We start from the raw sequence: 241,960 nt of genomic DNA on the forward strand, positions 1-241,960 counted from the left end.
TAACGTTTGCTTTAAAAAACCGTCTGTTTTATATATAACTGTTAAAATTAAGGTCATCAAACCCTCCAATTCCAGGAACAACACTGTTTTTTGTTGGTTTTAATTACAGTGATTACTGCAGTAATTAAAATGCTGTGACAGACAGGGACACAATGAACAAATCACACAGCTACGTTATAAACAACATCACGCTAAAATCAAAACCGTCCTGTGGGAGGGAACAGGTGAGACAGGCAGACCAAACCATTTATTAGTAAATGCTGAAGTTTAACTTTCTGATGTTACTCTCAACATGATTCCTCTTCCTTATATCTTTTCCCCTCCCACTTCTCTCTTTCTATTTTCACCGGCATGCTCGACTTCCTGGGCTTTTTCTTTGGCAAGGGGTCACCTGACTCCCTCCGCTGCTGCTCACTGGTGCAAGCAGCTCCTTGATCTTCTTCTGTGACACCATATCCATGTGATGCGGGTTCATCGTTACCATTTGCCAGGGTGATGGTGCCAGGAAGGGGGTCAGTGTGTCCGGTGTGAAGGCTGAGCTGGCGATGACACTGTTCAGTTTTCTCCCTTGCAGGAACGTCCAGGGGGACAAGGGAGGGAGGTGGACCCAGTGTGGGAGCTGGGAGGAATGTTGGAGGGGGCAGAGGGGGAGCTTGGTGGTGCAAGTTGGATCTAGAGTCATTCATGGTGAGATTCTGGGTGGTGGTCTGGCTTAGAGTCCAGGGTAAAGGGGGAGGAGGAGGAGGAGGAGAAGGAGGGTTAGTTTGAGGGGCTGTTTCACGCCCATGTGGGGCATCTGTATGACCGTTTAACCTTTTCCTCAGGATGTGTGCATTTGCTATTGTGTGTCCGTCATCCTGTAGCCACTGTTGGTGGCTGATCTCTTTTCCCCTGCACATTTGAGTGTCAAATATGTTTTTGTGAGCTTGTTTAACCTCATGTATCTGTGTTTCAGTGTGTGTTTTCCTCTGGATGTGTGCATCTCTGCTGGTGCTGGTGTGTAGCCGTGGATTTGGGTTGGCGCTGTGACGGTTTCGGCTGCGCAGCGAGCTGAAGACCATGGCGCAGCCCACCACTGTGCAGCGATGTTTGATCTTCAGGTGAACGGCGTTATAGTGAATCTTCAGAGTTCCTGCACACACAAGGAAAACTGAGTTTTGCTTGAATTGACCAACTTTACTGTTTCTGAGCTGGAAATTTACACCAGTGTGGAAATCAGGGAATTCATTGTTTAGTTACATAATCCAAACACATAAGATTAGTCGAGGGCCTAGAATTAGACCCTGTGGAACCCCAAAACACTATATTAATAGAGAACCATGAATTTTAACCTCCTGAAACATCAGGGTGAAGATGCATCTACCTTTGTCGTAGAAGCTTTTCCCACAAACTCCACAGCAAACTCTTCCTTTCCGACCTCCTGCAGAAGAAGGTGAAGGTAGGGAGCAGAGTGAAGATGGGAGTGGATGGAGGGAGGAAGATGAGGGTTGGAAAGGATGGTGGGAGGGAGAAAATGAAGAGGTTGGAAAAGGACAGAGGAATGAGGAGGAGAAGGATGGTAGAGGATTCAGAGAGGAGGAAGAGGAACCAGCCAATTTCTGTGAAATCTTTGTAGGGGGTGAAGAAGAAGAGGAGATGGGTGAATGAACAGAAGGGATAAATGAAGAGTTTGAGTAGGGAGAGAGTGAAGAAGTGTTCTCCTGTTTGGCCACACGCTTGTGAAGATCAGAGTCTTCGCTGAACCGGGGAATCTGATGCCAAAGGGACTGGACCTTGTTTGGCTTGTCAGGGTCTGCTTTGATTTTTAAAACCAGTTCACCTTTGGATTGCTGCAAAATCGGCTCATTCTCTTGTTTTACCTTTCCTACATCCTGCCTTTGTCTCTCAACCAGTTTGGTCTCACTGGGCTTCCGTAGGCAGCGTGTCAGCTTAGTGACAGGAAGAAACTCCTGAAAAACAAAAGAAAACAAACCACAAGCATGAGGAGCTCACATTAAGTGGAGAAAACAGTGCAGTGGTCAGAGAATGTTAGGAAGCTTCCTGCTGAAAACATGCTGGTGTTGGGCTGCTTGGAAAATAAAGACACTTTCATTAGAGTACCTTGGTGGAAGGAACCAAACACTGATGAGCAGAGCTTGGAAAGTGGAAAGGCAGGAGCAAAGATAGTCCTCCCAGAAAGTTTTCAAAATGTTGAACTGTGTCGTTGTGGCTAGCAGGACGGTTTTTCTCAAAACGGTAAACACCAGCCACCAAACAGGAATCTCCTCTTGTGTTCCTGAATACTCCCGGAGCTCCATCCCGCTCAGTCGCTGTGCTGGTCTTTGACTGGCTGCTCTTCGGGATGGGACTTTGCTCTGGATCAGACAAATGACTGACAGCTGCCAAACACTGAAGCGTCATCAACTCCACAATGGGGCGTGTCTCGCCAAAACGAAGGAACTGTTTGAGGATAAGCAGCTCTTCTTCAGGGGTCACCATCAACCAGCGGTCCAACACCGTCCCACTGGGATACTGGAGAGGAAGTAAGTGAAACCCATATAAAGAAATCTGATATTGATATAATATTGAATAGTGTGACTGTGTTTTACCTGCAGCATGTAACCTCTAACGTAGTCCCCCAGACTCCAGCCCAGAGTCTGCAGAATGTGACTGACCTAAAAACACACCAATAATCTGTGACATATTCAGTCTGATCTAGTTCTCCATGAGATTCCTTCCAGATGGCTGAGTGTACCTGCTCTGGGGTCAGGATGCTGTAGAGACGGTCCAGTAGTATTTTCAGCCGAACCGGGACAGCTTGAGTTCCATACAAGACCAGGGAGCTCAGATCAAACACCAGCCCAGGAAGAGCCACTTCGACTGGACCACAACTGGAAGGTGGCTGGGCCTGGAGCTTCTCCAAGGCTGGAAAGGGAGTACAGTGAATTACACCTCCCAAACTACGTCTCCCCCAGCATCTAAAGCTAACCTGTAGGTTTTGATAGCATTAGCCACTTAGCATGGTCCTGACTGGACCTTTGGAATGAAAAATGTGCCGTAGTAAAGTTAATAACTGAGCACAGGGTGAAAACACTCGACGAGACTAGACGAGCTCAGTGTGTGTGTGTGTGTCCAGATGCTCCCTCCAGATGTTCTCGGTGATGTGATGACAGCGACACCTGACTTCATGTCACTAGAGACACACATCTGTTGTGTGTTTGTGTGTGTGCGTCAAGTCCAAGGCTGTGCTGTCAAAGTTTATTTTCCAAGTTTCTAAAGGACATGAACCAGTTTGACATGTTGAAGGTGTCGGGTTGTTTGTTTTGCAGGGAGACGGAAACAACAGCAGCTCAAATCGATCGCAGCTGTTCATACCTCAGTTATATGACTTGTCTTTGTTCTTATGTCAAACAGCTTCCTGTTGTTATTTTATTGTCCACTAGAATTACAACAGTTTGACCATAACGCAAAGACATAACATTTATCAGTGATTAAGATTAGTTTAAAATAGTCAACGGTCTGAGGTTTGACCATTGTGGAGAAAGGAGGTTGTTGCCAGAGTTGTAGTGTGTGTGTGTGTGTGTGTGTGTGTGTGTTTCTTACCGTGTGCCACCCAGCCGTGGCCACAGCGGTCACATGACCGGAGCTGGGCTCTTCCAGGTGTGAAACAGACACAGCTGCAGCCGGACACCGTGCACCGGACGGACTGGCGGCAGGACAGCACATACACATGGTTCACGTTTGTGTGTGACAGGTAAACAAACAAACAACAAACAAACAAAAACACTTTCTGTGGCAATGGACACGTGTCTGACGTTGTTTACATGTACAGACAAATGTTAACACACCTCGTCAGAGTCTGGAGGCATCGCCCTGTCTCCTGCAATCACAACAGGAGCCTCCATTCAGCCTCCTGATTGGTCAAATTCACCTGAGCCTCCTGTTTATAAATACAAGACCAAGAAATTAACATAATAATTATTATTATTACTACAACAATAATAATGTGGATGTTTTTATATCTTTAGTGAAATATGTGCATCAGTGCTAAATAAATGTTATATTTATTTTCTATTAATATAAATGTATTTATTTATTTTGTGGTAAAAAATAAAATAAAACAAGTTATTTACAATTTTTTAAATGTTTATTTATAGTTATCCTCCAGATAATCTCTCTCTTTATTAGAAAATGTTCATCATTCAATCTTTAAAATAACTTTCATTATATTATTATAATATATATTAGTATCTATTATAATAATATATAAATATGTAATAAATAATAGTTGTCAATATAATCATTTGTACATACTTATAAAATTAAATTGTTATATTTTAATAAATAATAATAATAAAGTTTAATAATTTATTTTGTTTTATTATTTTTATTTCTCACAACATAATTTAACTGTGTTTATAATGTGCTCAGTCGTCATTATAATACTGATATTACTGATTAAAACACACTGACCTGAGTTAGTTGGAAAAACAGCCTTTTCTCTGTCTCCCTGGTTATTTCTTTGTCTTTCTCACTGTATGTTTCTTTTCTTCTCACTTCATGTTTTCTGTCTGTATCTTCTTTTAGTTTTTCTGAGGTTTCGTCTTCTTCTTTTCGTCCTCCGTCATTTCTTCAGAAAATCTTTCCTCCTCTTCTTTCTTTCCATCTCCAGCCTGTGAAGCCCCACTTTTCTCTCTCCCCCTCTTATATATTCTCTATATGTCCAATGATATTTTGTCTTTTCACAGCTCTCCACCCTTTGACTCCTCCCTCTAACTTCACTCAACAGACGTGATTGGACGAGGATCGTTGCTTTGTTGGACGGACAAACGTTTGGCATCTTCCCTTTTTCTTCTTTTATTCCTTATACCCACGTCTGACACAAGATGATGATGAAGATGATGATGAAGATGATGATGATCATGGTGATGATGGTACACGTGTGTGTTCCTTCTGACAACATGCGCTTCAGGTCAGAAAACAATGGGGAGGTCAAAGGTCAGATGCCACAAAAGGCTGAAAATCAGTCGAAACACATGCACACACTTTTTTACCACAATGAAAACAAGTAACAGGTACTGTCCTTGGTGTGTCCGTCAGCCTCTGTGTCCCCCGGGAAACAGCTTCCCTGAGGGAGCAAGGTCCCCCCCCCCGATGGCCAGATTGAATCAGGGTGACAGTAGGACACCGGGCCTGTGGCTGCACACACCCAGACAGAATTCACAAGGTTAAATGAATTAAAAGACCCTGCAAGTCTTGTTCGGCTTGTCATGTCACTGATTTGTAGTGAGAACAGTGTCGGTGAGGACGATCTGCAGGACGACGCACAGTCGGGATCTCCTGTGAAGAGAGAACAAAACACAAAAAGTAGAAACAGCATCAACAGTGAGAAAAACATCAATATATCAAAATATTAGACTTTTGGTTTCACCTACAGGCAATTTAGAGTCACCAACCAACTGAACCTGCATGTGTTTGGACTGTGGGAGGAGAAAACCCACACAGACACAGGGACAACATGCAGACTCCACACAGAAAGGCCCCGGGTCCACCTGGGTTCAGACCCTAATCCTGACCTGCATGTGTTTGGACTGTGGGAGGAGAAAACCCACACAGACACAGGGACAACATGCAGACTCCACACAGAAAGGCCCCGGGTCCACCTGGGTTCAGACCCTAATCCTGACCTGCATGTGTTTGGACTGTGGGAGGAGAAAACCCACACAGACACAGGGACAACATGCAGACTCCACACAGAAAGGCCCCGGGTCCACCTGGGTTCAGACCCTAATCCTGACCTGCATGTGTTTGGACTGTGGGAGGAGAAAACCCACACAGACACAGGGACAACATGCAGACTCCACACAGAAAGGCCCCGGGTCCACCTGGGTTCAGACCCTAATCCTGACCTGCATGTGTTTGGACTGTGGGAGGAGAAAACCCACACAGACACAGGGACAACATGCAGACTCCACACAGAAAGGCCCCGGGTCCACCTGGGTTCAGACCCACAACTTTATGCTGTAAAGAGACAGCACTATACACATTTCCACTGTGCCACAAAGCATTACCAGCTAAACAAAAGCAGCTGCTGTCAGGAAGAAGGAAAGAGAAAGCTTTACAGATTTTCCTCCTGGAGCTGAAACGACCTGAAAACTTTGTGCTGCTGTGGATCTGAGGTGTGCTTTTGGACGGGCGCTGAGTCCGCCGGGAGCTGCTGGACCTCTTTCCTGTTTTGATGTCGTACTAATTAGAATATCAGACGATAGCAGTGGGTGCATGTGTGCGATCGCTGCCGTTCACTGACACACTTCCTCACTAAAACCTCTCAGAGGGCTCAGGTTTGAAACCAGCAGCGGTACCACCTCCTCACTGTCCTGACGCTGTGTCTGTGTGTCCTGGTCCTGTGTTTTGGCTCGGTCTTCTTTAAACTCACAGAACCAGGTCGCAGCACCAAAACCACAACAGACAACAGCAGGAGGAAACTGCAGCCTCCGTCTGAGACCTGGAACTTTCTAAAACTGTGACTGTGGGTCAGCAGGCCCGTGGAACTATGACAGGACTATGACATCCAGGTGTTTTTATACCAAAACTTGTTCAGGATGTAACTAGTAGTAACAGTCACAGCTGCACTGACTCAGTCCTGATGTTCCCACAGTGTGAACAGACCAAACCAGATCTGGTCCACCTGCATATGTGGTCCTAGATCCGATTCCTATCTAATGTGTGAGTGTCAGATCAGCATCCATGTGGTCATTTTAACGTCTCCCTCCTCTGCACACGTCGCCTGTCGCCATCATTCAGTGTGGGAAACATCAACATGGACGTTCGGTCTGTGCATGGTGGCAGTTTAGGAGCTCAGGGGGTTCACACCGGAGCCTGGTCCATGTCCCTGACACACAACAGACACACACACAGCAGATCTGATGGAAACAGCAGGACTGAGGCTGTTAGTCACATGTTTCGGTTAAAACATGAAAAACACCAATTTAGCCCTTTAAAAACAAGCTCTGCCACATTCCCAGTTCAGCTGGAATAAGTGGTTCCCCCTCGGAGACTCTTCTGTCATTTGTCACCACAAACGTTGGCGTCTGCAGGTGAATTTTACATGACAGTCTGTGTGTGTGCTCAGTATATGTGTTAATCAGGACGCTTTTAGGCCCTTTAGTGTGTGTCCTCTCCTTCCACTCCCCCACATCCTCCCCTCTTCCCAGTCCCTTATCCCACCCCTCTGAGTGCAGGAGCTCCCGCCCTCCCCCTTCATATCTGTGTCATTACACGACCCAGTGTGGAGGGTTTCTCTCTGTAGCTGCTCCAACTTGGCTCTGATGCCGTCGCTGTTGGGAAAAGTGTGTGTTTACCGTGTGTGTTTAACGTGTGTGTCGTCGCAGGTACAACTAGGACGCAGCAGGAACAAGGACTGGCTGAGATGAAACATGAGGTTTTTGAAGTAAAGCCACGGTGAATATTCATAAGGGAGATCCGGAACAAAAACAGGACACTGACAGGTCTTAATTCATTCTTTTTGTACTTCTGTTTTCGTTTGAGGCTCCAGTTTGGGGTTTTATTCCTTTTTAATGAACGGAAAACTTGGAAAAACAGGTTTTTCATCACCGTCCGTGTGGTGATGACAAGAAAACACAAGTTTCATCGTGTCCTCAGCTCAATGACAGACGCCTCCGTTAAACTTCTAATCCTGTTAGACTCAGGATTAAAGTCCTCACATTATAGGCTCTGCTCATGTTTGGAAGGATAACATGGGATTAAGTTGCTTCCTTTTGTGGTGTCAAAGTCAACTTCCACAAAAACATTTGTCCGATGGTTGAAATTGACTTTACAGCTGCAGGTTTTACCCTGAACATCCCACGGTTCAGGCTGTTGTACCACATGACACCAGACGTAATTATGGATTTTAGTCTTAACTCATTCAGGACAAAACTCATGAAACTGTAAAATACTGTTGGACATGTTGACAGCATGAAAATAATTTGTGCTGCAGGAAGTGTCACTGCTGTAAATACCAGGCCTGTCAAAGTTAAAGCAATAAGTTAACGCAAGTCCCTTTAAGGCAACTAAGTTTATACATGAGTGATTAATACACACACACATATTGATTATTGATCAGCTTTGCTGTTTCAGCCTCCAGGCCTTCAGTTTGTTGGAGCTTACAGGATCCTGAGGACAGCACCTGTTTGGGACTAGTTTAATAATAAACATATTCACATAAAGAATATTTGTCCAAACAAAACAATATCAGAAAACAGAAGAAATGTGTTATTATTATTATTCAGGAGCCTTTTTAATGCACATCTGTATGTTTCAGTGTGATGTGGGTACGTGGATCTGTCATCATGGTCCGTTTGGACTGTTTTCCCTCCGTGAAGACTTTAGCTGGTCACTGTTTAATGCAGCGGCGGAGCAGGAAGAGTCTGCGGTGCTGTTGTGTCGCTGCAGCTTCTCTTTGTGTTGGGATTATTATGGGATTATCATGTTTCACTTCAGATCTGTCACAGCCAGCGGGACGAGGAGGAGGAATTAAGTTAATCTGTCGTGTGAGAGCAGGACAAGCTCTGACCACAGCGCTGCTGAATGAACCTGCTGTGAGTGTCAGGACACACCAGTCAGCTGTCCGGGCCCTGATGCTAAGCTAAGCTAGCCCCCCATTGAAAACAAATGACAGAAGAGTCAACAGAAGAAGAAAAGAGTTAATTCCTCCAGCAGCTGCTGCCAAAACACGACAACGTTTTGATCCACGGTACAGCTTTTAAAAATCTGTCCTGGTCAAAGAAACAACTGTGATCCTTTACTGCAGAAATACCACAGAGTTCCTGTATTCAAAATGTTACTGCAGTAAAAGTGTCAGCATCCAGATATACTCCAGTAAAAAGTACAAGGTCTGGCTCTGACAGGTACTGAAGTCCAAGGATGGAGCAGCACAAAGGGACTTTTAGGGAAAATGTGATTTTGGAGCGATGCAGTTTGTGGTGAAAACGAAGAGGATGCAGTGAAGCAGAGGAGGCGTGTGAGGACGGAGGGAGACGGAGTGACTCCCCAGAGAGGGAGACAAAACAGGAGCTTGTGTTGGGCTGAGTCAGCACAGCCCAGTGTGACAGCCGCTCACATCCCTTCGTAAAGACGCAGCCTGAGGACAGAAATCCTCCCAGGGAAATCTGCGTCCTGCTTTTCTGCTGCTGCTCCAAACTTTTCTCTCTGTTCGTCCACGTTTCTACATCTTCAGCATCTTCGCTTAGTCCGGTTTATTAGGGACACCTGCTTAGAACGAATGTGGCTGATACAGCACTCAGTCCTCCATCCACATGGTACAGTACTAAAAATCTCCTTGGTTTGTTTTGGTTAAACTAAGCACCAACTTCACATTACAGGGTCTATAATAAACTATTAGGGTCGTTGAATTAGTTTAAAATCTAAAATTAAAAATAAAACCAGCAGCTTATTTGTTTCAGCAGCTGAACCTCCTGCCACATGACCTGGATCAGTCCATGGTGACGTAGCGTTTGCCCTCAATTAAAGGACCAAATGAAACCTGAGGCCAAAAGCTGAAGAGTTGGAAATATGAATAACTGAACTGAGTCTGACAGAAGAACAGATTTGTTGTTTTTCTTTAAGTGAAGCTGATCTGAGCTCAGACGACAAACAGCTGCTGATCTGTCTTTGTCGTAACAGACGACCATCTGGGCTTCAGGCGTCTGTCACCAGCCGCCGGTGTGTGTGTGTGTGTGTGTGTGCTGAAAGGTAAAACACACTAACAACAACCAGTCTGAGTTCTACATGTAGAAATAAATAACTGCTGACACATATTTAGATCCTAAAAACTCCATCACCTCCACATCGTTAAAAATTTCTTCTTCTGCAGAAAAACGCCCAAATATTCTCTCCTGCATTTTAACTGGAAAACCAGAAACACTCCTCAAGTCTGTCTCCTCCCCCCACACTTCCCTTGTCCTCTGTTCTTCTTTGTGGGTTTCCTCTCCTTCGTTTTGTCCCTGGAGGGTTTGCAGAGGGGAGAAGAAGGAAAGGGGGCTGTGTTTAAACCGACTGGAGGGTCTGACGACAAATCAGCAGGTTTACCAGTTTCCACCTGATCCAGCAGGAAGGTTTTTGGACCCTCGGCCACCTGAAACAGAAAAAAGTGGATTTTCTTCATGTATTTATTCATTTTCTCTCAGGTTTTTCCTTTTTCCCATCGATCTACGACTACTGTCGATAATATGGTGAGAAAAACCAGTCACAGTTCTCCTGTTGAACACAGTCAGTCAGGTTTTACTGAGGATTTGATGATCAGAAGATTTTACGATTAATTTTCCTTTCAGTATTGATCCACAGAAAAGAAACACATAAATTCCTCTGGAATATTCTGTGCAAGATGAAACAGAGAAAAACGTTAAGCATCATACTGGTACAACGTCCAGGTTGTCACGGAGACAGACGTCCTGCAGTTCGCCACGTAGAGCGGTCACATGACTGCGGTGGGCGGAGACTTCCTGCTCCAACCAGTCGATCCTGGAGCTGCAGGTGTGAAAGAGCTGAGAGACGACGGAGAGAAGCGTCTGCAGAGGGAGAGGAGGAGGAAAGAAGGTGAAGAAGACGATGACAGAAAAAACACCTGAACTGGAAAAGAAATAAGGCACACCTGGCATGCTGCTAACTCTGGAGTTCCCATGATGCTCTCTGCTGCACTGAGCTCCAGGTGTTGCCCGGGTAACGGCAGGGGCTGGGGCTGTGTTGACAACGAACGTCGTGATTGGATGAGACGTTCCCTGACCTGCGGATCACGACGTGTTGTGTTACCACAGGTGTAAACACGTTTTAATGTAAACACAAACTCAGGTGTGTTTGTGAGTGTTCACCTGAGTGTAGCTCGTCTCTGCAGCCTTCATGAAGCCGATCAGACACTCCTGACGTCTACGACACAAACATCAATAAAAGAAACTTTATTTATAGACAACTACATATTGATCACATCAGATATTGATTTGAATGGGGAGAGCACAGAGTGTTGCATTATGGGTAGTTTGTAGCACTAACAGGTGTTCATGTACCTGCTGGCCTCCCTGAGCTCATTCTCCACTCGCTGCAGTCGCTCCTCCAGCTGTGTCCTCTCCTTCTGAACCCCAGACAGGTGTTTACCCAGAATCCTCAGCGAGCGCTCCTTCCGGCTAACTTCCTGCCGAGCCTCCGACAGGACCTGGAGTCGGTCATGTTGGGGTTAATTCACCACACTGGTAATGCCATGTTTCCCAGAATGCCTTTCAGCGCACCAGATGTTCATAAACAGAACCCAAAGTTCCAGCTGTTTTAATTGTATATGTGTGTGTGTGTGTGTGTACCTGTGTGGTCTGGCTCAGTGTGTATTGCGTGTTGGTCTGCTCGGAGGTGTGCGCGTTGACTTGCTGCTGCAGCTCGTGCAGCTGGTTGGTCTGTTCCAGGATCAGCATCTGGGCCTCCTGTTCCCGGTTCAGAGCCTGACGCAGCTCCAAACACACACTGTTGAAATGCTCGGCTGGGACCTGCACACACACACACACAAACACACACAAAATAAAACCTACAGACAAAAACAACTTTAAGCTGCATTTAAAGACCAGTGCCCAGGTGTGTGTTTTTGAGTCCCACCATTTTGCAGGTGTCCTCTCTCTCCTGCCTCAGTCCTCTCTTCAGATTGGCCACCTCCAGCCTCAGGCTCCGCCTCTCCACCTCGGTCGAGTGCAGTCGTTGGCTGAAGAGCAGGAAGTGCTGCTGGAGGGTGACGACCAAGGTCTGATGGGAGGAAACGTGAAGAAGTCACAGAGGGAAAAACAGCGGTCGTCTAAAATACATCGAGCTAAGTGTGTTTCAGTACAACTGTAGTACTTTATTATTATAGCATCACCTGCCATTATAAATATTAGGATGTGGATTGTAGTGATAAACAGCCTGTTGGTGTCATCAGGACATCACAGAAGTAGAGGTGATGTAATTAAAACAGCATCAGTCGAACATCAAACAGTGAATTTATTATTAATGATCAGCAGAACAACAACAAAGGACTGAAGAAGAAAATTTCATTCATTTATAACATGGGGACAATTTGTGACCCATAACAAAAACATCCATTAATATATTTAAGTCCTTATTGTTGTCTCCTGCTTTAACATTTAAAGCTGCAGCAGCAGACACAGTATTCATTAGTGTCTGTATTGACCTTCATGTTGGGTTGTGGAGGCTTCATTCTGTTCAAGCCCAGTCTCAGTCGGGCGCTCAGCGTGTCCCCGTCCACCCTACAGGACGCTGCATCTGACTGGTCAAGAAGTTTATCCAGGAGGCGGGACAAGCCAGAGCGAGCTGCTGACATCACATCTGGAGGGGAGGAGCCTAAAACAAGGCAGGGGCTGCATCTCAAACTCTTACTTGCCCTCACATAAGAAGGAACAAACAACAAGAAGACCCCCCCTGGACACAAGGTCCAGGAGCTCAAATAACACCAGTATTATGTATTATTGACTTGCTTACCAGTGCGTGTCAGCGCCCCCTGCAGGTCGACCATGGAGGACAGAACAGTGGAGGAGAAACCTTTTGAGCGAAGCCAACGAGCACACATCCTTTCACGACCTTCATCACCACCATAAAGTAAAAAGTCACTCCATGAGCCAAGACGTCACTAACATCAGTTAATAATATTAATAATAATAATAATTATAATAATAATATTATAATAATAATATAAATGATTTGTCTTGTAATCAGCCAATATCTCTGAAATAATGACCGAAGATGAAACCTTAGAACATGACTCTCCTTTCATTCCTGACAGACAATTAAACCAGAGAATAAAAACTAGTGCTTTCTGATCCACTGAAGAAGAACTGACCATCTCTACTCAGTACGTCTTGTCCCTTCTGTGTTGCCGTAGCCGACTCTCCACAGACACACAGTGCAGGACGACCACCTCCTCTCTCCAGCCGAAACAGCACGGTCGTCTTTTTACCCAGAACCCACCACCTCCTTGCCGCCAACACCACACACACACTCCTCCTCCACCTCCTCACTGCCCTCCTCCTCCTCCTTCCTTCCTCCTCTTGATCTCCGTCACCTCCCAGTGCGTCGGCCAACCTCCTCACCTCCTGCTGCAGCACCTCCCTCTCCGCCAGCTGCCTGGACAGGAGAGTTTTCTGCTCACACAGCGTTTGCAGACGACAGTGAGTATGTTTCAGCGCCCCGGCCAGCAGGACGCAGGCTAAGAAGAAGGACGCCGACTCCTGACGGCTTCGGGAGAGAAGGCCCTGGACCCGGGAGAGGTCAGAGGTCAGCGAGGAGCAGTGGAGCTCCAGAGAGGAGACGTTATCCCGGAGAGAGTCGCACTGAGAACGACACACCTGAGAGAGAGAGAGGAGGCAATAAGTGAAGACGTGTGGTGCACAGGGTGTTTCTTCTCTAATGTGTCATTATCTATTTCACTTTACAAAAACACAGTGACCAGTTTTGAATTTTGTTGGTTTTGTCTGTAACTGTGCTGGATTTTGGTTTGTCTAACATACAGAGTTTAGTTTTCTCTTTGTGTTGTGACCTGTTATATGACCTGACACAAAAACATCAAATAGTCCAACTGATGTTAAATCCTGTCCACAGCCCCTTTCAAATAAAACCATCTAAACAACATGAAGACACAGGAGTCTCCTGGGTGACGTCTGCACTTTAGTAAACGTCTGCTGTGAAGTCGGTTTCTCCTCCTGGGGACAACAAAGTTGGAAGTGAAGTGATGATTTGAGGATCTGTCATCTCATCACGGGATGGAGAAGTTGACTAAAGGGACAGTCGACCAAAAACTTTTTCTGAACAAAGCTCCACTGCTCGTTCTGCTGACTCAGCTGTGAGCGTCTCTGTGGCTGCAGGGAGAGACGACTGACGGCAGATCAGCTTTATGGAGAACAGAGAAACACCTGAGGGAAGATGTGTCAGTGTGTGTGTGTGTGTGTGTTACCTGCAGCTCGTTGTGCAGCTGCGTCACGGTGTGTGTGTGCTGGCGGCTCCAGGCCTCCTCCCTCCTCCTCACGCTCTTCTCCAGTCGCGACAACACACACTCCTGACTGCGCTGCAGCTCGCGCACACACACACTCTTCCTCTGACACACACTCTGCAGCTGTGCGACCTGCAGGTGCAGGGGGAGGCCGACACACAGGAAGCGTTCACATCGTTTTGTTTAAACCGAGTCACATGACAAGAAAATTAATATTTGGGGCTTTAAACTGTTGATGAGTTGATGAAAACAAGATATTAGTTAAAACAAACAAACATGTTCACCTTGTCATTGGCCTTCTGGAGGTCAGAGGTCAGCTGGTCAACCTGCTCGCTCATGACATCACACAGCTCCTCCCAGGTGAAAGTACCCAGGATGCTCTGGGGCTGATCGAGGAGGACGCAGCCGGCGAGCAGGCGCTGGTACAGACGGTAGAGGAAGGACAGACGGACCTAACATACACACACACACACACACGCACACACACACAGGCCCAGTGTGTTGCTGTGTTATAGGATTTGCTCAGCATCATCAAGAGTGTAATTAAATGTTTCCAGTGAAATGAAATTAGTGGAAGACCAACACACACACACACACACACACACACACACACACACACAGACAGACAGACAGACACACACAGACAGACAGACACACACACAGACAGACAGACAGGCGGTCCAACAGGAGGAGCCCACAGGGAACATCAGTGTCATCACAGCACAGACTTATTTTATCACACATCTGTGTAAACATCAGTTAAAGGCCCAAAGACAAACAGCAGTTTCTAACAGTAGAATAAGAATCTGTTTATACTGACTGGTTGTAATCTGATGTGATGTGTGTCTGTGCTTTGTGGCTGCGTGATGTTCCTCAGTGGACCCAAAGAAACAAACAGGAAGTGGAAAAACCACCTGAGACTCTTTCTGGTTCTGGTCAGTTATCCTCTGCACCTCTGCCTCCCTGTCCTCCCTCTCTCTCATCTTCTCTCTCTCCCTGTCCACCTTTTCTCTCGTCCTCTCCTGCCTCTCTTTCTGCAGCTCGGTCCGCAGATCATGGCTCTGTGTCGACCAATCACGGTTCTCCTGGCGAAGGTGAGTCAGCTCCCCCTCCAGTTTGACCGACACCTGCTGAGACTCCTGCAGAAAGGGGACGCAGTGAACAGTCGTCCTACAACTGACTGTTTCCCACTTCAGTCTGTTGAGTGTTTACCTGCATGTGTCTGTTCTGTTCTGAGGTCAGCTGTCGGAGGGCCTGGTTCTCCTCCTGCAGCCTCTCGGACCCAGACAGCAGGTCCTGGACCTGTCGAGGAAAAGACAGCACAGTAAAATCTCTACAGTGGAGGTGGAGAGAACAAAGCCAACATGACCTGTAATGTAAAACAGGATCAAAGGTCAGTATGATACATGTTGTTCTACAGAGAACCAGTGGGTTCTGAAAACAAACAGTAATGAATCACAGGTTAAAATTCCTCAAGAAAAGAAGAGTGAAGGGCAGAGAGTCAGACTTTAAACTTCAGTCTTCATTTTTTAAAAACATCTAAAAAGTCTGAATTTAACCCGACTCTGCTTTGACGAGACAATCGGTTCTCAGGAACAGACAGAAACACATGACGTGTGAGAACCTGCTTCTCAGTCTCTTCCTGTCTGTGCTGGCACGTTTCCAGTGTCGTCTTCAGCAGCTGCAGGACTTCAGCTGAAGGACTCAGGCTCCCAGCATCCTCTGCTGCAGGACTGCGGTCTGTGGACACACACACTCATGTAGAATGTTTCTCCTGCCGTTGCTGGTCGTCTGCAGCAGGTGTGTGTTGTGTTTACCTGAGTTTCTGTGCAGCTCCAGTGTTTCCCTGATCTGTTTCACACACTTCATGAAGGCGTCTTCTGTTTCCCGCTGCCTCTGAGCCGCCTCGACACACATTAAAGCCTCAGTCACTCAACTCACACCAACATATTCCCAGTATTCCCATTGTGTGTGTGTGTGTGTGTGTGTGTGTGTGTTACCTGCTCCAGCAGCGAGTGTGTGTTGGAGTGCCGTCTTTTTTCTTCCTCCAACTTTTCTGAAAGGTCAGAGGTCGACTTCCTCTCCGTTTCCAAGGCAACAGTCTGCTCTGATTTATACTGCTCATACTCTGTCTGCAAACTGCACACGCACGCACGCACGCACGCACACACACACACACACACACACACACGCCAAAATATAAAAATTGAAGTTTTAGTTTCTGTCGGTGAGTTGAAGTCATGTGACCTCACCTCTCCAGAGCGCGCTCAGTGCCGTCACTCCTCTCTCTCTCCAGGCTGTAAGCTCTCTCCACCTCTCTGAACTTGGTTCTCAGCAGCTCCAGGCTGCTCTGCGCCTCCTCCTGGCTGGACCGCTCCACCGCCACCGCTGCCTCCAGGTCCCGCACCCGCAGCTGACAGGTCACATGATCACGCAGACAGTTAGTCCATACAGCTTATACAGATTCTTTATCTAAAAACATGCCCTGAAAAGGTTTCTGTCATTTGTTTAATTAATTTCATAATTAATAAAAAAGAAATGTTATTACAGTTCAGGAAGTGATGTAATCTAGAATTCCAGTTTGTCATTTTCTGTCCAGCTGGATGATGTTACTGGTGATTCTTACAACATTTCCTACTGGTGCTGCTTCACATTAAAAGCCTTTAACTGGCGACACTTAGTGTGGCTTTTATTCTGAAGCACTCACAGGAAGTGCACTTTGTATCCGTTCATCAAAACTGTGTCCACAAAACAAGACAACAGTCATTTTCTGTATTTTTGGCAGTTTTACATTTTACAGGTAACTGTAAACGCCTCATGTTGTGTTTGTGTGTGTGTGTGTGTGTGTGTGTGTGTGTGTGTGTATGTGTTACCTGCATGAGCTCAGAGTTGAACTTGGACTCCAGGTGAGCTGCTCGCTCCGCCTCGATGTTTGACTCCAGAGACTTCACCCTCTGATCTGACAGCTGAGGAGAAAACAAACAAATCAGCCATTTCCTCACCTCCGTCTCCTCTCTCCTCCTCCTCTGTCCTCACCTCCTTCTCTCTCCTGCTCCTCTCCTCTCTCTCCCTCAGGTATTTCAGTTCGTCGGCTTGTCGTCTGTTCTGCTCGGCCTCCTTCTCTTTCTCCCTCTGCACCTCTGTTATCCTCCTCTCAGACTCCTCCAGCGCCGCCTCATGATCCTGATAAAGAAACAGCTTCAGGGCTTGAAATGATTGAAAACAACAATAGTGTGTGTGTGTGTGTGTCAGACCTGCAGTAATCGGTGCAGACGCTGGTTCTCGGTGCTAAAGCCCTGAATCAGCTTGTCACGCTCCTGAACCTCCTGCTGCAAAGCATGCTGGTCCTCCTCCCTGGCCTGCCGGGTGATGTCCAGAGCTTTCTGCAGCTCCTGCACTGTCTGCTGGAGCTGAGCCCCTCGCTCTGACACACACACACACACAAACACACACTTGCAGTTTTTATGATAATGTTTAAACCTATGATTCCAGGAGGGTGCGTTTGATTTGTGTACCTGTCAGTGTGTGTTTGTCTCTGCTGAGCTCGGTGGCGTCTCTCTGGCTCACAGTCAGCTGATACTGGAGCTCCACCCTCTGAGCTTCACCTCGCTCCACTGAGGACCTCAGCCGGGTCAGCTCGGCCTGCAGCCTGCACAGCTGAACACACACCATCAAACACACACTCACCTACTGTAATAAACCAAAGACACACTGATTCTACAGCATTTTAAGGTATATGGTCTGGTACAGTGCACAGGTTTAGGGTGTGTTAATATTATTGTCCATCAGAAACTAGAGGGGCTGATTGTGCAGATGATTTTATTGATCACTGGGGGAAGCACTAAAGGAAACATAACAACCTTGGTCTCCTTCCTGTACCTCGATCATTCTCACCTCCTGGTTGTGGCTGGACGTCAGCTCCAGTTTTTCTTTCTCCAGGTGGTTGATTCTCCATCTCAGACTCTCTGAGTGTTTGCTCCGTCCACCTCCTTCTGACGCCGCCCTCCTCCCTCTCCCCTCCCTCTCTCTGTCTGTCCTCCTCCCTCCATCTCCTCTGCTTCTGTCTCTCCCTTTCTCCTCCTCCTCCTCTTCCCTTTCTGCTCTTCTTACTGCGTCTCCTCCCTGCTTCTCTTTCTTTTGCATGGTGCAGATGATCTCCTTCAATCTGAAGAGACATGAGACATCAACACTCAGACTCAGAGAGACAAAACTCAAACAGGACAAAGACGTAAAACAAGCAGAATGTTATTTATGGCAGAACATTTTAAGATGACAGGGTGTCTACATGTTGCTCTTATTAAACAGGTGTATATGTCCACGGTCAGAAAACACACCACCCACCTCGCTCTCTCTTCGGAGCTCCAGATAGAAGTGACCGGGGCTCTCGGTTGGACACCCCGCCCTTCACCTCGCCCTGCCCGGTCACACTGTCCCCTCCAGTCCGCTGGGTCCGTCTGCATGTCGCTGCTGCAGAGCTCAGGTTAATGATAACCCTAGCGACGGATTTCAAATGTACATTATTACATACATCAGTAGCTGGTATCTACCTACACAGACTGACCCTAATGTTACAGTTTTAAAATGAGCTGCGGTGTCGGACACAGTGTTTCACTGAGGCTGCCTGATTATTTTCATCATATGTGGCTTTTCTGACAAAGCAGCAAACAGCAGAGACCCTGGAGGTTGTTCTGGTGCCAGGGGAGGTGGTTGCTTGGCTGCTGCTGTTACTTTGGCAGCAGACGCACTCAAGACAAAACGATCTCCATTTACAAATCCGCTAAGAATATATTCACCGTAATAAAATCAGGATAGTTGCTTCTAACAACAACAGGTAAGAGTTTTTACTAAACTACTGGGTCGACGTTTTAATTCGGCACCGGTTAACCAAGGCAAAGAGCAATTATTTCCACACAGTGTTGATTAATAATCCACGGTCTCCTTTAAACAGAGCAGAAAGATGGCCGGCGTTTAACAAGTGTCGAAGACTTCCAGCTGAAGTTTTATTGCATATATAAGTAGTTTAACACATCTGCTATATGCCGAATTAACCAGAGAGTAATAAAGATTGTGATAAACTTATATAATCCTGTTCTATAGTGTTTCAGTTATTCCTATAGGACAAACATCTTCAAAATCCCTAAATTGGTGAATGAAATACGTTCGCATACGACACAACCCGAACAAAGACCCTTTGGCCTATTAACAGGAAGCTGTAACATCTGAGTTTGCTCCAGAACAACTTTAACCAACACGAGATGATCTACACGACCTGCTGAAACACGGAAACAAGCCTCAGATCAACTTCTAACACTCACCGAGACATTAGAGCAGGAGCCGTTTGAATCTGACGCCATCTTTAGCGTCACTACGTCATTTCAGAATCAACTCTGGATTGGCTGAACGACCGTGCATTACGTGTTACGTCATTTATTGTTGTTTTTACTCTTAAAAACATACAAATAAAATACAAATACACACATTAACACAATCTGAACGTAGTAAAAATGTGCACATTTATTTTAAATCTTAGCGACTTTCTGGACAAAAACATGTAAAAGAGTCAGTTTGTGTTTGTTTTGTATCTATTTCTGTTGCTGCTTATGAGTCGATGTTAAAATGACCCGTATGTTTATCTTTTTATTTCTGAGCTGTAGCTTCAATAAAACTTTAAATGCAGCGTTTTAATTTAGTATTTTTCTACTGTTGTTTATACATTTAAAGTGTGTTAGTATTTTATTCATTATTATTATTATTATTATTATTATTATTTAACATCAGTTTTTAACTTTTCTTCTACAATAATAATAATTTTTGTATTACACCCGCCGTGCAGCAGGGGGCGGTACGAGCCGCTTTGATTGAGCGCCGAAGAAGAGGAAAGAAAAACACCATGGCGGCGCCCTTAGAACACGTTGAATCCGTTTCCACTGGACCAGATCCTCCAGAGCTCCACAAATCAGGAGATCCAGACCTGGAAACTCAGGATACGGATCCCGATGAGGACGAGGACGAAGATGGAGGGGAGCCGTCCGGACCGAAGATCCGGGACACCCCGGAGGACATCCGACTGGCGGCGATCGCCAACACGGTGGCGCTCCACCCGACTCGGGACCTCCTGGTGTGCGGGGACGTGGACGGGGACTTGTACGCCTTCTCCTACTCGTGCACGGAGGGTGAGAACCAGGAGGTGTGGTCGTCCGGACACCACCTGAAGTCCTGCCGCCAGGTGCGCTTCTCCGCGGACGGGCTGAAGCTCTGCAGCGTGTCCCGGGACAAGGCCATCCACCTGCTGGACGTGGAGAGGGGACAGCTGGTCACCAGGATCCGAGGGGCGCATGGGACCCCCATCAACAGTCTGCTGCTGGTGGACGAAAACATCCTGGCGACCGGAGACGACGGAGGCACCCTGAAGGTCCGGTCAGGAAGTTGTGTCCCTATGTGATACCTGTGTTTGATGGTCTAAGAGGGACTTTATAAGGTCTAACCGGATCCATTGTGGTCCAGGCTGTAGATTTGATGATCAGTGCTTGATTCTAATGGTCCCTGATTGGTATTCTCAAGATCTGAGCTGATGGTCTTCTTGTCTCATGGACTACTGATAATCCCTGCTGGTCTTTAAATGATCCAAGCTGGTGTTTTGATGGTTGTCATTGGTCTAACCTGGTCTGTAAATGATGGTCTGAGATGGTCTTTGACAGTCTGGTTCCTATTGATGGTTAAATTTGTTTTTGGGTCCTCAGTTTTTGTATTTTCAGTCCAAGCTGAAAATGTCTCTTGCTGCTGTTGGTTCCTGCAGGTGTGGGACATGAGGAAGGGGACGGCCATCATGGACCTGAAACAGCACGAGGACTACATCAGTGACATCACCGTGGACCAGTCCAAGAGGATCCTACTCACTGCCAGGTGACGACAACAAAGTCCAAAGTCTCTTTCCTGTGACTGTTGTTACTGTTGAGAACCAGATATTTATACATTTAAAAGATTAAACCAGAGTTACTGCATCTACTAATGTTAACTACCTTATATACTTCTAATTTGAAGTACTTTATATACCGCCGGGTAGCTGATGTTAACTACCTTATATACTTCTAATTTGAAGTACTTTATATACCGCTGGGTAGCTGACGTTAACTACCTTATATACTTCTAATTTGAAGTACTTTATATACCGCTGCGTAGCTGACGTTAACTACCTTATATACTTCTAATTTGAAGTACTTTATATACCACTGGGTAGCTGATGTTAACTACCTTATATACTTCTAATATGAAGTACTTTATATACCGCTGGGTAGCTGACGTTAACTACCTTATATACTTCTAATTTGAAGTACTTTATATACTGCTGGGTATCTTGGGAATTTCCCCCCAGGGATCAATAAAGTTTGATGATCAGTCTGTATTTTGTTGGATCCATCTGATCCTGAACTAAAGTTCTCAGATAAATGTAGAGCAGGAAAAAGTCCAAGGTTTGACTCTGACCTGTGGTAAAGTCCATTTTTGTGGTTTTATTGACTCACGTGTTCTGGGGGCATCAGAGTCTTTATGGGATGAAGTCTATGCTGTAGAACCGTCCGCAAAAGCTTGACTTCCTGTGTTCTAATACAGTGGGGATGGTACCATGGGCGTCTTCAACATCAAGAGGCGACGCTTCGAGCTGCTGTCAGAGTACCAGAGTGGTGATCTGACCTCGGTGGCGCTGATGAAGCGGGGCAGGAAGGTGGTTTGTGGCTCCAGTGAGGGGACCATCTACATCTTCAACTGGAACGGCTTCGGAGCCACCAGTGACCGATTTGCCGTCAAGGCCGAGTCGGTGGACTGCATTCTCCCCGTCACCGACAACATCATGTGCATCGCCTCCATGGACGGGTACATCCGGTGAGCTGGGTCCCCCTTTGGTTTTAGGTGTTAATCTTCAGGGTCCATCACTCCAACCAGGTTTTGGTCTTTGATAAAAATGTGTCTTAGTTTTAGAGAGGATTTGATGTTTGCTGGTTTTAGTCCACAGAAAGTTGAAGATAGTTGTTGAAGCAGCGTCTGGACAGGACAGTTTGGTTTCACTGATCAGTTTCTCAGTTTACGATCATGACACTTTGCATTCAGACGGTCGTCACTGTCGCTGCTCAGCCAGCGTCTCTCACCATCTTCTGTCTGTCCTCCACCAGGGCCGTCAACCTCCTTCCTAACAGAGTCATCGGCTGCATCGGGCAGCATGTCGGAGAACCCGTGGAAGAGCTCGCCAAGTCCAGGGACTCCCGCTTCCTGGTCAGCTGTGCCCACGACCAGCTGATCAAGTTCTGGGACATTTCCAGTTTACCCAGCACGACTGTCAAAGAATACCGCAAGAGGAAGAAGAAAGATGGCAGAATGAAGTCTCTGACCAAGAAAGCCCTCGGAGACAACGACTTCTTCTCAGGACTTGTAGAGGAACCAGAGAAAAAGGAGGAGAAAGACGAGGAGGAGGAGGAGGAGGATGACAGCGACAGTGGCAGCGATTAAAAAGCAGTTTCACTCAGTTTCATGTCTAAAATGTGTTTCTCACTGGGCCTTTGGACACTTTGGTCCTCAGTCCTCAGACATGTCTGTTTTTGGTCACTGTGGAGAATGAACTGAATTAAAGGTGGCCCTGTTGGAAACATCAGCAGGTACTGGACCTCTGGTCCTAGTGGACTTTGATGGTGAAACAAGTTGCTGTTGGTGACTCTGTGAGTCCAGATTGAAATGTGAGGGATAAATGATGAATGATCCCAGAAGAAAACAAAAACTCAGCATAATGTGTGATTCCAGAACCTGGTTCGGTTCAGATTATGGGTCTGTGCTGTAGACCTCCATTGTTGTCCAAAACTACTAAAAACACAGCAGGGAGCCACACTGCTGACCTGGCTCACATGGTTCTTCCTCACCAACAATGGGAGGCCCGTCTTTTTCCAAAAACCAGCTCCAGACTCTGCTGTGAGCAGAGACCAGTCGAGTCTTTGTTCCTTCAGAGACTTTAAAAAGTGATGTCTGTTCTCAGCATCTGGAGCTGGTTCTTCACACATTTGAACTCAGGATCTTTATGTGCAAACTGAAAAGTCAATAAATAGTGGATGGACACCAAACCAGTCACAGATGTATTGTGGTCTTTTAATGGACTTGTCTCTTTGTGGTCATCTTTCCTCTTATGTCTGTTGTTTATATTTTTAGTTATTTAGCATCTTTGTGTTTTTATCTGAGCTTCATCACTTTCAAACAAAGAAGATATAAATATATTAATGCAGTTTGGGATAGAGAGAGAAGAGATGGTACAAGAGCTGAAGATTTGTTCAAATTCTTATAGAAATCAGGAAAATAATGAGATGGAAGTGGCTCTTCAGCTGAGGAGGAGGAGGATTGTGTCTCTGAGAGGATGTGGGTTTAGGTTCAGAAGAGGAAGTTGTTTTCTTCATGCTCTTTGTTAGAAGTTAAATATCCTCTTAAGACTGTACGATGTCTAATAAAATCATTATAACTGATTCAATTAACAGATTTTCCAGCTGTTTGGTGTCTTACAAATACCAGTCATTTAATTAGAACATATACTGGGTTAAATGGAAAATTAGGATTTTCATCAGAGCACTCAGCTTTTACAGGTTGTAACAAAAGTACAGGGTGGGCCATTTATATGGATCCAACTTTTTGTTTTTTCAATAGGAAGTTACGTTAAAACCAAGCACAACATTGTTTTTCTTGTGAAATTCCCAATAAGTTTGATGTGTCACATGACCCTCTTCCTATTGAAAAAACAAAAGTTGGATCCAAGATGGCAGACTTCCAAATGGCCACCATGGTCACCACCCATTTTGAAAAGTTTGCCCCCTCACATATACTAATGTGCCACAAACAGGACGTTAATATCACCAACCATTCCCATTTTATTAAGGTGTATCCATATAAATGGCCCACCCAGTATATATATATTCACAATTTATTAATTAAAGTTTTTATTTATTTTATTTGCAAAAATATATAAACTTTCATTTCATAAAATAGCAATATGTTAAATTTCATCATCCAGGAGGTTCTTCTCTGAGCATCTGGATCGTTTTCTATAGAACATAAAAGCAGCAACAGCAACAAGAAGCAAAATACAAACTGGTAGACCCACAGCCAGTCCAACATGTCCATGATTGTCTCCTCCACCCTTGTCTCCTCCACCCTTGTCTCCTCCACCCTTGTCTCCTCCACCCTTGTCTCCTCCACCCTTGTCTCCTCCACCCTTGTCTCCTCCACCCTTGTCTCCCCCACCCTTGTCTCCCCCACCCTTGTCTCCCCCACCCTTGTCTCCCCCACCCTTGTCTCCTCCACCCTCTCTGTGACCTGCAGGAGAGAACAGGTGTGAGGTGTCAGGTAGGTGATGACTGAAGAACAGAACAAACTCCTGTCAGACATTATCTCCTGCACTTTGACCACATCACTCATCCAGCTGTTTTCTACAAAGTCTCATCAACAACATCTGGAGAAAACACAAACATCTGGTCTCACATCAACAACCAGGAAGCAGCTTCAGCTCTGCTGATCAGACAAACACACACTCACCTGCTGAGACTCTCAGGTAGACGATACTGATGGGATCAGGTCCTTTTGATTGACTCTGGGCGACACGACACTTGTATGTCCCACTGTCATTAAACATCACATCCTTCAGAGTCACAGACACGTCTCCATCCTTCATCTGTGAGTCCTTCAGCTCCACCCGCTCCTTAAAAGATGGATGCTGGCTGTCTGGATCAAACATCCCATCCCGGTACACAAAGACATAGTCTGGACCCAGATCAGGTCTGGTCCACAGTAAAACTAAGTGCTCTGAGCTGCTGGGAGCTCGACATGGAAGAGAGACGTTCTGTCCAGGTTCAGCTGTGATGGTTCTCTGACCTGAAGAACAGAGGAACAGATTCATGTGAACACAGTCATTACCTATCGTGGTACAACGTTCCAGTTTATCTGCAGCTTCACATTAACATGAGACAGATGTTTTGTGGCTGTGGCTTTTCAGGCCCCACTGTCAACAAACAGAAATAAATATTCTGATCACGTTGTGTCCATGTCACTTTAATTTCCCCAAATATTCTTAAATATAACAAAAAACATTCAGCTGAAACAATGTTGGTCCTGACAAAAACACATGAAAACATTTGATTGTTGATGTTACATATTACAATTTTACTATATTGTAACAATAACAATTTAACTACATACTACATTTGAGATTATTTTAATGTGATTTGATTATATACAAAAGAAAACCCAACTGGACTGGACTGACTCAGTCTAAGGACATACAGACACCTCAGTGAATGTTCTGCATCATTTGCTCCACTCAGGTTTTAAAGTTAAGGACAGTTTTCATGTGTCCAGTCCAGACTTGATGTTGAACCTGTGGTCAAACAGTTTATATGATTTGAGTGTGAATGTTGGACAGAATCTGTCACATGTCCCAGTTTACCTGAGTTCACCTAATATATGAATGTAAAGTCTGATCCCTGCTGCTGCATATTCAGCCTAACTATCATCACAGACACAGCAGCTGTACCTGCTTCTATTTATTATTCCAGTCTCTTCAAGTCAAACAAGGAAACACCAGCTGTGATTTAAAGACAGACTTTGAAGAGGTGACAGTTATAGTGTGACTGATATGTTTTTATAAAAGTGTCATCTGAATAATCTCACCTGTCTAAACAACACCTGGCTGTTAGCCTAGCACTGCTAACTGGTAGTTAGCACCATACTGACTCAGCTATGTACCCTGAGGACGGACAGGGTCGGTGCCGGCCTCTCATGACCCCTGCCGGCCTCTCAGGGACCAAACCAGCCGCTGCCCAAGACACAGATTTTAGCTCCTGTGTTTTCTGATTCTTTTGCGTCAAATTCATCTTCCGCAAAAACTCGAGCGCTTGTTAGCTAACGGTAGCAAAGTAAGCTAGCGTTAGCCTGGTTTAGCTTTAGCCACGTTTAATTAAACAAGTTGAAATCATATGATACACCGAGTTATTCAATGAGATCAGCTCACCTGGACATCCCACCTGCACAAACACCATCCAAAACACGACCATGTAGCCAAAGGCGGAGGAGGCCATGTTGTTTTCAGCAGAAAGTCGCGGTTAGTTAGTAAGTTAATACTTTACTAAGTCTTCGATAAACAACCAGCGATACTAACACTTTTTACAAGATCACGATTCACGATCCAGTTCCCCACGTGACAAACACTGAGCAAAGCTTTACCTTTGACCTTTTAATGAACGGTAACTAAGTTTTACTCAGGTAGCGACCATCAGCTACAGTGTTTGCCTCAGCTGTGACAATACACCCTCCCTTTAAATACCCCAACTGTTACTGCACCCCACCTGCTCAGGTATGTCTTCTGCATTGTATTGATTAGAGGAGCGTTACTGCCACCTGCTGGACTGGACTGTGGAACAGCAGCAAACACTTAACTTGAAGCTCTTTCTAAAAGACCACATGTTATGACTTTCAAGGTTTTCTAATTTGCATTACTAAGGTGGCCCCTTAGGGACAAAACACCTGCAGAAGTACAAGCACTAAGAAACCTGCAAATCCACAAATGCGACAAACAGAAAAACACATGAAAAAGAAAAATGATGCACAAGGATCTGAGACTCTGGGGGAAGTGATGACCTAGTGGCTACAAGCAGTTTTCAAGTTAGGGACCATATTTTAGTCCATCAACCTAACTCAGAAACTCCATCACCACTGAACTTACAAAACACAGTCTAGAGAGTCTAAGGGCAGAAATGGATTCTTGGAAATATGTTGCCATTAATGTGTAATCACCTGAAAACCTCAGGGCATTTTACTTAGCTGGCACACATCAACCTGTTCTGTTGCTTATAGCACCATGAAAACTGAAGATCTTTGTTTTCTTACTTCTTCATTACTGAGAGTAACAAGCAGAGCAGTGAGTCCTGACAGCTGATAGTGTGATCAGCTCCACACAGCATCGGGCCTCTAACCACAATAGCTCAGTGGTTAAAGCAGAGAGACGCTGTCACTTCCTGTCAGCCAGAGACCACTGTCATCTACAGCTTCTCACTAATCCTGAAGACTGACTGTGACCCAATGTTTCAGAACGACACTCACGTGTTTCATTACACTGAATAACTGCAGGTCAGAACAACAATCCCAGAATGCCTCTGGTCAACGCTTCCTGCACATCTTCTTCTTCTTATTTGTTGCAGCTGAACAGAGAAACCTTCTTCTTGTGTGAGGACAAACAGATGAGCAGAGCAGCCACACAGGAAGGACGAGGCTTTGACTTCCTGTCACCAGGAACTGATCTGAGATCAGACCTCACGTCGGCGAGTGTGAAGATGGAGACCACGTCTCTGCTCCGTCTGATCTGTAAGTAAATCTCCCTCTCTCGACAGGTTCGCTCAGTCTGAGCAGAACTCCAGATGGTTCTGATCCACTGAGACCCAAACATTTAACATCAGTTCATAAGGAAGTTCTTTTGACATGTTCTGACCATGTTTTTCCAACGTTCTCATTAGAACAGTGTTGTAGAACAGTGTTCAAAAGAACAGTCTCATTGTTCGACTAACGACCATAAAACATGAACGTTGGACGTCAGATGTTCTTTATGGATTGAAGGATCAGTATCTGAGGTTCTGAAGGTACTTCCTGTAGTACTTTATACAGTGAAACGCAGTAATACACAGAGTAGTAGCAGCAGGATCCAGACAAACTGTGATTATCTGATGTCCCTGAGGAAACACTGGGTCAGACTGATGAAGATGATCTGGAGGAAGAAATAAAGCTGTTAAGAGAGAATTTTCTTAGAACATCCTGTAGGTGACAACATACCACACCTTAAGACCTTCAGACCTTCAGACCTTCAGATCTTCAGACCCTCAGACCCTCAGACCTTCAGACCTTCAGACCCTCAGACCTCAAGACCTTCAGACCTTCAGACCTTCAGACCTTCAGACCCTCAGACCCTTAGACCTTCAGACCTTCAGACCCTCAGACCTTCAGACCCTCAGACCTTCAGACCCTCAGACCCTCAGACCACACACAAACCCTCTGTGTTCACTCTGTTTTCTGTTAAACCTCACACTGACCACCCTCATGTCTCTGCAGCCCTGATGTCGTTGCTGAGCTGCACAACAGACCAAGGTCAGTGAACTTTTCCTGTCCCAGTTTGAAGCTGACTCTATAGAATCACTGGTCCCATTTACCAAGGAAACATGTTGTTCATGCTGTAAATATGCAGCCTCAGGTGATGATCAGTTCATCAATATGACCCCTCAGCTGTGTGATACACTCTCAGTAATAATGTACTATTCATTCTTTCACATGTTCCTGCTGCTGCTGCACCACCAACATAGTCAGTGTGGAGGAGATGTTCAGTTTGCATTGATGAGGAAACAGGAAATTAGAAACAAACACCCAGTTCTGTCAGTCACGGGTAAATACAGGAACAGGAAACAAGGAATGAACAGTGACTGCAGCCATATTTTCTCTGAACAACACGATGCATCTTTTTATTCCTATATTTGACAAACATGTTGAGATATGGAAATATGCTCCAGTCTTATTGCACAGTGGGCTCCTATGTTGTCATCAGTGGCCAATGATTAGACAACTATTAATCCCCAGGAACTGCTGACTCTCATATATGTGGGAGGAGAGTCTTCATCTACAAGGACATCTTCATGTTGGGACTCTTAGAGCTGCAGATTCACAGCAATAAAAAGTCACTGAGCCTTTTGGAAATGGTTTTCTACATTAACTGGTCAGAAATGGGATCAGAGTTTCATCAAAGTCACAAGACAAACACAACGAGCTTCAGCTGATGGCACTGAAACACAACACTCAGGAGGAGATTTGGAGGATTCTTTCTTCTGTTTCACATATATCATCCTCTGTTCAGGTGACCCTGAACCATCCTCCTGTTAGTTATGTTGCTATAGGCCTAGACTGCCTGAGAACTCTTCATCAGTGCACTGAGCTCCCCTCTCTTCTCCTTGAATTGTTTCCCACAGCTCATCTGACTCTGAGTCCCAGCAGCTCCCAGGTTTTTGAAGGAGACTCTGGGGAACATCAGCTGGTTCTTCCTGTAACATCAGCCTTTCCTTCCCATCAGACAGTGGAGTTTACTGGTGTGAGTCCAGAGAGGAAGCAACCAGTCAGAGCATCATCAATCGGCCTACGGGTCATGTGACCATCCTCCATGTTTCCAAGGCCGATGAAGGCGTCTACAGGTGTAACATCAGGGGCCATGGAGAGTCTCCACCCAGCTGGATCTCTGTCACAGGTCAGCAGCTTCACTTTGATTGACACTCTGATTTCAGCCACATATTCACCTGACCAGGTGGGCTTCTGTCTGCAGGAACACCTACAACCACAGCCCCGCCCCCTGAACCAACAACAGCCTCATCAGCAGCCCCGTCCCCAGCCCCCGCCCCCAGACCCCGCCCCCCTCCAGCAGGTGTTCACAGTGGTCCGTTACCTGGTGGTGTTCTGTCCCTACGTCATCTCCACTGTCCTCATGGTGTCTCTGTATCGACACAGACCCACAGGTAACACTCTGAATCAATCAATCAATCAATCAATCAATCAATCAATCAATCAATCAATCAATCAATCAATCAATCAATCCACAGCATCTCAGTCATCAGCCTCAGTTATGTCCCACTGATTATGTCCAGCACATTAATTTTCAGGCTTTTGTCTCTTTTAATGTTGTTTACAAACTGACTCCACATTTTATGATTGTCTCATCTCACAGGAAGTGACCTGCCTGTCCCCATGGTGACAGCAGCACCCGTCCAGGCTGAGCAGTGATTGGCTGAGGACTTTGATGATGTCATGGCGGTCACCACTGAGCATCACTTCTGAGCTGTCTTCCTGTTTCTCTGTGACTCTGAACAGTTTGAATAAAGGTCCAAACACTGTACAAAGTCTGGAAGTACTGTGGTATTTCTGTGTACTGTCTCAGTACATGCAGTAAAACTACAGTATGAGTCCTCTCCACAGCTTTATACAGTGGTGCTGGAAGTGGAATAAAAAGTACTACCAGTACTAGAGTAAATGTACTTAGTCACTTTAAACCTCTTTATACTGTGGAGCCTTTAGTGCCGACACAAACAAAACTTTATTTCCCTGGTGTGAAAAGTTTCATGTGAGTCTGAGGAAAAGTTCCAGGATTCACCACAGACACAGCACCCTGCTCCTCCTTATACAGACAGAACTTCACCAAACTCCATTCAGAAATCTGACAATTTGATTTTGCTTTAACAACAACAGCCAATACTCACATCCTGAGACTCTGATCAGCTCTGACATGGAAATATCTTCAGGTCCATTTGGCATCAACAACATAGAACATCTAAGATTTGGACCCATTTTTAAAATGAGGATGCTGCTATTTGAACATGATCACAGACAGTTTCTCCTCAACATCTGCAGCCTGGAAACACCTGGACATGTTACTTCCTCATGAACTCAAGACAGAAAATTTGAATGCGGTTTTCAGAGCAGCTGCACAGGCAACATCATCATGATCCAAACCCAAAAGGAACTTTATCAGAACTTTATTAAACTCTTTTAAAGCTGATTGGTAGGACAACAATACCAACTCAGTGTGGATCTCAGTGCACCAGCTGCTGCAGGCGCTTTCCTCTGTTGCAGCACCTGAGAAGCTTCATGGAGCTGAAAGAGGAAGAGAAAGTGTCCTCACACTTTGAGGAAGTGGCAGCTGCTGTCAACACGTCCTGAAGCTGTTTTTGAAGCTGAACTCAGTTTAGGAAGAAGCAGCTTTACGGGGACTTTGTGTTTGTTGGAGCCTTTAGTGAAGATGAAGATGTTGGTGGTGTTTGGGATCCTGGTGCACGGTAAGACCACCTTCCTCCCTCTGATCTGATTCATCAACACTTCAGCTCTTTGCTGTTTCATCCTCGCTGTAACTGCACCGTGATGGTGGCTTCACATAAATGCAGTAGATGGAAACATCAAATGAAATAAAAGGACAATCAGTGCAGATACAACAATTTCAACTGTCATATACTGAGATAACAAGAAGTTTTTAGCTTGGACTTAAACATTGTCAGAGATGAGGCTTGTCTAACATCATCAGGAGACTATTCCAGGTTTTAGCTGCATAAAACTGGAACGCTGCTTCTCCCTGTTTAGTCCTGACTCTGGGCACGAGCAGAAGGCCTGTCCCTGATGTTCTCAGAGTCCGAGATGGTTCATATGGCACCAATATGTCAGAAATGTAATGTGGTGCTGAGCCATGAAGAGACTTATACACAAGCAGTGCTGTTTTAAAGTCTATTCCCTGAGAGACAGGAAGCCAGTGCAGAGATCTGAGAACAGGAGTAATTTGGTTGTACTTCCTGTTTCTACTCAGGAAACATGCAGCAGTGCTCTGAATGTACTGCACCTGCCCTACAGCTCTTTTTGAGACCCCTGTGAGCAGTTACAGTAATCTAACCTGCTGGAGATAAAAGCATGGATGAGTCTCTCCAAGTCTGGTTTAGACCTGATCCCTTTGATTCTGATGTTTCTGAGATGGTAAAATGCTGATGATGTTATTGATTTAATGTGGCTGTTAAAGTTGAAGTCTGAGTCCACGATTACCACTAGATTTCTAACCTGATATTTAGATTTTAGAGAAAGAGACTCGAGGTGACTGCTGACACTTTCTCTTTGTTTCTGAGGCCCAAAGATGATTATTTCAGTCTTGTCTCTGTTTATTTGGAGAGAGTTGTTTTTCATCCACACAGTGATCTGTTCAATACAGCGACACAGTGAATCCACTGGTCCATATTCACCTGCTGTGAGTGAAATGTAAATCTGAGTGTCATCTGCATAGTTATGGTAGGACACATTATTGCTGCGTATTAACTGGCCTAAAGGAAACATGTAAAGATTTAACTAAAGGGGCCCTGAGATGGACCCCTGAGGGAACCCACACAGAGGTTTAAAAGGATTTTAAACATATTTTTGGGAAACATCAGATACCAGTCCACTTCAAACCCACTAACACGCTGAGACAGAGTCTAGTTCCCCATAAAGACTGGACACAAAAACAAAAGAGGAGCCATGTGGTCTTTGCTGTCCAGTGTAAGGAAGAAAGCTCAGAACTCTACATTGGAGAAACCAAACAACCACTTACAAGGAGGATGGTCCAGCACAGCAGGAGCAGCTCCTCAGGACCACAGTCAGCTGTGCACCTCCATTGAAAGGAAACAGGACACTCTTTTCAAAACAGTGATGTTCATATTTTGGACAGAGAAGCTATTTAGGTCCAAGTTGAAAAACCCTCTCTTAACAAGGGTGGAGGACTCAGACATAACCTATCTTCAATCTACCAGGCTGCCCTTTCTTCTGTTCCCAGGAAATTAAGGATCAAATCAAATATTTCCAAGGGAGGACACACTCTGCAGCCAGTTGGTGAATCAGAGGGGTCATATGAGTCAGTTCTTTTGTTTACTTGCCGATCCTATTCAGGCCAGCTGTGAAGTGAAACCAACTCAGGAGTGTGGGTCTAACGACTCACTCCATTTGCATAGTTCATATAATGAGCCTATTTGGGCTAGGGGTGGAGTAAAACCAACCTGAAGGATAAATGTGCGATTCCATACCAGCTTTCCCTTAGAGTGATGAAGCTACTTGGATGAGTAATGAAATGTTTCAACCTAAAATACTGTAGATAACTTCACCTGGATGACTGAGAATCTCCACCATGATGGTCTGATTCACAGGCCAAAGGACTGAGAAGAAAAAGGACCAAATATCTGTGTTATATCTTTGTTATATCAAATACTTTCATGTTGACCAATATTCAAATCATTCAGGCCTAAAAATGAAGAAACCTCATCTCCTCTCAAATCCAGACTAGAAGACTTCAACCATGACAGACTGACAGAAACTGCAGGTCATGGAGGAACTATATCTGCTTTATTGACTGATGAGATGTGAACACACTGACTGGAATTAGTTGGTTCTGAACTGGTCCAGTGGATCAAAAAGAACAAATCTACAGTAAATCAGTGACCAACAGGAAACAGAACCAACAGCACAAATCTGGACCCACAGTAGATCAAAGAAATCCAACAGGACCAACCTGTGAAGCTGAAGCTCTAAAGGAAAAAGACAAACAATATCAATGAAATTCCTTCTTAATAAACACTGAACATGAGACCAAATGTCATGAAACTTCACTTGGTAACTGGTAGTTTCACACAGTGTTTGTGTCTAATGTGAACCAGGGAACCAGATCAGACCGGTCTGAGTTTCTGAGGAAGGAAAGAGTCTGTAACAAACCTGCCTGCAAGTCCAGTCCAGTGTCTACATACCTGTGGTAGGCAGGTACCAAACACACCTGAGGAGACTCTGCCACTGATGGATGTCTCCACTCTCCACTGCTTCTGATGATTTGTTCCCCAGAAACAAACTAATGGCCTGTGGTCTGAGCAGCCGCTGCATTTAAGGCAAACAGGGACTTTCCAGTCCAGGTCCCAACAATCTGAGCACTTCCTGCCCCTGATCATTGTTAGTTTGACTCTGCTGATCCAAAGTCCAACTTTGTCATTTGGTTTGCACAAGTGTTAGTCAGCAACAACATCTGAGTCCAGTTTGAACCACTGATGCACGTTTCTGTCTCTGTGTCCTCACAGTTTCCCAGCATGCCTTTGGTGTAGAGGTGTATGAGTGGGCGGAGTCAGTCCTGCTGCCCTGTCAGACCTCTTCTGTACCTCAGTTCCCCACAGTGGTGTGGAGCCGCTACGACCTCACACCTTCAACCATCCACCAGCTCAGTGAGCGAGGTGACGACCTCAAAGACCAAAACCAGCGTTACAGAGACCGAACGTCGATAAAAACTGACGCTCTGATCACTGGAGACCTGAGCCTCACTCTGAGAAAACCCCGCCTCTCTGACAGCGGCAACTACACCTGCACCGTCACAGCGTTTGGAAACGAACAAAGACTGGCAGATGTAGAGCTGCAGGTCAAAGGTCAGCACCAACACCTGCTGTAGGTACAGGTCAGAGGTCAGAGCTGTAGATACAGGTCAGAGGTCAGAGGTCATGTTGTCCTTTACGTTTCTGTTCTCCACAGAAGTTCCACCCTGGGCTAAAGGTCTTGTTGCTGTGTCTGTGGTTCTTGTGGTTCTTGCTGTTGCTGTGGGTCTTTTCATATATTGTTACTACTTCAGGACAGGTATGTCACTACTACATTACCCATAATGCTGTTGGTTACCATGTTTCCTGTAGTTGATCTTTGACTGTGTCTCAGCTCATTTCAGGACCAAACAGAGAATGAATCAGTCTCTAATAAGTAGCTGCTGATGATCCTCAATCAGGACTGAAACCTGGACTTTAGTAACACTGCAGTCATTAGTCCAGTTCCAGTACAATGGGACCAGACAACAAACATGTTCTTGTTGTTTCTGACCTTTTCTATCCAGCTGTGTAATTGTTGGATTTTGTCTGTAACTGTAGTTTCCCAATAATCTCACTAACAAAGTCTCAGAGTCTGGTCTCAGTCCTTTGTCATCATGGACTGCACAGTCCCTGAGTCAGTTCTTCAGGAACCCTGTTACTGATTCATTCATCTGATTGGTTCCCGACTCGTTCTTTGGGAACTGCTCCAAATGTCAGGAACAATGAAACATGTCTTCATTCACAAACTAGTTTCCATTGGTTTCTGTTGGAGAAGGATGGAACAGGGAGCTGCTGTTCCTGTCAGTCCTGCTGCTGTCTGTCCAGCTCATGTTGTGTCTGTTGTCCTCTCAGTGCCACAGGTGGAGGTGGACTCAGGGGCGGAGTCTGTCCAGCTGCCCTGCAGAGCTTTAGTTAACCTGCTTCAAGTCTCCACAGTGAAGTGGACGGACAAGCACTACAGGAAGGTCCATGTGTATCAAGACGGCTCTGACCAACCTGAAGAACAGCACGAGTTTTACAGAAACAGAACAGAGATGAAGAGAATCCTGCTGAAAATTGGAGACTTCAGTCTGACCCTGAAACATCCAGTCAGAGACACCTTCACCTGCAGAGTCTACAACAGGGAGGGAAGAGTCCTGATGGAGAAACAGGTGGAGCTCAAAGTCAAAGGTCAGTTCAGTTTTTATGCTAAGCTAACTGTTTCTTTTACACTGAATGTCAAACACAAAAAACCTCCAACAGTGAAGATGCTGATGAAACAGAAAAAAGTTCACAAATCTTTATAAACTAAGGGATAAAATCAAAATCAACTGATCAATGAAATTAATGAAAGTAAATGAGAGACAAGAAATATTGGAAATAAATTTAAATAAATAAAATAAAAACAGTGAATCAAAACAGCACCATTTCTGTGTCCTTGTTCATTTGTGTCTCAAAGGAAACATCAACAAACCAAAATGACATAGAAACATGGAAATGTGCAGTTTGTCCTCCCAGTTAGTGGAGTCCCATCATGGGCCACTAATCCTCAGTTAGAGCCAGTAAATAAAGGTTTGATCTGGACATTTGACAATGACACTAAGTTAGTGAAGAAACAGGGAGTTGTGCTGTTGGTTGTTCACACACCACAGACTCTGTCTCTGTTAAATGGACCAATGGGACAGATTTCAGACTGGAACCAGTCAGACCTGTTTCCACTACAAATATTTCACTTCATACAGTCAAAGAAAATGTGTCAGTGCTGCTGCTGCTGCTGTCTGTCCAGCTCATGTTGTGTCTGTTGTCCTCTCAGTCCCACAGGTGGAGGTGAAATCAGGGGCAGAGTCTGTCCAGCTGCCCTTCATAACCACAGCTGACCTGCCTGGAGACGTCACAGTGGGGTGGAAGGACAAGGACAACAGGAAGGTCCATGTGTATCAGGACGGCTCTGACCGACCTGAAGAACAGCACGAGTATTACAGAACCAGAACAGAGATGAAGAAAGACCTGCTGAGAACTGGAGACCTCAGTCTGACCCTGAAACATCCAACAGTCAGAGACAGAAGAAACTTCACCTGCAGAGTCTACAGGGAGGGAAGAGTCCTGATGGTGAAAGAAGTGCAGCTCTGGGTCAAAGGTCAGTTCCAATTCTTTATTCTAAACTAACAGTTTTTATTTCACTGGACATCAGACACAAAAAACAGTGAACAAGATGATGAAACAGAACAAAGTTCACAATCTTTATAAGGAATAAAAACAAAATCAATGGATCAATAAAAGCAGAGACAACAAATCTCTGAACTAAGTTCAAAGCTGATTCAAACTCAGAGCCAATAAAAGCAAAAACAGAGTCAAAGTCAGAGCCATGAACAAACCCAGTGGGTTAAAGCAGAGAGTTGCTGTGGATTTCAGTCTGGGGAGCAGAGTCCTCCTCCTCCACACTGCAGCTTCAGGGGGCTCTGCAGGGAAAAGAGCCTCTGTGGCATCATTTCTGTGTCCTTGTTCATTTGTGTCTCAAAGGAAACGTCAACAAACCAAAATTACATAGAAACATGGAAATGTGCAGTTTGTCCTCCCAGTTAGTGGAGTCCCATCATGGGCCACTAATCCTCAGTCAGAGCCAGTAAATAAAGGTTTGATCTGGACATTTGACAATGACACTAAGTTAGTGAAGAAACAGGGAGTTGTGCTGTTGGTTGTTCACACACCACAGACTCTGTCTCTGTTAAATGGACCAATGGGACAGATTTCAGACTGGAACCAGTCAGACCTGTTTCCACTATAAATATTTCACTTCATACAGTCAAAGAAAATGTGTCAGTGCTGCTGCTGCTGCTGTCTGTCCAGCTCATGTTGTGTCTGTTGTCCTCTCAGTCCCACAGGTGAAGGTGGAATCAGGGGCGGAGTCTGTCCAGCTGCCCTGCAGAGCTTTAGTTAACCTGCTTCAAGTCTCCACAGTGAAGTGGACGGACTGGAACAACAGGAAGGTCCATGTGTATCAGGACGGCTCTGACCGACCTGAAGAACAGGACGACTTTTACAGAAACAGAACAGAGATGAAGAAAGACCTGCTGAGAACTGGAGACCTCAGTCTGACCCTGAAACATCCAACAGTCAGAGGAACCTTCACCTGCAGAGTCTACAGGGAGGGAAGAGTCCTGATGGAGAAACAGGTGGAGCTCTGGGTCAAAGGTCAGTTTAGTTTTTATGCTAAGCTAACTGTTTCTATTACACTGAATGTCAAACACAAAAAACCTCCAACAGTGAAGATGCTGATGAAACAGAAAAAAGTTCACAAATCTTTATAAACTAAGGGATAAAATCAAAATCAACTGATCAATGAAATTAATGAAAGTAAATGAGAGACAAGAAACATTGGAAATAAATTAAAATAAATAAAATAAAAACAGTGAATCAAAACAGCATCATTTCTGTGTCCTTGTTCATTTGTGTCTCAAAGGAAACATCAACAAACCAAAAAGACATAGAAACATGGAAATGTGCAGTTTGTCCTCCCAGTTAGTGGAGTCCCATCATGGGCCACTAATCCTCAGTCAGAGCCAGTAAATAAAGGTTTGATCTGGACATTTGACACTAAGTTAGTGAAGAAACAGGGAGTTGTGCTGTTGGTTGTTCACACACCACAGACTCTGTCTCTGTTAAATGGACCAATGGGACAGATTCCAGACTGGAACCAGTCAGACCTGTTTCCACTACAAATATTTCACTTCATACAGTCAAAGAAAATGTGTCAGTGCTGCTGCTACTGCTGTCTGTCCAGCTCATGTTGTGTCTGTTGTCCTCTCAGTCCCACAGGTGAAGGTGGAATCAGGGGCGGAGTCTGTCCAGCTGCCCTTCATAACCACAGCTGACCTGCCTGAAGACGTCAGAGTGGAGTGGAGGGACTGGAACTACAGGAAGGTCCATGTGTATCAGGACGGCTCTGACCGACCTGAAGAACACGACGAGTTTTACAGAAACAGAACAGAGATGAAGAAAGACCTGCTGAGAACTGGAGACCTCAGTCTGACCCTGAAACATCCAACAGACAGAGGAACCTTCTCCTGCAGTGTCCACAACAGGGAGGGAAGAGTCCTGATGGAGAAATGGGTGATGCTCTGGGTCAAAGGTCAGTTCAGTTTTTATGCTAAGCTAACTGTTTCTATTACACTGAATGTCAAACACAAAAAACCTCCAACAGTGAAGATGCTGATGAAACAGAAAAAAGTTCACAAATCTTTATAAACTAAGGGAGTTGTGCTGTTGGTTGTTCACACACCACAGACTCTGTCTCTGTTAAATGCACCAATGGGACAGATTCCAGACTGGAACCAGTCAGACCTGTTTCCACTACAAATATTTCACTTCATACAGTCAAAGAAAATGTGTCAGTGCTGCTGCTGCTGCTGTCTGTCCAGCTCATGTTGTGTCTGTTGTCCTCTCAGTCCCACAGGTGGAGGTGGACTCAGGGGCGGAGTCTGTCCAGCTGCCCTGCAGAGCTTTAGTTAACCTGCTTCAAGTCTCCACAGTGAAGTGGACGGACTGGAACAACAGGAAGGTCCATGTGTATCAGGACGGCTCTGACCGACCTGAAGAACAGGACGAGTTTTACAGAAACAGAACAGAGATGAAGAGAATCCTGCTGAAAATTGGAGACTTCAGTCTGACCCTGAAACATCCAACAGTCACAGACACCTTCACCTGCAGAGTCTACAACAGGGAGGGAAGAGTCCTGATGGAGAAAGACGTGAAGCTCTGGGTCAAAGGTCAGTTCAGTTTTTATGCTAAGCTGTTTCTATTACACTGAATGTCAAACACAAAAAACCTCCAACAGTGAAGATGCTGATGAAACAGAAAAAAGTTCACAAATCTTTATAAACTAAGGGATAAAATCAAAATCAACTGATCAATGAAATTAATGAAAGTAAATGAGAGACAAGAAATATTGGAAATAAATTTAAATAAATAAAATAAAAACAGTGAATCAAAACAGCATCATTTCTGTGTCCTTGTTCATTTGTGTCTCAAAGGAAACGTCAACAAACCAAAATGACATAGAAACATGGAAATGTGCAGTTTGTCCTCCCAGTTAGTGGAGTCCCATCTTGGGCCACTAATCCTCAGTCAGAGCCAGTAAATAAAGGTTTGATCTGGACATTTGACAATGACACTAAGTTAGTGAAGAAACAGGGAGTTGTGCTGTTGGTTGTTCACACACCACAGACTCTGTCTCTGTTAAATGGACCAATGGGACAGATTTCAGACTGGAACCAGTCAGACCTGTTTCCACTACAAATATTTCACTTCATACAGTCAAAGAAAATGTGTCAGTGCTGCTGCTGCTGCTGTCTGTCCAGCTCATGTTGTGTCTGTTGTCCTCTCAGTCCCACAGGTGGAGGTGGAATCAGGGGCGGAGCCTGTCCAGCTGCCCTTCATAACCACAGCTGACCTGCCTGAAGACGTCAGAGTGGAGTGGAGGGATGATAATGACAGGAAGGTCCATGTGTATCAGGACGGCTCTGACCGACCTGAAGAACAGGACGAGTTTTACAGAAACAGAACAGAGATGAAGAAAGACCTGCTGAGAACTGGAGACCTCAGTCTGACCCTGAAACATCCAATAGACAGAGGATTCTTCACCTGCAGAGTCTACAACAGGGAGGGAAGAGTCCTCAGAGAGAAACAGGTGGATCTCTGGGTCAAAGGTCAGTTCAGTTTTTATGCTAAGCTAACTGTTTCTTTTACACTGAATGTCAAACACAAAAAACCTCCAACAGTGAAGATGCTGATGAAACAGAAAAAAGTTCACAAATCTTTATAAACTAAGGGATAAAATCAAAATCAACTGATCAATGAAATTAATGAAAGTAAATGAGAGACAAGAAATATTGGAAATAAATTTAAATAAATAAAATAAAAACAGTGAATCAAAACAGCATCATTTCTGTGTCCTTGTTCATTTGTGTCTCAAAGGAAACGTCAACAAACCAAAATGACATAGAAACATGGAAATGTGTAGTTTGTCCTCCCAGTTAGTGGAGTCCCATCATGGGCCACTAATCCTCAGTCAGAGCCAGTAAATAAAGGTTTGATCTGGACATTTGACAATGACACTAAGTTAGTGAAGAAACAGGGAGTTGTGCTGTTGGTTGTTCACACACCACAGACTCTGTCTCTGTTAAATGGACCAATGGGACAGATTCCAGACTGGGACCAGTCAGACCTGTTTCCACTACAAATATTTCACTTCATACAGTCAAAGAAAATGTGTCAGTGCTGCTGCTGCTGCTGTCTGTCTAGCTCATGTTGTGTCTGTTGTCCTCTCAGTCCCACAGGTGAAGGTGAACTCAGAGGCGGAGTCTGTCCAGCTGCCCTTCATAACCACAGCTGACCTGCCTGAAGACGTCACAGTGGAGTGGAAGGACTGGAAGAACAGGAAGGTCCATGTGTATCAGGACGGCTCTGACCGACCTGAAGAACAGGACGAGTTTTACAGAAACAGAACAGAGATGAAGAAAGACCTGCTGAGAACTGGAGACCTCAGTCTGACCCTGAAACATCCAACAGACAGAGACAGAGGAACCTTCACCTGCAGTGTCTACAAAAGGGAGGGAAGAGTCCTGATGGAGAAACAGGTGAAGCTGAAAGTCAAAGGTCAGTTCAAAGTCTTTATGCTAAGCTAAGCTAACAGTTATTATGTTTCTATTCCACTGGACATCAGACCCAAACAATAACAACATACAAGAGGCTGAAAACACAGAACAAAGACAAGGATGATAAAATAGTTAACAGAAGAAAAACCATCCAAAACAACAACAGAACAACATGAGGACAGATGCTGTTCAATAGTTGGTTTGATGTGACGTGTTGGTGTGAGGACGTGAGGGGGAGAAGAGAAGATCAAAAGAAAACAGATAATATGACAGAACAGACCATAGTGGAACTAATACAAATAGACTGGACTGGATTGTGCATCAACATTAGGACTAGAAATGACAAATGAACAGCAGAAACTTGATGTTCAGTTATTTGTTATTTGTACAGCACAGTTCATACACAGAGTCATTCAAAGAGCTTTACAGGAATGAAAGACAAGTTAAAGTACAGAGGTGAGAATTCAAATCAACATAGATTTGAAATAAAACAACAATGAATTTGAAATCAAATGAAAGTAGAATGAGATCAAACACTTTCAGTTGTCACATGCTGAGCTAAAAGAAAAGTCTTTAGCTTGGACTTAAACATCATCAGTTGAGCAGTTCCAGTAATCTGACCTGCTGGAGATAAATGATGGATGAGTCTCTCCAGGTCTGTCAGACTTAGAATAATGAGGACCAACAAAGCGTCCACACTGGTACCTCCGGAGATGAAACCTGGTTTTATTTATGTCATGAGAATGGGTGAGAGCATGGATGGGACGACCAGTCGTATGGAAGGAAGCCGGGTTCAGTCCGTTGCAGGATGGTTGCCCCCAGGGCCAGACTCGGTAACACCGGGGTAGTAGTGACGGGTTGAGTGAAGTAAAGCTGGGTGGTTTCCACAGAGCAGTTTCTGGCAGAGCGGGTTTCCTTGGTCGGAGGATCCTGGACTTTTGGCTGGGCAATTCAAGGAGTAATTTAGTCGCATTCAAAAACACTGTCTTCCACTATTGGGTGGACCTGGGGGAAGAACAGGGAACCAGAAACCTAAGTCTTTCTCTTCGGGTTGATTATAGCATGAGGAATTCACAAAATGTAAAATCCAAAGAAAACAGATTCATTCCTCTGGAGCAAAAACAATTCTCCAATTCAGTGCAGCCATGAGCGGCTCATAAATTAGCTGGAAAATGGGCAAACGAAAATCTCCTCTGGTAAAAAAAGAAAACACAAAAACCCAGTTGGGCTGAAGACTTTATATGGCTGCGACTTAGCAAACAGGGCCTTGGTTAGCCCCCCTTGGTAGTTGTAGGCACCAGAACGGCAGGAAACAAACTGTTTTATTCCTTTAAGAGACCAGGAAGTGCTACTTAGCTTAGGGAGGGGAGAGGTCCCTGATCAACAGTCTTATGGAAGGACCCAGGGGACTAAAATGACGCAGGCAAATCCTGATGAGTCGTAGGTCGGAGCACAGGAAGGATAACAGACCACCTGGCAGTTTGTCTGTGGCTGAGAGAGGGTATTTAAACAGTGAGCGGCAAACAGAACATAATCACAATCAGTCAAGGTACCACAAGGCAGAAGAACCAGATCCTGTATGATCCTTCAAAACAAAAGTATCTAACACAGGAAGTCAAGTTGCGGATCATGACAAAGTCTACAAATATTTCACTTCATACAGTCAAAGAAAATGTGTCAGTGCTGCTGCTGCTGTCTGTCCAGCTCATGTTGTGTCTGTTGTCCTCTCAGTCCCACAGGTGGAGGTGGAATCAGGGGCGGAGTCTGTCCATCTGCCCTGCAGAGCTTTAGTTAACCTGCTTCAAGTCTCCACAGTGGAGTGGAAGGACCGGAACAAAAGGAAGGTCCATGTGTATCAGGACGGCTCTGACCGACCTGAAGAACAGGACGAGTTTTACAGAAACAGAACAGAGATGAAGAAAGACCTGCTGAGAACTGGAGACCTCAGTCTGACCCTGAAACATCCAACAGTCAGAGACAGAGTTACCTTCACCTGCAGAGTCTACAGGGAGGGAAGAGTCCTGATGGAGAAGCATTTAGAGCTCTTGGTCAGAGGTCAGTTCAGTCTTTACGCTAAGCTAAGCTAACTGTTTCTAATACACTGGTGGTCAAACACAAAACACGTCCAACAGCGAACAAGAGGCTGAAAACACAGAACAAATCTGACGTCTTTATAAATTAAGGGATAAAACAAAATCACTCAATGAAACAAGAGACAACAAAAATCTGAAATAAAGAGAAATATCAATAAAAAAATGAAAATAGAAAATGTAACTAATTAAAATTCCTCAAATCTGTGTCATATTGAAAAAGCTGTTTGTTGTTATTGTTTGTCAGAGCAGGAGAATGAAGCCGTGAGATAAAGTCAGTGAAGAAAAGAGGAAAAGAGGGTTGGGAACCTAAGAACTTGTTGATGAGACAGAATTTCCCCAATAAAATCACAAAGGGACAAAAACAGTGTAGAGATTTGTTCCTTGTGGAGTCACATCACATGAAGAAGTCAAATCAGAGCAAAGAGTCGTAGTTCTATCACACAAACAATGAATGGACAGATGTCTGAGAACAAAAACAAGAGTCCTCTACATCCACATATGAGGACAGGACAGAATTTACTGCACAGACTTGATGCCATGTTCTCAAATCAACATCTCTGACTTGGTTCAAAACACAAAAACCACCATCTGATCTACTTTGTTTCTTCCCAATGTGAGCTCCAATCAACTGGACCTCTTCAGCCCACTGTGCTTTTACTTTGAAACAAACTGGAATCAGGAAGTTGTGTGGAACTATCCAGAGCTCATAGAACAGTATATAGCCCCATGATCAGAAATACATGAAACACTGATCAGATTTCTTTGGAAGCATTTAGAGAAAACAGGTTTTTTCCGAGCAGTCAGACTTTCATCCTTCCATAGGACAGTTGGATGAAGAGACAAAGTGTGTGAAGCAGAAGTCACTTTGACATTTGACAATGACACTAAGTTAGTGAAGAAACAGGGAGTTGTGCTGTTGGTTGTGACTGTCTCTGTTAAATGGACCAATGGGACAGATTCCAGACTGGAACCAGTCAGACCTGTTTCCACTACAAATATTTCACTTCATACAGTCAAAGAAAATGTGTCAGTGCTGCTGCTGCTGCTGTCTGTCCAGCTCATGTTGTGTCTGTTGTCCTCTCAGTCCCACGGGTGGAGGTGGAATCAGGGGCGGAGTCTGTCCAGCTGCCCTTCATAACCACAGCTGACCTGCCTGAAGACGTCACAGTGGAGTGGAAGGACAGATATAACTGGAAGGTCCATGTGTATCAGGACGGCTCTGACCGACCTGAAGAACAGGACGACTTTTACAGAAACAGAACAGAGATGAAGAAAGACCTGCTGAGACCTGGAGACCTCAGTCTGACCCTGAAACCTCCAACAGTCAGAGACACAAACACCTTCACCTGCAGAGTCTACAGGGAGGGAAGAGTCCTGATGGAGAAACAGGTGAAGCTCCTGGTCAAAGGTCAGTTCAGTCTTTATGCTAAGCTAAGCTAACTGTTTCTAATACACTGGCGGTCAAACACAAAACACGTCCAACAGCGAACAAGAGGCTGAAAACACAGAACAAATCTGACGTCTGTATAAATTAAGGGATAAAACAAAATCACTCAATGAAACAAGAGACAACAAAAATCTGAAATAAAGAGAAATATCAATAAAAAAATCAAAATAGAAAATGTAACTAATTAAAATTCCTCAAATCTGTGTCATATTTGAAAAAGCTGTTTGTTTTTATTGTTTGTCAGAGCAGGAGAATGAAGCCGTGAGATAAAGTCAGTGAAGAAAAGAGGAAAAGAGGGTTGGGAACCTAAAAACTTGTTGATGAGACAGAATTTCCCCAATAAAATCACAAAGGGACAAAAACAGTGTAGAGATTTGTTCCTTGTGGAGTCACATCACATGAAGAAGTCAAATCAGAGCAAAGAGTCGTAGTTCTATCACACAAACAATGAATGGACAGATGTCTGAGAACAAAAACAAGAGTCCTCTACATCCACATATGAGGACAGGACAGAATTTACTGCACAGACTTGATGCCATGTTCTCAAATCAACATCTCTGACTTGATTCAAAACACAAAAACCACCATCTGATCTACTTTGTTTCTTCCCAATGTGAGCTCCAATCAACTGGACCTCTTCAGCCCACTGTGCTTTTACTTTGAAACAAACTGGAATCAGGAAGTTGTGTGGAACTATCCAGAGCCCATAGGACAGTATATAGCTCCCTGATCAGAAATACATGAAACACTGATCAGATTTCTTTGGAAGCATTTAGAGAAAACAGGTTTTTTCCGAGCAGTCAGACTTTCATCCTTCCATAGGACAGTTGGATGAAGAGACAAAGTGTGTGAAGCAGAAGTCACTTTGACATTTGACAATGACACTAAGTTAGTGAAGAAACAGGGAGTTGTGCTGTTGGTTGTTCACACACCACAGACTCTGTCTCTGTTAAATGCACCAATGGGACAGATTCCAGACTGGAACCAGTCAGACCTGTTTCCACTACAAATATTTCACTTCATACAGTCAAAGAAAATGTGTCAGTGCTGCTGCTGCTGCTGTCTGTCCAGCTCATGTTGTGTCTGTTGTCCTCTCAGTCCCAGATCTGATGCTGGAATCAGAGGCGGTGTCTGTCCAGCTGCCCTTCATAACCACAGCTGACCTGCCTGAAGACGTCACAGTGGAGTGGAAGGACTGGAACAACAGGAAGGTCCATGTGTATCAGGACGGCTCTGACCGACCTGAAGAACAGGATGAGTTTTACAGAAACAGAACAGAGATGAAGAAAGACCTGCTGAGAACTGGAGACCTCAGTCTGACCCTGAAACATCCAACAGACACAGGAACCTTCACCTGCAGAGTCTACAGGGAGGGAAGAGTCCTGAGAGAGAAACAAATATATATGTGCAATACCTGGTACTTGACATAATCAGACTCAGGAAACTCTTTGATTTAAGGTTTTTATTTTCATAAAGCAGCTTTGGTTTCTGGCTCACATGTTGGAGATCATTTGGTAACCCAGTTTTTACATTTAAATTTTTTATATTGACTTCTTATATAGTCACAGCAGGCAATCCTCTCAATAGACGTCTTAATTAAGTATCTTAACCTATAAGGAGGCCAGAGAAGTCAACCATTGTTTTTATGAACTATTTACTGTAATTGTGTGTTTCCCCCACAGCAATATAATCCTATACTATATAGAAAGAATCAGATATATTTTGGATGACAGTCTGAGTCATTTGACTCACTGTTTATACAACCCATTATTACTCTTTCAACCCAACAAACGTTACATAGAGAAAAAGTGGTCCTCATTACATGTTTATATACAGAACCTGACTGGTTCCCTGAGGGGGGCCAAAGTCAGATAGATCATATTTATGCGAGTATGTGTTTTGGTTTTTAAGTCATTTTCATCATAACAAATCTTGACATAAATTTAGCAGTTAGAATCACGTGTCCAAACCAGTCAGAAAGGGCAGATCCACCAGGACCGTCCCAGTCCCTGGGCCCATCATTAGTCATCATCAGAATCATTATAAGTGTATTCTTGTGTCTGTGTGTGTGTGAATACACTTCTCTCAGTCTGCCAGTGCTGGTGTCTTCTCATCATCTGTTCCTCCAGGGTCCATATCAGCCTTGGACCAGCTGACTGCTGCATTTCCATTACCTGAACAGAGACTAGTCACAGTTTGGCCAAGAACAGGACCATATCAGCACTTTGCACATGGTGACTGAAACACAACAACTAGAACAACTCTAGACATTTATGTGTGAAAAACAAATCTTGTATAGAAACATACAAACTGACAGAGATTTTTAATTTTGTACTTTCAAAACCTTTCTGCTTTTATTTGGATCTTCCTGCTGCTTTGTTTGACTCTGGGCTACATACAAACTACATTACCCAGCAAACCTTGTGCTGAGCATGATGACAAACAGCAGGGCTGTAAAATTATGAGACTGGCAATAAAACCAGAATTACATAACATCTGATTTCTACCTTTTGATATACAGGTATATTAAAAACATGTAGACAGACTGTAAGAAATTAGATGTATTAATACAAAACCTCAGTTTAATGTGAACAGACACTGTTTAATGTAAAGTCTGATCCCTGCTGCTGCATATTCAGCCTAACTATCATCACAGACACAGCAGCTGTACCTGCTTCTATTTATTATTCCAGTCTCTTCAAGTCAAACAAGGAAACACCAGCTGTGATTTAAAGACAGACTTTGAAGAGGTGACAGTTATAGTGTGACTGATATGTTTTTATAAAAGTGTCATCTGAATAATCTCACCTGTCTAAACAACACCTGACTGTTAGCCTAGCACTGCTAACTGGTAGTTAGCACCATACTGACTCAGCTATGTACCCTGAGGACGGACAGGGTCGGTGCCGGCCTCTCAGGACCCAAACCAGCCGCTGTAGATTATATTATTAAGAATATTATTATTTAATGAGATCAGCTCACCTGGACATCCCACATACACAAACACCATCAAAACCATGTGGCCGAATGAGGAGGACGCCATGTTGTTTTCACCGGTTAGTTAGCAAAAGGCGAGTTAATACTTTTCTCTTCGATAAACAACCAGTGACATTAACCAGTGACGCTTGTTAACTGTCTTCACAATAGACTCGTCGTTCCCCGCTTGACAAACACTAAGCAGATATAACGTTTAGTTAACGCTACGTTTGAACCAGGTGGGCCAGGTGGGTTACTTCTTCTTCTGCAGATTAAAGGAGCGTTACCGCCACCTGCTGGACTATCAGTCTTGTAGACCGACCAAGGACCAGATGTTTAGGTTTGATGTTTATGTGCAACCTGCATATACTAGAGTCGGGCTGCAGCAAATCCTTGAGGAAATCAATGACTTCGATTACAAAAATGCTCAAAGCAAATTCTTTGCCTCCAGTTTTCATTTAACTACTATCACTTGTGTTATCAGACCTGCTGCACCTGAGGATCATTGTTCCACATGGACCATAATCAGTGTCACTTCTGCTTTAGTACTGTGCTGTGACAGTGACGTCTTTGCAAATACAATAAAATACATAAAAGTCTTAATCCTGTTCCTTTCAGGTTCCCCACATTATATGAAAGTTTCTTAACATTTCTATAATATACCCTATAACCCAACTCTTTAGTGTGAATAAAGGAAGTGATGCTCATAAGCTTTAGTGTAGTGTAGTTTATTCTGGGAAAGGACCTAAAGTAACAGATTAAACAATCAGACTATTAAAAAATACACACTAAACAAACTGAGTTCAGTTGGACTGATAAAATAAATGATAAGCAGAACTGATAATAGTAATAATAGCATTGGTATCAATAAAATCGTATCTGCTCCCATCCCTAACTGCTGTCTTCTGGGAGGGACTACAGGTCCATTTAGGTTCACACATCTAGATTTATGACAGTTTCAGCCCCATAAAACTAAAACTATCTAACCCTCTACCCCTCTCCCCGTCTTTGATGTTGTATTTCCTCAGTGCTCATAAACAGCTTTAAGCCAGGGAGGGCAGGAAGCTGCATAAGGTTCACAGCAGTAACAAGACAGGACAGAGAAACTAGCAGCATTTCCTCCACAGTTAAAGACTCACTGGAATAGTCTCTAATTCAAAGTTTGTAATTCAAACATATACAGGAACAGGAAACAGGTCTAAAATCCCCCTGAAGCTCATTGTTTGTTAGTTGTGCTTAGACAACTCGGGGTTAATGTGGTCTGTCATAGTCTGCATGTGATGACACATGAACATAAATCTTTGGTGACCTGAAGATTCCAGCTCTTGATTTGTTTTTTTCCTTTAGATTAGATTAGGATAGACAGATACTTTATTCATCCCCCATGGGGGAAATTCAGATTGTCCAGCTCTTATATTAACTTTAACACTGAAATTTCATTATAAAATATAATAAACAGATAAAGGCACCAAGTCAATAACATATAACATAAATAACAAATCAACAGTTACTAATAAACAATCTAATGGCTGGGGGGGGCAAAGGATTTCCTCAACCTCTCAAGTAAATAACATAAATAACATATCAACAATTAATGCAACCACAAGGGGACACAATCCATTGTGAGCACACACACACAAGGAATTTGTTTAGTGTACTCCAGTGCAAACAGACATAAATACAAATGCTACAAGGGATCAAACAGTAAATATAAATGCTACAAGAAACTAAAGAAAAAAGCACAGATAACCTGAAGACAGAATGTAAGGGGAACTAATTGGTGTGCAAAGAGCAAAAAGGTGCCAGTGTCATAGTGCAGGTGGTAGGAGGGAATGGTGGAGAGCTACGAGTTTAAGAGTTGGATGGCCTGAGGGAAGAAGCTTCCTTTGTGCCGGGCTGTCTTGATGTTTGGAGCTCTGAAGCGCTGGCCAGAGGGTAAGAGCAAGAAGAGGTGGTGGCTCGGGTGGGTGGCATCCAGGTGGGTAGGGGAACACCGATGATGCAGAGGGTTGTGTCAGGAAGGGCACCCAACATAAAATTTCAGCCAAAACAAACATGCGAATCACAAATATGACTTCCATACCGGAGTGGAAATTGGACTAGTGTTGGTCGAAGAAGGAGAGGAGGAAGGCGTGTTCGTAGGCAAAGAGAGAAGAGGAAGAGCAAGAGTGTAGGACTTAGAGTAGGGACTTTGAATGTAGGGACTTTGTCAGGGAAAACTAGAGAGTTGGCTGATATGATGGAGAGAAGAAAGGTGATTATCTTGTGTGTTCAGGAGACCAGGTGGAAAGGTAACAAGGCTTATAGATTAGGAGCAGGGTTCAAGCTGTTTTATCATGGTGTGGATGGAAAGAAGAATGGAGGAGGAGTTATCCTGAAGGAGCATTTTGCTAGGAATGTTCTGGAGGTGAAGAGAGTGCCAGATAGGGTGATGAGTCTGAAGCTGGAAGTTGAAGGTGTGATGCTGAATGTTGTCAGTGGTTATGCCCCACAGGTAGGATGTGAGTTAGAAGAGAAGGAGAAATTCTGGAGGGAGATGGATGAGGTGATTCAAGGTATCCCTAGTGGTGAGAGAGTGGTGATTGGGGCAGACTTCAACGGACTTGTTGGTGAGGGAAACAGAGGTGACGAGGAAGTGATGGGTAAGTTTGGTATGCAGGACAGGAATGCAGAAGGACAGATGGTGGTAGACTTCTCAAAAAGGATGGAAATGGCTGTAGTGAACACATTTTTCCAGAAAAGGGAGGAGCATAGGGTGACATATAAGAGGTATGGAAGTGTTTAGGAGAGGTGGCAGTAGAGTTTTTGACGGGCTACTTAACAAGATCTTGGAGAGTGAGAGGATGCCTGAGGAATGGAGGAGAAGTGTACTGGTGCCCATCTTTAAGAACAAGGAAGATGTGCAGAGTCTGTGTCTCTGCCTGTTGGATGTTTCAGGGTCAGACTGAGGTCTCCAGTTCTCAGCGGGTCTTTCTTCATCTCTGTTCTGTTTCTGTAAAACTTGTCCTGTTCTTCAGGTCGGTCAGAGCCGTCCTGATACACATGGACCTTGTCATTGTCCTCGTCCCTCCACTCCACTGTGACGTCTCCAGACAGGTCAGCTGTGGTTATGAAGGGCAGCTGGACAGACTCCGCCCCTGATTTCACCTTCACCTGTGGGACTGAGAGGACAACAGACACAACATGATCTGGACTGACTGGAACAGCAGCTCCCTGTTCCATCCTTCTCTAACAGAAACCAATGGAAAATAGTTTGTGAATGAAAGAGATTGACAGTGGTAAACATGGTAACCAACAGCATTATGGGTAATGTAGTAGTGACATACCTGTCCTGAAATAGTAAAAATATATGAAAAGACCAACAGCAACAGCAAGAACCACAGACACAGCAACAAGACCTTTGGCCCAGAGTGGAAATGGATCTGTGGAGAACAGAAACATAAAGAACAACATGACCTCTGACCTCTGATCTGTATCTACAGCAGGTGTTGGGGTTGGTGCTGACCTTTGACCTGCAGCTCCACATCTGCCAGTCTTTCTTTAAATCCAAACGCTGTGATGGTGCAGGTGTAGTTGCCGCTGTCAGAGAGGCGGGGTTTTCTCAGAGTGAGGCTCAGGTCTCCAGTTTTCATCGACGTTCGGTCGCTGTAACGCTGGTTTTGGTCTTTGAGTCTGTCACCTCGCTCATTGAGCTGGTGGATGGTTGAAGGTGTGAGGTCGTAGCGGCTCCACACCACTGTGGGACGCAGAGGTACAGGAGAGATCTGACATGGCAGCAGGACTGACTCCACCCCCTCATACACCTCTACACCAAAGGCATGCTGGGAAACTGTGAGGACACAGAGACAGAAACGTGCATCAGTGGTTCAGACTGGACTCAGATGTTGTTGCTGGCTAACACTTCTTGATAATGTTTGTTTCCTGTCTCCAGTGGTGTCTTTAGGCATAATCAAGCATATTTTGAGCACAGCCCTGAAAATATTTGGTCCTGTCAAAGGTTCACACTAACACTAAGTTAACCCTAAGGTCACGGACTGATTTTAGAGCTAGGCAGAACTAATTACAGCATGGAGAGAGGGTTAGTAATTTAGTGACGGACATGAAGGACAAAGCAGGAGAAGCAGGTGGAAACTTCACTGACTTGCAGTCATAAAAGCATAAAACGTTCTGGTGCGAACACCTGGCCTCCTGGATATTTCAAGAAAAGGAATGTAAAATGAAACAATTAGCACATTACACTGTGTAGGAAATGACGTTGATGGTCAAAAAATGAAATGATTGCAGACATAACGTCTGGCTTCAACACAAACCACTGATACATTTTCTGCTGAATGCAAGTCGTCCCCTAAGTTACACACACTGCTGTAAATTAAACCAGTGAAACCTTTTGCCTCCCTTGGCAAATATTGTGTGGCCACAGATGATGGACAGGCTCTTATTTCTTACAAATTAAAACTTTGGAAAGAGGGAAGATAAATGTTTATGTATCGACATATCTCTATTTAAAGTTTATTGTTTACACACATGGGTGTGTGCATACATACACATAAACAAATCCATTTAGAAATCAGTTTCTGTTATAAACTGTTAAATTGTTATTAGTTTTTATTATATTATTTATGTATATAGGTGAAACATTCCCAACCAACCAATGCTCATCATGCCTAGAAAACATAAACCCAGTGCAATTACGACTTAGCTCCTGATGTTTTCATTTGCTAAAAATGCATCTTCCTTCCTCAGAACTCAGACCTGTCTGATCTGATTCAGTGGTTCACATTAGACACAAACACTGTGTGAAACTAAACCAAATTAACAAAACAAAACTGAGTACGTGTGTGACTTCAAGGGGAAGGACCTGAAGTGTAGCTGGGAGTGTGCTACACCAACTAATTCCAGTCAGTGTGTTCACATCTCAGTCAATAAAGCAGATATAGTTCTTCCATGACCTGCAGTGACCTGGGGACTGAATGATCTGTCATGGTTGAAGTTGTGTCTTCTAGTCTGGATTTGAGAGGAGATGAGGTTTCTTCATTTTTAGGCCTGAATGATTTGAATATTGGTCGACGTGAATTTATTTGATAAGAACACAGATATTTGGTCCTTTTTAATGCAACCACAGGGGGGCACAATCCAGTGTCTTCATGTGTCCGTCCCAAGTCCAGGGAAATGCAGAGGGTTGTGTCAGGAAGGGCACCCGACGTAAAATTTCAGCCAAATCAAACATGCAAATCACAAATATGACTTCCATACCGGATCAGTCGCGGCCGGGGTTAACAAAGACCGCCACTGGTGCTGTTGACCTACAGGGTGCCAGTGGAAATTGGACTACTGTTGGTCGAAGAAGGAGAGGAGGAAGGCGTGTTCGTAGGCAAAGAGAGAAGAGGAAGGGAAGGAGTGTAGGACTTAGAGTAGGGACTTTGAATGTAGGGACTTTGTCAGGGAAAACTAGAGAGTTGGCTGATATGATGGAGAGAAGAAAGGTGATTATCTTGTGTGTTCAGGAGACCAGGTGGAAAGGTAACAAGGCCTATAGATTAGGAGCAGGGTTCAAGCTGTTTTATCATGGTGTGGATGGAAAGAAGAATGGAGGAGGAGTTATCCTGAAGGAGGAGTTTGCTAGGAATGTTCTGGAGGTGAAGAGAGTGTCAGATAGGATGATGAGTCTGAAGCTGGAAGTTGAAGGTGTGATGTTGAATGTTGTCAGTAGTTCTGCCCCACAGGTAGGATGTGAGTTAGAAGAGAAGGAGAAATTCTGGAGGGAGATGGATGAGGTGATTCAGGGTATCCCTAGTGGTGAGAGAGTGGTGATTGGGGCAGACTTCAACGGACATGTTGGTGAGGGAAACAGAGGTGACGAGGAAGTGATGGGTAAGTTTGGTATGCAGGACAGGAATGCAGAAGGACAGATGGTGGTAGACTTCGCAAAAAGGATGGAAATGGCTGTAGTGAACACCAGAAAAGGGAGGAGCATAGGGTGACATATAAGAGTGGAGGCAGGAGCACACAAATTGATTACATCTAGTGCAGACGTTCCAACCTGAAAGAGATCAGTGACTGCAAAGTAGTGGCTGGAGAGAGCGTAGCCAGACAGCATAGGATGGTGGTGTGTAGGATGACTCTGGTGGTGAGGAAGATGAAGAGGACAAGGGCAGAGCAGAGGGCCAAGTGGAGGAAGCTGAAAAAGGAAGAGAGTTGTGTGGCTTTCAGGGAGGAGCTGAAAAAGGCTCTGGGAGGTCAGGAGGTTCTTCCAGATGACTGGACAGCTACAGCTAAAGTGATCAGGGAGACAGGTAGGAGGGTAATTGGTGTGTCATCTAGAAAGAGGAAAGCAGATAAGGAGACTTGGTGGTGGAATGAGGAAGTTCAGGAGTGTGTTAAGAGGAAAAGGTTAGCTAAGAAGAAGTGGGACACTGAGAGGACAGAAGAGAACAGACAGGAGTACAGGGAGATGCAGCGTAAGGTGAAGGTAGAGGTGGCAAAGGCCAGACAAAGGGCATATGAGGATTTGTATGATAGGTTGGACTCTAAGGAGGGAGAGGTGGATTTGAACAGGTTGGCAAGGCAGAGAGACAGAGATGGGAAGGATGTGCAGCAGGTTAGGGTGATCAAGGACAGGGATGGAAATGTGTTGACAGGTGCCACAAGTGTGATGGAAAGATGGAAGGAATATTTTGAAAAGTTGATGAATGAGGAAAATGTCAGAGAGCACAGAGTAGAAGAGGTGACTGTTGTGGAGCAGGAAGTAGCAAAGATCAGTAAGGATGAAGTGAGGAAGGCATTGAAGATGATGAAGAGTGGAAAGGCAGTTGATCCTGACAGACATACCTGTGGAGGTATAGAAGTGTTCAGGAGAGGTGGCAGTAGAGTTTTTGACTGGGCTACTTAACAAGATCATGGAGAATGATAGGATGCCTGAGGAATGGAGGAGAAGTGTACTGGTGCCCATCTTTAAGAACAAGGGAGACGTGCAGAGTTGTGGAAACTACAGAGGAATAAAGCTGATGAGTCACACAGTGAAGTTATGGGAAAGAGTAGTGGAGGCTAGGCTGAGGTCAGAAGTGAGCATTTGTGAGCAGCAGTATGGTTTCATGCCAAGAAAGAGAACCACAGATGCAATATTTGCTTTGAGAATGCTGATGGAGAAGTACAGAGAAAACCAGAAGGAGCTGCATTGTGTCTTTGTAGGTTTGGAAAAAGCGTATGACAGGGTCCCGAGAGAGGAGCTGTGGTTTTGTATAAGGAAGTCTGGAGTGGCAGAGAAGTATGTTCGAGTGGTGCAGGACATGTATGAGAGCTGTATGACAGTGGTGAGGTGTGCTGTAGGGGTGACGGAGGAGTTCAAGGTGGAGGTGGGACTGCACCAAGGATCGGCTTTGAGCCCCTTCTTGTTTGCTGTGGTGATGGACAGGCTGACAGATGAGGTTAGACAGGAATCTCCGTGGACCATGATGTTTGCAGATGACACTGTCATCTGTAGTGAGTGCAGGGAGCAGGTGGAGGAAAATCTAGAGAGGTGGAGGTTTGCTCTGGAAAGGAGAGGAATGAAGCTGAGCCGCAGTAAAACAGAGTACATGTGTGTAAATGAGAGGGACTCAAGTAGAACGTTGAGGTTACAGGGAGCAGAGGTGAAGAAGGTGGAGGATTTTAAGGACCTAGGGTCAACAGTCCAGAGCAACGGAGAGTGTGGAAAAGAAGTGAAGAGACGTGTGCAAGCAGGTTGGAACGGGTGGAGGAAAGTGTCAGGTGTGATGTGTGACAAAAGAGTGTCAGCAAGAATGAAAGGAAAGGTGGACAAGACAGTGGTGAGACCAGCAATGTTGTCTGGTTTAGAGACAGTGGCGCTGAGAAAAAGACAGGAGGCAGAGCTGGAGGTAGCAGAGCTGAAGATGTTGAGGTTCTCTCTGGGAGTGACGAGGATGGATAGGATCAGGAATGAGGACATCAGAGGGACAGCTCATGTTAGATGTTTTGGAGAAAAAGCCAGGGAAGCCAGATTGAGATGGTTTGGACATGTTCAGAGGAGGGACAGTGAATACATTGGTAAAAGGATGCTGAGGTTAGAGCTGCCAGGAAGGAGGCCTAGAGGAAGACCAAAGAGGAGGTTCTTGGATGTAGTGAAGGAGGACATGAGGATAGTTGGTGTGGGTGAGGAGGATACAGAGGATAGGGTTAAATGGAGGCAGATGATTGGCTGTGGTGACCCCTGAAGGGAGCAGCCCAAAGGAGAAGAAGAAGACGACAGATATTTGGTCCTTTTTCTTCTCAGTCCTTTGGCCTGTGAATAAGACCATCATGGTGGAGATTCTCAGTCATCCAGGTGAAGTTATCTACAGTATTTCAGGTTGAAACATTTCACTACCCATCCAAGTAGCTTCATCACTCTAAGGGAAAGGTGGTATGGAATCTCAAATTTATCCTTCAGGTTGGTTTTACTCCACCTCTAGCCCAAATAGGCTCATTATGTGAACTATGCAAATGGAGTGAGAGTCATTAGACCCACACTCCTGAGTTGGTTTCACTTCACATCAGGTCTGGATATGCTCGTTAAGTGAACAATAAGTGAAGTGAAGAATAGAAGTACAAAACAGTTACACCGTTACTACCACTCTAATTCACCAACTGGCTGCAGAGTGTCCTCCCTGGCAAACATTTGATTTGTTCCTTAAACAAGCCATGTGCTTTTTCACAACAGTATTTCCTTTACACAGTACCAGTTAAATAAAGTATTTCCTGCAAATCTCAAACAATGTAATTAAACAGAAATAACTTTGGTTCTACTGAAGTTCCATAACTTAACATTTTAGTTTATCGCCAGTTCTTTTCTTTTCTGGTCCCCGTGAGCATGTGAGCACCGCAGCATTCCCTTCTCATCCCTACAGGTGTAGGTGTGTGTGAGGATTCTCCGCAGTATCTTAACTGTACATTTCTGAACTGAGAACTCTAATGTTGTCCCTGACAGCAGCAGGACCAGAACCCAACTGGTCTGACCCAGTTCTCTTTGGGTTCATTGGTCTTCATTCAGGACGTGGGTTTGGATTCTGGTCTGTGGGTCTGCATCGTTCTCTATAGAACATAAAACCAACAACAGCAGCAACAAGAAGCAAAATACCAACAACTGTCAGACCACAGCCAGTCCAACATGTCCATGACCTGCAGGAGAGAACAGGTGTGAGGTGTCAGGTAGGTGATGACTGAAGAACAGAACAAACTCCTGTCAGACATTATCTCCTGCACTTTGACCACATCACTCATCCAGCTGTTTTCTACAAAGTCTCATCAACAACATCTGGAGAAAACACAAACATCTGGTCTCACATCAACAACCAGGAAGCAGCTTCAGCTCTGCTGCTCAGACAAACACACACTCACCTGCTGAGACTCTCAGGTGGACGGTGCTGATGAGATCAGGTTCAGGTGCTCTCTTCTTGCGCTTTATTTGACTCTGGGTGACACGACACTCATATGTCCCAGTGTCAGTAAACGTCACATCCTTCAGAGTCACAGACACGTCTCCATCCTTCATCTGTGAGTCCTTCAGCTCCACTCGCTCCCTAAAAGATGGATGCTGGCTATCTGGGTCAGGCTGATTGTCCCGGTACACAAAGACATAGTCTGGACCCAGATCAGGTCTGGTCCACAGTAAAACTAAGTTCTCTGAGCTGTTGGGAGCTCGACATGGCAGAGTGACATTCTGTCCAGGTTCAGCTGTGATGTTTGTCTCACCTGAAGAACACAGAGAAACAGATTTATGTGAACACACTTTCAGGACCCATTGTCAACAAACAGAACCACATAAAGAGAAATAAAGAAACGTGCTGGAGTCACTTTGATTGTTGATGTTACTACATATCACTTCTGACTTTCATGGCAAACCACTTAAAACAATGTGTAAATGTGAGTCAGTCATGTTATGACAGACTGTAATATAAACCATAAAGCTGCAATCACTGTGACTTTATTCCACGTTTTACAAAACTAGCAAACTGTGTTTCTAGTGTGGAAAATATTACCTTTATTTCATTGTAGCTTAAGGTATAAGGCATTATTACAGTTATAGTTATGAAGCATTTGCCCTGTGCAAAACAGCAGCAAGCTCAAGACATGAATATGTTTACCAGTAATTGCAAGGTCTCTCACAAATGCAAGAAGTGAACTAGACATAACATCAGATAGGATGTGCCTGTTGCTTTTGTTGTCTGTCTTACAGGACAGGTTGATCTCTGCCTGGAGGCATAGCAACAGTGATATCTCAGGCCATCCCATCGTTCTCAATCTATGGGAGAGGAACACGCCAATTTCCTAGAGATTGCACATTTCACTCTGTAATATTATCACTGGGTCAGGGAAAGACAGGCAGTCAGACTTCGTGAACTGACAGAGAACACTGATGGTGTTAGGGACAGTCTGACCCAGAGCTCTGCAACTGCTTTATTCAGTGTGTTTTAATAAACGGCTAATTTGAGACCACATTCATTTCCTCCGTTTTATCAATCAAACGAACACGCAGAACTGAGGGAGGACATTCCAGTTCCAACACCAGTCAGTTGAAACATGAATATAAGAAATTAGATTTATTAATACAAAACCTCAGAGTTTAATGTGACAGAGGATTTAAGACTGAGTGGACACTGAAACATAAAACTACTCAGCAATAAGTCAGTAAATTAAAAAAGTCAAAACATTAAGTAATGCTCTCACAACACTTCTTTTATATGACAAGAAAAGATATGAAACTTGCTTTGAAGTTTGTAGACTGACTGTGACGCGTGTCCTCCGTGGTACCACCATGACTGTGTGAGCAGTCCAGCCCTGGATAAGGACTGTACCTCGGTCCTTTATGGATCTAGAAATTCAGTTTTGGCAGCTGCCGGTTGTATAAATGTATATAATTAATTATATAATATATAATTAGGGCTTTGTACATGTTATAATCTCGTGGTTAAATAAAACACACGTTGACCTAAATGTTGCATCTTCATATACACAGATATCATATATTACTAGAACAGTTTCCTGCATGTTCTGTCTTTCCTGTCTGAAATAGGGGGTCATGCAGATCCTGTCAGGTCTGTCACATGATGCATGGCCCTGGTACATGGGCTGTATAACACAGTGGGACCAGACCATGTTAACGTGTAGGTATTTGATTTTATTAGTTTTAGCTTTGTTTTAGTTATTTCTTAGTTTGTTCTTCAGGTTAAGGTAAATATCTAAATATATAAATGCACAGACATTAATCTGATGGTTTTAATAATAATTGGGGCTATTACATCAACAGTTACATGCATGTAGTGTTTTTCCTGCCTGATCCTGTCAGGGCTGTTACAATATTATGTTGATCAGCTGATCGTGTTTTTGGTATTTGCAGCGTTTCTCTTTTTACTAAATAACTTGTATTGTTGCCGAGCGCCTGTTAGCGAGTAAAGTTAATTAGCTTCATTTAGCTTTAGCGTCAGCAGCGGCACCAAGAGGGTGTAGGAACTAAAGAAAGTTTGAAGAAAGTTTGAAGAAAGTTTAAAGAAAGTTTAAAGACTCCAAGTTATTTATGAATAAGTTCAGCTCACCCACCGTGACATCCCACATACACCGACAGCATCCAAATGATGATCACCCAGCCAAACTTAGAGGAGTCCATTCTTCTTTAACCGCAGAAAATCACCGGTAGGTCAGAGTTGTAAACTCAAGCAGTGAGTGTCGGGATTACAGGTGTGGCAAAGTAGTTACCCCGACAGGAATAGAATCCAGTGACAGGTCTATCGCTGGATGACGCCCCTCCCCCCGTTCATGTTCGTATTTCCACGATCTCCTCCGACAGACGATCCGTCTCATTTTAAAGGTAATGGTGTTTATCTGTATCACACTGTTCTCAATAGTTTACTAATGTGTTTAAAATGTCGAGAGAACCGTGTCGTTGTGTTTAATATGAGCCAGAGATCAGTTTAGTCGAGTGCGGCAAACGACCGTCAGAGCAGAGTCTCAGTCTGTATCTGAGCTGCGTCCGCCATGTTTGTTTGGGTGGTTTCAGCGGATATTTTACTTTCTCATGGAGTTTACGACACTTTGAGCTGAGATATATAACGTTACGTTGTATTTATATATATATATGGTTATATTGAGATATATACGATATTAAAACGTGATGTAGCGGCCACAGGAGGGGGGGGCTGGTGTCTGGACAGGATTCACCCAGTGAAGTGAAGAACTTAGTCGCGTTTAAACATGTAAAAACGTGTCAGAAGTCGAAGTTTTCTGTCTGTAGATTTTCACTGAGCTGGTTTCAGTGTCACAGACACAGGAAATACATGTCGGAATAATCCTCATCTCCATAGCATTAACAGGGTTATGTCATTGTACATCATTGTATATATAGAGCTCTGTCTCCAGACTGGGTCTTGTTTAGGCTGCTGTTGGTCCAAACTCCAGTGGACTGTCCACACAACTTACACATTTTTATTAATATTTATTGTCAGTCAAACCAGCTGCACCACCTTTTAGCCTACAATGGCTCTGAAAGACGCCACTATATTATTATATACCGTCCACACACACTGAAGATACAGTAGGTGGCGGTATGGAGTTAGCACTGGTTGGGACTCGCCAAGAATCTGCCGAAGAAGACAAAGCAGAAAAGACGAAGAAGACGAAGCGGAAGAAGCTGCCGAGGTTGTCTAAACTTATTTTTCACTAACTAACTGTACTAGCTTAACTACATTAGCACTGCGTTAAAATTACCCTCCGTTTGCTAACCTTATCAAAGACCCATCTCAGAAACCACCATGCTAATAGAGATTTTGTTCGTAGCTGTCGGACTCTCAGCACCAACTCCAGCAGGGACAGTAAATGATGAGCCAAGTTCAGCAGGTAACTACCGTTAAACTGAACTTGTGCATGTGTCTCATCAGTTTGTGTGTTTCTTTGCCAAAGAGAGGTGTTCCTTCTCTTTCTCGGGTCGTTTTTACAGCAGGGGTTGTAGCCAAAAGTCTGGTCTGTCCTGTCGGTGGCACCATGACAGAGACCTGGTCTGTGGGCCTGTTCTGTGGCCTGAGGGCAGCAGTGTGGGCTGTCTGGGCTCTCTTAAGGATTTGAGGTCCATGTTGTACCATCTGTGGTCCTGGTGGTTTGTGGCATCTATGTAAGTGATGTTATTGTGTTAAAATCACAATACGATGTCACACTAAGAGGGTTTTACAGACAGTCCCAAATAAAATACAGCAGGCATCCAGGTCTGTGTGTTCAGAAAGTATTTCAGGTTTATTTTATCTTAATCTGTTTATTTACTCAAACCCTGTCACGGTGTATGTGAACTACAAGGAGAGAGAATGTCTCATCTAGAGCTGTGTGGCTCTTTAGCTCATAGAAATAAGCAGATATCTTAAATCCAAGAGGTAGGAGGAAGATTGAGGAAGATTAAGGAAGATTACCGGGATCAGGTGTGTTGTCAGAGCCCTGAAACCAGAACAGTGTTTTGTTTAAAACTACAGAAATGATTAGTCAGTGATCAATCTCAGGTGCTGAGTAATATTATGTTGATCAGCTGATCACTACGGTTCTTGTGCAGACGACAGATAAATCAGTTGGTTTTTCAGCCAGAAGTGGCTTGTTTTAAACACAGGAACATACAAACACTCATTTCATCTCATTTTCTGTTACATTTTGAGTAAATGTGTCACTGAATTTTGAAAAATCAAGCAAAACCAATATTTACCCATGACCCTTTGTTCTCAAATTATAATGTCAAATCATTTTCACAGTCTTATTAAATTATTTCTATTTATTTTCTTTTTTGTGTACTTTGTTCCAGATGCCAAGAATGAAGATCAGGGTCATCGTCCACCTAAGAAAATATGTAAAGCAGTTGGTACCCCCCTGACTATCACCTTGCCTGAGGATTTCAGTGACTCCGATTGCTCATTGACAATAAATAAGACTGATGTTTTTTCCTGTCGCTACGGACGACCAGTCTTTGGCCTTCAGTCAGCAGAGGAAAGAATAAAAGTCTTGTGTCACAACAACACTGCTGTGATTCCTGCTGTGCACCAGGTGGATGAAGGATCCTACGCCTCATGTAATCACACTGGCTTTTGCACTGATCTCCTGGATCTTGGTAAGAACCGTAAACCCAGTTTGATTCAGATGATTTCTCCAGAAATAACATGACTGTTCACTCTGCTTTTGTAATGACAATTAACTTTGCAGAAATTAGTGACATAGCTAAAGCCTCAATGACCTTTAAAACTTTTAATCTGTGCATTTATTATTTTCTTGGACATTTGTTATATACCTCAGCAATGACATAAAGAACCAAATTGTTCTTGCCCATCACCCCTACTTTAATACTTTGTCCATGATCGTGTAAATCCCAGTGGTTTGACCCTCAGTAAATACAGAAACACTGTAAAATAAAATAAATGCAGTGTGTCTGTAGCTTCAGTATAAAAAGTGAGTGTGGCCCTGGTCAGTATCATTAAAAACAGCTGTAAGAAAAGACTTTCATTAGTGAGAGTCCACTTTTATATTTTTATATTTTACACATTGCCTTAATTTCATTGGCTGATTTCCTCGTCCTGGACATGGATGAGCCTATAAATCTGTAGAGAGGTGTTCTTTCATTCTTCAGTCTTTTGTTTTACCTGCTGTTCACTGAAGAGTTTGATACTCAAAATATTCCAAAAGTGTTTTGTTGGGTTCTGGTAACGTACTTGGCCAAACTGAGGCCTGTAGAAGCTCTTCTGTGGTTTGTGGTCACTGGGCCTCATTCACAGAAATACACTGAAATAATCCCATTATTGTGCAAACATTTTAGCCATGTTGATCAGGACTGGACACACTTTGATTGTATTTGTACATTTAGACACAGCCAGAGACGTCGACAACGTGGATTGAATCATCTGTCTCTGGATTATTTTAACCCTTTCTCTCTTTTTTTCCAGAGGTGAAACCAGATGAGCAAAGTTGTCAAGGTAAATATAATTTCATCTGTTGGAATAATAACAGTGTTTTATAGTTGCACAACTAAAGTCAACACACATGTGATTATAAATATCTGAAGCTGATGTACTGTAGTTTGATTCAACAGTGTTTGAGAGCTGTTCTTTCAGAAATACACTAGAAACTTTCTCTCTACTTTGATTATTCACTTATTTGAAGAAGAAAAGTCTCTTCAGCTGTCCAACTTTTTATAACTGTAATGATGATGATGAGAATAAGGAACTTTATCTGTAAATCACCTTTAGAAACAGAAGTTTACAAAGTGCTCTGACATACACACTTTGGTCTCATTTCTGAGCTAAGACATTCAACTCTAGCAGGATGTTTGACACTGTCTCTATTGTGGGCAGGGACTGACCTTCAGGTGACGACAGAACTGATCAGTCCTAAACATTAGAGATGAACCAGACTCCCTGAAATTCATACGGAGCCAAGCAGCTGCTTCATAACGTTTCATTGATATGTTTCATTAACATCTCAGGTGGACTGAGCTGTGTCAGAGTGCAGCTTCAGTGGGATGATACACTGCACATACACTTTGCTGTCTGTCAGTACATTCACAGTAACTTAATGCTGCTTTGTGTTGTTGCACATTTAACAGACCAGACAGGGACTGACCCCACATCCAGTCCGATTGGAGGGAATAACACGACCAACGTGACAGAATCCAGTAAGTAACTTCTCTGTTTCCAGAAATAAGTTTTATCTGTTTTGCTTTTGTAAAACCACAATTCAGAGTCACAGCATTTGTTTGAGAACATAAGGACAGATGGGACTGAGTGAAACAGGAGCAGCTGGAAAGTGAAATAATATTTCACAGAAAATGTTTAAGTAGCACCTTATCGTGGTGGAGGGGTTTGAGTGCCCGTATGATCCTAGGAGCTATGTTGTCTGGGGCTATATGCCCCTGGCAGGGTCTCCCAAGGCAAACAGGTCCTAGGTGATGGACCAGACTAAGAGTGGTTCAGTGACCTCTTATGGAAAGACAAACGAGGACCGTGACGTCGCCCGGCATGGCGAAGCCGGGGCCCCACCCTGGAGCCAGGCCTGGGGTTCGGGGCCCGTAGGCGAGCGCCTGGTGGCTGGGTCTCCCCCATGGGGCCCAGCCGGGCAAAGCCCGAAAGAGCGACGTGGAGCCGCCCTTGTGTGGACCCACCACCCGCAGGAGGATCTATAAGGGGCCGGTGCATTGTGGATCGGGCAGTGGTCGAGGACGGGGACCTCGGCGACCCGATCCCTGGATGCTGAAACTGTACCTGAACTGTGTGTTTAGTCTCCTAACATGGATTATACTGTAGCTGAGAGAAAAGTCATAAATGTTGACATTTGACAGGACAAAACTGTTTTGCAGAAGCCCAGAGACCAGACCAGGAACACGCCATCGAAGGGGTCCCTCTGGATTAACCAAAACACCAGACGATTGTCCTGCAGGCTGAGGAAAAGACAAGACAAAAGCCTCTGCTTCATTCATCAGTACAGGTCGACTGATTAACCCCTTACTGCCTAAATTTATTCTATAATAATTCTTTTTTAAATTCATAATAACCTTTTAAATTATTTAAGTTATGTAAGTTATTTTAGGCTCCATGATAATGGATCGATGTATGTCAATTATTTTATTTATTCAGACTGGGAATGGTTTGAGGTGAATTTGCAACAACAGTCTACAAGGGGTTAATTGGAGCATATTGAGCTGATTAATAGGCAGAAGTGCATGTTAATATCCAGCCTGTCAGCTTTCTATCATTCTGAGGATTCATAATGCCATGATGCCATTGGGTGGTTTAGGGAGACCTCTGGTGCTCTCTTTATGGAAAAATGCATACACTTTATACAATTAGGAGAACCCCAAAAGGAGAACCCATTTTGATCTAACAGCTGGAACTAAACCTCCATCTGTTCAACTCCAGCTAAACCTGAAACATGGAATAATGTTTTATATTTTATATGTTCACTGTTTTTTATGTTTTTCTAATCATGTATATATTTGATTGAACACTACACAGTGTTGGTTTCTACCTTAACTACATTGTGTGAATCCTGCTGTGCCTTATTTGTTGATGTAATTAAAGATACTGAAACTGCTGAACCCACTGTCTTTCTAACTGAAGACTTAGGTCGGACTAATGTTCCCCAGCATCATATTTTCATCATATAATCTACGATGAAAATATGACAAGGACCAATTATGATAACGAGTAGCTCAAATCTCTTATATGTTATTTCAGGGGCCGAATGTTTCGTGTTTATTTTCAGGTTGTTTCTGAGATTAAACATCTTGAGGAGGTTACTGGAGTCAGTCCACACCTACAGACAGTTTACTGTCAAATCAACTCACTTCATGTTGTCAATAAGTAAATACAACCAGTTTGTCCTGCCTGCTGGAATTAATATCCATATATGTGTTATATAAAATATATGTCAACAAAAAGATGAGAAACTTAGCCGTATATTAAAAACATGTATATACTGTACTGAATATTGTTCCTGGACCATATGAGCTCGATGACACCAAAAAAAGGGCAGGTTAGAAAACACAGCAGCTTTTTACACTGTCAAACATGAGACATTAGAGAAAACACCTGAACAAACGAGTGGAGAAGAATAACAGGTGCAGATGCTTCAGGAGCACTGCAGGCAAGAACTGAACAATTAACAGCCTTTTAACTTCTGTTCTTTTATAAACTTACTGAGCTGGAACATTTTAGTCCTGATGTTGGAGCAGCTTTGAGAACCATGAGTGCAGGTTTGTTTATAGTGCATTTGTTGGCATAGATGGGATGAGATGAAACCACTTTATTAATCTCCAAAGGGAAGTTCAGTAGGTTGTGTTGAGTTCTATCAAAATGATTGAAGGGATAAATTATTTTCACAACTTAGAAAAAGACAGACCAGAATAGTGAAATCCCACATGGTTCTTCCTCACCAACAATAGGAGGTCCGTCTGTTTCCAAGAACCAGCTCCAGACTCTGAGAACAGACGTCACTGTTTGCTGCTCGCAGCAGAGACGAGCTGGTGGAGCAGTGGAAACAGGTTGTGGTCTTTTAATTGCCACGGCGTCTTGTGGTCTTCTTGTATCTTATATCCATCCGTCCATTTTCTATACCCGCTTTTTCCTGAATCAGGGTCCCAGGGACCTGCTGGAGCCTATCCCAGCTCTCTCTCGGGTGGAAGGCAGGGGTCCACCCTGGACAGGTCACCAGTTGTATCTTATATCTATTTTTCATATTTTTTAATTGATTTTATTTATTTATTCTATTTTAAAGACTACTGAACTGACATGTTAAGGAGATGAATAACTACAATACAATCATTTTTCATTGTTTATTTATTCAGTTAAAAATATCAATACATTAAAATAGAAATTTAATTTACAATTACATAGTTAACTTTTACAAAATGAATAACATTTTATATAAAAAAATACTTATATGGATAAAAGCTTATCAATGTAAAAATTACATTCACATACAGTGGAGATGTAAGACTGCCCTCATGGAAAATGTGAATCCTCTTACATTCAAGTTTAAATTATATATTTAATAAAAATATCTATATGCTATATGTGTGTGTGTGTGTGTGTGTGTGAGGGAGGGGATTCTTCGCAGTATCTAGCTATTCCTAGCACCAACAGCTTTAATGTTGTCCCTGACAGCAGCAGGACCAGAACTTAATTGGTCTGACCCAGTTTTGATCTAGTTCATTGAGATCTCTACAGGACGTGGGTTTGGATTCTGGTCTGTGGGTCTGCATCGTTTTCTATAGAACATCAAACCAACAACAGCAGCAACAAGAAGCAAAATACCAACAGCCAGTCCAACATGTCCATGACCTGCAGGAGAGAACAGGTGTGAGGTGTCAGGTAGGTGATGACTGAAGAACAGAACAAACTCCTGTCAGACATTATCTCCTGCACTTTGACCACATCACTCATCCAGCTGTTTTCTACAAAGTCTCATCAACAACATCTGGAGAAAACACAAACATCTGGTCTCACATCAACAACCAGGAAGCAGCTTCAGCTCTGCTGCTCAGACAAACACACACTCACCTGCTGAGACTCTCAGGTGGACGATGCTGATTGGCTCAGTCTTTAAAACACCTCTCTTCCTGCGCTTTGTTTGACTCTGGAAGACACGACACTCATATGTCCCAGTGTCATTAAACGTCACATTCTTCAGAGTCACAGACACGTCTCCATCCTTCATCTGTGAGTCCTTCAGCTCCACCCGCTCCTTAAAAGATGGACTCTGTTTTTTTGGGTCAGACCTGCCGTCTCTGTACAAAATGACATATTCTTGATCCAGACCAGGTCTGGTCCACTCTACAGCTCTGATCTCTGAGCTGTTGGGAGCTCGACATGTCAGAGTGACGTTCTGTCCAGGTTCAGCTGTGATGGTTCTCTGACCTGAAGAACAGAGAGAAATATATTTATGTGAACCCATTGGCATTACCTACTGCTAAACATGTGGCGAGGGAACAGCTGTATGTGTGACAGTGAAGATGGAGAGGACGAGAAAACGAGAAAAGTTCAGAAACTGACACAGAAGAACGTGTCCCAAAAAGAACATCTGTTTGTTGTCAGGCTGCAGTTGTCACCGGAGGCGGAAACAAACAATTTGCTCCAACACCTGAGCTGGACGCACATCTTGGAATATGAAGAAAACAAGAAACTAAGGTCAGCGTCCTCCACATCAGCAGGTGACACTGGCCATTTTGAGTCCAGTCAGATGTTGCTTAAAGACGCGTTTGTTAGAGGGACAGCCTGCGACAAAATAAGCAAACGCTGGGTCGAGATCAATCAGTGGAAAATGTTCACACCCAGTCATGAAAAAACATGTTGTCATATACCATGTAACTGGTATAATTCTGAAAAATACTGTGATATAAATGTTTGGTCACACATCTTACTTTAATCTGCAGTGACAGTTAGACCATATTCATATGTGTTCTACAGAAAATGAGTCAAACCTTAAATACAGAGCAGGCAGAACAGGTTAAAGGCACATTCCCTGTATTCAGTAGCTCCATCTACTAAACACCATCTATCATCTCATCCTGGTTCTGCTGGAGGTTCCTTCTAGTAAAGTGCTGCTCATTTGTTGGGTTTGGATACAAAGTGCTTTGAGATTATTTTACTGTGATTTGATGATACACAAAGAAAAACTAACTGAACTGGACTGAACTGAACTGACTGCATTTACCCTTGTCGGCCACCGTACAGTCGCGCTATAGTGCAGGTCTATTTTGATGTAAGTGTCATTTAAATAACGTTACCGGACCAAACTACACCTGACATTATAATGTCTCCTGACTGTTAGCCCAGCTCTGCCCAGCTCTGCTGACTGGTAGCACCACACTGACTAAATGACTTTTACTGGTGCCGAGCGCTGGTTAGATATTAGTTATTTAGCTTTAGCGTTAGCAGCGGCACCAAGAGCGAGTAGAAACTAAAGCAAGATTAGAAAAAGTTTAAAGACTCCAAGTTATTTAAGTTCAGCTCACCCACCGAGACATCCCACATACAGGGACAGCATCAAGACAACTGTCATGCAGCTGATCACGGAGGGAGACATGTTGACAAACACCGGCACATTGTTAGGTAGGATGTTCTGGGTGTCAGCTGGTATAGGGAGGTGGGGCGGTGCGTTTACTGACATCACGCGATTTGGGAAATGTAGAACTTCCAACTTAAATGGCAGAATTTCATTAAAGACATCCACCTCTAATGCAACAGGCCTGATGTTGAAAAAAACCTGCTCATTTGGGTTATTGTGACTTTTTATGTTTTCTAGAGTCTGTTTATTTTCAGGCTTCTGTATCTCCATTCAAAGCCACATCAGGTTAAACAGCAGCAACATGATGGTTTTGGTTTAAGCTTTTTCTCTCTGACTGGGGAAACTGTGCTTGATGTCTTAGTCAAAAACAGGTCTGAGAAAATTTAACAAATCAAAGAATTAAATGCAAATTGTGGGAAAAACAAGTTAGTCTAAGTTACATTAATACCACATTATGAGTGCTCCTGTACCACATTTAATATTTAAAACATATTAATCCATAATATTATGTTTATCATACTATCATACACATAAATCATAATGCTAGTCATATAAGGTGAAAGCATAATGACTTAATGCTTTTTGATTCTTTTGTGAATTTCGGGCTTTTCAATTATGGAGCCTTGAGGAAGCACACATTTCCAGTACACTCCTGCTGCCTCACTGTGTTATTCAAACATCTTCCCAGTTCAGGCTGTAATTCAGAATCAACAATGACAAGCCCATCTCCAAATGTGTAGTTTTGTCTTAGATCATTATTCCATAGAGAGAAGGACTCAGGTAGGTCATTGTTAATGTGGGACACAAACACCAGAGACAGAGAAAATGAGGCTGTCAGGTCATTTCAGTCACAACATGAGTTCCGTCTCATATCACACGTCAAAGGTGCGTCACTTTGAAAAGCTTCATGTGGCTGCACGACAACCGGTGTTGCCAGTAGATGTCACCCATGGGTGCACTGAATGAAGCTTCGAGGAGTGAACCGGTTTTTGACAGTGGTTCAAAAAGGTTCAGGTCTTCATAAAGCCTCATTCAACGACAGGTACGTCTTGTTTTTCTTTTTTTATGTTGGCAGGTCACAACCAGCTCCTGTACCAGTTACAGTCTGTATGATGACACAGTAATATGGGAGAGAGAAAGAAACTGCACCCTATGTACTGACCCCGTGTCCTTAAGGTGCTCCATCAGATCCTTGCTACACTCTTTAGTGTTGTCACTTGTATAATTTATGATGCATATTTTCAGCATTTCATTGAAACCTGTTGTACGTTCTCTGTGACCCTGGTCTGTAACTTGCATTACTAAGGTGGCCCCTTAGGGACAAAACACCTGCAGAAGTACAAGCACTAATATTAAAGAAACCTGCAAATCCACAAATGCCACAAACAGAAAAGCACATGAAAAAGAAAAATGATGCTCAAGGATCTGAGACTCTGGGGGAAGTGATGACCGAGTGGCTACAAGCAGTTTTCAAGTTAGGGACCATATTTTAGTCCATGAACCTAACTCAGAAACTCCATCACCACTGAACTTACAAAACACAGTCTAGAGAGCCTAAGGGCAGAAATCGATTCTTGGAAATATGTTGCCATTAATGTGGAATCACCTGAAAACCTGCATTTTACTTAGCTGGCACACATCAACCTGTTCTGTTGCTTATATGCACTTTGAATTGCGTAGTGTATGAAAGGTGCTATACAAATAAATTTGCCTTTGCCTTTGCCTTTATAGCACCATGAAAACTGAAGGTCTTTGTTTTCTTACTTCTTCATTACTGAGGTAACAAGCAGAGCAGTGAGCCCTGACAGGTGATAGTGTGATCAGCTCCACAGAGCATCAGGCCTCTAACCACATTAGTTCAGTGTCACTTCCTGTCAGCTAGAGACCACTGTCATCTACAGCATCTCACTAATCCTGAAGACTGACTGTGACCCAGTCACGTGTTTCATTACACTGAATAACTGCAGGTCAGGACAACAATCCCAGAATGCATCTGGTCAACGCTTCCTGCACATCTTCTTCTTCTGATTTGTTGCAGCTAAACAAAGAAACCTTCTTCTTGTGTGAGGACAAACAGACTGGCAGAGCAGCCACACAGGAAGGATGAGGGTTTGACTTCCTGTCACCAGGAACTGATCTGAGATCAGACCTCACGTCGGCGAGTGTGAAGATGGAGACCACGTCTCTGCTCCGTCTGCTCTGTGAGTAAATCTCTCTCTCTCTCTCTCTCTCTCTCTCTCGACAGGTTCGCTCGGTCTGAACAGAACTCCAGACTGTTCTGATCCACTGAGACCCAAACATTTAACATCAGATCATGAGGAAGTTCTTTTGACATGTTCTGACCATGTTTTTCCAACATTCTCATTAGAACAGTGTTGTAGAACAGTGTTCAAAAGAACAGTCTCATTGTTTGACACCAAGAACAAAGACCAGTGGTTTACATTCTGAGTCGACTAACGACCATAAAACATGAATGTTGGACGTCAGATGTTCTTTATGGATTGAAGGATCAGTATCTGAGGTTCTGAAAGTACTTCCTGTAGTACTTTATACAGTGAAACGCAGTAATACACAGAGTAGCAGCAGCAGGATCCAGACAAACTGTGATTATCTGATGTCACTGAGGAAACACTGGGTCAGACTGATGAAGATGATCTGGAGGAAGAAATAAAGCTGTTAAGAGAGAATTTTCTTAAAACATCCTGTAGGTGACAACATACCACACCTTAAGACCTGAAGACCTTCAGACCTTCAGACCTTAAGACCTTCAGACCTTCAGACCTTAACCCTGGAGAACCCACGGGGTCAAATTTGGCCGCTATTAATTGTTGCTAATTAAAAAACTGTCAATTTTAACTTCAAAAGCCCAGAGTCCCACTTCTGACCCTTGCATAGAGATACCTAGTGGATGAATATTGAACTAACATGAGCCAGAGTAGTAGTGACAAGATGGCTGACCACAAGCTGTTTTGTTGAGCTGGAAACCTACACAAACAAAATCGTCTTCTCAGTAAACCAGCGGTTGGTAAAATTGTGATTTTTTTGTTAATCTATTAAGTAGTAGTTTGCAGAATGCCTAGAAGTATGTTTTATATTATTTTTGAATAAATTAGTGACTCTGAGTCAAAAATGACCCTTTGGTTCTTTCCTAAATCCTAAAAAAGAGAATAAGGGGTTAAAATTGAAAAAGTGGATATTTTGGTGTTCAGAGAACTTAAAGCAGTCATTTAATGCATAGTTCATAATTTTCCAAAAACAAAAAGGGTTCTTGGGTTCTCCAGGGTTAAGACCTTCAGACCTTCAGACCCTCAGACCCTCAGACCTTCATACCTTCAGACCTTCAGACCCTCAGACCCTCAGACCCTCAGACCTTCAGACCTTCAGACCCTCAGACCCTCAGACCTTCACAGCTTCAGACCCTCAGACCCTCAGACCTTCAGACCCTCAGACGTTCAGACCTTCAGCCCATACACAAACCCTCTGTGTTCACTCTGTTTTCTGTTAAACCTCACACTGACCACCCTCATGTCTCTGCAGCCCTGATGTCGTTGCTGAGCTGCACAACAGACCAAGGTCAGTGAACTTTCCCTGTCCCAGTTTGAAGCTGACTCTATAGAATCACTGGTCCCATTTACCAAGGAAACATGTTGTTCATGCTGTAAATATGCAGCCTCAGGTGATGATCAGTTCATCAATATGACCCCTCAGCTGTGTGATACACTCTCAGTAATAATGTACTATTCATTCTTTCACATGTTCCTGCTGCTGCTGCACCACCAACATAGTCAGTGCAGATGACACCCAACTTTATATATCAGTATCATTTCATGATTATAGTCCTCTAATTTCATTATGTGAGTGTATTAATCAAGTCAAAGAATGGATGTGCCAGAATTTTCTCCAGCTCAATACAGACAAGACAGAAGTGATTGTTTTTGACCCCAAAAATGAAAGGTCAAAGGTCGTCATTGCTCACCTTGACTCCATGTCATTGAAAGCTACAAATCAAGCCAGAAACCTTGGTGTAGTCATTGACTCAGACCTGAATTTTAACAACCACATAAAATCCATCACTAAATCTTCCTATTACCACCTGAAAAACATTGCTAGAATAAAAGGTTTTCTGTCTAAACAAGATGCAGAAAAACTTGTTCACGCATTTATTTTCAGTAGGTTAGATTATTGTAATGACTTGTTTACAGGTCTAAATGGTTGTGGACCAAAATATATTCAAGATGTATTAGTTCCCTATGAGGTTTCCAGACCCCTCAGGTCATCTGGGACAGGTCTACTGTGTGTTCCCAGAACCAGAACCAAACAAAGTGAAGCAGCATTTAGTCACTATGCTCCTCATTTGTGGAACAAACTTCCTGAACACCTGAGGTCTGCTCCAACTGTCAGCTCATTCAGATCAGGACTGAAAACACTGTTGTTTCCTGCTGCCTTCAAATAACTGTTGGGATTGCTGTGCAAAAATCCCCTTCAACTTTGTCCTCTTTCAGCCTTAACTGTGTCAGCATACTTTCAGCTAGAAACACCATTCGACCTTTAAACGGGTCAGAAGGCATTAATCTATTAGTCTTGTATACAGCTTTTTGATATCTGTTACGGTTTTTCTTTAATCGCAGTTTAAGTTTTATGGTTTTTTTAGGAATTTTCTGAATTTTACATTGGTGTGTATGGGAGAGGGCTAGAGTGCGTGATGTCATCGCTAGAGTGGGAGAAGCTGTTAAGTTTAGTGAAAATTTTTCTCTCTAACTCGCCGTCACGGCCACAATTTTGACTCTTCATACACCATTTTCTCAAAAGTAGTAGAGATTTTTGTCTTCTTTCAGGCAATGCTGTTCATATTTTTATAGGACCTACGGTTTTTCCACCACATGGCCAAACAGTCAGAGAGTGACTGCTCAATCTCTCATTCACTCCCATTCTAAAGATCTCTACAAATTTTTGGAGAGAAACACAAATGAAGGCTGTTTCTAACTCGCCACCAATCCTTCATTTTTTGGAATATCTTCACAAAAAGTGGATCAGTCTCTTTGTTGAAGCCTCCTGGCACTGTTAGTGAAAGAATTATTTTGATAGCACTTATAGATTTTCTGTAGTCCTCAATTTTCTGAGGTGAAGTTTTCTAAATTTCTCTAATCTGCGTGTGTAAAGTGCTGTGTCACTCCCCTTCCCACTCTGGGTTTAGGTCACCATAGCAACAGCTCACAGAGCCATAGAAGAACAACAGCTGTCTGTGGTTGGTAATTAAGAATGACTGGCTGCCTAATGTCCACTGCTGTTTCACATGGTGACCACTCTGTACCACCCCCCACCCACTCTAGGCTTAGGTCACCATAGCAACAGCTCAACACAAAGCCATATCAGCATATCAGCTGTCTGTGGTTGGTAATTAAGAATGACTGGCTGCCTAATGCTGTTACACATGGGCACCATTCTCAGTTATTTAGAGCAATTTACTCTATGGCTGTTTTACATGTCAGCCATGGTGTCATCTCCCAGCAGGCCATGTTTGGACTTTCACAATAAAAGTCTAGTCATTTATAGGAAGATATTACATTTTTGTAAATTATAAGGAATATTCAAAATAAAGTCCAGATTCTTGTATAAGGTCCCAAGAGTCTCCTGCAGCACCTTGTCCTTTCAAAATAAAAGCCCCGAAATAGCATTTTCTCAATAGAATAGCCCTGACACAGCAACTCAATATTAAAATGGACGTTACCTATTGGCATACAGCTTCAGGTACCAAGTGAGGCCATTTTCCATGTCAGCCATGGTTTCTGACATGGTGAGACTTTCACAATAAAAGTCTACAGTTATTTATAGTAAGTTATTACATTTTTGCAAATAGTAAGGAATATTCAAAATAAAGTCCAGATTCTTGTATAAGGTCCCAAGAGTCTCCTGCAGCACTTTGTCCTTTCAAAATAAAAGCCCCAAAATAGCATTTTCTCAACAGAAAAGCCCTGAAACAGCAACTCAATATTAAAACGGACGTTGGTTATTGGCATACAGCTTTAGGCACCAGGTGAGGCCATTTTCTTTGTCAACCATGGTTTTTGACATGGTAAGACTTTCACAATAAAAGTCCAATTATTTATAGAAAGATATCACATTTTTGTAAAGTATGAGGAATATTCAAAATAAAGTCCAGATTCTTTTGTGAGTTCCCATGAGTCTCCTGCAGCTCTTTGTCCTTTCAGAATAAAAGCCTTTTTATAGCATTTTCTCAAAATTAAAGCACCCTCACTACAGTTCGTATTTCTCAATTATCGCAACCGTGTCGGGCGATTCAAAACGTGCTTCGGCGATGCGGTTTGCCTCGAGCTTTTCGCTGCAATCAGCAATCCCAACGCAATTTCTTCAAAAATTGCATTGTCTACTTGTTCATCTTTGTTTTCTTAATGTGCTTTGACATCTTATTTTACTTTGATTTAAATTTATTTTATGTTAAATGTCTTTATTTTTAGATGCTCTTTTCAATGCTTTTAATGTAATTATATGCCTTGTAAAGCACTTTGAATTGTGTAGTGTATGAAAGGTGCTATACAAATAAATTTGCCTTTACCTTTGCCTTTAGTCAGTGTGGAGGAGATGTTCAGTTTGCATTAATGAGGAAACAGGAAATTAGAAATAAACACCCAGTTCTGTCAGTCACTGGGGTAAATACAGGAACAGGAAACAAGGAATGAACAGTGACTGCAGCCATATTTTCTCTGAACAACACGATGCATCTTTTTATTCCTATATTTGCACAGTGGGCTCCTATGTTGTCATCAGTGGCCAATGATTAGACAACTATTAATCCCCAGGAACTGCTGACTCATATATGTGGGAGGAGAGTCTTCATCTACAAGTGAAATAATGTTCCATCTTTGATGTGACTCATCAGTCCACTGAGCTCCCCTCTCTTCTCCTTGAATTATTTCCCACAGCTCGTCTGACTCTGAGTCCCAGCAGCTCCCAGGTTTTTGAAGGAGACTTTGTGTCTCTGAGCTGTGAGGAGGACGACAGCTCTGCTGGATGGACCCTGAGGAGGAACACAACCACAGAAACCAGGACTCAGTGTGGAGCTGACTGGGGAGCATCAGCTGGTTCTTCCTGTAAAATCAGCTACGTCTTGCCCTGGGACAGTGGAGTTTACTGGTGTGAGTCCAGAGAGGGAGCAACCAGTCAGAGCATCAACATCACTGTCAGTGGTAAGATGAGCCTGTGGAGTTAGTATTGATGAAGCTGTGTGGAAATGGATGAAATGCTGTAGTTTGTCTCTGTGTTGAGGTGGAGCAGTGATCCTGCAGAGTCCTGTCCTCCCTGTGATGGAGGGAGAAAACATCACTCTGATCTGTAGAACCCAGACATCCTCCAGCCTCCCAGCTGATTTCTATAAACACGGCTCCCTCATCATCGATCGGCCTACGAGTCACGTGACCATCCTCCATGTTTCCAAGACCGATGAAGGCGTCTACAGGTGTAACATCAGGGGCCATGGAGAGTCTCCACCCAGCTGGATCTCTGTCACAGGTCAGCAGCTTCACTTTGATTGACACTCTGATTTCAGGCTCATGTTCACCTGACCAGGTGGGCTTCTGTCTGCAGGAACAACTACAACCACAGCCCCGCCCCCTGAACCAACTACAGCCGCATCTGCAGCCCCGCCCCCAGCCCCCGCCCCCCTCCAGCAGGTGTTCACAGTGGTCCGTTACCTGGTGGTGTTCTGTCCATACGTCATCTCCACTGTCCTCATGGTGTCTCTGTATCGACACAGACCCACAGGTAACACTCTGAATCAATCACTCAATCAATCAATCAATCCACAGCATCTCAGTCATCAGCCTCAGTTATGGCCCACTGATTATGTCCAGCACATTAACTTTCAGGCTTTTGTCTCTTTTAATGTTGTTTACAAACTGCCTCTACATTTTATGATTGTCTCATCTCCCAGGAAGTGACCTGCCCGTCTCCATGGTGACAGCAGCACCCGCCCAGGCTGAGGACTTTGATGATGTCATGGCGGTCACCACTGAGCATCACTTCTGAGCTGTCTTCCTGTTTCTCTGTGACTTTGAACAGTTTGAATAAAGGTCCAAACACTGTACAAAGTCTGGAAGTACTGTGGTATTTCTGTGTACTGTCTCAGTACATGCAGTAAAACTACAGTATGAGTCCTCTCCACAGCTTTATACAGAGGTGCTGGAAGTGGAATAAAAAGTACTACCAGTACTAGAGTAAATGTACTTAGTTACTTTAAACCTCTTTATACTGTGGAGCCTTTAGTGCCGACACAAACAAAACTTTATTTCCCTGGTGTGAAAAGTTTCATGTGAGTCTGAGGAAAAGTTCCAGGATTCACCACAGACACAGCACCCTGCTCCTCCTTATACAGACAGAACTTCACCACACTCCATTCAGAAATCTGACAATTTGATTTTGCTTTAACAACAACAGCCAATACTCACATCCTGAGACTCTGATCAGCTCTGACATGGAAATATCTTCAGGTCCATTTGGCATCAACAACATAGAACATCTAAGATTTGGACCCATTTTTAAAATGAGGATGCTGCTGTTTGAACATGATCACAGACAGTTTCTCCTCAACATCTGCAGCCTGGAAACACCTGGACATGTTTCTTCCTCATGAACACAGGGCAGAAGATTTGATCGCGGTTTTCAGAGCAGCTGCACAGGCAATATCATGATCCAAACCCAAAAGGAACTTCATCAGAACTTTATTAAACTCTTTTAAAGCCGATTGGTAGGACAACAATACCAACTCAGTGTGGATCTCAGTGCACCAGCTGCTGCAGGCTCTTTCCTCTGTTGCAGCACCTGAGAAGCTTCCTGGAGCTGAAAGAGAAAGAGAAAGTGTCCTCACACTTTGAGGAAGGGCAGTGGCAGCTGCTGTCAACACGTCCTGAAGCTGTTTTTGAAGCTGAACTCAGTTTAGGAAGAAGCAGCTTTACGGGGACTTTGTGTTTGTTGGAGCCTTTAGTGAAGATGAAGATGTTGGTGGTGTTTGGGATCCTGGTGCATGGTAAGACCACCTTCCTCCCCCTGATCTGATTCACCAACACTTCAGCTCTTTGCTGTTTCATCCTCGGTGTAACTGCACAATAATGGTGGCTTCACATAAATGCAGTAGATGGAAACATCAAATGAAATAAAAGGACAATCAGTGCAGATACAAAACTTTCAACTGTCATATACTGAGATAACAAGAAGTTTTTAGCTTGGACTTAAACATTGTCAGAGATGAGGCTTGTCTAACATCATCAGGAGACTATTCAAGGTTTTAGCTGCATAGAACTGAAACGCTGCTTCTCCCTGTTTAGTCCTGACTCTGGGCAGGAGCAGAAGGTCTGTCCCTGATGTTCTCAGAGTCCGAGATGGTTCATATGGTGCCAACATGTCAGAGATGTTCTGTGGTGCTGAGCCATGAAGAGACTTATACACAAGCAGTGCTGTTTTAAAGTCTATTCTCTGAGAGACAGGAAGCCAGTGCAGAGATCTGAGAACAGGAGTAATGTGGTTGTACTTCCTGGTTCTAGTCAGGACCTGAGCAGCAGCGTTCTGAATGTACTGCAGCTTCCTTACAGCTCTTTTTGAGAGCCCAGTGAACAGTTACAGTAATCTAACCTGCTGGAGATAAATGCATGGATGACTCTTTCCAAGTCTGGTTTAGACATGATCCCTTTGATTCTGATGTTTCTGAGATGGTAAAATGCTGATGATGTTATTGATTTAATGTGGCTGTTAAAATTCAAGTCTGAGTCCATGATTACCCCTAGATTTCTAACCTGATATTTAGATTTTAGAGAAAGAGACTCGAGGTGACTGCTGACACTTTCTCTTTGTTTCTGAGGCCAAAAGATGATTATTTCAGTCTTGTCACTGTTTATTTGGAGAGAGTTGTTTTGCATCCACACAGTGATCGGTTCAGTGCAGTGACACAGTGAATCCACTGGTCCATATTCACCTGCTGTGAGTGAAATGTAAATCTGAGTGTCATCTGCATAATTATGGTAGGACACATTATTGCTGCGTATTAACTGGCCTAAAGGAAACATGTAAAGATTGAACAAAAGGGGTCCCAAGATGGACCCCTGAGAGAACCCACAGAGAGGTTTAAAAGGATTTTAAAAAGATTTTTGGGAAGCATCAGATACCAGTTCACTTCAAACCCACCAACACAAGACAGAGACTGGTTCCCCATAAAGACTGGAAACAAAAACAAAAGAGGAGCCATGTGGTGTTTGCTGTCCAGTGTAAGGAAGAAAGCTCAGAACTCAACATTGGAGAAACCAAACAACCACTTAACAGGAGGATGGTCCAGCACAGAAGGAGCAGCTCCTCAGGACCACAGTCAGCTGTGCCCCTCCATTTAGAGGAATCAGGACACTCATTTCAAAACAGCGATGTTCATAATACTAAAATACTGTAGATATTATTAGAAGAAGTTCAACCTTCCACAGACGCTGCTGACCCAGTTCTACTCAGCGGTCATCGAGTCTGTCCTGTGCTCCTCCATCACTGTCTGGTTTAGCTCCGCCTCTAAATCAGACATCCGAAGACTTCAGAGGACAGTTCGGACTGCTGAGAAGATCATCGGTGTTCCCCTACCCACCCTCCAAGACCTGTTCACTTCCGGAGTGAGAAAAAGAGCTCAGAAAATCACTCTGGATGCCATCCACCCGAGCCACCACCTCTTCCAGCTCTTACCCTCTGGCCGGCGCTTTAGAGCTCCAAACATCAAGACAGCCCGGCACAAAGGAAGCTTCTTCCCTCAGGCCATCCAACTCTTAAACCCGTAGCTTTCCACCATTCCCTCCCACCACCTGCACTATGACGCTGGCACCTTTTTGCTCTTTGCACACCACCTAGTTCCCTTTTCATCCTGTTTTTCAGGTTATCTGGGCATTTTTCTATTAGTTTTTTGTAGCATTTGTTTCTGTAGCATATCTGTTTACTGTTTGACCCTTTGTAGCATTTGTATTTATGTCTGTTTGCACTGGAGTACACTAAACAAATTCCTTGTGTGTGTGTGTGCACACACACTTGGCAATGAAGCTCATTCTGATTCTGATTTTTTTAAAATTATAATTTAGTTTTTGTCATAGCTCTTTGTTTGTCTGTGTCACTGCACTCTGTGTTCTGTGTAGCACCTCTGGTCTAGGAGGAACATTGTTTCGCTTCACTGTGTACTGTGTCTGCTATATATGGTTGAAGTGACAATAAAGCTTCTTTGACTTTGATAACTTCACCTGGATGACTGAGAATCTCCACCATGATGGTCTGATTCACAGGCCAAAGGACTGAGAAGAAAAAGGACCAAATATCTCTGTTCTTATCAAATACTTTCACGTCGACCGATATTCAAATCATTCAGGCCTAAAAATGAAGAAACCTCATCTCCTCTCAAATCCAGACTAGAAGACACAACTTCAACCATGACAGACTGACAGAAATAAGCTGCGTCTTTGCATCATGACCATCAATCATTGGTGTAACTGGACTGGACTCAATTGCAACTGTAAACTGTACCATGATGGTGGTTTTTCATGCCCTGAGTCTGATCTACAGCCAAAGGACTGAGAAGAACAAGGACCAAACAGTGACCAGTCCCCAGGTCACTGCAGGTCATGGAAGAACTATATCTGCTTTATTGACTGATGAGATGTGAACACACTGACTGGAATTAGTTGGTTCTGAACTTGTCCAGTGGATCAAAAAGAGCAAATCTACAGTAAATCAGTGACCAACAGGAAACAGAACCAACAGCACAAATCTGGACCCACAGTAGATCAAAGAAATCCAACAGGACCAACCTGTGAAGCTGAAGCTCTAAAGGAAAAAGACAAACAATATCAATGAAATTCCTTCTTAATAAACACTGAACATGAGACCGAATGTCATGAAACTTCACTTGGTAACTGGTAGTTTCACACAGTGTTTGTGTCTAATGTGAACCAGGGAACCAGATCAGAGTTTAAATAGAGATATGTCGATACATAGACATTTATCTTCCCTCTTTCCAAAGTTTTAATTTGTAAGAAATAAGAGCCTGTCCATCATCTGTGGCCACACAATATTTGCCAAGGGAGGCAAAAGGTTTCACTGGTTTAATTTACAGCAGTGTGTGTAACTTAGGGGATGCAGATGACACTCAATTATATCTATCTATTAAACCTGTTAACACAAACCAGTTAGCCAGACTTCAAGCCTGTCTAACTGACATAAAGGCCTGGATGACCAGTAACTTTTTACTTTTGAACTCGGAGAAAACAGAAGTCGTTATATTTGGGCCAAAAAGTCTCAGAAATAACTTTTCTAAAATTATAGCTACTCTAGATGGCATAGCCCTGGCCTCCAGCACTACTGTGAAAAACCTTGGAGTTATTTTTGACCAGGACATGTCCTTTAACTCACACATAAAACAAATCTCTAGAACTGCATTCTTTCACCTGCGCAACATTTCCAAAATTAGGAACATCCTGTCTCAAAATGATGCAGAAAAACTAGTCCATGCATTTGTTACCTCAAGGCTAGATTACTGTAACTCATTACTATCTGGATGTCCCAATATCTCCATAAAAAGCCTCCAATTAATCCAGAATGCCCCAGCCAGAGTCCTGACAGGAACTAGCAGGAGAGATCATATTTCTCCTATATTGGCTTCTCTTCATTGGCTCCCTGTAAAATATAGAATAAAATTTAAAATCCTTCTTCTCACATACAAATCCCTTCATAATCAAGCTCCTTCATACCTTAAAGACCTCATAGTACCATATTATCCCAATAGACCACTTCGCTCTCAGAGTGCAGGTCTACTTGTGGTTCCCAGAGTTTCCAAAAGCAGACTGGGAGGCAGAGCCTTTAGCTATCAAGCTCCTCTCCTGTGGAACCAGCTCCCAGTCTGGGTTCAGGAGGCAGACACTCTCTATACTTTTAAGGCTAGACTTAAAACCTTCCTCTTTGACAAAGCATATAGTTAGGGCTGGCTTCAGGCAACCCTGAACCATCCCCTAGTTATGCTGCTATAGGCCTAGACTGCCCGAGGACCATCGGTGCACTGAGCTCCCCTACCTGTTAGTCAGCAACAACATCTGAGTCCAGTTTGATCCACTGATGCACGTTTCTGTCTCTGTGTCCTCACAGTATCCCAGCATGCCTTTGGTGTAGAGGTGTATGAGGGGGCGGAGTCAGTCCTGCTGCCCTGTCAGGTCTCTTCTGTACCTCAGTTCCCTACAGTGGTGTGGAGCCGCTACAACCTCACACCTTCAACCATCAACCAGCTCAATGAGCGAGGTGACGACCTCAAAAACCAAAACCAGCGTTACAGAGACTGAACGTCGATGAAAACTGACGCTCTGATCACTGGAGACCTGAGCCTCACTCTGAGAAAACCCCGCCTCTCTGACAGCGGCAACTACACCTGCACCATCACAGCGTTTGGAAACGAACAAAGACTGGCAGATGTACAGCTGCAAGTCAAAGGTCAGCACCAACACCTGCTGTAGGTACAGGTCAGAGGTCAGAGGTCATGTTCTTTATGTTTCTGTTCTCCACAGATCCATTTCCACCCTGGGCCAAAGGTCTTGTTGCTGTGTCTGTGGTTCTTGTGGTTCCTGCTGTTGCTGTGGGTCTTTTCATATATTGTTACTACTTCAGGACAGGTATGTCACTACTACATTACCCATAATGCTGTTGGTTACCATGTTTCCTGTAGTTGATCTTTGACTGTGTCTCAGCTCATTTCAGGACCAAACACAGAATGAATCAGTCTCTAAAAAGTAGCTGCTGATGATCCTCAATCAGGACTGAAACCTGGACTTTAGTAACACAGCAGTCATTAGTCCAGTTCCAGTCCAATGGGACCAGACAACAAACATGTTATTGTTGTTTCTCACCTTTTCTATCCAGCTGTGTAAGTCTCAGAGTCTGGTCTCAGTCCTTTGTCATCATGGACTGCACAGTCCCTGAGTCAGTTCTTCAGGAACCCTGTTACTGATTCATTCATCTGATTGGTTCCTGACTCGTTCTTTGGGAACTGCTCCAAATGTCAGGAACAATGAAACATGTCTTCATCCACAAACTAGTTTCTGTTAGAGAAGAATGGGACAGGGAGCTGCTGTTCCTGTCAGTCCTGCTGCTGTCTGTCCAGCTCATGTTGTGTCTGTTGTCCTCTCAGTCCCACAGGTGGAGGTGGAATCAGGGGTGAAGTCTGTGCAGCTGCCCTGCAGAGCTTTAGTTAACCTGCTTAGAGTCTCCACAGTGAAGTGGACAGACAAGGACAACAGGAAGGTCCGTGTGTATCAGGAAGGCTCTGACCAACCTGAAGAACAGGACGACTTTTACAGAAACAGAACAGAGATGAAGAAAGACCTGCTGAAAATTGGAGACTTCAGTCTGACCCTGACCCATCCAACAGTCACAGACACCTTCACCTGCAGAGTCTACAGGGAGGGAAGAGTCCTGATGGAGAAACAGGTGGAGCTCAAAGTCAAAGGTCAGTTCAGTTTTTATGCTAAGCTAAGCTAACTGTTTCTATTACACTGAATGTCAAACACAAAAAACCTCCAACAATGAAGATGCTGATGAAACAGAAAAAAGTTCACAAATCTTTATTAACTAAGGGAGTTGTGCTGTTGGTTGTTCACACACCACAGACTCTGTCTCTGTTAAATTGACCAATGGGACAGATTCCAGACTGGAACCAGTCAGACCTGTTTCCACTACAAATATTTCACTTCACACAGTCAAAGAAAATGTGTCAGTGCTGCTGCTGCTGTCTGTCCAGCTCATGTTGTGTCTGTTGTCCTCTCAGTCCCAAAGGTGGAGGTGGAATCAGGGGCGGAGTCTGTCCAGCTGCCCTTCATAACCACAGCTGACCTGCCTGAAGACGTCACAGTGAAGTGGAGGGACTGGAACTACAGGAAGGTCCATGTGTATCAGGACGGCTCTGACCGACCTGAAGAACAGGACGAGTTTTACAGAAACAGAACAGAGATGAAGAAAGACCTGCGGAGAACTGGAGACCTCAGTCTGACCCACAAACATCCAACAGTCAGAGACACAGACATCTTCACCTGCAGAGTCTACAGGGAGGGAAGAGTCCAGATGGAGAAACAAGTGGAGCTCAAAGTCAAAGGTCAAAGGTCAACGGTCAAAGGTCAGGGGTTTCTTTGTTTGTCTCTGGTTGTTTGTCTCTGACTGTCTTCTGTCTCCTCTGCAGACCAGTGAAGAGAATTGAGGACAAAGAAGAATCAGTGGACATCAGGAACAGAAGCAGCTCCACTGATCCAACTCCTCTGATGGCTGATCAATCAGTTTGATCAGTCTTTGATTATTGATCAGATCTGACTTTGGATCAGAGAGAAAATGGAGGTGAAGGAGCTGATGGACGATGGATGAAGAACAGAGGACGCTTTGTCTTCTTCTTCACTGTGACTCCTCCTGACTCTCACAGTCTGACACTCACTATCGATCAGTATTGATCAGTGATGTCACTGGATTCAAAGAGGTTTAGTCTGGGAAAAGCACTATTCATCATACCTAATCAATCAATCAATCAATCAATCACAGAATAACCAGTGTTCAATGTAGATGCCTGAAACAAACCACACACAGACTTACATGTGTCTGTGGCCAAAAGTATGTGGACATCTTGTCTTTTGTTCCATCTTCTGTTCTGTTTATTGACATTGTTTCAGTTCTTCATTCAGGAGCAGCTGCATAATTAAGGACATAAGGATGTTGATGACACTGAGTGTAAAAACGAGGTTCTTTAGGTTCTGGAAACTGGGTCTGATCCAGAAATAGTCCCACACAGATCTCCTAGTTCAGTCCAGATGAAGCCAATGAAATCTGCTGTGCTCATCAGTCTGTCCAGCTGCTGGCAGCTGGAATAAATTCCTGTAGGACAGAGCCAGTCTAACCCTGAGCCAAAAACACAAAGCCAACATGTTCCCTCATGTTGATCCAAGCTGAGTTCAGACTGGAAGCCTGTAGTTTTAGCATGTAGCTAAAGTTAAATTAGCTGGCTGTCAGTTATGAATGTGTGATAAGGGGCTCAGTTGATGGTGGTTTCCCTAGTTCTAGTTTGTCTCAGTGGCTGGGTATGAGCGGTGTTGGTTGTGTCCAGGAGGGCGAGTTTAGTCCAACTGAGGTGAGAAGTGTCACAACAGTAACAGGTTATAGGAAGTAGGATAGGCTTAGGATAGGATTTTACATATGAATCCCTACTATATACCTGTGGACAAGAACATTTCTGTCTATTTATCCATCTATCTGTTAATCCATCTATCTGTCTATCTATCTATCTATCTATCTGTCTGTCTGTCTGTCTGTCTGTCTCTCTCTCTCTCTCTACTTATCGTCTACTGAAAATACCAAAACCATAGAAAGTATAAAGGCACAGAAGAATCTTTCCTGAATTCAGCAGAACCACAAAGTGCTGCAACATGTCAGTAATATTTGCACTGTGTGGCAGAGACGTGTCACTTGGCTGCTCTTCATGACTTTGGCCAGCAGGTGTCACTAGTTAACATTGTGTTAAATTTAGAGACACAATTGGCTCTGAAGCTTCACTGCTTCATTAAAGTTTAGACATCACTGACTGTAAATGACCATTACATCCCCCATTCATTGAATTGGCTTGGCATCTTCGCATCCTCCAGTAGAGGGCGGTGTAGCTTCAAAGATCACTCCACGAAGGATTTCTCAAGAAAGGACTTTCTTATTAAATGGAGCCAAATATTACTGAAGAACACTTTATTGATATATGTTGGCATGATAGAGACTCAGTGTGGGACAAATTTAAAGTGGATTCCGGTGAAGGTGAACACGGTCGCGCCGAAATTAGAAGTACTCTACACTGAATATATGAAAGTTCAATTTTGGATAACTCAAGTTAGAAAGGTTTGTCTAGCACCTGGCTGATAAAGGGCACAAGGTGTCGCTTTCACATTCTTATTTAGTGACTTAGAAACAATTTATACTATATACTTCTAATTTGAAGTACTTTATATACCGCCGGGTAGCTGACGTTAACTACCTCATGTACTTCTGATTTGAAGTACTTTATATACCGCCGGGTAGCTGACGTTAACTACCTCATGTACTTCTGATTTGAAGTACTTTATATACCGCCGGGTAGCTGACGTTAACTACCTCATGTACTTCTGATTTGAAGTACTTTATATACCGCCGGGTAGCTGACGTTAACTACCTCATGTACTTCTGATTTGAAGTACTTTATATACCGCCGGGTAGCTGACGTTAACTACCTTATATACTTCTGATTTGAAGTACTTTATATACCGCCGGGTAGCTGACGTTAACTACCTCATGTACTTCTGATTTGAAGTACTTTATATACCGCCGGGTAGCTGACGTTAACTACCTCATGTACTTCTGATTTGAAGTACTTTATATACCGCCGGGTAGCTGACGTTAACTACCTCATGTACTTCTGATTTGAAGTACTTTATATACCGCCGGGTAGCTGACGTTAACTACCTTATATACTTCTGATTTGAAGTACTTTATATACCGCCGGGTAGCTGACGTTAACTACCTTATATACTTCTGATTTGAAGTACTTTATATACCGCCGGGTAGCTGACGTTAACTACCTTATATACTTCTAATTTGAAGTACTTTATATACCGCCGGGTAGCTGACGTTAACTACCTTATATACTTCTAATTTGAAGTACTTTATATACCGCCGGGTAGCTGACGTTAACTACCTTATATTCTTCTAATTTGAAGTACTTTACGGGTAGTTGACTCTGACATGTGGTAAAGTCCATTTTTGTGGTTTTATTGACTCACGTGTTCTGGGGGCATCAGAGTCTTTATGGGATGAAGTCTATGCTGTAGAACCGTCCGCAAAAGCTTGACTTCCTGTGTTCTGATACAGTGGGGATGGTACCATGGGCGTCTTCAACATCAAGAGGCGACGCTTCGAGCTGCTGTCAGAGTACCAGAGTGGCGATCTGACCTCGGTGGCGCTGATGAAGCGGGGCAGGAAGGTGGTTTGCGGCTCCAGCGAGGGGACCATCTACATCTTCAACTGGAACGGCTTCGGAGCCACCAGTGACCGATTTGCCGTCAAGGCCGAGTCGGTGGACTGCATTCTCCCCGTCACCGACAACATCATGTGCATCGCCTCCATGGACGGGTACATCCGGTGAGCTGGGTCCCCCTTTGGTTTTAGGTGTTAATCTTCAGGGTCCATCACTCCAACCAGGTTTTGGTCTTTGATAAAAATGTGTCTTAGTTTTAGAAAGAATTTGATGTTTGCTGGTTTTAGTCCACAGAAAGTTGAAGACAGTTGTTGAATCAGAGTCTGGACAGGACAGTTTGGTTTCACTGATCAGTTTCTCAGTTTACGATCATGACACTTTGCATTCAGACGGTCGTCACTGTCGCTGCTCAGCCAGCGTCTCTCACCATCTTCTGTCTGTCCTCCACCAGGGCCGTCAACCTCCTTCCTAACAGAGTCATCGGCTGCATCGGGCAGCATGTCGGAGAACCCGTGGAAGAGCTCGCCAAGTCCAGGGACTCCCGCTTCCTGGTCAGCTGTGCCCACGACCAGCTGATCAAGTTCTGGGACATTTCCAGTTTACCCAGCACGACTGTCAAAGAATACCGCAAGAGGAAGAAGAAAGATGGCAGAATGAAGTCTCTGACCAAGAAAGCCCTCGGAGACAACGACTTCTTCTCAGGACTCGTAGAGGAACCAGAGAAAAAGGAGGAGAAAGACGAGGAGGAGGAGGAAGAGGATGAGGAAGACAGCGACAGTGGCAGCGATTAAAAAGCTGTTTCACTTAGTTTCATGTCTAAAATGTGTTTCTCACTGGGCCTTTGGACACTTTGGTCCTCAGTCCTCAGACATGTCTGTTTTTGGTCACTGTGGAGAATAAACTGTATTAAAGGTGGCCCTGTTGGAAACATCAGCAGGTTCTGGACCTCTGGTCCAAGTGGACTTTGATGGTGAAACAAGTTGCTGTTGGTGACTCTGTGAGTCCAGATTGAAATGTGAGGGATAAATGATGAATGATCCCAGAAGAAAACAAAAACTCAGCATAATGTGTGAATCCAGAACCTGGTTCAGCTTATGGATCTGAGCCGTAGACCTCCATTGTTGTCCAAAAACTATTAAAAACCCAGCAGGGAGCCACACTGCTGACCTGGCTCACATGGTTCTTCCTCACCAACAATGGGAGGCCCGTCTGTTTCCAAAAACCAGCTCCAGACTCTGCTGTGAGCAGAGACCAGTCGAGTCTTTGTTCCTTCAGAGACTTTAAAAAGTGACGTCTGTTCTCAGCATCTGGAGCTGGTTCTTCACACATTTGAACTCAGGATCTTTATGTGCAAACTGAAAAGTCAATAAATAGTGGATGGACACAGTCACAAATGTAAAGTTTGACTTATGTGTAAATAAAAGATAACAGCAATAAAGATATTTTTGTTTTGGCATCAGTTACATAAAATAGCAATATATTAAAATATACATTTCATTTATAAAGTAATTTGTTAAACTATTATTGAAAGAATAAAATAAAATTTTATTTAAAAAAACTATAAATAGAAATATCTTCAAACATCTATAAATACCTTCATAGACAGATAACACTGTCCTCAATGTAGCTTCACATTGGAAATGTTTTGCAGTAGTATTAATAAATACATATTAATACCATTAACACTTACTGAATAAACAAAATAATACTAAATAGCATATCATGATGTGTGTCAATCACTGTTGGTCTCAAGTCTCTGGGCTGCGATGGACTGGTCCCTGACAGCAGCAGGACCAGAACCCAACTGGTCTGTCCCAGTTTCCATCTGGTTCATTGGTATTTGTTCAGGACGTGGGTTTGGATTCTGGTCTGTGGGTCTGCATCGTTTTCTATAGAACATCAAACCAACAACAGCAGCAACAAGAAGCAAAATACCAACAACTGTCAGACCCACAGCCAGTCCAACATGTCCATGATTTTCTCCTCCACCCTTGTCTCCTCCATCCTCTCTGTGACCTGCAGGAGAGAACAGGTGTGAGGTGTCAGGTAGGTGATGACTGAAGAACAGAACAAACTCCTGTCAGACATTATCTCCTGCACTTTGACCACATCACTCATCCAGCTGTTTTCTACAAAGTCTCATCAACAACATCTGGAGAAAACACAAACATCTGGTCTCACATCAACAACCAGGAAGCAGCTTCAGCTCTGCTGCTCAGACAAACACACACTCACCTGCTGAGACTCTCAGGTGGATGGTGCTGATGGGATCAGGTGCTCTCTTCCAGCGTTTTGACTGACTCTGGAAGACACGACACTCGTATGTCCCAGTGTCATTAAACGTCACATCCTTCAGAGTCACAGACACGTCTCCATCCTTCATCTGTGAGTCCTTCAGCTCCACCCGCTCCTTAAAAGATGGATGCTGGTATTCTGGATCAGACTGATTGTCCCGGTACAAAATGACATAGTCTGGATCCAGATCAGGTCTGGTCCACTTTACACCTCTGGTCTTTGAGCTGCTGGGAGCTCGACATGGCAGAGTGACTGTGTCTCCAGGTTCAGCTGTGATGGTTCTCAGACCTGAAGAACAGAGGAACAGATTCATGTGAACACACTGTCATTACGTTCCAGTTTATCTGCAGCTTCACATTAACATGAGACAGATGTTTTGTGGCTGTGGCTTTTCAGGCCCCACTGTCAACAAACAAATAAATATTCTGATCACGTTGTCTATCACTTTAATTTCCCCAAATATTCTTAAATATAACAAAAACATTCAGCTGAAACATTAATGTTGGCCCTGACAAAAACACATGAAGACATGAGTCTGACTCATTACAAACATCACTTCTCTGACCACATAAAGAAAAATAAAGAAACGTGCTGGAGTCACTTTGACTGTTGATGTTTCTACATATCACTCCTGACTTTCATGGCAAACCCCTTAAAAGAATGTGTAAATGTGAGTCCTGGCATTAAAACCAGAATTACATAACATCTGATTTCTACCTTTTGATATACAGGTATATTCAAAACATGTAAACAGACTAAGAAATTAGATTTATTAATACAAAACCTCAGAGTTTAATGTGACAGAGGATTTAAGACTGAGTGGACACTGAAACATATGGATAGTTAACTGTCTAAATTTTATATGAAAGTGACTTTGACGGCTAAAAGCCGCGAGAACGCTTAGATCGCGCTTGGGCGACGCTCTTTTCCCGGCTAAAGTGTGCCTTTATTTTTGCTATACTCGGAAGATCTGCTCTCAAACGAGTGCATTTTGTAGCTAGCTTGATGCCATTTTGTCTCGCTAATTAAAGCGCAGGCTGATGTCACATAAACCTGCTTGGAAACAAGGAGATAAGTAGGATGACTGGAGGAAAGTTGCAGCCGCGGGAAAAGCTTTTAAGGAATCCACTTGACGTTTTTGTTTCTTAATGATCATTGAAGCATAAAGGCCTATTGAACAAATATCTAACCTTAAATAATATAGCTGATATTAGTAGCCAACAGAATTTGTTGTTGTTCTTAATAATGCTTCAATAAAGCTTTTTTTTTTTTTAATGGTATTTGAATTTAAATAACAAGCTGTGAATTTGTATGGGTGGGTAGGAGAGAGTGAATATTATTAATATTATATATGTATATATATATATATATATATATATATATACACACATACATACATATATAAATAAAATTATAAAATTAATAATAAACTTTTTAAACACATTTTAATACAGTCCTTATATTTACAGCCACACTGCAAATATTGCTCTGCTACTTGTAATTGCCGTTTTTTGCCCCTCTCTAGTAAGTGTGTGATCATATAATCTTTATATTTTATATGTTATATAAATTATGTAAGAAGAGATTGAAATAAGAACATTTTTAAAAGCCCAAACAGCAAGTATGAGACAGGAAGATTAAAATCTGCACGCTTTCATTGCGCAATCTGTAATTATCAGAGCATGCAATCTTATTTTGAAGGGCAGTAATTTGCAGCCGGATGTGTTGAAAGTATTGTGGTAAACTTAGTCTGATGAGGAACAAGCTAATAACCCCCCCAAAAAAATCAGCAGGACAAAGTGGATGCAGCGAGCAGACGTGGGTGGTCACAATTGGACAATAGTTGCGCACGGCTAAAACCGCGATAAGGCACTTTTCTCATCTCCGGTAATAACAAATGTTGACTGAATAAATAAAACTATATATGGTTAGAAAGGTAATAACCTACACTTTAATTATGTGCTATTAACTCAGCTGGAAACTTTATGTGATCAAATATATTAGTATTTAAAGAAAGATTTTAATAGAATGTTAGCTAAAACGCGATCCGAATTGGACACAGTCCCGCTACCTGACTAAACTACACCTGACATTATAATGTCTCCTGACTGGTAGCCCAGCTCTGCTGACTGTTAGCCCAGCTCTGCTGACTGGTAGCCCAGCTCTGCTGACTGGTAGCCCAGCTCTGCTGACTGTTAGCCCAGCTCTGCTGACTGGTAGCACCACACTGACTAAATGACTTTTACTGGTGCCGAACGCTGGTTAGCTATTAGTTATTTAGCTTTAGCGTTAGCACCAAGAGCGAGTAGAAACTAAAGCAAGTTTAGAAAAAGTTTAGAAAAGTTTAAAGACTCCAAGTTATTTATGAATAAGTTCAGCTCACCCACCGTGACATCCCACATACACCGAGAGCATCAAGACAACGGCCTTCCAGCCAGACGCGGAGGAGGACATGCTGCTTTCACTCAGGTAAATCGCAGGTAACTAGTTCACGCTTGTATTGACACACCCGCCGGTGTCTTGTTTGGTTTTTTTCATTACGTGATGACGTCACAGACGCCTCCTTCTTCTTGTGCGTGTGTATTTCCCCGATCTCCCCCGACGGTCGGATTTGTTCCTTTTTAAAGGTAATGGTGTTTATCTGTATTACATTGTTGTCAATAGTTTACTAATGTGTTTAAAATGTAAAGAGAACCGTGTCGTTGTGTTTAATATAAGCCAGAGATCAGTTTAGTCGAGTGCGGCAAACGACCGTCAGAGCAGAGTCTCAGTCTGTATCTGAGCTGCTGTCCGCCATGTTTGTTTGGGTGGTTTCAGCGGATATTTTACTTTCTCATGGAGTTTACGACACTTTGAGCTGAGATATATAACGTTACGTTGTATTTATATATATATATGGTTATATTGAGATATATACGATATTAAAACGTGATGTAGCGGCCACAGGAGGGCACATGACGCAGAGGACTGTGGGTAAAGTTAAAGCTGGTTATCGGTGTTCTCTGTGGTTCTACTGTTCATGTTCGTGTATTAGTGGAACTGTGTCCAATTCGGATCGCTTTTTAGCTAACATTCTATTAAAATCTTTCTTTAAATACTAATATATTTGATCACATAAAGTTTCCAGCTGAGTTAATAGCACATAATTAAAGTGTAGGTTATTACCTTTCTAACCATATATAGTTTTATTTATTTAGTCAACATTTGTTATTACCGGAGATGAGAAAAGTGCCTTATCGCGGTTTTAGCCGTGCGCAACTATTGTCCAATTGTGACCACCCACGTCTGCTCGCTGCATCCACTTTGTCCTGCTGATTTTTTTGGGGGGGTTATTAGCTTGTTCCTCATCAGACTAAGTTTACCACAATACTATCAACACATCCGGCTGCAAATTACTGCCCTTCAAAATAAGATTGCATGCTCTGATAATTACAGATTGCGCAATGAAAGCGTGCAGATTTTAATCTTCCTGTCTCATACTTGCTGTTTGGTCTTTTAAAATTTTTCTTATTTCAATCTCTTCTTAAATAATTTATATACATATAAAATATAAAGATTATATGATCACACACTTACTAGAGAGGGGCAAGAAACGGCAATTACAAGTAGCAGAGCAATATTTGCAGTGTGGCTGTAAATATAAGGACTGTATTAAAATGTGTTAACAAACCAAGTCACATGATGAGCAAATGCAGATAATATGATTTATTTAGATTAAAAAATAAATAAATAAATAAATAAAATGAACAACAACAAAAAAAATGTTTACATGTCCTGTCACCAGTAGCACCAATAATCTTGTTCCAGCTCCTCCTCCTCCCAGTCCACACAAATGGTGTGAAACCATTTGTGGCAGTTGTCACACTGGACCCATGACACCAATCCCTCTGAACTTCCTGGAGGTTCAGGCTTCCTGCACCGGCCACACCGCCAGACATTTGCCTCCTGTCTTCTTTTCTGAGCGGTGTGACCTACTCACAGAAAGAAGCATAAGTTAGATAACTCAATAACTATTATGGGCTGTAATGCATCTGTTATGCTTATTTTTACTACCGGTGGATGTCGTGGGTCCAGTGGACGAGGAGAAGGAGCTGGACAAAGGTTGGGCCGTTGGAAGCTGAATAGCTATATAAATAAGAGAAAGACTTTAGATACATCTTGCTTACTCTTCTTCAGGGATAATGCTACCAACATGTCAGAATATTTTTTTGTGCAGTTTATATTAAGCATTTACATTGGTGAGAGGGAGAGGAAGACATTTGGGACCCCTGGACGCCACATTTTTGGACTGATGTTGATGGCTCTAAAACAAAAAGTTTGTATTTTAGCATACAAATAAATGCTCAAAATGATATGTAGCAGATTGCTATCCATTGCTATAATTATTGTATTTGAATCATCAAATACTCCAAAGCGTAAAATAGATATAACTTACGGTCTTCGGAAAACATGGAGGGTGGGACACAATCTCCTGCAGGCAGGCTCATTGGCGATGGTGTGCTGCTGGGGGCAGGCAGCCAGGGACCGTGAGTTTGGGCTGAGGGACTGGCGATGGAACGGCCGGTGCTGGCAGCTAGTGCTGCCCCGAGGGGCACTTGTCTTCTGCGGTTGGGGCGGGAGCCGCCAGGCAGGGTGCAGGAAGTGGCTGCCAGGCTGATGTCTTCAGCCCGCTGCTGCTCCCGATCTCTTCTGGCCAGAGCTTGGGCCTCTGTCCTTGCAGCACGGTCCTCTGCCTCCTCAATGACACCAGACATCTCCTGAGCTGTCAGCACCCGGGCCTTGCTGGTGTTCCTCCTGACTCTGCCGGTGTTGCAGGCATAATTGATTTCAGCCAGGAGGTGGGCCAGGTCTGCTGATATCCTGCCCGATGCTACCAAAGGATGGATCAGGTAGGGATTAGATGAGGGAGGTGGAGGAAGGGGGGCAGTGGTCTGGTGGGCAGGGACACAGACTGTTAGGGGATGGGCAGCAGGAGAAGGATGAGAGTGGGGTGAAGATGCAGGGGCAAGTGGGCTTGAGGGTGGGGCAACACTGAGGGGGAAACAGTACGTGGGTGGGTAGCATCAGGCGCGGCCCAGGAAGATGCTGATGGGGCTGGCAGAGGTGGTGAGGTCCCACGACGTGGCCCAGACGGCATGACCCGTGACCATTCAATGGCCAATGGGTCCAGAGGGTAAAGGCCACACCTCCTGAACCCAGCCACTGCGATCCTTAAGCCTGTAATAAGAGTTTCTCAGGACCCTTGAAAACTCTTTCTTGGAAACCAAGAAGGATGTAGGATGTGAGAAGTGTGTGGTGGCAGGCAAAGGAGAATGACCCCCTCCCTCTGTGTCGCCCGGACCAGCTCTGGATCCAGGTGGGACTGATGACTGTACATGATGAGCAACAGCGGGCGTTCCTGGGTGGCGAACTTGAGGAAGTGCCCGACAAACCACTTCCTGAACAGCTCTTCGTCCATCTATCCTGCTGGCGACTTCCCATAGAGGGCATCAGGGACCCCTTCCTTGTTATAGGGGCCCCCTGGATATCCCCCCCTTGTAGATGATGAAAGGGGGAACATCCTCCCCAGCCGCGTTAAAGCAGGCCAGGACGGTGCTGTGGTCCCTGGTTCCCTGGGCCTGTCGGTATGCGTGGGCCACGACCTGAGGCTTTGTCAGAGGAAACCCATTAATTGTTCACTGTGTGTGTTTAGGTTATTGGTGGGGGGTTGTAAAGTGGAAAAATGGGGTTGTGTGTTCGGGGAAGGGTGTTACGACACCGTTACTGTGGGAGGCCGCTGGGGGGGTTGGTGTATCTAAGTGTGTTGGAGCTGTTACGCTCCGTGTTGTGACCAAACAAAACAAGTGTGCGTTCTTGTTAGCTCTCATAGTCATCTCTTTAGCTAGCCGCTAGTTCGCTACAGTAATATATATATATATATATATATATATATATATATATATATATATATATATATATATATATATATATACTGAGGAAAATATATCGAGCCGTTTGAACGTTAAATAAATTTCCCTTCAATTTCAGCTGTATAAAATTACATTTTGACTAAAGCTAGTCTCAGTTCTAATTTAAATATTGTAACATACGTGTCAGTTGCTTAGAAATGTTTATTAAATGTGAGAAATTTCACACCGTCCTGTGTGGCAGAAAACTGGTTTCTGCTCTGGTTCTCATACAACAACGATCGTTGGTCCACTGGCCTGGCCTGTCTTGTGTCTGGTCTCTCAATGGTTTAAGGTCCGTGCCGTGCCGTGCCGTGGTCCTGGTGGCTGGACAGGATTCACCCAGAGAAGTGAAGAACAATGGACTTAGTCGCGTTGAAACATGTAAAAACGTGTCAGAAGTCGAAGTTTGCTGTCTGCAGATTTATTCAAACCCTGTCACGGTGTATGTGAACCACAAGGAGAGAGAATGTCTCATCTAGAGCTGTGTGGCTCTTTAGCTCATAGAAATAAGCAGATATCTTAAATCCAAGAGGTAGGAGGAAGATTGAGTCTTACTTAGACATCTGTTTTATTCACGAGCATGTCAGAAGGTATTAGAGAAATGCATTTTATTATTGTGTGTGTTTAACATGTAAATTAGCAACAGATACTTTAGGGGCGCTGTTCTGTGATTACCGGGATCAGGTGTGTTGTCAGAGCCCTGAAACCAGAACAGTGTTTTGTTTAAAACTACAGAAATGATTAGTCAGTGATCAATCTCAGGTGCTGAGTAATATTATGTTGATCAGCTGATCACTACGGTTCTTGTGCAGACGACAGATAAAACAGTTGGTTATTCAGCCAGAAGTGGCTTGTTTTAAACACAGGAACATACAAACACTCATTTCATCTCATTTTCTGTTACATTTTGAGTAAATGTGTCACTGAATTTTGAAAAATCAAGCAAAACCAATATTTACCCATGACCCTTTGTTCTCAAATTATAATGTCAAATCATTTTCACAGTCTTATTAAATTATTTCTATTTATTTTCTTTTTTGTGTACTTTGTTCCAGATGCCAAGAATGAAGATCAGGGTCATCGTCCACCTAAGAAAATATGTAAAGCAGTTGGCACCCCCCTGACTATCACCTTGCCTGAGGATTTCAGTGACTCCGATTGCTCATTGACAATAAATAAGACTGATGTTTTTTCCTGTCGCTACGGACGACCAGTCTTTGGCCTTCAGTCAGCAGAGGAAAGAATAAAAGTCTTCTGTCACAACAACACTGCTGTGATTCCTGCTGTGCACCAGGTGGATGAAGGATCCTACGCCTCATGTAATCACACTGGCTTTTGCACTGATCTCCTGGATCTTGGTAAGAACCGTAAACCCAGTTTGATTCAGATGATTTCTCCAGAAATAACATGACTGTTCACTCTGCTTTTGTAATGACAATTAACTTTGCAGAAATTAGTGACATAGCTAAAGCCTCAATGACCTTTAAAACTTTTAATCTGTGCATTTATTATTTTCTTGGACATTTGTTATATACCTCAGCAATGACATAAAGAACCAAATTGTTCTTGCCCATCACCCCTACTTTAATACTTTGTCCATGATCGTGTAAATCCCAGTGGTTTGACCCTCAGTAAATACAGTAAAACACTGTATAATAAAATAAATGCAGTGTGTCTGTAGCTTCAGTATAAAAAGTGAGTGTGGCCCTGGTCAGTATCATTAAAAACAGCTGTAAGAAAAGACTTTCATTAGTGAGAGTCCACTTTTATATTTTTATATTTTACACACTGCCTTAATTTCATTGGCTGATTTCCTCGTCCTGGACATGGATGAGCCTATAAATCTGTAGAGAGGTGTTCTTTCATTCTTCAGTCTTTTGTTTTACCTGCTGTTCACTGAAGAGTCTCATACTCAAAATATTCCAAAAGTGTTTTGTTGGGTTCTGGTAACGTACTTGGCCAAACTGAGGCCTGTAGAAGCTCTTCTGTGGTTTGTGGTCACTGGGCCTCATTCACAGAAATACACTGAAATAATCCCATTATTGTGCAAACATTTTAGCCATGTTGATCAGGACTGGACACACTTTGATTGTATTTGTACATTTAGACACAGCCAGAGACGTCGACAACGTGGATTTAATCATCTGTCTCTGGATTATTTTAACCCTTTCTCTCTTTTTTTCCAGAGGTGAAACCAGATGAGCAAAGTTGTCAAGGTAAATATAATTTCATCTGTTGGAATAATAACAGTGTTTTATAGTTGCACAACTAAAGTCAACACACATGTGATTATAAATATCTGAAGCTGATGTACTGTAGTTTGATTCAACAGTGTTTGAGAGCTGTTCTTTCAGAAATACACTAGAAACTTTCTCTCTACTTTGATTATTCACTTATTTGAAGAAGAAAAGTCTCTTCAGCTGTCCAACTTTTTATAACTGTAATGATGATGATGAGAATAAAGAACTTTATCTGTAAATCACCTTTAGAAACAGAAGTTTACAAAGTGCTCTGACATACACACTTCGGTCTCATTTCTGAGCTAAGACATTCAACTCTAGCAGGATGTTTGACACTGTCTCTATTGTGGGCAGGGACTGACCTTCAGGTGACGACAGAACTGATCAGTCCTAAACATTAGAGATGAACCAGACTCCCTGAAATTCATACGGAGCCAAGCAGCTGCTTCATAACGTTTCATTGATGTTTCATTAACATCTCAGGTGGACTGAGCTGTGTCAGAGTGCAGCTTCAGTGGGATGATACACTGCACATACACTTTGCTGTCTGTCAGTACATTCACAGTAATTTAATGCTGCTTTGTGTTGTTGCACATTTAACAGACCAGACAGGGACTGACCCCACATCCAGTCCGACTACAGTTAATAACACGACCAACGTGACAGAATCCAGTAAGTAACTTCTCTGTTTCCAGAAATAAGTTTTATCTGTTTTGCTTTTGTAAAACCTCAATTCAGAGTCACAGCATTTGTTTGAGAACATAAGGACAGATGGGACTGAGTGAAACAGGAGCAGCTGGAAAGTGAAATAATATTTCACAGAAAATGTTTAAGTAGCACCTTATCGTGGTGGAGGGGTTTGAGTGCCCGTATGATCCTAGGAGCTATGTTGTCTGGGGCTATATGCCCCTGGCAGGGTCTCCCAAGGCAAACAGGTCCTAGGTGATGGACCAGACTAAGAGTGGTTCAGTGACCTCTTATGGAAAGACAAACGAGGACCGTGACGTCGCCCGGCATGGCGAAGCCGGGGCCCCACCCTGGAGCCAGGCCTGGGGTTCGGGCCCGTAGGTGAGCACCTGGTGGCTGGGTCTCCCCCCATGGGGCCCAGCCGGGCAAAGCCCGAAAGAGCGACGTGGAGCCGCCCTTGTGTGGACCCACCACCCGCAGGAGGATCTATAAGGGGCCGGTGCATTGTGGATCGGGCAGTGGTCGAGGACGGGGACCTCGGCGACCCGATCCCTGGATGCTGAAACTGTACCTGAACTGTGTGTTTAGTCTCCTAACATGGATTATACTGTAGCTGAGAGAAAAGTCATAAATGTTGACATTTGACAGGACAAAACTGTTTTGCAGAAGCCCAGAGACCAGACCAGGAACACGCCATCGAAGGGGTCCCTCTGGATTAACCAAAACACCAGACGATTGTCCTGCAGGCTGAGGAAAAGACAAGACAAAAGCCTCTGCTTCATTCATCAGTACAGGTCGACTGATTAACCCCTTACTGCCTAAATTTATTCTATAATAATTCTTTTTTAAATTCATAATAACCTTTTAAATTATTTAAGTTATGTAAGTTATTTTAGGCTCCATGATAATGGATCGATGTATGTCAATTATTTTATTTATTCAGACTGGGAATGGTTTGAGGTGAATTTGCAACAACAGTCTACAAGGGGTTAATTGGAGCATATTGAGCTGATTAATAGGCAGAAGTGCATGTTAATATCCAGCCTGTCAGCTTTCTATCATTCTGAGGATTCATAATGCCATGATGCCATTGGGTGGTTTAGGGAGACCTCTGGTGCTCTCTTTATGGAAAAATGCATACACTTTATACAATTAGGAGAACCCCAAAAGGAGAACCCATTTTGATCTAACAGCTGGAACTAAACCTCCATCTGTTGAACTCCAGCTAAACCTGAAACAAGACACTTTAACCACAGAACCAGCGTCCATGAACACCTACACCTGCCTACTCTGAATCAGCTGGTGTCTCACTTACTGCTGCACCCAGTCATTTTCCAAATTGTCCACATTTATTAAGTAATTAGTGTCGCAAGTTCATTGCTAAACAGTAATTGAACATGGACTAATGTTTTATATTTTATATGTTCACTGTTTTTTATGTTTTTCTAATCATGTATATATTTGATTGAATACTACACAGTGTTGGTTTCTACCTTAACTACATTGTGTGAATCCTGCTGTGCCTTATTTGTTGATATAATTAAAGATACTCAAACTGCTGAACCCACTGTCTTTCTAACTGAAGACTTAGGTCGGACTAATGTTCCCCAGCATCATATTTTCATCATATAATCTACGATGAAAATATGACAAGGACCAATTATGATAACGAGTAGCTCAAATCTCTTATATGTTATTTCAGGGGCCGAATGTTTCGTGTTTATTTTCAGGTTGTTTCTGAGATTAAACATCTTGAGGAGGTTACTGGAGTCAGTCCACACCTACAGACAGTTTACTGTCAAATCAACTCACTTCATGTTGTCAATAAGTAAATACAACCAGTTTGTCCTGCCTGCTGGAATTAATATCCATATATGTGTTATATAAAATATATGTCAACAAAAAGATGAGAAACTTAGCCGTATATTAAAAACATGTATATACTGTACTGAATATTGTTCCTGGACCATATGAGCTCGATGACACCAAAAAAAGGGCAGGTTAGAAAACACAGCAGCTTTTTACACTGTCAAACATGAGACATTAGAGAAAACACCTGAACAAACGAGTGGAGAAGAATAACAGGTGCAGATGCTTCAGGAGCACTGCAGGCAAGAACTGAACAATTAACAGCCTTTTAACTTCTGTTCTTTTATAAACTTACTGAGCTGGAACATTTTAGTCCTGATGTTGGAGCAGCTTTGAGAACCATGAGTGCAGGTTTGTTTATAGTGCATTTGTTGGCATAGATGGGATGAGATGAAACCACTTTATTAATCTCCAAAGGGAAGTTCAGTAGGTTGTGTTGAGTTCTATCAAAATGATTGAAGGGATAAATTATTTTCACAACTTAGAAAAAGACAGACCAGAATAGTGAAATCCCACATGGTTCTTCCTCACCAACAATAGGAGGTCCGTCTGTTTCCAAGAACCAGCTCCAGACTCTGAGAACAGACGTCACTGTTTGCTGCTCGCAGCAGAGACGAGCTGGTGGAGCAGTGGAAACAGGTTGTGGTCTTTTAATTGCCACGGCGTCTTGTGGTCTTCTTGTATCTTATATCCATCCGTCCATTTTCTATACCCGCTTTTTCCTGAATCAGGGTCCCAGGGACCTGCTGGAGCCTATCCCAGCTCTCTCTCGGGTGGAAGGCAGGGGTCCACCCTGGACAGGTCACCAGTTGTATCTTATATCTATTTTTCATATTTTTTAATTGATTTTATTTATTTATTCTATTTTAAAGACTACTGAACTGACATGTTAAGGAGATGAATAACTACAATACAATCAATTTTCATTGTTTATTTATTCAGTTAAAAATATCAATACATTAAAATAGAAATTTAATTTACAATTACATAGTTAACTTTTACAAAATGAATAACATTTTATATAAAAAAATACTTATATGGATAAAAGCTTATCAATGTAAAAATTACATTCACATACAGTGGAGATGTAAGACTGCCCTCATGGAAAATGTGAATCCTCTTACATTCAAGTTTAAATTATATATTTAATAAAAATATCTATATGCTATATGTGTGTGTGTGTGTGTGTGTGTGAGGGAGGGGATTCTTCGCAGTATCTAGCTATTCCTAGCACCAAGAGCTTTAATGTTGTCCCTGACAGCAGCAGGACCAGAACTTAATTGGTCTGACCCAGTTTTGATCTAGTTCATTGAGATCTCTACAGGACGTGGGTTTGGATTCTGGTCTGTGGGTCTGCATCGTTTTCTATAGAACATCAAACCAACAACAGCAGCAACAAGAAGCAAAATACCAACAGCCAGTCCAACATGTCCATGACCTGCAGGAGAGAACAGGTGTGAGGTGTCAGGTAGGTGATGACTGAAGAACAGAACAAACTCCTGTCAGACATTATCTCCTGCACTTTGACCACATCACTCATCCAGCTGTTTTCTACAAAGTCTCATCAACAACATCTGGAGAAAACACAAACATCTGGTCTCACATCAACAACCAGGAAGCAGCTTCAGCTCTGCTGCTCAGACAAACACACACTCACCTGCTGAGACTCTCAGGTGGACGATGCTGATTGGCTCAGTCTTTAAAACACCTCTCTTCCTGCGCTTTGTTTGACTCTGGAAGACACGACACTCATATGTCCCAGTGTCATTAAACGTCACATTCTTCAGAGTCACAGACACGTCTCCATCCTTCATCTGTGAGTCCTTCAGCTCCACCCGCTCCTTAAAAGATGGACTCTGTTTTTTTGGGTCAGACCTGCCGTCTCTGTACAAAATGACATATTCTTGATCCAGACCAGGTCTGGTCCACTCTACAGCTCTGATCTCTGAGCTGTTGGGAGCTCGACATGTCAGAGTGATGTTCTGTCCAGGTTCAGCTGTGATGGTTCTCTGACCTGAAGAACAGAGAGAAATATATTTATGTGAACCCATTGGCATTACCTACTGCTAAACATGTGGCGAGGGAACAGCTGTATGTGTGACAGTGAAGATGGAGAGGACGAGAAAACGAGAAAAGTTCAGAAACTGACACAGAAGAACGTGTCCCAAAAAGAACATCTGTTTGTTGTCAGGCTGCAGTTGTCACCGGAGGCGGAAACAAACAATTTGCTCCAACACCTGAGCTGGACGCACATCTTGGAATATGAAGAAAACAAGAAACTAAGGTCAGCGTCCTCCACATCAGCAGGTGACACTGGCCATTTTGAGTCCAGTCAGATGTTGCTTAAAGACGCGTTTGTTAGAGGGACAGCCTGCGACAAAATAAGCAAACGCTGGGTCGAGATCAATCAGTGGAAAATGTTCACACCCAGTCATGAAAAAACATGTTGTCACATACCATGTAACTGGTATAATTCTGAAAAATACTGTGATATAAATGTTTGGTCACACATCTTACTTTAATCTGCAGTGACAGTTAGACCATATTCATATGTGTTCTACAGAAAATGAGTCAAACCTTAAATACAGAGCAGGCAGAACAGGTTAAAGGCACATTCCCTGTATTCAGTAGCTCCATCTACTAAACACCATCTATCATCTCATCCTGGTTCTGCTGGAGGTTCCTTCTAGTAAAGTGCTGCTCATTTGTTGGGTTTGGATACAAAGTGCTTTGAGATTATTTTACTGTGATTTGATGATACACAAAGAAAAACTAACTGAACTGGACTGAACTGAACTGACTGCATTTACCCTTGTCGGCCACCGTACAGTCGCGCTATAGTGCAGGTCTATTTTGATGTAAGTGTCATTTAAATAACGTTACCGGACTAAACTACACCTGACATTATAATGTCTCCTGACTGTTAGCCCAGCTCTACCCAGCTCTGCTGACTGGTAGCACCACGGTGGCTAAATGACTTTTACTGGTGCCGAGCGCTGGTTAGATATTAGTTATTTAGCTTTAGCGTTAGCAGCGGCACCAAGAGCGAGTAGAAACTAAAGCAAGATTAGAAAAAGTTTAGAAAAGTTTAAAGAAAGTTTAAAGACTCCAAGTTATTTAAGTTCAGCTCACCCACCGAGACATCCCACATACACGAAAAACATCAAGACAACTGTCATGCAGCCGATCACGGAGGTAGCCATGTTGACAAACACCGGCAAAGAGTTAGTTTGTTTTGGGTGTCAGCTGGTATACGGAGGTGGGGCGGTGCGTTTACTGACATCACGCGATTTGGGAAATGTAGAACTTCCAACTTAAATGGCAGAATTTCATTAAAGACATCCACCTCTAATGCAACAGGCCTGATGTTGAAAAAAAACCTGCTCATTTGGGTTATTGTGACTTTTTATGTTTTCTAGAGTCTGTTTATTTTCAGGCTTCTGTATCTCCATTCAAAGCCACATCAGGTTAAACAGCAGCAACATGATGGTTTTGGTTTAAGCTTTTTCTCTCTGACTGGGGAAACTGTGCTTGATGTCTTAGTCAAAAACAGGTCTGAGAAAATTTAACAAATCACATAATTAAATGCAAATTGTGGGAAAAACAAGTTAGTCTAAGTTACATTAATACCACATTATGAGTGCTCCTGTACCACATTTAATATTTAAAACATATTAATCCATAATATTATGTTTATCATACTATCATACACATAAATCATAATGCTAGAGTCATATAAGGTGAAAGCATAATGACTTAATGCTTTTTGATTCTTTTGTGAATTTCAGGCTTTTCAATTATGGAGCCTTGAGGAAGCACACATTTCCAGTACACTCCTGCTGCCTCACTGTGTTATTCAAACATCTTCCCAGTTCAGGCTGTAATTCAGAATCAATAAGGACAAGCCCATCTCCAAATGTGTAGTTTTGTCTTAGACCATTATTCCATAGAGAGAAGGACTCAGGCAGGTCATTGTTAATGTGGGACACAAACACCTGAGACAGAGAAAATGAGGCTGTCAGGTCATTTCAGTCACAACATGAGTTCAGTCTCATATCACACGTCAAAGGTGCGTCACTTTGAAAAGCTTCATGTGGCTGCACGACAACCGGTGTTGCCAGTAGATGTCACCCATGGGTGCACTGAATGAAGCTTCGAGGAGTGAACCGGTTTTTGACAGTGGTTCAAAAAGGTTCAGGTCTTCATGAAGCCTCATTCAACGACAGGTACGTCTTGTTTTTCTTTTTTTATGTTGGCAGGTCACAACCAGCTCCTGTACCAGTTACAGTCTGTATGATGACACAGTAATATGGGAGAGAGAAAGAAACTGCACCCTATGTACTGACCCCGTGTCCTTAAGGTGCTCCATCAGATCCTTGCTACACTCTTTAGTGTTGTCACTTGTATAATTTATGATGCATATTTTCAGCATTTCATTGAAACCTGTTGTACGTTCTCTGTGACCCTGGTCTGTAACTTGCATTACTAAGGTGGCCCCTTAGGGACAAAACACCTGCAGAAGTACAAGCACTAATATTAAAGAAACCTGCAAATCCACAAATGCCACAAACAGAAAAGCACATGAAAAAGAAAAATGATGCACAAGGATCTGAGACTCTGGGGGAAGTGATGACCTAGTGACTACAAGCAGTTTTCAGGTTAGGGACCATATTTTAGTCCATGAACCTAACTCAGAAACTCCATCACCACTGAACTTACAAAACACAGTCTAGAGAGTCTAAGGGCAGAAATGGATTCTTGGAAATATGTTGCCATTAATGTGGAATCACCTGAAAACCTCAGGGCATTTTACTCAGCTGGCACACATCAACCTGTTCTGTTGCTTATAGCACCATGAAAACTGAAGGTCTTTGTTTTCTTACTTCTTCATTACTGAGGTAACAAGCAGAGCAGTGAGTCCTGACAGCTGATAGTGTGATCAGCTCCACACAGCATCGGGCCTCTAACCACAATAGCTCAGTGGTTAAAGCAGAGAGACGCTGTCACTTCCTGTCAGCCAGAGAACACTGTCATCTACAGCTTCTCACTAATCCTGAAGACTGACTGTGACCCAATGTTTCAGAACGACACTCACGTGTTTCATTACACTGAATAACTGCAGGTCAGAACAACAATCCCAGAATGCCTCTGGTCAACACTTCCTGCACATCTTCTTCTTCTTATTTGTTGCAGCTGAACAGAGAAACCTTCTTCTTGTGTGAGGACAAACAGACGAGCAGAGCAGCCACACAGGAAGGACAAGGGTTTGACTTCCTGTCACCAGGAACTGATCTGAGATCAGACCTCACGTCGGTGAGAGTGAAGATGGAGACCACGTCTCTGCTCCGTCTGCTCTGTGAGTAAATCTCCCTCTCTCGACAGGTTCGCTCAGTCTGAGCAGAACTCCAGACGGTTCTGATCCACTGAGACCCAAACATTTAACATCAGTTCATAAGGAAGTTCTTTTGACATGTTCTAACCATGTTTTTCCAATGTTCTCATTAGGAGAACAGTGTTGTAGAACAGTGTTCAAAAGAACAGTCTCATTGTTTGACACCAAGAACAAAGACCAGAGGAAAATATTTGACTTAACGACCATAAAACATGAATGTTGGACATCAGATGTTCTTTATGGATTGAAGGATCAGTATCTGAGGTTTTGAAGGTACTTCCTGTAGTACTTTATACAGTGAAACGCAGTAATACACAGAGTAGCAGCAGCAGGATCCAGACAAACTGTGATTATCTGATGTCCCTGAGGAAACACTGGGTCAGACTGATGAAGATGATCTGGAGGAAGAAAAAAAGCTGTTAAGAGAGAATTTTCTTAGAACATCCTGTAGGTGACAACATACCACACCATAAGACCTGAAGACCTTCTGACCCGCAGACCTTCAGACCTCAAGACCTTCAGATCTGAAGACCCTCAGACCTTCAGACCTTCAGCCCACACACAAACCCTCTGTGTTCACTCTGTTTTCTGTTAAACCTCACACTGACCACCCTCATGTCTCTGCAGCCCTGATGTCGTTGCTGAGCTGCACAACAGACCAAGGTCAGTGAACTTTTCCTGTCCCAGTTTGAAGCTGACTCTATAGAATCACTGGTCCCATTTACCAAGGAAACATGTTGTTCATGCTGTAAATATGCAGCCTCAGGTGATGATCAGTTCATCAATATGACCCCTCAGCTGTGTGATACACTCTCAGTAATAATGTACTATTCATTCTTTCACATGTTCCTGCTGCTGCTGCACCACCAACATAGTCAGTGTGGAGGAGATGTTCAGTTTGCATTGATGAGGAAACAGGAAATTAGAAACAAACACCCAGTTCTGTCAGTCACTGGGGTAAATACAGGAACAGGAAACAAGGAATGAACAGTGACTGCAGCCATATTTTCTCTGAACAGCACGATGCATCTTTTTATTCCTATATTTGACAAACATGTTGAGATATGGAAATATGCTCCAGTCTTATTGCACAGTGGGCTCCTATGTTGTCATCAGTGGCCAATGATTAGACAACTATTAATCCCCAGGAACTGCTGACTCTCATATATGTGGGAGGAGAGTCTTCATCTACAAGGACATCTTCATGTTGGGACTCTTAGAGCTGCAGATTCACAGCAATAAAAAGTCACTGAGCCTTTTGGAAATGGTTTTCTACATTAACTGGTCAGAAATGGGATCAGAGTTTCATCAAAGTCACAAGACAAACACAACGAGCTTCAGCTAATGGCACTGAAACACAACACTCAGGAGGAGATTTGGAGGATTCTTTCTTCTGTTTCACATATATCATCCTCTGTTCAGGTGACCCTGAACCATCCTCCTGTTAGTTATGTTGCTATAGGCCTAGACTGCCTGAGAACTCTTCATCAGTGCACTGAGCTCCCCTCTCTTCTCCTTGAATTGTTTCCCACAGCTCGTCTGACTCTGAGTCCCAGCAGCTCCCAGGTTTTTGAAGGAGACTTTGTGTCTCTGAGCTGTGAGGAGGACGACAGCTCTGCTGGATGGACCCTGAGGAGGAACACAACCAGACGACAGAGGACTCAGTGTGATAACTGGGGAACATCAGCTGGTTCTTCCTGTAACATCAGCCTTTCCTTCCCATCAGACAGTGGAGTTTACTGGTGTGAGTCCAGAGAGGGAGCAACCAGTCAGAGCATCATCAATCGGCCTACGGGTCATGTGACCATCCTCCATGTTTCCAAGGCCGATGAAGGCGTCTACAGGTGTAACATCAGGGGCCATGGAGAGTCTCCACCCAGCTGGATCTCTGTCACAGGTCAGCAGCTTCACTTTGATTGACACTCTGATTTCAGCCACATATTCACCTGACCAGGTGGGCTTCTGTCTGCAGGAACACCTACAACCACAGCCCCGCCCCCTGAACCAACTACAGCCTCATCAGCAGCCCTGTCCCCAGCCCCCCCCCCCAGACCCCGCCCCCCTCCTGCAGGTGTTCACAGTGGTCCGTTACCTGGTGGTGTTCTGTCCCTACATCATCTCCACTGTCCTCATGGTGTCTCTGTATCGACACAGACCCACAGGTAACACTCTGAATCAATCAATCAATCAATCAGTCAATCAATCAATCAATCAATCAATCCACAGCATCTCAGTCATCAGCCTCAGTTATGTCCCACTGATTATGTCCAGCACATTAACTTTCAGGCTTTTTTCTCTTTTAATGTTGTTTACAAACTGACTCCACATTTTATGATTGTCTCATCTCACAGGAAGTGACCTGCCTGTCTCCATGGTGACAGCAGCACCCGTCCAGGCTGAGCAGCGATTGGCTGAGGACTTTGATGATGTCATGGCGGTCACCACTGAGCATCACTTCTGAGCTGTCTTCCTGTTTCTCTGTGACTCTGAACAGTTTGAATAAAGGTCCAAACACTGTACAAAGTCTGGAAGTACTGTGGTATTTCTGTGTACTGTCTCAGTACATGCAGTAAAACTACAGTATGAGTCCTCTCCACAGCTTTATACAGTGGTGCTGGAAGTGGAATAAAAAGTACTACCAGTACTAGAGTAAATGTACTTAGTTATTTTAAATCTCTTTATACTGTGGAGACTTTAGTGCCGACACAAACAAAACTTTATTTTCTGGTGTGAAAAGTTTCATGTGAGTCTGAGGAAAAGTTCCAGGATTCACCACAGACACAGCACCCTGCTCCTCCTTATACAGACAGAACTTCACCAAACTCCATTCAGAAATCTGACAATTTGATTTTGCTTTAACAACAACAGTCAATACTCACATCCTGAGACTCTGATCAGCTCTGAAATATCTTCAGGTCCATTTGGCATCAACAACATAGAACATCTAAGATTTGGACCCATTTTTAAAATGAGGATGCTGCTATTTGAACATGATCACAGACAGTTTCTCCTCAACATCTGCAGCCTGGAAACACCTGGACATGTTTCTTCCTCATGAACACAGGGCAGAAGATTTGATCGTGGTTTTCAGAGCAGCTGCACAGGCAACATCATCATGATCCAAACCCAAAAGGAACTTCATCAGAACTTTATTAAACTCTTTTAAAGCCGATTGGTAGGACAACAATACCAACTCAGTGTGGATCTCAGTGCCCCAGCTTCTGCAGGCTCTTTCCTCTGTTGCAGCACCTGAGAAGCTTCCTGGAGCTGAAAGAGAAAGAGAAAGTGTGAGGAGCTGAGGAAGGGCAGTGGCAGCTGCTGTCAACACGTCCTGAAGCTTTTTCTGAATCTGAACTCAGTTTAGGAAGAAGCAGCTTTACGGGGACTTTGTGTTTGTTGGAGCCTTTAGTGAAGATGAAGATGTTGGTGGTGTTTGGGATCCTGGTGCACGGTAAGACCACCTTCCTCCCTCTGATCTGATTCACCAACACTTCAGCTCTTTGCTGTTTCATCCTCGCTGTAACTGCACCATGATGGTGGCTTCACATAAATGCAGTAGACGGAAACATCAAATGAAATAAAAGGACAATCAGTGCAGATACAACACTTTCAACTGTCATATACTGAGATAACAAGAAGTTTTTAGCTTGGACTTAAACATTGCCAGAGATGAGGCCTGTCTAACATCATCAGGAGACTATTCAAGGTTTTAGCTGCATAAAACTGAAACACTGCTTCTCCCTGTTTAGTCCTGACTCTGGGCACGAGCAGAAGGCCTGTTCCTAATGTTCTCAGAGTCCGAGATGGTTCATATGGCACCTACATGTCAGAGATGTAATGTGGTGCTGAGCCATGAAGAGACTTAAACACAAGCAGGGCTGTTTTAAAGTCTATTCTCTGAGAGACAGGAAGCCAGTGCAGAGATCTGAGAACAGGAGTAATGTGGTTGTACTTCCTGGTTCTAGTCAGGACCCGAGCAGCAGCGTTCTGAATGTACTGTAGCTGCCTTACAGCTCGTTTTAAGAGCCCTGTGAACAGGCAGTTCCAGTAATATGACCTGCTGGAGATAAAAGCATGGATGAGTCTCTCCAAGTCTGGTTTAGACCTGATCCCTTTGATTCTGATGTTTCTGAGATGGTAAAATGGTGATGATGTTATCGATTTAATGTGGCTGTTAAAGTTCAAGTCTGAGTCCATGATTACCCCTAGATTTTTAACCTGATATTTAGATTTTAGAGAAAGAGACTCGAGGTGACTGCTGACACTTTCTCTTTGTTTCTGAGGCCCAAAGATGATTATTTCAGTCTTGTCACTGTTTATTTGGAGAGAGTTGTTTTTCATCCACACAGTGATCTGTTCAATACAGCTGCACAGTGAGTCGACTGGTCCATATTCACCTGCTGTGAGTGAAATGTAAATCTGAGTGTCATCTGCATAGTTATGGTAGGACACATTATTGCTGCGTATTAACTGGCCTAAAGGAAACATGTAAAGATTGAATAAAAGGGGTCCCAAGATGGACCCCTGAGGGAACCCACAGAGAGGTTTAAAAGGATTTTAAAAAGATTTTTGGGAAGCATCAAATACCAGTTAATTTCAAACCTACCAACACAAGACAGAGACTGGTTCCCCATAAAGACTGGACACAAAAACAAAAGAGGAGCCATGTGGTCTTTGCTGTCCAGTGTAAGGAAGAAAGCTCAGAACTCTACATTGGAGAAACCAAACAACCAGTTACAAGGAGGATGGTCCAGCACAGCAGGAGCAGCTCCTCAGGACCACAGTCAGCTGTGCCCCTCCATTGAAAGGAAACAGGACACTCTTTTCAAAACAGTGATGTTCATATTTTGGACAGAGAAGCTATTTAGGTCCAAGTTGAAAAACCCTCCTTTAACAGGGGTGGAGGGCTCAGACATAAACTGTCTTCAATCTACCAGGCTGCCCTTTCATCTGTTCCCAGGAAATTAATATGTTTAATATGTTTATTAATATTTCCCAGGGAGGACACACTCTGCAGCCAGTTGGTGAATCAGAGGGGTCAAACTAGTCAGTTCTTTTGTTTACTTGCCGATCCTATTCAGGCCAGCTGTGAAGTGAAACCAACTCAGGAGTGTGGGTCTAACGACTCACTCCATTTGCATAGTTCATATAATGAGCCTATTTGGGCTAGAGATTCCATACCAGCTTTCCCTTAGAGTGATGAAGCTACTTGGATGAGTAGTGAAATGTTTCAACCTAAAATACTGTAGATATTATTAGAAGAAGTTCAACCTTCCACAGACGCTGCTGACCCAGTTCTACTCAGCGGTCATCGAGTCTGTCCTGTGCTCCTCCATCACTGTCTGGTTTAGCTCCGCCTCTAAATCAGACATCCGAAGACTTCAGAGGACAGTTCGGACCACTGAGAAGATCATCGGTGTTACCCTACCCACCCTCCAAGACCCGTTCACCTCCAGAGTGAGAAAAAGAGCTCAGAAAATCACTCTGGACACCATCCACCCGAGCCACCACCTCTTCCAGCTCTTACCCTCTGGACGGCGCTTCAGAGCTCCAAACATCAAGACAGCCCGGCACAAAGGAAGCTTCTTCCCTCAGGCCATCCAACTCTTAAACTCGTAGCTCTCCACCATTCCCTCCCACCACCTGCACTATGACACTGGCACCTTTTTGCTCTTTGCACACCAATTAGTTCCCCTTTCATCCTGTTTTTCAGGTTATCTGTGTATTTTTCTTTTAGTCTTTTAGTTTTTTGCAGCATTTGTTTCTGAAGCATTTCTGTTTGACCCTTTGTAGCGTTTGTATCTATGTCTGTTTGCACTGGAATACCCCCCCCCCCGATTCTGATTTTTTTTAAATTATAATTTAGTTTGTCTGCCTCAATGCACTTTGTCCGTGTTCTGTGTAGCACCTCTGGTCTAGGAGGAACATTGTTTCGCTTCACTGTGTACTGTGCCTGCTATATATGGTTGAAGTGACAATAAAGCTTCTTTGACTTTGATAACTTCACCTGGATGACTGAGAATCTCGACCATGATGGTCTGATTCACAGGCCAAAGGACTGAGAAGAAAAAGGACCAAATATCTGTGTTCTTATCAAAAACTTTCACGTCGACCGATATTCAAATCATTCAGGCCTAAAAATGAAGAAAACTCATCTCCTCTCAAATCCAGAATAGAAGACACAACTTCAACCATGACAGACTGACAGAAATAAGCTGCGTCTTTGCAACATGACCATCAATCATTGGTGAAACTGGACTGGACTCAGTTGCAACTGTAAACTGCACCATGATGGTGGTTTTTCATGCCCTGAGTCTGATCCACAGCCAAAGGACTGAGAAGAACAAGGACCAAACAGTGACCAGTCCCCAGGTCACTGTTTGGTCATGGAAGAACTATATTAACTTTGCGTGATGAGATGTGAACACACTGACTGGAATTAGTTGGTTCTGAACTTGTCCAGTGGATCAAAAAGAGCAAATCTACAGTAAATCAGTGACCAACAGGAAACAGAACCAACAGCACAAATCTGGACCCACAGTAGATCAAAGAAATCCAACAGGACCAACCTGTGAAGCTGAAGCTCTAAAGGAAAAAGACAAACAATATCAATGAAATTCCTTCTTAATAAACACTGAACATGAGACCAAATGTCATGAAACTTCACTTGGTAACTGGTAGTTTCACACAGTGTTTGTGTCTAATGTGAACCAGGGAACCAGATCAGAGTTTAAATAGAGATATGTCGATACATAGACATTTATCTTCCCTCTTTCCAAAGTTTTAATTTGTAAGAAATAAGAGCCTGTCCATCATCTGTGGCCACACAATATTTGCCAAGGGAGGCAAAAGGTTTCACTGGTTTAATTTACAGCAGTGTGTGTAACTTAGGGGACGACTTGCATTCAGCAGAAAATGTATCAGTGGTTTGTGTTGAAGCCAGACGTTATGTCTGCAATCATTTCATTTTTTGACCATCAACGTCATTTCCTACACACTGTAATGTGCTAATTGTTTCATTTTACATTCCTTTTCTTGAAATATCCAGGAGGCCAGGTGTTCACACCAGAACGTTTTATGCTTTTATGACTGCAAGTCAGTGAAGTTTCCACCTGCTTCTCCTGCTTTGTCCTTCATGTCCGTCACTAAATTACTAACCCTCTCTCCATGCTGTAATTAGTTCTGCCTAGCTCTAAAATCAGTCCGTGACCTTAGGGTTAACTTAGTGTTAGTGTGAACCTTTGACAGGACCAAATATTTTCAGGGCTGTGCTCAAAATATGCTTGATTATGCCTAAAGACACCACTGGAGGCAGGAAACAAACATTATCAAGAAGTGTTAGCCAGCAACAACATCTGAGTCCAGTTTGAACCACTGATGCACGTTTCTGTCTCTGTGTCCTCACAGTATCCCAGCATGCCTTTGGTGTAGAGGTGTATGAGGGGGTGGAGTCAGTCCTGCTGCCATGTCAGATATCTTCTGTACTTCGACGTCCCACAGTGGTGTGGAGCCACTACGACCTCACACCTTCAACCATCCACCAGCGCGGCCCAGAAGGTGATGACCTCAAAAACCAAAACCAGCGTTACAGAGACCGAACGTCGATGAAAACTAACGCTCTGATCACTGGAGACCTGAGCCTCACTCTGAGAAAACCCCGCCTCTCTGACAGCGGCACCTACACCTGCACCGTCACAGCGTTTGCATTTAAAGAAAGACTGGCAGATGTGGAGCTGCAGGTCAAAGGTCAGCACCAACCCCAACACCTGCTGTAGGTACAGGTCAGACAGCAGAACTCTAGGGTTCAGTACAAGTCCATAGTGGTGTGTCTACATATCTGTGGTAGGCAGGTACCAAACACACCTGAGGAGACTCAGACAAACAGGGACTTTCCAGTCCAGGTCCCAACAATCTGAGCACTTCCTGCCCCTGATCATTGTTAGTTTGACTCTGCTGATCCAAAGTCCAACTTTGTCATTTGGTTTGTACAAGTCAGCAACAACATCTGAGTCCAGTTTGATCCACTGATGCATGTTTCTGTCTCTGTGTCCTCACAGTATCCCACCATGCCTTTGGTGTAGAGGTGTATGAGGGGGCGGAGTCAGTCCTGCTGCCCTGTCAGGTCTCTTCTGTACCTCAGTTCCCCACAGTGGTGTGGAGCCGCTACAACCTCACACCTTCAACCATCCACCAGCTCAATGAGCGAGGTGACGATCTCAAAGACCAAAACCAGCGTTACAGAGACCAAACGTCGATGAAAACTGACGCTCTGATCACTGGAGACCTGAGCCTCACTCTGAGAAAACCCCGCCTCTCCGACAGCGGCACCTACACCTGCACCATCACAGCGTTTGGAAACGAACGAAGACTGGCAGATGTGGAGCTGCAGGTCAAAGGTCAGCACCACTTCAATTCCTGCTGTAGGTACAGGTCAGAGGTCAGAGGTCAGAGGTCATGTTGTTCTTTATGTTTCTGTTCTTCACAGATCCATTTCCACCCTGGGCCAAAGGTCTTGTTGCTGTGTCTGTGGTTCTTGTGGTTCTTGCTGTTGCTGTGGGTCTTTTCATATATTTTTACTACTTCAGGACAGGTATGTCACTACTACATTACCCATAATGCTGTTGGTTACCATGTTTCCTGTAGTTGATCTTTGACTGTGTCTCAGCTCATTTCAGGACCAAACACAGAATGAATCAATCTCTAAAAAGTAGCTGCTGATGATCCTGAATCAGGACTGAAACCTGGACTTTAGTAACACTGCAGTCATTAGTCCAGTTCCAGTCCAATGGGACCAGACAACAAACATGTTCTTGTTGTTTCTCACCTTTTCTATCCAGCTGTGTAAGTTTCAGAGTCTGGTCTCAGTCCTTTGTCATCATGGACTGCACAGTCCCTGAGTCAGTTCTTCAGGAACCCTGTTATTGATTCATTCATCTGATTGGTTCCTGACTCGTTCTTTGGGAACTGCTCCAAATGTCAGGAACAATGAAACATGTCTTCATTCACAAACTAGTTTCCACTGGTTTCTGTTAGAGAAGGATGGAACAGGGAGCTGCTGTTCCTGTCAGTCCTGCTGCTGTCTGTCCAGCTCATGTTGTGTCTGTTGTCCTCTCAGTCCCACAGGTGGAGGTGGATTCAGGGGCAGATTCTGTCCAGCTGCCCTGCAGAGCTTTAGTTAACCTGCTTCAAGTCTCCACAGTGAAGTGGACGGACAAGAACAACAGGAAGGTCCATGTGTATCAGGACGGCTCTGACCGACCTGAAGAACAGGATGAGATTTACAGAAACAGAACAGAGATGAAGAAAGACCTGCTGAGAACTGGAGATTTCAGTCTGACCCTGAAACATCCAACAAGCAGAGACAGAGGCACCTTCACCTGCAGAGTCTACAACAGGGAGGGAAGAGTCCTGATGGAGAAACAGGTGGAGCTCAAAGTCAAAGGTCAGTTCAGTTTTTATGCTAAGCTAAGCTAACTGTTTCTATTACACTGAATGTCAAACACAAAAAACCTCCAACAGTGAAGATGCTGATGAAACACAAAATCTTTATAAACTAAGGGAGTTGTGCTGTTGGTTGTTCACACACCACAGACTCTGTCTCTGTTAAATGGACCAATGGGACAGAGTCCAGACTGGAACCAGTAAGACCTGTTTCCACTACAAATATTTCACTTCATACAGTCAAAGAAAATGTGTCAGTGCTGCTGCTGCTGCTGTCTGTCCAGATCATGTTGTGTCTGTTGTCCTCTCAGTCCCACAGGTGGAGGTGGAACCAGGGGCGGAGTCTGTCCAGCTGCCCTTCATAACCACAGCTGACCTGCCTGAAGACGTCAGAGTGGAGTGGAAGGACTGGGGCGGCAGGAAGGTCCATGTGTATCAGGACGGCTCTGACCGACCTGAAGAACAGCACAGGTTTTACAGAAACAGAACAGAGATGAAGAAAGACCTGCTGAGAACTGGAGACCTCAGTCTGACCCTGAAACATCCAACAGGCAGAGACACAAAAACCTTCACCTGCAGAGTCTACAGGGAGGGAAGAGTCCTGAGACTGAAACAAGTGAAGCTCTGGGTCAAAGGTCAGTTCAAAGTCTTTATGCTAAGTGAAGAAACAGGGAGTTGTGCTGTTGGTTGTTCACACACCACAGACTCTGTCTCTGTTAAATGGACCAATGGGACAGATTTCAGACTGGAACCAGTCAGACCTGTTTCCACTACAAATATTTCACTTCATACAGTCAAAGAAAATGTGTCAGTGCTGCTGCTGCTGTCTGTCCAGCTCATGTTGTGTCTGTTGTCCTCTCAGTCCCACAGGTGGAGGTGGAATCAGGGGCGGAGTCAGTCCAGCTGCCCTTCATAACCACAGCTGACCTGCCTGAAGACATCACAGTGGAGTGGAAGGACTGGGACGACTGGAAGGTCCATGTGTATCAGGACAGCTCTGACCGACCTGAAGAACAGGACGAGTTTTACAGAACCAGAACAGAGATGAAGAAAGACCTGCTGAGAACTGGAGACCTCAGCCTGACCCTGAAACATCCAACAGGCAGAGACATAAGAACCTTCTCCTGCAGAGTCTACAGGGAGGGAAGAGTCCTGATGGAGAAACAAGTGAAACTCTGGGTCAAAGGTCAGTTCAAAGTCTTTATCCTAAGATAAACTGTTTCTGAGGTGAGGACCCAAATGTTGACAGAACCAATGGTCAGTGATAGTAGAATACTGTGGTTTTATTCCAAAGACAAACGAGGCAACACAACATCCAGTGTGGTGAAGCACAAACAATGACTAATCCAACATATGAATCTGAGTCCATAGGTGGTCTTGGTAACACCAGTGTCCAGGGGGTGTCCAAAATAAGTACAGAACTTCACAGGGTAGAGAGTCCAAGCTCGGGTGATATATTACCGACAGTAGGGATAAACACACTGCTTGAAACTCTGCATGAACAATTGTGCAAAGAAAATGTACAAAAAAAAATACCCAAAACACCTACATGGGACATAGGTCAAATTTTGATTTTCGAAGAAAAAAAAACTGAAGAGATGAAATTAAAATAGGATCATCTCTTCATGTCTTCTCTGTACGAGCTAGAAGAATATCCATCTATCCATTTTCTATACCCCCTTATTCCTTATTATTTAGAGTCACCAATCAACCTGACATACATGTTTTTGGACTGTGGGAGGAAACCAGAGTACCTGGAGAAAACCCACACAAGCACAGGGAGAACATGCAAACTCCACACAGAAAGGCCCCTGATGGGTTTCAAACCAGGAACCTTCTTGCTGTGAGGCAACAGTACTAACCACTCACCCACCATGCTGCCCCTAGAAGAATATTGAAACCTTTTTTATTTTACATTCTCCAAACACAACTCAATTATTTAAATATAAAATAAAAGTCTAAATTACATCTGTTGAAAGAGACTCACCTGTCGATCTTTGAACTCCTTCAACAAACCTGGAACAGGATTTGATGTGTTGCCTCCTGTGGCAGCACATGACTTACAGCAACACTTGCAAGATCGTGAATTAAGGTCAGCTGGTTCACCTTTGTCATGACTCTCGTAGGCAAAGTGCTGCCATATTTCACTTCTACCACTTCTTTATTAATTTCCTTGGACTGTTTTCACACTTGCCTGTTTCTCATCAGTTTAGGTAACACTGCCGCGTAGTGGTTAATCCGGGAAGAGCAGCGAATGAAATACAGAACTGAGCAAAATATGATATTGACCGTTGAAAATATAAAATATAGCTGTATTTTTCCAGTACCGGTAAACCCCACATCCCTAACCAACACATCAATCAGCAAGCTGGGAAATTCAGGCAACGCCACAAAGCAAACACAAACATGACAGGAAGTAAAACCACAGAAAACACACCAGGGGAAACGTGGAGTGGAGAAATTCTAACAAACTCAAAGTCCAAGACAGGAAGTACAGACAGAGAGTGACAACTGGACATCAGATACAAAAAACATCCAACAGCGAAAAAGAGTCTGAGAACACAGAACAAAGTTCACACATCTTTATAAATGAAGTGATCAAAACAAAATCAATCAATCAATGATATGATTAACAACAAATATCTGAAATAAGCTCAAAGTTGATTAAATGAATGTAGAAACAGTAAAATGAAGAGCCGTGAACAAACCTAACGCCTTAAAGCAGAGAGTTGCTGTGGATTTAAAGCTGGGGAACACGGACCTCCTCCACCACACTGCAGCTTCAGGGGGCTCTGCAGGGGAAAAGAACGTCTGTAGCATTGGTGCCCTGTGGAGCTGTGTCGCTCTGCATTGTTCTCTGGCTTGGGGGGGTGTTCCACACTGACCAACACTCCCTCACACATCCACAGCCCAACCCCTCTCAGCCTCAGCACTAGGTTACTGACATTTCTGCCACCTCAGACTAAGGATTTATTTCCTCTTTAAAGTAGTGACATTCATCCTTTATTTATCTGCTGCTGTCTGTCCAGCTCATGTTGTCTCTGTTGTCCTCTCAGTCCCACAGGTGAAGGTGGAATCAGGGGCGAAGACTGTCCAGCTGCCCTTCATAACCACAGCTGACCTGCCTGAAGACGTCACAGTGGAGTGGAAGGACTGGAACTACAGGAAGGTCCATGTGTATCAGGACGGCTCTGACCGACCTGAAGAACAGGACGAGTTTTACAGAAACAGAACAGAGATGAAGAAAGACCTGCTGAGGACTGGAGACCTCAGTCTGACCCTGAAACATCCGACAGTCAGAGACACCTTCACCTGCAGAGTCTACAGGGAAGGAAGAGTTCTGATGGAGAAACAAGTGAAGTTCTGGGTCAAAGGTCAGTTCAGTTTTTATGTTAAGTGAAGAAACAGGGAGTTGTGCTGTTGGTTGTTCACACACCACAGACTCTGTCTCTGTTAAATGGACCAATGGGGCAGATTCCAGACTGGAACCAGTCAGACCTGTTTCCACTACAAATATTTCACTTCATACAGTCAAAGAAAATGTGTCAGTGCTGCTGCTGCTGCTGTCTGTCCAGCTCATGTTGTGTCTGTTGTCCTCTCAGTCCCACAGGTGGAGGTGGAATCAGGGGCGGAGTCTGTCCAGCTGCCCTTCATAACAGCTGACCTGCCTGGAGACGTCACAGTGAAGTGGAGGGACTTGAACTACAGGAAGGTCCATGTGTATCAGGACGGCTCTGACCGACCTGAAGAACAGGACGAGTTTTACAGAAACAGAACAGAGATGAAGAAAGACCTGCTGAGAACTGGAGACCTCAGTCTGACCCTGAAACATCCAACAGTCAGAGACACAAACACCTTCACCTGCAGAGTCTACAGGGAGGGAAGAGTCCTGAGACTGAAAGAAATCAAAGGTCAGAGGTCTCTGTGTTTGTCTCTGGTTGTTTGTTTGTTTGTCTCTGGTTGTTTGTCTCTGACTGTCTTCTGTCTCTTCTGCAGTGAGACCAGTGAAGAGAATTGAGGACAAAGAAGAATCAGTGGACATCAGGAACAGAAGCAGCTCCACTGATCCAACTCCTCTGATGGCTGATCAATCAGTTTGATCAGTCTTTGATTATTGATCAGATCTGACTTTGGATCAGAGAGAAAATGGAGGTGAAGGAGCTGATGGACGATGGATGAAGAACAGAGGACGCTTTGTCTTCTTCTTCACTCTGACTCCTCCTGACTCTCACAGTCTGACACTCACTATTGATCAGTATTGATCAGTGATGTCACTGGATTAAAAGAGGTTTAGTCTGGGAAAAGCACTATTCATCATACCTAATCAATCAATCAATCAATCAATCAATCAATCACAGAATAACCAGTGTTCAATGTAGATGCCTGAAACAAACCACACACAGACTTACATGTGTCTGTGGCCAAAAGTATGTGGACATCTTGTCTTTTGTTCCATCTTCTGTTCTGTTTTCTGACGTTGTTTCAGTTCTTCATTCAGGAGCAGCTGCATAATTAAGGACATAAGGATGTTGATGACACTGAGTGTAAAAACAAGAGGATTTTTAGGTTCTGGAAACTGGGTCTGATCCAGAAATAGTCCCACACAGATCTCCTAGTTCAGTCCAGATGAAGCCAATGAAATCTGCTGTGCTCATCAGTCAGCAGCTGGAATAAATTCCTGTTGGACAGAGCCAGTCTAACCCTGAGCCAAAAACAGTTGATGGTGGTTTCCCTAGTTCTAGTTTGTCTCAGTGGCTGGGTATGAGCGGTGTTGGTTGTGTCCAGGAGGGCGAGTTTAGTCCAACTGAGGTGAGAAGTGTCACAACAGTAACAGGTTATAGGAAGGATAGGCATTGATAAGAATTCCAGATCCTTATTGATTAGATTCCTTATTGATTCTATTATCAGTTCTTCATCACCACACAAGCAGTGTGTCAAACACGTTACATCCATGCAGATTAATTCCATGTCCTGTGGCTAAATGTTTATCATGTTGAAGGTATTTCCACCTTTTGTCCTAATGAAAGTTCTGCACATGCTGCAAGTGGCCCCAGTGTCGTCCTTTCTAGTAAAACACAACCAAACTTTGGAGCCTTTAGCCTCAGTACCATGTTGGACTCGTTCTGAACCAAAATTGACGTAAACAAGAGGTAAACAAACTTCTGATTTGTACTGGTCTAAGGCAAACGGGAATGTGTGTTTTCCACAAGCTTGGCAGCTCTACCAAATTTCACGTTTGCGGATGTGAATCCAAATTCACCCACGAACAAATTGGACAAAGGCTACAAATTCTTTATCCACGCTGATCAAGGTAAAGTAAATAGCTCATATTAGCCAAGTATCTGTGATGACAGATAAACAATGTTAAGGTATGTTGGACTCTCTACTGTCTAAAAAGACATTTAGCTTGATATTGTTAGAAAAGCAGGAAGTGCCATGACCCGTTGATGCCTGACTTCCGGTTAAAAACACAGAAGTGTGAAAAAGGTCTATATGGAGCATGTGTGTGACGTCAGCGGAACCGATAAGCAGGATCTTTAAGCAAGCAGAGTAACGATTCCTAGGAACCGAACTACTGGGAACCGGTTCTCGATGGGTTTTACAATATGCTGCACAAACATATGAGCAGCTACAACATTAATTAGTTTGAGCTCTTTCATTCAGGTTGAGTTCTTTTCATGTCCCAGACATAATTTATTTGATCGTCTGGTGTTTAGCTGTACAGTAGTGGGATGTTTCAGTAAAGTAACACAGTTTGTTGATGAAATGTTTGATACAACAGTTGTTGAGAACCAGCTCATGGTTTTTGAGTTGAATTCTGCAGCACGTGACTGAAAAATCAAACACAGATTTGTGAAAAAGGAAAGAGTCGATAACAAACTTGCCCTAGAAATGATAATTTGACTATATCCCTGATATGCACCGATACAGCTCAGTATCGGCCGATATCCATGACGTTGACTGACAGTCGGCCGATGTTGATCTGTTGTGTTGTGTCCCTTTTTTTTTCTACTACTACTACTTGAGACACTATGCTCCATGCCTTTAGTCCCTGAGTTCTTCGCCTGGTTTTATTCTGGTTTTTGACTGCTTTTGTTTTTCCAAGTTTCAGTTAAGTGTTTGCGTCTTGTTTGCATATGTTTTCTGGTCTTTCCTCCATGTCTTGTCTAGCTCCTTTTGTTCATGCCCTGTTTCCCTAGTGTTTGAGTTCATGTTCGAGCCTTGTTCCCCTTCTTGTTCTTGTTTCCCTTGGTCTGCTGAGTTCCCCTCAGTTGTGGGTGACCCAGACCCTCATGCCTTGTTCCCCTTCTAGTTCATGTCTTGTGTTCTCTTGAAGCCTGGTGTGTCTGAACCCCTGTAATTTTTGTTCTTGTTTTGAAAATCCTGTTTCCTGTGTTCTCGTTCTTTTTTTTTTTTTAGTTCAAGTCCTTGTTAAAATAAAGCCTTGTTTTGAACCCTGAAGTGCCAGAGTGGGCGTATTATTGGTCCGAAATAACTATAATCCTGATCCGTAACTACATGAAGAAAATGGAGGTAAAACATTTCATCTTTAATTACTTTTGTACTTTAATTTGTTGTAATTATTATTTTGGTCAAACTTCCTAATAACTAACATCCACACAAGCTGTAATTAATAGCTAAAAATTAACAATTTAATGAATTAACATTTTATTTTGCATTAATTGACATGAGCTTATTACTGCAGAACATTAATAATAATAACTTTGTAAATAATAACTGGTTATTAATCCTTAACTAATACTCAACTAATGCTGTAGAGAAAAGTCACTATAAAGTGTTAGCATCATTATTATGCATCAGCCAACCTGTTATTTAATCATCAGTATTGGTGTTGGCCTAAGATTTTACATATGAATCCCTACTATATACCTGTGGACATCAGGTAACACACCTCAGCAAATGTTCAAGAACATTTCTGCCTATTTGGCCATCTATCTGTTAATCCACCTATCTATCTATCTATCTGTGTCTATTTATCGTCTACTGAAAATACCAAAACCATAGAAAGTATAAAGGCAGAGAAGAATCTTTCCTGAATTCAGCAGAACCACAAAGTGCTGCAACAGGTCAGTAATATTTGCACTGTGTGGCAGAGACGTGTCACTTGGCTGCTCTTCATGACTTTGGCCAGCAGGTGTCACTAGTTAACATTGTGTTAAATTTAGAGACAATTGGCTCTGAAGCTTCACTGCTTCATTAAAGTTTAGACATCACTGACCTATATACTATATACTTCTAATTTGAAGTACTTAGTATAGTACAGCTGGAAAAGGTTCTGACCTGGTTTCTGTTGGTTCTCCTTTGGCTCTTTCCTGTGTTGTAGCACCTGAGCAGGGGTGGAACCTGATCCTGTAGTTACCAATCAGCTTCCTGGAGCTGAAAGGGAAAGAGAAAGTGTGAGGAGCTGAGGAAGGGCAGTGGCAGCTGCTGTCAACACGTCCTGAAGCTGTTTTTGAATCTGAACTCAGTTTAGGAAGAAGCAGCTTTACGAGGACTTTGTGTTTGTTGGAGCCTTTAGTGAAGATGAAGATGTTGGTGGTGTTTGGGATCCTGGTGCACGGTAAGACCACCTTCCTCCCTCTGATCTGATTCACCAACACTTCAGCTCTTTGCTGTTTCATCCTCGGTGTAACTGCACCATGATGGTGGTTTTTCATGCCCTGAGTCTGATCCACAGCCAAAGGACTGAGAAGAAAAGGGACCAAACCAGTCCCCAGGTCACTGCAGGTCATGGAAGAACTATATCTGCTTTATTGACTGATGAGATGTGAACACACTGACTGGAATTAGTTGGTTCTGAACTTGTCCAGTGGATCAAAAAGAGCAAATCTACAGTAAATCAGTGACCAACAGGAAACAGAACCAACAGCACAAATCTGGACCCACAGTAGATCAAAGAAATCCAACAGGACCAACCTGTGAAGCTGAAGCTCTAAAGGAAAAAGACAAACAATATCAATGAAATTCCTTCTTAATAAACACTGAACATGAGACCAAATGTCATGAAACTTCACTTGGTAACTGGTAGTTTCACACAGTGTTTGTGTCTAATGTGAACCAGGGAACCAGATCAGAGTTTAAATAGAGATATGTCGATACATAGACATTTATCTTCCCTCTTTCCAAAGTTTTAATTTGTAAGAAATAAGAGCCTGTCCATCATCTGTGGCCACACAATATTTGCCAAGGGAGGCAAAAGGTTTCACTGGTTTAATTTACAGCAGTGTGTGTAACTTAGGGGACGACTTGCATTCAGCAGAAAATGTATCAGTGGTTTGTGTTGAAGCCAGACGTTATGTCTGCAATCATTTCATTTTTTGACCATCAACGTCATTTCCTACACACTGTAATGTGCTAATTGTTTCATTTTACATTCCTTTTCTTGAAATATCCAGGAGGCCAGGTGTTCGCACCAGAACGTTTTATGCTTTTATGACTGCAAGTCAGTGAAGTTTCCACCTGCTTCTCCTGCTTTGTCCTTCATGTCCGTCACTAAATTACTAACCCTCTCTCCATGCTGTAATTAGTTCCGCCTAGCTCTAAAATCAGTCCGTGACCTTAGGGTTAACTGTTAGTGTGAACCTTTGACAGGACCAAATATTTTCAGGGCTGTGCTCAAAATATGTTTGATTATGCCTAAAGACACCACTGGAGGCAGGAAACAAACATTATCAAGAAGTGTTAGCCAGCAACAACATCTGAGTCCAGTTTGAACCACTGATGCACGTTTCTGTCTCTGTGTCCTCACAGTTTCCCAGCATGCCTTTGGTATAGAGGTGTATGAGGGGGCGGAGTCAGTCCTGCTGCCCTGCCAGATCTCTTATGTACCTCTGCGTCCCACAGTGGTGTGGAGCCACTACGACCTCACACCTTCAACCGTCCACCAGCGCGGCCCAGAAGGTGATGACCTCAAAAACCAAAACCAGCGTTACAGAGACCGAACGTCGATGAAAACTGAAGCTCTGATCACTGGAGACCTGAGCCTCACTCTGAGAAAACCCCGCCTCTCTGACAGCGGCACCTACACGTGCACCATCACAGCGTTTGGAAATGAACGAAGACTGGCAGATGTAGAGCTGCAGGTCAAAGGTCAGCACCAACACCTGCTGTAGGTACAGGTCAGAGGTCACAGCTGTAGGTACAGGTCAGAGGTCACGCTCACCTTTGTTTCTGTTCTCCGCAGAAGTTCCATCCTGGGCCAAAGGTCTTGTTGCTGTGTCTGTGGTTCTTGTGGTTCTTGCTGTTGCTGTGGGTCTTTTCATATATTTTTACTACTTCAGGATAGGTATGTCACTACTACATTACCCATAATGCTGTTGGTTACCATGTTTCCTGTAGTTGATCTTTGACTGTGTCTCAGCTCATTTCAGGACCAAACACAGAATGAATCAGTCTCTAATAAGTAGCTGCTGATGATCCTCAATCAGGACTGAAACCTGGACTTTAGTAACACTGCAGTCATTAGTCCAGTTCCAGTCCAGTGGGACCAGACAACAAACATGTTCTTGTTGTTTCTCACCTTTTCTATCCAGCTGTGTAAGTTTCAGAGTCTGGTCTCAGTCCTTTGTCATCATGGACTGCACAGTCCCTGAGTCAGTTCTTCAGGAACACTGTTACTGATTCATTCATCTGATTGGTTCCTGACTCGTTCTTTGGGAACTGCTCCAAATGTCAGGAACAATGAAACATGTCTTCATTCACAAACTAGTTTCCATTGGTTTCTGTTAGAGAAGGATGGAACAGGGAGCTGCTGTTCCTGTCAGTCCTGCTGCTGTCTGTCCAGCTCATGTTGTGTCTGTTGTCCTCTCAGTCCCACAGGTGGAGGTGGAATCAGGGGCGGAGTCTGTCCAGCTGCCCTGCAGAGCTTTAGTTAACCTGCTTCAAGTCTCCACAGTGAAGTGGACGGACAAGAACAACAGGAAGGTCCATGTGTATCAGGACGACTCTGACCGACCTGAAGAACAGGATGAGATTTACAGAACTAGAACAGAGATGAAGAAAGACCTGCTGAAAATTGGAGATTTCAGTCTGACCCTGAAACATCCAACAAGCAGAGACAGAGGCACCTTCACCTGCAGAGTCTACAACAGGGAGGGAAGAGTCCTGATGGAGAAACAGGTGGAGCTGAAAGTCAAAGGTCAGTTCAGTTTTTATGCTAAGCTAAGCTAACTGTTTCTATTACACTGAATGTCAAACACAAAAAACCTCCAACAGTGAAGATGCTGATGAAACAGAATTAGTTCACAAATCTTTATAAACTAAGGGAGTTGTGCTGTTGGTTGTTCACACACCACAGACTCTGTCTCTGTTAAATGGACCAATGGGACAGATTTCAGACTGGAACCAGTCAGACCTGTTTCCACTACAAATATTTCACTTCATACAGTCAAAGAAAATGTGTCAGTGCTGCTGCTGCTGCTGTCTGTCCAGCTCATGTTGTGTCTGTTGTCCTCTCAGTCCCACAGGTGGAGGTGGAGGTGGAATCAGGGGCGGAGTCTGTCCTGCTGCCCTTCATAACCACAGCTGACCTGCCTGAAGACGTCACAGTGGAGTGGAAGGACTGGGACAACAGGAAGGTCCATGTGTATCAGGACGGCTCTGACCGACCTGAAGAACAGGACGAGTTTTACAGAACCAGAACAGAGATGAAGGAAGACCTGCTGAGAACTGGAGACCTCAGTCTGACCCTGAAACATCCATCAGACAGTGGAACCTTCACCTGCAGAGTCTACAGGGAGGGAAGAGTCCTGATGGAGAAACAGGTGGAGCTCTGGGTCAAAGGTCAGTTCAAAGTCTTTATCCTAAGATAAACTGTTTCTGAGGTGAGGACCCAAATGTAGACAGAACCAATGGTCGGTGATAGTAGAATACTGTGGTTTTATTCCAAAGACAAACGAGGCAACACAACATCCAGGGTGGTGAAGCACAAACAATGACTAATCCAACATATGAATCTGAGTCCATAGGTGGTCTTGGTAACACCAGTGTCCAGGGGGTGTCCAAAATAAGTACAGAACTTCACAGGGTAGAGAGTCCAAGCTCGGGTGATATAATACCGACAGTAGGGATGGCTCGATACCACAATTCTGACTTTGGTACAACACTAGGATCTAATACCTCTGTATCAATGCTAAATCGATACAATGGGTGACAAATAACCAGCCTCAAAATATAAATGAATTGAAAACAGTTTTATTAAACACACTGCTTGAAACTCTGCATGAACAATTGTGCAAAGAAAATATACAAAAAAAAAAAAAACCCAAAACACCTACATGGGACATAGGTCAAATTTAGATTTTGGAAGAAAAAAAAACTGAAGAGATGAAATTAAAATAGGATCATCTCTTCATGTCTTCTCTGTACGAGCTAGAAGAATATCCATCTATCCATTTTCTATACCCCCTTATTCCTTATTATTTAGAGTCACCAATCAACCTGACATACATGTTTTTGGACTGTGGGAGGAAACCAGAGTACCTGGAGAAAACCCACACAAGCACAGGGAGAACATGCAGACTCCACACAGAAAGGCCCCTGATGGGTTTCAAACCAGGAACCTTCTTGCTGTGAGGCAACAGTGCTAACCACTCACCCACCATGCTGCCCCTAGAAGAATATTGAAACCTTTTTTATTTTACATTCTCCAAACACAACTCAATTATTTAAAGATAAAATAAAAGTCTAAATTACATCTGTTGAAAGAGACTCACCTGTCGATCTTTGAACTCCTTCAACAAACCTGGAACAGGATTTGATGTGTTGCCTCCTGTGGCAGCACATGACTTACAGCAACACTTGCAAGATCGTGAATTAAGGTCAGCTGGTTCACCTTTGTCATGACTCTCGTAGGCAAAGTGCTGCCATATTTCACTTCTACCACTTCTTTATTAATTTCCTTGGACTGTTTTCACACTTGCCTGTTTCTCATCAGTTTAGGTAACACTGCCGCGTAGTGGTTAATCCGGGAAGAGCAGCGAATGAAATACAGAACTGAGCAAAATATGATATTGACCGTTGAAAATATAAAATATAGCTGTATTTTTCCAGTACCGGTAAACCCCACATCCCTAACCAACACATCAATCAGCAAGCTGGGAAATTCAGGCAACGCCACAAAGCAAACACAAAAATGACAGGAAGTAAAACCACAGAAAACACACCAGGGGAAACGTGGAGTGGAGAAATTCTAACAAAATCAAAGTCCAAGACAGGAAGTACAGACAGAGAGTGACAACTGGACATCAGATACAAAAACATCCAACAGCGAAAAAGAGTCTGAGAACACAGAACAAAGTTCACACATCTTTATAAATGAAGTGATCAAAACAAAATCAACCAATCAATGATATGATTAACAACAAATATCTGAAATAAGCTCAAAGTTGATTAAATGAATGTAGAAACAGTAAAATGAAGAGCCGTGAACAAACCTAACGCCTTAAAGCAGAGAGTTGCTGTGGATTTAAAGCTGGGGAACACGGACCTCCTCCACCACACTGCAGCTTCAGGGGGCTCTGCAGGGGAAAAGAACGTCTGTAGCATTGGTGCCCTGTGGAGCTGTGTCGCTCTGCATTGTTCTCTGGCTTGGGGGGGTGTTCCACACTGACCAACACTCCCTCACACATCCACAGCCCAACCCCTCTCAGCCTCAGCACTAGGTTACTGACATTTCTGCCATCTCAGACTAGGGATTTATTTCCTCTTTAAAGTAGTGACATTCATCCTTTATTTATCTGCTGCTGTCTGTCCAGCTCATGTTGTGTCTGTTGTCCTCTCAGTCCCACAGGTGGAGGTGGAATCAGGGGCGGAGTCAGTCCAGCTGCCCTTCATAACCACAGCTGACCTGCCTGAAGACGTCACAGTGGAGTGGAGGGACAAGAACAACAGGAAGGTCCATGTGTATCAGGACGGCTCTGACCGACCTGAAGAACACCACGAGTTTTACAGAAACAGAACAGAGATGAAGAAAGACCTGCTGAAAACTGGAGACCTCAGTCTGACCCTGAAACATCCGACAGTCAGAGACACCTTCACCTGCAGAGTCTACAGGGAGGGAAGAGTCCTGATGGAGAAACAAGTGAAGTTCTGGGTCAAAGGTCAGTTCAGTTTTTATGTTAAGTGAAGAAACAGGGAGTTGTGTTGTTGGGTGTTCACACACCACAGACTCTGTCTCTGTTAAATGGACCAATGGGACAGATTTCAGACTGGAACCAGTCAGACCTGTTTCCACTACAAGTATTTCACTTCATACAGTCAAAGAAAATGTGTCAGTGCTGCTGCTGCTGCTGTCTGTCCAGCTCATGTTGTGCCTGTTGTCCTCTCAGTCCCACAGGTGGAGGTGAAATCAGGGGTGGAGTCTGTCCAGCTGCCCTTCATAACCACAGCTGACCTGCCTGGAGACGTCACAGTGGAGTGGAAGGACTGGAAAAACAGGAAGGTCCATGTGTATCAGGACGGCTCTGACCGACCTGAAGAACAGGACGAGTTTTACAGAAACAGAACAGAGATGAAGGAAGACCTGCTGAGAACTGGAGACCTCAGTCTGACCCTGAAACATCCAACAGTCAGAGACACAAACACCTTCACCTGCAGAGTCTACAAGGAGGGAAGAGTCCTGATGGAGAAACAAGTGAAGCTCTGGGTCAAAGGTCAGTTCAGTTTTTATACTAAGTCAAGAAACAGGGAGTTGTGCTGTTGGTTGTTCACACACCACAGACTCTGTCTCTGTTAAATGGACCAATGGGACAGATTTCAAACTGGAATCAGTCAGACCTGTTTCCACTACAAATATTTCACTTCATACAGTCAAAGAAAATGTGTCAGTGCTGCTGCTGCTGCTGTCTGTCCAGCTCATGTTGTGTCTGTTGTCCTCTCAGTCCCACAGGTGGAGGTGGAATCAGGGGCGGAGTCTGTCCAGCTGCCCTTCATAACCACAGCTGACCTGCCTGGAGACGTCACAGTGAAGTGGAAGGACTGGAACTACAGGAAGGTCCATGTGTATCAGGACGGCTCTGACCGACCTGAAGAACAGGACGAGTTTTACAAAAACAAAACAGAGATGAAGAAAGACCTGCTGAGAACTGGAGACCTCAGTCTGACCCTGAAACATCCAACAGGCAGAGACACCTTCACCTGCGGAGTCTTCAGGGAGGGAAGAGTTCTGATGGAGAAACAAGTGAAGCTCTGGGTCAAAGGTCAGTTCAGTTTTTATGTTAAGTGAAGAAACAGGGAGTTGTGCTGTTGGTTGTTCACACACCACAGACTCTGTCTCTGTTAAATGGACCAATGGGACAGATTTCAGACTGGAACCAGTCAGACCTGTTTCCACTACAAATATTTCACTTCATACAGTCAAAGAAAATGTGTCAGTGCTGCTGCTGCTGCTGTCTGTCCAGCTCATGTTGTGTCTGTTGTCCTCTCAGTCCCACAGGTGGAGGTGAAGGTGGAATCAGGGGCGGAGTCTGTCCAGCTGCCCTTCATAACCACAGCTGACCTGCCTGGAGACGTCACAGTGAAGTGGAAGGACTGGAACTACAGGAAGGTCCATGTGTATCAGGACGGCTCTGACCGACCTGAAGAACAGGACGAGTTTTACAGAAACAGAACAGAGATGAAGAAAGACCTGCTGAGAACTGGAGACCTCAGTCTGACCCTGAAACATCCAACAGTCAGAGACACAAACACCTTCACCTGCAGAGTCTACAGGGAGGGAAGAGTCCTGAGAGAGAAACAAGTGGAGCTCAAAGTCAAAGGTCAAAGGTCAAAGGTCAAAGGTAAGAGGTCTCTGTGTTTGTCTCTGGTTGTTTGTTTGTCTCTGGTTGTTTGTCTCTGACTGTCTTCTGTCTCCTCTGCAGATGATTGAAGAGAATTGAAGACAAAGAAGAATCAGTGGACATCAGGAACAGAAGCAGCTCCACTGATCCAACTCCTCTGATGGCTGATCAATCAGTTTGATCAGTCTTTGATTATTGATCAGATCTGACTTTGGATCAGAGGGAAAATGGAGGTGAAGGAGCTGATGGACGATGGATGAAGAACAGAGGACGCTTTGTCTTCTTCTTCACTCTGACTCCTCCTGACTCTCACAGTCTGACACTCACTATTGATCAGTATTGATCAGTGATGTCACGGTCCCTGTTCAGTTTATTTGGAGTCATTTAATGTCCTTTCCATCATCTGCTCTTGGAATTTAGCTCATTTTAAATGTCATGTTATTGTTCTTCAGTTTAGCTTCCTCCCTGACTGATGGAGTTTTTTCTTATACATGTCTAAAATCCCTGTTTGGTCTAAACTAATGAAACTTTAATTACTTTAGACTGATTCACAGTCAGTTGAATGTAATTCATTTGGCTCAGTCCACTGTCCTCCCTACTAGAGCCAATAATGTAGTGTTTGTTTGAGTCTTCATGCCATCTGACCTCTACTACATGTTTAGGTAAAGTACTACAGTACTTCTTAAATCTAATAAAAACCAAACAGAGGTGGAATCTTCAGGTCACCAAAGATTTAGTTCATGTCTCATCACATGCAGACTATGACAGACCACATTAACCCTGAGTTGTCTAAGCACAACTAACAAACAATGAGCTTCAGGGGGATTTTAGACCTGTTTCCTGTTTGGGCAGTGGGAGAAGGGTTAGGGTAGAAGACCTCAGTGCACCGATGGTCCTCGGGCAGTCTAGGCCTATAGCAGCATAACTAAGGGATGGTTCAGGGTTGCCTGAAGCCAGCCCTAACTATATGCTTTGTCAAAGAGGAAGGTTTTAAGTCTAGCCTTAAAAGTATAGAGAGTGTCTGCCTCCTGAACCCAGGCTGGGAGCTGGTTCCACAGGAGAGGAGCTTGATAACTAAAGGCTCTGCCTCCCAGTCTGCTTTTGGAAACTCTGGGAACCACAAGTAGGCCTGCACTCTGAGAGCGAAGTGGTCTATTGGGATAATATGGTACTATGAGGTCTTTAAGGTATGAAGGAGCTTGATCATGAAGGGATTTGTATGTGAGAAGAAGGATTTTAAATTCTATTCTATATTTTACAGGGAGCCAATGAAGAGAAGCCAATATAGGAGAAATATGATCTCTCCTGCTAGTTCCTGTCAGGACTCTGGCTGCGGCATTCTGGATTAACTGGAGGCTTTTTATGGAGATATTGGGACATCCAGATAGTAATGAGTTACAGTAATCTAGCCTTGAGGTAACAAATGCATGGACTAGTTTTTCTGCATCATTTTGAGACAGGATGTTCCTAATTTTGGAAATGTTGCACAGGTGAAAGAATGCAGTTCTAGAGATTTGTTTAATGTGTGAGTTAAAGGACATGTCCTGGTCAAAAATAACTCCAAGGTTTTTCACAGTAGTGCTAGAGGCCAGGGCTGTGTCATCTAGAGTAGCTATAATTTTAGAAAAGTTATTTCTCAGATTTTTTGGCCCAAATGCAAAAACTTCTGTTTTCTCTGAGTTTAATCATTAAGTCATTTGGGGAGTGTGACCACTAGAGGGCATCCTCAGATAAGAGCTGGTTTAGCACTCAGAGTTCAGAAGAGTTGTCCTAGAAAAAAAAATCAGCTCGTTGCTGTGTAATTTTCAGTAAACTCCATCCTGGCCTTCTTCTTCTTCTGGTTTGCATCTTCCGGTGTAGCCTCTGTCCTTGTGTTCCTGAAGTCTTCTGAGAACAGCAGATGGTGAAACGTTCACTCCTGCTCTCTGGAGGTTGTTGCTGATGTCACCAACAGTTGTTTCTTTACAGCTCTCAGTGTTTCTGTCATCAGCTGCTGCTGTTCCTTGGTCTACCTGTTCAAAGTCTCTTACCTGGTGCACCTGTGGTTTCTTTCTTCTTCAGGACCTTCCCAATGGTTGGACTGTGGCCAATGTTTGTCCAGTGGCTCTGACTGATTCTCCATCTTCTCTCAGCTTCACAGTTTTCCCCCACAGACGCTCTGTGGTTCTCATGTTGGTTCCACCTCTGACTATAAATAGAGTCTGCACAGGCAGAGCCCAGATCTGACACTGAGCGTAGACATCCAGCTCTATTTATTGTTCCAACAGTCAGTGTCTTAGGACACATGTGGGCAAACACACCTGTCAGTCACACGTTCCAAGACTTTTGCTCACATGAGAAATGGGTGGGTTCAAAGGTCAAAGCGAAGCTCAGAGTGAAGGCTGAAGTTTGTCCGTGTCAAAACCACAACAAGGAACAAATGTATTTAGGCAAACAGGGTTTTCCATCAGGTCATTTCTAACATCATCTGTTTGGATGGAATCAGGTTCTTCCAAAGTCGTTTCTCTTGGATGGAGGCAAACTGCTGCATATCAGTGTGTGTTTACGTCTGAGAGAGAGAGACGCTCAGAGCTGTCGGCAGAATCCAGACATTTACAGACAATAACAGCCTTTGGTGACACAACAGCATGAAGCACCTGGGCCACTTTAAAACCATTTGAAACTGGTTTACAAGCTGATTTCATCAGTTTCTCTGTTTCCACAGTGAATCCAACTCATGTGTGACTCCATGTGTTGACAGACGTTGCAGTTGGCAGTTTGTCAGTATCTGGGTTGATGTGCCTCACGTGGCCTTGTTGGTAGAAACGTGTTCAGGGACAACATGTTGGACAGTGTTTCCACATTTGTTTGTACAAAAGCTGTTTCCAGATGTTGAATGAAGACAATTTTCTTAGTGTTTCAGTTTTTTATTTCATTGTGTTACATTTCATACCAATCTGTTTATACTGCAGCCTTAAGTCAGGTCATGGTCAAAATAGATGTTTTCAGTTTATACTTTAGAACATGCACATAGTTAGAAACCATTAAAGGTCTCTGATTTACTTATCAGGTGGAGGGTTTTTTCTGAGCAGCTGTATTTTAGAAACTCTTTCTGATGCTCTCTGGAAACACTGACTTTACCTTGGGAATGAATAAAGTTGATCTCATCTTGTCTTATATATGTACAATACCTGGTACTTTACATAATCAGACTCAGGAAACTCTTTGATTTAAGGTTTTTGTTTTTATAAAGCAGGTTTGGTTGCTGGCTCACATGTTGGAGATCATTTGGTAACCCAGTTTTACATTTAAATTGTTATTCAGAATATGCAAACAATGATATTAAGAATAACAAAAGTAAAACAGCAGCAAATAAAAAGCCAAAATCAAAGTTCATTTGGACTCTATAGTCACAGCAGGAAGCCAGAGACCACTGTCATCTACAGCTTCTCACTAATCCTGAAGACTGACTGTGACCCAGTGTTTCAGGACGACACTCACGTTTTTCATTACACTGAATAACTGCAGGTCAGAACAACAATCCCAGAATGCCTCTGGTCAATGCTTCCTGCACATCTTCTTCTTCTCTTTGACTCTCTGGTTGTTTTTCCTCCTGAAGCTCCAGTTTGATCTGAGACTGTGTCTGATTTGTTGCAGCTGAGGGGCAGCACAGTGCATTAGTGGTTCGCTCTGTTGCCTCACATCAAGAAGGTTCCTGGTTTGAAACCCATCAGGGCCCCATTCTCTGTGGGCCGTTCTCCCTGTGCTTGTGTGGGTTTTCTCCAGGTACTCTGGTTTCCTCCCACAGTCCAAAAACATGTATGTCAGGTTGATTGGTGACTCTAAATTGCCCATAGGAGTGAGTGTGAGTGTGTGAGGTTGTTTGTCTCTATGTGGCCCTGTGATGGACTGGGGACCTGTCCAGGGTGGACCCCTGCCTTTCACCCAAAGAGAGCTGGGATAGGCTCCAGCAGATCCCGGGATCCTGGTTAGGACTAAGGGGGTCTAGATGATGGATGGATGATGAAAGTGAACAGAGAAACCTTCTTCTTGTGTGAGGACAAACAGACGAGCAGAGCAGCCACACAGGAAGGACGAGGCTTTGACTTCCTGTCAGCAGGAACTGATCTGAGATCCGACCTCACGTCAGCACGTGTGAACATGGAGACCACGTCTCTGCTCCGTCTGCTCTGTGAGTAAATCTCTCTCTCTCGACATCAGTTCATGAAGAAGTTCTTTTGTCATGTTCTGGCCATGTTTTTCCAACGTTCTCATTAGAACAGTGTTCAAAAGAACAGTGTCATTGTTTGACACCAAGAACACAGACCAGTGGAAAATATTCTGAGTCAACTAACGACCATAAAACATGAACATTGGACGTCAGACGTTCTTCATTGGAGGTTCTGAAGGTACTTCCTGTAGTACTTTATACAGTGAAATGCAGTAATAAACAGAGTAGCAGCAGCAGGATCCAGACAAACTGATTATCTGATGAAACACAGGGTCAGACTGATGAAGATGATCTGGAGAAAGAAATTAAGCTGTTATAGAATTTTCTTAAAACATCCTGTAGGTGACAACATACCACACCTTAATACCATAATACCTTAAGACCTTAAGACCTTCAGACCTTAAGACCTTAAGACCTGAAAACCTTCAGACCTTCAGATCTGAAGACCTTAAGACCTTCAGACCTTCTGACCCTCAGACCTTCTGACCTTCAGACCTTCAGACCACACACAAACCCTCTGTGTTCACTCTGTTTTCTGTTAAACCTCACACTGACCACCCTCATGTCTCTGCAGCCCTGATGTCGTTGCTGAGCTGCACAACAGACCAAGGTCAGTGAACTTTTCCTGTCCCAGTTTGAAGCTGACTCTATAGAATCACTGGTCCCATTTACCAAGGAAACATGTTGTTCATGCTGTAAATATGCAGCCTCAGGTGATGATCAGTTCATCAATATGACCCCTCAGCTGTGTGATACACTCTCAGTAATAATGTACTATTCATTCTTTCACATGTTCCTGCTGCTGCTGCACCACCAACATAGTCAGTGTGGAGGAGATGTTCAGTTTGCATTGATGAGGAAACAGGAAATTAGAAACAAACACCCAGTTCTGTCAGTCACTGGGGTAAATACAGGAACAGGAAACAAGGAATGAACAGTGACTGCAGCCATATTTTCTCTGAACGGCACGATGCATCTTTTTATTCCTATATTTGACAAACATGTTGAGATATGGAAATATGCTCCAGTCTTATTGCACAGTGGGCTCCTATGTTGTCATCAGTGGCCAATGATTAGACAATTATTAATCCCCAGGAACTGCTGACTCTTATATATGTGGGAGGAGAGTCTTCATCTACAAGGACATCTTCATGTTGGGACTCTTAGAGCTGCAGATTCACAGCAATAAAAAGTCACTGAGCCTTTTGGAAATGGTTTTCTACATTAACTGGTCAGAAATGGGATCAGAGTTTCATCAAAGTCACAAGACAAACACAACGAGCTTCAGCTAATGGCACTGAAACACAACACTCAGGAGGAGATTTGGAGGATTCTTTCTTCTGTTTCACATATATCATCCTCTGTTCAGGTGACCCTGAACCATCCTCCTGTTAGTTATGTTGCTATAGGCCTAGACTGCCTGAGAACTCTTCATCAGTGCACTGAGCTCCCCTCTCTTCTCCTTGAATTGTTTCCCACAGCTCGTCTGACTCTGAGTCCCAGCAGCTCCCAGGTTTTTGAAGGAGACTCTTTGTCTCTGAGCTGTGAGGAGGACGACAGCTCTGCTGGATGGACCCTGAGGAGGAACACAGCCAGAGAAACCAGGACTCAGTGTGGACCTGACTGGGGAACATCAGCTGGTTCTTCCTGTAACTTCAGTGGTGTCCTACTGTGGGACAGTGGAGTTTACTGGTGTGAGTCCAGAGAGGGAGCAACCAGTCAGAGCATCAACATCACTGTCAGTGGTAAGATGAGCCTGTGGAGTTAGTATTGATGAAGCTGTGTGGAAATGGATGAAATGCTGTAGTTTGTCTCTGTGTTGAGGTGGAGCAGTGATCCTGCAGAGTCCTGTCCTCCCTGTGATGGAGGGAGAAAACATCACCCTGATCTGTAGAACCCAGACATCCTCCGACCTCCCAGCTGATTTCTATAAACACGGCTCCCTCCTCATCGATCGGCCTACGGGTCACGTGACCATCCTCCATGTTTCCAAGGCCGATGAAGGCGTCTACAGGTGTAACATCAGGGGCCATGGAGAGTCTCCACCCAGCTGGATCTCTGTCACAGGTCAGCAGCTTCACTTTGATTGACACTCTGATTTCAGGCTCATGTTCACCTGACCAGGTGGGCTTCTGTCTGCAGGAACACCTACAACCACAGCACTGTCCCCAGACCCCGCCCCCCTCCTGCAGGTGTTCACAGTGGTCCGTTACCTGGTGGTGTTCTGTCCATACGTCATCTCCACTGTCCTCATGGTGTCTCTGTATCGACACAGACCCACAGGTAACACTCTAAATCAATCAATCAACCAACCAATCAATCAATCCCTCCACTGTCTCATGTCCCTGATTATGTCCAGCCCATTTTATGATTGTCTCCTTTGACAGGAAGTGACCTGCCCGTCCCCATGGTGACAGCAGCACCCGTCCAGGCTGAGCAGCGATTGGCTGAGGACTTTGATGATGTCATGGTGGTCACCACTGAGCATCACTTCTGAGCTGTCTTCCTGTTTCTCTGTGACTCTGAACAGTTTGAATAAAGGTCCAAACACTGTACAAAGTCTGGAAGTACTGTGGTATTTCTGTGTACTGTCTCAGTACATGCAGTAAAACTACAGTATGAGTCCTCTCCACAGCTTTATACAGTGGTGCTGGAAGTGGAATAAAAAGTACTACCAGTACTAGAGTAAATGTACTTAGTTACTTTAAACCTCTTTATACTGTGGAGCCTTTAGTGCCGACACAAACAAAACTTTATTTCCCTGGTGTGAAAAGTTTCATGTGAGTCTGAGGAAAAGTTCCAGGATTCACCACAGACACAGCACCCTGCTCCTCCTTATACAGACAGAACTTCACCAAACTCCATTCAGAAATCTGACAATTTGATTTTGCTTTAACAACAACAGCCAATACTCACATACTGAGACTCTGATCAGCTCTGACATGGAAATATCTTCAGGTCCATTTGGCATCAACAACATAGAACATCTAAGATTTGGACCCATTTTTAAAATGAGGATGCTGCTATTTGAACATGATCACAGACAGTTTCTCCTCAACATCTGCAGCCGGGAAACACCTGGACATGTTTCTTCCTCATGAACTCAAGACAGAAAATTTGAATGCGGTTTTCAGAGCAGCTGCACAGGCAACATCATCATGATCCAAACCCAAAAGGAACTTTATCAGAACTTTATTAAACTCTTTTAAAGCCGATTGGTAGGACAACAATACCAACTCAGTGTGGAACTCAGTGCACCAGCTGCTGCAGGCGCTTTCCTCTGTTGCAGCACCTGAGAAGCTTCCTGGAGCTGAAAGAGGAAGAGAAAGTGTCCTCACACTTTGGGGAAGGGCAGTGGCAGCTGCTGTCAACACGTCCTGAAGCTGTTTTTGAATCTGAACTCAGTTTAGGAAGAAGCAGCTTTACAGGGACTTTGTGTTTGTTGGAGCCTTTAGTGAAGATGAAGATGTTGGTGGTGTTTGGGATCCTGGTGCACGGTAAGACCACCTTCCTCCCTCTGATCTGATTCACCAACACTTCAGCTCTTTGCTGTTTCATCCTCGCTGTAACTGCACCATGATGGTGGCTTCACATAAATGCAGTAGATGGAAACATCAAATGAAATAAAAGGACAATCAGTGCAGATACAAAACTTTCAACTGTCATATACTGAGATAACAAGAAGTTTTTAGCATGGACTTAAACATTGTCAGAGATGAGGCTTGTCTAACATCATCAGGAGACTATTCCAGGTTTTAGCTGCATAAAACTGAAACGCTGCTTCTCCCTTTTTAGTCCTGACTCTGGGCACGAGCAGAAGGCCTGTTCCTGATGTTCTCAGAGTCCGAGATGGTTCATATGGCACCTACATGTCAGAGATGTAATGTGGTGCTGAGCCATGAAGAGACTTATACACAAGCAGGGCTGTTTTAAAGTCTATTCTCTGAGAGACAGGAAGCCAGTGCAGAGATCTGAGAACAGGAGTAATTTGGTTGTACTTCCTGTTTCTAGTCAGGACACATGCAGCAGTGCTCTGAATGTACTGCACCTGCCCTACAGCTCTTTTTGAGACCCCTGTGAGCAGTTATAGTAATCTAACCCTGCTGGAGATAAAAGCATGGATGAGTCTCTCCAAGTCTGGTTTAGACCTGATCCCTTTGATTCTGATGTTTTTGAGATGGTAAAATGGTGATGATGTTATTGATTTAATGTGGCTGTTAAAGTTGAAGTCTGAGTCCATGATCACCCCTAGATTTCTAACTTGATATTTAGATTTTACAGAAAGAGACTCGAGGTGACTGCTGACACTTTCTCTTTGTTTCTGTGGCCCAAAGATGATTATTTCAGTCTTGTCACTGTTTTTTTGAAGAGAGTTGTTTTGCATCCACACAGTGATCGGTTCAGTGCAGTGACACAGTGAATCCACTGGTCCATATTTACCAGCTGTGAGTGAAATGTAAATCTGAGTGTCATCTGCATAGTTATGGTAGGACACATTATTGATTCGTATTAACTGGCCTAAAGGAAACATGTAAAGATTAAACAAAAGGGGTCCCAAGATGGACCCCCGAGGGAACCCACAGAGAGGTTTAAAAGGATTTTAAAAGGATTTTTGGGAAGCATCAGATACCAGTTCACTTCAAACCCACCAACACAACACAGAGACTGGACACAAAAACAAAAGAGGAGCCATGTGGTCTTTGCTGTCCAGTGTAAGGAAGAAAGCTCAGAACTCTACATTGGAGAAACCAAACAACCACTTACAAGGAGGATGGTCCAGCACAGCAGGAGCAGCTCCTCAGGACCACAGTCAGCTGTGCACCTCCATTGAAAGGAAACAGGACACTCTTTTTAAAACAGTGATGTTTATATTTTGGACAGAGAAGCTATTTAGGTCCAAGTTGAAAAACCCTCCCTTAACAAGGGTGGAGGGCTCAGACATAACCTGTCTTCAATCTACCAGGCTGGCCTTTCTTCTGTTCCCAGGAAATTAAGGATCAAATCAAATATTTGCAAGGGAGGACACACTCTGCAGCCAGTTGGTGAATCAGAGGGGTCAAAATAGTCAGTTCTTTTGTTTACTTGCCGATCCTATTCAGGCCAGTTGTGAAGTGAAACCAACTCAGGACTGTGGGTCTAACGACTCACTCCATTTGCATAGTTCACAAAATTAGCCTATTTGGGCTAGGGTTGGAGTAAAACCAACCTAAAGGAAAAATTTTTAGATTCCATACCAGCTTTCCCTTAGAGTGATGAAGCTACTTGGATGAGTAATGACATGTTTCAACCTAAAATACTGTAGAATGAAGAAACCTCATCTCCTCTCAAATCCAGACTAGAAGCGACAACTTCAACCATGACAGACTGACAGAAACTGCAGGTCATGGAAGAACTATATCTGCTTTATTGACTGATGAGATGTGAACACACTGACTGGAATTAGTTGGTTCTGAACTTGTCCAGTGGATCAAAAAGAGCAAATCTACAGTAAATCAGTGACCAACAGGAAACAGAACCAACAGCACAAATCTGGACCCACAGTAGATCAAAGAAATCCAACAGGACCAACCTGTGAAGCTGAAGCGCTAAAGGAAAAAGACAAACAATATCAATGAAATTCCTTCTTAATAAACACTGAACATGAGACCGAATGAAACTTCACTTGGTAACTGGTAGTTTCACACAGTGTTTGTGTCTAATGTGAACCAGGGAACCAGATCAGACCGGTCTGAGTTTCTGAGGAAGGAAAGAGTCTGTAACAAACCTGCCTGCAAGTCCAGTCCAGTGTCTACATACCTGTGGTTGGCAGGTACCAAACACACTTGAGGAGACTCTGCCACTGATGGATGTCTCCACTCTCCACTGCTTCTGATGATTTGTTCCCCAGAAACAAACTAATGGGCTGTGGTCTGAGCAGCCGCTGCATTTAAGGCAAACAGGGACTTTCCAGTCCAGGTCCCAACAATCTGAGCACTTCCTACCCCTGATCATTGGTAGTTTGACTCTGCTGATCCAAAGTCCAACTTTGTCATTTGGTTTGTACAAGTGTTAGTCAGCATCAACATCTGAGTCCAGTTTGAACCACTGATGTACTTTTCTGTCTCTGTGTCCTCAGTTTCCCAGCATGCCTTTGGTGTAGAGGTGTCTGAGTGGGCGGAGTCAGTCCTGCTGCCCTGTCAGATCTCTTCTGTACCTCGGTTCCCCACAGTGGTGTGGAGCCGCTACGACCTCACACCTTCAACAGTCCATCAACGCTACCCAGAAGGTGACGACCTCAAAAACCAAAACCAGCGTTACAGAGACCGAACGTCGATGAAAACTGACGCTCTGATCACTGGAGACCTGAGCCTCACTCTGAGAAAATCCCGCCTCTCTGACAGCGGCACCTACACCTGCACCATCACAGCCTTTGGAAACGAACAAAGACTGGCAGATGTGGAGCTGCAGGTCAAAGGTCAGCACCAACCCCAACACCTGCTGTAGGTACAGATCAGAGGTCAGAGGTCATGTTGTTCTTTCTCTTCTTCATATTTCCAGGTCCATCCTGGTTCATAGCTGTCATGGTTGTCGTTACTTGGGTTTTCATGGCTGTGGGTGCTGCTGTTGCTGTGGGTCTTTTCATATATTTGTACTACTTCATGACAGGTATGTCACTACTACATTACCCATAATGCTGTTGGTTACCATGTTTCCTGTAGTTGATCCCTGACTGTGTCTCAGCTCATTTCAGGACCAAACAGAGAATGAATCAGTCTCTAATAAGTAGCTGCTGATGATCCTCAATCAGGACTGAAACCTGGACTTCAGTAACACTGCAGTCATTAGTCCAGTTCCAGTCCAGTGGGACCAGACAACAAACATGTTCTTGTTGTTTCTGACCTTTTCTATCCAGCTGTGTAATTGTTGGATTTTGTCTGTAACTGTAGTTTCCCAATAATCTCACTAACAGAGTCTCAGAGTCTGGTCTCAGTCCTTTGTCATCATGGACTGCACAGTCCCTGAGTCAGTTCTTCAGGAACACTGTTACTGATTCATTCATCTGATTGGTTCCTGACTCGTTCTGTGGGAACTGCTCCAAATGTCAGGAACAATGAAACATGTCTTCATTCACAAACTAGTTTCCATTGGTTTCTGTTAGAGAAGGATGGAACAGGGAGCTGCTGTTCCTGTCAGTCCTGCTGCTGTCTGTCCAGCTCATGTTGTGTCTGTTGTCCTTTCAGGAGCTGAGAGGTCCACCTTCAGAGAGTCCACCTCCATGGAGGTGGACTCAGGGGTGGAGTCTGTCCAGCTGCCCTGCAGCGCTTTACTTAACCTGCTTCAAGTCTTCAAAGTGGAGTGGACGGACAAGTACTACAGGAAGGTCCATGTGTATCAGGACGGCTCTGACCGACCTGAAGAACAGCACGGGTTTTACAGAAACAGAACAGAGATGAAGAAAGACCTGCTGAGAACTGGAGACCTCAGTCTGACCCTGAAACATCCATCAGTCAGAGACACAGGCACCTTCACCTGCAGAGTCTACAGGGAGGGAAGAGTCCTGATGAAGAAACAAATGAAGCTCTGGGTCAAAGGTCGGTTAAAGGTCTTAAGGCTAAGCTAACTGTTTCTATTACATTGATCATCAGGCACAAAAACAGTGAATCAAAACAGCATCATTTCTTTGTCCTTGTTCATTTGTGTCTCAAAGGAAACGTCCACAAACCAAAATGACATAGAAACATGGAAATGTGCAGTTTGTCCTCCCAGTTAGTGGAGTCCCATCATGGGCCACTAATCCTCAGTCAGAGCCAGTAAATAAAGGTTTGATCTGGACATTTGACAATGACACTAAGTTAGTGAAGAAACAGGGAGTTGTGCTGTTGGTTGTTCACACACCACAGACTCTGTCTCTGTTAAATGGACCAATGGGACAGATTCCAGACTGGAACCAGTCAGACCTGTTTCCACTACAAGTATTTCACTTCATACAGTCAAAGAAAATGTGTCAGTGCTGCTGCTGCTGCTGTCTGTCCAGCTCATGTTGTGTCTGTTGTCCTCTCAGTCCCACAGGTGGAGGTGAAATCAGGGGCGGAGTCTGTCCAGCTGCCCTTCATAACCACAGCTGACCTGCCTGGAGACATCACAGTGGAGTGGAAGGACTGGGACGACAGGAAGGTCCATGTGTATCAGGACGGCTCTGACCAACCTGAAGAACAGGACGAGTTTTACAGAACCAGAACAGAGATGAAGAAAGACCTGCTGAGAACTGGAGACCTCAGTCTGACCCTGAAACATCCAACAGTCAGAGGATTCTTCACCTGCAGAGTCTACAGGGAGGGAAGAGTCCTGATTGAGAAACAGGTGCAGCTGAAAGTCAAAGGTCAGTCTTTATGCTCAGCTAACTGTCCCAGTCTTCAGTCCTGGATCTAGAGGAGAAAATCTGTTAGACCCAGTCAAATCCGCTCTGTCAGGGTTAAAAAGCTCCATGTGTGTGAGAGAGAGAGAGATCACAGGTGCTTCCATTATTTCTTCATTGTCTTTGGATTTGAAAATCAAATCAGACCATCATTTCTGTGTCCTTGTTCATTTGTGTCTCAAAGGAAACGTCAACAAACCAAAATGACATAGAAACATGGAAATGTGCAGTTTGTCCTCCCAGTTAGTGGAGTCCCATCATGGGCCACTAATCCTCAGTCAGAGCCAGTAAATAAAGGTTTGATCTGGACATTTGACAATGACACTAAGTTAGTGAAGAAACAGGGAGTTGTGTTGTTGGTTGTTCACACACCACAGACTCTATCTCTGTTAAATGGACCAATGGGACAGATTCCAGACTGGAACCAGTCAGACCTGTTTCCACTACAAATATTTCACTTCATACAGTCAAAGAAAATGTGTCAGTGCTGCTGCTGCTGTCTGTCCAGCTCATGTTGTGTCTGTTGTCCTCTCAGTCCCACAGGTGGAGGTGAAATCAGGGGCGGAGTCTGTCCAGCTGCCCTTCATAACCACAGCTGACCTGCCTGGAGACATCACAGTGGAGTGGAAGGACTGGGACGACAGGAAGGTCCATGTGTATCAGGACGGCTCTGACCAACCTGAAGAACAGGACGAGTTTTACAGAAACAGAACAGAGATGAAGAAAGACCTGCTGAGAACTGGAGACCTCAGTCTGACCCTGAAACATCCAACAGTCAGAGACACAAACACTTTCACCTGCAGAGTCTACAGGGAGGGAAGAGTCCTGATGGTGAAACAGGTGCAGCTGAAAGTCAAAGGTCAGTCTTTATGCTAAGCTAACTGTCCCAGTCTTCAGTCCTGGATCTAGAGGAGAAATTCTGTTAGACCCAGTCCAATCCGCTCTGTCAGGGTTTAAAAAGCTCCATGTGTGGATCAGAGAGAGATCACAGTCGCCAGCTGCCGTCTATCCAGCTCATGTTGTGTCTGTTGTCCTCTCAGTCCCACAGGTGGAGGTGGAATCAGGGGCGGAGTCTGTCCAGCTGCCCTTCATAACCACAGCTGACCTGCCTGGAGACATCACAGTGGAGTGGAGGGACATATATAACAGGAAGGTCCATGTGTATCAGGACGGCTCTGATCGACCTGAAGAACAGCACGAGTTTTACAGAAACAGAACAGAGATGAAGAAAGACCTGCTGAGACCTGGAGACCTCAGTCTGACCCTGAAACATCCAACAGTCAGAGGATTCTTCACCTGCAGAGTCTACAGCAGGGAGGGAAGAGTCCTGATGGTGAAACAGATGCAGCTGAAAGTCAAAGGTCAGTCTTTATGCTCAGCTAACTGTCCCAGTCTTCAGTCCTGGATCGAGAGGAGAAATTCTATTAGACCCAGTCCAATCCGCTCTGTCAGGGTTTAAAAAGCTCCATGTGTGGATCAGAGAGAGATCACAGCTGCCTGCTGCTGTCTGTCCAGCTCATGTTGTGTCTGTTGTCCTCTCAGTCCCACAGGTGGAGGTGGAATCAGGGGCGGAGTCTGTCCAGCTGCCCTTCAGAACCACAGCTGATCTGTCTGAAGACGTCACAGTGGAGTGGAAGGACATATATAACAGGAAGGTCCATGTGTATCAGGACGGCTCTGACCGACCTGAAGAACAGGACGAGTTTTACAGAACCAGAACAGAGATGAAGAAAGACCTGCTGAGACCTGGAGACCTCAGTGTGACCCTGAAACATCCAACAGTCAGAGGATTTTTCACCTGCAGAGTCTACAGCAGGGAGAGAAGAGTCCTGATGGTGAAACAGATGCAGCTGAAAGTCAAAGGTCAGTCTTTATGCTCAGCTAACTGTCCTAGTCTTCAGTCCTGGATCTAGAGGAGAAATTCTGTTAGACCCAGTCCAATCCGCTCTGTCAGGGTTTAAAAAGCTCCATGTGTGGATCAGAGAGAGATCACAGCTGCCTGCTGCTGTCTGTCCAGCTCATGTTGTGTCTGTTGTCCTCTCAGTCCCACAGGTGGAGGTGGAATCAGGGGCGGAGTCTGTCCAGCTGCCCTTCATAACCACAGCTGATCTGCCTGAAGACGTCACAGTGGAGTGGAAGGACTGGAACAACAGGAAGGTCCATGTGTATCAGGACGGCTCTGACCGACCTGAAGAACAGGACGAGTTTTACAGAACTAGAACAGAGATGAAGAAAGACCTGCTGAGACCTGGAGACCTCAGTCTGACCCTGAAACATCCAACAGTCAGAGGATTCTTCATCTGCAGAGTCTACAGGGAGGGAAGAGTCCTGATGGAGAAACAGATGCAGCTGAAAGTCAAAGGTCAGTCTTTATGCTCAGCTAACTGTCCCAGTCTTCAGTCCTGGATCGAGAGGAGAAATTCTATTAGACCCAGTCTAATCCGCTCTGTCAGGGTTAAAAAGCTCCATGTGTGGATCATAGAGAGATCACAGGTGCTTCCATTATTTCTTCATTGTCTTTGGATTTGAAAATCTAATCAGACCATCATTTCTGTGTCCTTGTTCATTTGTGTCTCAAAGGAAACGTCAACAAACCAAAATGACACAGAAACATGGAAATGTGCAGTTTGTCCTCCCAGTTAGTGGAGTCCCATCATGGGCCACTAATCCTCAGTCAGAGCCAGTAAATAAAGGTTTGATCTGGACATTTGACAATGACACTAAGTTAGTGAAGAAACAGGGAGTTGTGCTGTTGGTTGTTCACACACCCCAGACTCTGTCTCTGTTAAATGGACCAATGGGACAGATTTCAGACTGGAACCAGTCAGACCTGTTTCCACTACAAATATTTCACTTCATACAGTCAAAGAAAATGTGTCAGTGCTGCTGCTGCTGCTGTCTGTCCAGCTCATGTTGTGTCTGTTGTCCTCTCAGTCCCACAGGTGGAGGTGGAATCAGGGGCGGAGTCTGTCCAGCTGCCCTTCATAACCACAGCTGACCTGCCTGAAGACGTCAGAGTGGAGTGGATGAACTGGATCTACAGGAAGGTCCATGTGTATCAGGACGGCTCTGACCGAGCTGAAGAACAGGACGAGTTTTACAGAAACAGAACAGAGATGAAGAAAGACCTGCTGAGAACTGGAGACCTCAGTCTGACCCTGAAACATCCAACAGGCAGAGACAGAGGAACCTTCACCTGCAGAGTCTACAGGGAGGGAAGAGTCCTGATGGAGAAAGAAGTAAAACTTGAGGTCAAAGGTCCGAGGTCTCTGTGTTTGTCTCTGGTTGTTTGTTTGTTTGTCTAGTTGTTTTTCTCTGACTGTCTTCTGTCTCTTCTGCAGAGAGACAAGTGAATAGAGTCCAGGACAATTCAGTGGACATCAGGAACAGAAGCAGCTCCACTGATCCAACTCCTCTGATGGCTGATCAATCAGTTTGATCAGTCTTTGATTGTTGATCAGATCTGACTTTGGATCAGAGAGAAAATGGAGGTGAAGGAGCTGATGGACGATGGATGAAGAACAGAGGACGCTTTGTCTTCTTCTTCACTCTGACTCCTCCTGACTCTCACAGTCTGACACTCACTATTGTTATGACCCTAGGGGTCATTATGTGTGTGTGGTTGTGTGTTATTGGCCCTCCCCATTTCGTGTGTGTATGTGTGTGGGTGTGACGGAAGATGGAGTGGGCGTGGACGTAGGATTACCCGTGGATTGGACTTCCGGGATTGGTCCAACACTTCCCGGAAGAACGACAAGAAGCCCACGGACTGCTGCTTAGGAGAGCTATTTCTCCCAGCTTTGCCATTCCCAGCTATTTTGATAAAGATTTCGACTTCGAGTTAGAGACTAGGTTTTGTTTCGTTTTGTAGATTTAGTGTTGATAGTATTTTCGTTATTTTTGATTAGTCATATTCAGATTCGTAGGTTACGTTTGTGTTTTGTTTTCTCCTGTTTGTTTTAGGAGTTTCCAGGCTGACGACCTGTGATTTTGTGTTGTTTCTTTTGATTGAGACCATAGGGCTTTATTTAGCGTTTGTGTTTGTTTTCCAGTATTCGTATAGTATCGTAGGGCTCACGGAGCGTTTTTGTTTGAGTAGGGCTAAATTAGCGTTTTGTTTGTTTTGAACATTCTGTATTGTATTCTGTGTTTAAACAGAATAAATATTCTCGTTAATTGTAGTTCGTCTCGTTCGTGTTTGTTGAGAGTGGAAGAGGTTTGGAGGAAAACTCCACAATCGTGTTACGCTCCGGCAACCCCTAGGCTGGGGCGTAACACTATTGATCAGTATTGATCAGTGATGTCACAGTGATCGGTTGTGATGTCACTGGACAGTAGTTTTACATCCTCTGAACAGTGAGAGGTCTCACTTTGGAGGAAACTCTACACTAAATTAACATATCTACAGTTTTGTCACACACAATCTTCAAACTAATTTTATTACACAAAGTTCACCCATGTAAATGAAAAATGCAGCTCTTAAAATCAGGACTTTATTTATTAGGGAGCAAAGCTGTCCAAACCTGCCTGGCCATATGTGAAAAAGTACTTACCCCTTAAACCTAATAAGTGGTTGTGACACATAATGATTGTTGGGGTCATGAGGTCAAAAGTACAATTGTTGTCATTGTGTAACATGATTTGAAGACAATACCATGTTTGTGTAAGATGTTTTAGCAGGTGTCTATCTTACCAGATAAACCTCATAACCTTATTGCCTGTGTGAATGATGAGCTGAAACTTCTCACTGCACCCACGCATCATGTGCCTTGTTTGTTCCTCACTATAAAAATAAAGGACTGCTCTGTGAAAGGAGGTGAAGGAGAATCAAGGTCGGATGGGGGAGGGAAGAAAGTCTCTTCTCTCCGTCTGCAACTGAGGCCTTTTTCACTTGCAGACATATACTCGGTACAAAGTTGTCGTGTGTTTCATTGCCTTCAGGAAAAGAACCATGTCAGTGTAGCGTAAACCTGACATATTTATTGGTGTTTCCAATACGACAGTTTGGATGAAGAGGAGGACGAGGACGCCGTGAATCTCTGCAGAGTCAGTCGTTAGACGGCTGGAGAAAATCCACCCACGTGAATTCGTTGGGAGGTCGGCAGGTCCCCGTCTGGAAACATCCTCTCAGCCCAACTGTCTGACGGAAACCGTGAAGGGAACCTTCGCGTCAAATCAGGTAAAGATCCGCGGGTGAAATTGTGTGAGGTATTTCCGGTGTCAGGGACACTAGGGGCCACATTAAACAGTACTGTGGAGTGAATGTGAATGCTTATTTGTTTGGTTATTGATGAAAAGGGAACGTTGGACAGGCAATTGCCAACCAAGTAGAACGGTGTCACTTCCCACTGAAACTGTGTGTTATTTGTTGGGCACAAGTAAAAATTGAGAAGTTGAGTGTGGTGGACGGCTGTATCCGCAGGTAATTAGTACCTGTAGAAGCCTGATACAGTGGACGATCCACATGCTGTTGTGACTGATCGTTTGCTTGTGCCAAGTTGCAACTATGGGAAAGGGAAACAGTAAACCCCAATTAACGGGGATCCTAAATTTATGAACACCTATTCCCCAGGATCAGCAAGATACTTGAGTGAATGGAAGAAAAAGTATGAGTTTCCTGGGAAACTGGAAACCTGCGCATGCGATAAATTGGTAACTCAATTGAAAGCAGAAGCGGCTATAGCAGGACCTAAGAAAACTGATAAACTTAAATTACAGATTATAGAAGCTGTTAAATGGCAGGAACAGGCAGAAAGGAGACGGCTTTGTGGAATGCAAGCAAAAAGAGAAAAAGATAAGGAGAAAGGTGATAAAAAGTCCCTCATAGCAGCTCTCCAAGAGGATCCAGCTGATTTTGTAGGGCGTCCACAAGCACTAATTCAAAGGGAGGAACGTAGAGAACAGCAGAGACGTCTGCTTGCACAAGCCGCAGCAGCGGCCCAGCCCCCCCCCCAGTGGGATAGTGGGACCTGTCCTACCTAGCCCCAGTCACACTAGAACGGGAAAGTTGTACAGTCCCCTGGTTAATGAGGTTCAACAATTGGCAGCAGCTATGTCTGACACGAACCCATTTAAAAACCCCCAGGGTGATGGGTCATGGCTTGGGCCCCGTCCTGACCCGCCTCCCTGGCCACCGCTGGAAGATCCTATGAGCATCTTCCCAGCAATTGAAGTGCCCAACCCTCATTTTGGGGTGAGACAGACCTCTCCTCCTGGTGAGGAGACCCTGGTCCTGTAAAGAACTAGAAGATGCAGTTAAGGGGCTGGGAGATCCACTCTCTAACGTCCGTCAATGGAGTAACAACCTACAGTAACTCAGACAGACATATAATTAAGATGGGCAGGAAATAGATTCAGTATGTAGAAAAGCTTTAGGACACAGGTATGGGGGAGTTAGAGGGGGATATACTGGACGGAACCCAGCCGGAGTCGTTTTGCCCTCAGACGACCCCGCGCTGGAAGCTCAGGTTACAACATTAATAGAGAGGATTAGAGATGCTTTTGTCAAACCCCCTGATTGCCAAACCATTGCTCAGTGTAAACAGAAAGATGATGAGGATGTACAGGAATACAGAGGTAGGTTAGAGGAAGTGTTTAAAGCAAACAGTGGATTGGAACCTGAGGAGGCCCCTGGTTCAGCCTATCACCAGCAGTTAAAGCAGGCCCTGCTGAGTGGTTTACGCCCTTCCATTACGCATCACATACGATAACTTAACATTAACACTCCCACAGATGGAGTCACTCAGATAATGAATTATGCACAACATGCACAAGACATGCAAAAACATAAATCAGAACAGCAATCTAAGGCTGCTGTGTTTGCACTCCTGGATGTGATGAGCAGTGGCGGAGCCCGGGGGGGCCCCCAGCAGTACAGCAGAGCAGGATTCAGAGGAAGAGGCAGGGGCAGAGGAGGCCCAGATAGGCAAGATAGCAGGTTCAGAGATGAAGGAGAAAAAGATGACACATGCTACAACTGTGGTCGACCAGGACATTTTGCACGAGAGTGTGATCGACCACGACAGAGACAGAATAGGAAGAGGCATAGACGGCCAGATGAGTACAACCGACCTGAACCCCATAACCTTAATGCATGACTAGACCCCTCAAACACTGAAGAATTGGATCTTAGTGAAATTGTGGAGACTTATTATAATGCAGAAGGGAATAAAGTGATGCCCATTAGGATGCTAAAAATTAATGGAGTAAAAATAAAATTTTTGTGTGATACAGGAGCAGACAGAACAGTATTGAGGGACAGAATTCCTGGAGTGACAAGAGGTGATAAACATATCTTTGTGAAATCAGCAAATTGACAGGTCACTCCTTGCAGTTTCTCTCAAAGTTTTGTGGTTGAGGATGAGGCATCTGGTTTCCGGGAGAAGGCAATGGCAGTTTTGTGCCCAAGCTGTCCAGTTAATCTACTGGGCAGAGATCTGCTGAGCAAACTAAAAATATCCTTGGTGCCCACTACCAATGGAATGGCAGCAATAGGTCCAGGGGAAGAAATCCCCTCCTATGTAGTGCTAAAACAAGGGGAACTTCACTACTGGTGGTCTCTAGACCTGCCCACGCCTGACCCTGGACGGACAGGAGAGCAGCTCCTGCGCCTGTTGCCTGATCCTCAACCACCTCACATAGAGAGCCTCACTCCAGAGCAGATGCATGTCACTCTTCACTATAAACACACTCCAGGCCCTGACTTAGATTATCCACAGAAATTTGAAAAACTAGGGCCACAAAGAATAACTCTTAAAACTCTTTACACTGACAGAAAAGGAAAAGCAGTCTGTTCTGTAGGCCTCACCCAGGAAGCTAAACGTCTTGTAAAAGGGTGGACACCTAATCCTCATCTGTCAGTGTCTAAGACTAATGACATGTACTGGGAGGAGCTGAAACAGTTTTTAAATGAAGCAGAAAGCATTTATGATTGGCACGAGGACGAGGGGGGCTAGTTCAGTAACAGTGTGGGAAACATTGGGGGATGTTTGTGGGATTGTGGGATGTTTTGGATGCCTCCTGGGCGCCTCCCTGGGGAGGTGTTCCGGGCATGTCCCACCGGGAGGAGGCCCCGGGGAAGACCCAGGACACGCTGGAGGGACTATGTCTCCCGGCTGGCCTGGGAACGCCTCGGTGTCCCATCAGAAGAGCTGGAGGAAGAGTCAAGGAAAAGGAAGTCTGGGTATCCCTGATTAGGCTACTTCCCCCGCGACACGGTCCCGGATAAGCGGAAGAAGATGGATGGATGGATGGATGGATGGATGGATGGAAGTGTGTATCATGTATTTCAGTAGTCCTACAAATTTTTGAGTCAAAGTTTCACTTGACCTGGAAGTTTTAGGCCATATGCACACGCTCTTCCGCATTCGAGGTCAGCCAGGTCAGTCACTTCCGGCATCCACAGTGTCCATTAGTGATGGGAAGTTCGGCTCTTTTCACAGTCGGCTCTTTCGACTCCTGAACGGCTCTTAATTTAGGATTTTTTGTAGGCCTTTGCAAAAATTAATGGTTTGTGTGTTGAAAACTCTTTCATGTGCGGTGTTTTTATGAGAAGCCTTATAATTGTCTAATTTTGTGCATGTATTCTGTTACAAAACTGTTCTTCCTTTTGTTTAATATTTGAATCAAACATTTTTATTGCACAAATGAACAAAAAACTGCAAACAAATCCACAGAACAGAACCAAACTCGAGCAAACAGTATTAATGTCCTCAGTGAAGGTTGGCATTCAACAAAGTCTGATGCCTCAGCTTGGACTGATCCGATTTCTTCTCTCGGTGAGTATCTGCCCTGTTTTTGAGAAGATTCTCTCAGAAGGAACAGAGTCAAAATTTCACATGTCCTGGAAGTTTTAGGCCATATGCACACGCTCTTCCGAATTCCAGGTCAGCCAGGTCAATCACTTCCGGCATCCACAGTGTCCATTGCAATTATGGCGTTTTTCACTCGCTCGCTCCAAGATCTACCAAGGACTACGGTCGACGACGTGGGACGGATTATACAGACACTTAGTGAAACATCAGTGACAAACAAAGAGAAGGGCTTCAAGCTACATCGACAATTATGAAGGTAAGACGTGTCTTTACAAAACTTATCGTACATGCTGACTTAGATAACACTAGTGCAGCATTGTGTGTGGTGGTGATACCACTTTTCTGTTTTCGTTCATGAACTATTAACCATTAACCTTTTAAATACATAATCTCAGTGTCAAATAAGGATTCAAGCCCAGGAGAAGTAACCATTAGGACTGAGTGTTATCACTGAGGAAAAGCCAAAAGCCTCACAACTTGAGCGTAAGGGAAAGTTCTCCTGCAGGTTCAGAGCAGGCTGGATTCTAAGACGGGTTCTGTTCCTCAGTCAAGTTTCTGTGAATCATCGTGCGCTTGCTCGAAGTTATTTTAAATGCATGTTCCTTTTCACAGGCCGTAAAGAACCCTGTTGTTTTGGGATATTGTAAATGTTGGTGCTAAGCACTGGAATTCATAGAAACTGAGACAGTCAATGATAATAATAATACAAAATAATCATTTGGCTATAATTTATTTTTTGGCTCCCACAAACTGTTTGGTCGTTATTTGTTCATGTTATTCTTTAGAATTTAATGACGCATTTAAAAACAATTCCCACTGTCCTCATGCATTCCCCTTTTATAACTGCACTTTGATCATAATGTAACAGATGTGTGTATATTCATTGATTGACCATGGTAAGTAATGGTTCTTACACAGTAATAGTGTTATTATTATTATTATGATTAATAAATAAAGACATTTTCCGTAGTAATCATATCAGAGAGACTTTAGATCAAGTTGGGTCAAATCTTTAAACAATACTCTGTTGACCTTTAAAAAATTCTCACAGACCATGTCAACTTATGTGAAAAGGTTCAACTAGACAAGGTTTTGGTGGGACAGGTACATTTGTCCTCACCTGATCATGCAATACAATGTCTTTCAGCCAAAAAACAGACAAACAAATCGTCTCTTCAGGCTTTTTAGATAAATAAAGAAATAAATCTTTTTGGTTCAACTTTATTCATTTCTAACTTTGGCTAATTTCATTTATTTATCTAAATATTTTTGTTCTTTTCCATAGGAGCAACTTATACGAGGGCGTCAGTTCACTTCTGCCTGAACTTTCCACACTCAGGGTGGATGAAGTATATAGTGATCTTCCCAGTGATGTGGCTTCCTTAATAACAACTATGGCTACGGGCATCCGTGTTCCTCTGGTTGACTCTGCATTTGGAAAAGTGCAAGAAGGAAGTGTCATATCACATGCCAGCAAAGACGGTCCCAGAAATCTGCCCACACAAAGATGCTCCTTCTCCCCCACAACTGCCACTTCACGGTTACAGACCCTCTACCTGCTCTTTGTCTGCACTGAACACCAGCAGCACCACATGATGTCCTTAGCCACAACACTGGAGACATCACACAAAATTGCAAACAGTTCTAAAAAGCAGAGTTCCTGCATTGACTGGGACCAATTAAGACAAACCCACATCACCTCCTCCAAATTCAGACAGGTTTGTCACACCAGGACACAGAGCTCTGCCAAAAACCTTGCAAAAAGACTTCTGAAACCCAGCTATCAGACTGCTGACATGAGATGGGGGCTTTAAATGGAACCTACAGCAGTCGAGGAGTACTGCAGGGCACGGGAGGTAAACCACCATCCCTGTGGTTTCTCATCCACCCAGATGCACCCTGGATGGGGTCATCACCTGATGGCATTGTGTATGACAAGTCTGGGTTTGGCCTTGTTGACATTAAATGCCCTAATGTAGCAAACTAAGTTGACTGCCCATATATAAAGGTCAGTGAGGGCACACATTCATTAAGAAGGTCCCATCCAGGGCCAGATCATACACACATGACATGTTTATTCAGAGGATTCCCAGAGACAATGAAAATATTAAAACAATGAAAGAAAAAAATGACTTTCTTTTTTTTATTCTTACCTCAGTGGCTCCCTAGAAAATTAGACTCCAGTGGCCTGTTATGTTTCTTCTACAGAATGCTGTTAATTGGCTGATATTTGCTGTTTAGAAGAACATTTTAGATGAAATCTTAAGTAAGAATTTTTCTCAGCCTCTTTTAATGTACATATTTAAATGTATCATGAAAGTTTTTTTTATAATAATTAGAGGTAATAATTCATTAGGTCATAAAAATTGATTTTATAATTGTTGTGTGAAACCAGAATGGAATATGTAATGTTTTAGGAGCCTAAAGAAAGGTAGTTGTCTTACCTTAATAATTATCAGGCCCAAGCCAGCAAGAAAGATCCATGCATTCAATTGTGCACTGGCACTTCAGCTCTGTGCAGTCCAGGATCACTGTCGTGTCTGCGTAGTCCTTGAACTCAGCTGGTAGATGTGCCCTGATGTTCCCCTCTGGTATCCATATTCTGGCAGAGCGTATAGAAAGTTGCTCCACGTTGTGATGGTCCGACTGACAGTGGTGGACCCCATAACGGTCAGCAAGGTCACGCTGTTTTGAACCCAGGGCAAGGAAGTTGAGAAACATGAACATCTCATCAATAGGTTGCAGAGAATGGGTATGTGCAAAAGATGAAAATGTACATTACATTTCTTTTAAATTCCATGAGCCATGATCTTTAAGTTACATTGTCTGATTCATGTAAATAACAACTTACCACAGTGGAACTTGGCTCTGTGCCTCTGTGCTTGTGTCACAGTGACCGTAGGTGGCACTGAGGGCTCTATTAAGGCCCAGAACCTCATAAGCAGGTCACAGGATGCAAATCTAAATGAATACATTTTAAATATGAATATTCAAACCATGAATCTGTCATGATCCTGCCATGGACTTCCTGTTAAGGACTTTTATTTTGTAGGACTGAGCAGGATCTAATTTGTGTTCATGAATGTTACCTTGTTTTGATGATAATTGTTTTCACCTGTCTCTTGTTTTGTCCCCTCGTTTAAATACCCTTCAGGTCCCTTAGTTCATTGCTGGGTCATTGCCTTCTCCTGAGTTTCTTACTTGTGAAGTTAAACCCCAGCATTTTTTCCACTAGACATTCCCCTGCCCTTTTGTTTCTGCTGTGTCTGTTTTTCGCCTGTGGAACCCTCGTGTGTGCGAGTAACTGTGTTTCCTTTCGTTGAGTTTTTCCTCTGTGTTCTGCGTCGGCATTCTGTCTGCGTCTCTGTAGCCTGGTGTGTTTGAGTAAGTGACCCAGGCCGTGTTCCTTGTTTTGTGTTTTCTCTGCCTGCGGTGTGCCCCATTGTATGCGTGACCCTGGCAGCTTTGTGTGTGTCTGTAGCGTCCCCTGTTGTGTCCCCGAGTGAGTGTGTGGCCCAGGGTGGATGCCCCGTCCCGAGTTCCTGAGTGAGTCTGCGTCCCCGCGAGTGTGTGACTTGGTCTTCCTAGTTCCCTGAGTGTGTCTGAGTTCCCGTGCGTGTGCGATCGTAGAGGTTTTCCGATTTCCCCCTCATAGCCTGTGTTCGTGTGTGGTTCCCGTGTCCTGCTGTTAACCCTTTGTGTTCCGTCTATCCACCCCTTGTTCTTTATTTTTGAGTTCTGTCAGTAAACCTTCTGCACTGAGTACCGGTCCTCTGAGCGTTTTTGGTCCGTTTAAAGAATAGGAGCCTTCGGGCCCTTGACAGAATCGTTGTATAATATGAAATTACTTCAAACATAACTTTCTTAGCCACCATCTTTCACACACACAAACACTGTGACTTATTTGTACCTGCCAAAGTGCAGCACTATTAGTATTTATATTAGCAACAATAACACCATGTTTAACAATACAGTCAAGATCTTACACACTATTGAAACTCAGCTGAAGATCATTAAACTGTAATCATTCTTATAAAGTCCATCTAGTCCATGTACCCCTTCTTCTTCTCCTCTGGGCTGCTCCCTTCAGGGGTCTCCACAGCCAATCATCTGCCTCCATTTAACCCTATCCTCTGTATCCTCCTCACCCACACCAACTATCCTCATGTCCTCCTTCACTACATCCAAGAACCTCCTCTTTGGTCTTCCTCTAGGCCTCCTTCCTGGCAGCTCTAACCTCAGCATCCTTTTACCAATGTATTCACTGTCCCTCCTCTGAACATGTCCAAACCATCTCAATCTGGCTTCCCTGGCTTTTTCTCCAAAACATCTAACATGAGCTGTCCCTCTGATGTCCTCATTCCTGATCCTATCCATCCTCGTCACTCTCAGAGAGAACCTCAACATCTTCAGCTCTGCTACCTCCAGCTCTGCCTCCTGTCTTTGTCTCAGTGCCAGTGTCTCTAAACCAGACAACATTGCTGGTCTCACCACTGTCTTGTCCACCTTTCCTTTCATTCTTGCTGACACTCTTTTGTCACACATCACACCTGACACTTTCCTCCACCCGTTCCAACCTGCTTGCACACGTCTCTTCACTTCTTTTCCACACTCTGCGTTGCTCTGGACTGTTGACCCTAGGTCCTTAAAATCCTCCACCTTCTTCACCTCTGCTCCCTGTAACCTCACCGTTCTACTTGAGTCCCTCTCATTTACACACATGTACTCTGTTTTACTGCGACTAACCTTCATTCCTCTCCTTTCCAGAGCAAACCTCCACCTCTCTAGATTTTCCTCCACCTGCTCTCTGCTCTCACTACAGATGACAATGTCATCTGCAAACATCATGGTCCACGGAGATTCCTGTCTAACCTCATCTGTCAGCCTGTCCATCACCACAGCAAACAAGAAGGGGCTCAAAGCCGATCCTTGGTGCAGTCCCACCTCCACCTTGAACTCCTCTTTCACCCCTACACCTCACCACTGTCTTACAGCTCTCATACATGTCCTGCATCAAACATACTTCTCTCCACTCCAGACTTCCTCCAGACTAACTTTGAGCATGTTGGACATCTTACCTTGTGAAAAAGACATATGTCCTTGTCTGAGCCAGCAAAACGATGAATCCCAAAGCGCTGATTTATGGTCAGCTTCTCGACTTGGTCCCTCAGTTTGAGGATCTCCTTTCTGAGAGACATATTTTCCTCGAGGACTAAATCCACAACTGCAGGCCCCAGTGGCGCTGGCTCTCTTCTCTCCCATACCCCCGGCCTTGGAGTGGGAGCAGTAAAATTGTTCCACTGAAATAATGCTGGAACAGCTCCTTTGGCTAATAGCCGTCACCCTGTCTCGGACTTTGGCTCGCAGATGTCCTCTTTTTTAAAATGACAGCTACAAACTCTGGTATGGGGGCTAACAAGCCATTTTCGTCTAATTTCCGCATCGGATGGAAATGTGTGGCAACTAACTGCTTTGTTGTACTTACTTGAGGCTTGACACAAAGGTACACAACAGTGCTCAGGTGCTGTGCTGTCGGTTCTCTCATATTTAAATGTTTTCTTGCTACACATATTGTTTTATCGCAGGCGAGTGATAGCGGAAGCAACTGAACTGGCTGAGACTTTAGCGGAAGTGCGTCATTGCTCAGTGTGCATATACTGAATTATTGACTGACAGTCCCTAAAAGAAATAAATCAATAAGTGACGGTCCCTAAAAGTAATAAATCAATAAGTGACGGTCCCTAAAAGAAATAAATCAATAAGTGACGTCCCTAAAAGTAATAAATCAATAAGTGATGGTCCCTAAACGTAATAAATCAATAAGTGACGGTCCCTAAAAGAAATAAATCAATAAGTGACGTCCCTAAAAGTAGTAAATCAATAAGTGACGGTCCCTAAAAGTAAAAAATCAATAAGTGACGGTCCCTAAAAGTAAAAAATCAATAAGTGACGGTCCCTAAAAGAAATAAATCAATAAGTGACGTCCCTAAAAGTAATAAATCAATAAGTGACGGTCCCTAAAAGTAAAAAATCAATAAGTGACGGTCCCTAAAAGTAATAAATCAATAAGTGACGTCCCTAAAAGTAATAAATCAATAAGTGACGGTCCCTAAAAGTAATAAATCAATAAGTGACGGTCGGTAAACGGTACCTTAAGACCTTCATACCTTCAGACCTTAACCCTGGAGAACCCACGGGGTCAAATTTGGCCGCTATTAATTGCTGCTAATTAAAAAACTGTCAATTTTAACTTCAAAAGCCCAGAGTGCCACTTCTGACCCCTGCATAGCGATACCTAGTGGATGAATATTGAGCTAACATGAGCCAGAGTAGTAGTGACAAGATGGCTGACCACAAGCTGTTTTGTTGAGCTGGAAACCTACACAAACAAAATCGTCTTCTCAGCAAACCAGCGGTTGGTAAAATTGATTTATTTTGTTAATCTATTCAGCAGTAGTTTGCAGAATGCATAGAAGTATGTTTAATATTATTTTTGAATAAATTAGTGACTCTGAGCTAGTTCAAACAATGATGGGTCAAAAATGACCCTTTGGTTCTTTCCTAAATCCTAAAAAAGGGAATAAAGGGTTAAAATTGAAAAAGTGGATATTTTGGTGTTCAGAGAACTTAAAGCAGTCACTTCCTGGTTCTCCAGGGTTAACTTCAGACCCTCAGACCTTAAGACCTTCAGACCTTGAGACCTTGAGACCTTGAGACCTGAAGACCTGAAGACCTGAAGACCTTAAGACCTTAAGACCTTAAGACCTTAAGACCTTCATTCCTTCATTCCTTCAGACCTTCAGACCCTCAGACCTTCAGACCTTCAGCCCACACACAAACCCTCTGTGTTCACTCTGTTTTCTGTTAAACCTCACACTGACCACCCTCATGTCTCTGCAGCCCTGATGTCGTTGCTGAGCTGCACAACAGACCAAGGTCAGTGAACTTTTCCTGTCCCAGTTTGAAGCTGACTCTATAGAATCACTGGTCCCATTTACCAAGGAAACATGTTGTTCATGCTGTAAATATGCAGCCTCAGGTGATGATCAGTTCATCAATATGACCCCTCAGCTGTGTGATACACTCTCAGTAATAATGTACTATTCATTCTTTCACATGTTCCTGCTGCTGCTGCACCACCAACATAGTCAATGTGGAGGAGATGTTCAGTTTGCATTAATGAGGAAACAGGAAATTAGAAACAAACACCCAGTTCTGTCAGTCACTGGGGTAAATACAGGAACAGGAAACAAGGAATGAACAGTGACTGCAGCCATATTTTCTCTGAACAACACGATGCATCTTTTTATTCCTATATTTGACAAACATGTTGAGATATGGAAATATGCTCCAGTCTTATTGCACAGTGGGCTCCTATGTTGTCATCAGTGGCCAATGATTAGACAACTATTAATCCCCAGGAACTGCTGACTCTTATATATGTGGGAGGAGAGTCTTCATCTACAAGGACATCTTCATGTTGGGACTCTTAGAGCTGCAGATTCACAGCAATAAAAAGTCACTGAGCCTTTTGGAAATGGTTTTCTACATTAACTGGTCAGAAATGGGATCAGAGTTTCATCAAAGTCACAAGACAAACACAACGAGCTTCAGCTAATGGCACTGAAACACAACACTCAGGAGGAGATTTGGAGGATTCTTTCTTCTGTTTCACATATATCATCCTCTGTTCAGGTGACCCTGAACCATCCTCCTGTTAGTTATGTTGCTATAGGCCTAGACTGCCTGAGAACTCTTCATCAGTGCACTGAGCTCCCCTCTCTTCTCCTTGAATTGTTTCGCACAGCTCGTCTGACTCTGAGTCCCAGCAGCTCCCAGGTTTTTGAAGGAGACTCTTTCTCTGAGCTGTGAGGAGGACGACAGCTCTGCTGGATGGACCCTGAGGAGGAACACAACCAGAGAAACCAGGACTCAGTGTGGACCTGACTGGGGAACAACAGCTGGTTCTTCCTGTAACTTCAGTGGTGTCCTACTGTGGGACAGTGGAGTTTACTGGTGTGAGTCCAGAGAGGGAGCAACCAGTCAGAGCATCAACATCACTGTCAGTGGTAAGATGAGCCTGTGGAGTTAGTATTGATGAAGCTGTGTGGAAATGGATGAAATGCTGTAGTTTGTCTCTGTGTTGAGGTGGAGCAGTGATCCTGCAGAGTCCTGTCCTCCCTGTGATGGAGGGAGAAAACATCACCCTGATCTGTAGAACCCAGACATCCTCCGACCTCCCGGCTGATTTCTATAAACACGGCTCCCTCGTCATCGATCGGCCTACGGGTCACGTGACCATCCTCCATGTTTCCAAGGCCGATGAAGGCGTCTACAGGTGTAACATCAGGGGCCATGGAGAGTCTCCACCCAGCTGGATCTCTGTCACAGGTCAGCAGCTTCATTTTGATTGACACTCTGATTTCAGGCTCATGTTCACCTGACCAGGTGGGCTTCTGTCTGCAGGAACACCTACAACCACAGCACTGACCCCAGACCCTGCCCCCCTCCTGCAGGTGTTCACAGTGGTCCGTTACCTGGTGGTGTTCTGTCCCTACGTCATCTCCACTGTCCTCATGGTGTCTCTGTATCGACACAGACCCACAGGTAACACTCTAAATCAATCAATCAACCAACCAATCAATCAATCCCTCCACTGTCTCATGTCCCTGATTATGTCCAGCCCATTTTATGATTGTCTCCTTTGACAGGAAGTGACCTGCCTGTCCCCATGGTGACAGCAGCACCCGTCCAGGCTGAGCAGCGATTGGCTGAGGACTTTGATGATGTCATGGCGGTCACCACTGAGCATCACTTCTGAGCTGTCTTCCTGTTTCTCTGTGACTCTGAACAGTTTGAATAAAGGTCCAAACACTGTACAAAGTCTGGAAGTACTGTGGTATTTCTGTGTACTGTCTCAGTACATGCAGTAAAACTACAGTATGAGTCCTCTCCACAGCTTTATACAGTGGTGCTGGAAGTGGAATAAAAAGTACTACCAGTACTAGAGTAAATGTACTTGGTTACTTTAAATCTCTTTATACTGTGGAGCCTTTAGTGCCGACACAAAGAAAACTTTATTTTCCTGGTGTGAAAAGTTTCATGTGAGTCTGAGGAAAAGTTCCAGGATTCACCACAGACACAGCACCCTGCTCCTCCTTATACAGACAGAACTTCACCAAACTCCATTCAGAAATCTGACAATTTGATTTTGCTTTAACAACAACAGTCAATACTCACATCCTGAGACTCTGATCAGCTCTGACATGGAAATATCTTCAGGTCCATTTGGCATCAACAACATAGAACATCTAAGATTTGGACCCATTTTTAAAATGAGGATGCTGCTATTTGAACATGATCACAGACAGTTTCTCCTCAACATCTGCAGCCTGGAAACACCTGGACATGTTACTTCCTCATGAACTCAAGACAGAAGATTTGAATGCGGTTTTCAGAGCAGCTGCACAGGCAACATCATCATGATCCAAACCCAAAAGGAACTTTATCAGAACTTTATTAAACTCTTTTAAAGCCGATTGGTAGGACAACAATACCAACTCAGTGTGGAACTCAGTGCACCAGCTGCTGCAGGCGCTTTCCTCTGTTGCAGCACCTGAGAAGCTTCATGGAGCTGAAAGAGGAAGAGAAAGTGTCCTGACACTTTGAGGAAGTGGCAGCTGCTGTCAACGCGTCCTGTAGCTGTTTTTGAATCTGAACTCAGTTTAGGAAGAAGCAGCTTCACGGGGACTTTGTGTTTGTTGGAGCCTTTAGTGAAGATGAAGATGTTGGTGGTGTTTGGGATCCTGGTGCCCGGTAAGACCACCTTCCTCCCTCTGATCTGATTCAACAACACTTCAGCTCTTTGCTGTTTCATCCTCGCTGTAACTGCACCATGATGGTGGCTTCACATAAATGCAGTAGATGGAAACATCAAATGAAATAAAAGGACAATCAGTGCAGATACAAAACTTTCAACTGTCATATACAGAGATAACAAGAAGTTTTTAGCTTGGACTTAAACATTGTCAGAGATGAGGCTTGTCTAACATCATCAGGAGACTATTCAAGGTTTTAGCTGCATAAAACTGGAACGCTGCTTCTCCCTGTTTAGTCTTGACTCTGGGCACGAGCAGAAGGCCTGTCCCTGATGCTCTCAGAGTTCGAGATGGTTCATATGGCATCAACATGTCAGAGATGTAATGTGGTGCTGAGCCATGAAGAGACTTATACACAAGCAGTGCTGTTTTAAAGGCTATTCTCTGAGAGACAGGAAGCCAGTGCAGAGATCTGAGAACAGGAGTAATTTGGTTGTACTTCCTGTTTCTAGTCAGGACACATGCAGCAGTGCTCTGAATGTACTGCACCTCCCTACAGCTCTTTTTGAGACCCCTGTGAGCAGTTACAGTAATCTAACCTGCTGGAGATAAAAGCATGGATGAGTCTCTCCAAGTCTGGTTTAGACCTGATCCCTTTGATTCTGATGTTTTTGAGATGGTAAAATGGTGATGATGTTATTGATTTAATGTGGCTGTTAAAGTTCAAGTCTGAGTCCACGATTACCCCTAGATTTCTAACTTGATATTTAGATTTTACAGAAAGAGACTCGAGGTGACTGCTGACACTTTCTCTTTGTTTCTGTGGCCCAAAGATGATTATTTCAGTCTTGTCTCTGTTTATTTGGAGAGAGTTGTTTTTCATCCACACAGTGATCTGTTCAATACAGCTGCACAGTGAATCCACTGGTCCATATTCACCTGCTGTGAGTGAAATGTAAATCTGAGTGTCATCTGCATAGTTATGGTAGGACACATTATTGCTGTGTATTAACTGGCCTAAAGGAAACATGTAAAGATTTAACTAAAGGGGCCCTGAGATGGACCCCTGAGGGAACCCACACAGAGGTTTAAAAGGATTTTTGGGAAGCATCAGATACCAGTTCATTTCAAACCTACCAACACAAGACAGAGACTGGTTCCCCATAAAGACTGGACACAAAAGCAAAAGAACAGCCATGTGGTCTGTAAGGGACCGAGCCGGCACAGACGAGGACACAGACAAAAATATCTGAAAAAAATGGGTTTTTATTTCCCCAAAAAGAAATAGACAACAACTTAACTTTATAATCATAGCATGAGCTCTTAAAACCAGTCAAAGAAACCAAACTGAACTCAGGCTAAATCAGTTTAAAAAAAGGACACCACTGTGCAAACTAACTAAAGAGAAAGTGACCCACAGACTGAACACAGAAGGAGACATATATAGTGGCTGATCAGACCACTTAACACACACAGGGGGATAACAAAGAAATTAATATTAAAATAAATATTAAATTAATCTCAATCCCAATATCACCAATGAAATATTAACCCAACAAATATCTAAAACTTCTAACATAACTTTTACAAATAAACAAAACCTCCAAACAAATTTCCCAACTTCCCCTACAAGGTGGCCAGCACATAGTACAGTCCAATTGGCCCCTACCTCTATTTAAGTGTTTTATTTCCTGGAGTCCATCCTTTGCCTGAGGCCTGCCAGAACATCCCTCCAGGAGCAGCACCAACCACCATCGGCATCCCAGCACTGGTAACTCAAAGAAATAATGATTAGAAAATATGCTTAAAAGTAACTAAATTAAAATGTGACTGTACAAAAGTTTCCTAACTGTGCACGCTACAGATGGAAGACAATGTATTGTCCAGATGCAAAATAAATATATTGTGAAACAAAATGTGTGATTTATTTGTGTAATCTGTAAACTAATATAAAATACATTGAAATTAACTTAAACTAAAGAAACTCAGATGTGTAGTGCTTGAGGATTACCGACATTAGTCTCAGCTGTGGGTGGCCACGGGACGGCCATCACATGGTCTTTGCTGTCCAGTGTAAGGAAGAAAGCTCAGAACTCTACATTGGAGAAACCAAACAACCAGTTACAAGGAGGATGGTCCAGCACAGGAGGAGCAGCTCCTCAGGACCACAGTCAGCTGTGCACCTCCATTTAGAGGAAACAGGACACTCTTTTCAAAACAGTGATGTTCATATTTTGGACAGAGTTCACAAAATGAGCCTATTTGGGCTAGGGGTGGAGTAAAACCAACCCAAAGGATAAATTTGAGATTTCATACCAGCTTTCCCTTAGAGTGATGAAGCTACCTGAATGAGTAATGAAATGTTTCAACCTAAAATACTGTAGATAACTTCACCTGGATGACTGAGAATCTCCACCATGATGGTCTGATTCACAGGCCAAAGGACTGAGAAGAAAAAGGACCAAATATCTGTGTTATATCTTTGTTATATCAAATACTTTCATGTTGACCAATATTCAAATCATTCAGGCCTAAAAATGAAGAAACCTCATCTCCTCTCAAATCCAGACTAGAAGACACAACTTCAACCATGACAGACTGACAGAAATAAGCTGCGTCTTTGCATCATGACCATCAATCATAGACAGTCCCCAGGTCACTGCAGGTCATGGAAGAACTATATTAACTTTGCGTGATGAGATGTGAACACACTGACTGGAATTAGTTGGTTCTGAACTTGTCCAGTGGATCAAAAAGAGCAAATCTACAGTAAATCCGTGACCAACAGGAAACAGAACCAACAGCACAAATCTGGACCCACAGTAGATCAAAGAAATCCAACAGGACCAACCTGTGAAGCTGAAGCTCTAAAGGAAAAAGACAAACAATATCAATGAAATTCCTTCTTAATAAACACTGAACATGAGACCAAATGTCATGAAACTTCACTTGGTAACTGGTAGTTTCACACAGTGTTTGTGTCTAATGTGAACCAGGGAACCAGATCAGAGTTTAAATAGAGATATGTCGATACATAGACATTTATCTTCCCTCTTTCCAAAGTTTTAATTTGTAAGAAATAAGAGCCTGTCCATCATCTGTGGCCACACAATATTTGCCAAGGGAGGCAAAAGGTTTCACTGGTTTAATTTACAGCAGTGTGTGTAACTTAGGGGACGACTTGCATTCAGCAGAAAATGTATCAGTGGTTTGTGTTGAAGCCAGACGTTATGTCTGCAATCATTTCATTTTTTGACCATCAACGTCATTTCCTACACACTGTAATGTGCTAATTGTTTCATTTTACATTCCTTTTCTTGAAATATCCAGGAGGCCAGGTGTTCACACCAGAACGTTTTATGCTTTTATGACTGCAAGTCAGTGAAGTTTCCACCTGCTTCTCCTGCTTTGTCCTTCATGTCCGTCACTAAATTACTAACCCTCTCTCCATGCTGTAATTAGTTCCATCTAGCTCTAAAATCAGCCCGTGACCTTAGGGTTAACTTAGTGTTAGTGTGAACCTTTGACAGGACCAAATATTTTCAGGGCTGTGCTCAAAATATGCTTGATTATGCCTAAAGACACCACTGGAGGCAGGAAACAAACATTATCAAGAAGTGTTAGTCAGCAACAACATCTGAGTCCAGTTTGAACCACTGATGCACGTTTCTGTCTCTGTGTCCTCACAGTTTCCCAGCATGCCTTTGGTATAGAGGTGTATGAGGGGGCGGAGTCAGTCCTGCTGCCCTGTCAGATCTCTTATGTACCTCTACATCCCACAGTGGTGTGGAGCCGCTACGACCTCACACCTTCAACCATCCACCAGCGCGGCCCAGAAGGTGATGACCTCAAAAACCAAAACCAGCGTTTCAGAGACCGAACGTCGATGAAACCTGACGCTCTGGACACTGGAGACCTGAGCCTCACTCTGAGAAAACCCCGCCTCTCTGACAGCGGCGCCTACACCTGCACCATCACAGCGTTTGGAAACGAACGAAGACTGGCAGATGTGGAGCTGCAGGTCAAAGGTCAGCACCAACACCTGCTGTAGGTACAGGTCAGAGGTCACAGCTGTAGGTACAAGTCAGAGGTCAGAGGTCATGTTCTTCTTTGTTTCTGTTCTCCACAGATCCATTTCCACCCTGGGCCAAAGGTCTTGTTGCTGTGTCTGTGGTTCTTGTGGTTCTTGTGGTTCTTGCTGTCGCTGTGGGTCTTTTCATATATTGTTACTACTTCAGGACAGGTATGTCACTACTACATTACCCATAATGCTGTTGGTTACCATGTTTCCTGTAGTTGATCCCTGACTGTGTCTCAGCTCATTTCAGGACCAAACAGAGAATGAATCAGTCTCTAATAAGTAGCTGCTGATGATCCTCAATCAGGACTGAAACCTGGACTTCAGTAACACTGCAGTCATTAGTCCAGTTCTAGTCCAATGGGACCAGACAACAAACATGTTCTTGTTGTTTCTGACCTTTTCTATCCAGCTGTGTAATTGTTGGATTTTGTCTGTAACTGTAGTTTCCCAATAATCTCACTAACAGAGTCTCAGAGTCTGGTCTCACTCCTTTGTCATCATGGACTGCACAGTCCCTGAGTCAGTTCTTCAGGAACACTGTTACTGATTCATTCATCTGATTGGTTCCTGACTCGTTCTGTGGGAACTGCTCCAAATGTCAGGAACAATGAAACATGTCTTCATTCACAAACTAGTTTCCATTGGTTTCTGTTAGAGAAGGATGGAACAGGGAGCTGCTGTTCCTGTCAGTCCTGCTGCTGTCTGTCCAGCTCATGTTGTGTCTGTTGTCCTTTCAGTAGCTGAGAGGTCCACCTCCATGGTGGAGGTGGACTCAGGGGCGGAGTCTGTCCAGCTGCCCTGCAGCGCTTTACTTAACCTGCTTCAAGTCTCCATAGTGGAGTGGACGGACAAGGACAACAGGAAGGTCCATGTGTATCAGAACGGCTCTGACCGACCTGAAGAACAGCACGAGTTTTACAGAAACAGAACAGAGATGAAGAAAGACCTGCTGAGAACTGGAGACCTCAGTCTGACCCTGAAACATCCATCAGTCAGAGACACAGGCACCTTCACCTGCAGAGTCTACAGGGAGGGAAGAGTCCTGATGAAGAAACAAATGAAGCTCTGGGTCAAAGGTCGGTTAAAGGTCTTAAGGCTAAGCTAACTGTTTCTATTACATTGATCATCAGGCACAAAAACAGTGAATCAAAACAGCATCATTTCTTTGTCCTTGTTCATTTGTGTCTCAAAGGAAACGTCAACAAACCAAAATGACATAGAAACATGGAAATGTGCAGTTTGTCCTCCCAGTTAGTGGAGTCCCATCATGGGCCACTAATCCTCAGTCAGAGCCAGTAAATAAAGGTTTGATCTGGACATTTGACAATGACACTAAGTTAGTGAAGAAACAGGGAGTTGTGCTGTTGGTTGTTCACACACCACAGACTCTGTCTCTGTTAAATGGACCAATGGGACAGATTTCAGACTGGAACCAGTCAGAACTGTTTCCACTACAAATATTTCACTTCATACAGTCAAAGAAAATGTGTCAGTGCTGCTGCTGCTGCTGTCTGTCCAGCTCATGTTGTGTCTGTTGTCCTCTCAGTCCCACAGGTGGAGGTGTTATCAGGGGCGCCGTCTGTCCAGCTGCCCTTCATAACCACAGCTGACCTGCCTGGAGACATCACAGTGGAGTGGAAGGACTGGGACAACAGGAAGGTCCATGTGTATCAGGACGGCTCTGACCAACCTGAAGAACAGGACGAGTTTTACAGAAACAGAACAGAGATGAAGAAACACCTGCTGACAACTAGAGACTTCAGTCTGACCCTGAAACATCCAACAGTCAGAGACACAAACACTTTCACCTGCAGAGTCTACAGGGAGGGAAGAGTCCTGATGGTGAAACAGGTGCAGCTGAAAGTCAAAGGTCAGTCTTTATGCTAAGCTAACTGTCCCAGTCTTCAGTCCTGGATCTAGAGGAGAAATTCTGTTAGACCCAGTCCAATCCGCTCTGTCAGGGTTTAAAAAGCTCCATGTGTGGATCAGAGAGAGATCACAGTCGCCAGCTGCTGTCTATCCAGCTCATGTTGTGTCTGTTGTCCTCTCAGTCCCACAGATGGTGGTGGAATCAGGGGTGGAGTCTGTCCAGCTTCCCTTCATAACCAGAGCTGACCTGCCTGAAGACGTCACAGTGGAGTTCAAGGACTGGGACAACAGGAAGGTCCATGTGTATCAGGACAGCTCTGACCGACCTGAAGAACAGGACGAGTTTTACAGAAACAGCACAGAGATGAAGAAAGACCTGCTGAGAACTGGAGACCTCAGTCTGACCCTGAAACATCCAACAGTCAGAGGATTATTCACCTGCAGAGTCTACAGCAGGGAGGGAAGAGTCCTGATGGTGAGACAGATGCAGCTGAAAGTCAAAGGTCAGTCTTTATGCTCAGCTAACTGTCCCAGTCTTCAGTCCTGGATCTAGAGGAGAAATTCTGTTAGACCCAGTCCAATCCGCTCTGTCAGGGTTTAAAAAGCTCCATGTGTGGATCAGAGAGAGATCACAGCTGCCTGCTGCTGTCTGTCCAGCTCATGTTGTGTCTGTTGTCCTCTCAGTCCCACAGGTGGAGGTGGAATCAGGGGCGGAGTCTGTCCAGCTGCCCTTCATAACCACAGCTGATCTGCCTGAAGACGTCACAGTGGAGTGGAAGGACTGGAATAACAGGAAGGTCCATGTGTATCAGGACGGCTCTGACCGACCTGAAGAACAGGACGAGTTTTACAGAACCAGAACAGAGATGAAGAAAGACCTGCTGAGACCTGGAGACCTCAGTCTGACCCTGAAACATCCAACAGTCAGAGGATTCTTCACCTGCAGAGTCTACAGGGAGGGAAGAGTCCTGATGGAGAAACAGATGCAGCTCAAAGTCAAAGGTCAGTCTTTATGCTAAGCTAAGCTAACTGTCCCAGTCTTCAGTCCTGGATCTAGAGGAGAAATTCTGTTAGACCCAGTCCAATCCGCTCTGTCAGGGTTTAAAAAGCTCCATGTGTGGATCAGAGAGAGATCACAGCTGCCTGCTGCTGTCCGTCCAGCTCATGTTGTGTCTGTTGTCCTCTCAGTCCCACAGGTGGAGGTGGAATCAGGGGCGGAGTCTGTCCAGCTGCCCTTCATAACCACAGCTGACCTGCCTGAAGACGTCAGAGTGGAGTGGATGAACTGGATCTACAGGAAGATCCATGTGTATCAGGACGGCTCTGACCGACCTGAAGAACAGGACGAGTTTTACAGAAACAGAACAGAGATGAAGAAAGACCTGCTGAGGACTGGAGACCTCAGTCTGACCCTGAATCATCCAACAGGCAGAGACAGAGGAACCTTCACCTGCAGAGTCTACAGGGAGGGAAGAGTCCTGATGGAGAAAGAAGTAAAACTTGAGGTCAAAGGTCCGAGGTCTCTGTGTTTGTCTCTGGTTGTTTGTTTGTTTGTCTAGTTGTTTTTCTCTGACTGTCTTCTGTCTCTTCTGCAGAGAGACGAGTGAATAGAGTCCAGGACAATTCAGTGGACATCAGGAACAGAAGCAGCTCCACTGATCCAACTCCTCTGATGGCTGATCAATCAGTTTGATCAGTCTTTGATTGTTGATCAGATCTGACTTTGGATCAGAGAGAAAATGGAGGTGAAGGAGCTGATGGACGATGGATGAAGAACAGAGGACGCTTTGTCTTCTTCTTCACTCTGACTCCTCCTGACTCTCACAGTCTGACACTCACTATTGTTATGACCCTAGGGGTCATTATGTGTGTGTGGTTGTGTGTTATTGGCCCTCCCCATTTCGTGTGTGTATGTGTGTGGGTGTGACGGAGGATGGAGTGGGCGTGGACGTAGGAAGCCCGTGGATTGGACTTCCGGGATTGGTCCAACACTTCCCGGAAGAACGACAAGAAGCCCACGGACTGCTGCTTAGGAGAGCTATTTCTCCCAGCTTTGCCATTCCCAGCTATTTTGATAAAGATTTCGACTTCGAGTTAGAGACTAGGTTTTGTTTCGTTTTGTAGATTTAGTGTTGATAGTATTTTCGTTATTTTTGATTAGTCATATTCAGATTCGTAGGTTACGTTTGTGTTTTGTTTTCTCCTGTTTGTTTTAGGAGTTTCCAGGCTGACGACCTGTGATTTTGTGTTGTTTCTTTTGATTGAGACCATAGGGCTTTATTTAGCGTTTGTGTTTGTTTTCCAGTATTCGTATAGTATCGTAGGGCTCACGGAGCGTTTTTGTTTGAGTAGGGCTAAATTAGCGTTTTGTTTGTTTTGAACATTCTGTATTGTATTCTGTGTTTAAACAGAATAAATATTCTTGTTAATTGTAGTTCGTCTCGTTCGTGTTTGTTGAGAGTGGAAGAGGTTTGGAGGAAAACTCCACAATCGTGTTACGCTCCGGCAACCCCTAGGCTGGGGCGTAACACTATTGATCAGTATTGATCAGTGATGTCACAGTGATCGGTGTGATGTCACTGGACAGTAGTTTTACATCCTCTGAACAGTGAGAGGTCTCACTTTGGAGGAAACTCTACACTAAATTAACATATCTACAGTTTTGTCACACACAATCTTCAAACTAATTTTATTACACAAAGTTAACCCATGTAAATGAAAAATGCAGCTCTTAAAATCAGGACTTTATTTATTAGGGAGCAAAGCTGTCCAAACCTGCCTGGCCATATGTGAAAAAGTACTTACCCCTTAAACCTAATAAGTGGTTGTGACACATAATGATTGTTGGGGTCATGAGGTCAAAAGTACAATTGTTGTCATTGTGTAACATGATTTGAAGACAATACCATGTTTGTGTAAGATGTTTTAGCAGGTGTCTATCTTACCAGATAAACCTCATAACCTTATTGCCTGTGTGAATGATGAGCTGAAACTTCTCACTGCACCCACGCATCATGTGCCTTGTTTGTTCCTCACTATAAAAATAAAGGACTGCTCAGTGAAAGGAGGTGAAGGAGAGTCAAGGTCGCATGGGGGAGAGAAGAAAGTCTCTTCTCTCCGTCTGCAACTGAGGCCTTTTTCACTTGCAGACATATACTCGGTACAAAGTTGTCGTGTGTTTCATTGCCTTCAGGAAAAGAACCATGTCAGTGTAGCGTAAACCTGACATATTTATTGGTGTTTCCAATACGACAGTTTGGATGAAGAGGAGGACGAGGACGCCGTGAATCTCTGCAGAGTCAGTCGTTAGACGGCTGGAGAAAATCCACCCACGTGAATTCGTTGGGAGGTCGGCAGGTCCCCGTCTGGAAACATCCTCTCAGCCCAACTGTCTGACGGAAACCTCAAGGGAACCTTCGCGTCAAATCAGGTAAAGATCCGCGGGTGAAATTGTGTTAATGGACGTCAGAAAAAATAATGTTTGAGTCTAAATTAAATACCGTTGCAGAGCGGGATTAGAATCAGATTGATTCGAATGCACGAACAGTGAAAAACTGTTAGACAAGACCACTTGGATAAAAGACCATGGCAAAATAATCTCCCATGTCAGGGACATGATGAGGTATTTCCGGTGTCAGGGACACTAGGGGCCACATTAAACAGTACTGTGGAGTGAATGTGAATGCTTATTTGTTTGGTTATTGATGAAAAGGGAACGTTGGACAGGCAATTGCCAACCAAGTAGAACGGTGTCACTTCCCACTGAAACTGTGTGTTATTTGTTGGGCACAAGTAAAAATTGAGAAGTTGAGTGTGGTGGACGGCTGTATCCGCAGGTAATTAGTACCTGTAGAAGCCTGATACAGTGGACGATCCACATGCTGTTGTGACTGATCGTTTGCTTGTGCCAAGTTGCAACTATGGGAAAGAGAAACAGTAAACCCCAATTAACGGGGATCCTAAATTTATGAACACCTATTCCCCCGGATCAGCAAGATACTTGAGTGAATGGAAGAAAAAGTATGAGTTTCCTGGGAAACTGGAAACCTGCGCATGCGATAAATTGGTAACTCAATTAAAAGCAGAAGCGGCGATAGCAGGACCTAAGAAAACTGATAAACTTAAATTACAGATTATAGAAGCTGGCAGGAACAGGCAGAAAGGAGACGGCTTTGTGGAATGCAGGCAAAAAGAGAAAAAGATAAGGAGAAAGGTGAGAAAAAGTCCCTCATAGCAGCTCTCCAAGAGGATCCAGCTGATTTTGTAGGGCGTCCACAAGCACTAATTCAACAGGAAGAACGCCGAGGCATAAGCCGCCGAGGCGGGGGCAGCGGAGTCAGCGATAACACCGGGTCCCCAGGTCCCCCCCAGTGAGATAGTGGGACCTGTCCTACCTAGCCCCAGTCGCACTAGAACGGGAAAGTTGTATAGTCCCCTGGTTAATGAGGTTCAACAATTAGCAGCAGCTATGTCTGACACGAACCCATTTAAAAACCCCCAGGGTGATGGGTCATGGCTTGGGCCCCGTCCTGACCCGCCTCCCTGGCCACCGCTGGAAGATCCTATGAGCATCTTCCCAGCAATTGAAGTGCCCAACCCTCATTTTGGGGTGAGGGGGGATAACAGACCTCTCCTCCTGGTGAGGAGACCCTGGTCCTGTAAAGAACTAGAAGATGCAGTTAAGGGGCTGGGAGATCCACTCTCTAACGTCCGTCAATGGAGTAACAACCTACAGTAACTCAGACAGACATATAATTAAGATGGGCAGGAAATAGATTCAGTATGTAGAAAAGCTTTAGGACACAGGTATGGGGGAGTTAGAGGGGGATATACTGGACGGAACCCAGCCGGAGTCGTTTTGCCCTCAGACGACCCCGCGCTGGAAGCTCAGGTTACAGCATTAATAGAGAGGATTAGAGATGCTTTTGTCAAACCCCCTGATTGCCAAACCATTGCTCAGTGTAAACAGAAAGATGATGAGGATGTACAGGAATATACAGGAAGGTTAGAGGAAGTGTTTAAAGCAAACAGTGGATTGGAACCTGAGGAGGCCCCTGGTTCAGCCTATCAGCAGCAGTTAAAGCAGGCCCTGCTGAGTGGTTTACGCCCTTCCATTACGCATCACATACGATAACTTAACATTAACACTCCCACAGATGGAGTCACTCAGATAATGAATTATGCACAACATGCACAAGACATGCAAAAAACATAAATCAGAACAGCAATCTAAGGCTGCTGTGTTTGCACTCCTGGATGTGATGAGCAGTGGCGGAGCCCGGGGGGGCCCCCAGCAGTACAGCAGAGCAGGATTCAGAGGAAGAGGCAGGGGCAGAGGAGGCCCAGATAGGCAAGATAGCAGGTTCAGAGATGAAGGAGAAAAAGATGACACATGCTACAACTGTGGTCGACCAGGACATTTTGCACGAGAGTGTGATCGACCACGACAGAGACAGAATAGGAAGAGGCATAGACGGCCAGATGAGTACAACCGACCTGAACCCCATAACCTTAATGCATGACTAGACCCCTCAAACACTGAAGAATTGGATCTTAGTGAAATTGTGGAGACTTATTATAATGCAGAAGGGAATAAAGTGATGCCCATTAGGATGCTAAAAATTAATGGAGTAAAAATAAAATTTTTGTGTGATACAGGAGCAGACAGAACAGTATTGAGGGACAGGATTCCTGGAGTGACAAGAGGTGATAAACATATCTTTGTGAAATCAGCAAATTGACAGGTCACTCCTTGTAGTTTCTCTCAAAGCCTTGTGATTAAGGATGAGGCATCTGGCTTTCAGGAAAAGGCAATGGCAGTTTTATGCCCAAGCTGTCTAGTCAATCTACTGGGCAGAGATCTGCTGAGCAAACTAAAAATATCCATGGTGCCCACTACCAATGGAATGGCAGCAATAGGTCCAGGGGAAGAAATCCCCTCCTATGTAGTGCTAAAACAAGGGGCACCTCACTACTGGTGGCCTCTAGACCTGCCCACGCCTGACCCTGGACGGACAGGAGAGCAGCTCCTGCGCCTGTTGCCTGATCCTCAACCACCTCACATAGAGAGCCTCACTCCAGAGCAGATGCATGTCACTCTTCACTATAAACACACTCCAGGCCCTGACTTAGATTATCCACAGAAATTTGAAAAACTAGGGCCACAAAGAATAACTCTTAAGACTCTTTACACTGACAGAAAAGGAAAAGCAGTCTGTTCTGTAGGCCTCACCCAGGAAGCTAAACGTCTTGTAAAAGGGTGGACACCTAATCCTCATCTGTCAGTGTCTAAGACTAATGACATGTACTGGGAGGAGCTGAAACAGTTTTTAAATGAAGCAGAAAGCATTTATGATTGGCACGAGGATGAGGGGGGCTGGTTCAGTAATAGTGTGGGAAACATTGGGGGATGTTTGTGGGATTGTGGGATGTTTTGGATGCCTCCTGGGCACCTCCCTGGGGAGGTGTTCAGGGCATGTCCCACCGGGAGCAGGCCCCGGGGAAGACCCAGGACACGCTGGAGGGACTATGTCTCCCGGCTGGCCTGGGAACGCCTCGGTGTCCCATCAGAAGAGCTGGAGGAAGTGTCAAGGAAAAGGAAGTCTGGGTATCCCTGATTAGGCTACTTCCCCCGCGACACGGTCCCGGATAAGCGGAAGAAGATGGATGGATGGATGGATGGATGGATGATGATGGATGGATGGATGGTGATGGATGGATGGATGGATGGATGGAAGTGTGTATCATGTATTTCAGTAGTCCTACAAATTTTTGAGTCAAAATTTCACTTGACCTGGAAGTTTTAGGCCATATGCACACGCTCTTCCGCATTCGAGGTCAGCCAGGTCAATCACTTCCGGCATCCACAGTGTCCATTAGTGATGGGAAGTTCGGCTCTTTTCACAGTCGGCTCTTTCGACTCCTGAACGGCTCTTAATTTAGGATTTTTTGTAGGCCTTTGCAGAAATTAATGGTTTGTGTGTTGAAAACTCTTTCATGTGCGGTGTTTTTATGAGAAGCCTTATAATTGTCTAATTTTGTGCATGTATTCTGTTACAAAACTGTTCTTCCTTTTGTTTAATATTTGAATCAAACATTTTTATTGCACAAATGAACAAAAAACTGCAAACAAATCCACAGAACAGAACCAAACTCGAGCAAACAGTATTAATGTCCTCAGTGAAGGTTGGCATTCAACAAAGTCATGATGCCTCAGCTTGGACTGATCCGATTTCTTCTCTCGGTGAGTATCTGCCCTGTTTTTGAGAAGATTCTCATTCAGAAGTAACAGAGTCAAAATTTCACATGTCCTGGAAGTTTTAGGCCATATGCACACGCTCTTCCGAATTCCAGGTCAGCCAGGTCAATCACTTCCGGCATCCACAGTGTCCATTGCAATTATGGCGTTTTTCACTCGCTCGCTCCAAGATCTACCAAGGACTACGGTCGACGACGTGGGACGGATTATACAGACACTTAGTGAAACATCAGTGACAAACAAAGAGAAGGGCTTCAAGCTACATCGACAATTATGAAGGTAAGACGTGTCTTTACAAAACTTATCGTACATGCTGACTTAGATAACACTAGTGCAGCATTGTGTGTGGTGGTGATACCACTTTTCTGTTTTCGTTCATGAACTATTAACCATTAACCTTTTAAATACATAATCTCAGTGTCAAATAAGGATTCAAGCCCAGGAGAAGTAACCATTAGGACTGAGTGTTATCAGTGAGGAAAAGCCAAAAGCCTCACAACTTGAGCGTAAGGGAAAGTTCTCCTGCAGGTTCAGAGCAGGCTGGATTCTAAGACGGGTTCTGTTCCTCAGTCAAGTTTCTGTGAATCATTGTGCGCTTGCTCGAAGTTATTTTAAATGCATGTTCCTTTTCACAGGCCGTAAAGAACCCTGTTGTTTTGGGATATTGTAAATGTTGGTGCTAAGCACTGGAATTCATAGAAACTGAGACAGTCAATGATAATAATAATACAAAATAATCATTTGGCTATAATTTATTTTTTGGCTCCCACAAACTGTTTGGTCGTTATTTGTTCATGTTATTCTTTAGAATTTAATGACGCATTTAAAAACAATTCCCACTGTCCTCATGCATTCCCCTTTTATAACTGCACTTTGATCATAATGTAACAGATGTGTGTATATTCATTGATTGACCATGGTAAGTAATGGTTCTTACACAGTAATAGTGTTATTATTATGATTATGATTAATAAATAAAGACATTTTCCGTAGTAATCATATCAGAGAGACTTTAGATCAAGTTGGGTCAAATCTTTAAACAATACTTTGTTGACCTTTAAAAAATTCTCACAGACCATGTCAACTTATGTGAAAAGGTTCAACTACACAAGGTTTTGGTGGGACAGGTACATTTGTCCTCACCTGATCATGCAATACAATGTCTTTCAGCCAAAAAACAGACAAACAAATCGTCTCTTCAGGCTTTTTAGATAAATAAATAAAGAAATAAATCTTTTTGGTTCAACTTTATTCATTTCTAACTTTGGCTAATTTCATTTATTTATCTAAATATTTTTGTTCTTTTCCATAGGAGCAACTTATACGAGGGCGTCAGTTCACTTCTGCCTGAACTTTCCACACTCAGGGTGGATGAAGTATATAGTGATCTTCCCAGTGATGTGGCTTCCTTAATAACAACTATGGCTACGGGCATCCGTGTTCCTCTGGTTGACTCTGCATTTGGAAAAGTGCAAGAAGGAAGTGTCATATCACATGCCAGCAAAGACGGTCCCAGAAATCTGCCCACACAAAGATGCTCCTTCTCCCCCACAACTGCCACTTCACGGTTACAGACCCTCTACCTGCTCTTTGTCTGCACTGAACACCAGCAGCACCACATGATGTCCTTAGCCACAACACTGGAGACATCACACAAAATTGCAAACAGTTCTAAAAAGCAGAGTTCCTGCATTGACTGGGACCCACATAATGACAAACCCACATCACCTCCTCCAAATTCAGACAGGTTTGTCACACCAGGACACAGAGCTCTGCCAAAAACCTTGCAAAAAGACTTCTGAAACCCAGCTATCAGACTGCTGACATGAGATGGGGGCTTTAAATGGAACCTACAGCAGTCGAGGAGTACTGCAGGGCACGGGAGGTAAACCACCATCCCTGTGGTTTCTCATCCACCCAGATGCACCCTGGATGGGGTCATCACCTGATGGCATTGTGTATGACAAGTCTGGGTTTGGCCTTGTTGACATTAAATGCCCTAATGTAGCAAACTAAGTTGACTGCCCATATATTAAGGTCAGTGAGGGCACACATTCATTAAGAAGGTCCCATCCAGGGCCAGATCATACACACATGACATGTTTATTCAGAGGATTCCCAGAGACAATGAAAATATTAAAACAATGAAAGAAAAAAATGACTTTCTTTTTTTTATTCTTACCTCAGTGGCCTCCCTAGAAAATTAGACTCCAGTGGCCTGTTATGTTTCTTCTACAGAATGCTGTTAATTGGCTGATATTTGCTGTTTAGAAGAACATTTTAGATGAAATCTTAAGTAAGAATTTTTCTCAGCCTCTTTTAATGTACATATTTAAATGTATCATGAAAGTTTTTTTATAATAATTAGAGGTAATAATTCATTAGGTCATAAAAATTGATTTTATAATTGTTGTGTGAAACCAGAATGGAATATGTAATGTTTTAGGAGCCTAAAGAAAGGTAGTTGTCTTACCTTAATAATTATCAGGCCCAAGCCAGCAAGAAAGATCCATGCATTCAATTGTGCACTGGCACTTCAGCTCTGTGCAGTCCAGGATCACTGTCGTGTCTGCGTAGTCCTTGAACTCAGCTGGTAGATGTGCCCTGATGTTCCCCTCTGGTATCCATATTCTCGCAGAGCGTATAGAAAGTTGCTCCACGTTGTGATGGTCCGACTGACAGTGGTGGACCCCATAACGGTCAGCAAGGTCACGCTGTTTTGAACCCAGGGCAAGGAAGTTGAGAAACATGAACATCTCATCAATAGGTTGCAGAGAATGGGTATGTGCAAAAGATGAAAATGTACATTACATTTCTTTTAAATTCCATGAGCCATGATCTTTAAGTTACATTGTCTGATTCATGTAAATAACAACTTACCACAGTGGAACTTGGCTCTGTGCCTCTGTGCTTGTGTCACAGTGACCGTAGGTGGCACTGAGGGCTCTATTAAGGCCCAGAACCTCATAAGCAGGTCACAGGATGCAAATCTAAATGAATACATTTTAAATATGAATATTCAAACCATGAATCTGTCATGATCCTGCCATGGACTTCCTGTTAAGGACTTTTATTTTGTAGGACTGAGCAGGATCTAATTTGTGTTCATGAATGTTACCTTGTTTTGATGATAATTGTTTTCACCTGTCTCTTGTTTTGTCCCCTCGTTTAAATACCCTTCAGGTCCCTTAGTTCATTGCTGGGTCATTGCCTTCTCCTGAGTTTCTTACTTGTGAAGTTAAACCCCAGCATTTTTTCCACTAGACATTCCCCTGCCCTTTTGTTTCTGCTGTGTCTGTTTTTCGCCTGTGGAACCCTCGTGTGTGCGAGTAACTGTGTTTCCTTTCGTTGAGTTTTTCCTCTGTGTTCTGCGTCGGCATTCTGTCTGCGTCTCTGTAGCCTGGTGTGTTTGAGTAAGTGACCCAGGCCGTGTTCCTTGTTTTGTGTTTTCTCTGCCTGCGGTGTCCCCATTGTATGCGTGACCCTGGCAGCTTTGTGTGTGTCTGTAGCGTCCCCTGTTGTGTCCCCGAGTGAGTGTGTGGCCCAGGGTGGATGCCCCGTCCCGAGTTCCTGAGTGAGTCTGCGTCCCCGCGAGTGTGTGACTTGGTCTTCCTAGTTCCCTGAGTGTGTCTGAGTTCCCGTGCGTGTGCGATCGTAGAGGTTTTCCGATTTCCCCCTCATAGCCTGTGTTCGTGTGTGGTTCCCGTGTCCTGCTGTTAACCCTTTGTGTTCCGTCTATCCACCCCTTGTTCTTTATTTTTGAGTTCTGTCAGTAAACCTTCTGCACTGAGTACCGGTCCTCTGAGCGTTTTTGGTCCGTTTAAAGAATAGGAGCCTTCGGGCCCTTGACAGAATCGTTGTATAATATGAAATTACTTCAAACATAACTTTCTTAGCCACCATCTTTCACACACACAAACACTGTGACTTATTTGTACCTGCCAAAGTGCAGCACTATTAGTATTTATATTAGCAACAATAACACCATGTTTAACAATACAGTCAAGATCTTACACACTATTGAAACTCAGCTGAAGATCATTAAACTGTAATCATTCTTATAAAGTCCATCTAGTCCATGTACCCCTTCTTCTTCTCCTCTGGGCTGCTCCCTTCAGGGGTCTCCACAGCCAATCATCTGCCTCCATTTAACCCTATCCTCTGTATCCTCCTCACCCACACCAACTATCCTCATGTCCTCCTTCACTACATCCAAGAACCTCCTCTTTGGTCTTCCTCTAGGCCTCCTTCCTGGCAGCTCTAACCTCAGCATCCTTTTACCAATGTATTCACTGTCCCTCCTCTGAACATGTCCAAACCATCTCAATCTGGCTTCCCTGGCTTTTTCTCCAAAACATCTAACATGAGCTGTCCCTCTGATGTCCTCATTCCTGATCCTATCCATCCTCGTCACTCTCAGAGAGAACCTCAACATCTTCAGCTCTGCTACCTCCAGCTCTGCCTCCTGTCTTTGTCTCAGTGCCAGTGTCTCTAAACCAGACAACATTGCTGGTCTCACCACTGTCTTGTCCACCTTTCCTTTCATTCTTGCTGACACTCTTTTGTCACACATCACACCTGACACTTTCCTCCACCCGTTCCAACCTGCTTGCACACGTCTCTTCACTTCTTTTCCACACTCTCCGTTGCTCTGGACTGTTGACCCTAGGTCCTTAAAATCCTCCACCTTCTTCACCTCTACTCCCTGTAACCTCACCGTTCTACTTGAGTCCCTCTCATTTACACACATGTACTCTGTTTTACTGCAGCTCAGCTTCATTCCTCTCCTTTCCAGAGCAAACCTCCACCTCTCTAGATTTTCCTGCACCTGCTCTCTGCTCTCACTACAGATGACAATGTCATCTGCAAACATCATGGTCTACGGAGATTCCTGTCTAACCTCATCTGTCAGCCTGTCCATCACCACAGCAAACAAGAAGGGGCTCAAAGCCGATCCTTGGTGCAGTCCCACCTCCACCTTGAACTCCTCTGTCACCCCTACACCTCACCACTGTCTTACAGCTCTCATACATGTCCTGCATCAAACATACTTCTCTCCACTCCAGACTTCCTCGTACAAAAATATAGTCCATGTACCCCTACAGTCTGTAATCTAACTTTGAGCATGTTGGACATCTTACCTTGTGAAAAAGACATATGTCCTTGTCTGAGCCAGCAAAACGATGAATCCCAAAGCGCTGATTTATGGTCAGCTTCTCGACTTGGTCCCTCAGTTTGAGGATCTCCTTTCTGAGAGACATATTTTCCTCGAGGACTAAATCCACAACTGCAGGCCCCAGTGGCGCTGGCTCTCTTCTCTCCCATACCCCCGGCCTTGGAGTGGGAGCAGTAAAATTGTTCCACTGAAATAATGCTGGAACAGCTCCTTTGGCTAATAGCCGTCACCCTGTCTCGGACTTTGGCTCGCAGATGTCCTCTTTTTTAAAATGACAGCTACAAACTCTGGTATGGGGGCTAACAAGCCATTTTCGTCTAATTTCCGCATCGGATGGAAATGTGTGGCAACTAACTGCTTTGTTGTACTTACTTGAGGCTTGACACAAAGGTACACAACAGTGCTCAGGTGCTGTGCTGTCGGTTCTCTCATATTTAAATGTTTTCTTGCTACACATATTGTTTTATCGCAGGCGAGTGATAGCGGAAGCAACTGAACTGGCTGAGACTTTATCGGAAGTGGGTCATTGCTCAGTGTGCATATACTGAATTATTGACTGACAGTCCCTAAACGTAATAAATCAATAAGTGACGGTCCCTAAAAGTAATAAATCAATAAGTGACGGTTGGTAAACGGTACCTTAAGACCTGAAGACCTTCGGACATTCAGACCTTCAGACCTTAACCCTGGAGAACCCATGGGGTCAAATTTGGCCGCTATTAATTGCTGCTAATTAAAAAACTGTCAATTTTAACTTCAAAAGCCCAGAGTCCCACTTCTGACCCCTGCATAGCGATACCTAGTGGATGAATATTGAACTAACATGAGCCAGAGTAGTAGTGACAAGATGGCTGACCACAAGCTGTTTTGTTGAGCTGGAAACCTACACAAACAAAATCGTCTTCTCAGCAAACCAGCGGTTGGTAAAATTGATTTATTTTGTTAATCTATTCAGCAGTAGTTTGCAGAATGCATAGAAGTATGTTTAATATTATTTTTGAATAAATTAGTGACTCTGAGCTAGTTCAAACAATGATGGGTCAAAAATGACCCTTTGGTTCTTTCCTAAATCCTAAAAAAGGGAATAAAGGGTTAAAATAGAAAAAGTGGATATTTTGGTGTTCAGAGAACTTAAAGCAGTCACTTCCTGGGTTCTCCAGGGTTAAGACCCTCAGACCCTCAGACCTTCAGACCCCTCATACCCTCATACCCTCATACCCTCAGACCTTCACACCTTCAGACCTTAAGAGCTTCAGACCCTCAGACCCTCAGACCCTCAGACCTTCAGACCTTCAGACCTTCAGACCTTCAGACCCTCAGACCTTCAGACCTTCAGCCCACACACAAACCCTCTGTGTTCACTCTGTTTTCTGTTAAACCTCACACTGACCACCCTCATGTCTCTGCAGCCCTGATGTCGTTGCTGAGCTGCACAACAGACCAAGGTCAGTGAACTTTTCCTGTCCCAGTTTGAAGCTGACTCTATAGAATCACTGGTCCCATTTACCAAGGAAACATGTTGTTCATGCTGTAAATATGCAGCCTCAGGTGATGATCAGTTCATCAATATGACCCCTCAGCTGTGTGATACACTCTCAGTAATAATGTACTATTCATTCTTTCACATGTTCCTGCTGCTGCTGCACCACCAACATAGTCAATGTGGAGGAGATGTTCAGTTTGCATTGATGAGGAAACAGGAAATTAGAAATAAACACCCAGTTCTGTCAGTCACTGGGGTAAATACAGGAACAGGAAACAAGGAATGAACAGTGACTGCAGCCATATTTTCTCTGAACAACACGATGCATCTTTTTATTCCTATATTTGACAAACATGTTGAGATATGGAAATATGCTCCAGTCTTATTGCACAGTGGGCTCCTATGTTGTCATCAGTGGCCAATGATTAGACAACTATTAATCCCCAGGAACTGCTGACTCTTATATATGTGGGAGGAGAGTCTTCATCTACAAGGACATCTTCATGTTGGGACTCTTAGAGCTGCAGATTCACAGCAATAAAAAGTCACTGAGCCTTTTGGAAATGGTTTTCTACATTAACTGGTCAGAAATGGGATCAGAGTTTCATCAAAGTCACAAGACAAACACAACGAGCTTCAGCTAATGGCACTGAAACACAACACTCAGGAGGAGATTTGGAGGATTCTTTCTTCTGTTTAACATATATCATCCTCTGTTCAGGTGACCCTGAACCATCCTCCTGTTAGTTATGTTGCTATAGGCCTAGACTGCCTGAGAACTCTTCATCAGTGCACTGAGCTCCCCTCTCTTCTCCTTGAATTGTTTCCCACAGCTCGTCTGACTCTGAGTCCCAGCAGCTCCCAGGTTTTTGAAGGAGACTCTTTGTCTCTGAGCTGTGAGGAGGACGACAGCTCTGCTGGATGGACCCTGAGGAGGAACACAGCCAGAGAAACCAGGACTCAGTGTGGACCTGACTGGGGAACATCAGCTGGTTCTTCCTGTAACTTCAGTGGTGTCCTTCGTAAAGCCAAAGGAGATGCCTACAGAAGTGGTGATCGGGTCTTGTATAATCAGGCCAGGAACACACTGAATAAGGAGATCAGAGCAGCTAAGAGGAGCTACTCCAAAAAGCTGGAAAACCAGTTTACAGCTAACGACTCTGCTTCAGTGTGGAGAGGCCTGAGGACAATAACCAACTATAGGACTCCATCCTCCTCCTCAATAGGCAATCAAACGCTGGTGAACGATCTGAATGAGTTTTATTGCAGATTTGAATCACCCCCCACCCGCTCTGATTGTCCTCCAGAGCAACCATTAACACCTCCATCCATCAACCCCCTCTCCCCCGCTCTGATACTTCAGACCAGTGTGGACGATGTGTGTCGGCTCTTCAGGAAGCAGAAGAGAAGGAAAGCACCAGGACCAGATGGGGTTTCACCATCATGCCTCAGAACCTGTGCTGACCAGCTGGCTCCCATCTTCTCTCTGATCTTCAACAGATCACTGGAGCTGTGTGAAGTCCCTGCATGCTTCAAACGCTCCACCATCATTCCCATCCCCAAGAAGCCAAAAATCACAGGACTCAACGACTACAGACCAGTGGCTCTGACATCCGTGGTCATGACGTCCTTTGAAAGACTGGTGTTGGCCCATCTGAAGAACGTCACTGGACCCTTCCTGGACCCCCTGCAGTTTGCCTACCGATCCAATCGGTCCGTGGATGATGCAGTCAATATGGGGCTGCACTACATCCTGCAACATCTGGACAAACCAGGGACTTATGTAAGGATTCTGTTTGTGGACTTCAGCTCAGCATTCAACACCATCATCCCATCACTCCTCCAGAATAAACTCTCCCAGCTCTCTGTTCCTGACTCCACCTGTCAGTGGATTACAAGCTTCCTGACGGATAGGCAACAGCTAGTGAGGATGGGGAAATTTACTTCTGGCTCCCGCATCACCAGCACCGGCGCCCCCCAGGGGTGTGTTCTCTCCCCACTGCTCTTCTCCCTCTACACAAACGACTGCACCTCCTGCGACTCCTCTGTGAAACTCCTGAAGTTTGCAGATGACACCACTGTCATTGGTCTCATCCAGGACGGTGAAGAGTCTGCATACAGACAGGAGGTGGAGCAGCTGGCCCGCTGGTGCAGTCACAACAACTTGGAGCTAAACACGCTCAAAACAGTGGAGATGGTTGTGGACTTCAGGAGAAATGCCCCCACCCACCCCCCTCTCACCATTATGAACAGCACTGTGGCACTAGTGGAGTCATTCAGGTTCCTAGGCACCACCATCTCTCAGGACCTGAAGTGGAACTTCCACATCGACTCCATCACGAAGAAGGCCCAGCAGAGGTTGTACTTCCTGCGCCAGCTGAAGAAGTTCAACCTTCCACAGACGCTGCTGACCCAGTTCTACTCAGCGGTCATCGAGTCGGTCCTGTGCTCCTCCATCACTGTCTGGTTTAGTTCTGCCTCTAAATCAGACATCCGAAGACTTCAGAGGACAGTCCGCACCGCTGAGAAGATCATCGGTGTTACCCTACCCACCCTCCAAGTCCTGTTCACCTCCAGAGTGAGAAAAAGAGCTCGGAAAATCACTCTGGATGCCACCCACCCGAGTCACCACCTCTTCCAGCTCTTACCGTCTGGCCGGCGCTTCAGAGCTCCAAACATCAAGACAGCCCGGCACAAAGGAAGCTTCTTCCCTCAGGCCATCCAACTCTTAAACTCGTAGCTCTCCACCATTCCCTTCCACCACCTGCACTATGACACTTGCACCTTCTTGCTCTTTGCACACCAATTAGTTCCCCTTTCATCCTGTTTCTCAGGTTATCTGTGCATTTTTCTCTTAATCTTTTAGTTTTTTGTAGCATTTCTGTAGCATTTATGTTTACTGTTTGACCCTTTGTAGCATTTGTATTTATGTCTGTTTGCACTGGAGTACCCCCCCCCCCCCCCCCCCCCCCGTACCAAAACAAATTCCTTGTGTGTGTGTGTGTGCACACTCACTTGGCAATAAAGCTCATTCTGATTCTGATTCTGATTCTGATTCTACTGTGGGACAGTGGAGTTTACTGGTGTGAGTCCAGAGAGGGAGCAACCAGTCAGAGCATCAACATCACTGTCAGTGGTAAGATGAGCCTGTGGAGTTAGTATTGATGAAGCTGTGTGGAAATGGATGAAATGCTGTAGTTTGTCTCTGTGTTGAGGTGGAGCAGTGATCCTGCAGAGTCCTGTCCTCCCTGTGATGGAGGGAGAAAACATCACCCTGATCTGTAGAACCCAGACATCCTCCGACCTCCCAGCTGATTTCTATAAACACGGCTCCCTCATCATCGATCGGCCTACGGGTCACGTGACCATCCTCCATGTTTCCAAGGCCGATGAAGGCGTCTACAGGTGTAACATCAGGGGCCATGGAGAGTCTCCACCCAGCTGGATCTCTGTCACAGGTCAGCAGCTTCACTTTGATTGACACTCTGATTTCAGGCTCATGTTCACCTGACCAGGTGGGCTTCTGTCTGCAGGAACACCTACAACCACAGCACTGTCCCCAGACCCCGCCCCCCTCCTGCAGGTGTTCACAGTGGTCCGTTACCTGGTGGTGTTCTGTCCATACATCATCTCCACTGTCCTCATGGTGTCTCTGTATCGACACAGACCCACAGGTAACACTCTGAATCAATCAATCAATCAATCAATCAATCAATCAATCCCTCCACTGTCTCATGTCCCTGATTATGTCCAGCCCATTTTATGATTGTCTCCTTTGACAGGAAGTGACCTGCCTGTCCCCATGGTGACAGCAGCACCCGTCCAGGCTGAGCAGCGATTGGCTGAGGACTTTGATGATGTCATGGCGGTCACCACTGAGCATCACTTCTGAGCTGTCTTCCTGTTTCTCTGTGACTCTGAACAGTTTGAATAAAGGTCCAAACACTGTACAAAGTCTGGAAGTACTGTGGTATTTCTGTGTACTGTCTCAGTACATGCAGTAAAACTACAGTATGAGTCCTCTCCACAGCTTTATACAGTGGTGCTGGAAGTGGAATAAAAAGTACTACCAGTACTAGAGTAAATGTAATTGGTTACTTTAAATCTCTATATACTGTGGAGCCTTTAGTGCCGACACAAACAAAACTTTATTTTCCTGGTGTGAAAAGTTTCATGTGAGTCTGAGGAAAAGTTCCAGGATTCACCACAGACACAGCACCCTGCTCCTCCTTATACAGACAGAACTTCACCAAACTCCATTCAGAAATCTGACAATTTGATTTTGCTTTAGCAACAACAGCCAATACTCACATCCTGAGACTCTGATCAGCTCTGACATGGAAATATCTTCAAGTCCATTTGGCATCAACAACATAGAACATCTAAGATTTGGACCCATTTTTAAAATGAGGATGCTGCTATTTGAACATGATCACAGACAGTTTCTCCTCAACATCTGCAGCCTGGAAACACCTGGACATGTTACTTCCTCATGAACTCAAGACAGAAAATTTGAATGCGGTTTTCAGAGCAGCTGCACAGGCAAAATCATCATGATCCAAACCCAAAAGGAACTTTATCAGAACTTTAAACTCTTTTAAAGCCGATTGGTAGGACAACAATACCAACTCAGTGTGGATCTCAGTGCACCAGCTGCTGCAGGCGCTTTCCTCTGTTGCAGCACCTGAGAAGCTTCATGGAGCTGAAAGAGGAAGAGAAAGTGTCCTCACACTTTGGGGAAGGGCAGTGGCAGCTGCTGTCAACATGTCCTGAAGCTGTTTTTGAATCTGAACGCAGTTTAGGAAGAAGCAGCTTCACGGGGACTTTGTGTTTGTTGGAGCCTTTAGTGAAGATGAAGATGTTGGTGGTGTTTGGGATCCTGGTGCACGGTAAGACCACCTTCCTCCCTCTGATCTGATTCACCAACACTTCAGCTCTTTGCTGTTTCATCCTCGCTGTAACTGCACCATGATGGTGGCTTCACATAAATGCAGTAGACGGAAACATCAAATGAAATAAAAGGACAATCAGTGCAGATACAAAACTTTCAACTGTCATATACTGAGATAACAAGAAGTTTTTAGCTTGGACTTAAACATTGTCAGAGATGAGGCTTGTCTAACATCATCAGGAGACTATTCCAGGTTTTAGCTGCATAAAACTGGAACGCTGCTTCTCCCTGTTTAGTCCTGACTCTGGGCACGAGCAGAAGGTCTGTCCCTGATGTTCTCAGAGTTCGAGATGGTTCATATGGTACCAACATGTCAGAGATGTAATGTGGTGCTGAGCCATGAAGAGACTTATACACAAGCAGTGCTGTTTTAAAGGCTATTCTCTGAGAGACAGGAAGCCAGTGCAGAGATCTGAGAACAGGAGTAATTTGGTTGTACTTCCTGTTTCTAGTCAGGACACATGCAGCAGTGCTCTGAATGTACTGCACCTGCCCTACAGCTCTTTTTGAGACCCCTGTGAGCAGTTATAGTAATCTAACCTGCTGGAGATAAAAGCATGGATGAGTCTCTCCAAGTCTGGTTTAGACCTGATCCCTTTGATTCTGATGTTTCTGAGATGATAAAAAGCTGACGATGTTATCGATTTAATGTAGCTGTTAAAATTCAAGTCTGAGTCCATGATCACCCCTAGATTTCTAACTTGATATTTAGATTTTACAGAAAGAGACTCGAGGTGACTGCTGACACTTTCTCTTTGTTTCTGAGGCCCAAAGATGATTATTTCAGTCTTGTCTCTGTTTATTTGGAGAGAGTTCTTTTTCATCCACACAGTGATCTGTTCAATACAGCGACACAGTGAATCCACTGGTCCATATTCACCTGCTGTGAGTGAAATGGAAATCTGAGTGTCATCTGCATAGTTATGGTCAGACACATTATTGCTGCGTATTAACTGGCCTAAAGGAAACATGTAAAGATTTAACTAAAGGGGCCCTGAGATGGACCCCTGAGGGAACCCACACAGAGGTTTAAAAGGATTTTTGGGAAGCATCAGATACCAGTTCATTTCAAACCTACCAACACAAGACAGAGACTGGTTCCCCATAAAGACTGGACACAAAAGCAAAAGAACAGCCATGTGGTCTGTAAGGGACCGAGCCGGCACAGACGAGGACACAGACAAAAATATCTGAAAAAAATGGGTTTTTATTTCCCCAAAAAGAAATAGACAACAACTTAACTTTATAATCATAGCATGAGCTCTTAAAACCAGTCAAAGAAACCAAACTGAACTCAGGCTAAATCAATTTTAAAAAAGGACACCACTGTGCAAACTAACTAAAGAGAAAGTGACCCACAGACTGAACACAGAAGGAGACATATATAGTGGCTGATCAGACCACTTAACACACACAGGGGGATAACAAAGAAACAAACTACAAATAGCAAATAAATATTAAATTAATCTCAATCCCAATATCATCAATGAAATATTAACCCAACAAATATCTAAAACTTCTAACATAACTTTTACAAATAAACAAAACCTCCAAACAAATTTCCCAACTTCCCCTACAAGGTGGCCAGCACATAGTACAGTCCAATTGGCCCCTTCCTCTATTTAAGTGTTTTATTTCCTGGAGTCCATCCTTTGCCTGAGGCCTGCCAGAACATCCCTCCAGGAGCAGCACCAACCACCATCGGCATCCCAGCACTGGTAACTCAATGAAATAATGATTAGAAAATATGCTTAAAAGTAACTAAATTAAAATGTGACTATACAAAAATTTCCTAACTGTGCACGCTACAGATGGAAGACAATGTATTGTCCACATGCAAAATAAATATACTGTGAAACAAAATGTGTGATTTATTTGTGTAATCTGTAAACTAATGTAAAATACATTGAAATTAACTTAAACTAAAGAAACTCAGATGTGTAGTGCTTGAGGATTACCGACATTAGTCTCAGCTGTGGGTGGCCACGGGGCGGCCATCACATGGTCTTTGCTGTCCAGTGTAAGGAAGAAAGCTCAGAACTCTACATTGGAGAAACCAAACAACCAGTTACAAGGAGGATGGTCCAGCACAGGAGGAGCAGCTCCTCAGGACCACAGTCAGCTGTGCACCTCCATTTAGAGGAAACAGGACACTCTTTTCAAAACAGTGATGTTCATATTTTGGACAGAGTTCACAAAATGAGCCTATTTGGGCTAGGGGTGGAGTAAAACCAACCCAAAGGATAAATTTGAGATTTCATACCAGCTTTCCCTTAGAGTGATGAAGCTACCTGAATGAGTAATGAAATGTTTCAACCTAAAATACTGTAGATAACTTCACCTGGATGACTGAGAATCTCCACCATGATGGTCTGATTCACAGGCCAAAGGACTGAGAAGAAAAAGGACCAAATATCTGTGTTCTTATCAAATACTTTCATGTTGACCAATATTCAAATCATTCAGGCCTAAAAATGAAGAAACCTCATCTCCTCTCAAATCCAGACTAGAAGACACAACTTCAACCATGACAGACTGACAGAAATAAGCTGCGTCTTTGCATCATGACCATCAATCATAGACAGTCCCCAGGTCACTGCAGGTCATGGAAGAACTATATTAACTTTGCGTGATGAGATGTGAACACACTGACTGGAATTAGTTGGTTCTGGACTTGTCCAGTGGATCAAAAAGAGCAAATCTACAGTAAATCAGTGACCAACAGGAAACAGAACCAACAGCACAAATCTGGACCCACAGTAGATCAAAGAAATCCAACAGGACCAACCTGTGAAGCCGAAGCTCTAAAGGAAAAAGACAAACAATATCAATGAAATTCCTTCTTAATAAACACTGAACATGAGACCAAATGTCATGAAACTTCACTTGGTAACTGGTAGTTTCACACAGTGTTTGTGTCTAATGTGAACCAGGGAACCAGATCAGAGTTTAAATAGAGATATGTCGATACATAGACATTTATCTTCCCTCTTTCCAAAGTTTTAATTTGTAAGAAATAAGAGCCTGTCCATCATCTGTGGCCACACAATATTTGCCAAGGGAGGCAAAAGGTTTCACTGGTTTAATTTACAGCAGTGTGTGTAACTTAGGGGACGACTTGCATTCAGCAGAAAATGTATCAGTGGTTTGTGTTGAAGCCAGACGTTATGTCTGCAATCATTTCATTTTTTGACCATCAACGTCATTTCCTACACACTGTAATGTGCTAATTGTTTCATTTTACATTCCTTTTCTTGAAATATCCAGGAGGCCAGGTGTTCGCACCAGAACGTTTTATGCTTTTATGACTGCAAGTCAGTGAAGTTTCCACCTGCTTCTCCTGCTTTGTCCTTCATGTCCGTCACTAAATTACTAACCCTCTCTCCATGCTGTAATTAGTTCTGCCTAGCTCTAAAATCAGTCCGTGACCTTAGGGTTAACTTAGTGTTAGTGTGAACCTTTGACAGGACCAAATATTTTCAGGGCTGTGCTCAAAATATGCTTGATTATGCCTAAAGACACCACTGGAGGCAGGAAACAAACATTATCAAGAAGTGTTAGTCAGCAACAACATCTGAGTCCAGTTTGAACCACTGATGCACGTTTCTGTCTCTGTGTCCTCACAGTTTCCCAGCATGCCTTTGGTATAGAGGTGTATGAGGGGGCGGAGTCAGTCCTGCTGCCCTGTCAGATCTCTTATGTACCTCTACATCCCACAGTGGTGTGGAGCCACTACGACCTCACACCTTCAACCATCCACCAGCGCGGCCCAGAAGGTGATGACCTCAAAAACCAAAACCAGCGTTTCAGAGACCGAACGTCGATGAAACCTGACGCTCTGGACACTGGAGACCTGAGCCTCACTCTGAGAAAACCCCGCCTCTCTGACAGCGGCGCCTACACCTGCACCGTCACAGCGTTTGGAAACGAACGAAGACAGGCAGATGTGGAGCTGCAGGTCAAAGGTCAGCACCAACACCTGCTGTAGGTACAGGTCAGAGGTCACAGCTGTAGGTACAGGTCAGAGGTCAGAGGTCATGTTCTTCTTTGTTTCTGTTCTCCACAGATCCATTTCCACCCTGGGCCAAAGGTCTTGTTGCTGTGTCTGTGGTTCTTGTGGTTCTTGCTGTTGCTGTGCGTCTTTTCATATATTTTTACTACTTCAGGACAGGTATGTCACTACTACATTACCCATAATGCTGATGGTTACCATGTTTCCTGTAGTTGATCTTTGACTGTGTCTCAGCTCATTTCAGGACCAAACAGAGAATGAATCAGTCTCTAATAAGTAGCTGCTGATGATCCTCAATCAGGACTGAAACCTGGACTTTAGTAACACTGCAGTCATTAGTCCAGTTCCAGTCCAATGGGACCAGACAACAAACATGTTCTTGTTGTTTCTGACCTTTTCTATCCAGCTGTGTAATTGTTGGATTTTGTCTGTAACTGTAGTTTCCCAATAATCTCACTAACAGAGTCTCAGAGTCTGGTCTCAGTCCTTTGTCATCATGGACTGCACAGTCCCTGAGTCAGTTCTTCAGGAACACTGTTACTGATTCATTCATCTGATTGGTTCCTGACTCATTCTTTGGGAACTGCTCCAAATGTCAGGAACAATGAAACGTCTTCATTCAAAAACTAGTTTCCATTGGTTTCTGTTAGAGAAGGATGGAACAGGGAGCTGCTGTTCCTGTCAGTCCTGCTGCTGTCTGTCCAGCTCATGTTGTGTCTGTTGTCCTTTCAGTAGCTGAGAGGTCCACCTTCAGAGAGTCCACCTCCACCCATTGGGTGAAGGTGGACTCAGGGGCGGAGTCTGTCCAGCTGCCCTGCAGCGCTTTAGTTAACCTGCTTCAAGTCTCCATAGTGGAGTGGACGGACAAGCACTACAGGAAGGTCCATGTGTATCAGGACGGCTCTGACCGACCTGAAGAACAGGACGAGTTTTACAGAAACAGAACAGAGATGAAGAAAGACCTGCTGAGAACTGGAGACCTCAGTCTGACCCTGAAACATCCATCAGTCAGAGACACAGGCACCTTCACCTGCAGAGTCTACAGGGAGGGAAGAGTCCTGATGAAGAAACAAATGAAGCTCTGGGTCAAAGGTCAGTTAAAGGTCTTAAGGCTAAGCTAACTGTTTCTATTACATTGATCATCAGGCACAAAAACAGTGAATCAAAACAGCATCATTTCTTTGTCCTTGTTCATTTGTGTCTCAAATGAAACGTCCACAAACTAAAATGACATAGAAACATGGAAATGTGCAGTTTGTCCTCCCAGTTAGTGGAGTCCCATCATGGGCCACTAATCCTAAGTCAGAGCAAGTAAATAAAGGTTTGATCTGGACATTTGACAATGACACTAAGTTAGTGAAGAAACAGGGAGTTGTGCTGTTGGTTGTTCACACACCACAGACTCTGTCTCTGTTAAATGGACCAATGGGACAGATTTCAGACTGGAACCAGTCAGACCTGTTTCCACTACAAATATTTCACTTCATACAGTCAAAGAAAATGTGTCAGTGCTGCTGCTGCTGCTGTCTGTCCAGCTCATGTTGTGTCTGTTGTCCTCTCAGTCCCACAGGTGGAGGTGGAAACAGGGGTGGAGTCTGTCCAGCTGCCCTTCATAACCACAGCTGACCTGCCTGGAGACATCACAGTGGAGTGGAAGGACTGGATCAACAGGAAGGTCCATGTGTATCAGGACGGCTCTGACCAACCTGAAGAACAGGACGAGTTTTACAAAAACAGAACAGAGATGAAGAAAGACCTGCTGAGAACTGGAGACCTCAGTCTGACCCTGAAACATCCAACAGTCAGAGACACAAACACGTTCACCTGCAGAGTCTACAGGGAGGGAAGAGTCCTGATGGTGAAACAGGTGCAGCTGAAAGTCAAAGGTCAGTCTTTATGCTAAGCTAACTGTCCCAGTCTTCAGTCCTGGATCTAGAGGAGAAATTCTGTTAGACCCAGTCCAATCCGCTCTGTCAGGGTTTAAAAAGCTCCATGTGTGGATCAGAGAGAGATCACAGTCGCCAGCTGCTGTCTATCCAGCTCATGTTGTGTCTGTTGTCCTCTCAGTCCCACAGGTGGAGGTGGAATCAGGGGCGGAGTCTGTCCAGCTGCCCTTCATAACCACAGCTGACCTGCCTGAAGACGTCACAGTGGAGTGGAGGGACATATATAACAGGAAGGTCCATGTGTATCAGGACGGCTCTGACCGACCTGAAGAACAGGACGAGTTTTACAGAAACAGCACAGAGATGAAGAAAGACCTGCTGACAACTGGAGACCTCAGTCTGACCCTGAAACATCCAACAGTCAGAGGATTCTTCACCTGCAGAGTCTACAGCAGGGAGGGAAGAGTCCTGATGGTGAAACAGATGCAGCTGAAAGTCAAAGGTCAGTCTTTATGCTCAGCTAACTGTCCCAGTCTTCAGTCCTGGATCTTGAGGAGAAATTCTGTTAGACCCAGTCCAATCCACTCTGTCAGGGTTTAAAAAGCTCCATGTGTGGATCAGAGAGAGATCACAGCTGCCTGTTGCTGTCCGTCCAGCTCATGTTGTGTCTGTTGTTCTCTCAGTCCCACAGGTGGAGGTGGAATCAGGGGCGGAGTCTGTCCAGCTGCCCTTCATAACCACAGCTGATCTGCCTGAAGACGTCACAGTGGAGTGGAAGGACTGGAACAACAGGAAGGTCCATGTGTATCAGGACGGCTCTGACCGACCTGAAGAACAGGACGAGTTTTACAGAACTAGAACAGAGATGAAGAAAGACCTGCTGAGACCTGGAGACCTCAGTCTGACCCTGAAACATCCAACAGTCAGAGGATTCTTCACCTGCAGAGTCTACAGCAGGGAGGGAAGAGTCCTGATGGTGAAACAGATGCAGCTGAAAGTCAAAGGTCAGTCTTTATGCTCAGCTAACTGTCCCAGTCTTCAGTCCTGGATCTAGAGGAGAAATTCTGTTAGACCCAGTCCAATCCACTCTGTCAGGGTTTAAAAAGCTCCATGTGTGGATCAGAGAGAGATCACAGCTGCCTGCTGCTGTCTGTCCAGCTCATGTTGTGTCTGTTGTCCTCTCAGTCCCACAGGTGGAGGTGGAATCAGGGGCGGAGTCTGTCCAGCTGCCCTTCATAACCACAGCTGACCTGCCTGAAGACGTCACAGTGGAGTGGATGAACTGGATCTACAGGAAGATCCATGTGTATCAGGACGGCTCTGACCGACCTGAAGAACAGGACGAGTTTTACAGAACCAGAACAGAGATGAAGAAAGACCTGCTGAGAACTGGAGACCTCAGTCTGACCCTGAAACATCCAACAGTCAGAGGATTCTTCATCTGCAGAGTCTACAGGGAGGGAAGAGTCCTGATGGAGAAACAGATGCAGCTGAAAGTCAAAGGTCAGTCTTTATGCTCAGCTAACTGTCCCAGTCTTCAGTCCTGGATCTAGAGGAGAAAATCTGTTAGACCCAGTCTAATCCGCTCTGTCAGGGTTAAAAAGCTCCATGTGTGGATCATAGAGAGATCACAGGTGCTTCCATTATTTCTTCATTGTCTTTGGATTTGAAAATCTAATCAGACCATCATTTCTTTGTCCTTGTTCATTTGTGTCTCAAAGGAAACGTCAACAAACCAAAATGACATAGAAACATGGAAATGTGCAGTTTGTCCTCCCAGTTAGTGGAGTCCCATCATGGGCCACTAATCCTCAGTCAGAGCCAGTAAATAAAGGTTTGATCTGGACATTTGACAATGACACTAAGTTAGTGAAGAAAACAGGGAGTTGTGCTGTTGGTTGTTCACACACCACAGACTCTGTCTCTGTTAAATGGACCAATGGGGCAGATTCCAGACTGGAACCAGTCAGACCTGTTTCCACTACAAATATTTCACTTCATACAGTCAAAGAAAATGTGTCAGTGCTGCTGCTGCTGCTGTCTGTCCAGCTCATGTTGTGTCTGTTGTCCTCTCAGTCCCACAGGTGGAGGTGGAATCAGGGGCGGAGTCTGTCCAGCTGCCCTTCATAACCACAGCTGACCTGCCTGAAGACGTCAGAGTGGAGTGGATGAACTGGATCTACAGGAAGGTCCATGTGTATCAGGACGGCTCTGACCGACCTGAAGAACAGGACGAGTTTTACAGAAACAGAACAGAGATGAAGAAAGACCTGCTGAGAACTGGAGACCTCAGTCTGACCCTGAAACATCCAACAGGCAGAGACAGAGGAACCTTCACCTGCAGAGTCTACAGGGAGGGAAGAGTCCTGATGGAGAAAGAAGTAAAACTTGAGGTCAAAGGTCCGAGGTCTCTGTGTTTGTCTCTGGTTGTTTGTTTGTTTGTCTAGTTGTTTTTCTCTGACTGTCTTCTGTCTCTTCTGCAGAGAGACAAGTGAATAGAGTCCAGGACAATTCAGTGGACATCAGGAACAGAAGCAGCTCCACTGATCCAACTCCTCTGATGGCTGATCAATCAGTTTGATCAGTCTTTGATTGTTGGTCAGATCTGACTTTGGATCAGAGAGAAAATGGAGGTGAAGGAGCTGATGGACGATGGATGAAGAACAGAGGACGCTTTGTCTTCTTCTTCACTCTGACTCCTCCTGACTCTCACAGTCTGACACTCACTATTGTTATGACCCTAGGGGTCATTATGTGTGTGTGGTTGTGTGTTATTGGCCCTCCCCATTTCGTTGTTGTATGTGTGTGGGTGTGACGGAAGATGGAGTGGGCGTGGACGTAGGAAGCCCGTGGATTGGACTTCCGGGATTGGTCCAACACTTCCCGGAAAGAACGACAAGAAGCCCACGGACTGCTGCTTAGGAGAGCTATTTCTCCCAGCTTTGCCATTCCCAGCTATTTTGATAAAGATTTCGACTTCGAGTTAGAGACTAGGTTTTTGTTTCGTTTTGTAGATTTAGTGTTGATAGTATTTTCGTTATTTTTGATTAGTCATATTTAGATTCGTAGGTTACGTTTGTGTTTGTTTCTCCTGTTTGTTTTAGGAGTTTCCAGGCTGACGACCTGTGATTTTGTGTTGTTTCTTTTGATTGAGACCATAGGGCTATATTTAGCGTTTGTGTTTGTTTTCCAGTATTCGTATAGTATCGTAGGGCTCACGGAGCGTTTTGTTTGAGTAGGCTAAATTAGCGTTTTGTTTGTTTTGAACATTCTGTATTGTATTCTGTGTTTAAACAGAATAAATATTCTTGTTAATTGTAGTTCGTCTCGTTCGTGTTTGTTGAGAGTGGAAGAGGTTTGGAGGAAACTCCACAATCGTGTTACGCTCCGGCAACCCCTAGGCTGGGGCGTAACACTATTGATCAGTATTGATCAGTGATGTCACAGTGATCGGTGTGATGTCACTGGACAGTAGTTTTACATCCTCTGAACAGTGAGAGGTCTCACTTTGGAGGAAACTCTACACTAAATTAACATATCTACAGTTTTGTCACACACAATCTTCAAACTAATTTTATTACACAAAGTTCACCCATGTAAATGAAAAATGCAGCTCTTAAAATCAGGACTTTATTTATTAGGGAGCAAAGCTGTCCAAACCTGCCTGGCCATATGTGAAAAAAGTACTTACCCCTTAAACCTAATAAGTGGTTGTGACACATAATGATTGTTGGGGTCATGAGGTCAAAGTACAATTGTTGTCATTGTGTGTAACATGATTTGAAGACAATACCATGTTTGTGTAAGATGTTTTAGCAGGTGTCTATCTTACCAGATAAACCTCATAACCTTTTGACCTGTGAAAAATGATGAGCTGAAACTTCTCACTGCACCCACGCATCATGTGCCTTGTTTGTTCCTCACTATAAAAATAAAGGACTGCTCAGTGAAAGGAGGTGAAGTAGAAGAGTCAAGGTCGCATGGGGAGAGAAGAAAGTCTCTTCTCTCCGTCTGCAACTGAGGCCTTTTTCACTTGCAGACATATACTCGGTACAAAGTTGTCGTGTGTTTCATTACCTTCAGGAAAAGAACCATGTCAGTGTAGCGTAAACCTGACATATTTATTGGTGTTTCCAATACGACAGTTTGGATGAAGAGGGAGGACGAGGACGCCGTGAATCTCTGCAGAGTCAGAGTCGTTAGAAACGGCTGGAGAAAATCCACCCACGTGAATTCGTTGGGAGGTCGGCAGGTCCCCGTCTGGAAACATCCTCTCAGCCCAACTGTCTGACGGAAACCGTGAAGGGACCTTCGCGTCAATCAGGTAAGATCCGCGGGTGAATTGTGTTAATGGACGTCAGAAAAAATAATGTGTGAGTCTAATTTAAATAACCGTTGCAGAGCGGGATTAGGATCAGATTGATTCGAATGCACGAACGGTGAAAAACTGTTAGACAAGACCACTTGGATAAAAGAACCATGGCAAAATAATCTCCCATGTCAGGGACATGATAGGTATTTCCCGGTGTCAGGGACACTAGGGGCCACATTAAACAGTACTGTGGAGTGAATGTGAATGCTTAGTTTGTTGGTTATTGATGAAAAGGGAACGTTGGACAGGCAATTGCCAACCGAGTAGAACGGTGTCACTTCCCACTGAACTGTGTGTTTATTTGTTGGGCACAAGTAAAAATTGAGAAGTTGAGTGTGTTGGACGGCTGTATCCGCAGGTAATTAGTACCTGTAGAAGCCTGATACAGTGGACGATCCACACGCTGTTGTGACTGATCGTTTGCTTGTGCCAAGTTGCAACTATGGGACTGGAACCCCCCAGTAGTAAGATCAAAGAAATCCAACAGGACCAACCTGTGAAGCGAAGCTCTAAAGAAAAAGGACAAACACTATCAATGAAATTCCTTCTTAATAAACACTGAACATGAGACAAATGTCATGAAACTTCACTTGGTAACTGGTAGTTTCACACCGTGTTGTGTCTAATGTGAACCCGGGAACCAGATCAGAGTTTAAATAGAGATCTTTGTCGATACATAGACATTTATCTTCCCTCTTTCCAAAGTTTTAATTTGTAAGAAATAAGAGCCTGTCCATCATCTGTGGCCACACAATATTTGTCAAGGGAGCGCAAAACGGTTTCACTGTTTAATTTACAGCAGTGTGTGTAACTTAGGGACGACTTGCATTCAGCAGAAAATTGTTCAGTGGTTTGTGTGAGCCAGACGTTATGTCTGCACTCATTTCATTTTTGACCATCAACGTCATTTCCTACACACTGGTGTGCTTAATTGTTTCATTTTACATTCCTTTTCTGAAATATCCAGGAGGCCAGGTGTTCACACCAGAACGTTTTTGCTTTTATGCCTGCAAGTCAGTGAAGTTTCCACCTGCTTCTCTGCTTTGTCCTTCATGTCCGTCACTACAATTACTACAACCCTCTCTCCATGCTGTAATTAGTTCTGGCCTAGCTCTAAAATCAGCCGGACCTTAGGGTTAACTTATGTTAGTGTGAACCTTTTGACAGGACCAAATATTTTCAGGGTCTGTGCTCAAAATATGCTTGATTATGCCTAAAGACACCACTGGAGGCCGGCAAAACAAACATTATCAAGAAGTTGTTAGTCAGCAACAAAATCTGAGTCCAGTTGAACCACTGATGCACGTTTCTGTCTTCTGTGTCCTCACAGTTTCCCAGCATGCCTTTGGTGTAGAGGTGTATGAGGGGGCGGAGTCAGTCCTGCTGCCTGTCAGATCTCTTATGTACCTCTGCGTCCCACAGTGTGTGGAGCCGTACGACCTCACACCTTCAACCATCCACCAGCGCGGGCCAGAAGGTGATGACCTTCAAAAAACCCAACCACAGCGTTACAGAGACCGAACGTCGAGTGAAAACTGACGCTTCTGATCACTGGAGACCTGAGCCTCACTCTGAGAAAACCCCGCTCTCTGACAGCGGCACCTACACGTTGCACCCCATACAGCGTTTGGAAACGAACGAAGACTGGCAGATGTGGAGTTGCAGGTCAAAGGTCAGCACCAACACCTGCTGTACGGTACAGGTTCAGAGGGTCAACATCTGTAGGTACAAGTCAGAGGTCAGACGTCATGTTTCTTTTGTTTCGGTCTCCACAGATCCATTTCCACCTGGGCCAAATGTCTTGTTGTGTGTCTGTGGTTTTCTTGTGGTTCTTGCTGTTTGCTGTGGGTCTTTTCATATATTTTTACTACTCAGGACAGGTATGTCACTACTACATTACCCATAATGCTGGTTGGTTACCTGTTTCTGTAGTTGATCCTTTGATGTGTCTCAGCTCATTTCAGGACCAACAGAGAATGAATCAGTCTCTAATAAGTAGCTGCTGATGATCCTCAATCAGGACTGAAACCTGGACTTGTTAACACTGCAGTCATTTACGTCCAGTTCCAGTCCAGTGGGACCAGACAACAACCAAATGTTCTTGTTGTTTCTTGACTTTTCATCCAGCTGTGTTAATTGTTGGATTTTGTCTGTAACTGTGTTTCCCAATAATCTCATTAACCGAGTCTCAGAAGTCTGCGTCTACAGTCCTTTGTAATCATGGCACTGCACAGTCCCTGAGTCAGGTCCTCAAGGAACACTGTTTACTGATTCATTTCATCTGATTGGTTCTGACTCGTTCTGTGGGAAATGCCTCCAAATGTCAGGACAATGAAACATGTCTTCATTCAAAACTAGTTTCCATTGTTTTTGTTAGAGAAGGATGGAAAGGGAAAAGCTGCTGTCCTGTCAGTCCTGCTGCTGTTCTGTCCAGCTCATGTTGTGTCTGTTTGTCCTTTCAGGCGCTGAGAGGTCCACCTTCAAGAGAGTCCAATCCATGGACGCATCACTTCTTTGTTCCTTGTTCATTTGTGGTCTCAAATGCAACGTCCACAAACATAAAATGACATAGAAACATGGAAATGTGCAGTTTGTCCTCCAGTTCGTGGATGTCCCATCATGTGGCCACTACATCCTAATTAGAGCAAGTAAATTAAGGTTTTAGCTCTGGACATTGACAATGACACTAATGTTAGTGAAGAAACGAGTGGAGTGGCTGTTGGTGTTCACACACCCAGATCTTGTACTCTATTAAATGGACCAATGGGACAGATTCAGACTGGAACCAGTCAGACTGTTCTCCAATACAGTATTCGCTTATACGTTCGAAAGAAAATGTTGTCTACGTGCTGTGCGCCTGCTGCTGTCTGTCCAGCTCCATGTTGTGTCTGTTGTCCTCTCAGTCACACAGGTGGAGGTGGAATCGGGGCGGCGTCTGTCCAGCTGCCCTTCCTACCACAGTCTGATAACCTGCCGGACATCACAGTGGCGGGAAGGACTGGAGATGACAAGAATGGTCCATGTGTATCAGGCGGCTCTGACCAACCTGAGAACAGGACGAGTTTACCGAACATAGACAAGAGATGAAGAATAGACTGCTGAGCCTGGAGACCTCAGTCTGACCCTTGAAACATCCAACAGGCAGAGACACAAAAAACACTTTCACTGCAGAGTCTACTGGAGGGCATGGAGGGAAGTGCTCTGATTGTGAAACAGTGGGCTCAAAGTCAACGTCAGTCTTTGTGCTACGCTAAGCAACTGTCCCATCTGTCACCTGGATCTAGAGGAAAATCTGTTAGACCCAGTCAATCGCTCTGTAGGGTTTTTTTTTAAAAAGCTCCATGTGTGGATCAGAGGATAGATCAAGTCGCAGCTGCTGTCTATCCAGCATCCTTTGTGTCTGTTGTCTCTCAAGTCCCACAGTGGAGGTGGAGATCAGGGGCGGGTCTGTCCAGCTGCCCTTCATAAACCACAGTCTTGACTGCCTTGAAGACGTCACAGTGGAGTGGAGGGACGTGAGTCTATCAAACAGGAAGGTCCATGGTATCAGGACGGCTCTGACGACCTGAAAACAGGCACGAGTTTTACAAGATCACCAGCACAGAGATGAAGAAGATCCTGCTGAGAATCGGAGTACCTCAGTCTACCCTGAAACTCCAACCAGTCAGAGGATTCTTCACTGCAGAGTCTACAAGCAGGAGGGAAGGTCCTGATGGTTGAACAGATGACAGCTGAAAGTCAAAGGTCAGTCTTTATGTCAAAGTAACTGTCCCGTCTTCAGTCCTGATCTAGATGGAGCAATCTTTGTTAGACCGTCCAATTCCGCTCTGTCAGGGTTTTAAATTAAAAAGCTCCATGTGTGGATCAGAGAGGATCACGTTCGACAGCTGCTGTCCTGTCCAGCTCTGTTGTGTCTTTGTCCTCTCAGTCCACAGGTGGCAGGTGGAAACGTCAGGGGCGGCAGTCGTCCAACTGCCCTTTCCTAACCACAGCTCTGACCTGCCTGAAGACGTCAGAGTGGAGTGATGATGGATCTTACAGGAAGGTCCATGTGTATACAGGTACGGCTCTGACCGACCTCGAAGAACACGGACGAGTTTACACCGAACCAGAACAGAGATGAAGAAGACCTGTGAGAACTGGAGACTCAGTCGCACCCTTGCAACATCCAAAGCATTCAGAGGATTCTCACCGCAGATGTCTACAGCGGGAGTGGAGAGTCCTGGATGAAGAGAAAGAGATGCAGCTGAAAGTTCCAAAGGTCCGTCTTTTGTCTCAGCTACTGTCCAGTCTTCAGTCCTGGATATCATAGCGGGAGAAATTCTGTTGACCCAGTCCCAATCGCTCTGTCAGGGTTTAAAAACTCCAGTTGTGGATCCAGAGAGAGTCACAAGCTGCTCTGCTGCGTTGTCCAGCTCATGTTGTGTCTGTTGTCCTCTCAGTCCCACAGCGTGGAGGTGGATCAGCGGGGCGGAGCTGTCCAGCTTGCCCTTTCCTAACCAACCCAGCGTGAACTGCCTGCAAGACGTCCAGAGTTGGAGTGGATTGACTGGATCTACAGGAAGATCCAGTGTATCAGGACGGCTCTGACCGACCTGAAGACGGCGAGTTTACAGAAACAGAACAGAAGATGAAAGAACGACTGGCTGAGAACTGGAGGCCCTAGTTGACCCTGAATTCATCCGAAGGCCTGTCCCTGATGTTTCAGAGTTCGAGATGGTTCATATGGCATCAACATGTCAGAGATGTAATGTGGTGCTGAGCCATGAAGAGACTTATACACAAGCAGTGCTGTTTTAAAGGCTATTCTCTGAGAGACAGGAAGCCAGTGCAGAGATCTGAGAACAGGAGTAATTTGGTTGTACTTCCTGTTTCTAGTCAGGACACATGCAGCAGCGCTCTGAATGTACTGCACCTGCCCTACAGCTCTTTTTGAGACCCCTGTGAGCAGTTACAGTAATCTAACCTGCTGGAGATAAAAGCATGGATGAGTCTCTCCAAGTCTGCTTTAGACCTGATCCCTTTGATTCTGATGTTTTTGAGATGGTAAAATGGTGATGATGTTATTGATTTAATGTGGCTGTTAAAGTTCAAGTCTGAGTCCACGATTACCCCTAGATTTCTAACTTGATATTTAGATTTTACAGAAAGAGACTCGAGGTGACTGCTGACACTTTCTCTTTGTTTCTGTGGCCCAAAGATGATTATTTCAGTCTTGTCTCTGTTTATTTGGAGAGAGTTGTTTTTTCATCCACACAGTGATCTGTTCAATACAGCTGCACAGTGAATCCACTGGTCCATATTCACCTGCTGTGAGTGAAATGTAAATCTGAGTGTCATCTGCATAGTTATGGTAGGACACATTATTGCTGTGTATTAACTGGCCTAAAGGAAACATGTAAAGATTTAACTAAAGGGGCCCTGAGATGGACCCCTGAGGGAACCCACACAGAGGTTTAAAAGGATTTTAAAAGGATTTTTGGGAAGCATCAGATACCAGTTCATTTCAAACCTACCAACACAAGACAGAGACTGGTTCCCCATAAAGACTGGACACAAAAGCAAAAGAACAGCCATGTGGTCTGTAAGCGACCGAGCCGGCACAGACGAGGACACAGACAAAAATATCCGAAAAAAATGGGTTTTTATTTCCCCAAAAAGAAATAGACAATAACTTAACTTTATAATCATAGCATGAGCTCTTAAAACCAGTCAAAGAAACCAAACTGAACTCAGGCTAAATCAATTTAAAAAAAGGACACCACTGTGGAAACTAACTAAAGAGAAAGTGACCCACAGACTGAACACAGAAGGAGACATATATAGTGGCTGATCAGACCACTTAACACACACAGGGGGATAACAAAGAAACAATCTACAAATAGCAAATAAATATTAAATTAATCTCAATCCCAATATCATCAATGAAATATTAACCCAACAAATATCTAAAACTTCTAACATAACTTATACAAATAAACAAAACCTCCAAACAAATTTCCCAACTTCCCCTACAAGGTGGCCAGCACATAGTACAGTCCAATTGGCCCCTACCTCTATTTAAGTGTTTTATTTCCTGGAGTCCATCCTTTGCCTGAGGCCTGCCAGAACATCCCTCCAGGAGCAGCACCAACCACCATCGGCATCCCAGCACTGGTAACTCAAAGAAATAATGATTAGAAAATATGCTTAAAAGTAACTAAATTAAAATGTGACTATACAAAAATTTCCTAACTGTGCACGCTACAGATGGAAGACAATGTATTGTCCACATGCAAAATAAATATACTGTGAAACAAAATGTGTGATTTATTTGTGTAATCTGTAAACTAATGTAAAATAAATTGAAATTAACTTAAACTAAAGAAACTCAGATGTGTAGTGCTTGAGGATTACCGACATTAGTCTCAGCTGTGGGTGGCCACGGGGCGGCCATCACATGGTCTTTGCTGTCCAGTGTAAGGAAGAAAGCTCAGAACTCTACATTGGAGAAACCAAACAACCAGTTACAAGGAGGATGGTCCAGCACAGGAGGAGCAGCTCCTCAGGACCACAGTCAGCTGTGCACCTCCATTTAGAGGAAACAGGACACTCTTTTCAAAACAGTGATGTTCATATTTTGGACAGAGTTCACAAAATGAGCCTATTTGGGCTAGGGGTGGAGTAAAACCAACCCAAAGGATAAATTTGAGATTTCATACCAGCTTTCCCTTAGAGTGATGAAGCTACCTGAATGAGTAATGAAATGTTTCAACCTAAAATACTGTAGATAACTTCACCTGGATGACTGAGAATCTCCACCATGATGGTCTGATTCACAGGCCAAAGGACTGAGAAGAAAAAGGACCAAATATCTGTGTTCTTATCAAATACTTTCATGTTGACCAATATTCAAATCATTCAGGCCTAAAAATGAAGAAACCTCATCTCCTCTCAAATCCAGACTAGAAGACACAACTTCAACCATGACAGACTGACAGAAATAAGCTGCGTCTTTGCATCATGACCATCAATCATAGACAGTCCCCAGGTCACTGCAGGTCATGGAAGAACTATATTAACTTTGCGTGATGAGATGTGAACACACTGACTGGAATTAGTTGGTTCTGAACTTGTCCAGTGGATCAAAAAGAGCAAATCTACAGTAAATCAGTGACCAACAGGAAACAGAACCAACAGCACAAATCTGGACCCACAGTAGATCAAAGAAATCCAACAGGACCAACCTGTGAAGCTGAAGCTCTAAAGGAAAAAGACAAACAATATCAATGAAATTCCTTCTTAATAAACACTGAACATGAGACCAAATGTCATGAAACTTCACTTGGTAACTGGTAGTTTCACACAGTGTTTGTGTCTAATGTGAACCAGGGAACCAGATCAGAGTTTAAATAGAGATATGTCGATACATAGACATTTATCTTCCCTCTTTCCAAAGTTTTAATTTGTAAGAAATAAGAGCCTGTCCATCATCTGTGGCCACACAATATTTGCCAAGGGAGGCAAAAGGTTTCACTGGTTTAATTTACAGCAGTGTGTGTAACTTAGGGGACGACTTGCATTCAGCAGAAAATGTATCAGTGGTTTGTGTTGAAGCCAGACGTTATGTCTGCAATCATTTCATTTTTTGACCATCAACGTCATTTCCTACACACTGTAATGTGCTAATTGTTTCATTTTACATTCCTTTTCTTGAAATATCCAGGAGGCCAGGTGTTCACACCAGAACGTTTTATGCTTTTATGACTGCAAGTCAGTGAAGTTTCCACCTGCTTCTCCTGCTTTGTCCTTCATGTCCGTCACTAAATTACTAACCCTCTCTCCATGCTGTAATTAGTTCTGCCTAGCTCTAAAATCAGCCCGTGACCTTAGGGTTAACTTAGTGTTAGTGTGAACCTTTGACAGGACCAAATATTTTCAGGGCTGTGCTCAAAATATGCTTGATTATGCCTAAAGACACCACTGGAGGCAGGAAACAAACATTATCAAGAAGTGTTAGTCAGCAACAACATCTGAGTCCAGTTTGAACCACTGATGCACGTTTCTGTCTCTGTGTCCTCACAGTTTCCCAGCATGCCTTTGGTGTAGAGGTGTATGAGGGGGCGGAGTCAGTCCTGCTGCCCTGTCAGATCTCTTATGTACCTCTGCGTCCCACAGTGGTGTGGAGCCGCTACGACCTCACACCTTCAACCATCCACCAGCGCGGCCCAGAAGGTGATGACCTCAAAAACCAAAACCAGCGTTACAGAGACCGAACGTCGATGAAAACTGACGCTCTGATCACTGGAGACCTGAGCCTCACTCTGAGAAAACCCCGCCTCTCTGACAGCGGCACCTACACGTGCACCATCACAGCGTTTGGAAACGAACGAAGACTGGCAGATGTGGAGCTGCAGGTCAAAGGTCAGCACCAACACCTGCTGTAGGTACAGGTCAGAGGTCACATCTGTAGGTACAAGTCAGAGGTCAGACGTCATGTTCTTCTTTGTTTCGGTTCTACACAGATCCATTTCCACCCTGGGCCAAAGGTCTTGTTGCTGTGTCTGTGGTTCTTGTGGTTCTTGCTGTTGCTGTGGGTCTTTTCATATATTTTTACTACTTCAGGACAGGTATGTCACTACTACATTACCCATAATGCTGTTGGTTACCATGTTTCCTGTAGTTGATCTTTGACTGTGTCTCAGCTCATTTCAGGACCAAACAGAGAATGAATCAGTCTCTAATAAGTAGCTGCTGATGATCCTCAATCAGGACTGAAACCTGGACTTTAGTAACACTGCAGTCATTAGTCCAGTTCCAGTCCAGTGGGACCAGACAACAAACATGTTCTTGTTGTTTCTGACCTTTTCTATCCAGCTGTGTAATTGTTGGATTTTGTCTGTAACTGTAGTTTCCCAATAATCTCACTAACAGAGTCTCAGAGTCTGGTCTCAGTCCTTTGTCATCATGGACTGCACAGTCCCTGAGTCAGTTCTTCAGGAACACTGTTACTGATTCATTCATCTGATTGGTTCCTGACTCGTTCTGTGGGAACTGCTCCAAATGTCAGGAACAATGAAACATGTCTTCATTCACAAACTAGTTTCCATTGGTTTCTGTTAGAGAAGGATGGAACAGGGAGCTGCTGTTCCTGTCAGTCCTGCTGCTGTCTGTCCAGCTCATGTTGTGTCTGTTGTCCTTTCAGGAGCTGAGAGGTCCACCTTCAGAGAGTCCACCTCCATGGAGCATCATTTCTTTGTCCTTGTTCATTTGTGTCTCAAATGAAACGTCCACAAACTAAAATGACATAGAAACATGGAAATGTGCAGTTTGTCCTCCCAGTTAGTGGAGTCCCATCATGGGCCACTAATCCTAAGTCAGAGCAAGTAAATAAAGGTTTGATCTGGACATTTGACAATGACACTAAGTTAGTGAAGAAACAGGGAGTTGTGCTGTTGGTTGTTCACACACCCCAGACTCTGTCTCTATTAAATGGACCAATGGGACAGATTTCAGACTGGAACCAGTCAGACCTGTTTCCACTACAAGTATTTCGCTTCATACAGTCAAAGAAAATGTGTCAGTGCTGCTGCTGCTGCTGTCTGTCCAGCTCATGTTGTGTCTGTTGTCCTCTCAGTCCCACAGGTGGAGGTGGAATCAGGGGCGGAGTCTGTCCAGCTGCCCTTCATAACCACAGCTGACCTGCCTGGAGACATCACAGTGGAGTGGAAGGACTGGGATGACAAGAAGGTCCATGTGTATCAGGACGGCTCTGACCAACCTGAAGAACAGGACGAGTTTTACAGAAACAGAACAGAGATGAAGAAAGACCTGCTGAGACCTGGAGACCTCAGTCTGACCCTGAAACATCCAACAGGCAGAGACACAAACACTTTCACCTGCAGAGTCTACAGGGAGGGAAGAGTCCTGATGGTGAAACAGGTGGAGCTCAAAGTCAAAGGTCAGTCTTTGTGCTAAGCTAAGCTAACTGTCCCAGTCTTCAGTCCTGGATCTAGAGGAGAAATTCTGTTAGACCCAGTCCAATCCGCTCTGTCAGGGTTTAAAAAGCTCCATGTGTGGATCAGAGAGAGATCACAGTCGCCAGCTGCTGTCTATCCAGCTCATGTTGTGTCTGTTGTCCTCTCAGTCCCACAGGTGGAGGTGGAATCAGGGGCGGAGTCTGTCCAGCTGCCCTTCATAACCACAGCTGACCTGCCTGAAGACGTCACAGTGGAGTGGAGGGACATATATAACAGGAAGGTCCATGTGTATCAGGACGGCTCTGACCGACCTGAAGAACAGGACGAGTTTTACAGAAACAGCACAGAGATGAAGAAAGACCTGCTGAGAACTGGAGACCTCAGTCTGACCCTGAAACATCCAACAGTCAGAGGATTCTTCACCTGCAGAGTCTACAGCAGGGAGGGAAGAGTCCTGATGGTGAAACAGATGCAGCTGAAAGTCAAAGGTCAGTCTTTATGCTCAGCTAACTGTCCCAGTCTTCAGTCCTGGATCTAGAGGAGAAATTCTGTTAGACCCAGTCCAATCCGCTCTGTCAGGGTTTAAAAAGCTCCATGTGTGGATCAGAGAGAGATCACAGTCGCCAGCTGCTGTCTGTCCAGCTCATGTTGTGTCTGTTGTCCTCTCAGTCCCACAGGTGGAGGTGGAGTCAGGGGCGGAGTCTGTCCAGCTGCCCTTCATAACCACAGCTGACCTGCCTGAAGACGTCAGAGTGGAGTGGATGAACTGGATCTACAGGAAGGTCCATGTGTATCAGGACGGCTCTGACCGACCTGAAGAACAGGACGAGTTTTACAGAACCAGAACAGAGATGAAGAAAGACCTGCTGAGACCTGGAGACCTCAGTCTGACCCTGAAACATCCAACAGTCAGAGGATTCTTCACCTGCAGAGTCTACAGCAGGGAGGGAAGAGTCCTGATGGAGAAAGAGATGCAGCTGAAAGTCAAAGGTCAGTCTTTATGCTCAGCTAACTGTCCCAGTCTTCAGTCCTGGATCTAGAGGAGAAATTCTGTTAGACCCAGTCCAATCCGCTCTGTCAGGGTTTAAAAAGCTCCATGTGTGGATCAGAGAGAGATCACAGCTGCCTGCTGCTGTCTGTCCAGCTCATGTTGTGTCTGTTGTCCTCTCAGTCCCACAGGTGGAGGTGGACTCAGGGGCGGAGTCTGTCCAGCTGCCCTTCATAACCACAGCTGAACTGCCTGAAGACGTCAGAGTGGAGTGGATGAACTGGATCTACAGGAAGATCCATGTGTATCAGGACGGCTCTGACCGACCTGAAGAACAGGACGAGTTTTACAGAAACAGAACAGAGATGAAGAAAGACCTGCTGAGAACTGGAGACCTCAGTCTGACCCTGAAACATCCAACAGGCAGAGACAGAGGAACCTTCACCTGCAGAGTCTACAGGGAGGGAAGAGTCCTGATGGAGAAAGAAGTAAAACTTGAGGTCAAAGGTCCGAGGTCTCTGTGTTTGTCTCTGGTTGTTTGTTTGTTTGTCTAGTTGTTTTTCTCTGACTGTCTTCTGTCTCTTCTGCAGAGAGACAAGTGAATAGAGTCCAGGACAATTCAGTGGACATCAGGAACAGAAGCAGCTCCACTGATCCAACTCCTCTGATGGCTGATCAATCAGTTTGATCAGTCTTTGATTGTTGATCAGATCTGACTTTGGATCAGAGAGAAAATGGAGGTGAAGGAGCTGATGGACGATGGATGAAGAACAGAGGACGCTTTGTCTTCTTCTTCACTCTGACTCCTCCTGACTCTCACAGTCTGACACTCACTATTGTTATGACCCTAGGGGTCATTATGTGTGTGTGGTTGTGTGTTATTGGCCCTCCCCATTTCGTGTGTGTATGTGTGTGGGTGTGACGGAGGATGGAGTGGGCGTGGACGTAGGATTACCCGTGGATTGGACTTCCGGGATTGGTCCAACACTTCCCGGAAGAACGACAAGAAGCCCACGGACTGCTGCTTAGGAGAGCTATTTCTCCCAGCTTTGCCATTCCCAGCTATTTTGATAAAGATTTCGACTTCGAGTTAGAGACTAGGTTTTGTTTCGTTTTGTAGATTTAGTGTTGATAGTATTTTCGTTATTTTTGATTAGTCATATTCAGATTCGTAGGTTACGTTTGTGTTTTGTTTTCTCCTGTTTGTTTTAGGAGTTTCCAGGCTGACGACCTGTGATTTTGTGTTGTTTCTTTTGATTGAGACCATAGGGCTATATTTAGCGTTTGTGTTTGTTTTCCAGTATTCGTATAGTATCGTAGGGCTCACGGAGCGTTTTTGTTTGAGTAGGGCTAAATTAGCGTTTTGTTTGTTTTGAACATTCTGTATTGTATTCTGTGTTTAAACAGAATAAATATTCTCGTTAATTGTAGTTCGTCTCGTTCGTGTTTGTTGAGAGTGGAAGAGGTTTGGAGGAAAACTCCACAATCGTGTTACGCTCCGGCAACCCCTAGGCTGGGGCGTAACACTATTGATCAGTATTGATCAGTGATGTCACAGTGATCGGTGTGATGTCACTGGACAGTAGTTTTACATCCTCTGAACAGTGAGAGGTCTCACTTTGGAGGAAACTCTACACTAAATTAACATATCTACAGTTTTGTCACACACAATCTTCAAACTAATTTTATTACACAAAGTTAACCCATGTAAATGAAAAATGCAGCTCTTAAAATCAGGACTTTATTTATTAGGGAGCAAAGCTGTCCAAACCTGCCTGGCCATATGTGAAAAAGTACTTACCCCTTAAACCTAATAAGTGGTTGTGACACATAATGATTGTTGGGGTCATGAGGTCAAAAGTACAATTGTTGTCATTGTGTAACATGATTTGAAGACAATACCATGTTTGTGTAAGATGTTTTAGCAGGTGTCTATCTTACCAGATAAACCTCATAACCTTATTGCCTGTGTGAATGATGAGCTGAAACTTCTCACTGCACCCACGCATCATGTGCCTTGTTTGTTCCTCACTATAAAAATAAAGGACTGCTCTGTGAAAGGAGGTGAAGGAGAGTCAAGGTCGGATGGGGGAGAGAAGAAAGTCTCTTCTCTCCGTCTGCAACTGAGGCCTTTTTCACTTCCAGGCATATACTCGGTACAAAGTTGTCGTGTGTTTCATTGCCTTCAGGAAAAGAACCATGTCAGTGTAGCGTAAACCTGACATATTTATTGGTGTTTCCAATACGACAGTTTGGATGAAGAGGAGGACGAGGACGCCGTGAATCTCTGCAGAGTCAGTCGTTAGACGGCTGGAGAAAATCCACCCACGTGAATTCGTTGGGAGGTCGGCAGGTCCCCGTCTGGAAACATCCTCTCAGCCCAACTGTCTGACGGAAACCGTGAAGGGAACCTTCGCGTCAAATCAGGTAAAGATCCGCGGGTGAAACTGTGTGAATGGACGTCAGAAAAAATAATGTTTGAGTCTAAATTAAATACCGTTGCAGAGCGGGATTAGGATCAGATTGATTCGAATGCACGAACGGTGAAAAACTGTTAGACAAGACCACTTGGATAAAAGACCATGGCAAAATAATCTCCCATGTCAGGGACATGATGAGGTATTTCCGGTGTCAGGGACACTAGGGGCCACATTAAACAGTACTGTGGAGTGAATGTGAATGCTTATTTGTTTGGTTATTGATGAAAAGGGAACGTTGGACAGGCAATTGCCAACCAAGTAGAACGGTGTCACTTCCCACTGAAACTGTGTGTTATTTGTTGGGCACAAGTAAAAATTGAGAAGTTGAGTGTGGTGGACGGCTGTATCCGCAGGTAATTAGTACCTGTAGAAGCCTGATACAGTGGACGATCCACATGCTGTTGTGACTGATCGTTTGCTTGTGCCAAGTTGCAACTATGGGAAAGGGAAACGGTAAACCCCAATTAACGGGGATCCTAAATTTATGAATACCTATTCCCCCGGATCAGCAAGATACTTGAGTGAATGGAAGAAAAAGTATGAGTTTCCTGGGAAACTGGAAACCTGCGCATGCGATAAATTGGTAACTCAATTAAAAGCAGAAGCGGCGATAGCAGGACCTAAGAAAACTGATAAACTTAAATTACAGATTATAGAAGCTGGCAGGAACAGGCAGAAAGGAGACGGCTTTGTGGAATGCAGGCAAAAAGAGAAAAAGATAAGGAGAAAGGTGATAAAAAGTCCCTCATAGCAGCTCTCCAAGAGGATCCAGCTGATTTTGTAGGGCGTCCACAAGCACTAATTCAACAGGAAGAACGCCGAGGCATAAGCCGCTGAGGCGGGGGCAGCGGAGTCAGCGATAACACCGGGTCCCCAGGTCCCCCCCAGTGAGATAGTGGGACCTGTCCTACCTAGCCCCAGTCGCACTAGAACGGGAAAGTTGTATAGTCCCCTGGTTAATGAGGTTCAACAATTAGCAGCAGCTATGTCTGACACGAACCCATTTAAAAACCCCCAGGGTGATGGGTCATGGCTTGGGCCCCGTCCTGACCCGCCTCCCTGGCCACCGCTGGAAGATCCTATGAGCATCTTCCCAGCAATTGAAGTGCCCAACCCTCATTTTGGGGTGAGGGGGGATAACAGACCTCTCCTCCTGGTGAGGAGACCCTGGTCCTGTAAAGAACTAGAAGATGCAGTTAAGGGGCTGGGAGATCCACTCTCTAACGTCCGTCAATGGAGTAACAACCTACAGTAACTCAGACAGACATATAATTAAGATGGGCAGGAAATAGATTCAGTATGTAGAAAAGCTTTAGGACACAGGTATGGGGGAGTTAGAGGGGGATATACTGGACGGAACCCAGCCGGAGTCGTTTTGCCCTCAGACGACCCCGCGCTGGAAGCTCAGGTTACAACATTAATAGAGAGGATTAGAGATGCTTTTGTCAAACCCCCTGATTGCCAAACCATTGCTCAGTGTAAACAGAAAGATGATGAGGATGTACAGGAATATACAGGAAGGTTAGAGGAAGTGTTTAAAGCAAACAGTGGATTGGAACCTGAGGAGGCCCCTGGTTCAGCCTATCAGCAGCAGTTAAAGCAGGCCCTGCTGAGTGGTTTACGCCCTTCCATTATGCATCACATACGATAACTTAACATTAACACTCCCACAGATGGAGTCACTCAGATAATGAATTATGCACAACATGCACAAGACATGCAAAAAACATAAATCAGAACAGCAATCTAAGGCTGCTGTGTTTGCACTCCTGGATGTGATGAGCAGTGGCAGAGCCCGGGGGGGCCCCCAGCAGTACAGCAGAGCAGGATTCAGAGGAAGAGGCAGGGGCAGAGGAGGCCCAGATAGGCAAGATAGCAGGTTCAGAGATGAAGGAGAAAAAGATGGCACATGCTACAACTGTGGTCGACCAGGACATTTTGCACGAGAGTGTGATCGACCACGACAGAGACAGAATAGGAAGAGGCATAGACGGCCAGATGAGTACAACCGACCTGAACCCCATAACCTTAATGCATGACTAGACCCCTCAAACACTGAAGAATTGGATCTTAGTGAAATTGTGGAGACTTATTATAATGCAGAAGGGAATAAAGTGATGCCCATTAGGATGCTAAAAATTAATGGAGTAAAAATAAAATTTTTGTGTGATACAGGAGCAGACAGAACAGTATTGAGGGACAGGATTCCTGGAGTGACAAGAGGGGATAAACATATCTTTGTGAAATCACCAAATTGACAGGTCACTCCTTGTAGTTTCTCTCAAAGCCTTGTGATTAAGGATGAGGCATCTGGCTTTCAGGAAAAGGCAATGGCAGTTTTATGCCCAAGCTGTCTAGTTAATCTACTGGGCAGAGATCTGCTGAGCAAACTAAAAATATCCATGGTGCCCACTACCAATGGAATGGCAGCAATAGGTCCAGGGGAAGAAATCCCCTCCTATGTAGTGCTAAAACAAGGGGCACCTCACTACTGGTGGCCTCTAGACCTGCCCACGCCTGACCCTGGACGGACAGGAGAGCAGCTCCTGCGCCTGTTGCCTGATCCTCAACCACCCCACACAGAGAGCCTCACTCCAGAGCAGATGCATGTCACTCTTCACTATAAACACACTCCAGGCCCTGACTTAGATTATCCACAGAAATTTGAAAAACTAGGGCCACAAAGAATAACTCTTAAGACTCTTTACACTGACAGAAAAGGAAAAGCAGTCTGTTCTGTAGGCCTCACCCAGGAAGCTAAACGTCTTGTAAAAGGGTGGACACCTAATCCTCATCTGTCAGTGTCTAAGACTAATGACATGTACTGGGAGGAGCTGAAACAGTTTTTAAATGAAGCAGAAAACATTTATGATTGGCACGAGGATGAGGGGGGCTGGTTCAGTAATAGTGTGGGAAACATTAGGGGATGTTTGTGGGATTGTGGGATGTTTTGGATGCCTCCTGGGCACCTCCCTGGGGAGGTGTTCAGGGCATGTCCCACCGGGAGCAGGCCCCGGGGAAGACCCAGGACACGCTGGAGGGACTATGTCTCCCGGCTGGCCTGGGAACGCCTCGGTGTCCCATCAGAAGAGCTGGAGGAAGTGTCAAGGAAAAGGAAGTCTGGGTATCCCTGATTAGGCTACTTCCCCCGCGACACGGTCCCGGATAAGCGGAAGAAGATGGATGGATGGATGGATGGATGGATGGATGGATGGATGGATGGATGGATGGATGGAAGTGTGTATCATGTATTTCAGTAGTCCTACAAATTTTTGAGTCAAAATTTCACTTGACCTGGAAGTTTTAGGCCATATGCACACGCTCTTCCGCATTCGAGGTCAGCCAGGTCAATCACTTCCGGCATCCACAGTGTCCATTAGTGATGGGAAGTTCGGCTCTTTTCACAGTCGGCTCTTTCGACTCCTGAACGGCTCTTAATTTAGGATTTTTTGTAGGCCTTTGCAGAAATTAATGGTTTGTGTGTTGAAAACTCTTTCATGTGCGGTGTTTTTATGAGAAGCCTTATAATTGTCTAATTTTGTGCATGTATTCTGTTACAAAACTGTTCTTCCTTTTGTTTAATATTTGAATCAAACATTTTTATTGCACAAATGAACAAAAAACTGCAAACAAATCCACAGAACAGAACCAAACTCGAGCAAACAGTATTAATGTCCTCAGTGAAGGTTGGCATTCAACAAAGTCAGATGCCTCAGCTTGGACTGATCCGATTTCTTCTCTCGGTGAGTATCTGCCCTGTTTTTGAGAAGATTCTCTCAGAAGGAACAGAGTCAAAATTTCACATGTCCTGGAAGTTTTAGGCCATATGCACACGCTCTTCCGAATTCCAGGTCAGCCAGGTCAATCACTTCCGGCATCCACAGTGTCCATTGCAATTATGGCGTTTTTCACTCGCTCGCTCCAAGATCTACCAAGGACTACGGTCGACGACGTGGGACGGATTATACAGACACTTAGTGAAACATCAGTGACAAACAAAGAGAAGGGCTTCAAGCTACATCGACAATTATGAAGGTAAGACGTGTCTTTACAAAACTTATCGTACATGCTGACTTAGATAACACTAGTGCAGCATTGTGTGTGGTGGTGATACCACTTTTCTGTTTTCGTTCATGAACTATTAACCATTAACCTTTTAAATACATAATCTCAGTGTCAAATAAGGATTCAAGCCCAGGAGAAGTAACCATTAGGACTGAGTGTTATCAGTGAGGAAAAGCCAAAAGCCTCACAACTTGAGCGTAAGGGAAAGTTCTCCTGCAGGTTCAGAGCAGGCTGGATTCTAAGACGGGTTCTGTTCCTCAGTCAAGTTTCTGTGAATCATTGTGCGCTTGCTCGAAGTTATTTTAAATGCATGTTCCTTTTCACAGGCCGTAAAGAACCCTGTTGTTTTGGGATATTGTAAATGTTGGTGCTAAGCACTGGAATTCATAGAAACTGAGACAGTCAATGATAATAATAATAATACAAAATAATCATTTGGCTATAATTTATTTTTTGGCTCCCACAAACTGTTTGGTCGTTATTTGTTCATGTTATTCTTTAGAATTTAATGACGCATTTAAAAACAATTCCCACTGTCCTCATGCATTCCCCTTTTATAACTGCACTTTGATCATAATGTAACAGATGTGTGTATATTCATTGATTGACCATGGTAAGTAATGGTTCTTACACAGTAATAGTGTTATTGTTATTATTATGATTAATAAATAAAGACATTTTCCGTAGTAATCATATCAGAGAGACTTTAGATCAAGTTGGGTCAAATCTTTAAACAATACTTTGTTGACCTTTAAAAAATTCTCACAGACCATGTCAACTTATGTGAAAAGGTTCAACTACACAAGGTTTTGGTGGGACAGGTACATTTGTCCTCACCTGATCATGCAATACAATGTCTTTCAGCCAAAAAACAGACAAACAAATCGTCTCTTCAGGCTTTTTAGATAAATAAAGAAATAAATCTTTTTGGTTCAACTTTATTCATTTCTAACTTTGGCTAATTTCATTTATTTATCTAAATATTTTTGTTCTTTTCCATAGGAGCAACTTATACGAGGGCGTCAGTTCACTTCTGCCTGAACTTTCCACACTCAGGGTGGATGAAGTATATAGTGATCTTCCCAGTGATGTGGCTTCCTTAATAACAACTATGGCTACGGGCATCCGTGTTCCTCTGGTTGACTCTGCATTTGGAAAAGTGCAAGAAGGAAGTGTCATATCACATGCCAGCAAAGACGGTCCCAGAAATCTGCCCACACAAAGATGCTCCTTCTCCCCCACAACTGCCACTTCACGGTTACAGACCCTCTACCTGCTCTTTGTCTGCACTGAACACCAGCAGCACCACATGATGTCCTTAGCCACAACACTGGAGACATCACACAAAATTGCAAACAGTTCTAAAAAGCAGAGTTCCTGCATTGACTGAGACCAATTAAGACAAACCCACATCACCTCCTCCAAATTCAGACAGGTTTGTCACACCAGGACACAGAGCAGCTCTGCCAAAAACCTTGCAAAAAGACTTCTGAAACCCAGCTATCAGACTGCTGACATGAGATGGGGGTTTTAAATGGAACCTACAGCAGTCAAGGAGTACTGCAGGGCACGGGAGGTAAACCACCATCCCTGTGGTTTCTCATCCACCCAGATGCACCCTGGATGGGGTCATCACCTGATGGCATTGTGTATGACAAGTCTGGGTTTGGCCTTGTTGACATTAAATGCCCTAATGTAGCAAACTAAGTTGACTGCCCATATATTAAGGTCAGTGAGGGCACACATTCATTAAGAAGGTCCCATCCAGGGCCAGATCATACACACATGACATGTTTATTCAGAGGATTCCCAGAGACAATGAAAATATTAAAACAATGAAAGAAAATTGACTTTCTTTTTTTTATTCTTACCTCAGTGGCTCCCTAGAAAATTAGACTCCAGTGGCCTGTTATGTTTCTTCTACAGAATGCTGTTAATTGGCTGATATTTGCTGTTTAGAAGAACATTTTAGATGAAATCTTAAGTAAGAATTTTTCTCAGCCTCTTTTAATGTACATATTTAAATGTTACATGAAAGTTTTTTTATAATAATTAGAGGTAATAATTCATTAAAGGCAAAGGCAAAGGCAAAGGCAAATTTATTTGTATAGCACCTTTCATACACTACGCAATTCAAAGTGCTTTACAAGGCATACAATTACATTAAAAGCATTAAAAGCATTGAAAGAGCATTTAAAAATAAAGACATTTAACATAAAATAAATTTAAATCAAGTAAAGTAAATTAAAATAAAACATAAAAGCACATTAAGAAAACAAAGATAACAATTATTCGAAGGCAGCAGTAAACAACAGAGTTTTCAGTCCAGATTTGAATGAGCTGACAGTTGGAGCAGACCTCAGGTGTTCAGGAAGTTTGTTCCACAAGTGAGGAGCGTAGTGACTAAATGCTGCTTCACTTTGTTTGGTTCTGGTTCTGGGAACACACAATAGACCTGTCCCAGATGACCTGAGGGGTCTGGAAACCTCATAGGGAACCAATATATCTTGGATATATTTTGGTCCACAACCATTTAGTGCTTTATAAACTAGCAATAAAATTTTAAAATCTATGCTTTGACTAACGGGAAGCCAGTGTAGTGATCTGAGAACTGGTGTGATATGGTCCAGTTTCTTGGTGTTTGTAAGGACTCTGGCAGCAGCATTCTGGATTAGCTGCAGCTGCCTGATTGACTTTTTGCTAAGACCTGTGAACAAGCCATTACAATAATCTAACCTACTGAAGATAAATGCGTGAACAAGTTTTTCTGCATCTTGTGTAGACAGAAAACCTTTTATTCTAGCAATGTTTTTCAGGTGGTAATAGGAAGATTTAGTGATGGATTTTATGTGGTTGTTAAAATTCAGGTCTGAGTCAATGATTACACCAAGGTTTCTGGCTTGATTTGTAGCTTTCAATGACATGGAGTCAAGGTGAGCAATGACCTTTGACCTTTCATTTTTGGGGCCAAAAACAATCACTTCTGTCTTGTCTGTATTAAGCTGGAGAAAATTCTGGCACATCCATTCTTTGACTTGATTAATACACTCACATAATGAAATTAGAGGACTATAATCATGAGATGATACTGATATATAAAGTTGGGTGTCATCTGCATAGGTATGGTAGTCAATGTTGTAGTATTCCATAATCTGAGCAAGGGGCAGCATGTAGATATTGAATAAGAGAGGACCAAGAATAGACCCCTGAGGAACCCCACATTTCATTTTTGTTTGCTCAGACTCATAGTTACCAAGTGAGACAAAATAGTCTCTATCTTGTAAGTAAGATTTTAGCCAATTTAACACTGAGCCAGTAACTCCCACCCAAGCTTCTAGTCTATGAAGCAGCACATCATGATCAACTGTGTCAAAATGCAGCACTGAGATCCAGTAGTACTAAAACAGAGGTTTTGGACTCATCATTATTTAAATGTAAATCATTTAAAATTTTAATAAGTGCAGTCTCTGTGCTGTGGTGTGCGCGAAATCCAGACTGAAGTGCATTAAAAAGATTGTTTTGCACCATAAATCTGTTAATTTGTTGAAAAACTACTTTTTCAATTATTTTTCCCAGAAATGGAAGATTTGATATTGGCCTGTAGTTACTTACTGCTGAAGCATCTAGATTAGGCTTTTTAAGAAGAGGTTTTATAACAGCAGTTTTTAAGGCCTGGGGAAACTGCCCTGACTGAAGAGAACTATTGACAATCTGCAATACATCTGGAGCTAAGCTGTTAAAAACATTTTTAAAAAAATTTGTTGGTAAAATATCAAGGCAGCATGATGTAGATTTTAATTGTAGAAGCGTTTCTGCCAGAGCTCTGTGATCAAGGAGATCAAAATGTTCTAGATTCACTGGAGAACAAGGAGGCACAGGTGATATTGTCATGTTCCTAGGACTGCAGCTTGATATAGTTTGTCTTATCTTTAATATTTTGTCTGTGAAAAAGGCTGCAAAATCATTGCATGACTTTTTGGACAGTAGTTCAGAAGGAAGAGAGGGTGCTGGGTTTGTGAGTCTGTCTACAACAGAAAACAATGTGCGGGCATTATTGCTGTTTCTATTGATAACCTCTGAGAAAAATGATTGCCTTGCATTTTTTAGTTTTTGGTTATAGTGTTGAAGACTCTCTTTGTACAAGTCGAAATGAACCTGGAGTTTGGTTTTTCGCCACCTGCGTTCTGCTTGTCTGCATATTCTTTTCTGAATTTTAACCACTGTGGCTTTTCTCCAAGGTGACTTTGACTTTTTTCTTGCTGACAATACCTTGGCCCTAATTGGGGCAATGGAATCAATAACAGTCATAACTTTGGAACTGAAACTGCTTACAAGATCATCAACAGGGGCTGATGGCATGGTTGGTGATGATGTAAAAGCCTGAATGAATAATGCACAGCTCTTCTCGTTGATGTTCCGCTTTTTGACTACCTCTGTTTCACCTGTGTTCAAAACAGCAGGGGTGGTTGTTTTAAAAAAAAACACAGTAATGATCAGAAAGAGCAACATCGGTCACCACCACCTCAGAAATATTAAGACCTTTAGAGATTATTAGATCCAGTGTGTGTCCCTTGATGTGTGTTGGATCTGTTACATGCTGAGAAAGCCCAAAGTTGTCCAGGATGTTCAAGAGTTCATTTGCACTTGCATCATTGAGATTATCAACATGAATGTTAAAGTCACCCACTAAAACAATACAATCAAAATCAATGCATACAATAGATAGTAATTTAGCAAACTCGTCCAAAAAATGTGCATTGTACTTTGGGGGTCTATAAATAGTTACAAATGTTGCTCGACAGGAGGATTTGGTATGAATAGCAACATATTCAAAGGAGTCAAACTTTCCATATGATATGTTTTTGCATTTGAGGCTATCACTAAATAAAATACCAACTCCACCTTCTTTCTTATGTATTCTTGTTTCACTCATAAAACTGAAATTTGGAGGGGTTGATTCAATAAGAACTGCAGCATTATTATCTTGTCCTAACCATGTTTCGGTTAAAAACATAAAATCAAGCTTGTGCTTAATAATAAAATCATTGATTAAAAATGATTTGCCTACCAAAGACCTGACATTTAAAAGAGCTAAATTTACTGTGTTAAAAACATTGTTTTCCCCATGTTCTGGGACATACTGTGGTTGGCAAGGGATACATAAATTTGCAGAATGCGTTGGGTAAGTCTTATTTCTCTGTAGATTTACCAAACTTTTTCTGTTACCTATCAAAACTGGGATTGAAACAGCTATTTGCATATTGGGCCCCGGCTTTTCCTGGAGAGAGCCATGACTAACAGTATTGCAGCCTGGACCCAGCACATATCAGTTAGAGCTTCCTGTGCTGTTATCAGGCTGTGGAGACAAAGAATGATTTTGGTGACGGCGTGGAGGAGGGGGTGGTGGATGCTGCAGCTGTGATGATTGCAGCAGAGCTTGCTGAGGAATTGGTGGGGCATGCCGCTTTGAGGGACTTCTGGGGGTGAAAATGACACTGGGGGAGGAGGTCAGTTTGGGCCCAGTAGTGATGTGCTTCATCAGGTTGGCGAGGTTCTTGGTGATGGGGAATGGGATGCCCCGGGAAGATGGTGAACTAGGTAGGGTTTGCGGGGTTGTGGGAAGTGAATCCTCACAGGCAGTGTCTGCTAGTGGAGGGGGTGTGGCCTCCTCATCTTTGCTCTGACTTCTCTCCATGTTAGAGCATTCGGGGGGGAGTGTTGGCTTTGGATGTTTTGATATTTCTTCATTTTGTTTAGATTCCCGTATCTTGTCCTTGGCAGATTCCCGTCGTATCTTGTCCTTGGCAGAGGGAAGATTGTGGCGCAGGAAGAAAAATAGGTTGGAGGTGAAAGCTTTTACTCCTGATTTATTTAGAGACAATCCGTCTCCCTTAAAAAGATGCCTGCGATCCCAGAAATGGTTAAAATTATCAATAAAATGTACTGAGTGGACATCACATGCAGTTGACAGCCATGTGTTCAGTGCTAGTAACCTGCTGAATTTCTCAGTTCCTCCTCTGACTGGTGGTCTGACAGGTCCACTGATAAAAACCTCTGCATTTAGCGACCTTACTGTGTTTAGCAGATTATTAAAGTCCTTTCTGAGGATTTCGGACTGCTGCTTCACAATATCATTTGCCCCTGTGTGTAGTACGAGGTTTTTCACAGTTGGGTTTTCTGCAACAATGCTCAGGATTTTGTCAGTAGTGTCAGAGACCATATCTTTTGGGAAATACAGCACTTTTGTGTTGTTACTGCACATCCGTCTCACATCTTTTATGGCCAAGTCGCCCACAATCAGAGTCTGAGGCCCTGTTAGCTTTCCTCTTAGTTTTCTGTCTTCTGTTGAGTTTTCAGACCTTACCCCTCTCTGTGGATGTGGAGGATTGTCCAAGTGATCAGATGAAGATCCAGAGTCCTGCAGTAGTGGAGCGAATCTATTTTGTAGCTGTACAGTTAGTTTCTTAGGAGTTTTGTTGCTCCTTTTCCCTTTAGCTGTTATCCATGGCTGTGCTCTCCTCTGCACAGGAGTTGAGGAGGATGGTAACGCTGGCCAGCCTGTCGCATCACAGATTTCTGGGCGCTGAATTCTGCCTGTTGCTTGTCCTGGTTTAGTCTTTGGCTTTGCTCCGAGAGCGTGCCAAGGAGCACTGATACCAGTAGTTTTATTTACCCGGACACAACCCTCCTGTTGCTCGGTCTTGTTAGTGCTAGTTATCTGTATACTAGCATGCTCTTGTCTGCTACTATGGTAGAGTGGTAGAGTAGTGTCCTCTTTCCCAGATAGTCCATTTATCTCCACGTACATCTCTAACCTTTGCACTTTAGTTTCCAGCATAGTGATTTTCTGTAGGAGTTTGCTGTGATCGTCCTCAGGGAAGGGAGGCATGGTCATCGGAGGTTGATCAAAAATAAAATTAAAAATAAAATCCTCACTAAAATTCCAAATGCGGTAAAAAAGGAGTAAAATAATGTTAAAAAGTGTATTATAAAATCATTGGGTAAGAATGCATGAAGTAAAAAGGAATAAAAGTAAAGTAAAACTGGCAGAAGCAGGAGCAAGCAGAAGTGCGTCTACACTCTACAGAAGCAGGAAGTAAACTTGGTCATAAAAATTGATTTTATAATTGTTGTGTGAAACCAGAATGGAATATGTAATGTTTTAGGAGCCTAAAGAAAGGTAGTTGTCTTACCTTAATAATTATCAGGCCCAAGCCAGCAAGAAAGATCCATGCATTCAATTGTGCACTGGCACTTCAGCTCTGTGCAGTCCAGGATCACTGTCGTGTCTGCGTAGTCCTTGAACTCAGCTGGTAGATGTGCCCTGATGTTCCCCTCTGGTATCCATATTCTCGCAGAGCGTATAGAAAGTTGCTCCACGTTGTGATGGTCCGACTGGCAGTGGTGGACCCCATAACGGTCAGCAAGGTCACGCTGTTTTGAACCCAGGGCAAGGAAGTTGAGAAACATGAACATCTCATCAATAGGTTGCAGAGAATGGGTATGTGCAAAAGATGAAAATGTACATTACATTTCTTTTAAATTCCATGAGCCATGATCTTTAAGTTACATTGTCTGATTCATGTAAATAACAACTTACCACAGTGGAACTTGGCTCTGTGCCTCTGTGCTTGTGTCACAGTGACCGTAGGTGGCACTGAGGGCTCTATTAAGGCCCAGAACCTCATAAGCAGGTCACAGGATGCAAATCTAAATGAATACATTTTAAATATGAATATTCAAACCATGAATCTGTCATGATCCTGCCATGGACTTCCTGTTAAGGACTTTTATTTTGTAGGACTGAGCAGGATCTAATTTGTGTTCATGAATGTTACCTTGTTTTGATGATAATTGTTTTCACCTGTCTCTTGTTTTGTCCCCTCGTTTAAATACCCTTCAGGTCCCTTAGTTCATTGCTGGGTCATTGCCTTCTCCTGAGTTTCTTACTTGTGAAGTTAAACCCCAGCATTTTTTCCACTAGACATTCCCCTGCCCTTTTGTTTCTGCTGTGTCTGTTTTTCGCCTGTGGAACCCTCGTGTGTGTGAGTAACTGTGTTTCCTTTCGTTGAGTTTTTCCTCTGTGTTCTGCGTCGGCATTCTGTCTGCGTCTCTGTAGCCTGGTGTGTTTGAGTAAGTGACCCAGGCCGTGTTCCTTGTTTTGTGTTTTCTCTGCCTGCGGTGTCCCCATTGTATGCGTGACCCTGGCAGCTTTGTGTGTGTCTGTAGCGTCCCCTGTTGTGTCCCCGAGTGAGTGTGTGGCCCAGGGTGGATGCCCCGTCCCGAGTTCCTGAGTGAGTCTGCGTCCCCGCGAGTGTGTGACTTGGTCTTCCTAGTTCCCTGAGTGTGTCTGAGTTCCCGTGCGTGTGCGATCGTAGAGGTTTTCCGATTTCCCCCTCATAGCCTGTGTTCGTGTGTGGTTCCCGTGTCCTGCTGTTAACCCTTTGTGTTCCGTCTATCCACCCCTTGTTCTTTATTTTTGAGTTCTGTCAGTAAACCTTCTGCACTGAGTACCGGTCCTCTGAGCGTTTTTGGTCCGTTTAAAGAATAGGAGCCTTCGGGCCCTTGACAGAATCGTTGTATAATATGAAATTACTTCAAACATAACTTTCTTAGCCACCATCTTTCACACACACAAACACTGTGACTTATTTGTACCTGCCAAAGTGCAGCACTATTAGTATTTATATTAGCAACAATAACACCATGTTTAAATATACAGTCAAGATCTTACACACTATTGAAACTCAGCTGAAGATCATTAAACTGTAATCATGCTTATAAAGTCCATCTAGTCCATGTACCCCTTCTTCTTCTCCTCTGGGCTGCTCCCTTCAGGGGTCTCCACAGCCAATCATCTGCCTCCATTTAACCCTGTCCTCTGTATCCTCCTCACCCACACCAACTAACCTCATGTCCTCCTTCACTACATCCAAGAACCTCCTCTTTGGTCTTCCTCTAGGCCTCCTTCCTGGCAGCTCTAACCTCAGCATCCTTTTACCAATGTATTCACTGTCCCTCCTCTGAACATGTCCAAACCATCTCAATCTGGCTTCCCTGGCTTTTTCTCCAAACCATCTAACATGAGCTGTCCCTCTGATGTCCTCATTCCTGATCCTATCCATCCTCGTCACTCCCAGAGAGAACCTCAACATCTTCAGCTCTGCTACCTCCAGCTCTGCCTCCTGTCTTTGTCTCAGTGCCACTGTCTCTAAACCAGACAACCTTGCTGGTCTCACCACTGTCTTGTCCACCTTTCCTTTCATTCTTGCTGACACTCTTTTGTCACACATCACACCTGACACTTTCCTCCACCCGTTCCAACCTGCTTGCACACGTCTCTTCACTTCTTTTCCACACTCTCCGTTGCTCTGGACTGTTGACCCTAGGTCCTTAAAATCCTCCACCTTCTTCACCTCTACTCCCTGTAACCTCACCGTTCTACTTGAGTCCCTCTCATTTACACACATGTACTCTGTTTTACTGCGACTAACCTTCATTCCTCTCCTTTCCAGAGCAAACCTCCACCTCTCTAGATTTTCCTCCACCTGCTCTCTGCTCTCACTACAGATGACAATGTCATCTGCAAACATCATGGTCCACGGAGATTCCTGTCTAACCTCATCTGTCAGCCTGTCCATCACCACAGCAAACAAGAAGGGGCTCAAAGCCGATCCTTGGTGCAGTCCCACCTCCACCTTGAACTCCTCTGTCACCCCTACACCTCACCACTGTCTTACAGCTCTCATACATGTCCTGCATCAAACATACTTCTCTCCACTCCAGACTTCCTCCAGACTAACTTTGAGCATGTTGGACATCTTACCTTGTGAAAAAGACATATGTCCTTGTCTGAGCCAGCAAAACGATGAATCCCAAAGCGCTGATTTATGGTCAGCTTCTCGACTTGGTCCCTCAGTTTGAGGATCTCCTTTCTGAGAGACATATTTTCCTCGAGGACTAAATCCACAACTGCAGGCCCCAGTGGCGCTGGCTCTCTTCTCTCCCATACCCCCGGCCTTGGAGTGGGAGCAGTAAAATTGTTCCACTGAAATAATGCTGGAACAGCTCCTTTGGCTAATAGCCGTCACCCTGTCTCGGACTTTGGCTCGCAGATGTCCTCTTTTTGAAAATGACAGCTACAAACTCTGGTATGGGGGCTAACGAGCCATTTTCGTCTAATTTCCGCATCGGATGGAAATGTGTGGCAACTAACTGCTTTGTTGTACTTACTTGAGGCTTGACACAAAGGTACACAACAGTGCTCAGGTGCTGTGCTGTCGGTTCTCTCATATTTAAATGTTTTCTTGCTACACATATTGTTTTATCGCAGGCGAGTGATAGCGGAAGCAACTGAACTGGCTGAGACTTTAGCGGAAGTGCGTCATTGCTCAGTGTGCATATACTGAATTATTGACTGACAGTCCCTAAAAGAAATAAATCAATAAGTGACGTCCCTAAAAGTAATAAATCAATAAGTGACGGTCCCTAAAAGAAATAAATCAATAAGTGACGTCCCTAAAAGTAATAAATCAATAAGTGATGGTCCCTAAACGTAATAAATCAATAAGTGACGGTCCCTAAAAGAAATAAATCAATAAGTGACGTCCCTAAAAGTAGTAAATCAATAAGTGACGGTCCCTAAAAGAAATAAATCAATAAGTGACGTCCCTAAAAGTAATAAATCAATAAGTGATGGTCCCTAAAAGTAATAAATCAATAAGTGACGGTCCCTAAAAGAAATAAATCAATAAGTGACGTCCCTAAAAGTAATAAATCAATAAGTGATGGTCCCTAAACGTAATAAATCAATAAGTGACGGTCCCTAAAAGAAATAAATCAATAAGTGACGTCCCTAAAAGTAGTAAATCAATAAGTGACGGTCCCTAAAAGTAAAAAATCAATAAGTGACGGTCCCTAAAAGAAATAAATCAATAAGTGACGTCCCTAAAAGTAATAAATCAATAAGTGATGGTCCCTAAACGTAATAAATCAATAAGTGATGGTCCCTAAAAGTAAAAAATCAATAAGTGACGGTCCCTAAAAGTAATAAATCAATAAGTGACGGTCCCTAAAAGTAAAAAATCAATAAGTGACGGTCCCTAAAAGTAATAAATCAATAAGTGACGTCCCTAAAAGTAATAAATCAATAAGTGACGGTCCCTAAAAGTAATAAATCAATAAGTGACGGTCGGTAAACGGTACCTTAAGACCTTCATACCTTCAGACCTTAACCCTGGAGAACCCACGGGGTCAAATTTGGCCGCTATTAATTGCTGCTAATTAAAAAACTGTCAATTTTAACTTCAAAAGCCCAGAGTGCCACTTCTGACCCCTGCATAGCGATACCTAGTGGATGAATATTGAGCTAACATGAGCCAGAGTAGTAGTGACAAGATGGCTGACCACAAGCTGTTTTGTTGAGCTGGAAACCTACACAAACAAAATCGTCTTCTCAGCAAACCAGCGGTTGGTAAAATTGATTTATTTTGTTAATCTATTCAGCAGTAGTTTGCAGAATGCATAGAAGTATGTTTAATATTATTTTTGAATAAATTAGTGACTCTGAGCTAGTTCAAACAATGATGGGTCAAAAATGACCCTTTGGTTCTTTCCTAAATCCTAAAAAAGGGAATAAAGGGTTAAAATTGAAAAAGTGGATATTTTGGTGTTCAGAGAACTTAAAGCAGTCACTTCCTGGGTTCTCCAGGGTTAACTTCAGACCCTCAGACCTTAAGACCTTCAGACCTTGAGACCTTGAGACCTTGAGACCTGAAGACCTGAAGACCTGAAGACCTTAAGACCTTAAGACCTTAAGACCTTCATTCCTTCAGACCTTCAGACCCTCAGACCTTCAGACCTTCAGCCCATACACACACCCTCTGTGTTCACTCTGTTTTCTGTTAAACCTCACACTGACCACCCTCATGTCTCTGCAGCCCTGATGTCGTTGCTGAGCTGCACAACAGACCAAGGTCAGTGAACTTTTCCTGTCCCAGTTTGAAGCTGACTCTATAGAATCACTGGTCCCATTTACCAAGGAAACATGTTGTTCATGCTGTAAATATGCAGCCTCAGGTGATGATCAGTTCATCAATATGACCCCTCAGCTGTGTGATACACTCTCAGTAATAATGTACTATTCATTCTTTCACATGTTCCTGCTGCTGCTGCACCACCAACATAGTCAGTGTGGAGGAGATGTTCAGTTTGCATTAATGAGGAAACAGGAAATTAGAAACAAACACCCAGTTCTGTCAGTCACTGGGGTAAATACAGGAACAGGAAACAAGGAATGAACAGTGACTGCAGCCATATTTTCTCTGAACAACACGATGCATCTTTTTATTCCTATATTTGACAAACATGTTGAGATATGGAAATATGCTCCAGTCTTATTGCACAGTGGGCTCCTATGTTGTCATCAGTGGCCAATGATTAGACAACTATTAATCCCCAGGAACTGCTGACTCTTATATATGTGGGAGGAGAGTCTTCATCTACAAGGACATCTTCATGTTGGGACTCTTAGAGCTGCAGATTCACAGCAATAAAAAGTCACTGAGCCTTTTGGAAATGGTTTTCTACATTAACTGGTCAGAAATGGGATCAGAGTTTCATCAAAGTCACAAGACAAACACAACGAGCTTCAGCTAATGGCACTGAAACACAACACTCAGGAGGAGATTTGGAGGATTCTTTCTTCTGTTTCACATATATCATCCTCTGTTCAGGTGACCCTGAACCATCCTCCTGTTAGTTATGTTGCTATAGGCCTAGACTGCCTGAGAACTCTTCATCAGTGCACTGAGCTCCCCTCTCTTCTCCTTGAATTGTTTCGCACAGCTCGTCTGACTCTGAGTCCCAGCAGCTCCCAGGTTTTTGAAGGAGACTCTTTCTCTGAGCTGTGAGGAGGACGACAGCTCTGCTGGATGGACCCTGAGGAGGAACACAACCAGAGAAACCAGGACTCAGTGTGGACCTGACTGGGGAACAACAGCTGGTTCTTCCTGTAACTTCAGTGGTGTCCTACTGTGGGACAGTGGAGTTTACTGGTGTGAGTCCAGAGAGGGAGCAACCAGTCAGAGCATCAACATCACTGTCAGTGGTAAGATGAGCCTGTGGAGTTAGTATTGATGAAGCTGTGTGGAAATGGATGAAATGCTGTAGTTTGTCTCTGTGTTGAGGTGGAGCAGTGATCCTGCAGAGTCCTGTCCTCCCTGTGATGGAGGGAGAAAACATCACCCTGATCTGTAGAACCCAGACATCCTCCGACCTCCCGGCTGATTTCTATAAACACGGCTCCCTCGTCATCGATCGGCCTACGGGTCACGTGACCATCCTCCATGTTTCCAAGGCCGATGAAGGCGTCTACAGGTGTAACATCAGGGGCCATGGAGAGTCTCCACCCAGCTGGATCTCTGTCACAGGTCAGCAGCTTCATTTTGATTGACACTCTGATTTCAGGCTCATGTTCACCTGACCAGGTGGGCTTCTGTCTGCAGGAACACCTACAACCACAGCACTGACCCCAGACCCCGCCCCCCTCCTGCAGGTGTTCACAGTGGTCCGTTACCTGGTGGTGTTCTGTCCATACGTCATCTCCACTGTCCTCATGGTGTCTCTGTATCGACACAGACCCACAGGTAACACTCTAAATCAATCAATCAACCAACCAATCAATCAATCCCTCCACTGTCTCATGTCCCTGATTATGTCCAGCCCATTTTATGATTGTCTCCTTTGACAGGAAGTGACCTGCCTGTCCCCATGGTGACAGCAGCACCCGTCCAGGCTGAGCAGCGATTGGCTGAGGACTTTGATGATGTCATGGCGGTCACCACTGAGCATCACTTCTGAGCTGTCTTCCTGTTTCTCTGTGACTCTGAACAGTTTGAATAAAGGTCCAAACACTGTACAAAGTCTGGAAGTACTGTGGTATTTCTGTGTACTGTCTCAGTACATGCAGTAAAACTACAGTATGAGTCCTCTCCACAGCTTTATACAGTGGTGCTGGAAGTGGAATAAAAAGTACTACCAGTACTAGAGTAAATGTACTTGGTTACTTTAAATCTCTTTATACTGTGGAGCCTTTAGTGCCGACACAAACAAAACTTTATTTTCCTGGTGTGAAAAGTTTCATGTGAGTCTGAGGAAAAGTTCCAGGATTCACCACAGACACAGCACCCTGCTCCTCCTTATACAGACAGAACTTCACCAAACTCCATTCAGAAATCTGACAATTTGATTTTGCTTTAGCAACAACAGTCAATACTCACATCCTGAGACTCTGATCAGCTCTGACATGGAAATATCTTCAGGTCCATTTGGCATCAACAACATAGAACATCTAAGATTTGGACCCATTTTTAAAATGAGGATGCTGCTATTTGAACATGATCACAGACAGTTTCTCCTCAACATCTGCAGCCTGGAAACACCTGGACATGTTACTTCCTCATGAACTCAAGACAGAAGATTTGAATGCGGTTTTCAGAGCAGCTGCACAGGCAACATCATCATGATCCAAACCCAAAAGGAACTTTATCAGAACTTTATTAAACTCTTTTAAAGCCGATTGGTAGGACAACAATACCAACTCAGTGTGGAACTCAGTGCACCAGCTGCTGCAGGCGCTTTCCTCTGTTGCAGCACCTGAGAAGCTTCATGGAGCTGAAAGAGGAAGAGAAAGTGTCCTGACACTTTGAGGAAGTGGCAGCTGCTGTCAACGCGTCCTGTAGCTGTTTTTGAATCTGAACGCAGTTTAGGAAGAAGCAGCTTCACGGGGACTTTGTGTTTGTTGGAGCCTTTAGTGAAGATGAAGATGTTGGTGGTGTTTGGGATCCTGGTGCCCGGTAAGACCACCTTCCTCCCTCTGATCTGATTCAACAACACTTCAGCTCTTTGCTGTTTCATCCTCGCTGTAACTGCACCATGATGGTGGCTTCACATAAATGCAGTAGATGGAAACATCAAATGAAATAAAAGGACAATCAGTGCAGATACAAAACTTTCAACTGTCATATACAGAGATAACAAGAAGTTTTTAGCTTGGACTTAAACATTGTCAGAGATGAGGCTTGTCTAACATCATCAGGAGACTATTCAAGGTTTTAGCTGCATAAAACTGGAACGCTGCTTCTCCCTGTTTAGTCTTGACTCTGGGCACGAGCAGAAGGCCTGTCCCTGATGTTCTCAGAGTTCGAGATGGTTCATATGGCATCAACATGTCAGAGATGTAATGTGGTGCTGAGCCATGAAGAGACTTATACACAAGCAGTGCTGTTTTAAAGGCTATTCTCTGAGAGACAGGAAGCCAGTGCAGAGATCTGAGAACAGGAGTAATTTGGTTGTACTTCCTGTTTCTAGTCAGGACACATGCAGCAGTGCTCTGAATGTACTGCACCTCCCTACAGCTCTTTTTGAGACCCCTGTGAGCAGTTATAGTAATCTAACCTGCTGGAGATAAAAGCATGGATGAGTCTCTCCAAGTCTGGTTTAGACCTGATCCCTTTGATTCTGATGTTTTTGAGATGGTAAAATGGTGATGATGTTATTGATTTAATGTGGCTGTTAAAGTTCAAGTCTGAGTCCACGATTACCCCTAGATTTCTAACTTGATATTTAGATTTTACAGAAAGAGACTCGAGGTGACTGCTGACACTTTCTCTTTGTTTCTGTGGCCCAAAGATGATTATTTCAGTCTTGTCTCTGTTTATTTGGAGAGAGTTGTTTTTCATCCACACAGTGATCTGTTCAATACAGCTGCACAGTGAATCCACTGGTCCATATTCACCTGCTGTGAGTGAAATGTAAATCTGAGTGTCATCTGCATAGTTATGGTAGGACACATTATTGCTGTGTATTAACTGGCCTAAAGGAAACATGTAAAGATTTAACTAAAGGGGCCCTGAGATGGACCCCTGAGGGAACCCACACAGAGGTTTAAAAGGATTTTTGGGAAGCATCAGATACCAGTTCATTTCAAACCTACCAACACAAGACAGAGACTGGTTCCCCATAAAGACTGGACACAAAAGCAAAAGAACAGCCATGTGGTCTGTAAGGGACCGAGCCGGCACAGACGAGGACACAGACAAAAATATCTGAAAAAAATGGGTTTTTATTTCCCCAAAAAGAAATAGACAACAACTTAACTTTATAATCATAGCATGAGCTCTTAAAACCAGTCAAAGAAACCAAACTGAACTCAGGCTAAATCAGTTTAAAAAAAGGACACCACTGTGCAAACTAACTAAAGAGAAAGTGACCCACAGACTGAACACAGAAGGAGACATATATAGTGGCTGATCAGACCACTTAACACACACAGGGGGATAACAAAGAAATTAATATTAAAATAAATATTAAATTAATCTCAATCCCAATATCACCAATGAAATATTAACCCAACAAATATCTAAAACTTCTAACATAACTTTTACAAATAAACAAAACCTCCAAACAAATTTCCCAACTTCCCCTACAAGGTGGCCAGCACATAGTACAGTCCAATTGGCCCCTACCTCTATTTAAGTGTTTTATTTCCTGGAGTCCATCCTTTGCCTGAGGCCTGCCAGAACATCCCTCCAGGGGCAGCACCAACCACCATCGGCATCCCAGCACTGGTAACTCAAAGAAATAATGATTAGAAAATATGCTTAAAAGTAACTAAATTAAAATGTGACTGTACAAAAATTTCCTAACTGTGCACGCTACAGATGGAAGACAATGTATTGTCCAGATGCAAAATAAATATATTGTGAAACAAAATGTGTGATTTATTTGTGTAATCTGTAAACTAATATAAAATACATTGAAATTAACTTAAACTAAAGAAACTCAGATGTGTAGTGCTTGAGGATTACCGACATTAGTCTCAGCTGTGGGTGGCCACGGGGCGGCCATCACATGGTCTTTGCTGTCCAGTGTAAGGAAGAAAGCTCAGAACTCTACATTGGAGAAACCAAACAACCAGTTACAAGGAGGATGGTCCAGCACAGGAGGAGCAGCTCCTCAGGACCACAGTCAGCTGTGCACCTCCATTTAGAGGAAACAGGACACTCTTTTCAAAACAGTGATGTTCATATTTTGGACAGAGTTCACAAAATGAGCCTATTTGGGCTAGGGGTGGAGTAAAACCAACCCAAAGGATAAATTTGAGATTTCATACCAGCTTTCCCTTAGAGTGATGAAGCTACCTGAATGAGTAATGAAATGTTTCAACCTAAAATACTGTAGATAACTTCACCTGGATGACTGAGAATCTCCACCATGATGGTCTGATTCACAGGCCAAAGGACTGAGAAGAAAAAGGACCAAATATCTGTGTTCTTATCAAATACTTTCATGTTGACCAATATTCAAATCATTCAGGCCTAAAAATGAAGAAACCTCATCTCCTCTCAAATCCAGACTAGAAGACACAACTTCAACCATGACAGACTGACAGAAATAAGCTGCGTCTTTGCATCATGACCATCAATCATAGACAGTCCCCAGGTCACTGCAGGTCATGGAAGAACTATATTAACTTTGCGTGATGAGATGTGAACTTGTCCAGTGGATCAAAAAGAGCAAATCTACAGTAAATCAGTGACCAACAGGAAACAGAACCAACAGCACAAATCTGGACCCACAGTAGATCAAAGAAATCCAACAGGACCAACCTGTGAAGCTGAAGCTCTAAAGGAAAAAGACAAACAATATCAATGAAATTCCTTCTTAATAAACACTGAACATGAGACCAAATGTCATGAAACTTCACTTGGTAACTGGTAGTTTCACACAGTGTTTGTGTCTAATGTGAACCAGGGAACCAGATCAGAGTTTAAATAGAGATATGTCGATACATAGACATTTATCTTCCCTCTTTCCAAAGTTTTAATTTGTAAGAAATAAGAGCCTGTCCATCATCTGTGGCCACACAATATTTGCCAAGGGAGGCAAAAGGTTTCACTGGTTTAATTTACAGCAGTGTGTGTAACTTAGGGGACGACTTGCATTCAGCAGAAAATGTATCAGTGGTTTGTGTTGAAGCCAGACGTTATGTCTGCAATCATTTCATTTTTTGACCATCAACGTCATTTCCTACACACTGTAATGTGCTAATTGTTTCATTTTACATTCCTTTTCTTGAAATATCCAGGAGGCCAGGTGTTCACACCAGAACGTTTTATGCTTTTATGACTGCAAGTCAGTGAAGTTTCCACCTGCTTCTCCTGCTTTGTCCTTCATGTCCGTCACTAAATTACTAACCCTCTCTCCATGCTGTAATTAGTTCTGCCTAGCTCTAAAATCAGTCCGTGACCTTAGGGTTAACTTACTGTTAGTGTGAACCTTTGACAGGACCAAATATTTTCAGGGCTGTGCTCAAAATATGCTTGATTATGCCTAAAGACACCACTGGAGGCAGGAAACAAACATTATCAAGAAGTGTTAGTCAGCAACAACATCTGAGTCCAGTTTGAACCACTGATGCACGTTTCTGTCTCTGTGTCCTCACAGTTTCCCAGCATGCCTTTGGTGTAGAGGTGTATGAGGGGGCGGAGTCAGTCCTGCTGCCCTGTCAGATCTCTTATGTACCTCTGCGTCCCATAGTGGTGTGGAGCCGCTACGACCTCACACCTTCAACCATCCACCAGCGCGGCCCAGAAGGTGATGACCTCAAAAACCAAAACCAGCGTTACAGAGACCGAACGTCGATGAAACCTGACGCTCTGGACACTGGAGACCTGAGCCTCACTCTGAGAAAACCCCACCTCTCTGACAGCGGCACCTACACCTGCACCATCACAGCGTTTGGAAACGAACGAAGACTGGCAGATGTGGAGCTGCAGGTCAAAGGTCAGCACCAACACCTGCTGTAGGTACAGGTCAGAGGTCACAGCTGTAGGTACAAGTCAGAGGTCAGAGGTCATGTTCTTCTTTGTTTCTGTTCTCCACAGATCCATTTCCACCCTGGGCCAAAGGTCTTGTTGCTGTGTCTGTGGTTCTTGTGGTTCTTGTGGTTCTTGCTGTCGCTGTGGGTCTTTTCATATATTGTTACTACTTCAGGACAGGTATGTCACTACTACATTACCCATAATGCTGTTGGTTACCATGTTTCCTGTAGTTGATCCCTGACTGTGTCTCAGCTCATTTCAGGACCAAACAGAGAATGAATCAGTCTCTAATAAGTAGCTGCTGATGATCCTCAATCAGGACTGAAACCTGGACTTCAGTAACACTGCAGTCATTAGTCCAGTTCTAGTCCAATGGGACCAGACAACAAACATGTTCTTGTTGTTTCTGACCTTTTCTATCCAGCTGTGTAATTGTTGGATTTTGTCTGTAACTGTAGTTTCCCAATAATCTCACTAACAGAGTCTCAGAGTCTGGTCTCACTCCTTTGTCATCATGGACTGCACAGTCCCTGAGTCAGTTCTTCAGGAACACTGTTACTGATTCATTCATCTGATTGGTTCCTGACTCGTTCTGTGGGAACTGCTCCAAATGTCAGGAACAATGAAACATGTCTTCATTCACAAACTAGTTTCCATTGGTTTCTGTTAGAGAAGGATGGAACAGGGAGCTGCTGTTCCTGTCAGTCCTGCTGCTGTCTGTCCAGCTCATGTTGTGTCTGTTGTCCTTTCAGTAGCTGAGAGGTCCACCTCCATGGTGGAGGTGGACTCAGGGGCGGAGTCTGTCCAGCTGCCCTGCAGCGCTTTACTTAACCTGCTTCAAGTCTCCATAGTGGAGTGGACGGACAAGGACAACAGGAAGGTCCATGTGTATCAGAACGGCTCTGACCGACCTGAAGAACAGCACGAGTTTTACAGAAACAGAACAGAGATGAAGAAAGACCTGCTGAGAACTGGAGACCTCAGTCTGACCCTGAAACATCCATCAGTCAGAGACACAGGCACCTTCACCTGCAGAGTCTACAGGGAGGGAAGAGTCCTGATGGAGAAACAAATGAAGCTCTGGGTCAAAGGTCGGTTAAAGGTCTTAAGGCTAAGCTAACTGTTTCTATTACATTGATCATCAGGCACAAAAACAGTGAATCAAAACAGCATCATTTCTTTGTCCTTGTTCATTTGTGTCTCAAAGGAAACGTCAACAAACCAAAATGACATAGAAACATGGAAATGTGCAGTTTGTCCTCCCAGTTAGTGGAGTCCCATCATGGGCCACTAATCCTCAGTCAGAGCCAGTAAATAAAGGTTTGATCTGGACATTTGACAATGACACTAAGTTAGTGAAGAAACAGGGAGTTGTGCTGTTGGTTGTTCACACACCACAGACTCTGTCTCTGTTAAATGGACCAATGGGACAGATTTCAGACTGGAACCAGTCAGACCTGTTTCCACTACAAATATTTCACTTCATACAGTCAAAGAAAATGTGTTAGTGCTGCTGCTGCTGTCTGTCCAGCTCATGTTGTGTCTGTTGTCCTCTCAGTCCCACAGGTGGAGATGATATCAGGGGCGCCGTCTGTCCAGCTGCCCTTCATAACCACAGCTGACCTGCCTGGAGACATCACAGTGGAGTGGAAGGACTGGGACAACAGGAAGGTCCATGTGTATCAGGACGGCTCTGACCAACCTGAAGAACAGGACGAGTTTTACAGAAACAGAACAGAGATGAAGAAACACCTGCTGACAACTAGAGACTTCAGTCTGACCCTGAAACATCCAACAGTCAGAGACACAAACACTTTCACCTGCAGAGTCTACAGGGAGGGAAGAGTCCTGATGGTGAAACAGGTGCAGCTGAAAGTCAAAGGTCAGTCTTTATGCTAAGCTAACTGTCCCAGTCTTCAGTCCTGGATCTAGAGGAGAAATTCTGTTAGACCCAGTCCAATCCGCTCTGTCAGGGTTTAAAAAGCTCCATGTGTGGATCAGAGAGAGATCACAGTCGCCAGCTGCTGTCTATCCAGCTCATGTAGTGTCTGTTGTCCTCTCAGTCCCACAGATGGAGGTGGAATCAGGGGTGGAGTCTGTCCAGCTTCCCTTCATAACCAGAGCTGACCTGCCTGAAGACGTCACAGTGGAGTGGAAGGACTGGGACAACAGGAAGGTCCATGTGTATCAGGACAGCTCTGACCGACCTGAAGAACAGGACGAGTTTTACAGAAACAGCACAGAGATGAAGAAAGACCTGCTGAGAACTGGAGACCTCAGTCTGACCCTGAAACATCCAACAGTCAGAGAATTCTTCACCTGCAGAGTCTACAGCAGGGAGGGAAGAGTCCTGATGGTGAGACAGATGCAGCTGAAAGTCAAAGGTCAGTCTTTATGCTCAGCTAACTGTCCCAGTCTTCAGTCCTGGATCTAGAGGAGAAATTCTGTTAGACCCAGTCCAATCCGCTCTGTCAGGGTTTAAAAAGCTCCATGTGTGGATCAGAGAGAGATCACAGCTGCCTGCTGCTGTCTGTCCAGCTCATGTTGTGTCTGTTGTCCTCTCAGTCCCACAGGTGGAGGTGGAATCAGGGGCGGAGTCTGTCCAGCTGCCCTTCATAACCACAGCTGATCTGCCTGAAGACGTCACAGTGGAGTGGAAGGACTGGAACAACAGGAAGGTCCATGTGTATCAGGACGGCTCTGACCGACCTGAAGAACAGGACGAGTTTTACAGAACCAGAACAGAGATGAAGAAAGACCTGCTGAGACCTGGAGACCTCAGTCTGACCCTGAAACATCCAACAGTCAGAGGATTCTTCACCTGCAGAGTCTACAGCAGGGAGGGAAGAGTCCTGATGGAGAAAGAGATGCAGCTGAAAGTCAAAGGTCAGTCTTTATGCTCAGCTAACTGTCCCAGTCTTCAGTCCTGGATCTAGAGGAGAAAATCTGTTGACCCAGTCTAATCCGCTCTGTCAGGGTTAAAAGCTCCATGTGTGGATACTAGAGAGATCACAGGTGCTTCCATTATTTCTTCTTGTCTTTGGATTTGAAAATCTAATCAGACCATCATTCTTTGTCCTTGTTCATTTGTGTCTCAAAGGAAACGTCAACAACCAATGACATAGAAACATGGAAATGTGCAGTTTGTCCTCCCGTTAGTGGAGTCCCATCATGGGCCACTAATCCTCAGTCAGGCCAGTAAATAAAGGTTTGATCTGGACATTGACAATGAACTAAGTTAGTGAAGAAACAGGGAGTTGTGCTGTTGGTTGTTCAACACCCACAGACTCTGTCTCTGTTAAATGGACCAATGGGGCAGATTCCAGACTGGAACCAGTCAGACCTGTTTCCACTACAAATATTTCACTTCATACAGTCAAAGAAAATGTGTCAGTGCTGCTGCTGCTGGTCTGTCCCAGCTCATGTTGTGTCTGTTGTTCCCTCTCAGTCCCACAGGTGGAGGTGGAATCAGGGGCGGAGTCCTGTCCAGCTGCCCTTCATAACCACAGCTGACCTGCCTGAAGACGTCAGAGTGGAGTGGATGAACTGGATCTACAGGAAGGTCCATGTGTATCAGGACGGCTCTGACCGACCTGAAGAACAGGACGAGTTTTACAGAAACGAACAGAGATGAAAAAAGACCTGCATGAGAACTGGAGACCTCAGTCTGACCCTGAACATCCAACAGGCAGAGACAGAGGAACCTTCACCTGCAGAGTCTACAGGGAGGGAAGAGTCCTGATGGAGAAAGAAGTAAAACTTGAGGTCAAAGGTCCGAGGTCTCTGTGTTTGTCTCTGGTTGTTTGTTTGTTTGTCTAGTTGTTTTTCTCTGACTGTCTTCTGTCTCTTCTGCAGAGAGACAAGTGAATAGAGTCCAGGACAATTCAGTGGACATCAGGAACAGAAGCAGCTGCACTGATCCAACTCCTCTGATGGCTGATCAATCAGTTTGATCAGTCTTTGATTGTTGATCAGATCTGACTTTGGATCAGAGAGAAAATGGAGGTGAAGGAGCTGATGGACGATGGATGAAGAACAGAGGACGCTTTGTCTTCTTCTTCACTCTGACTCCTCCTGACTCTCACAGTCTGACACTCACTATTGTTATGACCCTAGGGGTCATTATGTGTGTGTGGTTGTGTGTTATTGGCCCTCCCCATTTCGTGTGTGTATGTGTGTGGGTGTGACGGAAGATGGAGTGGGCGTGGACGTAGGAAGCCCGTGGATTGGACTTCCGGGATTGGTCCAACACTTCCCGGAAGAACGATAAGAAGCCCACGGACTGCTGCTTAGGAGAGCTATTTCTCCCAGCTTTGCCATTCCCAGCTATTTTGATAAAGATTTCGACTTCGAGTTAGAGACTAGGTTTTGTTTCGTTTTGTAGATTTAGTGTTGATAGTATTTTCGTTATTTTTGATTAGTCATATTCAGATTCGTAGGTTACGTTTGTGTTTTGTTTTCTCCTGTTTGTTTTAGGAGTTTCCAGGCTGACGACCTGTGATTTTGTGTTGTTTCTTTTGATTGAGACCATAGGGCTATATTTAGCGTTTGTGTTTGTTTTCCAGTATTCGTATAGTATCGTAGGGCTCACGGAGCGTTTTTGTTTGAGTAGGGCTAAATTAGCGTTTTGTTTGTTTTGAACATTCTGTATTGTATTCTGTGTTTAAACAGAATAAATATTCTTGTTAATTGTAGTTCGTCTCGTTCGTGTTTGTTGAGAGTGGAAGAGGTTTGGAGGAAAACTCCACAATCGTGTTACGCTCCGGCAACCCCTAGGCTGGGGCGTAACACTATTGATCAGTATTGATCAGTGATGTCACAGTGATCGGTGTGATGTCACTGGACAGTAGTTTTACATCCTCTGAACAGTGAGAGGTCTCACTTTGGAGGAAACTCTACACTAAATTAACATATCTACAGTTTTGTCACACACAATCTTCAAACTAATTTTATTACACAAAGTTCACCCATGTAAATGAAAAATGCAGCTCTTAAAATCAGGACTTTATTTATTAGGGAGCAAAGCTGTCCAAACCTGCCTGGCCATATGTGAAAAAGTACTTACCCCTTAAACCTAATAAGTGGTTGTGACACATAATGATTGTTGGGGTCATGAGGTCAAAAGTACAATTGTTGTCATTGTGTAACATGATTTGAAGACAATACCATGTTTGTGTAAGATGTTTTAGCAGGTGTCTATCTTACCAGATAAACCTCATAACCTTTTGACCTGTGAAAAAATGATGAGCTGAAACTTCTCACTGCACCCACGCATCATGTGCCTTGTTTGTTCCTCACTATAAAAATAAAGGACTGCTCAGTGAAAGGAGGTGAAGGAGAGTCAAGGTCGCATGGGGAGAGAAGAAAGTCTCTTCTCTCCGTCTGCAACTGAGGCCTTTTTCACTTGCAGACATATACTCGGTACAAAGTTGTCGTGTGTTTCATTACCTTCAGGAAAAGAACCATGTCAGTGTAGCGTAAACCTGACATATTTATTGGTGTTTCCAATACGACAGTTTGGATGAAGAGGAGGACGAGGACGCCGTGAATCTCTGCAGAGTCAGTCGTTAGACGGCTGGAGAAAATCCACCCACGTGAATTCGTTGGGAGGTCGGCAGGTCCCCGTCTGGAAACATCCTCTCAGCCCAACTGTCTGACGGAAACCGTGAAGGGAACCTTCGCGTCAAATCAGGTAAAGATCCGCGGGTGAGATTGTGTTAATGGACGTCAGAAAAAATAATGTGTGAGTCTAAATTAAATACCGTTGCAGAGCGGGATTAGGATCAGATTGATTCGAATGCACGAACGGTGAAAAACTGTTAGACAAGACCACTTGGATAAAAGACCATGGCAAAATAATCTCCCATGTCAGGGACATGATGAGGTATTTCCGGTGTCAGGGACACTAGGGGCCACATTAAACAGTACTGTGGAGTGAATGTGAATGCTTATTTGTTTGGTTATTGATGAAAAGGGAACGTTGGACAGGCAATTGCCAACCGAGTAGAACGGTGTCACTTCCCACTGAAACTGTGTGTTATTTGTTGGGCACAAGTAAAAATTGAGAAGTTGAGTGTGTTGGACGGCTGTATCCGCAGGTAATTAGTACCTGTAGAAGCCTGATACAGTGGACGATCCACACGCTGTTGTGACTGATCGTTTGCTTGTGCCAAGTTGCAACTATGGGAAAGAGAAACAGTAAACCCCAATTAACGGGGATCCTAAATTTATGAACACCTATTCCCCAGGATCAGTAAGATACTTGAGTGAATGGAAGAAAAAGTATGAGTTTCCTGGGAAACTGGAAACCTGCGCATGCGATAAATTGGTAACTCAATTAAAAGCAGAAGCGGCTATAGCAGAACCAAAGAAAACTGATAAACTTAAATTACAGATTATAGAAGCTGTTAAATGGCAGGAACAGGCAGAAAGGAGACGGCTTTGTGGAATGCAGGCAAAAAGAGAAAAAGATAAGGAGAAAGGTGATAAAAAGTCCCTCATAGCAGCTCTCCAAGAGGATCCAGCTGATTTTGTAGGGCGTCCACAAGCACTAATTCAACAGGAAGAACGCAGAGAACAGCAGAGACGTCTGCTTGCACAAGCCGCAGCAGCGGGGCGGGGACAGCAGGGTCAGCTGTAGCCCCGGCTCCCCCAGTGGGATAGTGGGACCTGTCCTACCTAGCCCCAGTCACACTAGAACGGGAAATCCGTACAGTCCCCTGGTTAATGAGGTTCAACAATTGGCAGCAGCTATGTCTGACACGAACCCATTTAAAAACCCCCAGGGTGATGGGTCATGGCTTGGGCCCCGTCCTGACCCGCCTCCCTGGCCACCGCTGGAAGATCCTATGAGCATCTTCCCAGCAATTGAAGTGCCCAACCCTCATTTTGGGGTGAGACAGACCTCTCCTCCTGGTGAGGAGACCCTGGTCCTGTAAAGAACTAGAAGATGCAGTTAAGGGGCTGGGAGATCCACTCTCTAACGTCCGTCAATGGAGTAACAACCTACAGTAACTCAGACAGACATATAATTAAGATGGGCAGGAAATAGATTCAGTATGTAGAAAAGCTTTAGGACACGGGTATGGGGGAGTTAGAGGGGATATACTGGACGGAACCCAGCCGGAGTCGTTTTGCCCTCAGACGACCCCGCGCTGGAAGCTCAGGTTACAGCATTAATAGAGAGGATTAGAGATGCTTTTGTCAAACCCCCTGATTGCCAAACCATTGCTCAGTGTAAACAGAAAGATGATGAGGATGTACAGGAATATACAGGAAGGTTAGAGGAAGTGTTTAAAGCAAACAGTGGATTGGACCCTGAGGAGGCCCCTGGTTCAGCCTATCAGCAGCAGTTAAAGCAGGCCCTGCTGAGTGGTTTACGCCCTTCCATTACGCATCACATACGATAACTTAACATTAACACTCCCACAGATGGAGTCACTCAGATAATGAATTATGCACAACATGCACAAGACATGCAAAAACATAAATCAGAACAGCAATCTAAGGCTGCTGTGTTTGCACTCCTGGATGTGATGAGCAGTGGCGGAGCCCGGGGGGGCCCCCAGCAGTACAGCAGAGCAGGATTCAGAGGAAGAGGCAGGGGCAGAGGAGGCCCAGATAGGCAAGATAGCAGGTTCAGAGATGAAGGAGAAAAAGATGACACATGCTACAACTGTGGTCGACCAGGACATTTTGCACGAGAGTGTGATCGACCACGACAGAGACAGAATAGGAAGAGGCATAGACGGCCAGATGAGTACAACCGACCTGAACCCCATAACCTTAATGCATGACTAGACCCCTCAAACACTGAAGAATTGGATCTTAGTGAAATTGTGGAGACTTATTATAATGCAGAAGGGAATAAAGTGATGCCCATTAGGATGCTAAAAATTATTGGAGTAAAAATACAATTTTTGTGTGATACAGGAGCAGACAGAACAGTATTGAGGGACAGGATTCCTGGAGTGACAAGAGGGGATAAACATATCTTTGTGAAATCAGCAAATTGACAGGTCACTCCTTGCAGTTTCTCTCGAAGTTTTGTGGTTGAGGATGAGGCATCTGGTTTCCGGGAGAAGGCAATGGCAGTTTTATGTCCAAGCTGTCCAGTCAATCTACTGGGCAGAGATCTGCTGAGCAAACTAAAAATATCCTTGGTGCCCACTACCAATGGAATGGCAGCAATAGGTCCAGGGGAAGAGGTCCCCTCCTATGTAGTGCTAAAACAAGGGGCACCTCACTACTGGTGGCCTCTAGACCTGCCCACGCCTGACCCTGGACGGACAGGAGAGGAGCTCCTGTGTCTATTGCCTGATGCACAAAAATTTGAAAAACTAGGGCCACAAAGAATAACTCTTAAAACTCTTTACACTGACAGAAAAGGAAAAGCAGTCTGTTCTGTAGGCCTCACCCAGGAAGCTAAACGTCTTGTAAAAGGGTGGACACCTAATCCTCATCTGTCAGTGTCTAAGACTAATGACATGTACTGGGAGGAGCTGAAACAGTTTTTAAATGAAGCAGAAAGCATTTATGATTGGCACGAGGATGAGGGGGGCTAGTTCAGTAATAGTGTGGGAAACATTGGGGGATGTTTGTGGGATTGTGGGATGTTTTGGATGCCTCCTGGGCGCCTCCCTGGGGAGGTGTTCAGGGCATGTCCCACCGGGAGGAGGCCCCGGGGAAGACCCAGGACACGCTGGAGGGACTATGTCTCCCGGCTGGCCTGGGAACGCCTCGGTGTCCCATCAGAAGAGCTGGAGGAAGAGTCAAGGAAAAGGAAGTCTGGGTATCCCTGATTAGGCTACTTCCCCCGCGACACGGTCCCGGATAAGCGGAAGAAGATGGATGGATGGATGGATGGATGGATGGATGGATGGAAGTGTGTATCATGTATTTCAGTAGTCCTACAAATTTTTGAGTCAAAATTTCACTTGACCTGGAAGTTTTAGGCCATATGCACACGCTCTTCCGCATTCGAGGTCAGCCAGGTCAGTCACTTCCGGCATCCACAGTGTCCATTAGTGATGGGAAGTTCGGCTCTTTTCACAGTCGGCTCTTTCGACTCCTGAACGGCTCTTAATTTAGGATTTTTTGTAGGCCTTTGCAAAAATTAATGGTTTGTGTGTTGAAAACTCTTTCATGTGCGGTGTTTTTATGAGAAGCCTTATAATTGTCTAATTTTGTGCATGTATTCTGTTACAAAACTGTTCTTCCTTTTGTTTAATATTTGAATCAAACATTTTTATTGCACAAATGAACAAAAAACTGCAAACAAATCCACAGAACAGAACCAAACTCGAGCAAACAGTATTAATGTCCTCAGTGAAGGTTGGCATTCAACAAAGTCAGATGCCTCAGCTTGGACTGATCCGATTTCTTCTCTCGGTGAGTATCTGCCCTGTTTTTGAGAAGATTCTCATTTCAGTAGTCCTACAAATTTTTGAGTCAAAATTTCACATGTCCTGGAAGTTTTAGGCCATATGCACACGCTCTTCCGAATTCCAGGTCAGCCAGGTCAATCACTTCCGGCATCCACAGTGTCCATTGCAATTATGGCGTTTTTCACTCGCTCGCTCCAAGATCTACCAAGGACTACGGTCGACGACGTGGGACGGATTATACAGACACTTAGTGAAACATCAGTGACAAACAAAGAGAAGGGCTTCAAGCTACATCGACAATTATGAAGGTAAGACGTGTCTTTACAAAACTTATCGTACATGCTGACTTAGATAACACTAGTGCAGCATTGTGTGTGGTGGTGATACCACTTTTCTGTTTTCGTTCATGAACTATTAACCATTAACCTTTTAAATACATAATCTCAGTGTCAAATAAGGATTCAAGCCCAGGAGAAGTAACCATTAGGACTGAGTGTTATCAGTGAGGAAAAGCCAAAAGCCTCACAACTTGAGCGTAAGGGAAAGTTCTCCTGCAGGTTCAGAGCAGGCTGGATTCTAAGACGGGTTCTGTTCCTCAGTCAAGTTTCTGTGAATCATTGTGCGCTTGCTCGAAGTTATTTTAAATGCATGTTCCTTTTCATAGGCCGTAAAGAACCCTGTTGTTTTGGGATATTGTAAATGTTGGTGCTAAGCACTGGAATTCATAGAAACTGAGACAGTCAATGATAATAATAATACAAAATAATCATTTGGCTATAATTTATTTTTTGGCTCCCACAAACTGTTTGGTCGTTATTTGTTCATGTTATTCTTTAGAATTTAATGACGCATTTAAAAACAATTCCCACTGTCCTCATGCATTCCCCTTTTATAACTGCACTTTGATCATAATGTAACAGATGTGTGTATATTCATTGATTGACTATGGTAAGTAATGGTTCTTACACAGTAATAGTGTTATTATTATTATTATGATTAATAAATAAAGACATTTTCCGTAGTAATCATATCAGAGAGACTTTAGATCAAGTTGGGTCAAATCTTTAAACAATACTTTGTTGACCTTTAAAAAATTCTCACAGACCATGTCAACTTATGTGAAAAGGTTCAACTACACAAGGTTTTGGTGGGACAGGTACATTTGTCCTCACCTGATCATGCAATACAATGTCTTTCAGCCAAAAAACAGACAAACAAATCGTCTCTTCAGGCTTTTTAGATAAATAAAGAAATAAATCTTTTTGGTTCAACTTTATTCATTTCTAACTTTGGCTAATTTCATTTATTTATCTAAATATTTTTGTTCTTTTCCATAGGAGCAACTTATACGAGGGCGTCAGTTCACTTCTGCCTGAACTTTCCACACTCAGGGTGGATGAAGTATATAGTGATCTTCCCAGTGATGTGGCTTCCTTAATAACAACTATGGCTACGGGCATCCGTGTTCCTCTGGTTGACTCTGCATTTGGAAAAGTGCAAGAAGGAAGTGTCATATCACATGCCAGCAAAGACGGTCCCAGAAATCTGCCC

At 44.0% G+C, this 241,960-nt stretch overlaps 16 protein-coding genes, 1 long non-coding RNA gene and 2 pseudogenes across 23 annotated transcripts; 15 read left to right on the forward strand and 4 right to left on the reverse strand.

Annotated features, from left to right (window-relative positions):
* Window positions 1-2,091: 2,091 nt before the first annotated feature.
* On the reverse strand, window positions 2,092-3,884 carry LOC113125455 (zinc finger protein basonuclin-2-like). Its single transcript, XM_033325732.1, has 5 exons — window positions 3,828-3,884; window positions 3,583-3,685; window positions 2,735-2,904; window positions 2,589-2,654; window positions 2,092-2,511 (listed from the first exon to the last, which is right to left on the reverse strand). Exons 1-5 carry the CDS (start codon window positions 3,882-3,884, stop codon window positions 2,092-2,094), a joined length of 816 nt encoding a protein of 271 aa, XP_033181623.1.
* A 4,356-nt stretch (window positions 3,885-8,240) lies between these two features.
* Window positions 8,241-26,328, reverse strand: ccdc171 (coiled-coil domain containing 171). Of its 2 annotated transcripts, XM_026321801.1 has the most exons (26): window positions 26,022-26,328; window positions 24,551-24,886; window positions 18,335-18,486; window positions 17,888-18,158; window positions 17,509-17,650; window positions 17,248-17,417; window positions 17,030-17,176; window positions 16,867-16,959; window positions 16,246-16,406; window positions 15,994-16,132; window positions 15,811-15,898; window positions 15,618-15,733; window positions 15,206-15,295; window positions 14,908-15,132; window positions 14,278-14,445; window positions 13,958-14,125; window positions 12,848-13,352; window positions 12,490-12,588; window positions 12,182-12,351; window positions 11,614-11,757; window positions 11,328-11,507; window positions 11,040-11,185; window positions 10,848-10,902; window positions 10,631-10,762; window positions 10,395-10,547; window positions 8,241-10,114 (listed from the first exon to the last, which is right to left on the reverse strand). In XM_026321801.1, exons 3-26 carry the CDS (start codon window positions 18,451-18,453, stop codon window positions 9,908-9,910), a joined length of 3,888 nt encoding a protein of 1,295 aa, XP_026177586.1. In that variant the 5' UTR covers window positions 18,454-18,486; window positions 24,551-24,886; window positions 26,022-26,328; the 3' UTR covers window positions 8,241-9,907. The 2 variants fall into 2 exon arrangements, with proteins under 2 accessions (XP_026177586.1, XP_026177577.1); XM_026321792.1 differs by lacking the exons at window positions 24,551-24,886; window positions 26,022-26,328 and adding an exon at window positions 19,309-19,354.
* Window positions 19,860-23,097, forward strand: wdr55 (WD repeat domain 55). The gene is made up of 4 exons (XM_026323109.1): window positions 19,860-20,405; window positions 20,790-20,896; window positions 21,602-21,871; window positions 22,159-23,097. The coding sequence occupies exons 1-4, from the start codon at window positions 19,884-19,886 to the stop codon at window positions 22,490-22,492; spliced, it is 1,233 nt and encodes a 410-aa protein (XP_026178894.1). The 5' UTR covers window positions 19,860-19,883; the 3' UTR covers window positions 22,493-23,097.
* A 4,373-nt stretch (window positions 26,329-30,701) lies between the features above and the next one.
* LOC113139704 (uncharacterized) lies at window positions 30,702-83,276 on the forward strand. Of its 2 annotated transcripts, none has more exons than XM_026323123.2 (6): window positions 30,702-30,864; window positions 33,655-33,993; window positions 81,194-81,298; window positions 81,814-82,131; window positions 82,450-82,780; window positions 82,858-83,276. In XM_026323123.2, exons 1-6 carry the CDS (start codon window positions 30,828-30,830, stop codon window positions 82,955-82,957), a joined length of 1,230 nt encoding a protein of 409 aa, XP_026178908.1. In that variant the 5' UTR covers window positions 30,702-30,827; the 3' UTR covers window positions 82,958-83,276. The 2 variants fall into 2 exon arrangements, with proteins under 2 accessions (XP_026178908.1, XP_026178916.1); XM_026323131.1 differs by lacking the exons at window positions 30,702-30,864; window positions 33,655-33,993 and adding exons at window positions 76,476-76,659; window positions 80,781-81,119.
* LOC113141599 (CD276 antigen homolog) lies at window positions 56,202-58,760 on the reverse strand. Its single transcript, XM_026326120.2, has 2 exons — window positions 58,641-58,760; window positions 56,202-56,795 (listed from the first exon to the last, which is right to left on the reverse strand). The coding sequence occupies exons 1-2, from the start codon at window positions 58,705-58,707 to the stop codon at window positions 56,422-56,424; spliced, it is 441 nt and encodes a 146-aa protein (XP_026181905.1). The 5' UTR covers window positions 58,708-58,760; the 3' UTR covers window positions 56,202-56,421.
* Window positions 83,277-85,284: 2,008 nt separating the features above from the next.
* LOC113141673 (WD repeat-containing protein 55-like) lies at window positions 85,285-87,038 on the forward strand. The gene is made up of 2 exons (XM_026326236.1): window positions 85,285-85,817; window positions 86,105-87,038. The coding sequence occupies exons 1-2, from the start codon at window positions 85,561-85,563 to the stop codon at window positions 86,442-86,444; spliced, it is 597 nt and encodes a 198-aa protein (XP_026182021.1). The 5' UTR covers window positions 85,285-85,560; the 3' UTR covers window positions 86,445-87,038.
* A 299-nt stretch (window positions 87,039-87,337) lies between these two features.
* Window positions 87,338-91,050, reverse strand: LOC113140740 (uncharacterized). The gene is made up of 3 exons (XM_026324722.2): window positions 90,336-91,050; window positions 87,889-88,236; window positions 87,338-87,669 (listed from the first exon to the last, which is right to left on the reverse strand). Exons 1-3 carry the CDS (start codon window positions 90,400-90,402, stop codon window positions 87,386-87,388), a joined length of 699 nt encoding a protein of 232 aa, XP_026180507.1. The 5' UTR covers window positions 90,403-91,050; the 3' UTR covers window positions 87,338-87,385.
* A 12,703-nt stretch (window positions 91,051-103,753) lies between these two features.
* Window positions 103,754-106,608, forward strand: LOC113140545 (uncharacterized). 2 transcript variants are annotated; one of them, XM_026324415.2, is made up of 5 exons: window positions 103,754-104,048; window positions 104,712-104,747; window positions 105,619-105,981; window positions 106,057-106,246; window positions 106,436-106,608. In XM_026324415.2, the coding sequence occupies exons 1-5, from the start codon at window positions 103,835-103,837 to the stop codon at window positions 106,440-106,442; spliced, it is 810 nt and encodes a 269-aa protein (XP_026180200.1). In that variant the 5' UTR covers window positions 103,754-103,834; the 3' UTR covers window positions 106,443-106,608. The 2 variants fall into 2 exon arrangements, with proteins under 2 accessions (XP_026180200.1, XP_026180207.1); XM_026324422.2 differs by lacking the exon at window positions 104,712-104,747 and having other exon boundaries at window positions 103,755-104,048.
* A 663-nt stretch (window positions 106,609-107,271) lies between these two features.
* Window positions 107,272-128,536, forward strand: LOC113125460 (uncharacterized). Its single transcript, XM_026298929.1, has 13 exons — window positions 107,272-107,535; window positions 111,492-111,830; window positions 112,142-112,480; window positions 112,570-112,674; window positions 117,128-117,348; window positions 121,016-121,107; window positions 121,943-121,989; window positions 122,298-122,636; window positions 126,875-126,888; window positions 127,150-127,198; window positions 127,427-127,744; window positions 127,973-128,323; window positions 128,431-128,536. Exons 1-13 carry the CDS (start codon window positions 107,499-107,501, stop codon window positions 128,502-128,504), a joined length of 2,325 nt encoding a protein of 774 aa, XP_026154714.1. The 5' UTR covers window positions 107,272-107,498; the 3' UTR covers window positions 128,505-128,536.
* A 5,258-nt stretch (window positions 128,537-133,794) lies between these two features.
* On the forward strand, window positions 133,795-135,030 carry LOC113125463 (low affinity immunoglobulin gamma Fc region receptor II-like). The gene is made up of 4 exons (XM_026298935.1): window positions 133,795-134,278; window positions 134,358-134,600; window positions 134,676-134,816; window positions 134,921-135,030. Exons 1-4 carry the CDS (start codon window positions 133,825-133,827, stop codon window positions 135,028-135,030), a joined length of 948 nt encoding a protein of 315 aa, XP_026154720.1. The 5' UTR covers window positions 133,795-133,824.
* Window positions 135,031-143,246: 8,216 nt separating this feature from the next.
* LOC113141565 (butyrophilin-like protein 9) lies at window positions 143,247-144,967 on the forward strand. The gene is made up of 3 exons (XM_026326062.1): window positions 143,247-143,290; window positions 143,863-144,186; window positions 144,270-144,967. The coding sequence occupies exons 1-3, from the start codon at window positions 143,260-143,262 to the stop codon at window positions 144,365-144,367; spliced, it is 453 nt and encodes a 150-aa protein (XP_026181847.1). The 5' UTR covers window positions 143,247-143,259; the 3' UTR covers window positions 144,368-144,967.
* An 11,664-nt stretch (window positions 144,968-156,631) lies between these two features.
* Window positions 156,632-158,248, forward strand: LOC113125473 (sialoadhesin-like; annotated as a pseudogene).
* Window positions 158,249-158,252: 4 nt separating this feature from the next.
* On the forward strand, window positions 158,253-158,625 carry LOC113142038 (uncharacterized). Its single transcript, XR_003296902.1, has 2 exons — window positions 158,253-158,348; window positions 158,453-158,625. It is a non-coding gene; the product is annotated as an uncharacterized LOC113142038 (long non-coding RNA).
* Window positions 158,626-159,418: 793 nt separating this feature from the next.
* On the forward strand, window positions 159,419-164,855 carry LOC113125476 (uncharacterized). Its single transcript, XM_026298949.1, has 5 exons — window positions 159,419-159,557; window positions 163,249-163,587; window positions 163,689-163,802; window positions 164,378-164,620; window positions 164,833-164,855. The coding sequence occupies exons 1-5, from the start codon at window positions 159,521-159,523 to the stop codon at window positions 164,853-164,855; spliced, it is 756 nt and encodes a 251-aa protein (XP_026154734.1). The 5' UTR covers window positions 159,419-159,520.
* Window positions 164,856-165,251: 396 nt separating this feature from the next.
* LOC113141181 (butyrophilin-like protein 9) lies at window positions 165,252-167,803 on the forward strand. The gene is made up of 3 exons (XM_026325439.1): window positions 165,252-165,510; window positions 166,698-167,021; window positions 167,105-167,803. Exons 1-3 carry the CDS (start codon window positions 165,369-165,371, stop codon window positions 167,200-167,202), a joined length of 564 nt encoding a protein of 187 aa, XP_026181224.1. The 5' UTR covers window positions 165,252-165,368; the 3' UTR covers window positions 167,203-167,803.
* An 11,539-nt stretch (window positions 167,804-179,342) lies between these two features.
* Window positions 179,343-183,381, forward strand: LOC113140582 (low affinity immunoglobulin gamma Fc region receptor II-like; annotated as a pseudogene).
* A 625-nt stretch (window positions 183,382-184,006) lies between these two features.
* Window positions 184,007-234,206, forward strand: LOC113125486 (uncharacterized). The gene is made up of 9 exons (XM_026298975.2): window positions 184,007-184,315; window positions 202,712-203,050; window positions 230,647-230,985; window positions 231,087-231,200; window positions 231,776-232,018; window positions 232,067-232,114; window positions 232,582-232,905; window positions 233,087-233,100; window positions 234,183-234,206. The coding sequence occupies exons 1-9, from the start codon at window positions 184,123-184,125 to the stop codon at window positions 234,204-234,206; spliced, it is 1,638 nt and encodes a 545-aa protein (XP_026154760.1). The 5' UTR covers window positions 184,007-184,122.
* Window positions 190,739-193,058, forward strand: LOC113141572 (butyrophilin-like protein 9). Of its 2 annotated transcripts, none has more exons than XM_026326083.1 (3): window positions 190,739-190,777; window positions 192,352-192,675; window positions 192,759-193,058. In XM_026326083.1, exons 1-3 carry the CDS (start codon window positions 190,747-190,749, stop codon window positions 192,854-192,856), a joined length of 453 nt encoding a protein of 150 aa, XP_026181868.1. In that variant the 5' UTR covers window positions 190,739-190,746; the 3' UTR covers window positions 192,857-193,058. The 2 variants fall into 2 exon arrangements, with proteins under 2 accessions (XP_026181868.1, XP_026181860.1); XM_026326075.1 differs by lacking the exon at window positions 190,739-190,777 and adding an exon at window positions 191,735-191,778.
* LOC113141549 (myelin-oligodendrocyte glycoprotein-like) lies at window positions 204,538-206,888 on the forward strand. 3 transcript variants are annotated; one of them, XM_026326039.1, is made up of 3 exons: window positions 204,538-204,587; window positions 205,778-206,101; window positions 206,185-206,888. In XM_026326039.1, exons 1-3 carry the CDS (start codon window positions 204,557-204,559, stop codon window positions 206,280-206,282), a joined length of 453 nt encoding a protein of 150 aa, XP_026181824.1. In that variant the 5' UTR covers window positions 204,538-204,556; the 3' UTR covers window positions 206,283-206,888. The 3 variants fall into 3 exon arrangements, with proteins under 3 accessions (XP_026181824.1, XP_026181833.1, XP_026181815.1); XM_026326048.1 differs by lacking the exon at window positions 204,538-204,587 and adding an exon at window positions 205,041-205,094; XM_026326030.1 differs by lacking the exon at window positions 204,538-204,587 and adding an exon at window positions 205,542-205,596.
* Window positions 234,207-241,960: the final 7,754 nt, after the last annotated feature.

Source organism: Mastacembelus armatus, chromosome 18 (assembly GCF_900324485.2).
Source record: "Mastacembelus armatus chromosome 18, fMasArm1.2, whole genome shotgun sequence".
Taxonomy (NCBI): Eukaryota; Metazoa; Chordata; class Actinopteri; order Synbranchiformes; family Mastacembelidae; genus Mastacembelus; species Mastacembelus armatus.

What these genes read in the sequence shown, in the direction of transcription:
- LOC113125455 (XM_033325732.1), bottom strand. Translation starts at nt 3,884, where the DNA reads ATGGAGGCTCCTGTTGTGATTGCAGGAGACAGGGCGATGCCTCCAGAC. An exon ending in CCACGGCTGGGTGGCACACG is followed by an intron (nt 2,905 to 3,582) that starts GTAAGAAACACA and finishes CTCCCTTTCCAG; the next exon opens with CCTTGGAGAAGCTCCAGGCC. An exon ending in TTAGAGGTTACATGCTGCAG is followed by an intron (nt 2,512 to 2,588) that starts GTAAAACACAGT and finishes CTTCCTCTCCAG; the next exon opens with TATCCCAGTGGGACGGTGTT.
- ccdc171 (XM_026321801.1), bottom strand. Translation starts at nt 18,453, where the DNA reads ATGCAGACGGACCCAGCGGACTGGAGGGGACAGTGTGACCGGGCAGGG. An exon ending in ACTGAGCGCGCTCTGGAGAG is followed by an intron (nt 16,133 to 16,245) that starts GTGAGGTCACAT and finishes GTGCGTGTGCAG; the next exon opens with TTTGCAGACAGAGTATGAGC. An exon ending in AGCTGCACAACGAGCTGCAG is followed by an intron (nt 13,353 to 13,957) that starts GTAACACACACA and finishes TCTCTCTCTCAG; the next exon opens with GTGTGTCGTTCTCAGTGCGA.
- wdr55 (XM_026323109.1), top strand. Translation starts at nt 19,884, where the DNA reads ATGGCGGCGCCCTTAGAACACGTTGAATCCGTTTCCACTGGACCAGAT. An exon ending in AGGATCCTACTCACTGCCAG is followed by an intron (nt 20,897 to 21,601) that starts GTGACGACAACA and finishes GTTCTAATACAG; the next exon opens with TGGGGATGGTACCATGGGCG. An exon ending in TCCATGGACGGGTACATCCG is followed by an intron (nt 21,872 to 22,158) that starts GTGAGCTGGGTC and finishes GTCCTCCACCAG; the next exon opens with GGCCGTCAACCTCCTTCCTA.
- LOC113139704 (XM_026323123.2), top strand. Translation starts at nt 30,828, where the DNA reads ATGAAGATGTTGGTGGTGTTTGGGATCCTGGTGCACG. An exon ending in GTTTGGGATCCTGGTGCACG is followed by an intron (nt 30,865 to 33,654) that starts GTAAGACCACCT and finishes GTGTCCTCACAG; the next exon opens with TTTCCCAGCATGCCTTTGGT. An exon ending in TTGTTACTACTTCAGGACAG is followed by an intron (nt 81,299 to 81,813) that starts GTATGTCACTAC and finishes TTGTCCTCTCAG; the next exon opens with TCCCACAGGTGGAGGTGGAA.
- LOC113141599 (XM_026326120.2), bottom strand. Translation starts at nt 58,707, where the DNA reads ATGGACTCCTCTAAGTTTGGCTGGGTGATCATCATTTGGATGCTGTCG. An exon ending in GGTGTATGTGGGATGTCACG is followed by an intron (nt 56,796 to 58,640) that starts GTGGGTGAGCTG and finishes TGTGTTCTTCAG; the next exon opens with GTGAGACAAACATCACAGCT.
- LOC113141673 (XM_026326236.1), top strand. Translation starts at nt 85,561, where the DNA reads ATGGGCGTCTTCAACATCAAGAGGCGACGCTTCGAGCTGCTGTCAGAG. An exon ending in TCCATGGACGGGTACATCCG is followed by an intron (nt 85,818 to 86,104) that starts GTGAGCTGGGTC and finishes GTCCTCCACCAG; the next exon opens with GGCCGTCAACCTCCTTCCTA.
- LOC113140740 (XM_026324722.2), bottom strand. Translation starts at nt 90,402, where the DNA reads ATGTCCTCCTCCGCGTCTGGCTGGAAGGCCGTTGTCTTGATGCTCTCG. An exon ending in GGTGTATGTGGGATGTCACG is followed by an intron (nt 88,237 to 90,335) that starts GTGGGTGAGCTG and finishes TCTGTTCTTCAG; the next exon opens with GTCTGAGAACCATCACAGCT. An exon ending in CCACCTGAGAGTCTCAGCAG is followed by an intron (nt 87,670 to 87,888) that starts GTGAGTGTGTGT and finishes TCTCTCCTGCAG; the next exon opens with GTCACAGAGAGGATGGAGGA.
- LOC113140545 (XM_026324415.2), top strand. Translation starts at nt 103,835, where the DNA reads ATGCCTCTGGTCAACACTTCCTGCACATCTTCTTCTTCTTATTTGTTG. An exon ending in GTCTCTGCTCCGTCTGCTCT is followed by an intron (nt 104,049 to 104,711) that starts GTGAGTAAATCT and finishes ATGTCTCTGCAG; the next exon opens with CCCTGATGTCGTTGCTGAGC. An exon ending in GAGCTGCACAACAGACCAAG is followed by an intron (nt 104,748 to 105,618) that starts GTCAGTGAACTT and finishes TGTTTCCCACAG; the next exon opens with CTCGTCTGACTCTGAGTCCC.
- LOC113125460 (XM_026298929.1), top strand. Translation starts at nt 107,499, where the DNA reads ATGAAGATGTTGGTGGTGTTTGGGATCCTGGTGCACG. An exon ending in GTTTGGGATCCTGGTGCACG is followed by an intron (nt 121,108 to 121,942) that starts GTAAGACCACCT and finishes TGAAATATCCAG; the next exon opens with GAGGCCAGGTGTTCGCACCA. An exon ending in TTATGCTTTTATGACTGCAA is followed by an intron (nt 121,990 to 122,297) that starts GTCAGTGAAGTT and finishes GTGTCCTCACAG; the next exon opens with TTTCCCAGCATGCCTTTGGT.
- LOC113125463 (XM_026298935.1), top strand. Translation starts at nt 133,825, where the DNA reads ATGGCACTGAAACACAACACTCAGGAGGAGATTTGGAGGATTCTTTCT. An exon ending in CAGCTGGATCTCTGTCACAG is followed by an intron (nt 134,601 to 134,675) that starts GTCAGCAGCTTC and finishes TTCTGTCTGCAG; the next exon opens with GAACACCTACAACCACAGCA. An exon ending in GTATCGACACAGACCCACAG is followed by an intron (nt 134,817 to 134,920) that starts GTAACACTCTAA and finishes CTCCTTTGACAG; the next exon opens with GAAGTGACCTGCCCGTCCCC.
- LOC113141565 (XM_026326062.1), top strand. Translation starts at nt 143,260, where the DNA reads ATGGAGAAACAGATGCAGCTGAAAGTCAAAG. An exon ending in GATGCAGCTGAAAGTCAAAG is followed by an intron (nt 143,291 to 143,862) that starts GTCAGTCTTTAT and finishes TTGTCCTCTCAG; the next exon opens with TCCCACAGGTGGAGGTGGAA. An exon ending in AGTAAAACTTGAGGTCAAAG is followed by an intron (nt 144,187 to 144,269) that starts GTCCGAGGTCTC and finishes TCTCTTCTGCAG; the next exon opens with AGAGACAAGTGAATAGAGTC.
- LOC113125476 (XM_026298949.1), top strand. Translation starts at nt 159,521, where the DNA reads ATGAAGATGTTGGTGGTGTTTGGGATCCTGGTGCCCG. An exon ending in TGTGGAGCTGCAGGTCAAAG is followed by an intron (nt 163,588 to 163,688) that starts GTCAGCACCAAC and finishes TGTTCTCCACAG; the next exon opens with ATCCATTTCCACCCTGGGCC. An exon ending in TTGTTACTACTTCAGGACAG is followed by an intron (nt 163,803 to 164,377) that starts GTATGTCACTAC and finishes TTGTCCTTTCAG; the next exon opens with TAGCTGAGAGGTCCACCTCC.
- LOC113141181 (XM_026325439.1), top strand. Translation starts at nt 165,369, where the DNA reads ATGAAGAAACACCTGCTGACAACTAGAGACTTCAGTCTGACCCTGAAA. An exon ending in GGTGCAGCTGAAAGTCAAAG is followed by an intron (nt 165,511 to 166,697) that starts GTCAGTCTTTAT and finishes TTGTCCTCTCAG; the next exon opens with TCCCACAGGTGGAGGTGGAA. An exon ending in AGTAAAACTTGAGGTCAAAG is followed by an intron (nt 167,022 to 167,104) that starts GTCCGAGGTCTC and finishes TCTCTTCTGCAG; the next exon opens with AGAGACGAGTGAATAGAGTC.
- LOC113125486 (XM_026298975.2), top strand. Translation starts at nt 184,123, where the DNA reads ATGGAGCTGAAAGAGGAAGAGAAAGTGTCCTCACACTTTGGGGAAGGG. An exon ending in AGACCTCAGTCTGACCCTGA is followed by an intron (nt 232,019 to 232,066) that starts AACATCCATCAG and finishes GCAGAGTCTACA; the next exon opens with GGGAGGGAAGAGTCCTGATG. An exon ending in AATGAAGCTCTGGGTCAAAG is followed by an intron (nt 232,115 to 232,581) that starts GTCGGTTAAAGG and finishes TTGTCCTCTCAG; the next exon opens with TCCCACAGGTGGAGATGATA.
- LOC113141572 (XM_026326083.1), top strand. Translation starts at nt 190,747, where the DNA reads ATGGTGAAACAGATGCAGCTGAAAGTCAAAG. An exon ending in GATGCAGCTGAAAGTCAAAG is followed by an intron (nt 190,778 to 192,351) that starts GTCAGTCTTTAT and finishes TTGTCCTCTCAG; the next exon opens with TCCCACAGGTGGAGGTGGAA. An exon ending in AGTAAAACTTGAGGTCAAAG is followed by an intron (nt 192,676 to 192,758) that starts GTCCGAGGTCTC and finishes TCTCTTCTGCAG; the next exon opens with AGAGACAAGTGAATAGAGTC.
- LOC113141549 (XM_026326039.1), top strand. Translation starts at nt 204,557, where the DNA reads ATGGTGAAACAGGTGGAGCTCAAAGTCAAAG. An exon ending in GGTGGAGCTCAAAGTCAAAG is followed by an intron (nt 204,588 to 205,777) that starts GTCAGTCTTTGT and finishes TTGTCCTCTCAG; the next exon opens with TCCCACAGGTGGAGGTGGAC. An exon ending in AGTAAAACTTGAGGTCAAAG is followed by an intron (nt 206,102 to 206,184) that starts GTCCGAGGTCTC and finishes TCTCTTCTGCAG; the next exon opens with AGAGACAAGTGAATAGAGTC.